Source organism: Rhinolophus hipposideros, assembly GCF_964194185.1.
Source record: "Rhinolophus hipposideros genome assembly, chromosome: 2".
Lineage (NCBI taxonomy): Eukaryota > Metazoa > Chordata > Mammalia > Chiroptera > Rhinolophidae > Rhinolophus > Rhinolophus hipposideros.
This window is the reverse complement of record NC_138048.1, coordinates 104,349,775-104,638,132: the sequence shown is the minus strand read 5'-3', so window position 1 is coordinate 104,638,132 and position 288,358 is coordinate 104,349,775. Positions and strand designations below refer to the sequence as shown.

General features: G+C 44.3%; 1 protein-coding gene across 2 annotated transcripts; it reads left to right on the top strand.

Annotated features, from left to right (window-relative positions):
* Positions 1-49,355: 49,355 nt before the first annotated feature.
* KCNJ6 (potassium inwardly rectifying channel subfamily J member 6) lies at positions 49,356-284,098 on the top strand. Of its 2 annotated transcripts, XM_081063110.1 has the most exons (5): positions 49,356-49,844; positions 120,968-121,019; positions 218,192-219,112; positions 273,966-274,253; positions 283,946-284,098. In XM_081063110.1, exons 2-5 carry the CDS (start codon positions 120,995-120,997, stop codon positions 283,963-283,965), a joined length of 1,254 nt encoding a protein of 417 aa, XP_080919236.1. In that variant the 5' UTR covers positions 49,356-49,844; positions 120,968-120,994; the 3' UTR covers positions 283,966-284,098. The 2 variants fall into 2 exon arrangements, with proteins under 2 accessions (XP_080919236.1, XP_080919235.1); XM_081063109.1 differs by lacking the exon at positions 283,946-284,098 and having other exon boundaries at positions 273,966-277,171.
* The last annotated feature ends 4,260 nt before the right edge of the window (positions 284,099-288,358 follow it).

The following is a 288,358-nucleotide window of genomic DNA, read 5'->3' as shown; positions in this document are numbered from 1 at the left end:
GTAAGGGTGAAGCGGCCCATCCCTTCCACAACAGCAGAGGCAAAGTGACAATCCCCCGACCTGTACTGTCCACACACAGCCGCTCCATGACCTTCTTTACAGGAAAAAGGAGAATCACTATGGAGACGAAGGGTGTTCTGGAAAAAAAGTACCATCAGCAGGAACAGTATGTCCAACAAACCCTGCCTACATCAATGATGAAATATCTACTGACCATTGATGGCTGAAATGCTAGAGTCCAAGAAGCCACTGCAAGCCAACATGTTTAAAAAGTGAATTCCTGGCTACTTAAATCTTTAAGGCATTATGTTCTCCATACCAGGAGGTAGCAAGCAGGTTTTATTAGGATCGATAGGCAGTGGCTTCCAGGGTTTTCTGTTGAGAAAGATTCTGAGGCTAAGAGTGACATCACCATGTATTCACTGTGAGAATGGGGAGGTCATGTTACAGACTTGTCATCCTCCCCCTAGACACCTCAGAAATAAAAACCAGGTACACAAACACATAATACTTAGACATGTAGGATCCTGACTACCGAGGAGTTAGGTCATCATTATAAACAACACTGATAGCATAATTTGTTTCTATAAAGCTTCCTCTAACTCTCAACTCCAAGGAAAATGCTGACGACATTCGCTCCTGGCTTTGTAGTGACCGACTGATGGCAAGGTGGTGCGGGAACCAGGGTCTCTGGCTCACTGACCCCTCTAACTGGGGCCCTGGGGCTAGGCAGATGGGTCCATGGCCAGACGTCTCACGTCACAGTTGTGAAGAAGGCTTGGGAAGACCCCTCACTCTAGAGGCTGAGGGTATGTGTGTGAATCCTGGCTACCCCTCAGGTAAGCTAGTGGCCTGCTGATTTCACCATCCACCCTTGCACCAGTCAAGTCCATCACTGGAAGTAGTGGGCTACCCAGCCCTGGACTCAGAGCTCTTTTTCGGGGCGCCCCCTCACTCACACTTCTTTCTGACTGCTCCCTGATCCCTGAGCTCAGGAACCCAGATACTCTCGATCTGAGGTTACACACTGTTCCTTCTGCCTATTTTCCCCAGACTCCTGCTGGATGCTTCTATCTAGCCCTGTGCTACTTCTCAGTCCCTGGTTTGTCTGAGGTCTTCTTCTTAAAACAACAAAACTACCCCATAGGGTTCTTGTGAGTATTAAATAAGATTAAAATGTAAAGAGCTTAACCCAGAGTTGTCGTAATTATTTCAGCCCAGCTATTCAGGCTTTGAGTCTAAACTTGACCTTCGTGTTTAACCCACTCCCTGGGTCCCCAGTGCACTCAGGTGCCATCCTCATTAAGGACAATGGGATAAATCCAGAAGACACAGGATGTCCTTCCGACTTCTGATACTAGCGACTTCTCTCCTGATCAGATAGTTAGTGTTTGAGAAGCCACCTAGCACAGTGGGATGCTGGCCAGTCTGTCCCAGTTAATCAATAAAGTGCTGGTTGATCAGCTACTGGGTGCTGAGTAAATGTGGGGGGAAGAGAGAAGTTGGTTTTGGGATGAACGCTCAGCAAACCAAAAATTATGAGTAGGACTCTGGACCACGCTGAAGGAAAGGCAATGGAAGAAGACCCAGCGTCTTAAAGAAAATGTAGCTGTTAGGCCTCAGAAACACTCCCAAACATAAGCATCTGATGTTAATACAACTGCAGTTGAAAATCACTGGAGTGGAATGACATTCACGTGAAGGCATTTAACAAAGACTTATGTTCTGCAGAAAATCTGGTTTCCTTGCACAGAGTTTTGAATAATAGGCCTCACACTTGGTTTCGTGCTGCAATGATGAGAATTATGGACCCTCGAGTTACTGTGAACAAAGGGTTACATTCAGTCAACTCCAGAATTAGCTCTTTAGCTGTGAATATAAATGGGTAGCAACTGAATAAATAGGAAAAATAAGATATTTAGATTTTTATTTTCTATACTGTAGTAAAACCTATCAAATTGACCTCTTCATCATCAACGTTTGAGGACAATAAAAGAAGACAAGAAGAAAATAATAAAAATCAGTTCTCTTTTATGGTCAAAATATGAGGTACTGGAATTCAAAGTATCACAGTGCCTCTTTCACGTCTCTTTTCTTCCTACTTTTCATCTTCATATCTATGTTTTGTTTGGTTTTTAAGTTTGCACGCGGAATGTTTTCTTCAAATAAATCCACTGATTTATTGGTGTACATCTTAGATTGAACTTGTTCTGAAGAAAAAAAGCTCCATCATTCCACTGCGTGGCAGCTCTCATAAAGCACTCCGACGTGAGATTTGCAAACATTTTCTACAAAACAACAAAATCTCCCATTTCCAATAGTATCTGCTTATAATAGGCGCCATTTGTTATCCTGTCTGATTAAGTTCTCCATAAATTGCCCATGAGTGGAAATCTTTTTTTTTTTTTTAAGATTTTTTTTATTGGGGAAGGGGAACAGGCCTTTATTGGGGAACAGTGTGTACTTCCAGAATTTTTTCCAAGTCAAGTTGTTGTCCTTTCAATCTTAGTTGTGGAGGGCACAGCTCAGCTCCAGGTCCAGTTGCCATTGTTAGTTGCAGGGGGCGTTGCCCACCATCCCTTGCGGGAGTTGAACCAGCAGCCTTGTGGTTGGAGCCCACTGGCCCATGTGGGAATTAAACTGGCAGCTTTTGGCATTAGGAGCACGGAGCTCCAACCGCCTGAGCCACCGGGCCGGCCCTGAGTGGAAATCTTTGTGCTCAGAATTCTCCGGCACAGCAAGGCAGGTTGGCACTAACTCCTGGGAGTGTGCTTGTGGGAGCCCAGCGGGAGGAAGACAGTCCAGCCTCCTGGGGGAGAAGGGAAGCAGGATGGAAAGCTGGTCCCTGATGAAGGCTGTGGCAGCCAAACAGGCCAGAAATTCTCTCCGGTGGAGAGCAGCAGCTCCAGGACTCCCTGCTGATACTTCCTTCTGCTGTCAGCAATTTGTTAATGTGAGCAACCTCAAGAGGTGCCAGCAACAGGGTAAGTAGAACTAGAAAAACATTGCAAGAACAATTCAGAGTGCTCCCACGATCCTTTACTTAGAGTTACCCATTCCAATATTTTACTAGGTTTGTACTATCATAGTCTCTCTCTCAAAGTCTCAGAGGAAATGACTGTCCACACACACACATTATCTCGGCCTTTTGAAAGTAGGTATCTTATATCATACTTCCTCACCTCTTAATCGTCCTCATGTATATTTCCTATAAACAAGGATATTCTTTAATAAAACACAGTTCAGTTATCAATTCAGGAAATTTAACATTGATAAAATACTTTAGTCTAAATATATACCATATTCCAATATAGACCTGTCAACTGTCCAAAATGAGAATATAGAGAATACAGACCTTTTTTTTTTTTTTTTTTTTTTTTTGAAAGAATTGCTCAAAGTGGGTCTCTCATGATGTCTCCTCATGATTAGATTCATCCCTGGCTGGAATTCTACATGGTGGTGATTTCTCCTTCTCGGGATGCCATATCCAAAGGCCCAGAATGTCCACCACTACTCATTGATGATGGTCATTTTGATCACCCAAGCAAGGAGATATCTAGGATCTCTGTTGTACACTTACTATGCTTACCGTTGAGATGAATAACCAATTGATAGAGAGACATTTGGAAACCATGCAAAATATTCTTCCATAGGTCTAGCATCTTTACTTTCTCTGTCCAAATTAGTCTTCACTACAATGGATGGTCAAGATGTAAAATAGTTTTAAGGTTTTGTTTGTTTGTTTGTTTTTGCAACTTTTATTCAAGTAGTTTAAAGTAGAATGCTTGATATTTTTTTCAATGACTAAAGAAACACATTGAATCATCCAGGCTTTACTTCCCAGGGAAGTACTTTCTGGATCTTTGGACCCAGGCTCTAGGTGGTTGAAAGGAGGAAGACTCCTAACAGGTACTAGAGTCCCCAGGTAGACAAACCTTCCAAGGAGACAGTGAGTGACTTCATCCAAAGTACAGAACAGAATATCTATTTTTCAAATAAATATCTAAGTATTTATTCCAGACCTATAGTGTCTTCTTCTGAAATGGAAAATACAGTTTTTCCTGGCTATAAGGATAATTTATCCTTATTTTCTAGAAATTAGAAAATACACAGGCATAAAGAAAAAAAAGGAATAACACAGTTGGTGCCATTTATCAGCTTGTTCGCAGCTATGCTACTGCTTTAGCTTACACACACTTTTACATCCATTTTCACCTTTGATTTTCATAACCACTCTGTAATACGGCGGAGCTGAGAATATTATATGTCCCTGTTTTACAGCTGATGACAATCAAGTTAAAGGATATTCTGCCTTGAAATCTCATTCTGTCTACACTGTATCGCATTGCCAGGAGACACACGTAAAGCAGACACACCTGAAGGGAAATGCAGCCACAATTGTAACAGCAATGATGGCTAATATGATTGATGTCTTACCAGGCGCATGCGTTTAAAGCTGTAAGCCACCTAATGAGGTGGGCACTAATGAGAAAATGATGCTTTACGAGAATAAGCAATCATTCAACACCCATCTCACAGCTAGCTCATAAGGGATGAATTTGATATTCAAATCTAAACCTACCTGGTTTCTGTGCCTGAGTTCATGGCCAGTATGACTTAACCCCCTTACATTTTTTTTAAAAATCAATCTTATCAAGGTATATTTTACATACAACCAAATGCACCACTTTTAACTGTATAGTTGCATAAATTTTGGGACAAGTATATGTGATACAACCATCACCACAAAGATTATGAACATTTCGATCATCCCCAAAAGTTTCCTGTGTTCTTTTGCAGCCAATCCCCCTCCCCACTGATGCCCCCAGGCAGCCACTACTTACTTTCTATCACTTTAGCTTTGTTTTGTCTTTTTCAAATGTCATATAAATGGAATAATATTCTTTAATGTAAGGATGAATTTTACCTGAGCCTTGTACTCCTGGAAAACAGCTAAGGTTCAAGGCATGCCCCCACCCTTCTGTGTTCTGAGAACCAGCTTGCTACCAAGAACAACCTTCCCAAAATAACTAAAGACTCCCAGATGCCCTCCTTGTTTATAAATGAAAGGACAGGCACAGACCTTGCAAATTCCCTTTCCTTTGCCTCATAAATGATTAGATCAACGGCTTGTGCCCAATAACCAATCAGAACAAAATGCTTGTTCATCCAACTTGGGTTAAGAGTTTCTCCTTCCCACGTCCAACAATGAGATCCAAGATAGCTCAGTAAATAAACACTGTTCCTGCTTCCTTCTGTGAACACATTAAAATTACAACTAAGTTATAAAAGAATCAACCTAGAGAAGCATGACCAGAAGTTTTATAACTAAGGATATGAGACCGGTAGGAGTGGCAGACTCGAAACAGGCTGGTCCCAAACCTCTGTGGGGCAGTTGAGAATCAGGAAAGTTATTTCAGCCATGGAGACTCCCCCAGACTACCAAGTGATCCCAGCCCCACACCAGGCTCCCCAGCTCAGAGTACTGGTGCTGGGAAGAAATGACCCCACAATATCTGGCTGCAAAACAGTGGGGATTTGGACCATCCAGGTGGGACTGAAGGCTGCAGAAAACCCAGGCGTCCTCTTAAACAGCACACACACAGACTCCTCACTCTCAGGCACTCACCTTGGGCTCCAGCAGAGGAACGATAACTCGAGAAGTATCAGAAACATACAGCGGGCAGACTGAGGTTTGTGGCTTGGAGGTGAGGACTGGAGGACAGTTACCATTTTCCCTGTGAGGTGGCGTCCTCCCATGCAGCTGGTAGGCAGGCACCATGTTTGCTGTGTTGAGCCTGCCCCCAACAGCCAAATCAGAATCTGATTGGTCTGGTGAGCTCCACTGCTCCATCCTGCTGACTCATTGAGACCCCACTTCGCCCAACTCCCCCAACTCCAGAGGCATTTTCTCCGCAAGCAGCCAGCCCTGACCGCATTGCAATCTTTCTTGGAAAACTATCAGAGTCCGCGGGCCCCAGGAAGGTGGTGACTGGCCTAGGTGTGCTCTGAGACTTTTGCTGAGTAACTCTAGGCTCAGCACTGGCACCAAATCAGAGTCTACATTAACCTGGTGACCACAACCCTTCGCACTCTAGCGACTCCTTGAGGCTCTGCCTCGCCCACCTTGCACACCCCACAAGACTTTATCAGCAGCTGAACCTTAAGGGAGCTGGCAAGTGGCAGCAGGCCTTGGGGTGCCTTGGCTTTTTGTGGAGCCACCCCAGCCTGGTACTGGTGGCAGCTGTCCTTGGTTCTCAGTGTGGCCTCTCCCATGTGCCTCCAGGGTTAGTACAGACAACAAACAACTGTGGGTTGCTTTGTAGCACCTACGAAGTAGTCCCTGGCCAGTCATAGGCAGTGGGTGAAACTGGGCCTGCACTAGAGCCCCTACCAAGAGGTCCCAGAACCAATATACTCAGAAGTTGGCTTCAGACCACAGCAGAGCACTTCCCAATTAGCCCCACAAGTGACACACACAAAGGGTGGTCTCAACAAGCACTCATTGGGGTGAAACCCACTCAATTGGGTAAACCCCTACACAATAGTCCATAAGCTGTGGACGTGGCCAATCCCCAGAGCCAGTCAGCCTGAGGGTCAATCCCACCCACTGATGTGCCCATAGCAACCAAGGCTCAACTATAGCAGGAGGGCACACACAACCAATACAAGGGACTCCTGGAGCATCTGGCTCAGGTGACCAGGGAGACTGTGCCACTCGTTCCCACAGGACACCAAATACATAAGGGCACCCGGCCAAGACTGAGAGACATTGCAGATCTACCTAATACATAGAAATAAACACAGAGAGGCAATCTAAATGAGGAAACAAAGAAATATGTCCCAAATGAAAGAATAGGAGAAAACTCCAGAAAAGGAGCTAAACAAAATGGAGGCAAGCAACCTACCAGAGACAGAGTTCAAAACAGTGGTTATAAGGATGCTCAAAGAACTTAGTGGGAACTTCAACAGAGAGATAGTAAGCATAAAAAAGTGACATAGATACCATGAAAAAGAACCAGTCAGAAGTGAAGAATACAATAATTGAAATGAAAACTGCACTAGCAGGAATCACCAGCAGACTAGATAAAGCAGAGGATCGAATTAGTGATTTGGAAGACAAAGTAGCAAAAAACACCCAAGCAGAACAGCAACAAGAAAAAAGAATTTGAAAAATGAGACTAGTTTAAGAGACCTCTGAGACAACATCAAGCATACCAACATTCACATCATAGAGGTCCCAGAAGGTCAAGAGAGAAAGCAAGGGATTGAGAACCTATTTGAAGAAATAATGACTGAAAACTTTTTTAACCTCGTGAAGGAAATAGACATACAAATCCAGGAAGTACAGAGAGTCCCAAACAAGATGAACCCAAATAGGCCCACACCAAGACACATTGTAATTAAAATGACAAAGGTTAAAGACAATGAGAGACTCTTAAAAGCAGCAAAAGAAAGGCAACTAGTAACTTATGAGAGAGCCCCCATAAAATTGTCAGCTAATTGCTTAACAGAAACTTTGCAGACCAGAAGAGATTGGCGCAAAATATTCAACATGATGAAAAGCAAGGACCTACTGCCAGTTATTCTACCCAGCAAGGCTATCATTTAGAATTGAAGGACAGATAAAGAGCTTCCCAGACAAGAAAAAACTAAAGGAGTCCATCACCACCAAACCAGTAGTAGAAGGAATAATGGAGGGAGTTAAGATAGTGAAAAAAAGATCAAAATTATGAATAATAAAATGGCAGTAGCTACATATCTATCAACAATTACTTTTAATATAAATGGATTAAATGCTCTGATAAAAAAAAAGTTGGAGGGCTGAATGGATGAGAAAACAAAACCCTTACATATGCTGCCTACAAGAGACTCACTTCATATTGAAAGAAACACACATATGGAAAATAAAGGGATGGAAGGGAATTTTTGGTGAAAATGAAAATGAAAAAAAACAAGAAAAGCTGGGGTAGCAGTGCTTATACCAGACAAAATAGACTTTAAAACAAAGGCCATAACAAGGGACAAAGAAAGACCTATCAATCCCACTTCTGGGTATTTATCCAAAGAAACCCAAAACACTACTTCAAGGGAACATTTGGATCCATATGTTCATTGCAGCATTGTTTACAATGGCCAAGATGTGGAGGCAGCCTGGATTTCCATCAATGGAAGAATGGATCAAGAGAAGGTGGTACATATATACAATGGAATATTGCTCAGCCAGGGAAGGGAATGAGTTCTTGCCCCTTGCAGTGGCATGGACGGACCTGGAAGGTGTTGTGCTGAGTGGAATGTGTTAGACAGAGAAAGACAGATGCAATGTGATTTCACTTATATGTGGAATTCAAAGAACAAAATAAACAAACAAAACAGAAACTCATAGATACAGAAAACATTTTGATGGTTGCCAGATGGGTGGGGGATTGGGGGGGTGGGTGAAAAGGGGAAGGGATTAAAAAAGAAGAAATTTGTTGTTACAAAGTAGTTATGGGGATATAGAGTATAGCATAAGGACTATAGCCAATAATAATATTATAATAACTGTGTATGGTGTCAGATGGGTACTAGATTTATTGGAGTAATAGATGGGAGGGAGTTGGGGGCAGGTGAATAAAAAGTACAAGTTGGTAGTTACAAAATAGTCATGGAAATGTAAAGTACAGCACAGGGAATATAGTCAATGATATGGTAATAACTATGTATAATGCCAGGTGGGTACTAGACTGGTCAGGGGGATCACTTCTTAAATTACATAAATGTCTAATCACCATGCTGTACACCTGAAATTAATATAAAATAATATTGAATGTCAACTGTAATTGAAAAATTTTAAAAGGGGGAAAAAGTTGAAGAGGAATAAGAGGTCCAAATTTCCAGGTGTAAAACAAATGAGTCATGGAGATGTAATGTACAGTATGGGGAATACAGTCAGTAATATTGTGATAGCATGGTACAGTGTCACATGGTTGCTGGACTTATCATGGTGATCACTTCTTTAGGTGTATAAATGTTGAATAACTATGGTGTACACCTGAAACTGATATAATGTTGCACATTATCTGTATTTTTAATAAAAATCTTTTATAAAAAAAAAGAATTTCACTCTTCGCATGCCCTAAACTTTATGCCACCCTCAGCCGGGGCCAGCAGATAGCCCCTCCAAGAAAAACAGATCCCCCCCTTCACTGATCCCTCCTTCTGAGAACAGGCTGGTCTCAGGGTCAACATCCGGGCTACCCTGGATAGTCACCATCCTTTCACCCAGACTTTCCCACCTCAGCTGTTTTACTCACTCTTCTTTCTGAGGGTCAGAAAAGTCTCCTTCTTGCAATATCCTCTTGAATAAAGTCTCTCCATACAAAGTCCAGATTTGTTTTTCATTTGATGTTATGTCTGGCTTTACTTGCTCAGCATAACGTTTCTAACATTCAGCATTTTCCCGTGTGTCAGCCATTGGTTTCTTCTTATTGCTGCTTAATATTCTGTGGAACATGTGTGTATGACGACACGCTTAGTTATTTGCCCATTCTCCAGTTGACAGCCATTTGAATTGTTTCTTGGGTTTGGGCTGCAATGACCATTCTTGAGCAGGTCTTTGTGTGGACCTGCACTTTTGTTGCTCTGGGTAAATGCTTACAAGTGGAATTGCTGGGAGACTCAAATTATATTTTAAAGTCACAATGTTCTCTCCTTTGATTATAGTAATCCACACTAGGAGACCAGCATAGGAGAGCGTTTTCTGATTCAAAGCTTCCAAACGTGATACATTGCCTGGTTTTACTCATGTATAAGCACATCCAACGATTCCTTTAAAAACTAAAGCTTCACATCAAATGCTCCCATTCCCAAGCAGCTCAGCGTTCACAAATCCAAAGAAGAGTTTGGAACGTGTGTGTATGAGTTTTGTGCAATATGTATGTCCCTCCTGCTGAGGAATTGCTTTAATTCGCAACATCATAAATATTATGTCTTTTTTCTGGTGCATCTGCTGCTCTCCCTCCACTTGTCTCTCCAGTTGAGCCTGGTTTATTGGGTTCATAAATAAGAAATGGCAAACATTCATTCTTTTTAAGAAAACAAAGGCACATTTCTTTTCACTCAAACAAATTAAATTCAGCATTCCACTAGCTAAAATTACGTAAGACAATTCCAGAGAGGGAGAAAGAAATCAACACTAAAAACAAAATCCCCATTTGAATAGAGAGGGAAGAGAATAGACAGGCTGAACCTCCAAGGTTTCTTTTGTGAATTTTCATTTCCACCTTAAATGGCTTCTGCTCAGATGTCCCTTGAACTCAAGGCTGGTTGATTTCCTCTCACCCTGTGACCAGAGCAGAAGGGTAAGGACAAACTATGGACACAGACTGGAGGTGTGAATGGAGGAAATAGAGAAAGGACACCAGGAGAGAGGGCAGAGCTGGCTATAGGTCTCCCCCCACCACACCGGCTGGTCTTACAGTTCTAGTAAAGAACTTGCCACAACTCTGTTTTTACTCTGAACATTTCCACCTACCCAGATCTAATGCTTTCCAACTTCCCAGCACCCAGTCGCCCAGTTCACTGCTTGTCAGAAGCACTGACTACTGCCATCAGTAATTTACAGGATTTAAATGTTTAAGCTCTGCTGTTCCTGGAACATGGGCTGACCTGGAAGTGGTGAATTTTTAACAGATGCCCATATTCTCGGGTTAATGAAATAATGGTTCCACTCTCCAATGAGTGCCATTGAATCTCCACATAAATAGCCTGCAATTTTATCATTGTTGTAACGTAAGTTACTTGTAATTACAGATTTATACAACAATGTTTAGCCCCATATTGAGACATTTCAAAGGACTAAATAAATCTACTTCTGGTTATGTGTATCTGTGAGCTTGTTTTGGTGGTGGTGTTTTGTTTTCCTTCCTTCCTTCCTTCCTTCCTTCCTTCCTTCCTTCCTTCCTTCCTTCCTTCCTTCCGTCCTTCCTTCCTTCTTTCCTTCTTTCCTTCTTTCCTTCCTTCCTCCTTTCCTTCCCTCTTTCCTTTCTTTATCTTCCAGAACAAAGCAGCCTGTTTCTTTGCTTTGGTTTTTCAGCAGGAATAGGGCAAACTGTAGTCACTATTAACAGGTCCCTTAACCACCCTGTTCTTTCCAAATTCTGTCTGTTGTTTCCTAACATGCAGCTGGATATTGTAAAAGGGGAGCAAAGTGAGAGGCCCTTGTTAGTCTCTGACCATGCTGCCTCTTTCTATGTGGCATGAACACATCCTGAACCCCCACCCCAAAAAGAGACAGGGGTCCTTTCTCCACTACCTAGGGCCAGTTCCTTCTGCTGAAACAGTCACTGCTGACCCGGTAGTAGAGTTACCAGATTTACCAAATAAAACTACAGTCCAGTTAAATTTAATGTTCCGATATCAACAACAACAAAAATTTTTAATACAAGTATATCCCAAATATTGCATGATATTTTTATATTTCAAAAATGACTTATTTATCTGAAGTTTAAATTTAACTGGGTATCCTGCATTTTATCTGGCAATCCTACCAGGCTGAGATGCCCTAATCTACACCAAGAATTCCTGGGAGGGCCTGCAATCTGTGGTCAGTTCTTGAAGTGTCTAAATGGACTTAAATAATAATGATCAGAAATATAATTTGATTAGTTGTTTTTATGGGCTAGATCCCATACCAAGTACTTTCCCTGGTTTGATCATTCATCCCTACAGGCCCCTTACGAGGTAGGTTTTATTGTTATTGCCGTTCCACAGGGGAGGGAAAGGGGTGTGTAGAGAGGTTAAATCAGTTGCCTCGGGGCTCTGACTGCTCCCCCAGGCCCATGCACTTCACCTATATGTGATGCTGCCCTCTCCACATATTACACCTTCCTCTGAAGTCATTGCCATGACAGTCAAGGTTTAAAATGCGGAAGCTACCTGCTAGCAAGCAGCACGTGGACTAGCTCCATCTGCAGCTCTCAGAACTCCCTCTGTATCAGAACGTCGGGGGTAAGAATTTGCCTCTCTAACAGGCTCCCAGGGGCTGCTGCTGCTGCACACTTTGAAAGCTGCTGGTTTAGAGCCTTGGCTTTGCCATGTGCAGGCCCTGGATTTGTATCTCCGCCCAGCCATCCACTAGCTCTACAACCTTGCACACATCACTTAACCTCTCTGTGCTGCCGTGTCCTCTGCAGCCTGTGCATAATGACAGTCCTGCATCACAGGAGTGCACATGGAGTTACAGGAAATACTACATGGAAAATGCTGAGCGCTGTGGCTGGTACTCAAAAAAAAAAATGGCGGCTCTTATTATTAACATCATGATTTGATTATTGGAAGAGCAGTTGGTTATGGTTCTGTTAGGAAGGAGAGTGGGGTTCTAGATTCTTCTGTTTTCTAAAATGCAAAACGGAGCTCAGCATTCTTTTCTGAAGACCACCAAGCATTGGACCAGATGGTGCTTAGCCCATCCTGGCCCTGAGAGCTTTGATTCCATGCTTTAGTGGGAGGACTAATGCTACCTGATTTCAAGAATTATTATAAAGCTACAGTAACCAAAACAGTGTGACATTGGTGTATAGTTGGAGAATGTAACTACCATGAAGAATGAGAATTGGTTGTACCGGGAGAGATTTAAACTGGATAATCGAGTCCATGCAGGAGACCATGGGACTGTGTTCCCCCGAAAATAAGTCTTAGCTGGACCATCAGCTCTAATGTGTCTTTTGGAGCAAAAATTAATATAAGACCCAGTATTATATCATATCATATCATATCATATCATATCATATCATATCATATTATACCAGGTCTTATAGTAAAATAAGACCAGGTCTTATATTAATTTTTGCTGATGGTCCCGCTAAGTCTTATTTTCCAGGACACACGGGATGTGAGGAAGAAGCACGTCTCCCATGAGCATAAGCCATGGCCAGTCTCACCCTCTTCCACGCCCCATGAGCCCATTGACACAATGCCCTGCATACATTTTTTAAACATACTTTATATTTTAGAGCAGTTTCAGGTTTACCACCAAATTGAGCAGAAGGTCCACAGATTTCCCATATACCCTCTGCCCCCACCCAGGCATCGTCTCCCCAACTCTCGAAGTCCCCACAGATGGTGCATTCGTTACAATCAACGAGCCTACAGACACCTCATCATCACCCAGAGTGCACAGTCGACTTTAGCGTTCACTCTTGCTATTGTATGTTCGATAGGTTTGGACAAATGTAGAGTGACACATGTAATGACAGAGTATTATCAATGCTCTCAGATCTTCTGTGCTCTAGCCTGTGTATCCCCCAACGGCCCCCCAACCCCTAGCAACCATTGATCTCTTTACTGTCTCCATAGTTTTTCTTTTTCCAAAATATCATAGAATTAGAGTCATACAACATGTAACCTTTTCATATTGGCTTCTTTCATTTAGTAATATGCATCACTGCATACATTTTGGAAATATCAGTGCTTAAATTCAACATTTTTCAGTCACAAGCTGAGTGAATCAGTGGTGCTTACTCATGCTTACTCATCTGACCACTGGGGACCTTGGGTACCCAAGTGATAACACGCCAGTTTGGCTGAGAGGTGACAGAAACAAGTAAGCCCTGTCCCAGGCTCTTGCTCTGATGGGCTAAACACCATAAAAGCTATTTTTATTTTATTTTCTTTTAAAGATTTTTATTCAAAATATAGCTAACATACAATATTAACTAGGCTAGTCAGGGAGATCACTTCTTAAATTATATAAATGTCTAACCATATGTCATAAACCTGAAATGGATATAAAATAATATTGAATATCAACTGTACTTGAAAAATTTAAAAGGGAGGAGGAAGGTGAAGGGGAATAAGAAGTCCAAATTTCCAGGCACAAAACAAATAAGTCATGAGGATGTAATGTACAGCATGGGGAATATAGTCAATAATATTGTGAAAGCTATTTTTCTAATGCAACCCAAGGAGGATAAAAAAGAACTGAAGAGGAAAGAAAGAGTTTTCAAGGGTTGTTTTTAAAAAAAAAAAAAATAGATTTGGGAAGAGGTGAATATTATTTAAAACATACAGTTTTCATGCTGTTTAAAGTGAAGCTTTCCCTGGAAATTTTCAACAGCGCTGTGTCATTCTTTAGAACACATCTTCCTCCCCCACAGCAAGAGTACGGCCACCCCTTTACCATCGATGCCCGTGTCCCAGTTAAGCTAACTCTGCCTCTCTGAGGAGAACACAGCACAGGATGAAAACTGGAAATTTTTGAAATTAAGATCATAGATAGTTGAAAGGACATGTCACCGTATTTCAGTCCCTTTAGATGTTAATTCTTCATGCTGCCTCCTGATTCTGAATAATGCTTGTGGTGATGTGACATCTCTGGGATTCTTGAAGACTGTCTGGGTCCTGCTTTTCCTTAAAGTCCTTCGGGTCAGGGCTGCAGTTCATTTAGGTTTTGTCTGCCTTGTATCACATTTCCAGGATCTCAAGGCTAATATTATGCTTATTAATTACCGGCCCTATTCTTTATAAGTGTCAAGGCTCAGAAACACCTTCTTGGCTATGTTTGCTGGGGGTTGGGGGGGGTGGGGATGGTGACAAAGATACCGCCCTTGACTAAACTTTAGTCAGGCTCTTCTGACCTCTCTTCTCAAAACTATGCCTGACTTTGGTCTTCCACATTTGTCCTGGCCAAGCCCAGTTTTCACAAGAATTCCTGTTGTCCTGCGCCTGGGTCTGAATGTATGAAGGTGACTGAGTGACAACATGGAGAGGTCAATGTCATTGAAAGAAAAGTTTCATGATGCTCACAGTTCCCCTAGGCACAAAAGGCACAGCTCATCATGTAGTCCCACAGGAAGAAACCAGGTTGAGTCAGGAAGCAAACGCAGGACTGAAGGGAGGGCCTAGGCCCGGCATTATTGGGCTCTCTGCAGGAAAGGCAAGGTAAGACGGAGTAAACAATTTAGCAGAGGTTAGTTTGATTAATTTTGGCAGGCTTTGGGCTGGAGGGGTGGTCCCTAGTGTCTGGTACCTGAGTCTGGGTTGATTTAGGGCTGGGGAATATTGGCCAGGTGTGAGAGTTAGATAAGAAGGTGGGTGGGGGCATGGCCCTGGATGGGCGTGTCTGCTCAGGAAAAGTGGGCTCCAGGCAAGCTGGACACCACCCCAAGAATTAGCAAGGCTTGGGGTGGGGGGGGTCTCTCCCTAGGGTCTGTAAGATCCCTGGGAGATGTCAAAACATCAGATTAAAAAATAAAAACATAATCAATACACCTACTAAATCAGTTGAGTGGGAATCCTCCTCCCCTTGATATTTAAGTCCATGGCCTCTCTTCAGCAAGAATCTTCCTTGACGGCTCTTAGTAATTTTCTATCCACGGACTCCCTCTCACGCCGCTCATTGATTATAACTTTCAGCTGTCTTTGCTGTATTTGGAATTGAGTGCAGTCTGTCTTCCTTATCACAAGAGTCTTGCGTAAAATCTTCCTTACGACTTTCACAAGTGTCAGAGTAATTTCTCTTTAACAGTAGTCAGACTCAAGTCCAATGATCAACTCCCCTCCCCTACCTGTGGATCAGGGACAGGAAAGCTGGGTTTCCAAGCACAGCGCCAATATTAGATGGAAAAATCTCTATCAGCATATTGTTGGCTTCTCAGGTAGCAGTTTTATCAATTCAAACCCATCTTATTCAATTGGAAAATAATTTTTTCAAGAATGTCTGTTTTCTATCTGAAATGTGTTTTGTTTTTTTTCATAAAACCAATGGCAAAAATTCGTAACCTAAAAATTTGGTAACCCGAGGTGAGCTGAAAAATATTCTGCAAAAATGAATAATACAATTATTGATGGTATTTGTTACCAGAGAATGCTAAAGAATGAAGTTTCTTCAATTAAAGCAACCACCATCAAATTAATGCTGCTCCAAATTCTAGAACTGCTCAGGGAATTTGTGAAAATACTATGTACTGTAGTAGGTGTTATTGGTACCCTGCCCAGATTCCTGTCACCAGCCAGTGCACCCATCCCCGAGGTGCCAACCAATGAAGTGCTCACAGCTAACCCTTCTCACATGAATCGTGGAAAGGTTCATTCATGACCTTGGCCATGAATGATGACCTTGGCCATGAATGCACCTTCCCACGATTCACCCCCAGTCTATAGCCAATGACTGACTGGTACCAGGATCAAAAGGCCACCGCCCCCTTTCCAGGAGGTGGGACGGACTCCATGGTGCAATGTCACTGCACAGAATCAGGCTGAAGCAGGCCTCCAGCTGAACCAACACAGCCATGCACAGCATATTCCCTCCCCTATTCTGTATCCCTCTCCTGAGAGCTCGGCCTCTGCGAACAGGGCTCCTGAAGCCCTGCCTGAGGTTCTGCCTCTGGGGAACCCAGCCTGTTCCAAAGGCGTAAGAATCTCCCTGTCCAGACCTATTCCCATCATGTGCCTTCCTCCCCGAATATCATCAAGAGAGTCCCTGGAAGTAAAACCCAAAGCCAGTCTCCTCAGTGTGTTGTTCAAGGCCCTCCATGACCTGGTTCCATATTTATCTTCCTTCTACTCCTTGCTCTTGACCTCTCAAAAATGTAGAATTACTTGTGTTCTCTACCCCCACCCCTGCTTTGCAGATTCCACCACACAGCCATGCATGAGCTCACACACATGCAGTCACACATGTGCACACACACACATGTGCATATGCACACAAACACATGTACATGCATGCCCAAATATGTATGTGCAAATATACATATAAACACATATGCCTGTATGAACACACTGTCACATGCACACATCCACACATGCAGAAACAACACGCATGTACACACAAATATATACATATACATATACACAAATGCATACATGCACATACACAGAAATACACATACCAGCATACACATGACACCCACACTGCTATTTCTTGCCTTTATGGCTTTGTTCATGTCTTTTGCTCTTCCTGGAATGTCTTGTCCCTATCTAATTTTATTCATACTTTCAGGCTAATCTCAGGGGCCACCTTCTCCAAGAAGCCTTCCTGCTTGGATTAGATTTCCCTCTGTGCTGCCAGAGCACTCTGGACTTCCTTCTACCTTAGTTCCTTCATATTACAATAATATGACTTGTCCATGCCCAGTTCTCTGGCTAGATTGTGAGTTCCCTGAGCTGCCGGGGGTCACAGACGTTTTCATTGATTCCCCCATACAGTGCTCAGTATCCAGAAGATACTCATTGCTTCCTGAATGACCTGGGAAAGAATTAAAAATTAAAAGCTCTCAAGGTAGTCTGCAACAGTGGCCTGGGTTGACACTTATCAGAGTAAATGAGATTTTCTTTAAAGTGTATATAGAATAAGTTTTTTCTAGAACAAAAGGTCTAGGATCTCCTTTGTGAGATTTTCAACAAAGGAAATGGGAAATCAGTAGCCAGTTCATAAAAGCAGAACAGGTGGTGTCTGTGCCGTTAAAGGAGCGAGGAAAGCACAGCACTGTGGCCCAGGTGACATCTGGAGGCCTGCTTGGTCCTTCTCAGTGAGAGCTGCCAGACAAGAGGATACCGAGCCAAGGCCCTTGCACATGTCTGCCCACTCAGGCAAGGCATTCTGGGGCATGCCCTGCCTACCTATCCTAAGCACTGAGGTGGCTCCACCCTTGCTGTCTCAGCAAGGGCCAAAGGTGACAAGCAAGGCAACAGGCTGTTACAACTGCTAACAACCCCAGCCAGTTTCTCTGAGGTCACCATGCTGGAAGAAGACATCCAGCTGTCTCCTAGTACTGGGGTTTCCTTTCCTGCCACGAGGAGCACAGAGGAGGCAGTACGCATGAATGAACCATTTTATCTACACCAACCAATAACTAGCTGGCCATATAAGGGGCCTGCAATAACAAAGAAGCACCAAGCCTACAAGCTCAGCACTGTGTGTCATGCAGGGACTCAGCTCCCTCTCCCCGCACAAAAACGCAGCATATGGTGAGACTAAAAAGGAACAATGGAGCCATAGATAGGGGAGTCATACTACTATATTCTCGATGGCTAGTCAAGACACAAAAGCAAACATCTGCCAGTACCCCAACGAGGGGTCTTCCTGCACCCCAATCTCACTGGCGGCCAGGGGAGACACAGAAAATAGGATCTACATATCCGCAATCCACCATCTGCGCCTGCTAACCCCACTTGCTAGCCGCAATCCTCAGTCTGCATCTCTGCCCACCAACCAACAACCTTGCCAGCCTACCCACCGCAGTTATATTAGTGGCTAATGGCTAACCGGTAACAGCTGGGGCCACCCAGCCACAGCGGATGGCCATCTGATTACAGCTGATGGCCATCTAATAACTGAGCCAGCACCTTTCCACGTGAGGCTGAGAGCCTGGAAACTGCTCTCTGGGACTCTGTCCCCACACTGTGTCTACTGTGTCTTTGATTTACAACCTGAAGACACATCCTGCATGCTTGGCTGACCCTCCCTCAACCCCCTGTCCAGACCTCCTGCAAGGTGGCTGGAGGAGGCTGTTCCACACCTATTTACAGCTCACTCCTTTGGCTTGAGACTTTGCCCATTGGGTTCTCAGGAAAGGGGCACAGAGAGCCCATGGTAACCATGGTTACCAAGCATGAAATCTTGGTTCACTTATGAGACATTGTTCCACAGGTCGTCCCAGCTAGTGACAGTCTCAGGAATGTGGTAATTCTGCAAGCTTCTCCTCCTTCCCTTATTGAGGCCCCACCCTGGACCCATTAAATCAGAAACTCTGGGAGGGGGCCTAGCAATCTGTGCCTTAGAAAGCCTCTTAGGTGATTCTCATGGCCATTTGAGTGTGAGAACCACTGGGCTACAAGATAACCAACGTAATATCCCTTTCTCTTGGTGACCATCAGGGGCTCATCATATTGATCAGCGGGGATGGTCCTTGAAAAGAAGAATCACTGCCAATGATGAAAACAAGGGAAGCAGGAAAACCTAGTTTGTTCACTTTCCCTTCAAGGCCAGCCACCCTCCTGCATATTAAGGTGACCAGACAAAAATATTGGCCACTAGTTCCTTCTTGCCTTTTTGGATTAATCAGGATTCATGATCCTCAAGGATAGTAGACCCCAACATAAGAGAGCTTATATAAAAAGTATAATACATCATGATGAAGTGAGATTTATCCCAAGAATGTATCTTGGTTTAATATTTTAAAAAGCAATGTAACTCACCATATTAACAAACTAAAAAGAAATTTTTAAAAAGCCTATGACTATCTCAATAGTTTCAGGAAACACATTTAACAAACTGCAACATCCATTTCTCATAAAAACATCTCAGCCTACTAGGAACAAAAGAGAACTTCCTCAACTTGACAAAAACATGTATGCAAATCCCACAGTTCACATCACACTTGATGGTAAAGGTCAGGATGCTTCACCCCTAAGATCAGGAGCAAGACAAGGATACTTCATCCTCACCACTCGTATTTGACTTTGTTCTAGAAGTTCTGGCCAGTGCGATCAGGCAATAAGAAAAAAGAAGCACCTGGATTGGAAAGGAAGAGCATAACTGTCTTTATCCACAGGTGACAGGACCATTGATGTAGCAGATCCTACGCAACATACAAAAAAGTTATGAGCGCTCGCAAGTGAATTTAGTAAGGTTTTAGGATCTAAGAATAATATACAAAAGGCAGTAGCATTTCTATATACCAGCAATAAACTATAAGAAATACGTAAGGACAAATATGACAGAAGTTACGAATAACTTCTATACTGAAAACTGTGAAACATTGCTGACTGAAATTAAAGGCATAAATAAATGGAGAGATAAGCCTCTTTTATTCAATATTGTTAAAATGTAAATTTCCCAAAATTAATCCATGGAGTCAATGCGATCCCATCAAAATCCCAGAAAGCTTGTTTTGCAGTAATTGATAAACAGATCCTGAAATTCATATGGGAATGCAAAGAACCTAGAATAGTCAAAACAACTTGGAAAAAAAATAATTAGAGGGCTAACGCTACCTGATCTCAAGAATTACGATAAAACTTTACTAACCAAAATCAATGTACAACTGATGTAAAGATAGACACATAAAGCAATAGAACAGAATAGAAAATCCAGAATTAGACCCACACATAAATAGACATCTCCCGCCACGTATTGTGTGTTTATTCTGTGCCACACATTGGGCTAACAGCTTGAACGTGCTAAAAAAACTCTTAATCTCTGAACCCCATTTTATAAATGAGTGTACTGGAATAAGAGAAATAAATAAACACACTTGTGTGAGTCACCCAACTACAGTGGTAGAGTTTGGCTCTGATTTCAAGACCTATGTTTTTACCCACTTGTGGAAGAAAGTGGACCACATTTGATGACCAACTAAATAACCGTGGCAGACACCTTGTCTGGTCTCCTGCCTCACTCTTCAGTCTTACAACGTTGGGATCATTTACACACGTGCAGGTAGTTGGTGCCTGTTCTCAAAGACCGGAAAGGGTCGGCCAGGTGATCACTCACTTCCCACTTGGCCCACATGTAGCCTGGCTGCAGTGTTGGATCTAAAACTCCACCGGGGTTGTTTCACTTCCTGGATGGTTATCCTGCCAGCCTCCTACACATTTCCCTGATTCTGTTCCCAGCAGGAATGTACGCAGCCAGCCTAAATGGTAAGCTTCTTTGCCCTTTTTAGACTTCACAGGGACATCTGGCCCAAAACCAGAACTCTGAGCTCCCAGAGTGTCATTAGGTCGCTGTTCTGGAGCAGAACAGGTGTGGTTGGCTGCCTTTCTCAACAAACTGGCAACCCAGCTTGCAGCTTATAATACAGAGTACTGAGGGCTAATGACAAATTTTCTCTCACACATGACCTTGGTGGATTGAGTGTCTGATCACATCTAGGTTGATGATTCCCACTGGCATTTGTGATTCTCTGTTTCCTGAACCAAAGCTCTTCTCTGGTTGAAATTTTGCAAGCAAGAGCAACTATTGATGTTTTCTATGAACGTTTTCATTTCAAAATCCATATACTGTCTGAGGAAGTTCTCTGCAGAAGACCCCAAGATACCTGTTATTGTAAAAAACATTTCGCAGAATCTTGGTTCTATAGGCCGATATGTGTTATGCAAAGACATTAAACAGCATGAATAAAATGTTTACCAAGGACAAGATAAAAAGACTTGTGTGTTCTTCGTTAATATCCTGGTCATTTGGCTTTATAAGCTGCTGTTGCATCAGATAATCAAAACTTCCTCATCTAGCATCAGAATTAATTTAAATAATTGAGCTATTTTAATGTAAATTATCCGAAAATGCACAGCATGGTTTCCTTCTTTCTAAAAAGAGAACAATAAACATAACTTAAAATTTTCTTAACGAATCACATTCTTTTAATACGTTACATTAAATATATTCAGTGTTGTTTTGTTTTGGTTTTGGTTTTTTTAAATACTGTATCAGCAGTATTTCTGCTATTGGTGGGTATTCTCACAAGACCTCACTTGTTCTCACTTGCTGTGGGCTGGAAGTCTAAATTATCATGTTTGTTAGGATTGTAAATAAAGGTCAATAAGGAATACCTAGTAAAATGCACGATTTTAACACTAAATGCTTTGGGGAAATTATTTTCTATATTAAAGGCTTTTATTGGACATTTAGGGTTAGGTTTTAGAAATTTGATAAGTACGGAAGGAATATTTCCACCAGATAAATGGAATATAACAACAACAACGATTTCCTAGAATCTTATAATTAAAAATGCTTTTCATACCGTGGTTTCTTTAACTCTCAAAACTGAGTCTTGGGGCAAGTAAGTGATTCTCTAACGTCACACTTCCTCTATGGAGTGTTACAATTCCAACCCGAAGCCTATGTATTATATTTACGAGAAAGAAACCAAAACCTTGTAAATAATGAAATTTGAGATATATATCAAATATAACAAGTTTGCAGAGGCTGTCCTGGATTTAGTGTTGATATAGGTCAGTCTCTATACTTTTTATCTATTGCATCTATATTAATTGTACTTGGCAATGAGAATTTTTATGAAGGGCGGAAGCAAAGCTAGAGTACCTTATGAACCGTTAGATAAATTGTATTTTATCTCATGCTCATTTTATCTCATACTCATACTCTTATACTCAGTATAATTATGATGAGAAGTTTATCTTATTATACTCTAATACCTTGGTCTGTAAAATAATTTGCATGGTGACCAGATGACTCATTAACACAACACCCCTTGACTACTCTAGATAAACAGAACTGTTCACCTACTTTTACAAATAAAGTTTTATTAGAACACAGACACACTCATTGATTTACGTATTATCAAAGATTATTTTTGCCCTGCGACCACAGAGTTGAGTAATTGAGACATAAACTGTAGGGCCCACATAGCCAAAAATATTTACTATCTGGCTCTGTAAGAAGAAAATGTTTCCAAGTCCCGTTTTATGGTATAAATCATGCCAAAATTTCCAAGCTGACATTTGGAACACACAACCTGACAAGTATCAATGTATTCCCAGGATAACACTTCATTTATTTAGCAAATATTTATGGAGTGTGTCCTGTTGGCACAAGACGGGGAGCTGTGATGAACAAAGAAAATCATCTCCCTGCCCTTCAAGACAGACATCAGCCACATAATCAAACATCAAAGTAAAGTTACAACACTGATAAGTTTCACCGAACAAAATCATAGTATATTTGGAACTTCCTGCAAGGAATCAGCTTACGCAATTGTAGGGGCAGGCTAGAATTCTCAGCAAGTAGGCCACCAGTAAGGGCAGGCTGGAACTGTCTGCACTGGCTGAAGCAGCGTTCACAGGTGGAATTTCTTCTTTGGGGAAGGCTCAGCTGTGCACTTCAAGTCTTTTCAGTTGATTGAGTCAGGCCCATCCAGATTAGCTAGAAAAATCTCCTTTACTTAAAGTCAACTGATTATGAACATCAATCACAAAATATCTTCCCAACAACACCTAGATTAGTGTTTGATGGAATAACTGAGGCCTTAGCCTAGTCAGGTTGACACATCAGAAAACCATCACAGTGCTGAACTATTTTGTTAACTATTTTATTTTATTTTATTTTATTTTTATTATGTTCATATTTTTAACAGCTCTAGTGAAGTGTAATTTACATACAATAAAATCCACCCATTTTAGTTTTTCTAGTTTTGAGATATAATTGAAATATAACGTTGTATTAGTTTAATTGAAATATAATATTGTATTAATATATTTATATATATTGTTCAATGTACAAAATCAGGGCCACTTTTTTTTCTGAAGTGTCTAAGGGACAATTTATTTCCTTGTCTTTCCCAGATTCTAGAGTCTCCCACTTTCCTTGACTCAGGACCCTCTTCCTCCATTTTAAAAACCAGGAAGGGTGGATCAAGCCTTCTCACATCGAATTACTCTGACATCTTCAGGAATCATATCTCCCTCTACTTCCCTCTGTCATTTATGAGGACCCTGTGATGATACTGGGCTCACTCAGATAATCCAGGATATCTCCCCATATCAAGGTGTTTAACCTGAATCACATTTGCAAATGTCCTTTTTTCCACATAAGGTAACATATTCACAGGTTTGGGGGATTTAGAATACGGACATCTTGGGGCTGGCGGGGGTCATTATTCTGCATATGGTGCATTACATTAATTGATTTGGGGATATTAAACCCATTTTGCTTTCCTGAGATAAAACCCAGATAGTCATGATGTATTATCACTTTACATACTGCTGAATTCAATTGGTGAAAATTTTGTTAAAAACTTTTACATCTATGTACATGAAGGATATTAATCTCCAGTTATCTTATGATGCATTGTCTTGCTTTGGTATCAGAGTAATGCTAGCTTCATAAAATGAGTTGAGAATTGCTCTTTCCTCCTCTCTTTACTCAAAGAAAATTGGTATTATTTCTTCTCTATGTTGATAAAACTCACCACCAAACTCACATCAATTTTTTGTAGGGATATTTGAAATTACTAATTCAATTATTTTATTTTATACAGAAATATTCAAATATTGCTGTTTAAAAGATTTTTATTAAAAATATAGTTAACATATAATATTATAGTAGTTTCAGGGGTACACAATAGTTATTCAACACTTACGTACCTAAAGAAGTCCATGATAAGTCCAGCAACCAACTGACAGCATATTGACTATATTCCCCATGTTGTACGTTACATCCCCATGACTTATTTGTTTTATACCTAGAAATTTGGACCTCTTATTCCCCTTCCCCTTCCCCACCTTTTTAAATCTATCAACTACAGTTGACATTTGATATTATTTTATATTAATTTCAGGTGTATAGTATGGTGATTAGACATTTGTATAATTTAAGAAGTGATTCCCTGGACTAGTCTAGTACCTACCTGGCACTATACACAGTTATTACCATATTATTGACTATATTCCCTGTGCTGTACTTTACATCCACACAACTATTTTGTAACTACCAATTTGTACTTCTTGACGCCTTCACTTTTTTCACCCTGCCCTTTAACTCCCTCCCATCGATCACCCCAACAAATCTAGTCCCCATCTGACACCATACATAGTATTACAATATTATTGACTCTATTCCTTATGCTGTACCCTACGTCCCCATGACTACATTATAACAACCAATTAGTACTTCTTAATCCCTTCCCGTTTTTTTCACCCACACCCCCAACTCCCCTCCCATCTGGCAAGCATCAAAATATTCTCTAGATCTATGAGTTTGTTTCTGTTTTGTTTGTTTATTTATGTTCTTTAGATTCCATATTTATTTATTTTGTTCTTTAGATTCCAAAGTGAAGTCACATTGCATCTGCCTTTCTCTGTCTGACACTCCACTCAGCACAATTCCCTGTAGGTCCATCAGGCCACTGTAGATGGCAAGAACCCATTTCCCTCCATGGCTGAGTAATATTCCATTGTATGTATATGTACCACCTCCTCTTTATTCTTCCATCGACGAACTCCCAGGCTGCCTCCACATCTTGGTCACTGTAAACAATGCTGCTATAAACACGCTATGCACACTTCCCCTTGAAGTAGCATTTTGGGTTTCTTCGGATAAATACCCAGCAGTGCGGTTACTGGATCCTTCGTTATCTTTTGTTATGGCCTTTGTTTTAAAGTCTATTTTGTCTGGTATGTCAGTTCTGGGGATGCTCGGCAGGGGCTCTGTTAGGCCCAGGTCACTCACTGCCTGTGACTGGTCAGGGACCACCAAGACAGGAGCTACAAAGCGATCCACAGTAGGTCACTGCCTCTGCTGGACCTGGAGGCACGTAGGAGAGTTTGCCACACTGCAAACTGAGGACGGCTGGCACCTGTGCCAAGCCTGGGGTAGCCCCACACAAAGCCAGCACACCCTGAGGCCTGCTGCCACCTGCCAGCTCCCTTAAGGTTGAGCCACTAATAAAGCCTTCTGTGGTATGCAAGTTGGGTGAGGCAGGGCTCAGAGAGTTACTAGAGAGGAAAGAGTGATGTTCATCAGATTAATGTAGATTCTGGTGACGATGCTGAGCTTGGAGCTACTCAGCAAAAGTCTCAGAGCATTCCAAGGCCAGTCACCACCTTTGTGGGGCCCACGGACTCTGATAGTTTTCCAAGAAAGACTGCAATATGGTCGGGGTTGGCTGCTCCCCAAGAAAGTGCCTTTGGCGTTGGGGGAATTGGGTGTAGGGCAGGATCCTAGTGAGTCAGCAGAGCTCACCAGGATGGAGCAGCGGAGCTCACCAGGCCAGTCAGATTCTGGCCTGGTGAGGGCAGGTTGGGGGCGGGTTCAACACAGCAAAGATGGCGCCCACCTGCTGGCTTCACAAGAGGAGGCCCCTTCACAGAGAAAATGCTGACTGTCCTCCAGCTCTCGCCTGAAAGTCACACACCTCAGTCTGACCCCCTGTATGTCTCCAATTTTGTTCTTTAGACAAGTGAAATCCCATTGCATCTGTGACCTCCTATGACCCCCAAGTCACCATCCCTCTGCTGGAACCCAAGGTGAGTGCCTGCGAGCGAGTGCGTCTGTGCGTAGGTCGTTTAAGAGGACGCCTGGGTTTCCAGCACCCAAATGGTCCTAATCCCCACTGTTTTTCACAGCCAGTTGTTGTGGGGGCTCCTCTTTCTGGCAACACTACTCCAGGCTGGAGAGCCTGGTGTGGGGGGCTGGGGTCACTCGCTCCTCTGGAGAGGACCTCCGAGGCCGAGATAGCCCTTCACAGGGAGGTGTGGGGCTAGTTCTGCATCTCCGCCGCTCCTACCAATCAATCTCCATGTAGCTTCTTTTTTATATCCTTAGTTATAAAACTTCTGTTCAGCTACACTACACATGATTCTCCAGGTTGACTGTTCCATAATTTAGTTGTAATTTTAATGTGCTCATTAAAAGATGCAGGCAGTGTTTATCTACTCTGCCATCTTGGAGCTCTCCCAAATTTTGTTTTTTCTTAAGTCATCAAGACAATGTGATTTTTCCCAAGGAATTTATATATTTCATATAAGTGGCCAAATTTGTTGACATAAAGTTGTTCATAATATTCTTTTATCATTATTTTAATGTCTGTAGGGTCTGTATTATCCCGGTACTAATAATGTGTGTCTTTTCTCTCTCTCTCTCTCTCTCTCTCTCTCTCTCTCTCTCTCTCTCTCTCTCTCTCTCTTCCTTCCTTGATCAACGAGGTAAAGGTTATTCGATCTATCTATTTTTTTAGAAAAACTATCCTTGATATTATTAATTTTCTCTATTGTTCATTCATTTTCTATTTCATTAATTCGTTCTGACTTTTTTCTTTTTTCTACTCAAATTTAATTTGGTCTTCCTTTTTTAGCTTCGTAAAATGGAAACTTCAAATCCTGATTTTGGGTCTTCTTTTCTAAACCTACGGTCTCTTTCTAAGATCTACTTTAGCTGCATCCCACCAATTGTATGTTATGTTTATGTATTTGTTTACTTTATTATTTCCACTTACTTGGGGTTTTCCCAGGTCTCCCTTTCTCTCCCTGACTTCTAACTTACATGGTGATCACAGAATATACCCTGGGTAATTTAAATATTTTTAAATTTGTGGGGAACCTATATTATGACTAAGCACATGGTCTGCCCTGATGAATGTTCTATGTGCTTAACATAATGTATCGTCTATTGCTGTTGTTTGGTGAAGTGATCTGTAGTTGTCACTTAGGTGTAGTGATAATATTGCTCAGTGGTCAATAGCCTTACTGATTTTCCGTCTACATGTTCCCTCAGTGACTGGTAGAGGAACAGTGAATCCACAGAAATAGTTGTCATTTGTCTATTTCTCTTTTCAATTCTGTCAGTATTTGCTTCATGTATTTGTAGCTCATTGTCAGATACACATGCATTTACAATTGTTGTAGCTTTTTTTAAAATTAAAGTTTATTGGGGTGACAATTGTTAGTAAAGTTACATAGGTTTCAGGTGTACAATTCTGTAATACATCATCCATATATATCATATTGTGTGTTCACCACCCAGAGTCAGTTCTCTTTCTAAGGTATTGAAACTTTTATCATGATAAATGTCCCTCTTTTTCTCTAGAAATATTCCTTATATTAAAGTTTATTTTGTCTGATACAGCCACTCAAGCCCTCTTATGTTTCTGTTTGTATGGTATACTTTTTCTATTCTTTTTACTTTCAACCAATTTGTACCCTTAAATTTAAAGTACATTTTTTTACAGGCAGCATATAGTTGGACCTCAATTTTTTTAGTCACTCTGACAATGTCTACCTTTTGATTATAAAGTTTAGTGCATTCATACATATTGATTATTGTATGATTAGATTTAATCCTGCCAAATTGCCGATAGTTTTTTTGTCTCATCTGTTTTTGCCCTGCTCTTCTTTTGCTACTTTCTTTGTGTTAAACAAATATTGCTTAGCACACAATATTAATTTTTCCAATGACATCTTAGTTATTTTTCTTTGCCTTTTTTCTTTTCAGTTGCCAATCTCCTGACTATAATATTCATCTTTAACATATCACAATCTTCTTCAAGTTTATATTAATGTACTCCCAGTAGAAAACAGAAACTTGGAGCTAATATATTGGCTGAAATGATTCCCCCATGGTGTTGTAGTCAGATATAGTATACATATATGTACTATAGACCCCCAAATATAGTTGCATCTTGTAAATTAAAACAACAAAATATACAAGTACATACATACATATACAAGCACACATATTTACTGTTTTCAATTCTATTGATTCCTTCCTATAGATCTGAGTTACCACCTATCTGGTGGCGTTTTCTTTCCACCTGAAGGACTTCCTAAAGCAATGTAGCACATATGTGTTACCAATAACTTATTTCAGTGTATTTTTCTTTATCTGGAAATACCTTAATTTTGCCTTTACTTATTTTCAGCTATAATTTACATACATTTAAAATTATCCTTGCTTTAGTTGTGCAATTCTGAGTTTTGACAGATACAAACAGTCGAGTAACCATTGCAAAATCACTATATAAAACTGTTATATCACCCCTAATTTTCTCTGGTGCTTCTTTATAATACGTCTCTCCTCCCATCCCCAGGCACTAGCAATCGTTGATTCATTTTCTGTTTCATAGTTTCACCTTTTCAAGAACTCATATCAATGGAATTGTGTAGTATATAGCTAGTTGAATGTTGCTTTTTCTCAGCTAACATAATACGTTTGAGATTCATTCATGTTGCTGCATGTATCATAAGTTGTTTCTTTTTATTGCTAAGTAGCATTCTATGCTGTGGGTAAAAACAGTTGTCTATTCACCTATTGATGAACATTTGGATTATTTCCAATTTGGGGTCTATTATAAATAAAGCTGGTCTAAACATTCACATACAAATTCTTGTGTGAACATAAGTTTTCATTTCCTTTGAGTAAATATGACTAATGTGATTGCTGCGTCTTATGGTAAGAGTATGTTTAATTATAAACTGGTCCAAAGTAATTATATCTTTTGAATTCCTACAAAAACATGAGTGTTCCAATGTGTCCACTTGGTTTTCTCAGGGTTGGTTTTTTCCCCCCTTTGAATAGATACGTAGGTATATCTCATTGTATTTTTAATTTGCACTTACTTAATAACTAATGATGTGAGAAACTTTTAATGTGAGTTTACCATCCATATATCTTCTTTGGTGAAGTTTCTATTTAAACTTTTGTCCAAACCTGATTGTTTGTTTTCTTATTATTGGATTTTGAAAGTTTTATATTCTGGTTTTTATCATAGATACGCATTTTGCAAGAATTTTTCCCAGTCCTATGGCTTGTCTTTTCATTTGGTTAAGTGTCTTTCAAAGAGCAAATGATTTTCATTTTAATGAATTCAAATTTATCAATATTGTCTATTATGAATCACGCTTTTGGCATCATACTTAATTTATTTATTTATTATTTATTATTTTTTTGCTTAGTACAAAGTCACAAACATTTTCTTCTATGTTTTCTTCTCAAAGCTTTATAGTTTTAGATTTCACATTTAGGTCTGTAATCTATTTTGAGTTCATTTTTATATGTGGTACAAGTTTTAGCTCAAGGTTTATTTTTTGGGGGGGATGGATATTTTGGAGGAAAGTAGTCATGAGGGCAGTCTTTCCCCCCCTTCGACAGCGTAGGAACGGGCTTTGGACCTGGAACACGTCCTTCCCAAGAGGTGAAGAGCCTACGCAGCCCGTGTGGGGGTCGTCACCTCGTGTGGAAATATCTTTCCTTGTTTCAGGTTCAATGAGTGCTCTTTTGTCTCCACTTAAAGTGCGTGCGTCATCTGGCACCTGGCCAGTCTCACTGCTCTATCTGTCCTAGAAGGAGAGGGAACAGTGTTTCTTCCAGTGAAGCACGAGAGAGGGTGCTCATGCCAATTGCCCTGCATCATCCACTCAGTGAGAGACCAGCTGGGGGAGAGGCCTGGGGAATTGACACCCACCATTGAAGGTGATCTTGCTTAGTCTCTCCTATAGGTAAAGAAAGTGGTGTTCCACTCAGGGCTTGAATGCCTTGCGTTTTCCTTGGTGACCCAGATACCAAGATGCAATGGGAAAGAAGTATTTTCAGTCCTCCTCTGGAACTGATAACTGTACCTTATTCCCTAGAGATTGATAATAAGCACATGGCACTCTGCTCATCAATATTTAATTATTCCATGACCATTTGTTGACAAGACTGTGCGTTCTTCATTGATTGGCCTTTGCATCTTTGTCAAAAATCAATTGGCTGTAAGTGTGTGGTCTATTTCAGAATTCTATATTCTGCCTCCTTGATGTATAGCTCACTTCTCTGACAATGCCACATTGTCTTGATTGTTTTAGCCTTGCAGTAGTCTTGAAACCAGGTTGTATACGTGCTCCATTTTTTTCCCTTCCTTATCAGTATTGTTTTGAGTGTCTTCATTCCCTTGACTTGTCAGTTAGTCGATTTCTATGAAAATTCAGGCTGCAATTTTGCTTGGGCTTGCATTGAACCTATGGATCAATTTGAGGAGAATTGACATATTAACAATGTTGAATATTCTCATTCATAGCATGATATCTATCTACATAGCTTTAAGTCAGGAGTCACTGAACTTTTTCTGCAAAGGACTAGATAGAAACACTATGTGCATTGAGTGCTCAGAGGCAAAATCAAAGATACTATGGTCCTAATTATATAAAAGAGAAAACAAATTTCCACAAAAGTTTTATTGGCAAATTTCAAAATATAATACTAATACTCGAGCACAATTTTTCTGCAATAGGCGTATACTAATGAGAAGAGTGGAATTCTTTTTAGGAGTAACATTTCATATAACTGAGTGCTTAGTCTGGCGATATTGATGCATGCTTCATTCTTTGGCACAGTTATATTCATTATATAAACACACACGCAATGCTTTTGCGTCTAACTGAATAACACAAGATCCACATTCAGACTGAACTTTTCTCTCTCTCATTTTGACATGATGATTATGCACTAGTAATAAGAATATATACATAAAATGTTGAAGTCCACCACATATTTTCACAAGTTTGTAAATTTGTCCAACCAAGTGTTTCTGATCCGCACATGTGTTTATCACCATCAATTGGCTTGTTATGTAACAATAGCTGACTGACTGAGTTACCTTAGCTCTACCCCAAACATCAGCCAATCTACTTTCTACTCTCAGCCCCTTTCAGAGATCTTCTCTGTCATATAACTTCTTATTTTGGCTGGAAAGCAGCAGGATAAGTCTTGAATCCTCTTCACCTGTCCATTTGAAAGCTGTCCCTCAGCCGTGCAATTTCACTCCTCAAAACCACTGTGCCTGGGCTACCATCACCACAGAGAACTCTGGGACCAGAAGAATGGTCTGCAATTGGAAACTGCTCCTGCCTCCTTCACAGATGTCAAAAGAGGGTAGAGTAAGGGACCATTTTCATGATCAAACTGCCCTTTCACCTGTCCAAAACTCAGACACCTATGCTGGCATCTATGACTCTCTACTGAAAGCCTGGGACAATTTACAAAAGAAAATACTTCACATGAGGGGGAAAAGGGAAGGTAGATGCTAAACAGGATATTTACCAGAATTCACAGGGAAAGTGTTCTCATGTGTGGGTCTCAGAGAAGTGTCTCACTCCAAAACTTCTAGAACTTTCCCCTCTTGAATCTTTCTCACCTCTTAGAGAGGTGGGAAACCCCTATCCAGACCCCTAACACACAAAGCACCACACATCATCAATTCCTCTATTACCATCAGTGAATTTCCCAAACTTGAGTCATCCTGCCCGGGGATCAGTACTAGCCACATGTCAGTACTGGTCCTTGGCCCTCCAGGTTCCACAGACAGTCTGATGGAAGGGCTTAGGCCCCAAGGATAGACATCTGGGTGGGGTACTTTAGGGTGGTGTCAGGGTGCTGAGAGCTCAACTTGCAGATGTACCTGCTTCTACCACTGACATCTATCCATTACGACAGTAACACACACACACACACACACACACACACACACACACACACACACACACACCCTTTCTCTGAGGCAAACACCCGTTCTCAGGGACAACGCTAATTACACAGTAAGGAAGGAAAGAAACCCTCCAGCAATTTTTTTTTTTTTTTTTCTTTTATTTTTGACTTTAATTATGATATTTTTACACTTCTGCCATTACATATGATGTTTACTTTAGGTTAAACATCATAAAATATAGATAGATACATTTTATCAAGTTAAGGAAGTTTCCTCTATTTCTAGTTTACTATTTTTTAAATAATAACTTCATTGAGATAAAATTCATATACTTAAAATATCTCATTTTAAAGAGTACAATTCAGTGGGGTTTTTTTTTGTTGTTGTTGTTACTGTTACATTCACAGAGTTGTACAACCATCACCATTATCTAATCTTAGAACATTTTCATTACTCCCAAAAGAAATCCCATTCATCCCTTCTCTCCAACCCCTGGCAACCACTAATCTACTTTCTGTCTCTGTGGAGTTGCCTAGTCCTGACATTTCATGTAGATGGAATCATACAATATGTGGTCTTTTGTGTCTGGCTTCTTTTCCTTACCATAATGTTTTCAAGCTTCATTTATGTTGTAGCATGTATCAGTACTTCTTTCCTTTTTATTGCTGGAGAATATTACATCGTATGGATATATCACATTTTGTTTTTCTGTTCACCTGTTGATAGGCATTTGGGTTGTTTCCACTTTTTAACTATGGTGAATAATACTGCCATAAACATGTACACGCAAGTTTTTGGTTAATATGTTTTCAATTCTCTTGGGGACATGCCTCAGTGGAATTTCTGGGTCATAAGGTAACTCTGCTGATGTTTTGAGGAACTGCCAAAGTGGTTGCACCATTTTCCATTCCCACCAGCAGTGTATGATGGTTCCAATTCCTCTGTATCCTCACTAACACTTGTTACTGTTTTTTGTTTTTGTTTTCTTTTAATTATAGCTATCCCAGTGGGTCTGAAGAGGCAGCTCATGACTGTCATTTGCATTTCCCTAATGGCTAATTGATGTTGAGGATTTTTTTCATGTTCTTATAGTTCATACATGTATCTTCTTTGGAGAAATGTCTACCATGTTTCCCCAAAAATAGGACCCAGCCGAACCATCAGCTCCAATGCATCACCTGGAGCAAAAGTCAACATAAGACCCGGTATTATATTATATTATATTATATTATATTATATTATATTATATTATATTATATTATATTATATTACATTATATTATATTATATTATATTAACAGGGTCTTATATGAAAATAAGACCGAGTCTTATATTAGCCTCCGCTCCAAAAGATGCACCAGAGCTGATGGTCCAGCCCGGTCCCATTCCTGGGAAACACAGTATTTAAATCCTTTGCCTGTTTTTAAAATTTTGGTTATGTGCCTTTTTATTGTTGAGTAGTAAGAATTCTTTGTATAGTCTGGATGTAAGTGCCTTAACAGATAAATGATTTAAAAATATTGTCTCCTGTTTTGTGGGTTATCTTTTCACTTTCTTAATGGTATCCTTTGATGCATAAAAGTTTCAATTTTGATGAAGTCTAGTTTATTTATTTTTCTTGTGCTTTTGTTGTAATATCTAAGAAACCATTGCCTGATCCAAGGTCATGAAGTTTTATACCTGTTACCTCCTAAGAGTTGCATAGTCTCCGCTTTTATATTTAGGTCTTTGATCAATTTTGAGTTAATTCTGTATATGTTGTGAATCCACATTCATTCATTGAATTGTCTTGGCATCATCATAGGAAATAATTTGATTATAGATGTTTATTTGTGGACTCTCCATTCTTTCCCATTGATCAATGTCTATCCTTATGCCAGTACCACACTGTCTTGATTACTGTAGCTTTGTAGGAAGTGTTGAAATTGGAAGTGTGTCTTCCCTTTTTGTTCTTCTTTATCAGAATTGTCCTGGCTATTTTAAATCCCTTGTACTTTAGGATTAGTCTGTCAATTTCTATAAAAAGACAGCTGGAATTTCAATAGGGACAACTCGATTGCAGATAGATCAATTTGGGAAGTACTGCCATTTTAGCAATATTAAGTTTTCCAATCCATGAACATAGGCTGTCTTTCCATTGATTTAAGTCTTTTTTTTTTTTTTTTTTTTTTTTTTTATTAATTTTATTGGGGTGACAATTGTTAGTAAATTTACATAGATTTCAGGTGTACAATTCTGTATTACATCGTCTATAAATCCCATTGTGTGTTCACCACCCAGAGTCAGTTCTCCTTCCATCACCATATATTTGATCCCCTTTACCCTCATCACCCACCCCCCACCCCCTTACCCTCTGGTAACCACTAAATTATTGTCTGTGTCTATGAGTTTTTGTTTCTCATTTGTTTGTCTTGTTCTTTTTGGTTTATATACCACATATCAGTGAAATTATAGGGTTCTCTGCTTTTTCTGTCTGACTTGTTTCACTTAGCATTATTCTCTCGAGATCCATCCATGTTGTCACAAATGTTCCTATATCATCTTTCCTTAACGCCGAATAGTATTCCATTGTGTATATGTACCACAACTTCTTTATCCATTCATCTATTGAAGGACATTTTGGTTGTTTCCATGTCTTGGCCACCGTAAACAAAGCTGCAATGAACATTGGCGTACACGTGTCTCTATAGAGAAATGCTTTTATATTTTTGGGGTAGATACCCAGGAGAGCGATTGCTGGGTCATATGGTAATTCTATTCGTAATTTCTTGAGGAACCTCCACACTGCCTTCCATAGCGGCTGCACCAGTCTGCATTCCCACCAACAGTGTATGAGAGTTCCTTTTTCTCCACAGCCTCTCCAACACTTGTTACTATTTGTTTTGTTGATGAAAGCCATTCTGACTGGGGTGAGGTGATATCTCATTGTGGTTTTCATTTGCATTTCTCTGATGATTAGCGATGTTGAGCATTTTTTCATATGTCTATTTGCCATTTGTATGTCCTCTTTGGAGAAATGTCTCTTCAGGTCCTCTGTCCATTTTTCAATTGGGTTGTTTGTTTTTTTGTTGTTGAGTTTCATGAGTTCCTTGTATATTTTGGATATTAGCCCCTTATCAGAGGAACTGTTTGCGAAAATCTTCTCCCATTCAGTTGGTTGCCTCATTATTTTGTCAATAGTTTCTTTTGCTGTGCAGAAGCTTTTCAGTTTCATATAATCCCATTTGTTTATTTTAGTTTTTACTTCCATTGCCTTTGGAGTCAAATTCATAAAATGCTCTTTGAACCCAAGGTCCATAAGTTTAGTACCTATGTTTTCTTCAATGCAGTTTATTGTGTCAGGTCTTATGCTTAAGTCTTTGATCCATTTTGAATTAATTTTGGTACATGGTGACAGATAGCAGTCCAGTTTCATTCTTTTGCACGTAGCTATCCAATTCTGCCAGCACCATTTATTGAAGAGGCTGTCTTTCGTCCATTGTATGTTTTTAGCTTCTTTGTCAAAAATTATCTGTCCATATTTATGTGGTTTTATTTTTGGGTTCTCAATTCTATTCCATTGGTCTATGTGTCTGTTTTTCCGCCAATACCAAGCTGTTTTGATTATTGTAGCCCTGTAGTACAAGGAAAAATCAGGGAGTGTGATACCTCCAGTATTGTTCTTTTTTTTTAATATTGCTTTGGCTATTCGGGGTCTTTTGTGGTTCCAAACAAATCTGATGATTTTTTGTTCTATTTCTTTAAAAAATGCCATTGGGATTTTAATGGGGATTGCATTAAATCTGTATATGGCTTTGGGTAATATGGCCATTTTAACTATGTTGATTCTTCCAATCCATGAGCACGGAATGTCTTTCCATTTCTTTGTGTCTTCTTCAATTTCTTTCAAAAATGTCTTATAGTTTTCAGCATATAAATCCTTCACATCCTTGGTTAAGTTTATTCCTAGGTATTTTATTCTTTTTGCTGCAATTGCAAAAGGAATTGTTTTTTCTATCTCTTTTTCTGAGATTTCATTGTTGGTATATAGGAAAGCAATGGACTTTTGTACGTTGATTTTGTAGCCAGCAACTTTACTATATTCATTGATTGTTTCTAATAGCTTTTTGGTGGAGTCTTTAGGGTTTTCTATATATAGCATCATGTCATCTGCAAAGAGTGACAATTTAACTTCTTCATTCCCAATTTGGATGCCTTTTATTTCTTTCTCTTGCCTGATAGCTCTGGCGAGGACTTCCAACACTATGTTGAAAAGCAGAGGTGATAGGGGACAACCTTGTCGTGTTCCTGAACGTAGAGCAAAGGGCTTCAGCTTTTCACCATTAATTATGAGGTTAGCTGTGGGCTTGTCGTATATGGCCTTTATTATGTTGAGGTATTTTCCTTCTATACCAATTTTAGTAAGTGTTTTAATCATAAATGGATGTTGTATCTTATCAAATGCTTTTTCTGCATCAATTGATAGAATCATATGATTTTTGTCCTTTATTTTGTTTATGTGATGTATCACATTGATGGATTTGCGAATGTTGAACCATCCTTGTGCCCCGGGGATGAACCCCACTTGGTCGTGATGAATAATCTTTTTAATGCATTGTTGTATTCGATTTGCTAGAATTTTGTTTAGGATTTTAGCATCTGTATTCATCAGAGATATAGGTCTGTAGTTTTCTTTTTTTGTGTTGTCCTTACCAGGTTTTGGTATCAGGGTAATGTTGGCCTCATAAAATGAGTTAGGGAGTACTGACTCTTCTTCAATTTTTTGGAAGAGTTTGAGCAGGATTGGTATTAGATCCTCTTTGAAGGTTTGGTAGAATTCACTGGTGAAGCCATCTGGTCCAGGACTTTTGATTTTGGGAAGGTTTTTGATGACTGATTCAATTTCCTTACTGGTGATCGGCCTGTTAAGATTTTCCAGATCTTCATGATTCAGCCTTGGAAGGCTATATGTTTCTAAGAACTTGTCCATTTCTTCTAAGTTATTAAATTTGGTGGCATATAGTCCTTCATAGTATTCTTGGATAATCCTTTGTATTTCTGTGGTGTCCGTGATAACTTCCCCTTTTTCATTTCTGATTTTGTTAATTAGTGTCTTCTCTCTTTTTATCTTAGTGAGTCTAGCCAAGGGTTTGTCGATTTTGTTAATCTTTTCAAAGAACCAGCTTTTTGTCACATTAATTTTTTCTATTGTCTTTTTGTTCTCTATTTCATTTAGTTCTGCTCTGATTTTTGTTATTTCCTTTCTTCTGCTGACCTTGGGTTTCGCTTGTTCTTCTTTTTCTAGTTTTTTAAGGTGTAACATGAGGTTATTTATTTGGGATTTTTCTTGTTTCTTGAGATAGGCCTGTAATGATATAAATTTCCCTCTTAAAACTGCTTTCGCGGCATCCCAAAAATTTTGGTAGGATGTATTTTCATTGTCATTTGTTTCTATGTATCTTTTGAGCTCTCCTCTAATTTCTTCTTTGACCCAGTCGTTCTTTAAAAGTATGTTGTTTAATCTCCATGTATTTGTGTTTTTTCCTGCTTTCTTTTTGCAGTTGATATCCAATTTCAAAGCTTTGTGATCAGAGAATATGCTTGGTATGATTTCAATCTTCTTAAATTTGCTGAGGCTGATTTTGTGTCCCAATATATGGTCTATCCTTGAGAATGTTCCATGTACACTAGAAAAGAATGTATAGTCTGATGTTTTAGGATGAAGTGCTCTATATATGTCAATTATGTCCAATTCATCTAATGTGTCATTTAGGGCTGCAATTTCGTTATTTATCTTCTGTTTGGATGATCTATCCATAGCTGTCAATGATGTATTTAAGTCCCCTAGTATAATTGTGTTTTGGTCAATTTCTCCCTTTAGTTCTGTTAGTAGTTGCTTAGTATATTTCGGTGCTCCCTGATTGGGGGCATAAATATTGATGACTGTTATGTCTTCTTGTTGTATAGTCCCCTTTACCATTATGAAATGTCCATCTTTGTCTCTTGTTATCTTTTTCACCCTGAAGTCTGTTTCATCGGAAATCATTATGGCTACACCTGATTTTTTCTGGGTACCATTTGCTTGAAGTGTCAATTTCCACCCTTTCACTTTGAGTCTATGCTTGTCCTTGTAGCTGAGATGTGTCTCTTGTAGGCAGCATATGGTTGGGTTTAGTTTTTTGATCCAATCTGCTACTCTGTGTCTCTTTATTGGTGAGTTCAGTCCATTTACATTTAGGGTGATTATTGATATGTGAGGATTTCCTGTCATTCTGTCTTTAGTTTTCTGGTAAGGCTGTGTCTCCATTGTTTCTTTGCCTTTTTGTTGTTGTCTGTTATTTCTGTGTGGTAGTATTCTATGATGTTTCCCTCTGTTTCTTCTTTTATTACAGTATATATTTCAGATTTGGATGTTTTTTGAGTGGTTACCCTTGAGTTTATGTAAAAGAAAGTTTGATATTTAGAGTATTCCAGTTTCTTCAGTACGCTTACTTTCTCTATTCCCATATTCCAGTTCAGGCCTTTACGCTCCCCCTTTTTATGTTTCGGTTGCCACAAGTTGTCCCTGTTGATGGTGGTCTAATAGCCTCCTTTAGTATTTCTTGTAGTGCAGGTCGTGTATTAGAAAATTCCCTCAGCTTCTGGATGTCTGGAAAGGTCTTTATTCCTCCTTCATATCTAAAGGAGATCTTTGCTGGATATATTATTCTTGGCTCATGATTTCTCTCTTTCAATAGTTTGAATATTTGGTTCCATTCCCTCCTAGCTTGTAGAGTTTCTGCTGAAAAATCTGATGATAATCTAATGGGCTTTCCTTTGTAAGTTACCGTCTTCTTTTCCCTGGCTGCCTTGAGGATTCTTTCTTTATCATTGATTTTAGACAGCTTCAATACAATGTGCCTTGGTGAAGGCCTGTTGGGATTGAGGTAATTAGGTGTTCTATTTGCTTCTTGGATTCGAGGATCCAGTTCTGTCCACAAGTTTGGGAAGTTCTCATCGACGATTTGTTTGAATATATTCTCTGTTCCCTTCCCTCTTTCTTCTCCTTCTGGTATGCCCATTATTCTTATATTGCTCTTTCTGATGGAGTCAGAAAGTTCTTGTAGAGTTCTTTCATTTCTTTTAAGTCTCAAGTCTCTTTCTTCTTCCCTCTGTGTAAATTCCAGGTTCCTATCTTCAATGTCACTGATTCTTTCCTCCATCTGGTCAACTCTACTACCTAAGCTGGATATTTTATTGTTAATTTCTTCTATTGAGTTCTTAATCTCCAGAAATTCTATTTGGTTCTTTTTCAAGATTTCAATCTCTTTTGTAAAATGCTCATGGTGTTCTTTGATTGTGTTTCTGAGTTCATTAAACTGCCTTTCTGTGTTTTCTTGCATCTCGTTCAGTTTTTTCAGAATTGCGATCTTGAATTCTCTGTCATTTAAATCACAAAGGTCTATATCTCTAAGTTCCTTTTCTGGAGACTTTTCACTTTCTTTCTGAGCTGTCTTGTTGCCTTGGTTATTCATGGCAATCACTGATTTACTATTTCTCTTCCTAGACATCTACAGGAGTGTCTTCTGCAACAGGTTGATAGGTATGCGAAGAACTTTTGGAGTTCCAAAGCTCTTTCTGCACCAGATTCAGAGCCCGTTTGTTTCAGCAGTTCTGTTTACTCCTGCAGGGATCCGCCCAGATAGGTGGGGCCAGGGGCGGGGTGAGTTGTGAGAGGTGGCCCAGAGCAATGGCGGCGACCACCACCACAGCCAGTCCTGTTTCCACAGCTCCCTCCCCTTTGCCGGAACTAGTTGAGCTGCGAATCTGTGTCTGCGGTCCACAGTTCTCAGAGCAGCAAATATTCTGTCCTTTGATCCGACACTGCTACTTTATAGCTTCTAGCACCGGGCAGGTGGGGGCGGGGCGAGCTCTGGGAGGGTAGGGAGGGGGCGGCTAGTCTCCGTGCCTAGGGCTTCCGTTCTCCGCTCGGCAGTGAGGGCTTAAACCACCGATTTCAGCCCTCTTCCCTCAGTCTTTGCTCCGAGGTCTGCCGTGAGCGAGCGTTGGGTTCAGCGGTTTTGTATGCTGCCCCCTCAGCCCTGTGGGCCGTAAGCGGAGCCCTAGCAGTCCGAGTCCTTCCCTCTCCCTCCAGCAATTTGAACACTTCCCTTATCTGAAGTCATTCAGTTGGTTTCCGTGTGGGGGTTTGCAGGGGCTCCACATCCAGGGTAAACAGCTGTCTCTGGAGGGACCTTCTTCATACTGGCTTCGTTAAGTTCTTTTCCAAGATCCTCGATTCTCCATAGTCATAATTGGAGGGAACGAAAAGGTATGACCTATTATCCCAGTTAAAAATATAACCTAACAGCACCTAAACGTCACCTGAAAATATTGCTTGATAGATTGCAGTTAATTGCTTGAGAGGCGTAGGAATTTTCTTTTACATTTCTCAATCTCTCTCTCTCTCTCTCTCTCTCTCTCTCTCTCTCTCTCTCTCTCTCTCTCTCTCTCGGTGTGTGTGTGTGTGTGTGTGTGTGTGTGAGAGAGAGAGAGAGAGAGAGAGAGAGAGAGAGAGAGCGAAAGAGAGAGAGAGAGAGAGAGAGAGAGAGAGAGAGAGAGAGAGAGAGCGAGACTGTGGTGCTTTTTCCAATTACCTGGAAAACATTGCTGCTTAAAAACACATCCTGCACGTATATTTTTTCATCCTAAAACACCATAAATATTTCAGTAGACCAATTAATAATTGGAACTCCTTTGCTGTACTGACAGAATTTATTATCAAAGGTAAAGGAGCTGTATATGATTTGTTTCATTTCAGGGAAAAGGAAATGCAAACCAGAATTCCCCATTTCTGTAAATCCAGTGATTTATGGCTAACACTGTTTGCAATCACCTCATACAACCTGGCTGTGAAGCAAAAAGACATAAATCAGAAGATAACTGAAAATGTAGAAAGATAATTGTATGCTTTCTGCAGGAGTTGGACAGTCAGGGTCTGTGTCACCATGAGAGTGACAGTCTGGAGTCTGGGGTCTTCCAATGTGGTGCCATTGCAGTAAGCCACACATTTGGCTTAGTCCCAGTTTCTGGACCCTTGAAGCCAGTGATGAGCCCAAGTCATTCACTAATGTCAGCCCGAGTCCATTGGGCACTTCACTCTCTAGCAATTTATTCTACATTTTATTCAGCTTATAAACAGTTACCTAAAATAACGGAGTTCGTTTTTCCTTCTCACTTTCTTTAAAGTAAATATGCTTCAAAATTATTTCCATTATTATCAGGAATTCCCATTTGTCTGAATTTATTTGTTAATAATTATAGTTTGAATACCCTTTGGGGTCCATCCCACTCTTAGTTAAGAACTGTGGTCATATAAAAGAAGAAGGAGATATGTATTTATTACCCTCTGTTCTGGTATTACCCTCAGGTATAAAGGCTAACAGAGCAAAAACAAATAAATACACAAATAAATAAACAAACCAATAAACAGCAATGCATACTTTTGAAGATGGCCCTACTATGAGAAGAGGTTTAGCTGCTTTTGTTGCTGTGTGACTCTGACATTCCCAACCCTTCTGCATTTCCAATATTGCTATAACATAATTCATTACCTAGTGTCTCCTGATATTTGCAACTCTCTTTATCTACTGAGTTAGTAATTTCATAACTAAGAATTAGTTCTTCCAGGATTCCTTTTGTTCTTACTGAGATAGTCAGGTTATTTAGAGTTCCCGGAATCCACTAATAATAAAGAATCCAAAATAAAACAAATAAATCATACACCTACATTGAAATGGCTGTGCTTTGAAAGCCATAACCTGAACTTCCAATCCATTATAAGCTTCAGGAATGGAGTGGTGATCAATTTTTTGGCCTTTAGGGATCTGATTAGTGATGGCATCCCTAGGAATCAAATAGATGCTTCCTGCTAATGGTATTGCTCTGCCTATAAAATCAGAAAAACCAGTCTGGAAGGTGGGCCTAATCCGAACTCAAGCTACCTTCATTGGATTCACAGCCTCTTGTCCAGTCTCCAGACCTAAGTCAGCTCTAGACCCAGAGCCCTGTGACAGAGAAGGTGGAGACCAGGGTGTTGGAGGAAGAACCCTGTAGTGTGGTCGCAGATGTCAAACAGTGAAGTGTATGGAGGTTCTGGAAAGTTCTTGTAGGAGCATCACAATACAGACTTCTAGGCTTTAGGAGTAAAACCATGCTCTCTTCTGCTATCCAAAATTTTCCATTTGAAAAGCACCCCCTTGCTTGATGTAAGGCTCTGGTAAAGACGAAATGCCTACCATGGATCATCAAGTGACCGTGCAACTCAAACCATTTCTCATTAACCGGGTGTTGTCGTCTGATCCACGGAACCATCGAAACTCATGTTCATAGCAGCATTCCATTACAAAATGGGAATGGCACGGAATCAGCTATTCATTGCTATGCTTTTCTGCTGCTTTTACCTGGACTCATAAAGGCATGGTGTGATTCACTGAGGACCGTTGGCGTGACAGTGTACCATGCATGTTTATAAGATCAGTCCAATCAGGTCTGGAAAGTATGAGAGGTCTGTCCAAGCAAATGGCCAAGACTACTCTGATAGTTTAATCACTCATCACTTCTTCATCAACCGCACCTCTTTTAGATAACTTAAAAGTTAAGTAATTTCCCCAAGGTTGCTTAAATCTCCAAAGGCTCTATTATTATTTTGTTACCTCATGAAACATCTGGGAAAAAAATCCATCCTGGTATCATCTTATTATCATGTATCATTTTTCTCTCCTGAATTATATTTGTGTGAAAAAGATCCTATAACTGGGAAATAAGTTTGTTCCTTTTATGTTTATGGTACTGTAAATAATCCATTTAATGCATGAGAAAGGATTAAAAAGATAGGAACTTAGACAAGGAATAAGTCACTAGGAGTCCAAGTTGAGAGCCTACAGTTTCAAGGAAAAGAGAAATTACTGGGGTTCAAAGATAAGAAATAAGCTAAACATCTAAGAGTTAGCGTCAAAAGCTTTTACCCGGTCAAAAAGAGCTACCGACCCAAGATTTAGAAAGTGGAAATGAACCAACATGTTTTGGTAGAATAGGCAGCCTGGTGGGGTCTTCACTAGGGTCAGAGAAAGACTCATGGAAATTGAAAAAGGGATCAGCTAATCTCTAAGATGACTTATGAATTCTGTGGTCTGTGGTTCTATCATCTTTATAGTCATTTTTTTTTTTATACCAGTGTTCTCTTTCCTGCCGCTGGGTAGGACTTGAGTCAGCAGATAAATACATGTAGTGACAACAACACAGGGACTTGTGACTGCAAATGTGATCTGTTCTTTGTTTGCCCAAAGCAATCAATTTCATGGATCCCAGTGTTAAATTGAAGCATCACTACACCTTCCAGGCTGCGATGCTTGTTTTCCTGGTGGACTCGTTGGAATTTTTACTGACTCTGTATTCCATTTCTTCCACTTTAGTTCTAAATAAAGAGAAAATAGGAGGGGAGAGCTACCTAAATAAATCACTGAATGTTGACAATTACTATAACAAGGCAAAGCGAATCCATTGACTATGGTTACCAAGTTGCCTATGAGCCTACTAATAGATTATTATCACCACTTTATGTTTTCATTAAAGAAAGAGAGAGAACCAAACTTCCTTGTTGTAATTAGAGGGTTGTATAACACTTACTAAATATTTAATGGTCTCTAGACCCCTTCCTTTTCAGCCTGAAGGAGAAGCCATTGATGCCAGAGCCTTGGGTTCCCCCATTCTGGAAATCTGTACAATAGGGGTGTCCTGACTTCTGCTCTGATGTTGAATCCCTTTGTGAACATTAATGTGTCCTGTTCCTGAGTCAAGGTACCAGACATGGGTAGAAACGGATTCTAGGTACCAACAGATCATGTCTAGCATAGCACGCTCTTGGCCCCAGTAGTTACTTCAGGGATGGGGCTCATTGATTCAGAGACAATAAGAAACATTCTCAGCATTTTACTGGTGCTGGAAGAGCGATTTGAAACTGGGTTGAAGTCCCAATGGACGTGAAACTAGGTGGGAAAAATTTCTGGAGCTACTTGAGAACACACAATCTTGAGTGTGCTTAATGATAAGAATCACAAGCATCATCCATCAATAAGTAGCTGACATTTATTAAGCGGTTACTATATGTCAGACCCCGTGCTGCACTTTTTATATGAATTATGTCATATAAGTAGTGACAGGAACCCTGTGCAGTAGGTAATGCTATCATCCCCATTTGCGGGAGACATGGAGATGGGTCACCAAGATCCTCTTCAAGAAAGGATGTGTTGGCCTAGCTGCTACAAGCCTCAGCAGACAGCCGTTAGCCACGAAATGCAGGCTGTTTTAACTCATACTGAACAACAATTCTAGTGGTTCATTTTAGCCTCAGAGCCTGTTGGCTAAATGTTTAGCCAACATTTCTAGTGCTTCAATTTAGCCCCTTGGTGGGATCAGCCAAGCCTGTTGTCAGCCTTACTTCCCCCTCTGCCCTCTTGCACTTCCTTTCCCTCCCTTCCATGGATGGTGATCCCATGAATATAGCATCCCTTAGAAACATCCCTCATAAACCCCCACCACACTAAACTCCATCTCAGAATCTGCTTTCCTAACTACCTACCTGTGAGACCATTTTGCAGATGAAATAATAAAGTGGAAACCCCTGGCTAAGTGTGTCTCTTGGCACGGGTGCTGGGGGCTGAGACTGCTTCGGTTTATCAGTCTTGCTTACGACCACCAAGGCTGATCTGGAACTTGGGATGGGCCTCTGGACTGTATCTCTAGGAAAGAAGGCTGTTAAGACCCCTTGGAAGAGCCGAGGAAGCCTGACAGTGCTGGGCGGGAGCTCCCCCTGTACTGAAAGCAAACAGGGTCCAATCCAGTCCCTTAGCGACTGCATGATGTGCCTGCCGGCTGATGGCAGGAGCTGAGCCACAGGCAGTTGCAGTAACATACACAACAAGAAACTTCATCTCATTCTCTGCTAGGAGTGTCAGCAACAAAAAAGAAAATAAAGAACCTCGGCATCTTAGCAAATGGTTAACTGCAGAAAGAGCATCCTACAAATTCAATTCCTTTATTTTGCTCTTCTATATTTTCATTGTGCAGATTTTATGTGAAAATTATTTCCAGTAAGAGGTACAAGAAGTCTAATTTATGCACCTCCTGAGGTGTTTTGAAATATTTTATTTCAAATATAATATATTTGAAGCTGTTATGATTTTTTAAATTGCATTTTAAAGAAATCCTTGGGGGTCACTGCAATTCAAAAAGATGACACCTACTAAATGAGGAAAAATAAAACATTCTAAAGAAAAAGGTTTATCAAATGAGTCTTCAGATCGCACTCATTTATCAAGTCATTGAACAAAAATAAGTTATAATTTCAAAATATTTTATAAGCATATAATTTAAGATTAGTAGGACTAGCGAGTGAATGGAACTCTAAAGTAAGAAAAATGTGTAGGAGATAAAAGTGTATCAAAAAGGGTGAAGTAATAACTAAATAACTGGAGAATAAAAATGCTCAAGATCAATACAAAGAGCCTAGTATGCTACGTATGGAGCTGAAAACTACCTGAAACCCTCCTTCTTAGCAAAAGTACTGAATTGTTTACACCTGGAGATATTTATTAAGAATGTATGTCCAAATTTATGATCAAAATCCAGAAAGGAAATACAATAACTATTAATAGACAGTCCCTAAATAAGGAACGTGGATGAAATCCAAATCTAGTCCATTGGAAATAGAGCTGTAGAATAGAATAACTTAAATTTCTCTTTCTTGAAGATGTCCTTTTATAGTTAAAATAAGTTATTTGAAAATTATACACCCATCTCTACATTTTAAAGGGTTTCTGTATCTTAGTTTTGTTGTTTTGTGGTGGAAGAGATTGGTGGGGGAAGTGAAATGGAAGAAAAACTGAGTCACCACAGCACTCTAAGGTCTTAAATATAAAACAAGCAGACAAAATAGACAAAAACAGGGGAGAGGTCCATGATGGCAGATTAGGGGGGAAAAAAGAATTAAACAGATTTAAAACTTAAAAAAAGAAAAAACCAGACAAATGTATAGACAAGACAGAAACTGGAAGCAACCACCTTAGCTGTACTACCAGCTTGCCCAAAGCCGGGTCAGAGCTACATGTGGGCAAAAGAGCAGACTGGATTGTAGACTGCCACCATCAATGATGGAGAAAAACAAGATTACCCGCAACAAATGATTCCCCGTCGAGATAATTCAGTTTGGCAATTTTGCTATTAAAAAGGCTCCATTACAGTGAGTGAAAATCCAGCCTCCTCTATAAAAGAGAATCAGTCAATCCCAGGAGCCACCGTCTTCATCAGCTTTGGAGCACTGGCCTACCCAGAGATGGAAAGAGCTAAAGAGCCCCCCAACCCCAGGCCTTGCCTTCATCTGAAATCATAAAATAGATATATGAGTGAGATCCCAGACATGCTGAACACAATGTACCTAAGAGACAGGGCTCTTGGGAGCTTGGAGGTCCTGCCACATACAGCTCAGAAGCCCAGCTGGCCTGAGACTCCTAGTTACACCCATGCCAATCACTGTCGGGAGCCAATGAATTCAGTTAAGGCAATTCCTCCTGTCTCTAGTGTTAACCAAACGCCACACCATGTTTATGTGACGCGTCTCATTCAACACAAGGGCCTACACCCCCCAGGAAACACTGCTGCCCCATCACCCTGGCAGCTCGTCCCTGTTAGGGGAGTTATCAAAGTGTTCAAAAAGGACAAATAGGTTACTATGCTCTCTTGACTTACTTATTTAATCTGATGTCTCGTAAGAAAGAAACTTGGTGAAATCCTTCTATGGGTAGGAATTTACATAATCAAAATTAGTGAGCATAGCCTTAGCAGCTTCACAGATCAAACCAAAGGCTCTTCAGACAAGCAGTCGATGTAAGTTGTTCTTTCAATGCCCAAGGGCGTTTGCACTGAAATCCTGCATCTTGCTTCCTTACTCTGAGATTCCTCAGGGGTTGTTGAATCCCGTTGTTCTGTATTAATCTTTATCTCTGATCCAGCAAGCACTATGGAGCATAAAAATCACATATTGCACATGCTAATATCTCCTGTACATGGGATCTGTGACTCAGAAGTAAGAGCAAGTGAGATTACAACCTCTCGGGGAAAATCAACAATAGGAGCTCAAGGCTGTGTGTGTGGTTGATTTGTACACAACTGATGGTGAAAATTGAGGGAAACACCTCTCCATACCAGACATCTGCAGAGCAGACAGCGTTCGTTCTTGAGGGACCAACTGCTGTGTAATTAGAATGCTTGAATGTAGAATAAATAATCTTGGAAATAAGAGGTCTCTATCAGTCCTTCATATGGAATAGGGTCTTCTTGGAGATGAATATTCATTTTTAATTTTTTTTAAACGGGTAAAAGGTTTAATCAGGCATTTTACCACAGAAGATACCTGGATGGCAAATAAGCACTTCAAAATATTTTGGAAAAATAATTTGGCAATTTCTAAATAGTTATACATCTGTCATATAACCCAGCCATGCCACTCATACGTATTTATAAAGGTTACTTTATTTGTAATAGCCCAAAACTGGAGATTATTCAAGCATCTGTGAAAAGGTGAATAAACCAATGAGATATATCCATCCAACGGAATACAGAAACAATAAAAAGGAATGAACTACTGATGCATACAACATCTTAAAATAGTTATGCTGAGTGAAAAGCCAGAGAAAGTACAAAAGGGAGGGAGGGAGGCAGAGAGGGAAGGAAGGAAGGAATGAGGGAACATATTCAGTACGATTTTATTTATATGAAATATAAATACATGATATATGTAAAATTCTGGGAAATGCGTACTAATCTATAGTGGCTAAAAGCGGTTCAGTGTTTGCTTGGAGATGGAGCAGGGGGAGCGTGAGAGGGATTACAAGGGGCAAAAAAAAACTTGTGGAAGCGAGTGATACGTTCACTATCTTGATCGCGGTAATGGTGTCACGTGTATACCCATGTCAAAACTAATCAAACTGTACACTATAAATACATATAGTTTATTGTGTGTCCACACCTCAATTTCTTAAAAAGTGACAGAACAAAACAAAGTATATGCAGGGGGGAAAAGTGAAAAAAGTTTAAGAAGAGTCAGGAAGAAGCACTGTTTGTTCAGGAGGCGGTGGGTAGATGGATCCCTGGGGATTTGGAGATGAATATTCTGCGTCTTGTGGAAGGAAAGCCACTTTACAAAGTGGCGCATGAGCAGCCAGTTATTGAAAGGGTCATTACAAAATTATTAACTAATAATGTTCATTGCTCTTGGCAATGTACTTGTCAAGCCATTTATCTTTCGGGAAAAGATGGCATGAAAGAGTGAACGGCACAGAAGTAGAAGCAAGTTATGGGAGGCTTTGGAAATGTGGAAATATTGTTTGTGATGAACATAAGAAAAAGAAGGGGTGCAGAGGGGAACGCTGTGATATGTTTCCTGGAATAACAACGGAAAGCAAGTTAAAAATCAAAGGAGGGAGTAGGCGATTGTCCAAGCCAGGGCAAAGTCAACTTTGAACACAACATGGATTATGCATGAAAAAGGCCATAGTCCTATTCTCCGTCACCATTGCCAGAGACATCTCCAAAACAGAGACGTCAGGGTGGGGAGGGGGTGCAGTAGCAGCGGGGACCCGGTTCCAGTTGCAGTGGACAGGACAGGCTGAATGGAGCCGCCGGCAAGCAAAGCCCTGGGGCGCGGCCCCTCCCCTCCCCTCCCGTCCCCACCCCTCCCCTCCCCTTCCCACCCCTCCCCTCCCCGCCACTCCCCTCCCCTCCCCTCCCCTACCCCTCCCCTCCGTACCCCTCCCCTCCCTTCCCCTTCCCTCTCCTCCCCTCCCCTCCCCTCCCCTCCCCCCCAGCCCGCTCGCCGCGCCCCCTCCCGGTCACTGGGACAGTGCGAGCTCCAGCTCCTGCCACCTGGGCAGATCTCCTTCATTTCAGCCCAGAGGGAGACAGTGACAAGACCCTCTTTCTCCTAGTGTCACAGAACCTTAGAGAAGTAGCCCCGCCCACCAGCAGCCCAAAACTGATCCCCGAGCTGCGGCTCTTTCCTGCTTTCCAGGCTTTCCTCTGGGAATAAATTACTTAGTGAGAAGAGGGTAAAGGTGAGACCCAGAAGGCTAAACCCGAAGGTTCCCCCAGCACCGAGCGCCCCGCGTTTCCAGTTTCGTATCGGGGGGCGGGGGTTGGCTGGTTGTTTCCGCGCCAGCTCGGGTTTGGGGAGGGGTCGGTTGGAGCGCCCTCCTTCCCAGCCTGGTGCACTCAGCGCGCCGTGAAGGTGCAGATGCGCGGCGGGTGGGTGTCTCCGGGTCTCGGGTTCCATCCCTCCCCGCCCCCGCCTCCCAGGAACGCGCTGCGTGGCCGCTTCCCTCCAGCAGGCGGCGCTGCGCTTGCTTTTATCCCCCGGGCCGCGTCGGTTCTTGCGCTGCCAGCGGGGCTCAGCCAGTCGGCTGGAATTGAGTAGCATTCACTGAATCTGCAGCTTTCATGACGTCTCCCTGCGGGGTCCATCACTTTTCTCCCAGCCGGGGATTTTTTTTTCCGCCACTCTTGCCTTTTCCCCCTTTCCCTGTCCCTGCCCTGCGCCCCTCCTTTGGCCCCCGCGCCCACCCCTCCTCTCCGCCCTCGGCCAGAGGGAGCCAGTTTGAAGACGGCCGCACCTGGCCGGAGAGGTCGCGCGGGCGGAGGGGTGGGAGCCGCGGGAAGCGAGCCCCAGAGCTGGATGCGCTGCGAGCAGAATGGAGTCTCCGGACAGACTCCCGGGGCTGCTGTGAAATTTGACCAACTGATTCCAGGGTTGTTGTTTTTTTCTTTTCTTTTCTTTCTTCTGCTCGCCATCTATCGTGTAGTGAATGATTAAATCTTGCTCCGTTTCAAGAAAGGAGATCATGATTGAGTGAAATCACCCTGTCCGCAGCAGGTAAGCGGTGTGCTGAGTTGCTCGAAGGCGAGAAGCTGGCATCAATCTGGGCAAGACGTTCCCAGCCCTCGGGTCTCCACCACCCCCTCCCCAAGTCGCCGCCTGCATGCATATGCACTCGAATGGGCAGCCAGATGCCCGAGTCAGGGGAAAGGGAGAAGCCGGTTACATAACAGAAGGGAAATCTGTTTCATACGGTTTTCATTAGCAACTGAAAACTCGCAAGGCGGGTGGGGAGAGGAGGGGTCTGCATGTCCTGGGCTCGCAGAAACCGTCAGTTACTGCAGACATCATTTCAACATCCTTTGGCAACGATGAAATGAATGCCCTGATTGACTGGCAGGGGCGGCTTGCGGTGTATAGTCATTTACAGTTGGGAAAAGCCCATTGTCTGTGGAAAGCTGTATCCTTGTTCTTTGCATAGAGGAGAGAGAGAGAGAGAGAGAGAGAGAGAGAGAGAGAGAGAGAGAGAGAGAGAGAGAGAGAGAGAGAGAAGTGAGAGAGAGAAGTGAGGTGTGGGGGGAGAAACAGACAGGCAATGTGAAACAATAACTCGGAACTGTTCTCTGTCAATATAACCAGAGGTGTGATATGATGACTACGAGCATTGAAGGGGGAGCTCTCCCTGGAAGTAAACTGAATTGTTTTGTAATTGGCAGTGGGGAAAGCCTTCAGGTAAAATGAGATGTTTTGGGCTTTAGGGGGTTGGATGAATCCGTTGACTTGCTTCTTCCTGGTATATTTTCATTTGCATCCAAACAGTAAGCTTGGATTCGTTTTAACAGAAATAACATTAGTATTCCCCAAACCCAATACAATCTTGGGTCAATCCACAGGTATACCTCTTGTACCAGGCTTAATATGGAGAGACTCTTAGGGAGGAAATGGATCTTAATAGAAACAGTCACAGAAATGGGGTGAGGTTAGTGGAGAAACAAAATACCAGCATTTTCCAAAGAAGCCCGCCTCCACTCCTAAAAAAGGAAGGGAGGGGGGCGAAACCTCGTGTTTGGGAATTAGAGATTCATTACATGTTCAGAGCGGCTCCTGCCTGCTTTTATGCAAAGCCGGCGAGTCCGAGGGAGCCCCCGCGAACAGGACGCAGTGCCACTTCCAGCTAGCATTGCGTCCCTGCCTACCTATGTTCTCCTGAGAAACCGAGGACGAGGTTGCCCAGCAGCTGCTGAGAAAGAAAAAGGGGCTTGCTGCAGTCAGGGCTGAGCTAAGGAAGCTTCGCCCATTTGGCCCAGCGAGCTAGCGTCTCCATGGCGACTCAGGTGGGAGGGAAGAAGGCAGCTCCAGTCACACGCACACACTAAAAGTTGGACCAAACTTTCCCAGCTCCAGGCAAAGAAATAAGCTAGCCGCGTGCCCTGCGGAAGGTCCCAGGGCCTCGGCTCTGCCCCACTTCCCGTCAGCGACCCGCGAGGGGGTGCCTGGAACCCGCAGGTGCCCCGCAAACCTCCCAGGGTTGCCGGGGGCCCCCGAGGACACGGTTAGGGCCGCGGGCTCCGGATTCAGCACCAAGGCCAGAGCACGAGCGCGGGCCTTCCCCCTCCTCCCGGTCGGCTGCCCAGGGAGCAGATAACTCCTTTCATCGCGGGACGTCACTCCCTTTCTGTAAAGGACCGATCCCCTTGCCCGTGCAGAATGTGCATATCTCATCCTCCACGGAATCGCGTGGGAAAGAGAAGCTTGCACATCATCCATTCCACACATGGTGGGGCATCAGAGCAGCTCTTCAGAATCAAGAACACCTGAGCAGCGAAAGATCTCAGATGAACAGAGAACGGAGGAAGATCTGTTCTTGGGGGGAAAGGGGGACACACACACACACACACACACACACACACACACACACACACACACCACGGATCCGTCTCTAAGGAGAGTTGTCTAGTTTCAGCCTTTGGCTTCAAAAGCATCCATTCATTCCTCACCCTCTCTCTCGTCTCTAACTTTTTACATGGGGTAGATGGCAGAAACACACTGTGGGAGCACCGTGGTCAGTGAGACACCAGCCAGCCAAGTCCTGTCTAGGGGTCCTGAGACCCACCAGGGAGGGTGGAGTAGTTTACTCCTGGTCTGGACCAGACAGACTCCTAAGCAGAGCTGGTGAGTTTCAGGAAAGGGAGGAAGGTGCGTTAGTGAGATGAGACCCACTGAATGTATATTCAAGCCAGCATTTGAGCAGAGTGGCTAAATTTACAAGGTTGCAGCCATAGGAAACTGAGAGAAGTCATTTTCTTAATAGAAGCAAAGAAAAAAAATGTGCACCAGGGGTCAGTTTATTATCAGTCGAGTTCCATTTCAACATTCATACAGGGAACCCAGGTAAGTCCCTCCCGCGTTCTACCTTTACCTTGAGCAAGGCTGGTCTCTGCCCTGCTCTCCTCATCTTGGGTAGCAGGGCCTCATACCCCTCAGCATATGGACTGATACTGATGAGGAAAAATAGTAGAGGAAGGTGACAGTCACATTTTGAGTAGAAAGCTTTTTAAAGTGGCATTCGGGTGTTACAAGACACAGTTTGAATTGCAGAGCCTGGTCAGGTTTGGCAACTGGTTGGAAATGCTCATAAAGCCTCTGAAATATCTTTGGCTGCTCTTCTCTGTTGAGGGTGCACGTGTGTGGTCTTGAGCTGGTTCTGGTTTGTTACTTATGAAGATAAACAAGATGTATCCTGGTTTTCCTTGCTGGGTACGTTGGTGCTTTCCAAAGATGATGTGTATGGAACACTCAGGATTTGGTTACAGCAGTGTGCTTATACCTTCTAGTCTTTTGTTAAATTTTTTTGTCTTTTTTTTTTTTTTTCATGATCACTAGTGAAGGCAGAAGCAGTCTGTTTCCAACCTGGGGAAAGGGTGAGATATTACACTGTTTCTTACCTTTCAGTTCCTCATGGATATTGACAAGTTTATCTATGGTCTAATTTATAAAAGAGAACTGATGCGGTGTTAGGACTTAAACAAAACAGCTGCACCCTGGCTTTGCTCCATCTGGTATCATCTGCAGAAGAGAAGTCGAGATTAGTTATGAAGATAAAGCCATACAAGAATATGGATTATTAGAAAAACAAAGCAATATATTTGTGAGTTCTACAGTTCAGTTTCTCTCATGAATTAAAAAAACAAAGGTGAGAATGTAAATAAGCTAGGTATAGGAATTTGCTCAATCAATAACCTTTAGTTCTGGTGGATTTCATGCTTGTGTCCTCAGTGCTGATTTGCCAAACTATGACTTGCTTTCTTCCTCGGTGGTTAATTGCTGAGCAAAGTGTCAACACTTCCTTATGACAGCCTATAGCATACTCCAAAATAATTGGTTTACCCATTTCAAATAAGATTTGTCAAGGAGAGCAACTTAAAATGTATCCCTGTACACTTGGAGCCATTTTTGTATTTTTTAATGTAATACCTCATCTTGGTATTTCCTAACATCAGAAAAAAAAAATTCACCAGCTCTTTATTTACTACATAGAATTTACACAGGTTGTTTCCTTTGAGTACACAAAAAGGCTTTAATTCACACTCATATTCTTCCCTATCTTCTCACAAACTATCTCTACTTTACAGTATAAAAAGACAATAAGACATGAGAAACTTCAGAATAGCTGTTTAATAAACAATAGAAAAAAGTCATTATAGAGTAAAAATAAGTAAATAGAGCCTTATGGAAGTGTAACCCCATTCACTGATTTTCACAGGTAGGTGTTACTTTCCTCAAGGGTTGAATGTTGATCATGTGAATCTCCATGAAAACAAGATAAACCCTCTTAATCAAAATGAGCAGGTAGGCAAGACAAAGCTTTTCTCTTTTTCACTAACTCTTGATTAATCAAATGATATGTAAGCACAATGTAGATTAATAAAGGAAATGGACCACAGAGTCAGAATAAAGGAAAGGAAGGAAGCTAGGGGAAATGACAGTTATTTATTTTTACCAGATTTAAAGTGATGATACTTTCCAAGCCAAGGTGTTTTTTTTGTTGTTGTTTTTTAATTCATTGTATCAGAACTTTACAGTTGGTGGAATTGAGATGTTTGAACAAATTTGAATTTATAGCTTATTGAGATAGCATTTATTATTTCTTTTCTTTATTTTCTCTTTTTTAAAGATTTATATTAAAAAAATATATATCTAACACACATTATATCAGTTTCAGGTGTACACCATAGTTATTTCACATTTATATACCTAAAGAAGTGATCACCATAATCAGGAAGCATCTGACAACTTTCTACGCAATCACAATATTATTGATTATATTCCCCATGCTGTACATGACATCCCTGTGACTTACTTGTTTTATACCTGGAAATATAAACCTCTTGTTGCCCTTCATCTTTTCCCCTCCTTTTTAAATTTTTCAATTACAGTTGACATTCAATATTATTTTATGTTAATTTCAGGTGTATAGTATGGTGATTAGACATTTATATAATTTAAGAAGTGACCCTCCTGACTAGTCTAGTACCCTCCTGGCATTATACATAGTTATTACCATATTATTGACTATATTCCCTATGCTTTACTTTACATCCCCATGACTATTTTATAACTACCATTTTTACTTCTTAATACCTTCACCTTTTTCACCCTGTCCCCTCACTCTCTTCTATCACCCCGATAAATGAAGTACCCATCTGACACCATACATAGTTATTACAATATTATTGACTCTATTCCTTATGCTGTATCCTACATCCTCTTGACTACTTTGTAACAACCAATTAGTATTTCTTAATCCCTTCCCCTTTTCCAATGCCCCTCCCATGTGGCAACCATCAAAATGTTTTTTATGAGTTTGCTTCTGTTTTGTCTATTTTGTTCTTTAGATTACACAAATAAGTGAAATCTCATTGCATCTGTCTTTCTCTGCCTGAGTCTCCACTCAGCACAATACCCTCCAGGTCCATTCATGCCACTGCAGATGGCAAGAACCCATTCCCTTCCATGGCTGAGCAATATTCCATTGTGTATATATATATATATATATATATATATATATATATATATATATATATATATATATACGATCTCCTCTTTATCCATTCTTCCATCAATGGACACCCAGACTACATCTTGGTTATTGTAAATCTTTTTCCATCTCTTTACTTTCAGTCTGTGTTGTCTTTCAATCCGAAGTGTCTCTTGTAGGCAGCATATGTAAGGCTTTTGTTTTCTTATCCATTCATCCACCCTGTGTTTTTTATTGGAGCATTTAATCCATTTACATTGAAAGTAATTGTTGATAAATATGTAGTTATTGCCACATTATTATTCATATTTTTTATCTTATTTTTTTGTCTTAAAGGAGTCCCTCTAACATTCCTTGTAACACTGGTTTGGTGGTGATGAATTCCTTTAATTTTTTCTTGTCTGGGAAGCTCTTTATCTGTCTTTCAATTTTATTTATTTTATTTTTATTTTTCATTAGTTTCAAGTGTACAAAACAACGTAATAGTTAGATATTTATACCCCTCACAAAGTGATAACCGCCCTCCACCAATCTACTATCCCTCTGATGTCACATAGTTACATACAGCCATCACATTTCCACTGTCTGTATTCCTTATGCTGTACTCCACTTCTTGTGAATGGAAATATATATATATATGTATATATATACATAATTATACTTGACATTCATTATTGTCCTTCAATTTTAAATGATAACTTTGCTGGATAGAGCACTCTTTTTTGTAAGTCCATGTTTTTCATTACTTTGTATCATTTTCATGTATACATATATACATATGTGTATATATATGTATATATATATATATATATACATATATATACACATAATTATACTTGTATCATTTTCATACATCACTTTGTATATTTCATGTCAATTCCTTCTGGCCTGCAAAGTTTCTGTAGAGAAATCAGCTGACAATCTTATGGAAACTTCCTTGTAATTAACTAGTTGCCTTTCTCCTGCTGTTTTCAGGATTCTTTCTTTGTCTTTAACCTTTGCCATTTTAATTACAATGTGTCTTGGTGTGAACCTGTTTGATCTTGTCTAAGAATCTCTGCACTTCCTGGACTTGTATGTCTATTTCCTTTGCCAGGTTAGGGAAGTTTTCAGTCATTATTTCTTCAAATAGGTTTTCAATTCTTTGATCTCTCTCTTCTCCTTCTGGTACCCCTATGATGTGAATGTTGGTACGCTTGATGTTGTCCCAGAGGTCTCTTAAAGTATCCTCATTTTTTTGGATTCTTTTTTCATTTTGCTGTTCTGACTGGGTGTTTTCTGCTACCTTGTCTTCCAAATCACTAATTTGATCCTCTGCTTCATCTAGGCTGCTGGTGATTCGTCCTAGTGCATTCTTCGTTTCAGTTACTGTATTCTTCACTTCTGACTGGTTCTTTTTATGGTTTTTATGTCCTTTGCTATGCTTGGTATCTCTTTGTTGAAGTTCCCACTGAATTCTTTGCACTTACTTATAACCATTGTTTTGAACTCTGTATCTGATAGGTTGCTTGCCTCCATTTTGTTTAATTATTTTTCTGGAGTTTTCTCCTATTCTTTCATTTTGGACATATTTCTTTGTTTCCTCATTTAGATTGCCTCTCTGTGTTTTGTTTCTATGTATTAGGTAGATCTGCAATGTCCCTTAGTCTTGTCAGGTAGCCTTATGTAGTAGGTGTCCTGTGGGGCCCAATGTTACAGTCTCCATAGTCACATGCACTGGGTGCTCGAGGAGTGTCCTTTGCGTGGGTTGTGTGTGCCCTCCTGATATAGTTGAGCCTTGATTGCTATTGGCATGTCAGTGGGTGATATTGACCCTCAGGTTGATTGGCTGTGCAGTTTGGCCACGTCTGTAGCTTATGGGCTGATATGTGCAGAACTTACCCCACTGAGTGAGATCCATCCTGGTGGGCTCTGGAGCCTATTCAGACCACCGTTCATGTGTGCCACTTGTGGGGCCAATTGAGTGTTGTTCTGCTGTGGTCTGAAGTCAACTTCCAAGAATGTTCATTCTGGGGCCTCTTGGGAGGGGCTCCAGTGCAGGCACAGGTCAGCCACTACCTGTGACTGGTAGGGAGGCTACCTGGTAGGAGCTACAAAGCAATCTTAAGTTGTTCACTGACAGTGCTGGACCTAGAGGCACATGGGAGAGGCCATGCTGTGAACTAAAGATGGCTGCCACCAGTACCAGGCCTGGGTAGCTCCACAAAAAGCCAGGACACCCAAGGCCGACTCCCTTAAGGTTCAGCCATTGATAAAGCCTCGTGGAGTATGCAAGTTGGGTGAGGCAGGGTTTCAGGGAGTCACTAGAGAGGGAAGAGTGGTGTTCACCAGCTTAATGTAGATTCTGGTTTGGTTCCAGTGCTGAGCCTGGAGCTATTCAGCAAGTCTCAGCACACTAAGGCCAGTTGCCACCTGCCTGGGGCCTGAGGACTTTGTCAGTTTTCCAAGAAAGTGTGCAATGCTGTCAGGGCTGGCTGCTTCAGGAGAAAGTGCCTCCAGCATTGCAGCAGTTGGGTGGGGTGGGTTCCCAGTGAGTTAGCAGGGTGGAGCAACTGAGTTCAACAAACCAATCAGACTCAGATTTGGCTGTTAGAGGAGAGCTCAACACGGGAAAGATGGCACAGGCCTGCCAGCTGTATGGGAGAAAGACCCCACACAGGGAAAATGGTGACTGTCTTCAGCCTTCACCTCAAAACCACACACCTCAGTCTTACCCCCACATGTCTCTGATACCCCCCCTCCCAAATACCTGTCCCTCTGCCAGAACCCAGGGTGAGTGCCTGCAAACAAGTAAGCCTGTGTGCGGCCCTTTTGGAGGATGCTTGGATTTCTCCCAAGCCTTCTTTCCCACCTGGATGGTCAGATCCCCACTGTTTTTTCACAGCCAGATGTTGTGAGGGCTTCTCTTCCCAGCAGGAGTACTCCGGGCTGGGGAGCCTGGTGTGGGCTCTTGTTTTTCTGGGGGAAGTCTTCATGGTTGAGATATCCCATCTTCCCATTTTCACCTGCCACAGGGAGGTTTGGGGCCAGCCTAGTTTTAGTTTGCACCCCTTCTATGTGTCTTGACATGGCTTCTACTTTATATCCTTAGTTATGAAACTTCTGTTCAGCTAGTCTTCAGAAATTTCTCCAGGTTGATTGTTCTATAATTTAGTTGTAATTTTGATGTGTTCACGGCAAACTCAGCGTTTATCTATTTATAAACTATTAAACTATTAAAAAGCATTTATAAACTCAGCGTTTATTCTACCATATTGGATCTCTCCTCTTTCCTTTATTTTCAATAATTGTTAAGTGCCAAAAGAGAATTGATTCATCTGGATTTTTATAAAATTATTAAATTTGGTAATATGAACAAAAGGGGAATTGGTAGTTAAGTTGAAAAATCATCAAGATACTTTCGTTGAATTAAGGTTTTCTTTTTAGTTAAAGTGTTTAGGAAGATAGAAAAATTAAATGAAGTCATTTGGGATAAAAATACATTTTAATGTGTATTTTAAATAATTAGTTCTGGAAATAATTAAGATCCTGTAGAAAGAAAGAGCATCATAATTGCAGTCAGTGTTTTAATGGTATTCTGACTCTCCTCTGATAAAAATACTATAATATACACCTACTTGATATCATTTTTCTAGCACTAATTAATAACACAAAGTAATCTTTTTCAAATGAAGAAGAACATTGTCATTTTAAAAAGAATATTCAGTATTTCCTAAACTGTCACTTTGGTCTAATCTTACTTGTTAATCAATTCTAGATATTCGTTTATTTATTTAACACTGAATTGAATAGTTACTTAAACAGACTCTCAAAGGATGATTCTGCTCAGCGCATAATTTTCAAATGGCCATTGAAATCTCCGTTTTGTCCAGATGCATTAAGACCATCAAGCAACTTTCCTACTTACAACGTATGAAGTTAACCTTAAATTTTAATCAAATGGCTATTGAATTCATGTTCTTATAGATGAATACAGGTCAGATTAATCCCAATAACCCCTTCAGTCTCATGTTTCACATTTCTTGTCTATGGCTCTGCTTAGGACCAGGGAGCACACAGTACTGGTGGTTCTTTCAGTGATTAGTCCCAGAGATGGGGTTGCTGGAATGAAAACTTTACAAAAGGAAGTGGCAAGTGAATCTATGGATAAAATGATCCATGTCCTTCCCAACAATTGTTCTGTGGGACTAAATCTGAACATATTACCTGCAATGCGAGAGGCAAATCTATAAATTAAGTTTGAGTCCTGGTGCTGTAGCAGTTTCCTCTTTAAGCTTACAGACATCCACTTTTATCCTACCCAGAATGAGAACTGATTTTTTTTAATGATGTGTTATATCTTCCTCATATCATCTAACAGAAATGTATGTGAGTGGAACGTTCTTGGGAAGTGCCGCTTGGTGATTGAGAGCACAGGTTGTGGCGTCTAAGTAGTAATAGCATTTGCACTGAGCTCTAGGTGTATCTGTCAGCCTTTACTGGGTTTGGTGTGCTAACAGCCATCCCAACATCTCAGTGGCTTACAAAATAAAGGGGTATTTCTTCTTCACGCTACATGCCTTTACTGGTCAGCTGTGGCTTTACCCCCACCCTCGAGTCTTCTTCTTTCTGGGATCCAGGCTGAAGGACCAGTCTGATCAGGGGCATTCATTCCATGCCAGTGTCAGAGAGAAACAAGAATGCCAAATTAGAACTAGCTCTTAAAAGTCCCGCTCAGAAATGGCACAGGTTATCCACTCACATTTCGTTGATCAAAAGCAAGTCAGGTCACACGAATACCAGTGGTCAATGAAATGGAGATGTATATTTCTCCCACAGTGAGGTACTGCAAGTCATGTGGCAAAAGGCAGAGACATATAATCTTTTATATGTCAATAATTGGGGACCGTTATATAATCTACCACACTAACTGTGTGTCATTTATCAACCTTAAGCTCTGGGCTTGCTTATCTCTAAAATAAAAAATAGTAGTAATTATATGTACCCCAGAGATGTTATAAGGATTAATGTGATCATGTAAGGTTCTTAGCACAATGTCCAGCACAAAGTAGGCACTTTATAAATGGTAGATGCTATTATTCATTTGTTACAATGTATTAAGTTCCATCCTCAGTGGAGCTATGCAGACTGTGTTAATTAGATAGCTGCTACAACTGAAAATCCCTAACTCTCAGCAGCTTAGCAAAATAGAAGATTATTTCTCATTCCTATAAATCTAATTGGCTGCTTCCACACAGAGACCAAGGTTGATGGACACTTTATCATCTCTAACACTTGGTTTTCATGATCTCCTGAGTGTTGATATCCAATTGGCAGATACAGACAGAGAGGGAGTAGATGATTATCCAAGAGATTTTTTTTTTTATGATCCAGGCCCAAAAGTAATTATATGACTTCTACCCATATTCTATGGTCATACCTAACTGTAAGAATAGCTGGAGAATGTTGTTTAGCTCTGTGCCCAGGAGGAAGGGAACGGGTAAGGTGAATACACTTGAGTCTTTGGCAGATACATCCAATGTTAAACATGCCTGTTTGACTTCCCAATGTGAATGTCCAGCATCAAAGAAATACAGCTAGTGTGGGCCACAAATACGGCTAGAGTGGGGGCAGAGCAGCTGATGTGTCCCAATGGTGAAAAGGTCCCTGATGGAAACTGTATGAGCCCCGGAATCATTCCTCAATGGTGCATTCTTAAAAAATAAATTCATTGGGATCTTCTTTTGACTTTTGGAGTGGGTGTGTTTGATTCTTACAAAAGAGGTGCAAATCCATATTGTTTAACTGCTGGTGGCTGACCCATTAGACACAAAGAAGAGCCAACTTCATAACCCATGTTCAAAAGCAAGTTGCTAATCTTGACAGTTACACCCACATCGTGGCTACGTGTGCTGAAGAATTAGATGCTGCCCCCCAATATCTTGCTGTTGACTAGCAATCTGCATATTGTTTTGAATTGCGTAACTATCTATAGGTTAGACACATGCTCTAGGTTTAGGTTGAATTAATCTAACAGTAGTCTGTGTTCTCCTAAAAATAGACCACGTAATCTGCAAGTGGTCTTTGAGAACTCCTGCCTGCCTCAAGAAAAGCAGGTACCTGTGGAAACTAAAATCTATACCTTTTCACTAGAACAGAGAAAGACCAGCCTTAATGACAAACTTACAATCTAGAAAAGAGAAATATCAGGGGGAAATAGAAGAGCAGCTGCGAGACAAATTGTCGGGAGAACCATGGTGGTGATCCATAATGTTATAGCTCTCTGATGTCATTCCCACTCAACCAGGGCCCCAAAGTCACGGTCCATTGATGCAGAGCCCAAGGTTCCCAACCTGAAGTAGTGAATACCTACCACACCTGCCACTAATATGATGCCTTAATCCTTCTATGGGGCAGTTATCCTGGATTTGAGTACTCTTGAACATTTTGAATATCTTGCCATTCCAAAGTGAATAATGTCCTATAGTGGAACTTATGTCTAATGAAGAGAGTCTCAGCCAGTGAATACCCTAAAGATATACCTACCTTCTTGAATTTTCATCAGCCCTCCTGGGGTGACCAGAACCACTGCAGTCACCATGAAGCATATGAGGAGAGAAGACACCAGGAGGAAGGCAAAGAAACTATTATAGATGTGCTGTCCTGCAAGGGATTCCTTCACTGACAAGGAGAGTGAATTAAGTGGCCTCCTTTTTATAAGTAGCTGAGGAGTGTTAAGCCCCAAGCCAGCATCCTCGTGTCTCCTTTCTGGCCACAGGTGGGTCTCTGTTGGGCAGAAGGAAACCTCAGAGCTGACAGAAGTCAACTTATGTCAGTGATTTCCAACGTGTGTCCCCAAACCAGCAGCAACAGCATCGCCAGGGAAAATGGTTACACATGCAAATTGTCAACACTGCCTCACACCCAGTGAATCAGAAACTCCGGGAGTGTGCCAACCATCTGCATATCACCACCAGGGATTTTGATGTACATCAAAGTTCAAGAACCACTAGCTTAGGTTTTCCTCAGATCTGCTCTGAGGAGGAACTCTGAGGAGGAACTCTGAGGGAGCTGCCCAACTCACCGGCTTCTCATAGTGAAGCCCTCCAAGCGTGTGCATTTGAGAGCCACACAAAGCCACAGCTGGAGATGGAATGCCTGTCTTTAACTTCCACTGCAGAAGCAGATCTCACCTGGACTCAATGCCTAGGGGAAAAGACAGAAACCAAAAGGCTTTTGTGGCAACAGATAAAATATGCATCGTCTCACTAAGTGGCAAAGGTTATGGGCACAAAGCAAGGGCTTCTCAGTTGCCCTCATTGTAGAAATTAACTGCTTAGTCTTTTGGAATTCCAGTTAATCCATCCAGAAGTTTTAATTCTTATTTTAATTTAATAGGCTCAAGTGTTATCCTTAAATAAAAGACACTGTCAGTGAAATAATAATGGTATACTCTGGAGAAAAGCCACATTACAAAAATTGAATAGAGGGCTTATGATGGCACACCTTCATGCAGTCAAGTGAAGAATAATTATAGTTACATAATGTTCACTTTTACTTAAAACATCTCTTGACCATCTGCATATTTCCAGAACTTGACCTTTAATAGTGACAGCCTGTATTATCATGGCTCCTTGGACCAGTCAGTCAACAAACCTTTAAATGGATCTACTAAGTAAAGAAGATAGAAAGGGAAACAAAGAAAAATGTTCTGATAAAAATTCCACCCTCAGGGGCATTAGAGTTTAAGAAAATAAGACTGTCAATGCAACAATAATGTACCAAACAAAAAAGCATAGCATTAAACAAGAGAGTTTAAGTAACAGAGAGGAACCTTGATAAGGGCTGGTGTCAGTAGGAAGCATCTGAGAAAAGGGTAGATTAAGGAATCTTGGAGAAAGAGTAGCATTTTGGTGCGGGAAGGTGGAAGAGAGGGCTTTCCAGATGAGGAATCCACCTGTATCCAGGCAGTATTGGCAATGCAGGTTGGTCAGGCAGGGCTATGGAGAACATGGAAAGCCATGCATTGGCATGAAACTTGAGGTCATAGATCTTTGAGCAGTAACTGCTTTGCTTGGGAGCAAGTAGAAAGAGACACAGAGATTTTCATTTGGCAGCCATGGGCAAGGCAGCCTTGAGAGGATGTAGTGGGATCAGGAGACAGCTGGCTGCTGGTAGAAGGGGAAGAAGACTGAAGCTCGCTCAGTAGTAAACTGATCCCGCTTTAGTGCCTCCAGTGGCATTGAAATCACTCGTGAACTGAGAGACCCGGCTGGTGATGGATTCAGCCCAAAGAAAGCTCTAACCTCACACGCATGTGGCCAGGGTGCAGGTGTGGAGTGTTGAGGTCATTCTAGTAAACAAATAACGTGGTGGGGAGAAGCTGCAGCAGCGAGTCATGGCTGAGGTGAGAGCAGTGGCTTCCCGTGCCAGCAACAGGCGGCAGCATTTCAGAGCATGTCTTTGGGGATTTCTTTCCTGACACTGTGGGGACAAGTATCCCCAGGGGTACGATGGGGTATTAGTTAATCCTGAAGATGACGGGACCATTTGATTTTGTGGTACAGAGCAGAGAGAGGAGACAGGACTCCTTTCTCATCGGCAAAAACAATGCTGCTTGATATTCATCTCAGTCATTGGTGGATGTCACAGATGTCAAACGACAGCATTTTCTCTGCTCCCGGAGAACACTCACTTAGCCCTTATGGAAGTCACAGGGTTTAGCCTGACCCTGAACAGCGTGAATGGAGGAAACATGGAGTCTCAGGTGAATCCTCTCAGGACCCACCACTAACCCAGAGCTCCCACTGAGCTGCCACCGAAGAGAAAATATAAAATTACATGGATACACATTAATCTGAAAGAGCCTCAGTGGCGTGGCCATTCAGTACAATGTGAGGTGTGGGTCATATCTAGAACTGCCAAATAAGTGAAGATCATTTTCACAACACCTCAAAATCATAAAAATAATGAGCTGAAATACCTTGTTCTCGCTGAATTTTATTTGTCAGGGAAATAGTTTATTGGGTGTGGCTCATGGAGATAAGAGTCTTGATTCTCTGTTCCTGTTGTGTGTATAAGGGGCGTTTATTTTAAATGAGCAATGCTCACTCTTTTGTGAGACTTGGCTGTCATGGGGAGCAAAGAGATTATGCTGGGCACTGGGTAGTGATGGCTTTATGTGGGCTATCGAATCAGAAAGTATATCTTGCCTGAAAATTTCTGGTTGTAAATAATCACCAAAACAACACCGAAGTCATCCACAGTAGCCCACCATAAAGTGGGTAAAACCTGGATTTAGGGGCAGTTGATAGAAAAGATGACATTGTGGTTATACTGTGTTTCCCCAAAAATGAGGCCTAGCTGGACAATTAGCTCTAATGTATCTTTTGGAACAAAATTAATATAAGACCCAGTAATATATTTATTATATTATATTATATTTATTATATTTATTATATTATATTACATTATATTACATTACATTACATTACATTATATTACATTATATTATTATATTGACCCAGTCTTATATTATCGCAAAATAAGACTGGGTCTTATATTAATTTTTGCTCCAAAAGACGCATTAGAGCTGATTGTCCACCTACGTCTTATTTTCAGGGAAACATGGTAGGGACAAAACTAGTCTGGGATAGAGTAATTTAATTAAAATCCAACGATCATTTTCAAATTTTTGTCACTGATTTAATAAGATTTTCTTAAAATAAGCAATTGTTAAAGTATATTAGACCTTTTGTGGTTACCCCCAACCAATCCAAAACAGATTGTCCTTTTATCACAAAAGTAGTGTCCAGAGGCCATCAGCACTGAGTCCTCGTGAGGAATCATAATCCTCATTCAACTTTTCAAGCTCTGGCAATATGCAAGTATTGTTCTAGTTCTTTCCTTTCCTCACAGAAGGAATCTGGACTCTGGTTACTTCTTTCCTTATTAAAGTTCCAGATGAGCTAGAATAAAGCAACACTGGATCCGTGGAAGGCCATACACACCGCAGTCACCTACGTGACAATCCCTCCATATCCATCCTGGCTTCTTCCCATGCCTGGTTTCAGATGCAAGGGATCTGGTTCAGTCATTTGTGCCTCATGCTCTAACCACATAACAGATCAAATCACTCTGTGCACTTACAGCACCCCCAACATTTCATAAAGGACCAATTACATGAGAAAAAAAGGAGAGAGAGAGAGCAATCCCACTGAGTTGACAAAGAAAGGGAAAGCGCTGAGTAGGGCCTTGAAGCCCTTAGCACAAGAGAAGGATTTCAGTGGGTAGGGGAAAGGATAGAAATTTCTAATAAAAGAGAGAAAATGGGCCTGAGGTATACCCAAGAGGGCCTCGCTGAAATCAGAGCTTCTGACACCCTAGAATCTCTTTAAAAGGAAGGGAGGGCAATTCCTTTGCTGTCATCTCAGAGAAATCAAAAGGATACACTAGGTGACTCCTAAGCTAAATGTCCAGGTCACAAAATTTGAGATGTCAGTGAGAGCCTATTTGAAATTTTCCCAAAAATTCGAGGTCCTGTTCTCAGGCTTGAGCTGTCTCCCTCTCATGGTGGCCGCTCTTCCGTGGGCCTCGTCCTGCAGCCACGGCGCCAGCTGATGTGTTCCTGCAGCTGCCAGCCTCCAACCGCTTTGCCAACACAGACTAGGCTTAGCAATCACTGCACCCCCTCTGTGTTTCTCCCCGTGGATTTCGTGGAAGAGCCATTCAATAAATGATGTTTGAATAACATTTCTCTAATGCCTAGCATGTTCTGATTCCCGTAAAACTATTAGAAACTATTAAAATTATTTTTAAATGGCTTTCTTTAGAAAATGAATACAGACTATATTATCCAAGCAGTCAAATTATAGCCATGTCTACAAGTTGAGCAAAGACCCAACAAACAAGAAATAAAACACCAATTCAGGAGGTCAGAGGGGAGATGTAAAAGAAAGGACGTTTTTCTTCTCTCACAAACATGTACTAGTGAAAACATCTATTTTAGGTGTCACTCACACACAGTACTGGAATGAACGAGGAAAAGGAAGAACTGTGTGTTTCAGATGGGACAAGGCAGTAACATTCACTTTCCTGAACCATGTGAAACTTAGAGCTCATTCATTTCCAGGTCATTGGTTTCCGACATGTCTGTGTTGGTGTTTTCCTCCGGTTGCTTTAAAGATCTTCAAAACCGAAGCCTTATGCCACTAGCTGTAACCACAGGTCCTTTCCTGAAACCTGAGAGATGGGCATCACGAGTGAGCTATGACAGACTATAAACGAGAGCTGTGACAGCTACAATATAGGGATAAATCTGGAAATAAACTCATTAAATGAGTAAGCTGTTTTCTCTATCCTTTGCTTCTAAGAGGATATGGAAAATTATAATAAGCAATTTAATGATTTTATACCGTTTTAAAATGGCAAGTGTATATGTTACTTCAGGAAGCAGGTGTTACCTAGAGCTTGATTTGTGAGGCTTTGAAGAAGAAATAAGTTTCAGCATAGAATAATGACCCAGATACACCAAGGATACCCACACCCTCAAAAGCTGAACTATGTCCGGCCCGGCACATTCACCAACTTAGGGAAGTAAGCTCATGATTTAGGAAAAATCTTTCACAACTGAATTTGAAATCCTAGGGTGACATTTTGTTTACTCCTGAGTTGAAAAGATAATCCCAATCATTCAGTTGAACCAGACCACCCCATTCCTGAGACAGTTTTTAATCACTCAAGTTCTATAGCAAAGTCAGTACTGAATCTTGTGAGTACAGATGAGTTTCAAAATGTCTATAGGCTCGTGTGTGTGGATGGGAGAGCCCTCCACGTTTATGGAATCATAGAGTGCATGTGTGGCTTTCATCCAAGTGGGACTTTCAAATCCACCCTACTGTCACTTCCACCAACGGATTATAGAGAAAGTGCACTGTGGGCACAGCCTGACTTCTGGAAACCCATCTTGTCTTTCTCTGAGATAACTTACCTTTAAAGTAACCTGCCAATTGTAACTGTCCCATTGTTTTAACATTTCAACAAAGCAACGAATGTTTATAGCTAATTCAGAAAAGGTAATAGATTTGGGCATTAATGAAGCCTGTAGTTATATAGCTTGACTAAAGACAATAATAAAATGCAGTCAATTTATTTTACCTGAGAATTTCTCGTTTATTTGTTATGCGATTAAGCTATACTCAAGGTAGAAAAGGGTGAAAATTCAAATAAGCCAAAGACAAGGGAGTGGGGAGGCCATAGTAAGCTGGCAAGAAAGGAGGAAAGAGACAGGGAGAGAAGGAAGGAAACAATATATGGGTTTACTTATGTTTTTTAACTAAAACCAGATTGTCGTATATACACTATTCTGTTGCCTTGTTTTGGGGGGTTTTTTAACCTGATTATTCATCATTGACTTCTTTCCAACTCAGTAACTGTGGGTGGTTGTAGATTTCTTTGGCCTCATTTCCTTCTTTTGTGGGCCTCGTTCCCCAGACTTCATCCCCTCACCCAGAGACCCTGGCTGTTCCACAAACATGATATCCTGTTTTCCCGAAAATAAGACCTAACCAGAAAATAAGCCCTAGCATGATTTTTCAGGAGGACATCCCCTGAACATAAGCCCTAATGTGTCTTTTGGAGCAAAACTCAGTCTAAGACCCGGTCTTATTTTCAGGGAAACACGGTAGGTACTCCATCCAGTCCTCTGAATTCCCTGTTTCCTCCCCTGGGAATGTCCTCCCTACATATTTCCCTTTCTTCCTTCAAGAGCTTATACAACTTGCCGCCTTCTCAGGGAGGGCTTCCATTACCACCCTCCATAAATCTGTGATCACTCGGACCCTCTACCCCTCTCTACCATACCCTCCTTCCCTGAGTTAATCTCCTCCATAGTATTTGTTACCTTCTAACATGCTACATAAATTAGATGCTGATTTTGATTATTTTCTGTCTCCTGAAATAGAAAGTAAGCTTCCCAGGGGTAGTTTTTTTTTCATGGTTGTATTTGTCAGGGTTCTCTAGAGAAACAGAAGCGAAAGGAAATAGCTGTCTATAGCTACCTAGACATGTCTATAGAGATAAAGACAGATGAAGAGATGCACTTATTGAGGCTGAGAAGTCCCACAATGTACCAAATGCAAGCTGTGCAGGTCCATAGACCTGGGAGCTGGGGGGATCCAATGCTATAAATCCCAGTGGAGAACAGGAAATACCCTGAGATGTCCCAGCTCAATCCACGAGGCAGGAGAAGAGAGGAAAATGCCTCCATCCTGTACCTTCTGTCCTATTCAGGCCTTCAAGTGACTGGATGATCCCCACATGGGGAAGGCAATCTGCTTCACTCAGCCCACCAATTCAAATGCTAATTTCTTCCCTAAACACCCTCAGGGACACACCCAGAAATATTTCCTCTGAGCACCCCATGGGGTGTCAACCTGACTTGTAATTAACCTTGGCAATGGTGTGTCCCTCACATCACAAACATTGCCCAGCGCACAGTAGGTACTCGCTATTGTTGAGCGCGCATAGAATATCATCGTGATGGCTGCACTGTAAGCAGTTCTAAAACATGCTTACGTGTATGTACAACATCCTTTGTTTTGGACATTTAGTTGTTTTCCTACTTGGTTGTTGTCAACACGGCTGTCACAAGCCTCCTACACACATGGTATCTTTGTACACACCCTGTCAGAATGGCTCTTTCATATACAGTGTTATAAATGTAATTGCTGGGTAAAAGGGTAGGCACCTTTGGAAAGCTCTTGTTACACTTCAGCAAACTGCCGTCCAGAAAGGCTACACTTATTTACATTCCACCAGAGCCCAATAAAAGGGCTCTAATCCATTGACCCACTGACCACATAAGCCACCTAAATGGATGCAAAGCAGTTTAAAGAAACTGAATCAGGTCCTTCTCAGCTATGAGAAGCTGTGCCCACTTGAGCCACTCAGCTACACACACCAGGCCAATTATAAAGAAGGAATTAACATCAGACATTGGGCAAAAACGTTCCTGTGGTACAAATCATATGATACAAGTTTTCAGAAATAAAATCCCAGTCATTAAGCCAATTGATTCTTACAAGAACCCAGTAAGAAAGGGCACACACTGCCATTGTCCCATTTAGTAGATGGTAAACCAAAGGCCAGGCTCACATCGTGCAAACTAACCAGGATTTGTAATCAGTCAGGAATCCCGAAATCTGGCCTTGAACTCTTCCGACCTCTGTTCTTTGAACGTTCTCCCAGACTTTATTAAGATTCACTCTTCAATCAGTGTTCACGCTGTCTGCTTGTATCCAAGGTGTGTTCTGTTGAAGAGATTTTAAGAGTTGGCAAAACCGTGGCAGTATATTAGCTTCTTGAAATACTATTATACATTTTAGACTTAAGGGCTGGAGAGAGAAGGGAGTTGGGAGGAGAAAGGGAGAAGGAGAGAGAAAGGGACAGGGACAGGGACAGGGACAGGGACAGGGACAGGGACAGGGAGAGGATGAGGTAGAGGGAGAGGGAGAGGGAGAGGGAGAGGGAGAGGGAGAGGGAGAGGGAGAGGGAGAGGAAGAGGGAGGGAATAATCCAGATAAGGTCTGTTTCCTTAACAATAGCCTTTGTAGTCTGCTTGGCCACAGCTCAAGGCCCAAAGAGTTATTCCCTCTGAGTTCACAAACTATTATTAATTTCACATGTGCAAGAATATCATTGAAGAGATGCCATAATTTCTACTGAGATTATACACAAAAGATAAAGATCTCTTCGTCTTGCACAGCCTTCCACCTCTCCCCAAAGACATCTCAGTAGATGGAGTACATTTCTCAGTAGATGGATTCGTCTCTCCCTTTATTATCAGATTCCCCTTCAAACCTAAGACAAGTACACTCATTCGAGGCTTGAAGGGTTTTACTTCTTCACAGAAGGAAAAAAATCTTCAGTTTTTTTTCTATGTGGGATTTTCACCTGTCTTTTTTTAAAACATTGAAAAATATTTTGTCAAAAAGGATATTTAAAAGTTTTGTCTGCATTCAAACTTCAATGAAGAAATATTGAAAGGATAGTATCATCAACATCTGTAAATTTTGCATGAATTAATAGGAAAAGAAATCTCCTGGGCTATGTCTTTCATTTTTAAAAGCACGAATGCATAGATATTATAACAATTCAGCTCTTCCAATACCTCCGATACCCACGTTTGGTATTACCCATGTTTGACAGATGGAAAGACTGAGGCTCAGAAGGAAATAGCTTTTGTCCCCCAGCAATGCAAGAAGTTTATGGGTTGCAATCTGTAGCTCCATCCACCAACTATAGCCTTTCCAGAACAAAAAAGAAAAAAAAAAAGGTAACACATTATTGGCATTTTTTTTTAACTTAAAAGAAATGAAAATGAAATCCACTGGGAGGAACACTTTGCAGTGGCCCATCTGGAGTGGGATTTTCCATGACCAGTAAAGACTCTGGAGCCAATCTGATGACCATTCAAATGAAAACAGGTTCCACTGGTGCCAGGCTGGAATCTGCACCAAAAATACTCAGACAAACAACACTGCAGGGCCACCCTGGCCACCCCATCATACAGCTTTAACAGATCTGTTGTGACCATACACACACACACACACACACACACACTCACACACACTGCTACTTCTTCAGAGCCTCCCAGGTGGCTTGAAAGGGCAGCCAGTGTGGACAACTCATGCTGGCGAACACAGTCCAGTGTTCAAGGTTTGCTTCAATGGCAATAACAGACCTCTTCCTGTATAGTCTCTCACGAGCTCCAGCTCCGGAAGTGCTTTCCTATCTGTGATCTCATTGGACCTTCACCCTCTGGGCAAACAGGGATTGGGTTCCACAGGGTCGCAGGTGCTGTGGTAGCTCGGGAGCCAGATGAGAAAAGCGTGTCTTACTGATAGGTGGAGCAGAACACATGGCTGTGGTGCTGAGGCTGTCCCTGAGGTGGCTGTCCCCAACGGGTACGGAGCAGTTGTGACATCTGCGCAGACCTCTGGTGGAGCCAAGGGTTAGAAGCAGAGATGCACTCAGTGAACACAGGCATCTGAGGTATCCCTGGTGAAGAGAGAGGCTTGGCAGAATGAGGGAGCAGAGGGCAGTGTGACAGGACAAAGCTGTCTGTTTCACTGCCTTGACTACAATCTTGCATTGGCTCCCCGTTGAGATGAAATCTAAGGTCCTGGTCCTAAAGTACGGGGTCACAAGGTTGGCCCCTGGCCCCCTCCTCCAGTCACTGCCGGAGCCACACCCAGCAGGCCTTTTCTGTGACATCTACATCTAAAGCCTTCTTGCTGAGCATAAGCGCATAAGTGAAACGTGTGTGCGGTGGAGAGCACCCTCAGCGTGCTGTGACAGGTCATTCCCTCCACCATGGGCAGCACGGCCAGGGCCTTCTTTCTCCCTCCCCAGTCGCAGGCTCCACCTGGCCCATCTTGGGCCCTCATCCAGAGTTACTGTGCTCAGAGTCCTGTTCCCCATCCTTGCTGGGCAGCACCTTGGATAGTGCCAAGCACAGAGACCAGCTTGGGTGGACACCCCAATAGGACTGCAATGTAACAGTAGATGGGGCCTCTTTTTAGAGCTGTCTTCAAAAGATCTGTGGAAGCCAAAGCAGCCTCGTAGAGTGGCGAGAATCCGGTTCTCCCCAATTCTGTCAATTCCGGCATTTAGATGTTCTGTTTAAACCCCTCAACAAGATGAAGCCTGGTGTTGGTTCCTGCATGCATGTTTTCCTCACCTGATTTCTTTCTGGCTCTGATCCATGGCAGCCTGCTGGCCTCCCTGGGAAAGAGCCTGGGCAGTGGTGCCACAGCTCCAAGATGGATTCTCAGTGGTCCCGGCAGCAGATACTAGCTGCTTCTTTTCCTTTTTGAAACTCAAGTGCATTTTCCGAGGCAAACCCAGTGCTCCAGGCACTGTCTCCTCTCGCTGTTTTTTGGCAGGGACGTGTCTGCTAGCATAGTGCTTCTGGGGCCCACGTTCATTCTCTCCGAAGGTTGTCATCTTGTCTGTTTCCCTGACAGATGCTAGCTCCTGCCAGAGAGAAGTCCTGAATGTTCCTACAAGGCTTCGATGAGTTTGTTCACTGCCAAGACCACATGTCACCATCGAGCCTCCAGCATATGGAAGTGCAGGGCCCTGCCCCCTAGCCATACTGTGTCCTTGAGGTTCACCTTGAGGCCCAAGCAAGGTCACCTCTGCACCTTCGTGGCCCACAAAAGCATGCATGTCCCATACCCAAATGCCCAGGCACCACCCATATGAGGCACAGTCGAATCTCACTATCAGGCCAGCGAGAAGCTGCAAGCCCCATACCAGCCTTAATGTCTCAAGTGAAGCCAAGTGTGTGAAGTCACCGGCCATCGTGGAGTGCTTCTGAAACATCAGCAGCTATTGTGGGCCAAGCAGCACTTAGCAGACTTTTGTGGGAAACAGTCCTGTTTCTGTGATTTCACCCTGGTAACGCCTGAGAAAATGCAGGATTCTATACTAAGGCTTCACCACACCTTTCCATCTTTCAAAATAGGGAACTGAAAAGGGCACCCCTGTGAGGCTAGGGTGGGGGTGGTCTTGGACACCCTTTGTACCTCACATCTCCTCTATCCTTTACACCCTCCTTCCAACTCCTCCCCACACACACACACAGACACCCTTAGAGAAGTAATCAGAAGGAGGACGTGTTGGGACGGTCCACTCTTTCAAAGAGGGAAGAAGGCGGAAAGGGTTGGGCGTTTTTGACTAAAGATGCTGTCCAAAAAATGACTTCCAGAGGGTGGAAGGTCAGCACGAGTGGAAGGTGGTGGGAGCTGGGGAATGGGAGCACAGACGCTGGGTCATGGGGACGGGGATCTGGGAGGAGGAGTACTAAAGCAGGAACACTGTCATCGGGCAGAAACAAAGCCAGATCTGTAATGCTCTGTAATGCTCCTCCACCAGGAGTCCCCAAAGGGGCTCTTAATGGGGCGACAGTAAGACCATTGCTCCCCATTCTATCCACTGAGGGGGGACTCTAGGCCCCTCTCATTTTGGAGAAGCTGGACTTAGTGAGTCTTGATCTTTCGGGCCTTGGAGGACAAAGCCATGTTGACCCATAAACCCTTCAGAAAAGTCCTTCACTTACTCATCTCTAAATGTCGGGACTTTTATTTGGGTTTTAGCATGACGCTGACCTGACATAATATGAAAGTTGTGTGCATTTCTCTTCCTTCCTTAGGATCTATAATTTTAGTTAGAAAATAGTAAATATGACCCTGTGAATACAATTTAAAATGAAGTGATAGTCTCTAGATTCCTTTGAAAACCATGAAATTGGAATCATCGCTCCTGTGTTAACAAAAGAAATTTGGAGAAAATGTTGATATATTGGTGCTTTTTTTCCTAAAACTGCCTTACAAATAGAGGACCCAAGAGTGGTCTCAAAAGTGGTAAGCCAAGTCTCCCAGGCAGGTACATTAATATCGCACGTGGGTGAATGTTGAATTGAGGGTACAAGTGTTGATTTTGTGCTATAAGTTAATGTGTCTCCAACAGTAACCATCTGGGGCTCTTATCAAAATGCAGATTCTGATTCAGTAGGTCTGGGGTGGAGCCTGGGATTCTGCATTTCCTTGTGATGCTGGCGCTGCAATGATATAAATAACTTCCACTTACTTGCCAAGTGCCTTGTTCCTTTGATGAGTTTAGAGAGACACCAAGAAAGGATGAATAAGCTTCTAGAACAAAACTTCCCAGACCATCCCCTTTCCATTTTTGTTTTGAATGGATAAGTAGGAATTAGAAGGCTTCCTGAAGTTAAGAAGTGATAGAGGATGGCAGGGTTTTGGTTACATCAAAATTTAACAGATCATTTTAAGATTTCAGAGGGCATGATGCTGGAGAGAATCCAAGAGAAAAAGAGAGAGGATGAGACCAGCACCGGGCATGGCTTGTTTGTATCTATTTTTGACATTCCTCTGGGTTATGTGTATAGTGTCTCTCTGCCAAAGTGAATTACAGGAACTTGGAAGAGGTTATTTACTGAAGTATTTTAGAATTAAAGTCTACCTCTTAAACAACCTTTCTAAAGTAAACATCTTCAAATGGAAGGACCAAGGAAAGTCAGCTGATGTCCTAGGAATATAATCCAGAACCCAATGTAATGCTCGTTAGACAGAAATGTCAAAAAGCAGCACTTCCAAACAAAGGAGGGCCGTTAGCAGAGCAGAACAAAGAAAGACCTCCCTCTGCCTTCGGTGACAGACACACAATTTGCCATTTACATTTGGTCTTGTTGACCAAAGACATCAACATTTTAATTAACAGAAATGTGGATTAAAAGATTAAGATTAAAAGGAACACCCAGGAACTTAATGAAAAGTCATGAAAGGAACCAGGGTGATGAAGAATGCTAAAATTCTTGGGATCGCTCACTTTTCCAAATAGTGGTTTCTTCTTTAAAACTCCTTATTAAAAACATTGTAACCTCATTGCCAGTGCCAGCAATAGACAAACTGGGGGTTGCCTTAGACATCCTAAGCCTCGTGCCCATTCTGCACCCCTTTTCCCGACTTGTCTCCCCATCTTTGCCCAGCCTGTTGTCTCCACCATTGCCTCCAACCAATTCCCTCACTTATACTACAGTGCAAATGACCTAGAGGGGACCTAAATGAGCAACATGCCTTCTAAATACATTTGCCCAAATGTACTGCAAATTTCCCAGTCCATTCATGTCTACCAGATATTTTTTAAAAGCCACATTTCAAAACTGATAGAGAAGGATGGGATACTATTATCCATTAACTCTAGAAATGAAAGCATGGGTATTCTGTGTCCTCTCCTGAATTTTTGATATATTTTGGAAGAAGTATTAAGAAATGAAGTGGGTGGCTTTATTATCAACAAGACTGATGACAAGGTTGTTCCTTAGGAGGGGTGGCACCGCCTGAGTCTCCCTGTCACCATATTGTGCACTTAATTGGGTTGCTCTGTTTGACCTGCGGTGGCTCAGCACCTTACCTGCACATCAGCATCCCCCAGGGAGATTTTAAAATGTATCCACATCTGCTCCTCACCCCCAAACTAATTACATCAGAATCACAGCAAGGAGAAGCCTCTGCAGTGGTATATTTTAAAAGTTCTCCACATGGCTTTACTGGGCAGCCAGGGCTGAGAACCATTGGTTTAAAGAAAAATCATCAGGATGCTTTAAAAAGGTACCTGCAGATTTTAAGCTCACAATGTGAAAAATCTTTTATTGCCAAAAACTATTTAAGTCATGTGATGTACATCCATCATCCTACATCCCATCCCCATCCCACACTTTTCACACTTGACCCACTCGGCACCACCACCATCACCGCCACTGCCACCCCTAACATCATCATTATTGCCAGGACCATCACCACCACCTCCACCACCGCCATCACCAGCACCACCACCATCACCACGTCCACCACCACCATCATCATCACCATTACCACCACCATCACCGCCACTGCCACCCTAACATCATCATTATTGCCAGGACCATCACCACCACCTACACCATGACCATCACCATCACCACCATCTACACCATGACCATCACCATTACCACCACCATCATCACCACCATCACCACCACCTCCACCATCACCACCATCACCACCACCTCCACCACCACCATCACCATCACCACCACCATCACCACCACCTCCACCACCACCATCACCATCACCACCACCATCACCACCACCTCCACCACCTCCACCACCACCATCGCCATCACCACCACCAGCACCAGCACCAACATCATCACCACTATCACCACCACCTCCACCGCCTCCATCACTATCACCACCACCATCACCAACACTAACAATAGTAAGAATAAAAAAAGGTAAATACGGAGCTAAGGCACTTATCTTCAATCATCAACTTTTGTAGTTGGGCATTCAAATCCTTGAGAGTTATATAAGAGGGGGTCCCAGGAGGATTGGTAGCTGGGAGCTGAAACAGTTGCAACCTGGACTCCCAAGGGTAATTCTAGGTTTATTAGGTCTAAGAAACCCTGGAATTAGTCTCTCTTATCCAAACAACCTACAATTAGTCAATCTACCAATCTCCCTTTACACAAAATTAAAATCTGTATTAAAGTTAATTGTTTTGCAGCTTTTAGGGTCATGTTTCTAAGCAATGCTTAATAATTCTTGGTTTTCCAGCTGGTATGAACCCTTGATAGGAATGAGGCCAAATTTTGATCAAAGTATAAAAGATATATTTGTTACAACTAAAATGTCATACTGTACAGGGTAGAGAGAGAGAGATCTCCTAACTTGCTTTTGTAAATCATGTGTTCACCTTTTAACCTATCCAGCATATACTGCTGAGAGGTCCAGCCCATGAACTATTCTACGAAAACAAAAGAGAGAAAAACCTCCTGCCCTCTGCCTTTTGTCCTTCTCCTTCCCTGTATAACTTGCCTCTCTGGGCTAATTGAACATTATTTACTTAGATTCAGGAGATCAGGGTAAACCCTCAGAATTCCTTGTGTTTAACTTCAGGGAGAAATTTCTAGAATTTAACAGACTTTCCATACACATTATTTTACAGGAAACATTTTTTATAGAGTTGCCCCCACATGCCATCTTGCTATATTCGATTTTGAAAAGATTTTTTGGAAAAACGCAGTGGGTTACAGCTTCACGTGGGTTGGCTTTGTTTGCTGTCTTGCTTGCTGCCTGCTTGGATGGGGGGGAAGGTGGTAGAATTATAGTCGGCATTCTCCTGCACTGTACAGACATGGAGTGCTTCCCAAGTCTGTGGGACGTGCAGGGAAGAACCTTTCGACATACAGAGCCGCCATGCTCTACTCCTTTGTATGCGATTTACATATGCATGGTCCTTTCAACCTCAGAAATCAGAAGTCTCAGGGTGTGTTTCAGACATGGGAGGTCTGAGTCCAGGCATGAGTGGGCAGCTGTCCTTACCTGTACTTCTCACCAGGTCAGGGGTCTTGGAGCTGCATCTTCCAGACCCACAGGCGGGGCCTGAAAGCAGAACAGTTGTATGCCATCAGTTAAATCCTCTCAGGAAGAAACAGGCCTTTCCTGGAGAGCTGATGAACAGATGTATAGGGCTCAAGTTCTTTGCCTTAGAAATGTGACTAGATTATAAAACACTTTTAAGAAACATGTAAGTTCCGCAATCTGATTTCCCTAAACCTGGCATGCAGACCAGGAAACAAAAAAAAACACAAATGGATTTCTACAAGCTCGCTCACCATTATGAGTTGAATCGTGTCCCCACAAAAGATGTGCCGAAGTCCTAACCTGGGTACCTAAGGACGTGGCCTTATTTGGAAGTAGATTTTTCTACAAATGTAATCAACTCAAAATGAGGTCTTTAGGACGGGCCAGAATCCAGCACAACAGGCGTCCTTATAAGCAGAGGGAAGATGATATGATGACAGGAAGAGAAGAGCCCCTGAGAAGACAGAGGCAGAGGCTGGAGTGATGTGTCTGAGATCCAAGGAACAGAAAGAATTGCTAGCAACAGCAGAAGCTCAGAGAGAGGCACAGAACAGATTCTCCCCTGGAGCCTTCCGCTGGTTCTGCCAATACCTTGATTTGGGACTTCTGGGCTGCAGAGCTGTCAGAGATACACTTCTGTGGTTTTAAGCCAGCCAGTTCGTGGTACTTTGGAACAGCAGCTTAGGGTGGTACTTTGGAACGTGGTACCTAGGAAACGATACACTATCCGAGAACCTTCTCAGGGTCAGCCGGCCCTGAGCAAAATTGCGAGGCACAGTCGTCCATTTCCGCAGCCCTCTTCCTCCCCTCTGGGCCCTCCTCCTACATTAGCCACCCTTCTCCAGGGACCCCAACATAGATATTCTAGCAAGTTTGCCACACATTGAGTCTTATTTCTCTTGTGAAACAGAAGGCTCTTCTACCTATTGAAATAATTTGTAAGAAATCACGGATATGAATCTGACAACCACAAAACTAAAAGCGTCAGAGGTGAAACTTCACTTCCTCAGACCTGAACCCCACACAAAGCCCCCATTTCTGGGAAGTAGCAGAAAAACTCTTGCCAGTTTACAATAAACCCATGGTTTATTATGGTTTACATCTGCGTTTGGGCTACTGCCGACCCAGCCCCTCCCTTCACCCTTGCAGGTACATGTGGCTTTGGGGAAGGCTGACACAGTGACTATCTATGTTCCCAGCAGGGCCTGGCTCCATGCCCTAACCTCACGGTCTTCACCGGCCTGCATGCTTCCTGACCCTCTGACTCCCAATGACGCTCTACGTTTGGTATCTGGCTCTCTGTTAACAGGCTCACAAGTTCCCAAACTTGAGCAAACCGGTGCAAATCTCCTCAGCACTGTGATCTCCACATTTATCTCCTGCCTTCTCCAGCTTTCCAAGTTCAAGGAGATGGCTGGTGGGCCCCACACCCTCTTCTCACTTCGCCAAGTCTTCTCCACCTTCCTCCCACTGCCAGAGAAAGGGTTCTTATCTCCTATTTGGTGAGCAAACTGCTGCTATGTCATCATGTCTTCCTTCCAAATTCATGAGCTTTGTCCTCCGAGTACCCCAGGCTTTGTGCCTACTCTCTGAAGCCAAACTTTGGAAAACTTAAAAAACAATCCGTCTGGCTCTCGCATTCCAGAGCCCTGGCTCCAAGATTGTTTGGGATGTGAAAGCCAAGAATGTGGCCATTTATTTCTGCGGTGTCCTTTTGTGTCACCCTTCCCTGGGCCAAGGGCAATAAGGAATGACTGACAATGCTGCAGAAGCACTGAGCAGGGAGGGAGGGCAGTGTTTGGGGTAGTCCCAGAGGTTTACCAGCACCCCAAACTCATACACTAGAGAGAGGCTGCTTACAATACCTTCACTGTCCCTCCCCCATCAACCCAGCTATGCCCAGAAGAGCCAACATGGACTCCCTCAGGCCCCCTCATGGAGGAGACTGGGAACTATCTCAGTTTCCATGGATCCCACCCCATCCATTGCCCAGGTTTGCTCACGGTCCCCAGACATCCAACCACAGCAGCAAGACCAACACTTGGTCAGGCTGGGTTGGCCACCTTTCTCAGCCCCACACCACTCCTGAACACTGACTGTCCGGCTGGGGTGGCCATTTATGGCCAAACAGGTGGAAGATTCTAACCTCCCTCGTCCCCTGCCTTCCTCTGTTTTATCCCAGTTCACCTGACTTTCCTTCCACATTTCCAGGGGGAAAGATAAGATAAATTGTATGTGAATCATCAAAGCATTTATCATGGTGAAGTGCTTGAAGTAAGCTACTTCTAACCTCAGGACCTGTTCCATCTACCTGCATCACTTTCTTCCCCAGAAAATATGCACCCTATTCCTTCTCAAATGTCATGTCATTAGAGAGGCAATCTCACCCTAAACTAGCCACCACCCCATCACTCTTAATCTTCTTTAACTTATAGCATATACCATTTCCTGAAATTTACATTGTGTCTCTGTATATAATACAAAGGTATTATTTCCTTTATATCTCCTACCAAAGTATAAGCCCCACGAGGATAGGACTTTGTCTCATTCATTGCTGTGTTTCCAGGATCTGGAACAGTACCTGGCATAGAGTAGGCACTTAATAAAGATTTGTTAAGTAAATGGTGACAGCAACCACTGACAATTATAACCAAACTTGAATGGGGCTTGGCTTTGCAACAAGCCAGCCTATGATTAATAGCTGAGGGGGAGGGGCATCTTAGTAAACACAGAACCCGTGCCGACTCCAGGGTGAGGCCATTTCTTACAAAACAGAGTAATCTGACCTCCATTCCTCAGAGCCGGCGTAAGACTTGTTCCCCTTGGAAGCCTCCCACCAAGGGTCGCAGCAGTGCAGGCAGAAACTCCTTGGTCACAAGGAGACAGCGTCTGAGCCCTCAAGCCCAGTGACATGAGACACTCTAGAGAGTGGAAATGGAAGAAGCTGCTTTAGGCACGAGCGTGGTGGTCCAGCTGGACAGAGGGGTAAAAATGAGTGAATTTTAACTCATTAAATCAACAGACCCTGAACACTTTCTGGGTGACAGCACAGGGCTAGGGGTTGGGGGTGACACAGCCGAAAGTCATGATTCCAGCCCTCAGGAAGCATAAGCCACAGGTTCTAGAAATGGCTGTGACACCTGAGTGAGAGCTAGACTTTGAAGGGGGCTGAAATGCCGCAAAACGAAGACAGTGAGGCCGCTGTTCCTACGCTGGGAGAGCTTCTGAATCTCAGCTTCCTCCAGTGGGCACATTCCCAGACTTAATCATAGGTTATATTCAAAAGTAACCTATATGTGAGATGCCTTAGTACAAGTGCTTTCACTGACTATTTTTAGAGAATATTAATCACGTTACCTTTGGATTTGAAATTGGGACAGGTTAGCTCTAATTACATGGGATTCGTTAAGGAACTTGAAAAGACCGAGGTAATCTACCCCTAAGCCCACATTATTGTTGGCCTTCTGCTCTTGTTCTCAGGCAGAAGCCACTGGTCAGAAGCATACTGGGAACACTGGAGACTGTACCCAGATGATTTGGTGTCACCAGGCAGGACTGGGGAACCACGGGTATCCCAGTAAGAGAGTGAACAGCCACACACACTAGTCCACCATTAAAATGTAAAAGAAAAAACAGGACCCAGCCTCTCTGATGTAGAGTTAGATTACCCCAAAGCTCTGATAACAAAAGATAAAGCGTGTGTGTGTGTGTGTGTGTGTGTGTAAAACCTCTTTTTCCTTCCATTTTTTTGGAAGGCTATGGCCAGCAGTAGGAATTTTGACAGCAAGTTGCTAAAAGAGCCTTTAGAATTTACCTGGGATCCTCTTCCCTTTACCTTACTGTGTTTGGAGAGACTGTCTTATCCATCACGCACCATGCACCCTCAAGTCATGTCATCCTCCAGGAGACAACAGCCCCGCCAGGACTTCCTCATACAATCATGAGCCTGGTGGTGGCAGAGTATTCCTAGGTCACAAAGAAAAACAACCTTGAGAGAGGAGAAAGAATGCAGTAGTTATTTACTTAGTGCTGTGTAACATACAGTTAGCTACCTAGCACTGTGTAACAATGGTTAGCTACCTAGTGCTGTGTACCAAACGGTTAGCTACCTACTGCTGTGTAACGAACAGTTAGTTACCTTGCGCTATGTAACAAATGGCCACACTGCAGCATACAGAAGCACCCATTTATTAGCTCACGTTTCTGTGGGTCAGCGCCAGGGGCCACTCAGCCGGGTCCTCTGCTCAGGGTTTCACAGGCTGCAGAGAAGGTGTCAGCAGGCTGCCTTCCCTACTGCATCGTGTACACTCATGTGGCTGTTGGAAGAATTCAGATCCCTGAGATTTTAGGACTGAAGTTCCCACTGTTTAGTTCGCTGCAGGCCCACCACTGTGCTCAGCTCCTGAAGGCTGCCCACAGTTCCTGGCCATGTAGCCTCCTCCTTTTGCCCTCTCACACTTGAACCCTTCTCTTGCTTTAAATTTCTCCTGCAAGGTGCTCTTTCAGGTTCTCACCTGAGTAGGTCAGACCCACCCAAATCCTTCTCCCTTTCTTAAAATCAACTGATTTCCAACACATATTGCATCTGCAAAATTCTTTCCCAGAAACATCTGGTTTAGCATTTGGGTGGATAACTGAGAGAAGGTATGTGTACACCAAGGGTAGGGATTTGGGGGTCCACCAACTCTGCCAACCACAAGACATCAGCACCTTTGTCCATATCTTTGGGTTTCAGGGGGATATCAAACAATGGTGGCTATTTTGAAATGTTTCCTCTGCTCTCCACCAGTCCCACTCTAAATAGAGGGCCCAGTGAGCCCTCTGTTGAAGGGACCTTTTCTAGGAACCAGATCTCAACTCAGAATTGATCCTAATCCACTCTTCGGTCAAGGTCTCCTGGTGCCATCAGTTGGAGATGGGATGGGCAGAGTGAGATGGATATGCCGGATAGACGGAATCCAGCACATGGTGTCACCTACTATGGTCAGGAAGCGTGATAAAATCAGGCCGTAGGTGCTGAGATGAATCAGAAGACGGTTTCTCTGAGGACACAAAACTCTAGACGAGCTTTGAAGGATAACAAAGAAAAAAAGGGGGCAGGAAACTGTGCAGCAGAAAGCTAAGAGGCAGGAGGACACTTTGCATGGTTTGGGTTATTTATAATGAATGACCTTCACTATTGTGTTCTGACTCTAGAAGTGACACACATTTTCATTTACAAATTCAAGGACCAATGAACAGACTAGTTTTGTTTGAACAGAGGTTCCTTCAGGCTGTGTTTCTTAACCCAGCAACTAGGTCCCTAGGGGTGAGGGTCCGAATGTCTGTATTGATGATGATATTCTGAGACAAAAATAGAGGTCGATTGGGGACACAGAGAGTATGGAAGTCTGAAGTTTAGTGAAGTTTGGGTTTGACTTCTGGCTTTGGGCATCCAGAAAGCTGAGTAAAGGGCGACTTGTGACATCAGTGGGCAAATTGCCACCTGCAGAAGGTTTATCTGACAACAGGGTGAACAGTGGACTAGAGAAGCTGAAGGAAGATGAGCAGAGAGTCGACGGTCGCTGGAGGATGCGTGGCCATGGTGGGGACACAGGAAGCAGAGTGGAGCTCGGAGGGGAGGTGATGGAGACGTAGATTAAGGCTCATCCCCGTGCACCTCTTCAGTGTGTTGAGCTGCCTATGAACTTGGGGGTAATAACAAGTGAAAGCCTGTGACTCTCTCCAGAGCCACAGAAGACATGCCCATCGCTGCACTTCTAGCTGCTTTCTTACGAGAGATGGTGCCGGACCACCTGCCTGGCGTATCAGGCCCTGACACTTCGAGCCCCGACCCAGCAGACACGCGCTGGGAATCAAGCATCCTGACAAGCGGTTCCCTGAGCAGAAAGGTTTCTGTATCTGCAACCAGCAATGGGGCTGTATTGTTTAAGACATTTCAAACATGGCAATCTTCTGGAAAATCTACCACAGACATCCCATGACACACAATGACAGAGAACGGGGAATGGAGGAGCCTGTACAGCTTGACTTCTAGCAGACGGGAGCTTCTGCAGTGCCCGGGTTCTGAGGTCACAGGCCTGGACAGCCAACAGGGGCTCACGTGGGCTGCAAAGGCGGAGGGACTGGAAGAGCCGAGTGTTTACCTGCACAGGAACTCAGAATACTTAGCTATCAAACATCACTAGAGTATATCATAGGATTTCAAATCTGAAAGGAATCTGAAGAGTTTTGAACACAATCGCCCAGGCAGCAAGAGAAGTGACGTGACTTGCCCAAGGCCACACAGCTGGGAAGCAGCAGCGTGAGGACACAGACCCTTCCTCTGGGGACAGAGGAAAAGACAGTGCCAGTCTCCTGACCCTCGAATCAGAGCCATGTCCCCACCACCCCTGTATTGACTGCTTGTTCAAGTGGGACCATCAGATGACCTTGGCGGCAGCTGTCTCACGGGGCCAGGGCATCACATGACCACCTGTTTTTATAAGGCCTGAGCTAAGAATGGCGTTTACACTTTTAAAAGGTTGGGGGGAAAAGAAGAATATTCACAGAGACTACCTGGGACTTGCAACGAATAAAACACTTAAAAGCTGACCCTTGACAGAAAAAGCTGGCCAATCCCTAGATTTCAGGACAAGCTGTATTTCCAAAGAATTGCCAAAGGCCGAAGGAGAGAGAGAAACTCCGAGAAGATTGACCAACTATTTGAGAGAGCTGAAAACTAGGACCCAAGCCTCTTATTTCTATTAAATAAAGTGAGGGCCTACACGGGCATAAAAGCATGTGAACACACATGTTTGCACGCATATGCACATACAGACACATGTATGTGTGCATACAAACACATACACATGCACACATGAGTGCTCACACATACATAAACATGCACACACAGCCACACACGTGCACATACAACACACGCACACACAGGCCCCCATGAGCACTTGCCTCACGGCCATGATTATGGAGTAATGATACTAGCTTTTCTTTGTCACCCAGGAAACATTCCATACACGAAGGCAGTTTGCAAACTCTGAAGGTCACTCAGGGAAAACTGTTCTTCTTATGGTCAGACTTCAACAGGGTCAGCCATGGAGTATGTACAGGAAGGGCCGTGGTCACCACACCCCCACTGGACTTCCCCATAGAGTGTTTTATGAACAGGGGCTGTTTATCTTCATGAACAAGCCTCTTACTGTTTTCTACAACCTGTGAGGAGCTTGGCCAAAATGAAGAAACACAGGGATGTTTTAGTTACTCGCTGTCAATCACAGTCCAAAAATATTAAATGGAAATTTCCAGAAAGAATTGCACACCATTCTGAGTAGCATGGTGAAACCTTGCACCATCCCGCTCCGTCCAACCCCAGATGTGAATCATTCCTTCGTCCAGCATCTCCACCTGTATACACTTCCTGCCTGTTAGAAAGAGAGAGAGGGAGAGACCACATTCACATAACTTCTATTACAGTTAATTGTAATTGTTCTATTTTATTTTTAGTTACTGCTACTAATCTCTTCCAGTACTTAATTTATAAATTAAACTTTGTCATAGGTCTGTATGTATGGGATAAAGCATAGTATATATAGGGTTTGGTATTCTCGCCAGTTTCCAGCATCCACTGGGGATCTTGGACCATGTGCCCCATAGATAAGGGGGGCTGCTGTAACGTGGAGTGTGGGCAGTCTGATTAACCCTGCTTGACGGTACACTTCCTTCTTCTTTCACTCTCACAAGCCCCCAGTTGTCACAACCACATTCCCATCCCCGCCATTTACCAGCCAGGCCCACTTTGTCAGGAGATTTAAAGTCCAAAGGACCGTCCTTCCCACTCACCCCTCTTCCTTGATTGTGAAGAAGAGAATGACTCGCAGGCCCACAGTGGTCCAAGCCCTTCCTGGACGTGAGAGTCTGGGTTTTCCCAGAAGTAAGACTACCTTTCATTATTTCCCCTGGAAGTGGGAAGTGGTGTACATGGTGCTTGACAAATGCTGGTGTCATTCCTTTTCCCAGGCAATGCCTATGTTCTGTCCATTTGACATAAGAAATAAGGTGTGAATTTCAGGATCCCAAGAAGCCTATAGGCCAGTCAAAAGGTTATTCTGCTACTGCTTTGGGCTCTACGAAGATCACCAGGCCACCTTCAGAGCCAAGCTTGCAAGAGCTCTGTTTCTTGTTGAATGTGGTCTTTTCCAATCTAGTACTACTGCCCACCTCTCGTCCCCATGTCCATACACACATACACACACCTTTGCAAGGCAGACATTGATTTTTTTTCCAACCGCTGGGCCTCTGCCTTGAGCTCTGATTTCATTTTGTCTGTAATGCTGAAAACTGACCGAGCCTAGACTCTAGTAAGGGGAAAGGGACCTGTTATTATACCTTGGGTAGTAGGCCTTTCCCTGTACCTGGAAATGACCTCAGGTAAACCATGGCATGATGAGCTTAAAGCTGTCCTGTACTTAAGTGACCCTGTCGTGGAGCCCAGAGCAGCCAATGTTAGTGGTAGCTGGCCCCCTCACCACCACCCACTAAGCTTATTTCATTTCAGGAAGCTTCATAACTAAGAGCTTAGTGTTACACAGAGCACCACATTCAGAACGTAAGTGCTAGCGCAGTCCAATAGTGCAACTCAGCTTTGTTCTGAAGACATACTCGTACATGCTGCCCTGTCTCAGAGTCAACTACCCTTCATACCCTGACTTGAGCAAATTGTCTGTAGATCCGGTCATAGGCCTACCACGGCCCTCTCTAGACTGCGAGCATTTGAAGGAAGGGACAGAGTCTTGTTCTTAACCTCCCATCCCTCAGTACTAAGTTAATTATCAGTACTTGACCCCCAGCAGCAGCTCATCAACAATTGATGAATTGACGTACGGTTGGAGATCAGGTTCCTTTTGTCTTTCTCAGTCCTTCCTTCTCCAGCCCTTTGTGAAAAGCAGTATGTGAGCATAAAAGATGATGGACATACACTGCTTGCCTCAAGGAGTTCAGGTCTGGTACTAGATTCAGGCATATCCACGACCAATTGTAAAACTAGTTGGTAAGTGTGATGGAACTGAGCGTTTCCAGAACATAATGGAAGATCCCCATCTTCAGACAAGGTGTGTGAGAAAGAAGACAGCCCTCCAGAGGGGGTCAGTGCTGGTCCCCCACATTCCCGAGACCTCCTCCCAGCGTGCCACTTCCACCTTCCTTTTCTTCTCTACCCGACACCCCCATCCTGCACCACCTTTATTTTTCTGTTTTGATTCAGTGGTATGCACACTTTACTAGATACACTAGGTGTCCTAATAGGATTTCAACTGAGCACAAATATAAACAAACAAACAAATGTGATTGGAACAAATAGGTCCCCTGAGTTCCGATGCTGGGCACAGCCCCTGGCAAGGGCCTGATACTGACCCCTTCCTTCATCTTCGCCCGTCCGGGCTGCTCGCTGGAAGGCGGGCTGTGCGTGGTAAGGAGAAGGCTGGTTGACCAGGAGGTGCCCTGCAGGGCAGCCTGACCTTGTCAGGGGTGTCTAGAGAGTTGTGAGGGAACCTGCTTTGCACTCGCCTAACTCACAGTGCCGGTCTATAAACCACTCCAATGCGACAAAACTATTTACCGTACTTGGAATTTCAAGTCACAGTTTAAGGAAAGAGGTTGAATATGAGCACATTTATAAGAAATACTAGCTCTGTCCCTCTCCTTAAGGTAATTGTTTAAAAATAAATAAATAAACAGCAATCATCACGATGGGTTGTGACATTATAACTCCATGCCCTCCATGATTCAATTGTCTTCACAGATCACTTAGTTGGAGAGTAAGTTACTGAGTTTTCTCCCTCGAGCCTCAGCTGTGAACGCTGAATGCTTACTGTACATTCTGACAGCAGACAGGAAATCAAAAGGAGAGCTCCGACCCTCGAGGAACCATTTAGCCATCCTCTCCTATTGAAGGTATTTTCAGAATTAAGTCATTTTTTTTGACTTCCACTTTCTTGAAGAAAATCTCATGATCCCTGTTCTTTCTCTTTAATTTTCTCTTCTCCAAGTTGTGTTTTACCTTGCAAACTGTCAAATAACTGAAGTGTATGGACTTCTAGTGTGCTCCAGAGAAAGAGACCGACAATAGACACCCACTTTGGTTCTGCAACCTGGTGTTCCGTTAAGTTCACACAAAACAACTGAGTGTCCAAATCCACAGTCCCAGGAAATAGGCCTCTGGGGAAGAAAGGAAGGGAAGGGGGGCCAGCAGCCTCTGGCCCATCCAGCTGGTGATGGCTCGGAACACACGGGGCCCAGCACCAGTTCTGGGCCATCTCCATAAGGAAAAGCACGCTTACATGCAGGTTTACATTGCCCCGACCTGCTAGCCTATCAGTCGTCATGTCGCTCACGCCGCACTAGGATTGATGACCTAACAAAAGATCCCGGCTCTTCCCCTTTCATTTGGAAAGTGAATTGTTCCTCAGATTTTATACGTTGGGGCAAGAAGTATCTCGCAGATTGGCGATGTTTTTCTATGCACATCCTGCGGAGAGCCGTTTTGATGCCATCAGATCAAAATCACAGAATGTTCTCCTGCGGGTGGCTCTCCTATCAACTGTTGACTGATGTAGAAATTGCAGATAACTCCAAGTGACAGAAAAGAAGGGGAGGCCTGCTGTAGACTTTCAGAGTTGTCAGGAGAGACCTGGGAAGGCAAGGGGCAGGTGCTCAGGGTGTCATCATCATAATTGGACGTTTGCACACCAGGCTTTGGGCCGTTTGCCTTTCTGTGACATCTGCCGCTGTGGATTCACTGTTGTAAAGTACAGCACGGCGGAATAGCGTTTGCAAGGCACCCAGGTGCAAAGCGGTTTCTATAAAACCATTCAACATCAACGCAAGGGCTGAGCGCTTTGGGACACAACTTGTAAGAATAAAAATGTTAAGTTTACTCGCACCTGGACCACACCAGGTAAACCAGTGAATCTATTGGTATTTACAGGTAAGCTGGTCAAGCTTTGCACACGTGCATTTGATGATTAGTTGATCCGAGGTTGCCTCAGGTCTGATATATTGGGGTTCTTGTTTGGTCTTTCCAAAATATGTGATTTCACAGATTCAGTTATTATCCAAAACGCTGCTCTGAACTTGGGCTTGGCCAACTTGCCCATATGCTGCTGGATCGACCCAGGTACATTCCATAGTGTGTGTTTGTTCAGTGACCAACCCACAGGGATGTAAAACTGTGACTGGGCTGCTGAGTTTTCATATATTTATACATAGATGTCCGATTTAGGATTGTTGCTCTGTGGTCTCTGCCTGGATTTGAATCTTAGTTCTCCTGATTATTAATTGGGTGACTTTGGGCAAGTGACATAACTTCTGAAAACCTCTGTTTGCTCATCTGTAAAATGGAAATAAGAAGGGTTTCTATCTCAAAGGGTTTTGATGATAAGGATGCCGCACGTGTGAAGCACGTACTTTAGAGCGCCCCCCCACAACACCCCCCGTGGTCAGTACCTAGTCACAGCCACCATCTCGTGCATTCGCAAGGACCCGGTGCTCAGAGCGGTTCCACCGTCGGGTTAACGTTCTGCTATCATCGTCTCAAGGTTTTTAACAATTTTTGAACAAGGGGTCCTATGTTTTCATTTTACACTGAGCCCCAAAAATGATGTAGCCAGTCATGAGCCCAGCAAATGTTAGTTCACCTCGATCGTCCCCATTGGTACGTCATTATTTCTAAGCTCAGCACACAGTCAACACTTACAGATTGGCACTGATTGCCTTTTAACTACATAAACCAGCCAGCAATACCATTAGGGCTCTGAATCACTTTGTAATAAAAAAAATGACTTAGGGGTGAGAGGACCACCAGTGGTGTCCCTGGCATAGAAGCCCCTGTGAGCAGCAAATGGGGAGCTCCATTTTCAGGAGCTTGGGGCACGAGCTGCTGACACGCGCTTGTCCTGAGATGGCTGCTTTGGCAAAGTCCAAGGCGATCCTTCCATCTGTTGAGTCTGGTTCAAAGAGAAAACTACGCAGCTTTAACTTTCACAGAAGCACTGAGGTCTGAGGCTACCTAGTAATGAGGGAAAATCAAACAATCAACTGGTAGCTGCTGCATATCTGGCGGCAACCCCAGGAGCATCCAACCACTGGCAGTTAGACCAAGGGAGCCCAGAGCAGAAGGCGAGGTCTGGAGTGGCCTGGCCCCCAGAAGGATGAGAGACTGGCTGCTCCATCTTCCACCTGCCGCCCCTCCCCCACTCTCCACCATAGGCTCTCCAGATCAGGTGGGGTTAAAAGAACTGGGCTGAAGGAAAACCAGGAACTGGGATGGGGGTAGGGGAGCCTTGGCATTTGGAATTCATAGGAAAGGAGGAGGCTCCCCATCCAGAGCTGGGCTTAGGGAGACAGAATGACGCAGGGCTGCAGTTCCAGCCCTTGGAAAGTGGGCTTCTGCTTTTAGTCTCTTTTTTCTTTTACAAAAGTAATGCCTGTTTGTTGGAGAGAGTTGTGATTCACTCTGGAGGGGAAAACTGTTCCAGAGAGAACTCCGTATACCACGCACACTCATTTCTAGAACTAGTGGTGGAGATGGAACAGACCCCCTGGGCCCACGCTGGGCTGTGGACAGTGAGAGAAGCATGCATCTCCCACCAGACTTCTCTACTCTCTGGGGCTTTGGGACTCAGGGGAAGGGGACTGCTGGGCCTTAGTGTGACTTTGGCATTGTTGGAGCAAGGGAATACGGGACGGCCAGGACCAGACATGTTTTGAAAGGACCACGGTGGCTGCTGTGTTGAGAATGGGTTTTCTGGGACAATGATGGACACAGAGAGGTTGGTCAAGAGGGAGATGGTGGCAGAGGCAGGAGCCATGGCTGTCTGATACATGAGTCTGGAGTTCAGGGGAGGTCCAGGTTGGAGCTCTAAGTGATACATTTGGCCATGTTCAGTACATAGTTGGGTATTTAGACCAGAGAGAGAATGGAGAAGAGAGTGGGTCTGGGTCCGAGCCTTGGGGCATCACAGACAATGAGGAACCAACAAAGAAAGAAAAGGCACAGCAATGAGAAACCAAGTAGACAACATGTCAAGGACGAGGGAGTGATCAAGTGTGTCACTTGCCTTTGATGGACCAGCAAGAACAGGACTCAGTTACCAGTGAGTGAGCGGTGACCTCCACGGGGCAGGAGCCATCAAGGGCCTGGTCAGGAGCAGCTCACAAGGTGGGAGAGGGCAACCCCTGGTGAGAATGAGTTTAAGAGACATGGAGGGCCAGGAAACTGGAGAGGCAAGTATGGAGGAGTACGTCTTCTAAGGAGTTCTGCTGTAAAATCGGGTGAAATGAAGGTAAAAGCTCACAGGGGGATGGGGACAAGGAAATATTTTCTTTTGAGAATGGAGTAACGACAGTGGAGGGGAAGGAGCTGGAAAATGCTAAGAAATGCTGAGCCATGGTGTCTGTTGGAAGGCAAAAGGGGCGGGATCTAAGGTACAGTTGGGGAGGGCCAGCTGGGATGAGGGCCTAGGGAGTTCATGGCTCCTGACAAGGCTGAAGGCAGAGATAGTTAAGGACGCAGGCAGGGTAGATGTCATCTGGGGACCAGTGGGCATTTCCTTATCAGGCCATCAGCTTTCTCAGTGAGAGAGGAAGCTGGGTCTTCAGCTGAGAAGGAGGATGGAGAGAAGGGGCTGGAGGTTTGAGGAGAGAAGGATAGAGGGAAAGTGGGTAATTTGCTCATATTTTTATTTTTACTCCCTACATACCGGGTTCATATTAAAGGTTCTTGAATGCAAAAATAAAAAACTTATAAATCGAGGTTAATTAAATGACATGAAATCTAGACATGTCTGCACGACCTATCAGTGCTCTCTAGCTATATAGCGCCAGTATGTTTCATGAGCTGGCTGAGGAGTTCGGATCCATGCGTGGTTGGGCATTTCAACTCTACACTGCCCTGCCCTCAATCCAAGCATCTCCACTCACTGCCCACAATGTGATTTCTGGAAAGGTCATTACCTGATTGAATCTTGGTTTTCTCATCTGTAAACTAAGACTGATAGTGGTATCTGTCCCACAGAGTCACTGTGAAGATTTGCTGGAAGGAGTCATGTAAAGTGTTTGGCACATGATAAGCCAGGAATAAATGGTAGGCATCATCATCACTCGTGGTGTTGTTCTATTAATAAGAAATGACTACCACGCGTGCATGGTTGGGATGGTGATGTTGTCCTGGGTGAGCCCGGTGAGTGGCGATCGGAGTCATCACCTGGTTCCAGGGTCCTCGGGCTCCAGGAGCAGCAACTGGATTTTCTCAGGACCTGTAAAGATGGTTGCACGCAGGGAGCCGAACTCACATGAACTAAACTCACAGCAGACAGATGTATAAATCAGAAAGCCAACTTAGAAAACATCACCGCCAGGAGAAGAATCTACTGAGGGAGGCAATTTCCAATGAGAAAGCTTTTGTTCATAGAGTCTGGTGAGTGAAGTGAATGAATGAATGAATGGATGAGATCAGGCTGTGATAATCGGTCATCTATCCTGTGCCTCTACAGAGCATATCTCTTGGGTGAACTAAAGCCTTCCTGTCCGTAGCCAGGGCACCCTGTTCCCTAACTAATGCCAATGACTTGCCCTGTGAGCTTTCCAGGTCCAGACTCCAAGAGGCCAGCTTGCTTGTGTTCATCCATGTATCCTCTCTAGTTATGGCCCCTATAACATCCAGGCCCTTGATGACACTTCTAGGCCTGGGTTGTGCTGCTCTGTCCTGGAAGACTCACTATTTCCTGGTGACTCCTGCAGGTGATATCTCCATGTTAAGTAATGAGTTAGCTGGCTTAGCTCTCCAAGGACGGCCTCAGGTCTATGCTGATTGAGCAGAGCGGCCCGTAGGCCACCCAGGCCTTGTACATATTTATTTTGATTTGCATGTAAACATTTGCTTGTGCAATTATTAAACTCCCTCTCCCCCTAAAAACAGCTAAACTCTATTTTCATGGGGAACTTGCCTTTTATTTTCAAATCCACAAAAATATAAAATAAAAATAAAAATCCACACATTTAATTTAAGAAAAACAAAATCCATACATTTCCAACTTATTTATTCTGAATCCATCAACACATTTTAACAGCTGCCTAATGCCCAAGAATCATTTTGATGTTTCTTCATAGGTCTTTAAAAAAACTTTTCCTTAAAAAATAAAAGAAGAAACAGGTGGTTACACTTTATGAATGGGAATTATATCCCAACACCAAACTTCTGTTTCATGCTAGTGACTCACCCCTCTCCATCCCTGTTTATCTAGCTGTCCCACCATCTGTCTGCCAGTGTACTCCTCTGTTGCAAAAGCACATTGTTCTTTGAATGACTTCTTCCAGATTTGAGGAGGGAGCCATGACTCATGTCTGAACACTACCCAGGAGTACAGGTCCTACTGTTATTCAGGAAAATGTCTCAGAGCCAGGAGTGTGATTGAACCTAGCTCTACAGGGCGAGTAGGGCTCTCCTCTTGTCAGTGGTTGAGTTGGTGCCTGTCTCTCGTCTGACTCTCCCCCTGCCCTCCACCTGAACGTCCTACTAGGAAGGGGGCAGGAGGTGCACCAGCCTTACATTTCACAGCACCCGCCCACCAAGAACACTCAGCCCCACACTTTGCTTTGAGTGCTAGCATCAGTCTGAGGTTACGGTGCTGGGCAGAGCAGAACACAGGAATCAGAGATGTGGACAAAACTCACACCCTGGAACTACCGTGGCTGTGATGTCCCCCAAGTCATTCTTCAGGCCAGAACCCACAGCTTGCCTGAGTCCACCTATCCTGTCATTCCCCATGTTAGTTCTCATCAACTCCATTGTTATGAGTCTGTAGACAGCCAGTGGCAGTCAGCAGAGCCCTCAGTGTCAGGAGGGAAGACGCAAATAGGAAATGGAAGGTAGTAAGTGAATGGGAAAAAAGATTTGGCAAAGTAGGAAGAAGCCCTGAATATGACGAAGAAATCTGGGAGACAGAGATAGCAGTGCATTCCCCTAAGGCTTAGAATCGGTGTCTGAGTCTATGCGATGGACAAGGAATTCCCCCAGGGCAACGACAAGGCTCCCAGGAGTGTCCAGACCAAGCTGCAGTCCCCTATGCAGAACCCAGCTAGGGCCAGGTGCAGAGGACGTGGGGACAGGCAGACCACGATGGACAATGGGCTCATCACGTCACCCTTGATGCGTCACTCCAGAATGTATACACTTCCTCATCAGCATAAACGTCTGATAGGAAAGCAACCAACACAGGCAGCCGTACATTATACTGTATGCACATTCTCTCTGAAAGGATTTAAACCTCATTTAAATCCCTTCCTAAGAGCTGATTTTGAGAAGAAAACAAAATACTTCTTGAACTGTTTCGGGTTGTTTTTTTTAATGCACTGTATGGAATATCTCAGTATTCTTCTAACAGAGCTCTGAAATCCAGAGAGACAGCTTTCAACTCTGGCAGACTGGATTTTTTAGATCCCAAGAGGCAACTCCAGGGATGGGTTTGGGTCCTTGCCAGCTAGGTACTTGGGCCTGAGCCAAAGAGATGAATACTGGGCTTCAAGTAAAACAGATGCTTAAAAGGTCTGTTCCGCTCCTGAGATCTCTGTTTAATGGTGGCTATTGCTGACACCACTGCTTTCAAGTCTTTAATTTATCTAATCAGATAAATAGTACCACGCATCCATCTACATTTCAGCAGACCAGAGAAACGCCGTCAGTGGTGGGCCCTCCTGGGTACCGCAACACGTATATGAAAGACAGAAAAGGGATAACTCAGCCTCTGCGTAGGGAAAGCTCCTGCCTCTCACACTTCTGGAATATAAGAAGTTACTGTGTAAGATGCCCTCTCTGGAGAACTGGGGCCTCATTGTTTCTTCTCCCCATCCTCCCAGGGACCTGGCCATTCTGTCTTGGCGTGCCTCTGCCTGGGCTAGGGCTTTGCTTTTCAACTCCTACAATCCATAGCACCTCACCTCTCAAGCCTGCCCCTCAGAACACAGTCCCTCATTGAAACTGCAGCGTCCTGGACCCCCAACTTTTCTACTTAGTGTCGACTAAAGAGACCACAGCTACCTGGTCAATCAACATGCTAACAGAGGATGATGAGTCGGCTTTCCAGGCTCTCCCCCTAAGGGATCCTCAGTAGGACTTTACTTACTCATTTGGAAGTAGGAGTGACACAGTACATTTAAAGCATATATAGAAAGATAAAGATGCCATGTTACCTGAAGGGTGGGAGGAGCTACAAAAAGGTAGATAGAACCTATTTACTTCCTTCAAATCCCCACCGGTCATCAACCACTTACATCATATGTATAAATTGCTTCAACTTTTGACAGGTTTTGAAATGAGCAGAGTGAGCTAAACCCCAATTATACAAACATGTGAAGGCCTGAGGCCAATGTTCCTATCAGAATCCAGCCTAACCAGATCTGAGAAGTATTGAAACCGACAACCCGGGAAAATGGTTATACATTTATAACATGCACTCTAGCTAATTTACCTGTGCTCCACTCAAGTCTGTAAAAACACCTCTTGGATTAATACATGGAAATTAATACATGGTAAGCAATGCCTAGCATATAGTAGGTGCTTAATAAATATTAGCCATTATTAAGATTAGAAGAAGGGGTCACCCGTATGAGGAATGTGCCTTGGAGTCCATGGAAATGTCGATGACAGACCTGTATCAATAATAGCTCGTCCCAGGCGGGACTCCTGTTCCTTCGGTGTCCGGCATGTGATTCGTTATTTACTCCCAAATCCTGCAGGCAGTTGACTCAGGCTGCTTGGACAGTCCCAAGAAACAATTCACCCAGTGCTCAGCTCCACAAAGCCCGGTCCCTCCCCTCCACCCCGCCCAGGGCCACCGTGCATTCTTGCACAACCTGCGAAATGCGCTCTGTCATCATTCCCTAACTTACATTTTCCCCTCTCCTAAAATGTGAGTGAGACACCAAACACATAGCTTGAGAACCATGTTTTAAAACTGTCACCCACATAAACAACTTCCAAGAATTTTCTGTACTGTGAATTCTGAAGAACGTTTTTGGTTTATTTGAAAATTGCCAGCTCCTCTTCCCTCCACACCCCATCCGTGCCCATCGCAGAAGCCCTTGGCCGTTCTGCTCAGGATACGGTCCGCGTCCTGAGCTGTGTGCCTTCACACCAGTATCCTTCCCCGCCTGGCACAGTCCCAGGGCTCTGAGGCTGGTCCTCTGAATTTTTCAACCAACGTTTGTGCCCAACTCCTTCTTCCCTTTGTCTAAACACACAGATCACTCCTGCCTCAGGACTTGGCAGGTTCTGTTTGCATTTCCCCACATATCCCTGGGGAAATGTTCTTCCTCCTTTATCTGGAGCTCAACTTTCGTCTAGATCCTTCTCTTGACAGCAGTCCCTAGAGAGTAAGAGTTAATATTTTATCTCAGTTTCCCAAAGGCTTTTCTTGATAAAAGTGTGTGATTTACTTCCTGAAGGCACACTGTTCAATTGAATTCTATGAAATTTTTCTTAAAAAGGTCTTTAAGAAAATATTTTAGAATTACATTCTGGACAGTCTAAATCTCGGTAATCGCAGATCTATTCAACGCACACTGAAGTTTCTGGTACTCGCCTCTCTGGGCACAGTCACGTAGGCTAAGAAAATAGGAGGACGTGCTTCCCTCTGCTCCATTTATTGCATTGCCATCCCTATTATTCCCATGGATCTGGAGACAGGATGGCCAGGTAGAAAGGATACCTTACAAGCGGGAGGCCTGGGCTTCAATCTTCCTTCTCCCGGCTGCCTCTGACATCTTAGGGAAGGGACGGTCCCCATTCCTGCCCCAGTGTTTCCATCCACACAAGAGAACTAGCAGTGTCTGCTGTCCCAGGCTATACTCTCCTGTCCCCACCCCTCCAACAGGAAGGACAAATGATGCTGAAAGCAAAACCGCCCTTAGCTCTTTGGAGATTGTTGACACAAAGAGCATGGTTGCTCAGTCTCTCAGAGCTGGTGACCTTGGATGACCCTCTCCCCCCCCCCCATTTCCTTTCTGTTCATCAGTCTCATTAGCTGCCTGCTTGTGGTTGCAATGTATTTACCGTGTAGCCTTCTGTTATTTTTAATCATACGCCTATGGTTTTTCACCATCTGCTCTGTGGTTCTACAAATGACATTGCCCTTTGCAAAGTCTGACCTGCTTTGCAATCTACTATTCTCTCTTCTTTTACCATTTGATCCCTTTCTGTGGTTTTTGGAAGCACATAAGATCACACATACACAAACAAATGTGTGTATAAATAGGAGAGACAGAAGGTGCATTTAACTCTTCTTCAAAAAAACTGTAAAGGCATCTCTTGACATTAATCTCAAAGGGCAAGATAAAGGCTCTATGAAGGTGTGACAATTAAGTTCCCAAACTTGTTGCAATGATGTTGCTAACTTTTTTTGATATCAGAGGGATTATTCATTATGAATTTGTACCAACTGGACACACAGTTCACCATGTTTACTATTTGGAAGTGCTGAAAGGCTGCGTGAAAAAGTTAGACGAAAACGACCTGAACTTTTCGCCAACAATTCACGGCTCTTGCATCACGACAAAGCACCAGCTCGCACGGCACTGTCTGTGAGGGAGTTTTTAGCCAGGAAACAAATAACTGTATTGGAACATCCTCCCTACTCACCCGATCTGGCCCCCAATGACTTCTTTCTTTACCTGAAGAGAAAGGAAATATTGTAGGGAAGACATTTTGATGAGATTCAGGACATCAAGGGTAATACGACGACAGCTCTGATGACCATTCCAGAAAAAGAGTTCCAAAATTGAAGGGTGGACTAGGCACTGGTGTCAGTGCATAGCTTCCCAAGGGGAGGACTTTGAAGGTGACCGTAGTGATATTCAGCAATGAGTATGTAGCACTTTTTCTAGGATGAGTTTGCAAACTTAATTGTCAGACCATCGTATATTTTACATAAAATATAAAGATTTTTCTTTTTTTCTCACTGTCCCTGCTACAAGCATGGCTGCAGAGGCCTTTCTGGGGCTTGTGGCCCCTCGGGTGTTTTCATTGGGCAAAATCTTTTCCCTTGTCTCTGAAAATGATGCAGCTTGTGGCATTATTCCCTGTGTGTACCCAAGACACCTCATGTGTTGATAGACGATTTTTTTAAGGTAAAATCATGACTCTCATACAAGTATAAAATAAACATGTACCAATGATTTTATTTAACTCATTAATTAAGGAAATTATACAAATATCACACAGATTCCAAGCAAAGAATCACATATTTATATGGAGTAGAGAAATGTTGAAATGCTTTTTCGGGGGGGGAGAGAGATCTATTTTACCTCCACCTGACAAAACTTATTTGCAGGTCTATACCTATTTGCATTGGTCAATATAATTGTATTGCCATTGGGCAGCTACAATTTACAAATTATAAAAATAGCTCCTAGCTGTCCAGCTAGAAACAGAAAATCTAGAAGGGCGTGTTCTCTATAATGCATAGTATTCCATTGAAAACATCCAGTAATTTTCATTGCTTATTCTTCAAGTTCCTCACACAAAGCTTGGCTTCCTGTTCTGTGTCCTCCATTCTCTTTCTGGAAGGCACTGGTTACCCCAGCTCATCCTGCGACCTCCCATCTTGACTATGACCTGGTGGCAAGTAAATCTCTTGATGCTCTGACTTCCCAGGAGTTGCCATTAGACCATTTCAACTCTTTTCTGCACTGCGTTTCTGATCTACACTTCTCTTGCCCACTCTCCCTCTTCTACCCAGTGGCTGTTGAGCAGTGAGCCAATATCCAGTCAGTCACTATATTAGAATCCAACCCTAGCCTCTGTGTCCAGTTGGGACCAGGTCCATTCCTCGACAAGATATTAAAGATCAGGCTTTGGTTTCATGAAGTAAAAAAATCAGTAGTCTGTGACCTCCCAAAGCCTTACTTTCTCTTTCCATCCATATATGGAAACCACAGGATACACTCCCAGCCAGTCAGATCCGCTTGTTAATTACAATTGACCCCTGGTATTTCAGTCAAGGCTCAGCCAGAGAAGTAGAACCAGTAGGAGATACGTATTCAGAGACGTAGTGAAAGGAATTGGCTTTCATGGTTGAGGGGCTGGCTAGGTAAATCAGAAACCCATTGGCCAGGCTGTCAATAAGGGAAGGCTGAAACTCTCAGGCCTGGGTGGAAACTGCCATCCACAGGCAATTTCTTCCCTCAGAGAAGTCTCAGCCCTACTTTAGGGCCCTTCAACTGATTTTGTCAGGCCCACCCAGGTCATCAAGGATAAAGTCAGTTACTATGGTCTTTCATCACATCTACAAAATACTTTCATAGCAACACCTAGATTAGCATTTGAGTGAATAACTGGGGACTGTAGCCTGGCCAAGTTGACACAACCCTCGGGAAATGAACAATTGAGTTAATGATACAAATCCAGTTGGGCTGGAGTGAAAAAGAAAAACTTGGTGCATAGTAGTCACAAACCCTGGGTTCTAGACCTGGCTCCCTCCCTGGGGCCTTTCAGCCTCCGTGTACATCTCTTGCTTCACCTGGTCTCGGTAGGATTCCTGGTCTACTGAGCTGCTCAGGGCGTGACGTTTTGTATTTGTGAGGCGTTGTTGCTGAGTTGTTGCTGATGGGCATATTGGCAACTAACTGGAAACGTGGTGTGTTTCTTCAAGTTGACTCCTAATAAAACATCTACAAGTTGTAACAAATTACCTTAATGTAACCTGTCTCACCGTGAGAGTAGACTAGCAGAGAAGACATCGTTACAGGACATGGGAGAAGAGCAAACACAGAAACTCCAATAATGGTGCGTTTTACTCCTTTGTCCTCTGACGTGTTCAGTGCTAGTGGGGTTAGGAACAGTGCTAATGGGGTTAGGAAGCAAACTCTAAACCCAAGTTTGTGACGCTTGCTTCAATTCCATGATATGCAAATACCAACCAAACAGAGAGAGAAGCTTACACATCCCCTGTTCTGAAGCTCAGAGATTGAGAGGATATGCTCCCTGAGAAGGGGAAAATTTTGACTTTCACACCATTGAGATGAAGAGGTTTGTTTGTTGTTTGTTTGTTTGTTTGTTTTCTTCCATTTTGTTAATCATAAAAAATTACAGCTAACCCTTCCACCATGTAGGTTTCCTAACCTCATCAGGCTGCAGTGAGGAGTAATTGGAGGTTGATCAAACTGAAAGATAATCACTTATTAACCTCTAAAGAGAATCCATGGATGAAATAAGTCCTCGTTTGATAAAATTCACTTACCCTCAACATAGAATGCATCAGTCCCCTCAAAAAGCAGCAGGACGAAATTTTACGACACCCCATAAAAACTAGAGACAATGAGTGGGTCAGGGTCCCAAGTTACCTTACGTTAAGATGCTCACAACAGCACCTTTCTTTAAAGCCTACTTGACTGTAAGATGCTGTGTACCAGTTCTTTCAAAGCTTGTGCACCCTTTTACAAGATGATCCTCAATTCGATAAGCTAAGGTTGCTGCTTCTCCCTCTAGCTTTCCAGCAGAGCAGCTGGGATCGCATTCCACGGGAGCAAGGCGAGTTCTGAAAGGCCTGACACGTGGCTCCTCATTTCACACCTTTCTCTTCCCTCTTTTCTTGCCCCTTGCAAAATGTCCAAGAACTGGAGGTAGAAGTGGGTGCACGTGGCTGTCAAAGAACAATATCCACAATTATCGAAAATGTGTGTACAATGTCTCTTCCATTTTTTTTCTATACAAGTCACTTCTGTTGTTCATGCCGACTGACATAGAATAGGTCTTAACTATTTTACCATCACATTGGAGATCCAGCTCTCTCTCAAATAACACACACTTGCAACAGCTGGGATGTACCCTGTGTATAAATTACCTGGTCAGTGGTGACTCCAGCTTTTCTAACACTGCCATGGAGATGTCTGTGCACTGGTTAGGTTTGGGGTTAGGACGAGGGCTCTGTCCAGGAGACCTGGGTCTAGTTCTAAGCAGTGAAGGCAGGTCACCAGCGTCCTTGAGGCTTCATGGGCATAGAGAAGTCTTTTTTTCTGTTGACTTTTCTGTTAGTTTATTTGAGGGTACTGGAGGCTGATGGAGTCATGGGGTGCTAATGACCCTGAAAGCACTCCTTAGTGCCTTCACTGCAGTACAAGTAAAACAAAGCACACGCTTCTCCACTTTGAGAGGGGGTGTTGGCCAGTTGTATGTTTACTGGCAGCAGATGACTTTGAAGAGACCTCTCCCTTGACAATACAAATTAAGGTGATTCAAACACGTGACCTCAGCAGAAGGAGCTGACTCACTCCCATCCCTAAACCACAGTCATATTTTCAAATCTCTGTATTTTAAGATACCTAATCACACACAAAGCTTACAAGCATGGGTAAATTTTTGTTTACTTCTGCTAGGTTTCATCTCTTCCCTGACTTGCTTTGCAGGGTATGAAACAATGGCAAACCAATATTTTCTTTTCTTCTTTAAATTGAAGTTTATTGGGGCGACAGTTGTTAGTAAAGTTACATAGATTTCAGGTGTACAATTCAGTAATACATTATCTATATCTCACATTGTGTGTTCACCACCCAGAGTCAGTTTTCTTTCCATCATCATGTATTAGACCCCGTTTACCCTCTTCTAGAGCCCCGCTCCCCCGACCCCCTTACCCTCTGGTTACCCCTAAACTATTGTCTCTGCCTATGAGTTTTTGTTCTTTCAGTTGTTTGTCTTGTTCCTTTGTTGTTTTCGGTTCATATACCACATATCAGTGAAATCATGGGGTTCTCTGTTTTTTCTGTCTGACTTATTTCACTTAGCATTATACTCTCGAGATCCATCCATGTTGTCACAAATGTTCCTATATCATCTTTTTTTACCGCCAAATAGTATTTCATTGTGTATATGTACCACAACTTCTTTATCCATTCATCTATCGAAGGACATTTTGGTTGTTTCCATGTCTTGGCCACTGTAAACACAGCTGCAATAAACATTGGAGCACACTTGTTTTTATGGATAAATGTTTTCATATTCTTTGGGTAGATACCCAGGAGAGCGATTGCTGGGTCATACGGTAATTCTATTCGTAATTTTTTGAGGAACCTCCACACTGCCTTCCATAACAGCTGCACCAGTCTGCATTCCCACCAACAGTGTATGAGGGTTCCTTTTTCTCCACAGCCTCTCCAACACTTGTTACTATTTGTCTAGTTGATGAAAGCCATTCTGACTGGGGTGAGGTGATATCTCATTGTGGTTTTTATTTGCATTTCTCTGATGATTAGTGATGCTGAGCATTTTTTCATAAGTCTATTTGCCATTTGTATGTCCTCTTTGGAGAAATGTCTCTTCAGGTCCTCTGCCCATTTTTTAATTGGGTTGTTTGGCTTTTTGTTGTTGAGTTGTATAAGTTCCTTTTATATTTTGGATATTAGCCCCTTATCGGAGGCACTGTTTACAAAAATCTTCTCCCATTCAGTTGGTTGCCTCTTTATTTTGTCGATGGTTTCTTTTGCTGTGCAGAAGCATTTAAGTTTATTTCAGCTTTTACCTCCCTTACCGTTGGAGTCAAATTCATAAAATGCTCTTTGAACCCACGGTCCATAAGTTTAGTACCTATGTTTTCTTCTATGCAGTTTATTGTGTCAGATCTTATGTTTAGGTCTTTGATCCATTTTGAATTAATTTTGGTGCATGGTGACAGATAGCAGTCCAGTTTCATTCTTTTGCACGTGGCCATCTAATTCTCCCAGCACCATTTATTGAAGAGACTGTCTTTTCTCCATTGTATGTTTTTAGCTTCTTTGTCAAAAATTATCTGTCCATATTTATATGGGTTTATTTCTGTGTTCTCAATTCTATTCCATTGGTCTGTGTGTCTGTTTTTCTGCCAATACCATGCTGTTTTGATTATTGTAGCCCTGCAATACAAGCTAAAGTCAGGGAGTGTAATACCTCCAACATTGTTCTTTTTTCTTAGGATGGCTTTGGTTATTCGGGATCTTTTGTGGTTCCAAACAAATCTGATGATTTTTTGTTCTATTTCTGTAAAAAATGCCATTGGGATTTTGATGGGGATTGCATTAAATCTGTATATTGCTTTGGGTAATATGGCCGTTTTAACTATGTTGATTCTTCCAATCCATGAGCACGGAATGTCTTTCCATTTCTTTATGTCTTCCTCAATTTCTTTTAAAATGTCTTATAGTTTTCAGCATATAGGTCTTTCACATCCTTGGTTAAGTGTATTCCTAGGTATTTGTTGTTGTTGTTGCAATTGCAAAAGGAATTGGCAAACCAATATCTAATATGAATGCTGGCATTTTAAAAAGAAAAACTATTTAAAAATCGGACATTCCTTTCCTGTGTTTTTATCAGACATCAGGTTCTTAGGCATCAATGCATTGCTGTTTTTGCACCAGCCTTAGCCCTCCAACAGGGTATGTGATGCCAGGTGACACACTGGCCGTGAGGAACCCACATTTTCAAAGGGTGTCTCCCAGGCTCCAGTCATTTCAGGCAATTTGGACTCAACCTCCAAGCTGCCAATATTATAAGCTCCACCCCCCTCCTCCATCTCCCTGCCAACAAAATAACAAACTCCTTATTTCCAACTTGCTTAAAAAAATAATGCCAGGCAATAAAAGTTTTGTAAACCGTAGAATAATTTGTTTCTTACACAAGTCACCGCGATGCATGTAAATATCAGCTGAACATTAGTTTAGAAGTGGAACTTTTGTGTATAAAGTGTTTGAAAACCCATTATCTTTTAAGTCCTGCTAATTATGCATTTTGTCACATGTAACAAAGTGCTTGTGAAAACCTATTTTAATAATATTTTAATGTTATTTTCTAATGCACCAAAATTGATTTTAGTTGTCACCCACACACTGTGAATAAAGCAAAATTGAGTCTTAAGACGTTAAAAATAAAAAACTCCTCTATTTTACTGGATTGAACTTCAGCAACAGTTTCTTCCCAACTGTTAATATCAAGTGTCTAGCACAGATGTACTTCCTAAAGAATAAACTCTCAAGAATATAATCCCAAAATAGCCTTTTCAAATCTCTGCACCCACTATAAATCAGATCTTCAATAAATCCCAGTTGGTACTTGTGATAGGTCCATCAAAATGAAGAAGTTGAGGCTACAGCATGTGGCCAAAGAGCTGTTCAGTTTCTCCTCGTTGTCACGGTCATGGTCTTGGTTAGTTTTGAACGCACAGTCCAGGCATTAATTCATGTCCTTACTAATTTAAACAAAGACAAACTAATTATAAGTCAGGCATTACTCGTCTAATTATTAATGGATTAAGTAAGGCAAAATAAAGAAACAGTTTTAAAGAAAAGAAAGAGGAATACAAAACATGGTTCGCTCACTCCTCAGTGTTACTGGATTGAACTTCAGCCACAGTTTCTTCCCAACTGTTAATATCAAGTGTCCAAATTCCTCATGGGTACTGCTCTGCTATTAGCTGTCTGGAAATCACCTTGTCCAAATCGGTTTTGCCTTTTTAAGAGGCTCTGTTCTGCCTCCTGGAAAATCTTCCAGCTGTGGTTATTCTTCTGTAAGTCTGACCCTTTCATCTTTGCCTCAACTCTTTTTTTTATAGTGGCAACAAATGATGTCACATGCCAGTCAAGATGTCTGCCCTAGCTCATTCCAATTAAACCCCCAGACTGTTGAGGGGAATGACTCAGCAACTTACATTTTTAGGGCATTATACGCTTTCACAACACCACCAAAATATGTTTAACTAATTCAACCTGCCAGAGAGCACAAGTCTAAGAGGAAGGAACCCGATGTCTTCACGTTCCCCTGACAGTCTTTACCTGGTACAGCTTCTGCTGCAAAGTCAGAATTCAGGGGTTGGTGCCCAGAGTAAAGCAGGCTCCCCAAAGCTGACAGATGCTGTCTCTAAGTTTTTCATGATATTTTAGATTAGACTAGGATCATCATTTGCTACAGAGTTTGAGCTCCTCAGTAAAGTCTTCTCCTTTTAGATCTGAATTTGATACTGGATCCTCACAGAGGTCAAGGCAAAGAGGTGTGTGTGTGTGTGTGTGTGTGTACATGTTTATACAGGTCACATTTACAAAACAGAAAGCATATATTAGATACTTTAAATAGTGAATCCTCCCAAAAACCTGGGTTTAAAATTCACTAACAACCTTTGTGGGATTTTACTATAGTATAGCGGGAGATTTGCCTGATTGTAAGTAAGTAAAATACAGCCCTTTCCTACAGCACTCAGAGGAGCTATTCCAACCATTGGAATGCTGACATCCCCTGTGTGGTCGGACGCCCGTTCCAAGAGTGCTGTCTTCCAGGCCCCAGCCAAGGCATTGGGGAGCAGCGCCCAGGAAGGAGCAGCAGCTGGCTTCATTTGATTAGAGATCTGTCCTGCTGTGGTTCTTGAACCACCTCCCTACCTGTGTGCTGGCCGGCTGCCCTGCTGCCAACGGCTCAGTGCGCAGTGCGTCCCTTTCCTTTCCCTGTCCCTAAATCACCAAAAAGTCCCACGCCAGTCAGCTCCTCAGAGAGGCTGGTGGACCCCTACTGGACTGGGAAGGGGTCACTTGTTTTTTTAATTTATTGGGGTGACAATTGTTAGTGAAATTACATAGATTTCAGGTGTACAATTCTGTATTACATCATCTGTAAATCCCATTGTGTGTTCGCCACCCAGATATATGGTGATGGAAGGGAAGGGAAGGGCTCAAGTGACTTGAGCCGCAACGTGGTGCTTCTCTTTGAGTCCATGGTCCTCAAAAGTCTCCTGTCCTCAGTGTTCCGTCGCCCGTGCTTCCTGGACACAGGGCAGAGCAAGAGACGCAGGTAGGAGGTCCTGGCATGTTCTCAAGAGATAGTTCTGGAGAAATGGGATACACTGGGTGGAGTAAGAGCCAGGAGGTAGGAGACACGCCCATGGGTTCAAGAGGTGGCTATGGAGAAACTGAAATGTGCGGCACACATTCCTAACTGCTGAGATACCTAGTGTGCACGTTGTAATCCTTGCCCTCCCAATGGAGGGAGCTGAATTGTGTCCCCCCAAATTCGTATGCTGAAGTCCTAACCTTCCATACCTCAGAATGGGACCATATTTGGAGACAGAGTCTTATAAGACGTAACTAAGTTAAAATGAGGTCACTAGGGTGGGCTCTAATCCAATATGACTAGTGTCCTTATAAGAAGAGATTAGGACACAGATGGGTACGGAGGGACGACCAGGTGAAGGCAAGGGGAGAAGATGGTCATCTACAAGCCAAGGAGAGAGGCCTCAAGAGAAATCAACCCTGTTGATACCTGATCTTGTACTTCCAGCCTCTAGAATTATGAGAAGATACGTTTCTGTTGTGTGTGGCCACTAAGTCTATGGTGCTTTGTTACTAATCCACCAGAGTTGGCCATCTAGAGTCGGGACTCAAGCAACAATGAGTAAATAAATACCAATTTTATTATAAAGCAAATACTTACGTAGTCTGCCTGACACCCCTCTAAGTGCTTGTCATTCCTCATGACAGTCCCATAAGTTGGGTATCGTGTTACATCCATTCTCCAGATGAAAAAACTGAGCAGAGGGAAGTTCGGGACTTGCCCAATGTCACACAGCTTAAGTAGGGGAGCTGAGATATAAACCGAGGCAGCCTGAGTCCAGGTGACATTTTCCATTCTCATACATAGTGAAGATGAATGTTACAAAGAGAAATTAAGCAAGGAAAGAGTTAGGAAGTGATGGGGGGAGAGAGGAGCTCTACACTCGATAAGGTGTCAGGAAGGCTTAGGAGGAGGGGACATTTTGACCATGACCTGAAGGATTTGACAGAGAGAGAGACCAAAGACATAGAGGAAGAGCTTCCCTGGCAAATGCAGTGCCTGGGAAGGAATGAACTTGGCAAGTGGAAAGATCAAGGAACCCCAGGGTGTGGCAGTGAGCTATGGGGAATGTGCTTCAATATCCCCTGCAGGGACTCATCGGTGCCCTGAAGCTTAGATCTTATCACAAGTGCACTAGACAGTGCTTGAAAGATTTTAAGCCTAAGAGTAACATCACGACCTAATGCTCAAAGCCGACAATGGCTCCAGCTTCCATGTAGAGAACGAACTCCAGAAGGCACAAGAGGGACATCAAGGCGACCAGTCAGGAGTGGACCAGGCGAAGCGGGGTGGTGCCTTGAACTCAGGTGGTAGCTGTGAAGAGGGTGGGAAATGGCCGGATCCAGGATTGACTTAGAGCATAGCACTCCATGGTCTGCCCCCGAAAGGGGTTAAACTCAAGTTGGAGAAAAATCACAGATGAGGTAACCAGAGAACAAGTAAAGGTTAACTTGTGAGATATTCATGGTGAGTATAGTAGGACTCAGGAGAGCAAGGAATCCATGTAAGACGGAAGAGTAGTTAGGTTTGAGATTATTCCCAACTGGGAGGCAACAGGAGCAAAGATGGAAATAAGGATCATGCAAGTGGCCAGCAGGTACCTGAACAGTGTGATGGGCAGGCTGGGGCCGAGTTACAATGGGCATTCAGAGCCAGAGAGCAGAGTATATCTGATGCAGTGCCTATAGGGAGCCATGATAGAAAAGATCCGCAGGGTGGAGAATGGGGAAGAGTGAGACGAAGGACAAAGAGTCCAGAGTCAGGGAGCTAAGCTAGAGGCATTCTATTAATTCGGGGAAGTTGCAATGGAGCACTGTAACATTAAGACAAAAATTGAAATGGTAACATCGAGAGGCCCAGTGCTTTATAACACCGTAATTGAGATTTTGTTTTTTTACCATTTTTAAGTTGACTATAACCTATTGAAACGAGGAAACTTCAGACACAAGTAATCAATAAGACCATCTGCTGGTCTGCCAAAAACCCACATGAAATAGAGACAGCAATCATCATCTTTATCCCTACCACTGAGATGCAATGAAACAGTCATTAGGTTGTCAGAAGCCCTAAAATGAAAAGCCAGGGCTGCTCGGCCTCCCATGCAGATCAGAATTACCTGTGTGGCTTTGGAAGTAATTTATATATTTCAAAGAAAGTCATAAAAACCCAGTTAAAATAAAAGATACAAAATCACAGACAGTGAAAATCCTCTCTAGACTCCAGTTCTCAGCCTTCTTCCCAAAGACACCTGCGCCCAGTTACCAGTTTCCTCTGTATCCTTCCAGAAATTCTCTATGTATTCACACATACGTGTGTGTGTGTTTATAGGTGCCTAGTTATACAGCCTAGAAAAACTTAAAATACATTTATGTACTTTCTTAAACACAAGTGGGAAACTACCCATCCACTCGCTTTCATAAACAGCTTTTTCACTTAGCCATTATCTCTGGCTCAACATGAAGCCCTAATACTGGGTTTTGTCAGAGGGTTTGGTCCTTATATCACTACAGACAACAAAGATTGGCAGCCACAGAAATGCTACTCATCAGTTTCTCTTTCATCCGCCGCACGGAGAGCCTGCTTCTTACAGATCTGAGCATTTTCTCATTTCCTTCTGTTCTCTCTGGCCCCTCTTGGTGTCACACACTGTCCAGACCACTCCCACAGCCAGTCCTACACCTTCATCTTGTTCTAAATATTGGTCATGCGTTGTCTGTGCCTCCAGGATAGAAAAGGCCGTGCCCTGCCGTCTGTCACAGGCCTGCAGGACCCATCCCCCTTTGTCACTGACTGCCTTCCCCCTGGCCCAATTTCTGCAGCACGTCATGTGCATACCACCATACATGCCTTGGGATAATATAGATTTCCTAGTTTCATCAAAAATGAACATTCATTTTCTACGTCTGGGTCTCTTTGCTGTTTTCTGAAAAAGGCAGAGAAGGCTTTGTCCTACCATCTTAAAATGAGGTATCTCCACAGAGAATGGATTCAAGAAATCGCTAGTCTTTGCTTCTATCCCCAACAATTTCAATTCAGGAAGTCTACATTGGAGACATTGCATTTTCCCATGTCGGCACCCTGGCCACACACCTCCCCCAGTGCAGAGACCATTGTTCGGACCCGAGGCTGAAGAGAAGGGGCTTATCCTTACCAGGCAGATTTGTCTCATTTTTTTTTTTAATTTTGAAAACTTTCAAACCAACAGAAAAGTCACAAGACTAACACGGTACACCCACGTACCCTTCACCTAGAGCCCTCAACCATTAACGGTGTTGCATTGCCGAATGGGTGTGGTTCCTCTCTGTTTTGAACCACTTGAGCACTCATTGTAGATGCCAGGTCACTTCACCACGAAGTATTTGAGTGTGTTATCTCCTAAGAACAAGGATTTTCTCCACACCTGTCCTCAGGCAGACTTGCTTATCTAGGTAGAGATAGAGAGCCAGGAACAGAGAGGCTGCTTCCCACATATGGGCCAGAGCCACAAAGTCACCCTGAGTCCAGGAAGTGAAAGCAAGGAGCAGTGAGAGAGCAAGAGAGATGGTAGCAGGGTCTCCAGGGGGAACGGGGCCAGGCCACAGGAAGGAAGTGAAAGTGTTTAAGCTGGTTGCTACTTTCAGCACAGTAATTCTATCCCCGCCCCTACCCCAAGAAATATGGCCTCAGTGAATGCCACACATTGTATGGAATTGCCTCTGTGGTATTTAGAAAGCAGAATTATGAGACTTATTTTTAAATGCAGGGAGCCTGAAGACCTTCAAAAAATGGTGCTTGGACACCCCACCCCGTGTTTCTGCCCATGGCTCCCAACTGGTGGAGAAAGCACCATCCCTCCCCGTTGCCTTCTGTTGTCCTCAGCGACAGGGAGGGAGCAGCTGCTGCCTGTCAGAGACAGGCTCCCAGCCATGCTTGGCCAATAGCCCACCTTGCACCTAATGGTGGCTGGAGTCAGTTTTCCTTTCCTACTATTGATAAATATCAAACAATTGGGAGCCACGAACTTGTCAGTGAGCAGCCCATTATTGGGAATACATGTTTCTGAGAGATTCTCCACCTGTGAACAGGAAGGGCTTCATGGCTTGGCAGCACCCAGAGGGCCACATGAACATGGCACCTGGTTACGCAATGGCTGGTCCACAGGGACAGGGGGTCCCCAGCAGATGCTGTCCCTCTCGACTTCTGCCTTTTGAATTTCCAGGTCTCCTGAAACATAAGGAAAGCTATTTTTTTCTGCTCCACTTAATTTTTTTTGTCACAAAACTGCTTAAATTATACAAATGATGCAAACCCATTTTCAGTGACACAGATTCAGAACGTCAACCATTCTTCTCTCTCTGGTTTTCTGTAGGAAGGGATAGTGAGACCAGAGCAAGGTGAGGGACATGGTAATGCTCCAAGAGGAAAGAAAGGGTTCTAATCGAAAGGCGTATGAGAATGTAAAGTCCATTCTTCTCCTTCCTTTAAAGCCCCGGAGCATGACGGCCACATCCCACTCCAAAACTCCCGTGAACTACATTCTACTGCAGTGCGAGTGAGGGCAGCTCACAGTGGTGGGGTGTGGAGGGTGGCACAAATTGGAAAAAGAGGAAAAATAAAAATGGATAGAGGAAACAAACAGAAAGAGAAAAACAAGATTTTTATTTTTATTTAATTCCATGTGGTCAGAAAACATAATCTGTGTGATTTCAGTTCTTTTAAGGTTGTGGAGGTCTGTTTTTATGGTCTGTCTTGGTATATATTCTGTGGACACCTGAAAATAATGTGTATTCTGCTGTGGCTAGGGTGGAGTGTTCTATGCATGTTGAAAAGGTCCCACTGGTTGATGGTGTGGCTGAGTTCCTCTGTCTTTGCTGATTTTCTCTCTAGTTGTTCTAGCAACAGTTGGGATAGGCATGCTTAAGCTTTCAACTGTATTTGTAGGTTTGCATATTGCTCCTTTCAATTCTATTGGTTTTGGCTTCACATATTTTGCATCTCTGTTGTTTGGTGCGTATATTTAGGATTGCTATGTATTCTTGGTTGGTTTGACCCTTTATTGTTATGTAATGTTTCTTTCCATCCCTGGTATTTTCTTTGCTCGGGAGTCTATTCTATATAATATAGCCACACCAGCTTTCTTTTGATTATTGTTTGTGGAATATATTTTTTCCATTCTTTTACTTTCAACCTACCTATACCATTACACAAAATATAAAGTCTTTTGTATTTACCAATATATTTGCTCTTTCCATGTCCTTTCTCCCTTTATGAGGTACTACAAAACCTTATTTTATTATTTTCTCTTTGTGTAATAACTTCCTTTCACCATGCCTTGGGTGTGAGGCTGCTCTTTTTTTCTTTCACCTAAGAATGCCGTGACTCCCCCTTAATTCATGCTGGAATAGAATTCCCGGTTGGTGGTTCCTTTCCTTCAGTAATTGAAAAATATTGTGCTATATCCTTCTGCCTCCATGGTTTCTGATGAAAAATCCAGTGTCATTTGAATTATTTTTCCCCTATTGGTAATGTATCATTGCTCTGCATGCTTTCAAGATTTTTCTCATTTTCAGAAGTTTGATTCTGATGGGTCTTTGTGTGGTTTTCTTTAGATTTATCCTGTATAAGATTCACTCAGTTTCTTGAATCTGTAGATTCATTTTTTTATAAAAATTGGGAACTTTTCAGCCATTATTCTTTTGAATACCTTTTCAATCTCACGCTCTTTCTCCTCTCCTCCTGGTTCTCTATGACATGAATGTTAGATCTTTTATTACAGCCCCACATGTTCCTAAGGCCCTGTTCCTTTCTTTTTCAGTCTATGTTTTCTCTATTGTTCAGATTGAATAATTTCTATTATTCTATCCTCAAATTCGCTGCTTCTTTCCTGTGTCCCCTCCACTCTGCTGCTGATCCCACTCATTAAGATTTTTATTTCAGCTATTGTAAATCTTAGTTCTAAAATTTCCATGTTGTTCTTATCTACACCTCCTGAATTAATAAGCTGAGGCTTATTATTTCCTTGCTGAGACTTTTGTTTAAATTTGTTTCAGTTATGTTTGTGATTGCTTGTTGAAGCATTTTTATGATGATCGTTTTAAAATCCTCAGATAATTCTAAAATCTGTGTCATGTCAATGTCAGTGTCTGTCTTTTCTCATTCAGTTTGATCTCATTCAGATTCTTGTTGTGACAAGTGAACTTTTTCATTGGAAGCTAGACATTTGGGGTCTTATGTTATAAGACTATATCTCATTTAAATCTTGTATTATAGCAGGCCTGCTCTGACACCACTCTGGTGAGTGAGGGAGGCACCATCTCATTACTGCCTAGAGGGACATCAGTCTCCATTGACACTGGGGTGAGGACATTGACATCCTCATAACCACTGGGTGAGAATGAGAGTTCAGGCTCCTCACTGGGACTCCAGTGATAGGACCCTGGCTGGAACAAGAGAGCGCCTCATTAATGCTTCCCATGTAGTCTCCACTACACTTTGGGGGGCGGCATCGTTACTGCTGAGTGGTAGCGGATGTCCTGACCCTACACTAGCATTCTTCTAACAGTACCCCAGGGGGAATGGGGACAGCTCCTTCCTTACTGCTAAATCTGGAGAGAAGTCCAGGCTCTCCATGTGGTCTCAGTGAGGGAGGCTCATTATACCTCAGCACGGAGAGAAATCTGGTCTCCTCACCCTGTCTTCTCTGACACCACCTGGGCAAGAGGCTTGAGGTGCTTTGTTATCGCCTGACAAGGGTGGGAGTCTAGGCTCCCTTCTCATCATCTGCTCTTGGGGTAGGGTTGCAGTTTTGTCTGTGATGTTTGGTTGGAATAGAGTGATTCTGGTCCCTAAGACTTCTGTCTTTCTAGGCTGCCTCTTTCCTGGTTAGCTGGCTAGAGAGGGCTGACTTTTCTTGGGGCATTTTTGTCTTTACCCATTGACAATTTCCAAATTGCCAGTTTCTCCAGTATCCAGTCTGAGATATAAGAAGAAAAAACTAGATGGGAAATTCACCGCCATGCTATTCCTCAGGCCCTAAGGTCTCTGGCCCGTCTGCCTCTTCTCTCCACTTTTCATGTTTTTTTTATATATAATGTCCAGGGATTTTTGGTAGTACTTAGTGGGAGGAATAGAGTACATCGATTCCATCTTTCCAGAAACTCAAATCAGAAAATTAATTATAAATAAAGACAGGGAAGAGACAAAAGAACAACAGAAGAAGGAGCTAACAATGGCATTTCCTTGTTTTCCTTTCTTCTCAAAGATCTCTGCTGCTGAGAATCAGTTGTGAGGTACCTAATGAAAGAGTGACTTTCCTCTTCTTTCCCTCCTCTGCCCAAACAGAAGTTCAAGTGGAAAACACGTGGAAAAAAAACACAAGAAAATGATATGATTTCTATCAATAAATGTTCCTCATTCTCCAGCCCAGTAAATGTCACATTTGGTTATGAAACGGAATTTTGCAAAATAACATTTTTAAAAATATTCCTCCAACTTAGTATCTTTTATAACTATTGACACAGATGAGAGGTTGAAGAATCACATCTCCTTGTCCCCTATGCCCTTTCTTCCATACATAAGTAACAGGCTGACTCGCTGGGTGATTGCAATAACTGGGGCTCTCCATTGCCCTTTTAACTCCCCTGTGCCCCACATTAGCAGGGATGGTGTTCTGCTTTGAGAAGAAGCATTCACACCACTTCCATGGATGCTGACAGCCCAAGAGTGGCCTGGCTTGGGAAGGAACTGTTACTGTGCTCCACTGGGTTCCCCATCTGATTGAGGAATTTCCACATGGGTTATCTACTGTTGAGCAAGTTAGTCTTCAATTTTAGCATTGGATTAATCCCCTGTAAAAAAAAAAAAAAAAAGAAAACGATCATGGCCCTCCCAACGGAGGTACATTATCATAGCCTCACAAAGCTGAGCGATGAATGACCGAACGAGTGAATCTCTTGCTCTTCACTATAACCCATCCAGTTCTCGAGGGAGTACAGGACAGATTGTCTCACACAGCACAGCACGGCTCTAGGAGAGGAAGCTGGCTCCAGTGGAAACTATAGGCAGAAGTTAAAAGGCCAGCAAGTCTGGAGCATCGAGCAGTGGCTTTCTCTGGGGAACCAGGAGCCTTCACAGCACCGTTGCACAGGGCTCCCTAAAACAACATTAGACAAACACAAGTGTTGTGAAAATAGCAAGCTCACCACTGGACTGGAGTGACTCCTTCCAACAGGGTCAACCTGTTAGGTGATTTTTTTCTAAATATTCCTTAGATGTCAAAGTAACTAACCGGCTACTAGTTATTTTGCCAGTTCGTCCCTATCATCATTCCCACTTTACCTCCACTGCTACACTCACCACCCGCCTCTGATTAAATAATAATTTTTAAAAACTCCATAAAAATTAAAACAAAAGGGGTTGGGATTTCTTTTTCCTTGAACTATGACCACATCCCTGAAACAATTTTAAAGGGTTTTCACAAATCATTTCATTGCACCACTTCCTGGAGCAGAAAATCCTCTAGAACATTCTCGACAAATGATCAGCCAGTATCCCATGTCAAAAAAGTCATGACTCATCCAAGAAACCCTATTCATTCTACGCATTCTTCAGTGTTGTTTGGAGAGTCTGTTTCTTTTTCTTTGGAAACAAAGAGATTCATTCTTTTTCAGTTTTCCACTTGTTGCTAAAGTTGTCATGACTTTAAAGTTGCCTCTGGCTTGTTCTGTAACTTTGGAAGTTGTGGCTCCAGGAATGAGAAGTCCTAAGACAGAAGTATGCACAGATGATGGGGTGCAGAGAAAGTGGTCATGGGGAAAAGGGTACCCAGGGACCATGTCAAATAAGAAGTCAAACCTGAGCTGAGTCCTAGAAGACAAGTAGGAGTTCACTTTGCAGGCAAATAAAGCAAGAAAAGGGATGAACCAACGCAATGTGTTCAGGTACTGAAAGGGGCCCGTTTGCTGTGCCACAGCTTAGAACCGAGGAGTGATGGGACATGGTCCTGGGGAGGCAGGTGAAAGCCAGGTCTTGCATGGGAGAGTTCTGACATTCTATGGAGCTGGGAGTGCAGAGCAGCTTCTGGATGGCTCAGTGTGCCCAGAACTTGGATCGTGGGCAACAACAACAACAAAAAAAACAAACAGAAAAAAAAGGGGGGAGGCAAGAAAGGAAACAACATGGCATCTGCTTCCTGTCTTCTTGTGAACAGAGATGGTTTAGCAAGGTTTGTGCCTCAGATGAAGGCAGGTGGGAGAGGCATCAACCATTGTAAGGTTTAGCATTCCTGGAAGATAGCCCTGGAGGCGAGGCCAGACCCTCCGAGAGCTGCTGGTCCAAAAGAAAGCAATAGGTTGTGTGAGAGGCCAAGGGGAGAGTCCCTGTGCTTCCGAGACTCAGCCCTTTGCAGTGGAGTCCTGGGGAGCCCTCGGCAAACCTAGCACAAATGCATCCTGGGAGCATGAGTGCCCACTGATGGTTGGCAGCAGCATCAAGGGCTCTGAGTGCTTCAGCCACCCAGACATCTTCCGTGTCTCTCTGCAGTTTAGCTCAGTGTTTTCTTTCAAAGAAATTTCTTGATGTGACATTGGTGGTAATGCTTGTCCTATATTTTATGATACTTTTAGGAGCTCTAGGAAAGGAGGAATGACTTGTTCATCAATATTCCGAGAAACCAACCACCCTGGGCATTCAGGAAATGTTGCCTGGAAATCGATGATGGAGTCTAGACTGTGGCCACAGGGTTGTAAGCAGGGCAGGACTCATGCAGAGGTGGGGTTGGGAGAAACTCTGCCCCCATGTGGCCCAGCAGTTTTCTCTTAGCCCTCAACCCGTGGCTCTAGGGAAGAGAAGCTCGTGTGCTCAAGAAAGCACCCAGTCCCTACTCCCAACCTCGCCTGCCACTTGAGACTGCCCCTGAAGCACAGCTGACCTGAGGTGATGTCGGTACAAGCAGAAGCTCCACTCTGATCTAATTCCTTTTTGGAAGACATCCGAATGCCTCAGGGTCTTAGGACCTTCCCTCGTCTCATCCACACAGCCGCACCAACGGCGTCACCCAGAACCCAGCAGGGTGACATGTACATAGGACCTTAGGAAGGGTGTCTGAGTGAAGCAGGGGCTCTCAGCCTTTTGCAAAGGGGGTTCTATCACCAAGAGCCTCCTGTGTGGCCTGCCCAGTAAGAATTTTATCTTCTTCTTCAAGCATGCCCCTTCAGATTTTTTTTTTACCCCAAATGATGAAAACTTTAAATCACTTTGGGAGTCTTTAGCTGAGTAAATCAGGATAAAAACTAACTCTCCTATGTAAAATGGTATCACCTTCTGATGGACACGTTTTTAATTCTTCAAATCGCCATGACCTTTAGCTTCCAGGAGAGATTGCGCGCTCTGGGTTTCTCCAAGGTGCTCACACAGGTTCAGGCCTTGGTCCCCTCCCCCACCACAGCTTCAAGCATCCCAAGTCCAGCCTCAGTCTCCCTCCTGACAGACTCAGCCTGTTGCCAGGGCCCTCCATGTTTATGCCCTAACTTTATAAGCTAGTCCCCTGCTATTCTTCTCACACTTGGCCTCATGTCACCTGCTGTTCCTCAGACCAAGCTTCCCCACCTCTAGTCATACTGTTCCCTGTCTGGAATAGTGTGCCTTGCTCCTTCTCTCCCCCCATCAATCTTCTTCCCTTCTTGACACATTGATGTTCTTCCTCTGTGAAGCCTACTATGGTTCCATGAGGTAGAACTTTCATGAGTTGGACACCCAGCTCTACTCCTTACCAGCTGTGCGACCTGGGGCAATTTGCTCAACCTCTCTGTGCCTCAATTTTTCCATCTGCAAGGTGGGGATGGCAGCACCTATTTCATAGGGTCATTGTGAGAATTAAATGAGATTGTCTAGTGATGCATGTCACATAGTGCCAGGCTATAATAAATGTGACATAAATGTTAGGGGTTACTATATTTGTACGTCCCAAACCCCGCTGGAATGCTGGCCACTTATTTCTATTAGGAAAAAAAATGCTAATTTGTGGCTCTTAAATCCTCCTGCCTGCAGCAACTCAAAGCAATATATCTGGTACCATATTATAAGAACATTTATTTGATTGGCTAGCTGAGAGTGTGACATTTCTTTTTAAATCAGTCCTCAGGTGACCTGCTGTGGTATCATGTCAGGAAAGAGGAAGTGGGCCACAGCTGGCACATTTGTAGAGAAGCCTAAGAACAAAGGGGCAGATTTGAGGGCCCCTGTTTCAACCTGGAGATGAGGTCCAATTGAGGATACCAGGTCATAAAGCCGCATTATGATTTCTCACTTTATATACATGTTTCTTTAAATGGTTGTAACTTGAAAAAAATCACAGTTTTCTGATGACTATAAGCACACATTTTAGAGAGATAAAAATATCTGAGATGGAAATATGACTGGTTTGAAATGTATCAACTATGATGAGTTTCCCTTAAAGAACTACTTCTGGAGAGCAGAAAGGCAGGCATCACCACACCAAACATGTGGACCTCACTCAGGTCCACTGAGCCCTGTCCGCTGTGTGTGAGGGGGCCCAGCTGAGAAGCCCCCCCACCAGAAGCTTGGCGTTCATAAGTCTCTCTCGCTCTCTCGCTCTCACTCTCTCGCTCTCTCTCCCCCCTCTCCCTGCCTGCCTCATAGTGTATTAGTCCTACTGCTGAGCTACAGTCAGACTCTGCTATAATTGCCTTCATTAAAAACCCCTCTATCATTTCAGACAGTCAGAGAGGGATATATCTGGCATGGTTCCAGTAGAAAACCACACTCTCCTTAGCTAAAATACAAGTGTGGGTATACATCACACACACACACACACACACACACACACACACATACACACACACACACACCAAGCAAACCACGGAGCTTTTATTTACATTCCCAGGTGTGGAAGAGAGAATACAGTCAGACAAAAACAAAATTAAATACCCACTGCCCCCGATGGTCAATGCCTAAGGAGTTTGGTATGATTTTCACAAGACACTTACGATTTTTTTTTCAGTATCTGTGGGCATGTTTTGCCCAAACACATCATCATGATTCCCCCCAATTTTAAATGTTTTCGTTGTTCTATTAAATGTGTAGAAACACAATTGTAAAAGGAGTGCTTCCGAGGGCAAAAGAACCCAGCTCTTCCAAGAGGCATGTCACGGTTCTAGAACCTTGTATTCTGGTAGAGGATGTTGGAAATGGGGGTGGGGGCATGTGGTCACCAGCTGTTGGCACTCATGATGGGTAATACCGTAGGAGATGGGCAGCGTGAGTGGCAGAGACATCTGGTCTACCATGTACTGTCTCACAGCCATTATGGTTGTGTCGATGGGAGCCCCCAGTGAGGATATTGGGTGGCAAGACGTGGTTTTTCCAGAAGTTCTGGAGTCCCTTATCTCCATAGCAAATTATGGATGTGATACAGGACAAATTTGAGCATCAGCATTTTTAGAAATAAAAGTCAGAAAGATGGTCAGGAAGAATAGTGGTGTCCAGTGGCGTTCTTAGGGATGGATTTGGGGAACACAAGGAGGAGATGGAAAGTGAAGTGTCTAGGGAGAAGGAACAGTGATTGCCAAGGCAGGAAGGCAGCTCCAACTAAAGTGAGTGGAGAGCCTAGAGGCATCGGGCAACCAGGCCTGGCTGAAAGACAAGGGTTCCCTCCTCATTTGTTAGAGGGGGACTGAAGGATTTTGAGCAGAGGGTGACTGGGTCAAGTTTGCACTTTAGATAGACTCCCCAGGGATTGTTTCAAGACAAACTCTCAGTGCTGCGCGTGAGGCTGGAGGCAGCTGGAAGCCACATTTACGGTCCCTTTAAGAGACAGCAGCTAAGGAAGGTCAAATTGAATACATGACATATCAGGCGTAAGGAATAAAAAAGAGGCAGGGGTTTCCACATTTCTAGCTTAGGCATAATGTGGGTGGTAATCCCATAAGCCAAAGACAGAGAGTGGAAAAAGAAGCCCAAGTGTGAGTGGCTGGGGTGGGATGGGGAGCCCTGGGGAGGAGTCCTGGGGAATAGAGAGTAGCTTTGACCATGTTCGTTTGGAACATCCATGGAGCATGTGCATGGGACTGTCTAGTAGAGAGCCGGAGTTTGATGGGGAGATCAGAACTGGATAAATACATTTGGAAGTCATCAGCCATTTGTGGAAATCAGGGATATTGCTGAGAACGAGATTGCTTGAACAAAGATACAAAGAAGGCAGACACAGCACCAGATTATTGTATATGGAATCGTGTCTCGATACATTCATGTATGGTAGACCTTGAGGTTTCGGGGCAGTAGAGGTTATTGACAAGGGGAAGAGACCAGCTTGATGTAAATTCCTTTCTTGGCATAAGAAGTTTTGCCGACTGCATCACTATGGGGTTGGACTTGATGATCTCTAGAAGAATTTCTTCCAGGATAAATATGCTACAATTCTAAGTCCCTTCCCAGTGTTGTAAATCTTATAACTGGAAATTTACTTTAGAGGAAACCCTTGACTTTAGAAAAAGGAGAATTTGCTTAGGATGGAGAATGGAATGTCAGTGCTCATGGGGATACATGCCAGGCAAACCTCAACTTTCTGATAATGAGGGAAGGACATGAGGAGTTTAAAGACCCATAGAATAACTAAAGTACTTACACAGAAATATACGTCATGATTTCCACCGTAAGTTATGATATAGATAAGTCAAACTGAGAGAGCTAAATTTAGGATTTTTAAGGGTCCCTACCCCATCGATGTCAGAAGTTTCCGTTTAACTACAGAGAAGGGAAAAGTGCTGATGCAGGTCGTATTTGATGTCTCCAGAACTAGGATATCCAACACATCTGAATAAGAATAGCTGCAAGGACCCCAAAGCAACAAGATTGGGATAAAAACCGATGGCAGGGTCCTTGGTCACAAGAGGTAAAGTGGTGACACACAGGAGGAAAGGCCGATGTGACAGGGCTTTGTAAGGATAGAATGCCTGGAATCTGGGAGCCTGTGGTTTGGAGAGTCTCACCACTGCGGCCGTCAAAGGAGAGCCAAGGTGAAGAGGTCAGTGCTCCAGAGACTGACAGGAGGTACAGAGCCAGGAGAGAGCGAGTAGGAGGCGCCTAACCCACAGCAGACTGGCCTAAGAGGTGAAGTGCAGCATCAACGACAGAGCAGGCAGAGACAGAACAAGTTTCCCACAGGTCAAGGATGAGCTCCACTGAGTTCTCACCACGGAATTGCTTCCATGTGTGAATTGCAAACCACTAGGGTCAACCTGTCCTGGAAGCAGCCTCTGTGCATACTACTGTGGACCAGTGTTGGGGTGACACGTTCTTCTCTGCCTGTCTTATTTGTCTCTACTATACGATACTCTTAGCCTCTCCAATAGCCAGGCTATTTCTCCGCATCTCGATTTAAACTACATGGCAGCCTAATATCACGGGTTAAGTGCCACTGCGGGTAGGATGGTGGATTACGTTCCCTTAACTCCTCTGTTCTCAAGGGCAATGATTCGTTTAAGTAAGAGGCATTGCCCTGATTTCATTGCTATGAATACAGGGCTTGTGAAAATCAAGCATCTACTTGTGATGCAAAATGCTGTTTGTTGACACGCAAAGTAGACTCTTAATGGCACTAGAAGGGTGAATAGTGATTTTGTCAACTGTACTTCCGCACCCAAACCGTAACACATCAACTCAAGTGCTAGCCAAGCAGCTGTGATGTGTTCGGCATTGTACAACAGCCGTGTTGAAAAATAAGTGCCACCTTTGACTTCTAAGAACTGAAATTGTTGATGGCAGGGGAGATGGAGCATTGCAACAGGACACTGAGAGTCACTGATGACGTACTGATTACACGTGAAGGAATGGTCTGATTGTCCATAAAGAAAAGATCAGAGAAAGTAAAACGACAGTATGAAATAACAAGATACCACTTTTTGCCTATCAGTTCAGCATAGATTGAGGAAGGAAGTGTGCTAATGCCATTGACAAATTCACAAGAATGTAAGGAAATGAACACTTTATACACTATCAGACCCAACCTTCGTGGGGGACAATCGTCAAAATTCTTAATAGTCATACTGTTTGACCTTCCCTTACCTAACCCTAATTATCCTCAGTAGTTAAAGGATGAGGACACCAAGAGGTGAGTTCAGGAATGCTCATCATGGCATTTTATAGTCGTGGAAAATTGTAAGCAAATTAAATGGAATCTGGTTAAGGAAATTATGGCATAACCTATGACAAATGCTATGCAATCATTAAAAAATTATGATGTATTCTAACCTTATTGACATAGAAAGATGGAGGATATGGTATTAAGTGAAAGACCAACTTACAACATTGTATGTAGCATATAGACATTTATATTTATAGAACTGTGATCATATTTCCATATTTGTATATGTTCACAGGTATAGAAATGGAAATAAAAAGGTGTTCACCAAAATATGATAGTAGTTTCCTCTATGGGTGGTATTATGAGAGCACTATATTTTCTGATTTATAATTTTTCAATATTTTCTGAGTTTTTAAATAATGAGCATGTATTAGTTTCATAATTAGAAAAAGAAGTTTTCAAAAAAGAAAAATAATAGTGGCCAAGAGTTCAGTTGCTGTACATGTCAGAAAATTAAAGAAACATGAAGAAATTGAAGAACACTTTTCAGTGGAGATGAACATTATTCTTAATATCCCCAAAGTAATTTTTTAATTAGGACAGATTCAATTTCTGTATGTATCATTCTGGCTCTAAGCTCAGTGGGTTATAACCTATATTCCAGTGGAAACAAAATGTTTTCATCCCCAAATAGATAAGGTTATAAACCCATCAAAAGTGATGACTTTGAAAAGCTTCCAGGACCTCAAAAAAGTAAGACAAAGAAAAATGTATAAACCCTATTTAGCTTTTAGGATAAAAAGAAGCCAAATGACTTCAAAAATACCAGCTCCAAAAATACCAGAAAAGCTTCCACAGGAGAAAATAGAGAGGAGAGGATTGGCGTGTGGATGTCAGAACTCCAGTGTCAAAGAGGTTCTAGAAACTGGTCGTGCGTCACCAATTATATATATCCAAGATCAGTGTGACAGACGCTCATTTCCAAGAGCAGTGGCAAGTTTTTTAATGTCCTAGAAAAATCTCTTTTCAGTGACTAACTGATCATATAGCTATAATGTGAGAGTTTTTAGTTCATTTTATCGTCAGTGACCAAATTTTCACATAGGAAAACGAAGGGAGAGAGCTAGAGCTGTAGAGCTAGAGCCCATCGTGTTCATTCATAGCTAAGATGTGCCTTATACATAAATCGTCTTTTCTTCTCACCCCCAGGAAAAGCACAAAGAAGAAACTACAACAATGGCCAAGTTGACAGAGTCCATGAGTGAGTAACTTGAAATTTATTCTTTGCTTTTGGTTTGGAATGGAAAACCACACAATCTTGCAAAACCCACATCCCTGGCGATTATGTGTTTTCCTCTTTCGATAGCTAAAGTCTATTTGACGCATATGTACTGTGTGGATGTTTCATCAAGCGTTGTTCAAAATCCATCTTGCGTGAGGTCAAGTTCTGTGCTGAAATTGTTGCTGAATGTATGGAGCTGAAAATCAAAATGGATTTTGTTGGTAGCACTGCATTGGGGATCAAGACCCACGATTATTTCAACTTGATTTTTAGGAGCTTTACTCCAAGTCAGCTGAAGGTTTATGTGCAGATATTGCATAGGCGGGATAATCTAAAGAGAAGAAAGAATGGTTTGATGGTTAAACCTTTCAGGTGTAGTTCAGAAACTTCAGACAGAACTGTTAAAAAACAGAGTGCTTGAGGTAGAAATAGCTTGCAATGATTTAGGTTTGGAATAGATGAGTGGTGTAATGCTCTAAGCTCTTAAGCTACATAAACAGGATACACATTTTTAAGAAGTAGAATTAATTAAAATAAATCCTCCAGCAAAATGAGAAATGCAATTTTTTTTGTTGAAGTGTAAATATTAAAGACCAAGTGGATCTGAAATAAACAGACAATGCAGGGTTTATTCCCTTTGAAAATATACATTGTTCCTGGTGATAGACTTCATATCTAAAACAACAAGGGAAGCTTACAAACACTTCTCCATTGTCATTAGGGCCATGCACACCTAATTAAATTTGGCCTACAAAATTCACCATTAATCTCTCCCACATTTATTGGTCCCTGCTTCCCTTCTACTACTGTTCAAATCATGAAACTATTGAAATACAAGTGTTCTTTTGTAGCATCGTTGATGAACACTTACCCCAAAGATCTGCCATCCAGCTCAAGAAAAGATACTGTTAAACAGTTATTTACATTGCATTTCTTTGATTCCTGATCCAAAACCCCTGCCTAATTTCATTGCCTTACATGCATACTAACTTCACCATGTCAACTCTGCCTCACGGGGAGTAGGAACAACTGCCCTGCCGTACTCACCACCTCCCTTCCGTTCTCATTTCTGTACCACCCCTGCCCTTTGTCCGCCCTGCCCTTCTTCCTACCTCTAGTCTTGAAGACTGAAAAGTGTTCAAAGGACTTGCCACTCGGTTTGAGGATCCCCGGACTGGTTCTCTGTAAGGAAAAGGATCATGAGATGTTCTCTCCTGAGACCTGAATGAAATATATAGTGAGGTTGCCAGTATCATCACAGAACAGACAAGGCTGTGATGGCAAAATATGGAGTGGGACTAGGAAATGTTTGAGGTGTAATTAGCTTGTAATGATTTAGGTTTGGAATAGGTTTGTGGACAATACCAACTAATCCACAGCATGTTAGCAGGCACAGGTCTAATCTCTTAAGTCCAGAGTCACCAGCACAAAAGACCCACAGATTCTCTGAATGGTAGAAAAAGTCATAGCTTGGAACCTAGCATCACTGTCAACAAGTAGAGTCTTTAGTGTATATGCCAATTAAACTAGGTAGTGTCACACAGTGGTTATGATGCTAATGGTTTTTAAGATGAGGCCCTTGTTAGAAATTGATATTCTAGTTCAGTGAGTATTTTTTTTTATTATTCATCTAATTGAATTGTAAAACATTAAGAATACCGTAAAAGACCTACTGGTCAATACTGTCGTGGTCGCTCGCAAGTCGTGAAAGAATTCATAAGGCACAAAGGGGTAGAAGTCAGAAAATTTATTTAAGAAGAAAAACAGTGGTGGAGAAGTTGCCAGGGGCAGAATCTAGAGTAGACAACTGCTCTGAGTGTGTCTGTTTAGCTGGGGTTTTATACTTTTCTAAACAGGATGTAACTTGCTTCAGCCTGTAGGGGAATCTTCCATTGTGGTCAGCTTTGTCCATTGGGGTGAAGGAGGGTGTGATTAAGCTTGCTATCACAACCTTTTCAGATGTTGTGTAAACTTAATTTGGAGCCAGAAGCCTGCCCCTGAAGCTAAACAGCTGCCCCCTGGGCTCATTCCTGTTTACTCATACCTGTCTTATCAAATACTTCCCATGAAGGTACCTTAATTTTTTTAATCTCTATTGGATCCAAACGCATTTATATAAGAGCCCCTCACTTGGACTACTGATTTTGTTGGTTTTAAGTTTCAGGTTTGCTTCTGCAATAATTGTAATGACTTTGATCTATGAATCCACTGGCTTAACAGAATTCTGTCCAAGTTGAATTCCAAACCCTTGGGTAGATGAAAGGGCATGGTCATTCTTTTAATTCGCTTTGTCTTTATGAAAAAGATCACATAGATATGTTCAATGCACAAGGAAATTTAAAATTTGAAAACAGACCTTGGAATCACACCCAATATTCCAGTTCACTGATCCTTACAAAGATAAAACATATTATAAAATATATAAGACAAGCTATAACTCTTCTAGGTGCTCACTATGAAAGTTAGTCATGCAGTCAATACTAGTAAATATTTCATCAAAGTTAAACTCATGAATAATGTTATATACAATGATACATTTCTTCTAATAGGAAATCTACAAGGAAATAAATACGTAATTATGTAGAGAGATTCTATCAGCAGGCTAAGCAATGGATTAATATATAATTACTACACGGTAAATTTGATGGGAACATCAAATCCACGGCCACCAGAGCAAAAGGATATAAACAGAACCATGAATGCCCAGAACACAAGGCCCTGGGATGGTTTTCCAGAGCCAAAAAACACTGTGCTTCTTACCCTGCCAAGCAAAACCCATCTGGTTCCTAGATCTCTATGCTTAACTAGAACTGAAGAGAGAGTCTTTTCCTATCACCACAGGGGTCCACCTGTCATCCACGGCTGTGCTGGTACCATGATGGGGATGGGGTGTCCTCTTTGACCTCTAGAGCAGGAAGGGGGAGTGTTTCTTGCTATCATGTGCCATTAATCAACTTTAGTCATTTTTTAAAAGGGCGAGAAAGAGACATAAAAATATTCGCAGGCTTTTATATGTTTAATTAAAAGCAACTTATTTAATGAATACAAGGTAATATTTCAAAATATTTTTATGTCGTATTGTTGAAATGAGGAGGGAGCATGATAAGGAAGGAAAAAGAGAAAGAACAAAAAAACAAAGGAAGAAGAAAGAGACAGCAAAATTACACATGAGCAAACACATAGGAAAAAACTATATCTATATATCTATATCTGTATATATCTATATCTAGCTATATCTAGCTATGAATCTATATATCTATATATCTATATATCTACATCTATATACATACACATACACATACATATATATATATATATATATAAACATATACTGAGGGTGCCAAAAATGTCTATACATTTTAAGAAAGGAAAAATCTCTGTTAAAATTATGCTGATGGTAACCACTTTGAGCACCTCTTGTAATTGCAGATGTCAAACATGACTTATATTCATCTTTTGTTACGGTATATATTGAGTATTACAATTTTAATGCAGTTTTTTTTCCTTTCTTAAAATGTGTATACATTTTTTGGCACCCTCTTTGTATATATATATATATATATATATATATATATATATACACACACATACATACAGTGGGTGCCAAATAGATATAGATAGATATAGATACAAATATAGATATATGAGCTATTGAGGAGGAAAGAGACAAAATCCCACGGAGAAAAGAGAAGACAAGGCTGTAACAGGGAAGGAGGCAAAGAGAAGTACTGACAGAGAGGTGCAGTGAGGTCTAAAATTAGTCAGCTACACTCCCATTAACCAGCTGTGGATTTTCAAACTTCCCAAGGCCACTGATTACTGACCACTGCCCTTTGACCTGTGAATCTCTGTTTGCATCTTGGAAATGGCTGCTTTCCTACTTAGACCACCAGGAGGCCTGTTCCAAATGGTGCAGCCCAAAGCCCCACATTGGAAGTAATTCCTGCAAGCTTGCCCCCCAGGAAGCAGCACTTTGTTACCTCTTCCACTGGCTGAAATTGAACTGAAAGCCTGACCAAGTGGACACTCCCAGCCCTGTCCAGAAATAGGCAGATGGTGACCCAACCCAGGAGACAAATCCTGCACTGTGGAGCCATTAGAGGTGCCATGGAGCGTCCAGGCTCTGTCCTGGGTACTGAAACCTGAGTAAGACAGTGAGAAATTGGAAGTTGTCCAGAGGCGTGCCAGTAGCCTGAGGCCTCTGGGACTGTGGTCTGTACAGAGCCCCTTTGTAGGCTGTTCTTACACAAATTTCTGTAATAATTCACTTCATGGTAACGGCGTGCTGATGTATCACGACCCACCCCCACCCCACACACACACATACACCTAGAGCTCCCGGAACGTGTCAAATACAACAAAGGAAGTCTCGCTGTGGGTCCATTAACAATGTAGATTATAATCGAATATCTGGTCTTGTGCAAGGTGACAGTTCCACGGCTGGGGCAGGTAGGGAGGCTCGGCCCCAAGGCCTTCTCCAAGCTGCAGGGCCCCTTTCAGAGCCCGTGACCCAGTGTTCCCCTGGCATTCTTGGAGCCCCACTTCCACTTCCTGTCTGTACCAGTCGTGTCTCTGCAGTGAATCCAAGGGCACTGTGACCACCAGTGGGCTGTGAGGCCAGCTGGGGCTCACTCGGCATCTCGGCCAGAGGAGTTGACTGCCCCCTGCCTTCTGTGGCCATCTGCCCAGCCTCTCTCAGGCATGCGTGCCCCAAGGGTTTCCTTTGCCAGCCTGAGAACCCCTTCTGGTCTTCCTCACAAGTCATTCTAACCAGGCTGCCCCCTCCTGTGTGGTCCACCTTGATAGCACAACTGTACACATCTGCACAGGACAGAGAAGAGTTACTCACCATCATTTCCGAATGAACAGTGAGTGGCCGCTGTGTCCTGAGAAGCTCCAGGATGGGTGGTCCTTCCCAAGCCAGGGCAGAGGAACTGGGGGTGGTTCCTCCACCTGCCCAGAGCCCTGGGCCTGCGTGGGGAGGGGCTTAGAGGGCGTGGCTGTCTGCTTTGCTGTGGAGGGAATTCCTCCTCCTCCTACTAAAGAAATGGCTCAAATTTAGGCTAGACTTGAAATTTTCTAGTGTCAAGTGAAATGAAGAGTGAGAACCAATTATAATTACCACACATTAAATTATCTCTATTAAAGTACAGAGGGTTTTTTTTTAATCATTCATTCCCTCCTTATGGAGTAGCTCTTATAACACTGGCGTTGTGTTACAGCAGGCAAAGGTAAGAACATGGGGCCTCTGCCCACCCAGTGTGCAGCATTTTGGGGTGAAGGAGACTGGAGACTCCCAGCCCCAGGACAGAGAAATGCATTCTTGCAGTGGCATCCTGTGGAGGGGCCCAGCAAGCCTCTCCTTCCAGTCCATTTGCATCATAAAGGTGGGAATGTGAGTGCCGGGACCTCCCAGGACGCAGCACTGGGAAGGACATGGCAAACCAAGGAAAGAGTAAAACTTTGACATGGCAGCAGCAAGGAGCTGGGGCAGTGAGGCGCCGAAGACTGAGTACATAGGCAAGAGTCAGATCATGAAAGACGAGTGTGGTGCTTGGGTTTTCCTCTGGGTGATGGGGCAGCACTTTTCCTACGGGAATGAGGAGCTTGCAGTATCCCAGCAAGCAGGACAGTCCCCGTGGGTTTAACACTCAGGGAGTCATGCTTCCATTGTAAGGAGACCTAACACTGGGATGAGTGGCTCCGGGGGAGAATTCTGATTCCTGCTTTCCTGGGCTCCTGGTCTTGGTTGTTCCAACCTGACCTTCCTCTTTTAGAGGGGTAGGTCTTTAAGCAGGTCGGCATTTTAGATCAATGGCATGAAGGCCTCGTGGGGTGGATTTCAGACTGGGGCGAATGTAGATGAAAGCAGCGAGGAGCTGGTGTAGCAGGAGCTGAAAGCCTCTGAGAGCCAGAGGAGGGTGGACCTGACAAGCGTGAAAGAGGATGGTGACCCATGGGATGTGGTAGAGAGGAAGAGGAAGGGTGTGGGGGACACTGCCCATGCTTGGAGCTTAGGGGATGGGACTGGCTGAAGCACCCGTGAGCCCCCAGGGCTGGAAACACAAGAGAAGAAGCAATGTGAGGAGCTGATACAATGGGTTCAAATGTGAGGGTGCTGAATTGAGGAAATGCACACGGTAGGGTACAGGCTTTCCCTGTTTGGAGTCACTGTTACTACACCACCAGACTGCCTCAGGAAAGAGTCCCCCAGGCTTGTGGGTGCAAATGGGGCAGCTGTGAGTATACCAGAAGGGAGAGGCTGGGTCATGCTGCAGTCACAATAAAATAGGTATCTCTGTGGCTTGGCGTGTGCACACACATGCACATACACACACGTACACATGCACACACGTACACATGCACACACATACATACACATGCACACTCCTACGTATGCACACACATACAACACGTGCAGAACTCTTCTTCATGCGCAGTCGTCAGGGCACGAAATAACACTTTCTCTTCAGGAACTAAAGCTACATCAGGCCCACGAGACGGTGCTTTTTAAACAAGTACCTTCTCCCCACCAATAAAACTCCGACACTTTAAACATCGAAATGGCTCAGGCTCACTCACGCTCACACAGGTAGTTGCAGCACCACCTAAAAAGTAACACCACTTAAAGCCACATGCATCGCTCTTGAGCACCCGGTTCCTGCCAGGACATAGTCTAAGTGGTCGCTTTGTTACTTATTACCTGGATGAGCTCCTCAGGGCCGGCCACCCCGGGAAGTATTGCTACATCTCATACCCGGGCAAAGGGTCCCCCTCAAGGGCAGGTTTCAGGTCTTCTTAAGCCAACTAGGACCCTGCCACTCACTGTCAGCTCTCCCTGACAGTGTGCCTTCCACCCTTGACTGTCTCATCCTCTCTCCAAGCCTCTCTTCTCATTTGCCTTCCTTCTCAGTGCAGGGCATGGGTCACTGTGGCCACCAGTATCTCTTCAAGACTCTCTTTTGATAGTTTCCTACCTTCCCTCGCTGCACACCTCCCAACCTCCTTTGTGGACTGGGTACCAGCCTGAGACAGGGAGCCCCTCCTGCAGGTAAGCTGCAGGGCTGGGCGCCGCCAGCCCAGGTACTGATAGAAGCAGCCCTTCCTTTACCCAGCAGTTCTGCCAGGTGCTTATGGAGTGGGTTCTGGAAGCCCAACCTGGAGTCTGGTTCTCTCTTCTCCCACGAGTCTGGGAGTCATATCCCTCAATCATCTCGCCCACTCTCACTCATCAGACTGGCTCTGTCCTCTTGACTCAGCCCTGACAGACAGGCTCCTCTCTGTACGTTCATTCCTGCGTTACCTGCAGGATGAGGGGACGATGGCACCAGAGAGGATGCCAGGAGCAGCCAGCTTGCAGGAGAGGAGAAGCAGAATGCAGACCTAGGCAGAAGATCATACTGTACCTTTGGTATCATTTCAGTGCCACATTAGGCAGACAAGCGTGCTTTGGTCCAAAGCAGAAGAGAGCCAGCAGCTACCTTCCTGTCTGCGCTTCTCTAAAAAGCTGTTATTTGTTCACCAGGAGGCATGCGCTTGTCCTTACTGGAAGACATCTTTCAATTTCAAGGATAGTTGCTTCCTGGCTGAGATTATGGGCGTGTTCAGTTGGAATCCGAGATCCTAGCTATGAGGCCAGAGGGCCTGAAATGGGCTGTAACCTCCATGGAAGTCAGTGTCACCTCTCTGTTCCCTTTCATGTCCCTCAAGGTGGGGACTAGCGCATGCTTCTGTCAGTTCCACCTGCTGCTCGCCCCACCCCCGCAAACACTGCCAAGACCCCACCCCATAATGGCCAGCTCCAAATAAGAATGCAATTTCCTCCCTTCCCATTTCCAGGGCTACCGTGTAATTTAAAGGATTTTACTGGTAGAAATCCATAGCCATGTTCAAAGCGGCAGAATAAGTGAATAAATTTCAGCTTAGGCTGCCTGCCATTTGTATAAGTTATTACTGGTCTTTGAGCACGTGGGAATGGCCCTAGGTCTGTTTTCTCAAACTCACTTCCATTCCTTCTAAGATCTTGGCGATGACTTTGACCCCCCACCTTCTAATGAATGACCCTGACTCGGTCGGTCGGGAAGAAACTCATCTCTGACACTAGGAAGATCTAATCAGGATTTCTCAACGTGGGCACTGTTGACATTTGGAGCTGGCTGACTCTTCTTTGGGAAGTTTTGTGCGTTGCGGGATGTTTAATGGTACCCCTGATCTCAGCTCACTAGACGGCCAGTAGCACCTTTTTCTGGTTGTGACAACCAAAAGTCTTCAGACATTACTAACTTTTCCCTGGGGCAAAGTCAGCCCCTGTTGAGAGGTTGGGAATGACCGCTCTAGACAAAACCAGGCAGGAGATGCCAGTCCTTCCTTCTTCGGCAGCAGTGGTGGGTGGGACGTGCTAGTAGGTGTCAGCCCTGCCCCCAGCTTCGGTCTCCAATGTCAGTCCATATTACAACCTCCACCTCTACTTGCTTAATGCAGGAAGGATCAACCCAAACCGCTCCTGGGGCCCACCAAGAGAGTCCATCTGCTTTGGCCACTGGACTCTGGGGACAACAAAGTCATTGGTGTTTCTATTTTATTGGTGATGCAATTGAACTCAAAAAGATAGTGGTTTTTTTCAATGTGATAATGTTTAAGAGGGGAGTTGGAAATACCACAACAGTTCTTGGGACTGGTGGCAACAGTGAAGGTGAAAAGTAGGTGGGGAGAGGACTCAGAGACCCCGATTTTCCTGGAAGCCAGCAGGAGTGTCATTCTTTACAAAGTAACAGTTTTTAGGACCAAATACATTTGGCTCTCTCAATAATAATTTTTCTCGCTCATTTTGCTATTTTGAGCTATCAAAGGCATGAATCCCAGATGTGGAGTAGCCGAGTCCTATTGGACCTTCTTCACTGGTCTCCATTTGCCCCAATCTCAGGGGGCACTGGTGACATCGGCATTTTACTGGGGTGTCTTGCTCCCTCATTCGGCATCACAGGGACTTTGGTCCTCCCTCATTTTCTTCCCCCTTTACAGAAGGTAATCGCACACAAAGCAGATATGCAAGGCATGAGTCTCCACGCTACCAGCCCAGCTTGGCAACTCGGAGACAGCAGACTGAGCCAGGCTGCCACCACCATCGGCTGTGAGTGGCCGTGAGCTCTCCAAAATCTCCATCACACCACCAACCCCCCACACACCCCAGCAGCAGGTCATGCTCCTCAGGCGCACTTTGCCAAGCCAACGGTGGGCTCAGGTGACACCCAGGGCCATGCAGGAGCCACTGCCCCCTTGCAAGACCCCTGTGCAGAGAGAGCCACCTCTCCAAGCTGGGGGCCCTGCTCCCAAAAGGAATGTAAAGCACGCCGCCCTCAACTGCCTTTGCTCCAGCCCAAAGTAAGAAAGTAAACAAATACATTTTTAAACTCTTTTGCCTCACACTTCCTCCACTCCCCTGCCTCCCACCAACTGCCACCCCATCTCGCTGTCCTTCCCCTCCCGCCTCCCACATGCTGCCACCTGGCTCTGGGAGCCTGCTCCACCCTCCCACCACCTGCCACCCGGTCCATGATCCCTCCCCTCCCGCCTCCCTCAGCGGGTTCCATTCCTCCCCCTCCTCACATCAACTGCCAGACCCCCTTCTCCATGCCTCTGGGAAGAGACAGAGGGGGAATGAGAGGATGTGCCATCCCCCCTCTGCCTTTCTTCCCAGAGGTGGGGAAGGTGCAGTGCAGGCTGGGGGGCTGGCATTTGGGGTCTCAAGCTTTCTCCTGGGCCCTCGGGTTGCAGAAAGAAGGGTCCCCTGCGCAGAGGCATGGCAGTGAAAAAGGCTGGACAGTGCAGGACAGATGGCCAACTGGGTAAGCAAGTGTGGCCAGCCCAGAGCAGGGGCCTGTGCCGTGTACGTGTTTAGGAAGCGCTGAGCCTAAGATAACACCCTGGAGATGTGAATGAGCAGATGGTCAGAGGGAGCAGCAGAGAACACTGGACCCCAACGGCTCAAGCTCCCCGGAGCTCAGCCACAGGGCTGGGGAAGGGACCCTCCCACACCAGGCACACAGGCGGGTTCTCAGGCCTGGACTGATGTGAACCCATGGGTGGAGGGATTTGCATTTTCCCTGGAGCAGCTCTCTTTGCCTCATTTATATTCCCAGCGAAAGAGAACAGATCCCTTCAGGGAATTAGCGTCAATGATCTGTCACCCACTTGTTCCCTGGCTCAGGGCTGCTGTGCCCTCCCACTCCCACCCTGCTCTTCCTCCTGGCGACAGGTGTGTGAGCTGTGACAGCAGCTCCCTGTGCCTCCCTGCACTTGTTTGGGGCTGGGGAGAGGCAGAGAGGGGAAGCACCTGGCTTCTGGGAAGATTATCACTGGGAAAGGTGGTGTCACCTGGTGGGACAGTCACTTCCCAGACTTGACCGATCTCGGCTTCGCCAAGGGAACAAGCGGAGGGGAGACATTCAGCAGTAAAAACATTGCTGCCTACATTTCTTGTGTGCTTTTCTGCTTTAATTTACTCTCCCTCACAAGATATTAATTTTAGGTTCCAGGGCGTTAGAAGGCGGAGGCATCTTGGTGTTTAAATATTGACTCAGAGAGGGGCTGTGCGGCCCACAACTGCATTCACAGAGGTTTCACACACTTAGCAGAACATCCCTGATGAGTGTGGCAGGTGTAGTGTGACCTTCCAAGGCAGAGCTGGGTCTGTCTGCCACTCAGCCACCTCCTAGCTAGGAGCCCGCCCGCCTGCAAGGGACTTAACCCTTCTTCTCTGAGTTCCTGCAACTGAGCGTAACAACTACCTGGCTGTGTTTTAATAATGTACGTGAAGCTAATGTGTATGTGTATACGAGCTAATAGGTGTATTTATGTACGCAAATACGTGTAAATAATTGCGCTTAAATATGTATATACATGTGTAAGCTAATAGGTACATTGAAAGCTAATATATGTACAGAGGGTGCCAAAAAAATGTGACAACCAAACTGTGACAACCAAAAGTCTTCAGACATTACTAACTTTGCCATGGAGCAAAGTCAGCCCCTATTGAGAGGTTGGGAATGACCGCTCTAGATAAAACCAGGCAGGTGATACCAGTCCTTCCTTCTTCATATACGCATTTTAAGAAAAGAAAAAACTGTATGAAAATTGTATTAATATATACCAATAACAAAAGATGAATACAAGTCATGTTTGACTTCTGCAATTACAAGAGGTGCTCAGAGTGGTCACCATCAGCGTCCAGACACTTCTGATTACGGCTAACTACTGCGTGAGCAACACTGACCAGTGTTTACTTGTACTGCTGTGAACGCCATGTCACTTTCTTCCCAAAGTGCCAACAGTGTAGCGGTTTTCTACAGTACCCCACATCCTTTAAGGTCCCCCATAGGTAGAAGTCAAGGGATATTAAGTCAGAATATTCTTGAATTTCAAATACCACTTCAAAATGGTCTCATGCTCCTCGAACAACAACCGTGCTTTTGCCATTTTCTTTTGACTGTCCTGCCTGTCGCTCAGTGACGCTGGCTTCCATTTGATTAACACCATCTTTTGAGCAAACCTCATACTACACGTTGCTACTGTAATTCAATTCAGCTTCGAAAAGTAATACATAGATAACATCTTTTAAAATGTGTATACATTTTTTGGCACCCCTGGTATAGCGAACATATATTCACATATTGAAAGCTAATATATTTTAAATGCATGATAACCAAAAATAAAAGGTCTTCCAAAGTGAGAGGTAACAAGCATTTATTTGAGATCAATGAGAATAGCTATTTGGGAATCATTAATTCAGACAGAAGCCCAAGTACTGTTCCGATTTGGAGACAAAGGCAATGAGTATTTATGAGAAGGGCAGGGGAACAATTCCATCAATAGAAGGAAGGCATTGCTATAAGGGCAGATGACATAACAGAGTGATGCCAATTCTAAACCCTGTTTTTAAGGTTCAGGCCCATAGTCATCAGTCCAGTAATCACAATTGTTATCTTTGCAAACAGTTCTTTGGGACGCACAGTTGCTTAGGCCCAGTGTAAAGGTCATTTTGCACTGTTCTCACATTCCAAGGTTTGAATGTGAGAATTGCCAGGCGGTTCCTCTGGGATGGCAGCTCCACTCCATTTTAAAGTGGCTCCGTTTATGTTCTTTTACTTGGACATACATATAAAGCACTTAGAATAGCAACGGTCCCACATCACGTACTCAAAAACAAAAACGAAAGTAATTATTCCTGTACCTCATTTTCCTTACTATTCTCAAGCCCGTTATAAGGATATTCATATTGTCAAGTTTTGTCACTTGTACTACATTCAACTCGTAAAGAGCCAACGGTCACGGCATGGCTCTAGGATTTTATCAGTTGGCATCGTGTACTAAAAAATTCTTTTGACCCATTTCTGCTTCTTTGGGAATTTCAGTATGTAGTGTTTGTTACCTGTAGTACCTTTATTCTGGCAGGTAATACTGTACCAGGTAATACTGTACCTAACACTTGAATTTTCACTGTCGCCAGAGTTGACTTATGGGTTTCATTGCTAAATAGCAGTAATCCTTTGACCTCAGCATACACATGCTTTCCTCCCAACATCATGCGTTCTCCCCTGGAACGGATGTAATATCGAGGGTGTTTGCTCCCTGGACTCACACAGGCTAGCTCATAGAATTAAGAGAAATCAACCTCGTTTCTGACTTCCTGACGTCAAACCCAAACCAAACATCATTCTCTGCTTGGTATCTGGGGATTTTTTTCTCCGTTGATATTTATTTAACCCGGATTATGGCTCTGGCACCCACCTAGGAATAACTTTCCAATGAAATCAAAGGAAAGAACCCAATGGTCAGTGTGCCCCGACTCCTAAATAATCCCCTTCCCCAAATCATTTTCTCCTCCAAGTTGCTGAGTCCGTAACCCACAGGGACACGCTTTTGCAATCCTTTCTCCAACACACATTCTCAATAAGAACACTCTCAGTAAGATAATAGATAAAAAGAAATAAGTCTGGATGTTTTTTTGTAATCCAGAATGCTCTCCTCCTGTGTCTGATTCACATTCTCTTTCCGTGGCTTTAATAAAAGGAAAGGTGCCAGACTTATCTCTGAGACTCCCACGGAAAAGGTTTTCTTACCATTTTCTCCCACCATACTTTTACATGTTACTCCAGGGCTATCATGGAAGGAAGAAATATTTTTTTGAGTAAATCTAGAATTGTGTTCCTCAAAAATTATTTTACATGATTCTTCCCTGTATCCTCCTAAAAAAAAATAAATAATATATGAATTGTTTTTCTAAATCCAGGGTGAGTCCACCATATATAATTAACTAAGTAACCAGTAAGTACTTTCCAAGTACTTACTGGGAGGCACTGCGAGTGTGTGTGGGAGGGGAGGTAAGTTATATAACAAGAGCTGTGCCCTTCCGGCTGATATAAACGGTTCAACACTACTTTGGACAACACAGCAAGAGCTCTTGTCTTGTCATAGGAAGTAGATGATAAAATTCCACAGGAGTGGGGTGCACCTGCAGATCTCACTTTTTTTTTAACCAAGACACAAAATCAGATGAAGTTCATCTAACAACAACCCATTTCCCAGCGGAAACTCAAGATAATGTAGTAATTCACCTCCCTGTCTTTCTTTCCATATTGGAAAGACAACAAGATCATTACAGGGATAACCTTGAATCATTGTAAAAACAAAAAAGTAACCATTTGCACGTTTCTGAATTTGATTATTATTGACCCTGGCATATCTCAACGTCGAAGCTGAGAAACTCTTTCTTGGGGGACCCCGGAAGGCTTCTGGAAAGCTGGGCTTTGGACAATAGCCAGGGCTTTAATGAGGAGAAGCAGCGGGCTAGAGGGGCAGCAGGGCGCTTAGCGGGTCGAGATGGGGTGGGTGGTCCTTCTCTTAGGAGAAAACTAGGGAGGCAGACAGCACAGGTGTGCTGGGAGAACAATGATCAGGACATGTTGGCTAAAGCTGGACATTTGAAGAAGGGACATAGTAAAAATCTAGGAATGGTGCAGTTCAGTACACAATGTCTCACTGGGAACATTGTGAGTAATGTGCATTTCTAACAAATATGTGAGATCGTTCCTGTATTGACTCTCCTCTGATCCCTCGCGTCGACTCACACACGGCATCACATTTCTCGTTGCTCTGGACTTCTGCTTGCATAAAGAAATCTTTAAAATGATACAACTGTTTGACAATATAAATTCTAATCCCATATGATTGCAGTAAAACTCTGTCATTCGGAATTTCCTACGTATTTGCTGTGTGCCTGCCTTTTGCTGAGTAAAATGGAGGGTATAGACTGTCTCTATGGGGCAGAATTTACTACTTCGCTAACCAGATCCAGCTGACTAGAATCTTCCTATAACCATATACAATGCATTTAGGAAAAATAAGTAAATAAGAGGGGAAAAGCACTCGGCAAGTATCCCTAACGCAGTAGGCATAAATATTTGTTAGGTGGATGACTGAAAACAGAGATATTGTTTCACAATAATTACTCTCTGAAGGAGAGTAATTGCTTAACGAATACAGGTTTCCTTTTGGGGGTGACGAAAATGTTTTGGAACTAGACAGAAGTGATGGTTGCACAACGTAGTGAATGTACTAAATGTCACTGCATTGTTCTCTTTCAAATGGTTAACTTTGTGTCATGTGAATTTAACCTCAATTTTTAAAAATAATTACTTCCCATATTATATCCTGAGGACAGAACAAATTTAGTCACATCTTCACAAAACCATGCAGCAGTGGTTGTGATGACTAAAACACAGAAAAGTTGATAGGCCAATAAATCACTGTACGTGAGAAAGAAGCCTGACTCTGCCAAACTATTTGATAAAACAGAAGTACTTCCAGAAAAGCCGATTCACCCTATCAATTTATGGCCATCTAAGTTAGAATATTCTTTTTTGAGTTTGGACTGCTTGAAGCCTTTCCCATCAGTATGGAGTTCTCAAATTGAAAAAAAAAAAAATCTTAATTTCCTGGGCACTGTAGTTTTTTCTTCATAAGAGAAAAATCTTTTCTTTTAATTAAAGTTTATTGGGGTAACAATTGTTAGTTACATAGGTTTCAGGTGTACAATTCTGCAATGTATCATCTATATATCAGATTGTGTGTTCACCACCCAGAGTCAGTTTTCCTTCCATCACCATATATTTAATCCCTTTTACCCTCATCTACCACCCCTCTCCCCCACCCTTTGGTAACCATTGAATTATTGTCTGTGTGTATGAGTTTTTCTTTCTTCATTTGTTTGTCTTGTTCTTCTGTTGTTTTTGGTTTATATACCACATATCAGTGAAATCATGTGGTTCTCTGCTTTTTCTGTCTGACTTATTTCACTTAGCATCATACTCTCAAGATCCATCCATGTTGTCACAAATGTTCCTATATCATCTTTCCTTAACGCCGACTAGTATTCCATTGTGTATATGTACCACAACTTCTTTATCCAAAAATCTCATTTTGTTGATGATGTGGAAATAAGCTACTGGTTAGTTTATTGGTCCAAGATTGTAGGGGGCCAGGGGTGGAGATAAAACAGAAGACGCAGACCTGAAGTAGAAGCCTCCAAAATGCTATGTTGAGGGAACAATTTTTAACATAAAAGTCAGGATTGAGAGCAAAGGCAAAGCAAAAGAATAAAACTGATTAAAACTGCAATAGAAGATAGCAGAACTCACGTGCCATGATATGTTAACGTATATTGGCAGAAATCAAAACAAATAACCAGAGAGAGGATTAGGCACTTGACAACACTGCTAGAAAGTGACAGATTTGGTCGTGAAGTGCACAAAGCAGCATATGCCTGACATTGGGACAATAAAAGCAGGCCTTGTGAGTGGCTTGTCTTGTCACTTAGATATGTATTGTAGTATAATAAGAATATATCTGGTCTTTGTGCTGGGTGCTGGCACAGAGCTTCAAAACCCCTTGGAATTTCTTAAGTGATAAGAATGGCTTTGTTCTGTTTTGTGGTGATTTGTGGTAGCTCCAGGATGGGGGGCTGGCCACCAGAACTCCCAAATCTTGACGTCTGTGGGAAGGAGGGACTGGTGATTGAGTTCAATGATGTAGCCAATGATTTCATTAATCATCCTGGGTAATAAAATCCCAATAAAAACTAAGGACACTAAGCTCAGTGGAGCTTCCTGGTTGATGAGCCCTTGACGTCGGGCAGTATGATGAGCTCTGGTGCCACAGAGGGCAGAGGGCGTGGAAGTTCTCTGCTCCCTCCCACATCTCAGCTGTGTGCCTCCTTTCTAATTAAACTGTAATCACAAGTGTAGCACGTTCTTCAGTTCTAAGAGCCATGCTCGCAAATTGTTGAACCTCAGGTGGTCATGGAAATCCCATAGTTGTAGCCAGGAGTATAGTCAGAAATATAGATGAGAAGTGCGGGTGGCCTGGGAACCCTGAAGTACATCAGAAGTCTAACGTGAGGGCAGAGCTGTGGAGAAATGAGCCCTTACCTTGTGGCGTCTGATGCCATTGCTGAGGGATTAGAGTCAGAATTGAATTGCAGCGCACCCAGTTAGGGTGCAAACAGATTATATACACAGAGGGTCCAAAAGAAATGGATACATATTTTAAGAAAGGAAAAAACTGTATTAAAATTACATTGATGGTAACCCCTTTGAGCACGTCTTGTAATTGCAGAAGTCAAATGTGACTTGTATTCAGCTTTTGTTATCAGTATATATTAAGTATTACAATTTTAATACAGTTTTTTTCTTTCTTAAAATGTGTATACATTTTCTGGCACCCTCTGTATATATAAAATTTCAGTTTCTACCTCACCAAACAATGAATAACACCCTTAAACAGGCAAAATTCTGACAGTTTAACTTTGGGAAACAAAATAGGAAAACCTCCTTCAGAACTTAGCTATGCAATTTATTTTCATTCATACTTACAAATTCTGATATATTCCTAATGCTATCTTTGGCTCTTTTTCTTTTCAAGAAGAAATATTACTTCTATTCACATGACATTAGAAGTATAGGTGGGTTTTTCAATCTATTTTTCCTGTCACCATGGATTCCAGACTTTTCTGGTGGGAATATGACTTAGAATTTAATTAATGGCTTCTTGGTGACCTGGCTTTCTTGACAGCCAAATATAAAAGATAAATGAATCAGCTTTTGGCAATTTTGAAAAGCGTACCTGCATTTTTTTTAGGAGCCTTTATTTACATCTGAACCAGTAGCTTAAAAATACAAGAAGAGGCTCAGTTTTAAGAAGAAGACTGACAGATTTACTAAAATGAATAACCATGTAATTTTAAAAGTAGCATGTTATTTGAGAGGGAGTATGGTTTCAGACATTTTTCTTTGAATATATAATTTCCTTCTAGGCTTGTCAAATGGAATTTCAATTTCCAAACAGTCTCAAACTGTAATCTCTTGCCTTAGTCACTCTAATAATAAGTAATGAGGGTTTTCCAATGCCAGGTGTTAAGCCATCTAAGAATCGAGCAGAAGAAGAACCTCAGGTTTTGAGGCAAGGACGTTCTGATTTTAATTCTGAAATCACAGACAACTTAGCACAGTTTACTTCTCAAATCTGATCCTACATTTTTTCCCTAGAGCTTTCCAGGCAAAATGGTCAAATTGAAAGAGATTTGCAATATTACTGTTAGCTGCCATAAAAATCCAGAACAACAACAATAGAAACAATAAAGAAAAAGTAAAACAATAATCACTGGAGTTAAATGTCCAGTTGGTCCAGTGTGGATGACGCCACATCATCCAAAGAGAACCAAAGTGATCTGATTTTCCCATTTTTGTATCTTACTGTAAATTAGTGTCTTCATTATCACACATCTTGTGTATTATCTTCTTTCTCTGAGAAGATCCAGACAATTATAACGATACTGAAAGAGCTTTCATAGTAATGAAGAGGTAAAATAATATACTGTGGAAGACACCTGTGGGCTCACTGGTTTTTAGCGCACGAAATATGTTTTATTCCACCTGTTAATATTTATCCAATGTTCATATCCAGCGCTTTATACCTTTTACCAACAGGATTGCTAACTATTTTGATCCCCCTCAGAAATGCAAAAAGATTGCGTATGTATGGCTGACAGCCTTCGTTCTCATCCTCTAACGGAGAAAAGGTGGAAGAGGATGAGGGAAAGGTTAAAAAAATCAGAGTATTCCTCTTGAAAACACCTTCATTTCTCAGCAGATTGAAACAATATCATTGTTACAAAAGAATAAGAGAAAACATGATTAACAGACAAGAGACCTAAAAGGCAATGAGTTGGGAGAGAGTCGTCTTAGCCTGATGAAGAAATGATCATTTTTACATGGACTGTGTTGTAGGTTACTATACAGACCTACATTTAGTGGCAGGATGGGAGTGGTGAATCCTCCAAAAGTTGTTTGGGAATCAAAGCCTGTGCACACTTAAGCTGTGATGGGGTAAAAGCATGGGATTCCGTCATCATGTGGACGCCCCTGGTTAGCCAGGAGTCCCAAAGAAGGGGCATGGCATGTGGCATATTCCATTAAGTTGCCTCATCAGACCCCTCCAGTCTTGCAGATGACGCATTCCGCACTGCAGAAGCCCCAGGGATGGACAGGCTGGTTTCCATGGAGACGTGTCACAGCTTTGCTGGTGTTCCCTACAGAAAGGAGAGAAACTGCCCCAGTGCTTGGCATGTACACACAGAGATACCCACACACATATACACATATGCACACGCATACACATGCACACATGACACTCATTCACACCTCGCACACATGTACACGCACATATGTACATGCACAAACACACACATACGTTATAGTTAGACAAACTAGTTATAACTGCTCTATATGCAGCAAGAAGTGTAAGATAATTAAAAGGCGATACTGGGGTTTGAGGAACAAGGGCAACACTGGGGAATGTTTAAGGCCACACACCTTTTTTAAGTATCTATCGCCTCTGAAACATGGGTTTAGCTGGCACTGCATGAGACGAGAATGCCATTTCGTCAGCAGGCTGGGCACAAGCAGATGGCCTTTGAACAAGACCACTGTACCTGAGTGGGCAACACTCCCTGAGGGTGGGGGGCCTGGCCTGGGGTGGAGCTAAAGCCAAACCCTCCCCAGTGAGCCTGGGAGACAACAGAACCACTTCCCAGAGTAGTTGTCAGGGTGACCAGCAAATCCGTATCGAACAAAAGCAACAGCAATAACACCCATCTCTCCCTGACTCAGGCTGGGGGTTCTATTGTTAGCTGATTCAGAAAGGGCTGTGCACAGCCTGACAGGAAGATCAGGGCTGTGGGAGAAACCCTCTCTTGCTCTCCCTCTAAGGGAAATACTTTGGAAAAACACAGGTACGTTTCCCGTTTTATTTGAGGATCTGGTCTCCCCATAGTCTCAGCTCCACCTTTTATTAACTGTGTGACTTCAGGAAAGTTGCTTAACCTCTCTGTTTCCTCATCTATAAAGCAGAATTAAAAAGTTACTGTTTGTATAGCACTTAGCAAGTGTCAGGGGCTTTTCCAAGTACTTTATTTTCTCATTAATTTGTTACAACAACCCTCTGGCATAAATACAGTTATTATCCTCATGCTGTTGGGGAAGCAACTCAGGCACAGAGAAGTTAAGAAAGTTGCTGAAGATCACACATCCAGGAAGGAGCGGTCAGGATTCCAACCCGGGCCGCCTGTCCCTGAACCCAGCTGCCTAGACTCCACACTGTGGCACCATGCTGTAATGCTAAGAGGTGCTGAATCATTTTTATCCTAAGTGCTTTACACGTAATAATGTATTTACTCTTAACAATTCTAGGAAGGTGCTGCTAATAGACTTTCAGAGGAGACTGAGGCACAGAGAGGTAAAATAACTTGCCCAAAGCTACACAGCTAGAGTGTAAGGGGCCTGGGATTTGAACTCATGCGTCCAGGATCCAGAGCAATCAGGATCAAGGATCTGAAACGATGTCAAAAGAAACCACTAGAAGGGGGCAGCCCGGAGCAGCGTATGTGGCCAGCGGCAAGGACCAGACCGAGCGGGTCTCCTGGGCCAGTGCAGTTGTGTGGGTTAGTCCCGAGTGGCGGGGTCTTGCCTTCTTTGGGACCACAGTGGCAGACCAGCCCACGGACCTGCCCACTGCCCACACTCAGTGCAGGCTCTTTGCATTTGTCAGCGCGGTTCACTGCTTCAGCCACAGAGGTGCCCCTCCGCCAACCAACATGTCCCCGCCAACCAAGGTCTAGGCCATTTCCTAACCTGTCCCAGTGTCAGGACGGCTGAGGGCCTCAGGCCATTCATGGTTCTCATGACAGAGTGGGAATGGTGGGAAAACACATTATAACAAAAAATGAAAACTGACTTGATCCTTAAATGTGTAATTAGTTATCACAACGGCATGTATTCACATGGGACAAGAGCAACACCGATATGAACTGGAAACTTCTTTCATCTGTGGATGGTGCTTCGGGTATAGAAGCAGGCCGGGCCTTGCCATAACTTCTCCCGTGTCCCCTTCTGGGGACTTTAGAGTTGAGTGTCACAAATCTCAGCCCGCCCTCCTGAAACACAAGGACCTTATCTGTCCTCGGTCCCCTTGGCATCCAGGACAGTGCTGGCACAGAGCACAGGGACAGTGAAGGTGTTCTAGGGGACAGGTACTGGGACCCCAGCCCTGGGAGCCCCAGAGACCCTCCAGGACTCTGGGCATGGGCACTCCCCGTTCAGAGGCCAGCATGGCCACCACCTCTTGCTGAGTCACTTCCAATGAGAACACTGGAAAGGGGCCTGAGGTGAGGGTACAGGGAGCAGAATGTGTTCACCAAGACGCTCGCCTCACATTCTGCCTTTGCTCCTGTTGCTGTGTCACCCCCACCTCCCATGCCACACACAGGCGTTCATCTGGCCTCTGTGACACATCTGAAACATCAGGTGTGCTCATGGTTTTTTACATGATGGAGGTTACAGCCAAGCACTCAACGATTTTACCTGATCCTCAAAGGGGAACAGTTCCAGGATACTAAGATCCCTGCTCCCCAAAGTCTGGACTCGGGGTGCTCTTCAGAAGAGTCAAAGGGGTTCTCTCTGCCCCACCAGAGACCCCCACTTTCACCCACACCCACCTAAGCCATTTGCTCATTTGGACACCAGAGACCTTGTGATTGCTCCCTCACCATCTGTGCAGGACTCAGAGTTATGGGGAGTGGAAAACTTCCTGGGGCTGCTTTCAGGACCTGCTTTGTCCTGGGCAAACCCGATTGGATTAGATGCTGTCCCTGGAGTGCCAGCTTTCCAGGACCTCCCCTGGAGGACCAACCTCCAGACCCCTGTTCTGGAGACTTAGCCCCGGTTCCTGCTCCGATGGCTTATGGGGCTGGCGAAGGCGAGGTCTCGTGGTCACGGTGCCACCTCCTCAGCTGCCACATCCACTTCCATAATGGACGAGTAAGATGACCTTTGGTTAGATCCCCAGCTCTAAGGCCAGATTAACCAGGTTAACCAGACTCTCTGAGATACAAGACGCTTTACTGCTCACCACTCTGAGCTCTAAGGGGTGTGTCTCTCCAGCGTGGCCGAAGGTGGTGACGGGGCCACAGGGTTAATTTTAGCCAGGAGGATCCCAAATGCTAGAATGACAAGCCCAGATACGATTTCATCAGAAAGCTTTTTAATTCATAACTCAGAAGGTAATTTTACATTCTTTCCAATTCCCTGGGGGAGGAGGGACCCCACATTGGCCACGTTCCTTCCGCACCTCAGCTCTTCCAATGTGTGAGACTATTCCCTTCTCTCCACCTGAGCCATATAAATAGCCCTGCCATTTCATCGTCTCCCCGAGTTGGCAGTGTTGTGATTTATCCTTCTGGGACCTCTTTCTATTTGCAAACTGTTTTTCCAGTGTTGTCTGTTGGCTAGTTTCCCCATGTCTCCCCTTTCATTGCACAATCGCCTCTCAGCCTTCCCCCAGGAGCACTGCTATATTAACCATGAAACTGCTGTGAACTTGTTTCTTCCTGATAAATGCGAGGTTCACAGGGAGCTCTCGTGAGCCCCTCAAAGATCCCTTAAATTCCAGTGCTTGGTCAGTATGTAAGTTTCAAAGCACATTTCACTAGCAAAATACAAAACCAGGGAAGAAAAAACAAACCCACAAATATGAAGAGCAAAAGGACAATCTCTTGCAAATGAGTACGAACAAGGCAAATGCCCCAACAGAAAAACAGTCCAAATATACAGGCAGACAACAGAGGAAATGCAAATAGTCAAGGATCAGTAGATATATGGAAAGAAGGTCAATATCAAAAGTAATAAAAGAAATGCAAATGAAATTACCAATGTGACCTCTCTTCGCCTATTTTATGGGCCAAGATTCCAAAGTCTGACAATACGAGGTGGATGAAAGTGAGTTGCTTTTCACTGCCTGTTAGTTGACAAGTTGATTATTATAAATTTTGGAAGGCAGGTGGCAATGTGCCTCAAACCTCTCTTGCAATTCTCTTTCTGACACTTTATCCTGAAGCTATAATTGGACAAGAGCACAGAGGTTATACACATGACTGTTCATCTCAAAGTTGCTTATGATACTGAAAAATTAGAAACTGACCAAATTTCCATCAATGAAAGATGAATTTATTTAATTGTGATGCAATCGTTGAATGAAATAGCGTGAAGCCTTTATAAGGATGATATACGTTAATAAACAGTATATGGAAATATCTCCACCAGAGATTGTCAGGTGAACCCGAACTCGTTCTAGTCCAATCCTAGTAGGAAAAAATGGTGTTTGCATGCATATGTGTGGACGCATGGGCTCACCCACATAATGTTACTTATAAAGAGCTATCCGGAATTATATTTATGAAAATGTTACATTGTTATCTCTGATGGTAAGATATTATACTAGTCAGGGTAAGATAGGCTATGCCGCATTAAGAAATAAACCCAGGCATGTAATGATCCAACACAATGAAATTTCGTTTCTCATTCATGTAAAGTCCAAATGATAGGGGCAGCTGCTTATAGAGGGAATTCAAGCCCAAACATTTTCTCTTTTACCATCTCCAGTGTGTGGATCCCAAGGTCACTTTGAGGGACCTCTCTGTCCTAGTCTGTCCGGGGAAGAAAGAAAGACTATACAATATCATAAGGAAGGCTTTTAATGAGTCAGGCCCAGAAGTAGTACACCTCCGCGCCTCACGGCTTACCTACCTACAAGGGAGCTGGGCTGTCAGTACAGCTGTGTTTCCACCAGGAAGAGGAAAAGAGTTGGATGAAAATCCCAAATCCCAGATAGACCAAGATTTTCAGTTTTTATGTATTTTTTGTATTGCTTACATTTTCCACATAAGCTTGCTGTTTTATCTTTAAAATTTTTCAAGTGAGCTTGCTGTTTTATCAGAAAAAATTACAGGAAATTTTCTTTTCGAGAGTAACAGTATCTTTAAAACAGAGAGAGCAAGAGAAAGAGAATGACAGAAGAGGAAGGCAAGGAGGAAGGGAAGGGAGGGAGGAAGGGAGGGAGGAAGAAAGAGAGAGAGAGAGACAGAGAGAGAGAGAGAGAGAGAGAGACAGAGACAGAGAGAGAGAGAGAGACTCAAGACAATTTGGGAGAGCTAGCCCAAGAGAACGAGAGGTTCTAAGTGGTTCAGACCCAGTGTAGCTGTGTACCTCCTGGCTTTTTGATCCCAGGGGTCAGGTGCCCTCTCTCTGTCTGGATGCCTCTACCTTCAACAACAGTCAACAAGAATATGAAAAGTGGAATGATCTCAGCACTTGAAAACTCATCTTCCTGTTTCAATATCTTAGATCTCTAGAGCACAAAGTAGGGTGATATTATTGAATTTGATTTTTAACACAAGGAACAGTCAACTGCATTATTAAGGGATTAGCTGCTGTCTATTGCAAAGTTCACACAAGGCCAGGCATTATCTCATAAAACGAATGATTCGTGTATTTCTGGGATAGAGCGCTGGGAAACCTTACTAAGATTCAAGTTTCTACAGTCCATCTGTTTATTGTTATTCTGGCTCATGACTTCTGTTTAGGGCAGACTGTGCTCCTTAGCTCCATCTTCAGAATAACATGGCAACGCTACCTTGATAGCCCATGACCGAAATAACCAGCCCATTTGAGATCACACGCAGCATTACCAGTAACACTTTAAAGTAATTCCCCACACACACACAGGATGAGGTTCGCAGGTTTCAGCAGAGGAACCGTTACAATGTATTCTAAGGTCATCTCACTACCAGGTTGTTATCATTTAACTCGTAGAAGAACCCATGCATTCCACACTCATTTTATTACACAGCAAATGTGTCACCACTTTGAATTCCACAGAGAAAGGCTTTTGCAAAAGAGAGTCACAAGGTTCCATAAATGGCGGGCAGCTTCCCAGGACATGGTCGTTGCCCACTTCCCCTGCATGTCGCTCTTGTGTGCCTGGTTGCTCCCCAGACTCACCAGTACCTGGGAGGTGCAGGCTGCAGCAGAGGCAGGTGTGGGTTTTGTCTAGCCTGATGTCTCAAGGCCCTGCAGGGTCTGGGATGGACTGAGGCTGTCACATCTGCATGTCAGCTGGAAAGGAGGCGCCAAGATAAATCCAGCCCCCCCAAAGTGGCTCTGTGCCTGCAGAACAAAAGCTGGGTCCTATGGTGCATGCTCAGATGTGACCACGGCCATTGAATCTCCCACAATACTTGACCTTCAAGGTCACATTTCTGTGACTTTGAGGCTTCGAGAGGTCACTCCAGGGCTACACTGCGTTTCTGTTTATTGGTTCAATTTAATTATGGCATGTAGTTTCCTGCTCACTTCTCTCAAGGCCCCAACTGCATCAGCAGTTGCTCTAATGAAAGCAATGTTTCCAAAGATGGTGAGATATTAGTTTAACTATACTCAGAGCCCCTGACATGCAGAGCAAGTGTAGGTCATTAGAAGTTAAACACTGTCCCCAAATGCACAGATAAGTCAGAAACTTCAAGGGAAATCTAGCTTCTTTTACTCAGCGTAATGTTTTCAAGGGTCACCCACATTCATTCCTTTTTATAGCTGGATAATATAGAGGCATATACCTTATTACACTTATCCATTAATCTATTGGTTTTGATTTGGGGCTATTATGAATAATGCTTCTATGAATATTCATGTAGTAATTTTTGTGGACATACATTTTCAGTTCTCTTGGATATATACCTAGGAGTGGCATTGTTGGATCATATGCTAATTGTATGTTTAGCTTTTTGAGGAACTACCGAAATGTTTTCCAAAGCAGCTGCCCCATGATACAATCCTACAAACAATGAATGAGGGGTCCAAGTTCTCCACATCCTCACCAACACTTGTTACTGTCTGTCTTTTTCATGATAGGCATCCTGGGTGTGAAGTTTTACCTCACTGAGGTGTGGGGCTGCATTTCTCTAGAGACTGTTGATGTTGAGTATCTTTTCATGTGCTTCTGGGAAATCTTTACATCTTCCTTGGAGAAGTGACTGTCCAAATCCTTGCCCACTTTTGAACTGGGTACAGAGCATTTTTGTTCACACGGATTTTGAGCCTAGAAATAAAATTCAAAGAGGGAGATTTGGAAAGAAGTGAAGGGCCGGCAATGTTAGCAAGACTTTTCCCCCCAAAGGAGTCCCACTCCCTGAGACCTCACCCCTTTACTCCATGCCCCTGGTCACCATGAGGTCAGGAGTTAGATGGAGAAGATACCTCCAAAAGGTGAGCCCAGCACAAATGCTGGGAGAGGAACAGATGTAAGTAGAATATTGTCATTTCTTCAGGTGGAAAGTAGGTGTTCTCCATTCATCTTAATTTGAAGTGAACAGGGTACCACTTTCTTGTCGCTTTGCCTCTTGTCTGTTGTCTAACAGGCTGAGAAGTCAGCAGGGGTTGGGGGAGGCTTCTCCTCCAATTTAGGGGAGCAATTGCCAGCCACAGTGGAGCTATCTGTTGCAAAACCACCTCGAAAAGCAAATTCCCACCATGAAATACTGTCCAACACTGTCCAAAGCAGTGTCTTAAGCCAATTAGAGTGACAGGCATGATGACAAATGCTGTAATTATGATTCAGGCGGGCTGACTACAGCCATGAATCTTCTGCCCCCACTCTGGCCCCACAGACTTATCTCTATGGTGAAACGAGGGCTTGTTCTGTTAAGTACCTTCCGAGATCACTTAAGTGCTGTTTTATGGGCAGTGTGGGTTTCAGGTCATAGATCCTCAGCCAGGATTTGCTGCTGGAAGGAGAGTCCTAAACCTGGAAGCTGAGTTTCACAGTCGACTCAGCTTTCTGGGGCCACTGGGGCAGGAGGTCAGGGTTGATTTCTGTGCTCCCCATCACATTCCTGCTCTTTCAACTGGCCCTGGAGAGAAGAATATAGTTTTCAGTGTAATAGTCAAAGGCTTGAAGCTTAACTAGGGCCCTATGCTATGACAACAAAGAACCGGAAAAATTGCCTATTTGAAACTCACCATCTTCAAAGGTTTTCAAAATTCTTACCGAGTCTGATGGAGTTGAAAGCCTTGCCGAGACTTCTGGGTGAAGCAAGTCAGGAATGAAGGGTCTGAGTGAGTGTGCTTGGGGCAAAGGATCCCATTGGCCTTTGGGCAAAGATTCTACTGTCTGCCATGGGCAAACTGTTACTGTGGGGTTGAGCTGGTTCTTTAACTGCTGCAGACACCTCTTCTCCCTGCCTGTTTGTTTCTGAGTCTTCCTTGCAATGTTCTCCCATGAACCTCTAAATGTTTAAAACATTCTTTTCCAGAGGGACAGCTACAAAACATCTAAATCTGTGTTCTTCTCAGCCACTAAATTTGTGGTAATTTGTTACAGCAGCAGCAGGAAGCTAATAAAGATTTATTCTCTTATAGTTCCCGTGGTTCAAAATCTAAGATAGGTTGGCCTGGCCAAGTGGAGGCTCAGGGAGGAGTCCATTTTCTTGTCTTTTGTAGGTTCTAGAGCCCCCCATACTCCTTGGCCCCATTCTTCATCTTTAAAACCATCAGGGTGCATCTTCCTATCCCTCTCTCTCTGCTGCTGTCATTATATCACCTTTTTCTTTCCGACCATCTTGCCTCCTCTTTCTAAGGACCTTTGAGATTACATTGGGCCCATCCAGATAATCCGGGATAATCTCCCCATTTTTGTATCCTTAACTTAGTCCCATCTGTAGAGTCCCTTTTGCTATATAAGGCAGTATGGTGCCATATTCTGGGAATGAGGGTGTGGGCATCTTTTGAGGGCCCACTAATCTGCCTGCCACAGACAGACTGGCATCAAAGCCATGGATATGCCCTGTGTCTATGAAAAGAACCTAGAATGTGGCTTCAACTCCAGCTTCTCCACTCAACGTCTGCATACTTTTGCAACCAAGATTCCTCAAGTAAAATGGGGGCATACTTTGATTTGGGGCAAATCACACCTTTTCTCAGCAGTCACTATTGCTACTAATTTATTAACCTCTTTTGGAGACTATCTTTTATACCTACCACAAAAGGTGACAAGGAAGAATAATTTTGAAATAATTTACTAGAAGGAACTTTTAGAAATAAAATGTCAAATAAATGTAGGTTATTCGAGGTTCTCTCCTTTGTCCCGACCATACCCCTCTGAGTCAGGCTCCACTTCAGTGGTGAAAAGAAGCACAAGAGTTAGAGAAGCAAGGTGGAGACAAGCCCTCCAGGGCTCTGCCTTTCGTGGTGAGTTGGAAGGACACTTGCACATTAAAAAAATAAAAAACTGCAGTTGCATGAAGCAAGAGATCTCTGGAAAGTATTAAGTTTACAGAGATGGCAGGATAACCAACAGCCAAGCTTTCCCAAGTGCTGCTTTGAACAGCCAAGCTCTTCCCAAGTGGAGTTCTCTAGCAGATATTGCAGAGAAAATACTTGGGCAGAACCTTTGTCGAATCCTAATTGTTTTCTTAGAGTTTTGTACACAGTGCATGCTCAAAAAATATTCCCTTGGTATCAATCTGCAGACAATGCATGAAGCAGAAAATTGGGACTGTTTGCAAGATTACTCAAGCAAAATGGGGGTGTACTTTGATGCAAAGTATCCAGAAGACTGGAGCCAAAGGGTCAGGTTCAACTACTCCTATTATACAGAAGGGATCCTGGTTATCAGAGATGGAGAAGTTGGAAGGTTGAGTAAAGAAGTAGAACTTGTCATAATGAAGAATATTCCACACAGAACTCGTTACTTCTAACGACTTGTTCTCCCTTAAACCCAGCTCTCCATTTATCACCAACTTCTCTCTTCCCCACCTCTCGTCACCCCCCAGCCAAGGCATTAAATCCTTCATAGGTCAGTCTCTTCCTGAGTCACAGAGGTTGTCTGGTAATCCATCGCAAGTGGGTTACAAAGTGAAGCGTGAAATTTTGCGGTAGATGCAGGGTTTCATAACGTCAACTGACATTGATCAAGTTGGGGATCTCGGGGCAAGTTGTTGATGGACGATGACCTGGCAGAGATGGGCCCACGACAACCATGGAGAAAATGGCCACGAGGATAGGCCTTCAAAGAGAAGGCCGTGAGCATCAAAAGGTTGTCAGAGTCCTTGGGAAAACAAAGCCCTGCATATTTTTGTAGAACTGACCCTCTCTATTACCTTTCTCACGTGTAAAATGAAGACTACCTAATCATACTAACATTTAGTGTTGCCAGAAAAACTCACCCAGATGAAAAAGAAACAATTCCTGCATTTTGTTTTTCTCAGAACTCGTGCATAGTTGTCATTATAACCAAAAGCATGTTTAATAGCTAATGATGTAGACTTATTTCATAGTTTTTGTTCCAGTTTTCAAGATAAAATCCCAACCAAAATACCTTATTTTCTTTTTCCACTGTTCAGCATGAAGTTTTGGTCCCCATTTTATTGAAGTGGATGCCCCCATGGCCTTTCTCCAGCCTAATGGGAGTTTCCCACACTCCACCCTCCCTGCTCATTACCCAGTGTGGAATAGTGGGTACCGTGGCATGCCGCTCATGCTCTGAGAATAGAGGTCAGTTGAGCAGTTCTAGATTCTCAGAGCTATTAAAGGACCATTTCCCTTTGTTTCTCTTGGCCTTCTCCTCTTAGAAGTCAGAAGGCTGCCACAGCTCCACACATCATATCCTGCCTCAACCAAGTTCCAAGGCAGGAGGAAGCAGGAAGAGTGCTCTCCTCTCTCATTTCACTTCCACCCACTTCATGTGCTGACTTCTCCTCAGGAATGGAAAACACAGCCAACGCCTAATTGTGAGGGAGGCTGGAAAAGTGGATATCTGGCACGTGGAACTTCTGTTGTAGACGGTGGACTGGGGAAAAAAAAAAGAACAGGTAGAGAAATGTCTGCTGGTAGTTGGTAACAAGTCAATGGTGTTGCCATCTTGTTTTTATTGTTGTTATAATTCTGTATTAAGGAAATGCAACCATATAAATTATTGGCTCTGAAACTTAGTATTCTATTGCCCACTCCCTGCCAATGATGGGTTTTGCAGATTGTCATGGTTACACGAGGAATCTCCCTTGTTTCAGTTTATAACCCACACCCAAATTCTCTGCCTCGTTGCTGCAATCCAGAGAGACTGCCTTATTGCCAACTGTAACCATACAGACAAATAACACGGGGACTCAGTGTATGGTAGTGAAGGTCACACCCGAGCAGGTGGTCTCAAAGGAGACCTGACTGGGGCCGCGATGTGGGATAGGATGTGGGGAGGGTCCTATTTTACTACCGTAAATCTCAGAATTAGAATTAGGAGGGATCTCGGAGACCATCTCATCCAAGCATTTCACTTTGTAAAAGAAAGGAATGAAGCTAGAAAGTCAATGAGATCCAAATTCTTCCAAATGAAATGAAGCTTGGGCCTGTCTGGCTACTCAGGTCAGGCTACTGGCCTTGAACCTGCCACCTTAGGCTTCCAAAATAGCCAGCTGTTTCACCCCTTGACATGGAAGTTCATAGGCTTAATCCATTTTAATAGATTAATCTATTTGAATATCACTTTAATTTTACTTAGTTTTCAACACACCAAGCTCCTAAAAAAGGCAAAACAAAGGCCATTGATCAAGCTAAGAACAAATGACATCAGGTTTGCTCATTGGTCTTGGCAGCATTCCAGCCTTTTATGCGGTATCCACACAAAAAGGACATAAAGAAAGGTCTAGTTGCAACCGTGGGTTGACGCAAACTTAAACCCCATTTCTGGCCCCAAAGCATAAACAGTGGCCAATCATAGTTCTGTTCTGTCACACAGCTGTCTGCTCTTTCCCATGCTGTTCTTAAAAGGTCATCTCTCTACCTCAGTCTCTCACAGAACCTATAATGTTTCTACATCTTAAATGCAAGGGGCAGGATGGGACTATGTCAGACTACATCAAAACAGGAGAAATCCCAGGGGGTTAATGGCTAAGATGTACTTTAATGCTTCAGGAAACTTCCATAACCTCTCATGCCTCAGTTTCCTCATCTATAAAATGGGCATCAGAAAATAGTACCCACGCCAAGAGATTATTTGAGGCCCAAACAAATTATTGAATTTTCTTTCTTTTCTTTATTTAAAGTCCAGAAAAATTTGGTTGAATTTCATGGGGTAATTTCACCTTGTCAGGGACCTAACCCAAGGAAATCGGGTTGTCTTTCTTAACAAGGGAGGCTGGCCGTGAGGGTGCTAATTTCCTTGTCCCCAGCACCTTCTGTTGTATAAACTGTAAACCCCAAATGGGGAAGTTTTCATAAAGCAAACTTTCGTCTTCCCACAGACGTCATGAGCAAAGGTCCCCACCTGAATGAGTCTCCCAGATAACAGAATTTACCCCTTCACAGTGCCAACCCTGTGGTTTCATTTTATTATCTTGATGGAAATTTTTCTACAATGTGTTACATGTTTCCCCACTTTTTTGCACCAAGTTTAGGCTTCCCTACAGAATTCACGTCTGTATTATGAACATAGAGCTATGTTTGAATTTTAGTTTGGCTGTTTCCTACTTCATATCTGCCTCTAAGTCCTAAAAGAGTGGGGTTTATACGATTATTATGCAAACCTCTAACTCTCTCATAGACAGAATTGCATCCCTCCCATAGATGCCCATTGCCTTAATTTTTTAAAAGGTTATCAAACAGAAGATATGGATGCCCCACTTAGCAAAAAAATATATTGTTGAAAAGTCATTTGTAGCAATTAAGAACTAAATAATAACTAACATTAATTGGGTATTTACTTTCATCAGTTTTTGGGTTAGACACTTCGTCTGTATTATTTTACCTATTTGCTATAATAAGTCTTTTTGAGGTAGGTATTACTTTATTACGTCCACTTCATAGATGAGGAAACTGAGGCATGAAGGGTTAAAGGAATTTTCCCAAGGTCAAACAGCCAAGAAGTAGAAGACCTGTACTTCCAAATCAGACAGTCTTCCCAGAGACATAGCCCTATGAACCAGTGTTTGTGACTAGGGGTTATAGTCTCCAGATTGAGAAATGAAATGAATGTAACCAGCACTGAAACAACGAATTAGAGAGAAAAAAGAACAGGAGATCTTTCAGTGCAGAGTACATGGTAAAGAAGAAAGAATTGTTCCAGGAAACTTTTAGTTTGGGTCTACACACACATATATGTGTGTACACTGAGTCACAATCAAAAATATATTTCTTATATTTTGAGGAATTGTCCAAAAAAGTTTTAAGACCAGTGCACTGAACTACATGACTTTTTTTCTAATGGATGGATTACCCTTTACTTGCATCATACATGTGTGATTTCCTGCCTTCCATTTCTGACAAGTGAGGGCTGCATTAATTTACTTCAACAAACTTCCATGTCAAATGGCAAATTAGGTAGCAGTCCACGCCTAAGCTGTGTGGCAACATGTTTAAGGCCTGAGGCTTGGAGTCAGAGTAACCTGAGTTTAAACCCCAGCTCTTGAACTTTACACTTGCATAGCTTCCAGGGGTGTCCAAACTTCTTTCAACGGTTTTCACCAAGGGCCAGATGCGGTAAAATACACAAACAGCCGGGCCACTCACTCGAGGTGAAGTACGTATTGCCTCACCTGGTTTATTTAAGTAAACTAAATATATTTTTGGAATTTGCTGGGGGCCAGTAAAAAATGGATTGCAGGTTGGCCCGCGGAGTCACAGTTTGGACACCCCTGGCTTGGCTCCCTGGGAATCAGCTTCCCCCAGAACGAGCACCTCTCTTGCCCAGTTCCAGCCAGGAGTCAATGAGATAATGCACTTCACGTGTTTAGTAACGAGCCTGGTACTGAGGAAGTCTTCAACACTTGGCAATTCTTACTTCTTTAACCACATTTTTTACTCTAGAACACATGTGCCAGAAAGTGGTGGCTTTGAATTCTGGGGTGTCTGCCTGTGAAGCCCAAGACAGCTCAGCCCATGGCTGGAGGACATGGGGAGAAAAAGGGGGCTCACAGTGTCACAGGTGTAGTCACCTTCATGGGGTGACCCCTCTGGTTACACGGACGCCCATTCACAGCCAACACCATTCTTCAGGCATAAATGAAATAACTTTGTTTGACAAGGCATGAGAAACCAAACTCTCAAAAAAAAAAAAAGAAAAAAGAAAGAAAACAAGGAGCCGTTCCTTAATGGGTTGGGAACATTCCAGAAATAACACTTCAGCCATGAAGATTTTCGAAGTCTCTTCCAGCTCCCTCAGGATGAAGGCATCCCATCCTGATAAATGGAAAACATGACTTTTTCTAGATTCTAATGGAGTACCAACAGGGGGTTGACAAGCCTTCCACAATAAGTCTCCCTGTGACCCTGAAAGGGACGAGCAAAGTTGCCCAGCGAGACACCCTTTATTTGGGTGAAAGTCGGCACCTTCAGGGAAGTGGCTCGTGGCTTCTGGACTTTGCCTTCTGGGTAGGCCTCATACATTAGAAAACCTCGGTCAGCCTACTTGGTAGAAGTAGCCGAACCACAGGGAACCTAGAGCATTGGCATATAGGAAGCTACAGCAACCACCTTTAGGCAAGAGCTCCAGAGTTTACTGACATGCTTTTGTGTCCATTGCCTCATGTAACCTTAACTGAAAAATGCCCCTTGATTAGAGTGGACAGATATTCTCATGGTCAAGAAGACGAAAAGGGGGCAGGAAGCATAATGAGAGCAGGGGTATTGGTGTCCTCGTGTGGTCTTAGGGAAATTACTTACCTTTGCTGAGACTTACATTCCTTGTCTGCAAAACGCAAGAGATAGCTAAATCCATTTATTGTGAGGTTTAGACGAGGTAACAAGTATGAAACCCTTAGCTTCTAGGAGGTGCTCAATAAATTGTAGCCACTTACTCCCTCTCGTTTTCTCTCCCTACACTACTGGACTCCAGAATCGGTGCTCGTCCCACACTATTGCATTAAGGTTTGCTTTGCTACTTGCAAATTTTTAACATTATGCTCTTCAAAAAGATGGGCAAAAAGAAGCATTGTTGTGCTTTTCCCAGGAGGCCACAGGGATAAATGCAGAGAGGGGAATTGAGCTCAAAGGAAATAAAAATAATTAACTTGGTGATTGATCCAGGCAGCTGGGGGCTCAGCCAGTGTGTGAGCTGGGACCCCAGAACCAGAACACCACGGATTGTTGGGCAGTGTTTGCTGGAGACCTGGGGTCTTCACCAAAGGATGACTAACCACGGTGCAGCAAACGGGAGGGTGGCAGCTGGGCCACCAGCATTCATGGTTCACGATCTGAAGTGTTTCTTCACTCGTTTTCTTTTCTTTCACCTTCTGATGAGCCTGCTAGCCCGGGAGGATACACAATAAAGTCACATTTCTCTAATATTAATAAAAAGCCCCCGTCCCATTCACATGCAAAACAATAACGTGGGAGGAAATAATGACATTTTTTGAAGCAAGCTAAAAAAAAATTTCAATCTTTGCCAACAGATTAGAAAAGCAATGCTAATAGGACTATTTTATTGGCCTGTCACCTCGGAGAATTACAAAAAAATGAGAAAAGGTAGGCGTAATACCTCCCGTCAAGAAAACTCTTTTCATATATTGCACAGCTGTGGTCAAAACCATTCCAGAATTATATTTCCTTTTATGTACCCTGGTTCTTTCTTTTAATTAGAAGTAATATGTGCCAAGAAAAATATTGTTGGCCCAGGCTGCCAGCCCGTCTCTCAAGGTATTCTCGAAAACTTGCGCTCTTCTTGTCAAAGGACAAGACGTTTGCCTCCCCCACCCCCGGGGAGGTTTGCTAGGGCAAACCTGGCCCGGAGCTCAACGGCCAGGTCATTCCAGGATGGACCACAAGAGCTGCGACGGAGGACAGTCAGATGATGACAGCACTTGGTTCTGCGTTCCAAGTCCAGATCAGAGCCATTTGGGAGTAGCACAATCGCGTTTCTTCATTTTAGAACACACAAGGAAATGTGTTTTGTTCTTATGTAGAATTAATCAGAAACTACCTAGGAGAGTGAGAAAGGGCTGGAGGTGTTGTTCAAGGACAGAGTCCTCCTGTGACCTCACGGCCGTTCCAGAGGACGCCGTGCGGCTGAAGACAAGGTTCCCTCAGAGCAGTCCAACGGCACCACGAAGCCAAGCCTTTGTAATGAGGCACCCGGTTGGACTGTGAGACACATCTAAAAATAGTAAAGATTTAGCAAAGGAGAAATCACAACGTAAATTGGCTTTTGCAATCCAACTGCGATAAACAGTGGGAAGTAATGAAAATGTAATTGTGGGGCTTTGCATGAGGGGTTAAGCTTTGAACAGAAAGGATTCACATTAGCAAACACCAGTGTGATCCTTTGGGGAGGAGGGTATTTTGATTTGATTAACCTAACCCTTTCAGTCCTGTTTACAAAACGTTCTCCAAATGCTTGCAAAAGGTGTGGGTGGAGATGAAGAAGCGATCCAGCCGAGCATTCCTCTTGCATTTTGAAAACACCAGAGTCACAATCCCCTTAGTCATATGGAGTCACCTACAGTTATCAGACATGCGCACTGGTTCTTAGTCACTTTGTTTCATTCTATGAAGCTACGCAACGGGAAGCTTCCAGGGGATTAAGTCCTGTCGGCTTGATCCACAGCAACCTTGGGCAAAGTGTTTGATGGCTCTAACCCTCAGGCTCCTCAGCTAGGAAATGGGGCTAATAACTGTGGCTGGAGCATGGGGTCACTGTGACAACTAAATAAGGAAATATGTGTGAGGTACATGGTGTTGCTGCCTGGTAAAGAGGGCAAAAATCAAGCTAATTACTGGTTCCAGTGGCTTTCCGTGGCAGACAGGTACCACTTCCTCCTTGCTGGTTTTCTCATTTCCCTTCATCTCCCTTTGATAAGAATATCTCAGGAATTGACATCGTCTCCCTGGTGCAGTCAATGCTGAAGAGGACATGTCTGCCAGTCACAAGTCAAGGCGTCGCAACCCAGGGCCCCAAGAAGCCACAAAGGGGGACACTGGTTTCAAATGCAGTAACCAGAGATGGAGAAACTAGACCGGTCACAGGTGAAACTAGACTGCTGTCCATGCCAAACTCACCAGGCCCTCAGGATGGCCCTTCCCCCACCCAACACTCACACACCTGGGTTGGCCTTTGAATTCACGAGTACTGTACAAGTTTTCAAGCCATTAGTCTTCCACTCAGACCACAAACCAGTGGATATGTGTCCAAAGGGGCCCGAGACTCCACAGGTCTAAGCCAGAGGACATGTCTGTCTACCGGCATCACTTAGGAATGCTTTGGGCTGCAAATGACAGAGAGGCTATGGACAGTGGACTATACCATGGGGAGAAGCATGCTTTTCTCACATAATATGAAATGGTGGTAGGAGTGATGGGTATTGACTCAGTCACCCACAGGTGCCGTGCAAAGACTGAGGCTCTTCCTTTCATCTCTGCCAGTCTTAGCAAGTTAACCTTTCATCCTCAAGCTTGTCCTCTCCGGGGGTGTCTTAATCTGCTCCAGCTGCCGTAACACACTCCTGGAGACTGGGTGGCTTGAAGAACAGAGATTTGTTTTCTCACATTCCTGAAGCTGGGATTCTAAGATCAGGGTGCCAGCTGGGTAGGGTTCTGGAAAGGGCTCTCTTCCTAGCTTGCAGACAGCCACCTTCTCACTATGTGTTGACATGGCCTTTCCTCAGTGAGTATTCATGGAGACAGAGATGTCTCTCTCTTCCTCTTCTTATAAAACCACTAATTCTATCAGATTAGGGACCTACCCTTGTAACTCATGTAACCTTAATTATCTCCTAAAAGCCCTATCTCCAAATATGGTCACATTTTGGGGTTAGAATTTTAACATATGAATCATGAAGGACAATTCCGTCTACAGTAGGGATTGAAAGTGGCTGTCATAACCCAAGCGTTGCGTTCCTAGTAAGAAGTAGGAAAAAAGAAGTGTAGAAAATATGTATCCATTTTTCGGGAAAGAGCTCCTTGACTGAGTTTGACTCATGTCCCATGGCTGTTCCTAGCTACAAGGAAGACGTGGGAGTGAGAGAAGAGGCTGGGATTGGCCATGTGTGCGGTATGCCAAGGTGAATGTAACTGTTTACCACAATTCTCTTGAGTGGTGAAATGATAAAACTTCCAGAAGAAGCTTCAATCTTTTTGATGATGAGTCTATCATAATGGCCATTTTTTTTCGTTAGGGGGTTCTTGAGAGATTAACTTTTGCTGCATAACAAACCACCCAAGATAGTAGTTCAGTGGGTTGGTAATTTGACCTGTGCTCCTCTAAATGGTTTCTGTGAGTCTTGGTGGGGCTCACACATACACCTGGGTCAGCTCTCAAGCTGGTGGAAGCTGCCTGAGATGGATTGTCTCTGCTCTACGTGGTCTGTCCTCCTCGGGCAGGCTAGCCGAGTCTAACTCACCTGGGCAGGTTTCTAGAGAGGAAGAGAACTGGCCCACCTTCTCTTCTGTCACATTCTGTTAGCCAAAGCAGAATTGTATTGGACAAAGCTGCAAAGTCACAAAGATCCTGACTGTGGAGGGCAGAGGGAGGATGGTGGCCATTTTTACCATCATCTGCAGGTACATCGGTCACACTGCAGGAACTCTGCTGAACCAATGGGAAGGTAGGAATAAGAAGGATGCTCCAAATCTGTATTTCATTGAGTTGTGTTCATAACCATTCCCAAAGCAAATTAGAGTGAACATTCTGTACTATATCAAAAAGATCAAAAACATTCTATATTCCATGATGAGCCACTGGAATTGGGCCCCAACTCTGTTAAACCTTCATATATTCACCTTTCATCAAAGCAAAAGTGACAAGCTCTTTGATGAATATTATTTGTCTGAAATCCATGCAGGACTCCAGAGGAAACCTGGAAATCCACCAGCAGTACTGGATGGCATTAAAAGTGCACGAGTGAGTGCCTGGAGCAATCACAGATCTTTCTTCTCATCTTCTCAAGTCTGCACACGACTGAGAAATGCGAAATCCAGGCCATAATCACATTAGCTTTCTGTCCCTGACCTGAAAGGAAAGGTCTCTCCCCATGGGATGGTAATGACACGAGAACAAGGGTAGAAGTGATCCGACCTGTGATTCTTAATTCAAGTCACTGCTGATGGACTCATGACCTTACGGAAAACATTGCTGACCTTTCCATGACTAGGCTCAAACTTGTAGCTTTAATTAATATTCCTCATAGCTCTTCTGCCAGTTGTTTTCGTTTTAACTCCGTTTCAGGGAGTCCTGTGCTGATTTGTTTTGTAGGCCAATTCCTTTATGCTTTCAAAAATAATCAGTATCAGATTCCCATGGGCATCAGGCACCACCTTTCCTGTCTTATCCCCAGCATAACTGTATCCATTAAAATTCACTGTGAGTTCCCAAAGAAATATGTTCATGTATTTGGGGATTCCAAGGCGGACCAGCAGACCCAGGCCCCGTCAAAATTCCCTGGGTAGGGTCAGAATGGAGAAGGCTGTCAGACACCATCTCCTGCTTTCAAAAGACAGTGAAGTTTCTTGACATTCTTCAGTACTCGGCTTTCTACTCTCCAGTATAACCACTCAACTATGGTAGGTATTGTTCTTACTTGTTCATAGTGCGTCCCTCACTAATGTACACATTCTCCTGTGTTAGCAACATACAAACAAAACGTACCCATGGCACAACACAAATGCACGAGGTAATGCAAAGTCAGTGCACTGTCATTCCCGGATGTTAAGACATGGACGTCTGTTAATTATGGGAGGACAACAGAGCCTTTTTGGAAACTGCCATGTGGTTTATGAACAGGGTCGGTTCTCCTTGGCTTGCACAGTGCTGGTCTCAAATCTCCTTTTAAGTGAGTTTTGAGCATTTTTTTAATGGTCAGAACTCACTTGTGACCTAACTTTTCCTGCTCCTCCTCACTCTTGGCTGCATGTAGAGTCCTGCCAACAATGCTCACCTCAATTCGCTGAGGGTCTCAGCCTCCTTCAGGGCCCCTCAGGCTCTCTCTGAGACAATCAGTAATCCCTGAGCGGGGCACTGGGTCTGAGGAGGCGCCGCCTCTGCTCCTCTAGTTTTACTAGAACACCTGCTCTAAGATGCATCTGTGGGCTCTTTGGAGATATGGCCGTGGGATCACATATCCCCTTGATGGCTGGGGCTTAGAAGAGCTAAGCAGCATATAGTGAGTTTCTGGAGGAAGATATTAAAGTTGCCTAGAAGAACCATTGATGAGAATCCTGAGAGCATTTCTAAGACACAAGTCATAACAAGCAGATGGAGAAACTGGGGTGCTGGTTGGGAATTTTAACATCCAGTGCTGCCAGCAATTCAAACATCCCCAGAGCCTGGCAGGCACACACTCTATGTGCGAAACACAGACCCAGCCCTAGACCTCCGAGCAGCAAAACAAGTGACAGAGAGCAGCCTGGGAATATCCACTGTGACTCAGCACCCTATAATAGTTTGCAAGCTCACTGGGTGTCAAGATGCCGGGGAGGCCCCATGCTAACTAGGATGAAGCACCTGTCCTGAAGAGCAGGTGTGAAATCAAATACCTGTACCATGTGGGGTATTGTGTCCCAGGGCTGCCACAACAAATTGTAAAAACTTGGTGGCTGAAAACAACAGAAGTTCATTCTCTCACAGTTCTAGAAGCCAGAACTCTAAAATCAAGTCATCCACAGGGTCTCATTCCCCCCAGAGTCTCTAGGGCAGGATCTTTCCTGCCTCTTTCAGTCTTTGGTGGCTCCTGGCCTTCCTTGGCTTGTGGCGGCGTCACTCCAATCTCTGCCTCTGTCTTCATGTGGCTGCTTCCCTCTGTCTCTATGTTCCTTCTTCTTCTTATAAGGACAATTTAGGAACCACCGTAAATCCAGGATGATCTCCTCTCCAGGTCCTTAACTTGATGACATCTGCAAAGACTCTCTACCAGGAGTTCACATGCTGAAGTACTGGGTAGACATGGATTTGGGGACACCATTCATTCCCCGACACATGGCCATGATGAAGCCCGAACTTCCGGTAGCATCAGAGGCAGAGGGCTGGGTCTGGCTGAGGGCAGGAAGGTCTGTGGACAAAGCAGTCTTCCAGTAGATCTGTCCAGGGGGGACGGGATTTTAACTTACGGAGCTGGGAGCAGTGGCTCTGGGGTGGGAGACCTCTGAAAGTCAGCAAGAGCAGTGCAGGCCTGGCCACAGTTCAGACACATCAGTGCCCTTTTTAGTGCTGGTGAACAGTTTATATGTGGAAATAGAATTGTGAGTGAAAGGGTGAGAGAAAGCGAGAAAGAAAGGGGGTCACACTGAGGGTCTTAAATGCCAGGCTGACGTGGACTCCTGGGAGACACCTTTATCAGTCTGCTCCTGCTGCTGTAACAAAAATCCAGTACAGGTGGGTTCAACAGCAGACATTTATTTCTCACAGTTCTAGAGGCTAGAAATCTAAGATCAAGGTGCTGGCTGATTCCCCTTCTGGTGAGACCTCTCTTCCTGGTTTGCGGATGGCTGCCTTTTCACATGTCCTCGCCTGGCCTTTCTTTGTGCCTGCAAGTGAGGAGACAGAGACAGAGACAGAGAGAGCTGTCTGGTCTCTTCTTCTATAAGGATACTAATCTTGTAGGATCAGGGTCCCACCCTTATGACCTCTTTTAACCTTCCTTCTTTTCTCAGCGTCTCCTTCTCCAAATACAGCCACCTGGGGATTAGGACTTCAACATACAGATTTGGGGGAACATAAACTAGTCAGTCCATAACAATAGAAAAGATGGTTGATACCTTCAGTCGAGAGACTACAGAACACCATGTGTTCAGGTGTCAGGCCTGGCAGGTTACACAGACGTTTGGATACATAACCTCCTTCCAGAGGGTCTTGAGTTGGAAAGCTGGATTTGAATTCTGTTCTGCTTCTTACGACCTGGGTGATCTTATCCCAGCCACTGAATCTTTCTTGTATCAGTTTTCTCATCCATAAAATGGGATGAAGGTAGACCCTACCTCTATGGCTGTCAGTTAAATAAGTTTATATTTATGAAGTGTTTCGACCAGTGCCTGGCTCGTGAGAAACACCAGCGAATATCACTGTCACCATGTCCCTCTTTGTCATTTACACTAGTGCATTGCAGGCCCCTCTGTAAGTGTGAATAATGCCTTTTTCATTCGCAGTAGATTCCAGCTCTGACTATGGCGGGGAGAGAGACCACCCAGTGCTGCTGTGTCAGGGATGTAAAGGCTTCTTTCTAAATCTAACGCACTGAGACTGTGAGGACACCTCCCATCTGCCTCCTCACCCCGCTTCTGCCAACGTTTGGATTATACTCGTGCACAAAAATATTTGTCACACAATCGAGGCAGCTCAGATACTCTGCAAACAAGAGAGAATCAAACCTGACATCCCCAGGGGAACACTTGCCAATCAGGAAGCGCCCGTCACGACCCACAGTATCAAAAACTCCATTTCACTAAGTGCGGGATGGATGGCGGGTTGGAAAAGGTGCTGTTCGGAGCCTGGCTGACGGCAGCAGGCGTGCGCTGCGTGGCAGACCCCACACGTGCAGGAGCGGTGTCTCACCCCTTACCCATGTAACGTCCCTTCCTACACGATGTTTAGAACTAACGGCATTTGTGCGAAAATGAGACAAACGGGTTTCTTTCTTTCCTTCTTCCTGTCTCTCTTTCTTTCTTTTTAATTGACTTTATTTTTTAGAGTAGTTTTAGATTTACAGAAAATTGAGCATAAAGTACGGATGTCCCCTTATGCCCCATCCCAGTTTTCCTGTTATGGCATTATTGCAGTATGTCTGTTACAATTGTAAGAATAGTGATAGATTATTATCACCTGCAGTCCACTGTTGACTTTAGGGTTCACTCGTGCTGTTGTTCACTCTGTGGGTTTCAACAAATGTATCGTGACATGTATCCACCATTACAGTAGCATACAGAGTGTTTTCACTGCCTTAAACATCCTCTGGGCTCCGCCTACTCTTCTCTGCCTCCCCCCAACCCCTGGCAACCACTGATCTTTTAAATGTCTCCATAGTTTTGCCTTTTCCAGGAGGTCATAGAGTTGGAATCAGACAGATTGGCTACTTTCACTGAGTAACAAGTGATTGAGTTTCCCCCAAGTCTTTTCCAGGCTTGAGAGCTTATTTCTTTTTAGTGCTGAATAATATTGTATTACATTCTTTCTTTATCTTATTCTGTCAAGGTAATAATTCTGATCGGCCCTCTGTCTCCAAACAGGCTGAATGACCCCAGACCAACAGAGGACTTAGGGGCAGAGACACCCCCCATCCCTCCCTAATCCACTGCCCTACACACACACACACACACACACACACACACCTGTGCATAAGAGGACACCAGAAGTCTCCACAACCTAGCAGGACAAGAACCCAGCTGTGAGCCAACCTGAATCACACCAAATCCAACAGTACCACATTCCAAGGCATACACTCTTACATTTTTATCTCAAGAGTAGAAGATTGTAAGGATATACACTGTCATTTGTAACTTCAAAATGTTCATGTCGGTGCCACATGACTGTGCAGGCAAATCTTCAAAGGTTTTAGTCATGCCAGAATCAATAGCTTAGGTTCTTTTATAGAAACATTACCCTTTCCTGAAGGAGCTCGTTCCTGTTCCCAGAAGCTCCTGGGGCCCCACCAATCTTTGAACCTCCCCAAGTCCCCTGAGGAGGTTTTTTCAGTCAAGTTCTTCTCTCCCAGGCAGCCTCCATGACTTGCCCATCAAATGAATGTTAAACTTCTAATGCAGAGAAAATTCACTCTCTAGTGGGGTCTCCAGGCAAACAGGGCAGGGGCAATGACTGGGCTTGGTACAAGTGCATGGTCCCGCATGACTGTATAACCAGCTTCTTCCAATCGCATTGCTGCATCTTGAAGTAAATTCATGAACAGACACCTCAATGTGGTGCCCTGGGAAGGCTCGAAAAGTGTCAAGTACAGACAGAGCTGCCCTCACAAAGTTTAGAATCAAGTGGGAGAGGAGTTCCATTGTGTGACGTGGGCCTGTGATATCCCACACACCCCTCACACCTTTAAAGGACTGAATGAAGAGGGCTTCGGATTGGGGCAAGGCACTGGCCTTGGGTACAAAATTTAAGAGGCCACCAAAAACTCGAGAATCAGGAAAAATACTATTTTAATGCAATGGATTTAAAAATTAAAATGAATGCCAAAAAATGATGATGAACAAAATATCAACATTTTAAACAAAGGCAGGCTCAAACCCCGCACTTGCACATCCCCCGAGAGTAAGTGCCCCACTCTCCTCACCCTAATCCTCACCCTAAGATGAAGTAATAGGTGTGGAGAAGCTCTGCAAACAGCCAAGAGCTGTTCAAATGCAAGGCACTCTCACTGTGAGTATGGCATCACTGCAGATAATAAGGGCAGTAAGGATTCAGAGAAGAGACGGCTGTGTCTGGATGGACCCAGCTGATTCAAGAAAGTGTCAGGTATCAGAGAGGAGCTTTGACAGGCAGATCAGGATTAAAGGGCCAGAAGGAACGTGGGGGGTGCTCCAGGTGAGGGGGCCAGGGATAGGCAAGGGCAGAGCAAGGGGGACACTCATGCTGGGGGGAGGGAATACCAGAGATGGGGAGATAGTGTCTTGATTCAAACAGAAGCTATCTTCTGTTCTCATAAAAAGAACTATGGTGAGAAGGGGCCAGAGTCTGGGGCCTGAAAGTTTCACCAAAGAGTTTGGGATGAATGTGACAGCCAGAGTGGTTTCTCGAGCAGAGGTCTCTAACATCGGTTCAAGAGCAAGAACTAATGAAGAAGCAATGCTGTTGCTGCCTTTTTATAGAGAGACGTATTTTCCCATTATAAAAAATAATACAAGCTTATTATATAAAATTGGGAAAATACAAAACAGAAACACCTCCAGAATTGTGATCCATTCTCTTTCCACGTTCTCTAGAAAAAGGTAGTCATGTCAGGAGGGCTTGTGCAACAATCTCAGAAGAAGAGGAGACTCAAAAGTCAGGTGTGTGGAAACAGTGAATTCGAGAAAGCAAAGCAGCCATGGGTGGGGGGTGGGGGGAGAATAGGCCCTTCCTTCGGGAATTCTCACTCAGGCCAGCACTGGCTGAGGACAAAATCGTACTCCATTCAGCATCAGTAGATGCCCCCTAGAAAGTTCCTGCCCGGAAGAAACCTCTGCTGTAGATCAAATATGCTTCTTTTGCTAGCATGGAACACGCAGAATGGCTTTAATGCCCCGGGCCATGTTTTCCCTTCTTTTCAAACATCTGCTGCCAGCTTGATGGTGAAGAGCGTCAGGAACGTTTTCCTGTTCTTCTGAGACAGGCATGGTTCCTGAGTGTCTGACCTCCAGAGACTGAGAAGGCCCTGAGCTCCTGGGACAATGGACCACAGGAGAGCTGGGCTCAGGTCAAGCATGGCATCCTGGTGTCCACCCATGGGAATCCATTGCCTCCCTTTCTTCTGGAAAAGTTAGATTCCTTTCCAAGCACCCATGAAGCATCTCTTCTACCAGCGAGTACCCAGAACTCTGGTGGAAGAGCCAGACTGAGAAGTCTGCACCAGACGCTGTATTTCCTTGGAGCAAATGGGCAAGATTTGTGTTGTGTGATTCCCAAAAGTAACATCGGATATGTGGCCGTTAACATCACTTCATACTAATCTTTTAAAATGCAGTTCAACTTATAGAAAGAGATGCCGATTCTTCACCTTTAAGTAAGCACAATACTTAGGACTTCGTTTTTAATAAAAAGTGCTAAGCACACACTGAGCTGTATTCTAAGGTCTGGAGTGCACAGCACAGACCGTGTCTGTGAGAAGAGAAAATGCAAGTAGCAAATATAACAACCCGAGGATAAAGTAGCACAGCCAGATACAGTCCTAAGGGTCACCATGCAAGTGCCAGCTCACTGCTGAGTATGGTCCGTCAACCAGAACTTGAGGATGGTGAGGCTGTGCGTTGGGAAAAGGACAGCAGAGGTGGAGCTGAGCAGATGGGAAAGGGAAAGAGAGCAATAACCTTCATTTGCTCACAGAAGAAGAGCACAACCCTGTATAGACGTGCATTGCTATTACCTCCTAAAATCTCACCACAAATAATTTAGCATCTTAACCAGTCTTATAAAGTAAATGCTATATTGTTATTGTATAGGTGAGGAAAATGAGGCCCAGGTAAAGAAAATGATTGAGAAACTTGCTTGACGTCACAGTTATCAGGGGCACAGCTGGGTTTCAAACCCACCATGTGACACTAGAATCCTTGCTCTTAACTGCTGTGCTGTAAGTAATGACAAGACCTGGATAATCCAGGTATTCAATGTTCTGCCACAAAGATAAGATTAGGTTTGATAAACAGGGAAGGATATGGAGAAAAGGAGGTGTTTAGGAAAATCGTAGCACCAGGATGACTTGGAGGGAACCAGAGGGCACAGAAAAGTAGGGGGCCCACGCATGGAATAAAGAGAATGTGGCCAAGAGGGCAGGAGACATGCCTAGGGGACACGCTTCTAACTGGAACCACAGGAAGGATCCTCAGAAATCCAAGACCAGGTTGGGGAACTTGGGAGGGAGGGAGCAGCAGTAGCCCGAGATAATGAGGAGACAACAGCCCGTGCTGTTAGCCCTGATGCAGGCATGGGTGCCCACTTGTGGGGAGGGGGCTGGAGAGAACCAGAGATGATGAGTGCACAGTGCAACACGTTAAATTCCAGTGTCTGGGTTAAGAAAGCAATTTCAAAGCAAAGTCAGCAAATCCGTCTTCCCCTTCCAAAGAACCCACATCCATTGTGCATACAAAAAACCCATCTTTCCCCATTCAGCTACTCTAGAAATGCTGCAGTGAACATAGGGGTTAGTCATAAAAAAGATGAACCATTGCCATTTGTGACAACATGGATGGACCTTGAGGGTATCATGCTAAGTGAAATAAGTCAAACAGAAAAGGACAAAAACTGTATGATTTCACTCATGTGTGAAAAACAAAAAAAGAAACAAGCAAGCAAATAAAACAAAACAAAAACAAACTTACAGACAACAGATTGGTGGTTACCAGAGAAGAGGGGTAAGGGGACTTTTGGTGATATCGAATTATAAAGTTGTACACCTAAAACTTATTTAATGTTATTAACCAGTGTTACCTCAATTTAAAAAATAATAATCAGAAAAAAAAGGAATCTACCTCCTCGTGGACGCACCATCGTGTGTCATCTGGGGAGGGAGGGAAAGGGAGGGTGAAGGGGACGAGATGGGTTAGGGTTAGAAGAACAGCCTTAGTGATTTCACACCTTCCCTCGACTCCCTACTCACAAGAAGGAGAAAATGTACTTACATTTTCCTTACTAGGAACTATCCTGTACTGGGGACATCAAGACACACAGGACATGGTGCCTGCCCTTGGACATGGGGACAAGCAGGTGGAGGAGGGTCTTGCCCAGGCGGAACCCAGCATGCTACAGAAATGTTCAAAGAGCGGGGGCTGAGCCCTGAAGCCTCTCACCCACCTGCCACCTCCCATCCCCCGAAAGGCAACCCTCTCAGGCAACACAACAGACAGGGCTCATCATCCACAAGTAGTTACTTAGTGCCTACTGTATACAGGCCCCTGCGTAACTTCACCCCAGGGACACAGATACCCATAGGCCCTGAGACTGCCCTAGAGCGACTAAGTGGCTTGGTAGATGGGCACAGAAAAAGATAAGTTTTTCTCACTACTTACGATTTTGCTAGTGTATTACGGATGAAAAAGATCTTTCAAATGAACTCATCGTTTTTCCTGAGAAAATGCAATCATTTCAGAGTATCCTTGTTGAATTATGTTGTGGTATAGCATATATACAGCCTACATATACATAAAACATTAAGAAATGCTATAGCATATATGCAACATATATATGTAAAACATTAAGAAACGGTAGCAGTTATCTTTACACTACTGAAATATGTAAATTATATATATATATTGTTTTAAAAGTACTTCATCAGATTTAGTAAAGAATAAAAATTTTTAGAATGTAAAGCAAAAGATATGAAATGTATTAAAAATATATAAAAGTAAAGATGATAAGAAAGCCAAATAAAATCCCCAAAATTTTTGGCTGGAAGATACTAAAGAGCAAGAGAAACATATGCTATACAGATAAAAATTGGAAAATACTAAGGTGTCAGCATAATCATCAGTCTACCCAATCTCTTGAGCTTTATAATTTAGTCTTTTAAAATGAAACTCATTTAGAATATTTCATTTTGAAGCGTTGCTTGTTTCTTTTTTTCACTGTTGGAAAGATCATAAAGTAGAATTTAAGGGTATGATGATTCTAAAATAAGCATTAAGTGCCTGAATTGAAAAAAACAGATAATTTCCATCTTCTGTAACCTGTAAATTGGTTGAATTTCTACTGTAAAATGTGTTATGCAAGTGTGCATGCACGTGTGTGTGTGTGTGTGTGTGTGTGTGTGTGTGTCTGTTTCTATCAAGGAACCCTAAATGTACATACTAGAGATTTCCTCTTCACCAACTGAGTATAAACATAATAATATGTGCAACTAATAATAAATTCTCAGCATGCTCTGTTTCCACTGGGTATCTTTTTGAGAGTAGGATATGAAAAATCTTTTTTCAAATATGGTTTTGGAGCACTCTTTAGTTTTTGATTCTTTGTTTTCATTATGATATGTCTTTAAATGTAGGATCATGGTCTAATTATAATTTACCACAGGTGAAATAAAAGGCAAACTAATGAGATAAGATACTTCCCATTTAGAATTTTATTTACGGACCATCGATGTGTGGATAAGTGTTTCCTAAAATATCTCTTATGCATTTCTAGTGTTGCAATACCCACAGCATGGGGTGAGGGGTGGGGGTGGGGAAAATTGTTCCATATTCAAATAAAATTAGGAGACATCTCATATTACGTTCGTTTTTGGACTGCTAGTGCCCTGTAGCATTATAAAGACTACGAGAACTCCTCAAATAGACAAATCACTTTAATATCATTTTTCAAATATATTTGGCCAGAGAACACCTTGCTTCTTTTTCCTTTGGGAAGTTCAAAGTGATGTACACAGAACTACATGTATCTCAACCAGAAAAAATTAATTATAATCTAGGTGGTCACTAAAACATTAACTATATGTCAAAATTAACCACCTAGAAAGTCTTCTGGTGCTTTGAGCCCCACTTGTAAGGTTAATGAGAAGATATCCAAGGCACACCCAGTAGAAGGTTAGATCAAATGTATCAGTCAGGGTTTACCAGAGAAGCAGAGCTAGTAGGAGACATGTATTAAGATATTTACTGCAAGGAACTGGTCAACATCACTGTGGAGGCATTTCAGGAACAGCAAGCTCAAACCCTCAGGCACAAGATGAAGCTTCAGTCCACAGGCAGAATTTCTTCTTTGAGGGGAGTTTCAGCCTTGCTTACAAGAACCTAAACTGATTGAATCTGGCCCATCCAGATTATCGAACATAATCTTTAAAATCTACTGCTTATAAGATTTAATTACATCTGCAAAATACCTTCACAGCAAATTCCAGATCAGTGTTTGAGTAAAACACCTGGGGACTGTAGCTTAGTCATGTTGACAGATCTAAAAGACCACCATCTTTGCCTAGTGGGATGACCGAAATCTTAATTCTGAAAGAGCCAGAACCATTATCAGTCCTGCAAGGATTGGGTTTTGTAATTTCCCGTTGACTTTAATCACAGGGCATGGTAGTACTTTGAGATGCTTTAAAAGATCGCCTGTATGGCAGACATATTCTTTTTTTTTTTTTAATTAAATTTATTGGGGTGACAATTGTTAGTAAATTTACATAGATTTCAGGTGTACAATTCTGTATTACATAGTCTATAAATCCCATTGTGTGTTCACCACCCAGAGTCAGTTCTCCTTCCATCACCATATATTTGATCCCTTTTACCCTCATCACCCACCCTCCACCACCTTACCCTCTGGTAACCACTAAATTATTGTCTGTGTCTATGATTTTTTCTTTCTCATTTGTTTGTCTTGTTCTTTTTGGTTTATATACCACATATCAGTGAAATCATAGGGTTCTCTGCTTTTTCTGTCTGACTTATTTCACTTAGCATTATACTCTCAAGATCCATCCATGTTGTCACAAATGCTCCTATATCATCTTTCCTTAACGCGGAATAGTATTCCATTGTGTATATGTACCACAACTTCTTTATCCATTCATCTATCGAAGGACATTTTGGTTGTTTCCATGTCTTGGCCACCGTAAACAAAGCTGCAATGAACATTGGCGTACACGTGTCTCTATAGAGAAATGCTTTTATATTTTTGGGGTAGATACCCAGGAAAGCGATTGCTGGGTCATATGGTAATTCTATTCGTAATTTCTTGAGGAACCTCCACACTGCCTTCCATAGCGGCTGCACCAGTCTGTATTCCCACCAACAGTGTATGAGAGTTCCTTTTTCTCCACAGCCTCTCCAGCACTTGTTACTATTTGTTTTGTTGATGAAAGCCATTCTGACTGGGGTGAGGTGATATCTCATTGTGGTTTTCGTTTGCATTTCTCTGATGATTAGCGATGTTGAGCATTTTTTCATATGTCTATTTGCCATTTGTATATCCTCTTTGGAGAAATGTCTCTTCAGGTCCTCTGTCCATTTTTCAATTGGGTTGTTTGTTTTTTTGTTGTTGAGTTTCATGAGTTCCTTGTATATTTTGGATATTAGCCCCTTATCAGAGGAACTGTTTGCGAAAATCTTCTCCCATTCAGTTGGTTGCCTCATTATTTTGTCAATAGTTTCTTTTGCTGTGCAGAAGCTTTTCAGTTTCATATAATCCCATTTGTTTATTTTAGTTTTTACTTCCATTGCCTTTGGAGTCAAATTCATAAAATGCTCTTTGAACCCAAGGTCCATAAGTTTAGTACCTATGTTTTCTTCAATGCAGTTTATTGTGTCAGGACAGACATATTCTTCATTGACTGTACTATGCAGTGGCAGTGCAGTTCCCCTTGGCCCCTGGGATCTATCACCCCAGTCAGTACGTTAACCCCCTTCTTTTCCTGTTGGTTCAGAGGCATGAGATGCCCAAAGTGGCCAATGACAGTCACAAGTTTCAGTCCAATGGGACTGTTGTGCCTCCTGGTGAAAGCATGGCTTCCTTTGGGAGTTAGACCCCTAGACCAGAAGAGCCTCAACATTGAGAGGATGGGAAGCAAAAATGTTGCTAGTGGTTAACTGGGGGTAATGGTGAGTGGATCTGTGAATCCCGGCTATGGGAGAAACAACACCGTGTATTGCACACTGATTGAGAGCATATACTGCCTCCCAGAGGACATTGTCCAAGCCCTACAGGGTATTTCCACCTAATTATGTCTGTAACTGAGTCTTTAAAAGGCCATTCTGCCATCTTATTATGCCAGTTGCTTCAGGATGGTGGGGAAAATGGTAAAACTAGTGAATTCCTTGAATACGGGCCCATTGCCACACTTTCTTTAATCTAAAGTAAACCCCTAGATAGAAGCAATGCTGTGTAGAATGTCCTGACAGTGATGAGCCATTCTCTAAATCCACGGGTCGTATTTGTGTCAGAAGCACTGCACGCAGGAAAGGCAAATCCAGACTAAGTATCTACTTATGTAAAAACAAAGCACTGCTCCTTCCATGGGGAAGTGGTCAGTGTAAGCCATATGCCACCGGGGGTGGGCTGCCCGGCCCCTGGGATGGTGAAATGCTGGGAAGTCCACAGTGACCAATCTGCTTTTATAGCTTGGACGTTCAGCAGTGTCTGTAGGCGGGTTAGTCTACAGTGGTAAGCAGTGCATCACCTCCATCCCTGCCACCATGGCCACTTCGTCCACGAGCCCATTGGGCGATGACAGGGGTGGCTGGGGAGAGAAGCTGACTGGCAAACACTGAACAGATCACCCCATTCACTGGGTTTTTAAAATCCTCCTCTGCTGAGGTCACCCTTTGCTGAGTAGTTACAGAGCCCACAGTACTATTGCACGTTCAGAGGGATCTGTCCATATACTTGTATCCACATCTTCTTGTCTCCAATTTTCTAATCACGTTCCTTCTGAGTCCCTGTCTATCCAGCCAGACTATTAAGCACAGACGATGACTCTGTATAGCCTCGTGCTTCTGGCCATTTCTCCTTCCAGACAAAATGAACAAGTAGGTGTCCTGACGGAAGTTTATACCATTGCAGTGATGTTTTGGGTCTCCTGGAGTCAGTGTCAGGTAAGACCCAGAATTCAGTAAAGTCCAACATGATGATTATTTCCTTTCCCCACTGCATAATAACCCCTGGTAATGACTACATGTGCCCCTGGAGAAGGCTGGGAGAAAGACTAACAGTACAAAGTTTTCATGATGTGCTGGAATCCATCCTCAAGAGAACCGAGCCTCCCCTTCATTGAACCAGGTGTATTACCTGGCCCAAATCTGGGAACTGATTGAGGGGCCCTGACTTTGTTTCAGTGAGTCAAGTCAGGCTTTTGTTTACTAGACCTAGAGCTCTTCCACTTATACATACAGATCAAGCAAGAATTTAGTAGACTGTTCGTCTGCTTCTTTTCTAGAGAGCTGTGATCCACCAGCCAAGGTATAGGTCTCTGTGAGTCAGACTATAACGATTACGGCTTTGACAATGCTGTCCATCACATGACCATGACCACGTTGTAATGTGCAGTTGAGTGCAAACACATGACCCCTGCCACCCTGGGATCCAACTAGCCTCATTGCACTTGGGGATTTCAGTTCAATGGTAGAAGTTACCGCTGTCATTTCTGCCCTACAGAGAAGAGCGAGCACAGAATTCCTCAAGGAGGTGGAGTTTCCCACACCAATTTGTTCCTCATGCTCATGGTGAAAGCTGTGTCCTGTGGACCCTCCCTGAATGAGGCGGCAAGCCTTATGTGACAATCCCTCTTGAACATTCCAGTGTACCCTTCACCATGGGTTACCTTCCTCTAGAGTATACTGTGGCACTTCTGACATTTCAACTGCATTTAGCGTAGGTCACTTTTGAGTCCATGCTTTAGCCAAACACATAAATAAGCTTGTAGAGCCCTTTCTAACCCTCCAGATAAAATACGGAATCATAGGTCTGTATCAATGACAGGGTGAACCTTGAAGAGAATCGGCCCTGCCTTGCAAGTCAACAACCTGAGGGGCAGCCATTACAGCTCCTTCAGGCAAAGCAAGGTGAACAGGTGTAGAAGGCTGCTTCTCTTGGCAAAGAAGCCTGGGCAGAATTGAGGCATTTGATACCCCGTTTTCATAAGAATCTGCTCACATGTCCCCATTCCAATTTTCAGGGTCCAGTTCCTTGCCAGTCAGTTCCCTAACTTTCAGCGATTTTCACTGTTCTCTGAAGCTCTGAAATCTCTCAGGGGGAAAGGAGATGTAAATGAGCAGGTTCTGAATCCTAGCTGCCATCTCATCCAGAGATGCTTGGCTTTTATCTATTACAAACACTGAGTTTCTATGTAAAATTGTATTTGAAGAAAAATGTTCTGCTACTTAAAAAAAAAATTGTAAACAGGACTAAATTAGCTTTTACGTCTTTCTCAAACAAAAATGTCTGCAGTTGTATGAAACTGAAAACAAGGCAGTATCCCTGGGGGGGGTGTACAGTGACGATCAGAGGCTGACACAGACACGTTACCATCTTTGCCTGTGACTGTACATTTTCAGGAGGAGCAGGGTTCAGTTTGCATCTGTAACCTCGCACGAGCTCTTAGGGGAAGTGGCTTCCCCATGCGGGGCTGTCCAAACCGACACAGCCTTATAGCTCCCTCTACCTCAAAGCGCCCCCTGCCCTTTAGGACATCACCCCTCTGTAAGCCAGCTTGTCAGCTTTGGTCTGACCTTGGGACGACTGAACCGTGTGCACTATGTCTGGGCATGATGACCCCACATTCCCACAGAGGAGGTAGCTAAGGAAACCAGTCTAGAGTTGAAGAGCTGGATAATGTCTTTAGCCAACATGCGGTTCAATCCGTTACCGTCTAGGCAACATGCACAGTCCCTTCCTAGGAGGGAGTTCCTCAGGCTGATTTGTCATGGCTGACGTTCTCCCCTAAACACTACGTTTGTATACAGGTAAACGTCCACCTGACCTGTGGCTTCACCTTCGGATAGTAGGCCTTCCCCAAAACATGTTTCCACACCAACTCGAAAGATAAGTGCCCCCCTCCATTCAGTTATGCTTTGTCATTTCCCTCTGTCATCCACCTTGTACAGAGAGGCAGTTGAACTAAAAAGCAGAGAGAAAAGTCCTGTGTGTGAATTCCAGGCCAATTTCATAGTCAAAGCACTGGGACAGCTCCACCCTGAGCGTGTCGCCTATCACTTCACGTGCTTATTAGAGACAATACCTGCATTCGAGAGTGTCTGCACATTAAATAAATCAGTGCAACGAAGTCCAAGCACAGTGCCTGTGGCACGTCATAAAGATTTGTTCCCGCCTTTTACAAAGCGGCAGGCACATTGAGAGGGCTGGTGATTCCACGTATTATGTAACACCTCCCATCTTCTAAATGCAACTGTTTTATTTTGGCTGCTCAGTTTTTTCATGTTTCTTCTTCCTTACTTTCCTGTAGCTTGATAATTTGGTAAGACTAAGAGAGACTGTCAGAAATCTTAAAGATACAAGTGCAGTAATTCCTCAAGTAGTTCAGTGGTCTTCTGATTGTGTTGTTATTAATATACAAATTGAGAAGCCAAAATCAAACCACACGGTCCCTCAGAGGGTTTCCTGAAAGTCCCAGGTGTCCCTGACTGCCATATCACACAGTAGATGTCCCTGAGTATCATGTCACAGGAGATGCCCCTGCCTGCCATGTCACAGTGCCCTGTATGAGGTGGCCTGAGACAATCAACTCTACTAACCAACCAGCTCGGGGAGGACGAATAGGCTGACATATGGCTGAGAAGACAAAGTCAGACAACTCGCAATGACTCATACAAACGCTCGAAAATAAAAAATCCATACACAGCCACCTACGGTATTTTAATTTAAAATTTTTACCCAAGTTCTCTGCAAAAAAAATTAGCATGAAAGCCCACATTTCTAAAAAGGTTTTCAGTTCTCACATGTGAGTTCCCAGACCTCCAGACTTCTATGTCTCCCTCTAACTACAGATCATTTTTCAAAGCTTTGGTATGTAAAACACAAACAGCGATTTCAGCTGAAATCTAATCAATTCACTCTTTTAGTAGAAACATGAAAATTAAATTTAAATTCTCCTCTCAGATGTTTTTTAAAAGGCAACTTCAGGACTTTGGGAGGGAGAGGGAAAAAAGACCTTTTGACCCTCTTTTTTGTCTGGATTTGTAACTTTCCTGCCCTCTCCTCATCCTCATCTTGGCTGAGAAGTTGTGAGAGGGCAGGGAGCCCAGGTTGCTAATCTTCTCTGGTTGCTTCCTTCTCCATGAAGAACAGGATTTGAACTCGAAGCTTCAAAGGTCCCTTGCATACCACAATCCTACTCTGCTTGATCCCCCTACCCCATCCTGTGTTGTCATTCATATATTTGAAAGCCAGTCTGGGAACACAGATGATGACACACACCTAGGATTTCTCTGGGGCAAGGACAAGGCAGCTTGAATCCCTCCACATCTCTTCTTTCCTACCTGGACAAAGTTGTGTGTCCCACAATTCATAAAGCTATCAGATATGAGGTTCAGGATGATTCTGATCCCATACACAGAGTGCTCAGCGCTAAGATGTGGTATATCGGGGTGGGAAGATCTCAGAATATCAAGGTTGGCCTCGTAAGAGTTGCTTCCCTTTATCTAGATTCAGTCTTCATTTCCTTTGGTGCAACTGAAAAGCAGGTGAAGCGTGCCTCTCCCTTTGGCTCCCTCCCTCCCTCCTCGAGTTCCCTCAGTGCCATGTGCCCTTTTGATGGGTCCTCTCAGAGTACCCCATAGTTACTTCTCACACCCGGGGCTTCCCATCCCATTTCTGCTATCATAGTTTGTGGGGCCTGTTTGCCATTTCTTCTGACTTCTGCTCCAGATGGACTAATAGGGTCTAGTATATTAAACGCATGATCCAAATCTTGCCAGAACTCTAGGCAGTTACTACACTACCCACCCCCTGGCCTTCTGTCCCTGCACCCATCCCATTCTAGCCTAGTGACAACCTCTGTCTCCAAAAGGACCCGTGTCAAGCCCTGGAGACCGGCCCCCAGAGTAGATATTTAAGGAGTGGTAGGTAGACTCTCCGTGTGCCCGAGAGAGGCATCCTACTGCACCCCGAAACCAGCCCGACCACACACCCGCATTCATCCCTACCCAATCCTTCCCAGAAAATAACCGCCCAGAACTGCACTGCACTCTCTCTCAATGTAAAATTCATGAACATATTGTGTAGGACATAAAATGAGGGCATCACATTTAACATTAGATAACTTTGCAGCTACTCAAAAATGGTGTGCTGGTAAATGTTTGTCAACAGGTTCCCCAGGAAAAATAACGTGCACATACACACAAACACGTTTATAATAAATGTTACTGATCTGAAGGATGTATAGCACACTGTTTGCAAATAATAACATACATAATAATTGTTATTGTAAATTCCACATAGCCAATTCATTCTTACAGAACATTTTTGTTGAATTTTACTGAATATTTGTTTCTGAAGCCATGCTATGGTTCCAAGTAACAAATGAGTATAGTTCCAACATGAATCTTACTTGAGACCTTCATTCAGTGAAGTATAGACGATTAACATGCCACAACTTCACTCATTCATTGACTTGAACAACTTCTTTGCTGAGTCAAATAATAGTTTTCAAATACTAGAAGAATATGTCCTCAGGTTTTTTGTGTGTGTGTGTTATTCACAGTGTAACAGAGATAGGCCTGAGACAGTCTTAAATTTCATCTACATGATTAATAATTTCCCATGACTTCCTTAAATCTAGACAAGAATTTCTCAACTTCACTATTGACATTTCAGACCAGAGCCTCTGATCATTCTTTGTTGTGGGGACTGTCCTGCATGTATAGAATGTTTAACAGCATCCCTGGCTTCTACCCACTAGATGCCACCACTCTACATGGGACCATTAAATGTATCTTCAGACATTTTCAAATGTCCCCTGGGGCCAAAAGTGCCCCCAGGTCACAGCCACTGACCATGACAATCAATAAAACAATACGCCAAGCCATGATTTGTTGTGCCTGGCAACTTCCGTGGTACCACTGCTCCCAGCTTGGCCAGTTGCCACTGTCACAGTGACTTCAGGAACAGCATAACGCTGTATTTTTACCTCAGAGATACAACAGACGTAAATAACCTCAAGAACGTAGATAGAGAAAATAAGTAAGTCGGTGACGACTTTTGAATATTGATTACCTTTGTCTTCCAGATACCTAATTTAATTGTAAGTTTACCTAATTTAATCTCTGACAATGGCTGTGTTTAACAACAGCTCATAAACCTGATAATTGGGCGTTCGGCTCTCGCCAGCTAGTACAGCCAGCCCCAGCTTCCACCCCAGGAAGAGGTAGATTTGGGGAGTGAGATATTTCCTCTGCCTTTAGGCCTGCACCTTGGAGCACGGCATCTGATTCATTTGTACGATCTGCTTCTTCTCAACTCTCCCCTCAGTTGGCATGGTCTGAAAGCATTTTCGACATACTGGAAGGTCGCAGGACAACTGAGCACACATTCACACTTAAAAATACGACTGGCCAACAGCCTACCGGGAAAGTCATTTTGGAAAGTCCCATCCAAAAAAAATAAATAAATTCCTTCAAAATTTTCTTCTGAACACCCTGGGCTAAAGTCTCCCTCTTCTTTTTCTCTGTCCCTCACTTGTCATGCTTCCCAGATTCTCTGTGTCGACATAAGAAACACACAAACCTGTAGAGAATTTTTGTAAGAGTTTATTTGAGCCAAACTGATGACATATGCCAGGGAGCAAGATCTCAAATGCTCCACAGAATAACAGTTTTGCAGCTTCTTTTATGCATTTGAAATTAAGGAGGGAACATAAGGAAGATGACGTGGAAGTGGGAGAAAGCAAGGTGGGGGTTGGATTACAGGATAGTTAACAAGATTCTGGGCTCTCCTGAGGGTGATCACGCTTATTTCAAAGGTGTCTTAACCTAGATGCACAGAAACAGTGGACAGGCCTTCCTTAAGGCAAAGATCAGCCTTTTAGTAAAGAAGTTGTATGTCTGGGGCGTTACCCACCATGGCCTGCCCAGTTAGGCATTTATGATCAGAGGTTACTTTCCATAGAACCCCTTTTTCATCCCCACCGCCTAATGGCTCACATGGTTCCATTTTCTCAACCTGCTTCTTTGGAAGGAGAGAATCCCTTCGTGCAAAATTCTCCTCTACTTATTTCCAGGACAAGACACCTGTCGTAGCACCAGGCTTTCAATCTGACTCACCATCAGTTCCCTAAAGGGACAGTTTTAACTGTCAGTTTCCAAAGGTGGCATTCAACCTGTGATTCAGCTTCATTGTAAACAAAGCTTGTGTTACAATAATCTACTTTATTGATCCAGGACTTGGTTCCACTTCTACTCAGACACGGCCTTTGGATGTGTAGTGAGTGATACATGGCCTGCGTTGGAGGGAAACAAAGGATTTCAAACAAACCAAACCCAGTCGTTTATTTAAGACACATTCATTACACTTCCTATGGGCCAGGAACTGTCCATACAGACACTGTCTCCCCCACCCTCTGCAGGGGGTACTCCACCGGGAGGACCAGTTGTCACTCACATAACCCCTTAAACACATCATCACAAATAATGCAGAGGGTGATGAGAAGGAGGAACACGTGGGCAGACCCCCAGTGTCATAGCGGCTAAGAGAGGCAGCAAGTCACAGGAAAAGAATGGTTTACCCAGGAAGTCCCCAGGTGGACTCTTGGCCCTCCCCTTCAGCCCTTCCAACCGTACCTCAGAGGACCTCAGGAAAGTCTCAGAAGCCTGAATGGTGCATGTGTAGGCCTTGCTACTCCACCAGGTCGGGAGAGGGAGGACTTGTGCTCAGAGGAAGCCTGCCCCAGCCTGCAGGAATGGTCGATGTGGCAGAGGAAAAAGAAAACCCTGGACATGGCTGCTTGTCTTACGTAGCAGAGGGTGAGCCGGAGGGGTCTGTCCGGCTCCTGCAGGCATGGTGGGTGAAAGGACAGCTTCTCCCTTTGCAGAGAGCATGGCAACTTGCCAGGCCCTGCAGGAGGCCAAGGCAGTATCCCCTCTCCGGGCAGGGACCCGGAAGCTCTCTCCCCTCTCGAGACAGCAAAGTTGGGTGTGGCTCCTCTAAGGAGGCGGGTTGTCCACATTTATCTTGTGGGCACCCTGTGGACTCTGCAGGCAGCCTGGCTGGGCAGGGCAGGACGGCACCCAGGAACCAGCCCTGACACCTTTCTCCATGGATGTCTCCAAGACAGCCAAGGTGGTGAGGTCAGTCTGTGATCACCAGGCCAGAGGGTTGTGTGGAATCTAGACGTCCTAAGTGAAAGCTGACCGCTCTGTCCAGGAGATTGTCAGGATCCAGGCTGTGGCCTGGGTGTTGGCCCTGAGGACACAGCATCTATGCATGTTGGGGCCATTTGCAAATGTTTCCTTCCTGGGAACGGGCTCAGTCTACCTCCATTCCTGCAGGTAGCGGTGTGCACAGGTCTGGGGAAGGTGCTATGGTCAGGGATCAGGAGAGCGGCAGTTCTGTGAGTCACCCTGGTCTCTCTTCACTCAGCGCAGGGGTGACAGCTAGTAGTATCCTGGACAATATTATGGGATATGGGGCCTCTAGGAATCCCCGTGAGTCAGGCTCAAATCTTTGAAGGGACCATGCGGACATAGCAGAGAGGGGGCAGTGGCACCGTGGGCAGACACATCAACCAGCTCTTCCAGACCCTGTCCTCCCAACACATAGGAAGCCCCAAGTTGGCTGGTCCCCTGAATCTCAGCCAGTTGTGCCACACATAAGCCCCTCACTCTTTCCAGTCTTGGGGGGCTGGCAGGGGTGGGGGTGGTCCTAAGGACAGACCAATTAGCCCTACCCTGAGGAATTTGACAAGAGGTTGGTGTGCAGCAGAACTCTGATATAAAATGAAGAGGTTGCTCATCCAAAGGCTAGAGGGCCAGTGGGCTTTGAGCCAGGAAACGCGCAAGGTGTGGGCAACAGTGGCAGCTCACACCAGTGCCTCAGCCCCATGCCCTGGAGTCGCTCCTGCCAGGGGCGCCGGTGGTCTCGCTGCCCCTGGGCTTAGGCCATGGCACTGCCCAATCCCCTAATTAGACTGGGGTGCGGTAAAGTGAGGGAGGGGCCCCCTGAGTCCTTCCTCTGCCAATGGGCACAGAAGGTCCCGGGAGTGGGCCCAGCGAACACCTAGTGACACACAGAGCCACCTGCCCTGCACACAGAGCAGCTGGGCTGGGATGGGATCAGGAGCGGGAAGCAGGGTAGGAAGATATAAGAGGGGCGGCGATGACGTTTTCCTCCCCATTCCGATGGGAATCGTCTCCTTATCACATGAAGACAGTTGTATGGCACCCACCCCCAAAGCTCCACCCTTGCCTTCAGGTCCTGGGAAGCAGGAGAAGGGGTCTGCAGGCCCCTTCTGTGGCAGCAGTGCAGGGGGTGGAGTGGGGGTGGCAGGCCCAGCCGGTCAGAACAGCACACAGCCGGGGTGGGGGACAGCGGACTCATGCTCTCCCAGAAACAGGGAAATTCCTCTCGTCATTCCGTTCCATCCCTGGAGCCTGCAGATCAGTGTGTTTCGATGACTCGGGGCTTCTCAGAAGCCCAGGAACCACGGGGAGCAGCCTGTCCTCATCTGCCCAGGTTTATTCCTCTGAGCAGATTCGCTGGAAGAAAGGGCTCCCCTGCTGAACGGAGATCAAAACATGGTTCTTCTCACCCCAGCCGCCCATTAGAAACGCTGGGAGTTCTGCAGACAGGCCATGCCCGGGCCCCACCGCAGAGACTGGGGTTTAATTGCTCTGGGATGGGGCTTGGATGCTGGCATTTTTTTAAATTTCCCCAGGGTCCTAATGTGCAAGCAGGCGGGGGACGACAGCTAAGCAGCACTAATCGTAAGGTGCACTTCGATGGGTCCCCGAGGCCCCAGGGCAGATGACTGCTCCACACGGGCCTTGGATGCCCAAGGCCATGGCATTGCCCGCTGGCCTTCTCGGGGCCCCCACCTCTTGGTGGTGAGTCCTCTCAGCCGTCGTCAGCAGGTGCACACAGCTCTGCGTGCTGGCAGCACACAGGTGTCAGTCTCACCAAGGGCCTGAGGCCTCTTATTTGGGGCACCCACAAAAGGTGTGGGCTGTGCTTCTGGCAAAGCGGCAGGCAGTCCCCCACGCCAGCACTGCAGAGGGGCCGCTCTCCCTACCAGATTTTAGGGGACCCTGAGGTAAAGCTGTAAAAGGGTTAGCACAGTGAGCATGTGTGCATGTGCAAATGTGCACCCATCCACCCACACACACCACACACACCACACATGTGACCTACGTACCACATATACACCACACATACCTACACATCACACACACCCCACATGTGTACCACACACACACACACACACACACCACACATATACGACACCTAGACACATACACACACACACCACACGCACACTACACATACATCACACTGACACACACACACACCACAACTTGCCCTTGCTCGAAGGGGCATACTGTGGTAACACTTGCTAACCCAGTTTCCTGAGCCTGGAACCCAAATCCCCAGGACCCACAGTGCTTCTTCCAGCTCCTTCCTCCCTTCCTGGCTTTGTCTGAGCAGCTGTGCCCCTTTGAGCCCAGGCATCCCACCCAAGGCCCTCTGGCCATCACCCCCTTCTTAGCGCAGGCCTAACACAGTGCCCCCGCCCAACTCCTGAGATGTGTATTGAAGGGAAGGAAGGTCCATCCCCAGCACAGGTAAGGAAAGAGAAGGGACGGAACCATGTCTGTTCTGGGCCTCCTTTCTGGATGACAAGAGGGCCAGGCAAGCAGGCTCTGAAAAAAGGTGTTCTGGTGCCCAGAAGGCAGCGGCCAGCGGTGAAAGGAAAAGACAGTCTCTTGAGCATGAAGAACTCACCTGAAGTTCAAAACAGACACAGAAGCAGGGGTGCCAGCACGTGACAGCTGGATGGTGTGGTCAGGAGGCAGGATTCCCATCCCTGGGGTGTGGGACCCCAAACTGGGTCAGAGGACTCTCCTGCTGGCAGGGCCTGGATTTGCCTCTGGCTGCAGCGGGGAGGGCCCTGTGCCTCCCACCACAATCAGTCCCGAGTTTGGAATACATTGTCCACAAGTATAAGGGTTTGAGGACAGCAACTTATTTGAGGCAGAAAGCAGAGTGTAGTGGTTAGGGGCATGGGCTGTGGGATCCAACCACCTCTGTCCAAATCCTGATGCTATGTAATCGTAGGTGAATCATTTAGCCTCTCTGTGCTTCAGTTTCCTTACCCATAAAATGAAGATAATGATAGCACTTTAATGTATATGTTAATTCTCTATTGATACATAACAAGCATCCCAAAACTGAGTGGCTTAAAATAGCAGGAAACCCGATCTCTGGCAGTTTCTGTGGATAATGCATTTGAGACTGGCTGGGCCGGCTTGTCGGGCTCAGGATTATTTCAGTTCCCACCTGATGTTGGCTGGGGTTGGAGTCATCTGAAGACACAACATGGCTGAAGGGTCTGCTTCCAAGGGGGTCACGTACATAGTTGGAGAGTTGAGGCTGGCTGTCGGTGGGAGCCTTCTGCTCCTCCTGATGTGAGACTTTCCCCCAGGGCTGCTTGAGCATGCTCACAACATGGCGCCTGGCTTCCCCCAATGAGAGTGAGAGAGAGAGAGGGGGAGGGAGAGAGACCCAGGCACAGCTGTCCTTTTTATGACCTAGCCTGAGAAGGTCTAATGCCATCACTACTGCCATGTTCTATTCATTAGAAGACAGTCACTAAGTCCAGCCCACAACCTAAAGGAGAGCAATTAGGATCTACCTTTTGAAGGAAGGATTGCCAAAGAATTAGGGACCTATCACAATATGTTTGTTCCTATGAACACGGAGTGAACACATAGAAAAGAAATAGGGTGTTATATGGAGACCAGAAGAGCTACTTAGATGGGATGATCCAAGAAGGCTTTCTAAAGGAGAAGGAGGAACCGGTGATGAGAATAGCCAAAGAATGAGCATTCCAGGCAGATGGAACAGCAAGCTCCAGGGCCCCACGGAGAGAGAAAGACTTTTGGAGGGTCTGGAACGTCTGTGTGGTCAGGGTGACTAGAGCCCGGTGAGCAAGCATGAGTGTTGCTGGAACAGGGAGAGGCAGCGTGTCACTTCTCTTTCTGGTGTCATTCTCTCTGACTTTATCTCCAAGTTCTCAAATGTTCTGCCACTTGGCAGTTTCACCACCTGTTAAGGACAGTGAAAGGAGAGAGAGGGCATTGGGAGCCATCCAGAGCACTGAGCACAGGACAAACACCAGCAGCAAGGCAGCTCAGAGTTGGCAGAGAGGAGGAAGACGAAAGCAAGCCGTGGGGCCATGAGACACGTCTAGAACAAATCAGCTCTCCAAGGCCGACTGGCCCCGCCTGACCTGGGGGAGCAGGAAGCTGAACTGAGAGATAACCTCCTCCCCAGCCTTGAACATGGACCAGGATGAGGGCTGAGGGCCGGATGGGGGCCAGGAGGCAGGGAAGAAGAGGACTCAGTCCTAGCCAATCCTCGTGGGTGAGCCATGTGACCTCTAAGCCTCAATTTCCTCACCTATAAAATCTCGAAGACTTACCGCCTATCTTTGTAACATTCCCTCCTTACGTCCTATGTGCTGGAGCCACTCCTCTGGCTCATTAGAACTGCCTGGTAGATAAAGATTGAGGGATTTTGTGAACTGCTGGTTAAACTACTGATAAGCTTGAAATCAGCAGCGATAAGAGCATTTATACCATGGAAAACAGCAAACACTACAAATCAGAGCTTTTTCCACACGCCTCTCCAGAGAGCGAGTTACCAGCCTGCCACTGTGCCCACTCTTGTTTTAAGAACTGAAGGAGGAGAGAATATTTACAGCACCTGGCACACGGCAACTTCTCCCCAAACAGCAGCGATCCCACAGACAGACACGCTCACCAACGCAAACATAATGGCCTCAGGACACCTTTTGAGTCCAAAGAAATACAGTTACAGACCTCTGAGAAATCATGCTGCATCAGCCTTGCAGACAGTTCATGGTGACCCCTGCTCTGTACCTCACGCTCTTGGTCAAAGATTGTGTGCCCAGGGGCACTAAGGGAAAGGCAGCAAGAGCAGCCGCCCTAAAAGGTCCTCCACCTCGGCCTGGTGAAGCATGTGCCCCTAAACCAGGCTCAGGACCCCTCTTTCACCTCCCCACCCCCTCTACCTGCCCATTTAGGACCCAGAACCTACAACTTACCAGCACAATAGTGGGCAGCCATTCCAGGGGGTGAGCAAATGAAGGGATATGGGATCAAAACCTGATCGGACGGCAGGAGCTGAGATTCTGAAGCCTTCTTCTTACTGGTTTAATATGGGATCATTTGCTAAGGGAAGCATTTTGTGATAGGTTTGGATTTCCGGTCAGACGACCTGGGCTCAGGCCAGACAGTTGCTAGATGTGTGACCTCATCCCAGTCCAGGCCATTTTCCTCTTTTCTATAACATGGGATGATTGTTTTGACGATAAATGAGACTATGATCCTTATTGTGGGGTTCAGTACGGGCTAGGTGCACCCCTTGCTGCTTTCCACTCTGCGTCGCCACAGAGCAGGCAGTAGTGGCCTGTGCAAGCTGGCTGCCCTCCCGAGTGGAGGGGGGAGCTCTGACGGCTGGAGCCCCATGCTCCTGCCTGGGCCTCTCTTTCCATGCACTTAGGCTGTCTTCTCCCAGGGCTCCACGCCAGCCCCAAACCCAGGACACATTCTCTGAGAGTGAGATCTGTGGCCCACACAGTCTTTCACTAGATGGTCTCATGCTCCCCATGTTTATTATCAAATAATGTCTAGCCTTTCCTTTCTGACATCAAATGAAAAATCATCTGTGGTGTTGTTTATTTTCTTTGAGTTGGTTTTTCTACTTTTGCTCATTTTTAATGATGGCACTGCCCAGATCGTAAAGGAGGCCAGCAGGCACTGAGTTGACAGCTAGGAGCTTGACAAGCCTACGAGGTGTGATCAGGAAATACGGTTAATGTTGCTGCCAAGTGCCATCCAATGCAAAGGCAGGGATCTTCAATACAGGAAGCAGCATGTCAAACCTTAGTAACAGTGTGTGACAAGGTTCAACTTGTTTGGTGCAGTCAATCGGGTGTGAGCTACGGTTGAGAGAAGGTATTGTTTTTGTGGGGGTTTTTTTATTGGGGAATATTGGGGAACAGTGTGTTTCTCCAGGGCCCACAGCTCCAAGTCGCTGTCCTTCACTCTAGTTGTGGAGGGCGCAGCTCAGCTCCAAGTCCAGTCGCCATTTTTTTCAATCTTTAGTTGCAGGGGGCGCAGCCCACCATCCCATGTGGGGATTGAACCAGCAACCTTGTTGAGAGCTCGCGCTCTAACCAACTGAGCCAACTGCCGCCCCAAGAAGGTGTGTTTTAACGTATGCCGTTAAGTCACGGATCATGAACAGCACATTAACATGAAATTTCATTTCAAACTGTAAAAAAGTACTAAAGAAACACACAAAATGTTAAGATTAGTTTGTGGTGAGGCTGCAGTGACCACAAGGACGGTTTACAAGTGGTTCGAGTGATTTCATAATGGTCGTGAATCAACTGAAGACGAGGAGCGACTGGGACGTCCTTCAACATCAGAAACCCAAGAGAATGTTGAAAGAGTAAGCAAAATAATTCTATCAAACAGGCGAATGACTATTAGGGAACTTTCTGAGGATCTGAATATCTGTTATGGTTCCATTCAAAGCATTTTAACAACAGACTTGAACATGAGGCGAGTGAGTGTGAAATTTGTTCCACGCATTTTACTGTCGAACGCAAACAACAGCGTTTGTCAATTTTGTGGGAGTTCCACGATCATACCGCTTCAGATTCCAGCTTTTTAAGACATGTCATCATGGGAGATGAAACTTAGGTTTATGGTTATGATCCTGAGACCAAGGTTCAGAGTTGTCAATGGAAATCGCCCAGTTCTCATGTGAAAAAAGCATGTCCATCAATATCTAACATCAAGGTGATGCTAATTGTGTTTTTTGACCTTGATGGAATTGTGTGAGCTGAGTTTATACCCAGCAACACTACGGTGAACTCTGATTATTATACGGACTTATTATCGCATCTAAGAAACAATGTGCATAGAAAACGGCCTGAGAAATGGGCAAACGGTTTCATCCTCCATCATGACAACACATCGCTTCTGGTATGGCAATTTCTGTCAAATAAAAACATTCCGGTGTGTCCTCATCCACCTTATTCACTGGTTCTGACACTGTGACTTCTGGGTCTTCCCCAAAGTCAAAATGACCATGAAAGGTAAACATTTTGAATCAATTCAGGACATCGAGGCAGCCATTACAGCGCAAGTAAAGACACAAAAGAACCTCCAGAACTGCTTCAGAAAGGGTAAGAATGATGGGATAGTTGTGTTCAAAGCGAGGGGGAATATGTTGAGGGGAATTAATGACAGTGTGTTATTTACTGTAATAATTTTTTTTAGTTTAAACATTCACCATATTTTTCGATCACACCTTGTACCTCACCAAATCCTTGCACTGCCTCCAGAGAGGTATGCCAACATCCTGGTTTCCAAGCCTGGGAGCTGTGGCGTCATCCGTCCATCCATAGAACCCAAGAAAGCTCTAATCCAAAAGCATCTCGATGAAACCAACCCTGTTGGGTATTTATTTTCCTTCTAAATCTCTAAGTGACCATTTGGTGCCATGAGGAGACTTCAAACAGTCGTGCATTCTGCACGAAGCATCCAACCGACAGGGAGATCTCCAGAAGTTGATGGTTCCACCAAGGGCCAATAGATGCAGCGTGACAAGTTCCCGAGGGGACCAGCAGCCTCCACTCGGCTGGGCACAGGGGTCCTGGAGCCTGCACCCTGGCCTCTTCTCCATCCCCTCATCTGAGGTCAGCCCCTTTGCAATCCCCACCCTGCCCCTGGCTGGGGGGGGCCCGGTGGCTGGGCTCCATTTCTGGTGGAAGGCAGATAGAGGCCACCTCTGCAGCCCCCACAATGATGAATAACTAAACCCCAGCCTGTTCACCCCCTTTTTCCTTTTACTGCCGCTCATGGCAAAGTGCACACAGATTTGTGTCTCTAAGCCACACTGCTTTCAAGAAAACCGGTCTCTCCCTTCTTTTGGGGTGGGAGAGGGGTTGCTTTAAAAAAAATAAAAGACTTTCAACTACAGATAAAAAGCTCTTAGGTAGCATTTGAAGATTTACAGAAAGTAGATAACAAAGAAAAGTCTCAGAAAAGCACCTTCTGCCTCTGGGGCCCAGCTTTTTCTTGCCTTTGAAAGCCTTTGCGTGTGTGTTGCTGTATTTTTTTTTTTCATTTTGCCACTAAACATAGATATCCCTGAAAGAGAGAACCAGGGACAGTGAAAGTCAGCCAAGTTCCTTTTGATTCTTTTCCTTCTTTATTGTAACTTCTGTTCCTTCCATGGCATTGGAAAATTCTTTTTATCTTGACTTTCTATCAACTTCGCCTGTTACAAACTTTTTTTCTTAGAATTACAAGTGGGTCTCCTGTGGGTCTTTGGGGAAATCAGACTTGTTCCTCAGGCACACTTGCTGTCTGTGTGTTTTACTGTTGACCACATCTTAGAGCTGGCTCGCGTTTGTCAGTTGACTATGTGTTGAGAAGCCGCAGTCCTTCGGGAAATTTGGAAGCCTTAAGATACCTCACCTGTCTCCATACTAACTGCACCATTGCTCAGATGTGTTCACACATGCCACCCCTGTGGCCAGCAGTGTTGTAACTCTGGGCAATGAGACTACAGCTAAGATCCAGGGGCAGCCCCCCAGAACGAAAGCCAGTCGCTCCCAATCCTGAAAGAACTCCAGGCCTTTCCTCCACCATCACAAACACCTGAGGCAGGAAATGTATACGAAAATCAGGGGTAAGGCAAACCCAGCACGAGTCTTTTACCCAGAGTAGCACACTACCCCCCATCTGTGCTGCTGTTCCTGGCGTGCATAGCCCTTTCACGTGTTATCACTGGAACTTCACACAACCCATTGTATGGGTGAGTAAACTGAGGCAGGTGATGGGATTCAGTCCAGATCCTGTCTGCTGTAGCTCAGTCTCAAAACAGATCAGCCAGAACCACAAGAGATAAAAACATAGTGTGTTTCTTCTTTTATTTTAAACCTTCATTTATTTTTTCAACAGTGTAACATTTATTGAGTGCCTAAGTGCCAAGCACTAGGAAGAAATGTACATCAGTCCACACCACAGGCTTCAAGCTACCCTGGCCAGTTGCATGTTCTGCTCACAAACTGTGGAGTTAGAAAAAGGCTCATAAAAGCCCTCCTACTTATTCAGCAACCTCATGGTATCTTAAAAGGCAAGTTTTGTTTTGCTCGAGCAAACAGGAATGGTGACTTAGAATGCTTTGCCTTGTTGGGATCCCAGAAGCCCTCCTTCCTGGGGAAGCCTCACCATCCAAGCGAAAACAGGAAAGCATCCTCAGTAACTGCCTGGCATGGGCCTTCCACACCCTGGAGATTCTCTTCCTCTAGTTATGTCTGTTTTGTATGCAAAACTCAGAGAATGAGCTTCTAGAGGACATCCACTTCTCTGCTGGCTGCAGTATCTCATGTATTACCTGGCCTCAGGTGTCTTCAAACCTTCAGGAAATACAAGCATATTTCCTGTATTTCCATATTTCCTACAAGCATACCTTTAATCTCAGACCCCACGACGGAGCAGCCCTCTGCTCTGAAGTCGTGTAGCACATGCTTGAGGGTCCAGCCCTGTTCCCAACGGAGTAAAACCAGCCAAGGAGGAGGAGAGCGTGGCACGTGAGTGAGGACCTAGGGCTCAGATGCCTCTGCCGCCGAGAAGAGTGAGGACGGAGCCCAGCCCCTGCCTTGACAGTCAGAGGGCCCTGGTACTTCTCCTGAGTGTCGTCTTACTCCACGATGCTCACCTCTAAAGCACATCAGTGACAGGCTCCCTTGTGCAGGTAACGCTTCACATGATGAAATAAGAGGGATGCGCTTTCCTTGACATTGTCCAGTCCAGGCTGGTCTTTACCTGCTTTCTCTCTAGATTCCCCTTTCAGCACCAGGAGCTGAGCCTGGCCACGGACACTGTGTTCCTACACGGTTGCCAGGCAGACCACTGTCCATCTCTGCAGATCCCACCCGATTTCTAAAGCTGAGACATATCCTTGCTGTGTGAACAGAACACTCGGCAGCCCTTTGGAATTGATGCCTGGCTTAAGCTCCTCACGTCGTAGTCTATCTCCCATCAGAAATCTGTGGCTCCCAGGAGGAAACCCAGACGTGCCATCAATGTTGATTACAGGCCACTAGGGGACATCCAAGGTCACAGCTGTCACCCAAGCCGGCGAATGCCATCTGGGGTCCTAACTGTTCACTCTGGCTGTCGTCAAAGTTCAGAGTGCCACGTCTCCACCTCTGGGCATCAGGAAGCCTGTGGATTTGCAGAGACCCCAGCTGCCTTCCTCGCCGTGGTGCTGGCATTGTCACTCCTGAGCATGTTTGCCAGCTGCTTTCTATGTTGCCGTTACACCCACATTCAACATTCAGCCCCAGTTCAGGGGCTGCCTCCACAGGGGCCCTCCTGCTACGCCATGCCCCGCAATTTAGTACTAGGTTGGTGCAAAAGTAATTGTGGTTTAAAAGGTTAAAAATTGCAAAAACCACAATCACTTTTGCACCAGCCTAATAGATACCACCTTGGGTTTTCCTTGCATCCTCAGCTCGAGTATAAATTCCTTCCTGAGCAGGGCAAAGCCTTACCGTTTCCTATCATCCCCTCAGTTCCCCACAGCACACAGCACCCGAAAATCACAGATTCAGTGCTGCATCTCTAGACCAGCCTGACTTATTCAGTGGACCCCAAACCCAGAGAAGTGAAGTGTGGGAATGAGGCTGGCATCATGGGGTTTATTTGCATACACCTGTGACCAGCAGGCCACGTTTCCTGGGAACCAAAGTCGCATTTGTCACCACGACTTATCAGCACCACTGGGTTCTGGTGGCTCTGGTGACCTAATAGCAGTGTGCCCACCGTGTCTGGAACCCAGCCTCTCCCCCGCTACTCCTCTGCCTGCCTGCATTTACTTCTGACTTTGTTCTCCTCTCTCTCCTCCTCCCTCAAAGCTTCTTCTCCTTGCCTTCTCTCCGGGTCCCTCTCAGCTTTTGCTGCCACCTATGATTTCTCCATCTAGCTCACATTCAGACTTGCATAGAAAGAAGAGACTGGATGATCAGCCACCATCGAGTGTAGTCATCTCCTACTGGACAGAGCTCCATGGCAGGCCACTTCATAGACTGCTGGCCAGCCTATAACAGCTACCTTTTTGGTCAGGTGTCCATCTCTGGTCCAGTCAGCTGTGATCAGAGTAGCAGGGCCTCTTAGGAGGAATCAGGGAAAGTTATCCTGGGAAATCCCTCTGAAGGGAGCTGTGGGTATGGCAGGATCTGGTGTCCAAGGTCTTATGAGGACACAGAGCTGCCTGCCTTACAGTGCAGTGCTTCTTTGCTTCCTGTGGGGTGAACGATAGACCCTTGAGATTCCTGGAGGGCTCTTCTTTAAGTGACATCACTTTCAGTAGCCATTGAAGGCTGCATTGAATTTGCAAAGGAACAAGATTACTGTACATTGTAGATAGCTTTCCATTGCTGCCCATTCTTTAACTGTGAATACACTCTTTTGAACTTGATGCTTTCTGTTCACACAGTAGAAATGTCTCTCTCCCCCTCTCCCTTCCTTCCTTCCTTTTTTCCTTCCTTCCTTTATCAAGAATGCATTGAGGACTTACCATATGTCAAGTATTGCATTGGAACCTGAGAGTACAGAAATCAAGAAAACACAGTTCTAGACTTCAAAGTCCTCATAATCATAAAAGAGCTCACAACGCATTAGTTTGTGACGTGTTCATCATTTTCCCACATCATTCTCTCTCCCTTCTGCTGAGTATTTGAGAGGAAGGATTTTAAAAAGTGCCACAATCACATTTGTAAACTCAGCACACAGTATCTGAATTGCTTTTAGTCAGGACCCCCCATGGCTCCATAAACACTGCATATGACGGGGAGCCCATCCTGGGCGGCGGATTATGCCAGGACAGCGGGGATTCCCTACAGTCCCCCAGTTGTCTGGGTCTGCTAAGGAAGGAGCTCCTCCCACTTCACACTGCACTCTCAACAAGTGCAAACTCACTCCAAACGCAGGCCAACCTTGCACTTCACGCCCAGAGCACTCTTATGTGTCAATGTGGATAAATAAAACAGCAAACCAACAGACCAATAAAACAGCAAACTTTTTAAATATATAAATAGAAATGTTTTATCTAACAGATAAAGGTTCAGATCTGATGTTCCAGCCCAGCTCTTACCTCTCCTAAAATAATGTCCGACTGATAACCAGTTCACACTGATTTGGAGCTCTCTTGGCAAAAGATCGACAGGTAGGATTATTACCCTTTGCCGAACGTCATGCACTCTTGGGCATTACGGATCCAAAGGCGGTGGTCTGCCCTTCATCCCATGCTGCCTCAGTATATTACGTCCTTACAGGAAGCTAGAGGATGTGCTTAAGGCCGTTTTTCATCCTTCTACATCTTTTAGATTCAGTCTTTGAGCTAATAGAGTGCAAGTCACTTAAGATCATGACCTGCAAACATAAATTTCCTGGTTCCTTGCAATACGATGAGCTTAAACATGAAGCTTCCCTTTATGCTGGAGTCTAAATCCTCTTGAAAAGCGGCCAGGACAGCCCTGACATCTCTGCTTTTTCTCCACAGCAGAGGTACAGCCAGGTTCCAGGTGTGGGTGCTATAAAAGGTCCATCTCAAACAGCCTAGTGACAAATCCAGTCCAATAATCAGGAGCTCTTGCTGGGTCCCCGGTACGGTGCCACATTCTGTCCACTGACAGAGGATGTTTCTTTGGGTTCTGTTGATGTTTGTCCAGCCTTGCCCACATGTACTCATTTCCCAAGCAGACCTGCTCCTGGTGCAAACCAGCTTCCTTGAAGTGATGACAACACCCAGTCCCACTCATCTCTTCTTGGGCAAAGATGTCCTGTGACCAGATAGTTGAAGTCTGCATACTGCTGCTGTGTTACCCAACCCACCTCCTCCCTGCCCCCTAAACTAACCAGGCTGCAACTCGAACATTGGAAATTATAGAAAGTAATCTCTACGTTTCGAAAATTAGTGCCTCCCATCAAAAAGTGTGTCTGTAGGGGTAGACATGTGATATATACATAGGGTTACATGTCCATTGCATACTCAGGATTAATTAGCCTTTGCCTAGTAAAACAGCACAATGCAAAGGTCCTTAAAATACATAATGTTTAGGTCTCTCCCACAGCGTTACCCCCAGATCTTTCCCTTGTCGTGGCAGCTTCATGGTCTCCCAAGTTTCGGTTGACAAAACCCTATGGGGGCACTCAGCTCCCCTGGATTTGTCCCTTGTACTTACTACAAAGCCAAGTATGAATTTGAGTAAAATGAACAACAAAAAAATCCATTTACCTGCATGTTTCTGGAACAGCTGTCAAACCTCAGCAAAGCTCGTTGGGACAGTGGGAAGGGCAGAAGACCTGGTAATACTGAAGGAAACTGGATCTTCAAAACTTTCTGCTGAGACCTGACCCTTTGATTGTGAACTCTTCTGTTTTCTACCACCAGTATACTAATTTTGTCCTATTCTCACCCACATGCATGCAAGCTCTGAGAAAACCTAAAACACTGTTGAGATTCCTAGAGATGGACTCCTGCCATCCATTTCTGTAAATCTTTCGTCCTCCTATTCTTGAAGTCAGTGAACTTGGTTCCCACCTCCCCACCCACCACTCCCTCTCTGTCAAAACCATGACTGAAAACCCATCTCTTTTGTGAGCTCGCTCTGACAAGTACAAGTCTTCAACCATTAGCATATGCTCTTAGAAAACTCTCAATTAGCATAACATCTGTGACTCCATCATCACCTTCAGATGTCAGGCACATCACAGCCCTCCATTTTCCTAGATTGAATTCAACTGGCTCCAGGGCGTGCTGTCCAGGTCTACGGAGCCATCCGGTATCCACGTAGGAGCCTCCCTCCCCGTGGTTCTACAAAAGGTCCCAGAGGCTTGCACAGTCTACCAGATGTGTGAAGAGGCTTCTGCCCTTGATGTGAGCTGTCTTGTGACCATCTGTACAATCCATTCAAAGGCACAGGACGGTGTGAGCATGGACGTTCACTCCTCTTGCTCTGACAAGAGCCACCAGGAAAGCCACCAAGAACTTCGCTGTGTCTCTCTCAGTCTCAGCACTGTGGATAAGGCATCCCCTTGTCACCCCGTGTTTGTTCCCTCTTGCTGCTATAGCAAACTACCACATACGTGGTGGCTCAAGCAACACAAATGTATTACCTGACCGGTCTGTAGGTTAGAAGTCTGAGACAGGTCTCAGTTGGGCTAAAGTCAAGTTTTCAGCAGGACTGTGTCACTCCTGCAGGTTCTAGGGCAGAATCTGTTTCCTTGGCTGTTCCCTCTGCTAGACGCTGCCCATGTGACTCATGGCCCCCTTTCTCCCTCTGCAAAACCAGTGACATTGGGCCAAATGCTTCTTGTGCTGCCATTTCTAGTTTCCTGTCCCTCTTCTAGCTCCCTCCTCTACTTACAAGGACCCTTGTGATTATATTGTGTCCCCTGGATAATTCAGGAGAATCTCCCTATCTTAAGTTCACTTTGCCATGTAACTAACATACATGGTCACAGGATCCAGAGATTGCGGTGTGAACATCACAGGAGCCATTATTTTGCCCACTCTGTGCCACACAAAGAGGTTAACCTGTATTCTAATTTGTGATGCTGGCAATTCAGTGAAATCCTAACACCGTCTCCTGCTGCCAGGCCTTGTGACACGTACCCCCAGTTAACCTGATCTCTAATCTTGAACATCTCTGAAAAACATTACATAGGAGATAAATCACCAGGCCTCTGATGCCTGAGCTATTTCTTGCTGGCCCTTCATTCAGCAAGCACTTAATGACCACTTCTCTCACTTGAATTATTACTGTAAGTGAAGGATAGTCTTTTGGGAAAGGTTTTGGAATGGGAGTTCTGCCACTTTTGTTGCTCCTCCCCGTTCCCAAGAAGACACGTGTGATGAGTGGGAAACCATAGCTGAACTCCGCAACTGACCTGATATTTTAACATTTTGAACCTCGAAATCTTGCTGTGTCCAGTGAATCACAGATCATCTGCCTTTCTTCCTAGTCATCTCCCCTTAAGTTCTTTCATCTGGAAAACAGATATCTGTGCCATCCATTATTTATAGAGTAGTGTGCTCTCTTATTGATCTGGGGAAAGTGAATTTTCTCACAAAAAGTTCAAAGCATTTTCATGCAAATATAACATTTTATTCCCCACGAAACCTTTGTGGAATTATCGGCAGGAGGAATAAGAACGGAGGCAAAGTATATAGAAGTGGTACTGACCACATTTAAGGGTAATAATTGAGGGGTTCTTTTTATGGTTTAAATGGCTGCCCCATAGAAAGTACTGGTTGCATTTTCTGTTCAGGATGCAAAATCAACCTGATATGTGATCATGCCATGTACAGATATGTGTACGGCAACACACAGGCATTTATCTAATTTCATTCATCCACCCACTTATTCATTCAGGCAATGTCTACTGAGCCTCCACTGGGTCTCCAACCCTGTCACAGACACAGGGCTGTGGAGAACGAGAGTGAGGCAGAGCCACTTACCTTGAGAGTCCAGGGCCTATCAGGGCACAGTGACATAGAAGCCAGCCACTGTCCTACGATACGCTGAGTGCTGTCCTGTGGACAGCAACTGGATGGTGAGGACAGGAACCAAGCATCTTGGGAGCTCCCTGGGGATGTGGAGTTGGAGCTGAGTTCTGAGGATTTAGGTGAGCTGTGGGGGGTGAGAAAAAGCATGGAAGACCATGGAAGTGTCATGTGGAAGGGCACACGCATGAAAGAGTACAGTGCCTGAGAGAACCCTGAGTTCTTTACAGTGTGGAGAAGCAATGGAAAGTTCAGGCAGAGGGAGAGCCAGGTGACCTCACTGGGGGCATGGGGAGCCCTAATACGGAGCTTGGACTTTATCAGTGGGACCTCTGAACGATCAGATCGGAACTGGAGCAAGCCCCTTCTGAAACTGAAAAACGAGGGGGTGGCAGGAACGACATGGAGACAGCCGCAGTAATCCAATGAAAACTGACGAGAGGGCTACAAACACATACAGCTGATCCCTCGTATGTGAATGCGCACTGATGCACAGAGAGACATCTGGAAAGATGTCACTAAAATGTTAACAGTGGTTACCTCTGGTGGCAGAATATGGAGAGAGTGTTTTGCTTTCTTCTTTTACTTCTTATACTTTTCTGGGTTGCCCAAAATTTTCTACATGAAGATATATTAACTTTATAATCAAGAACCAGAAAAGTTTTGTTGTTGTTTATTGAAAACTGACAACGACCTTAAGAGAATGAATACGCAAATGGACAATAGTCAAACTATATATAAAAAGAGAACTCTGACCACAGCCGACAGTAACCAGCCCAGGAAGCCAGCCTACTGTACGTCAGAGGCGTAGGAAGCCAGACTGCCATCTCTGGTAACAATATAGGTAGCCAATCAATAACTCCTATAACAATTGGCCACAAATGGTCAGGACTTGATTAATTGTTGACAGCTTTCCTAATTTTTGTCTCTGCTTCCAACTTAGGGCCAGCCAGAGAAAGTGCAATCTGCACCCTAAGCAATCACGTGAGACCCCTGCTGCTAATCAGCCCACCCACAGCGTCCCCACTCCCACAGCCTCCAGTCAGGGCACACTTGAAGGCTTCCCTTCTTCCCACTTTGAATCTCTACCAAAACGCAGGTGGCACGATTGACGCCCTGGGTATGGCAAACTCTGAATAAATAGACTTTGCTTTTCTCATTAGGTTCTTCTTCATTTATTTCCACAACCCAACAATTCTAGTGCATTGGAGATAGTGAACAGGGGCCATGAGGAAAAACTTTTAAGGAGAAACCGTGAGACGTGGTGTCTACTGGCTTGGGGTCCTGAGCAGATGCTGGTACCACCCATGGAGTCGTGTGGAGGAAGGAACACATGGGAGGGGTATGCGTCAGGGTCTACAGGACATAGAAGGCACACGCGGTTGGGGGACGGGGAAGGTTAGAAGAGAGACTCTGTGAAGGTGTGGGAGAGGCTAGGGGTAACCATCAAGGGATGGGGAGTCTCTCCAGGACTGACAACAGCTGCAGCCATGACTGCCCTGAGCCTAAAGGAGCAAAGGGAGGAAACCAGGCAGAGCTGTGGGAGAGACGGGCACTGGGTGGGACCGTGCTGTGAGGAAGAGAACTCAGTCATTTCAACTCCCCCTGGGGCCTACAAGAAGGCTCCATCCTCCACCTGCCCTTCCATCTCCTGCCAGTGCCTCCCAGGAGCTAATCCCACCAGGAAGCCAGAGGACATGAGAGACCTGGTACATCCGTAAAAGTCCTCCTCCTGGGATGGAGAGAATCAGGAAGGGTTCACGGAGACTCTGCAGGGGCAGCGGGAAAACACTTAGTCCAGATAAGACAGAATGGGGATCATGAGCTCCCCCTTGAAAATGTTCATTTTGAGGCTCCCATGGGAAATGCAGATGGAAATGTCTTTCGAGAAAGTCAATATGGCCATGCAGAAATTGAGAAAAAGATCTGAGTTGGAGAGCTAGATGTGGGAGTCATCTGAATACAAGGAGAGTTTTAGCCACAGGGAACCTGTCGCTGAGAAAGAGGGAGGAATGAGAAGAGAAGCAGGCTATGGATAAACCTTGGGGTCCCAGTGCTAAAGTGGGAAGGCAGGAGAGGAGATCAGGGAAAGTCACGGAGAAGGATAATCAATCAGAGACCTAGAAGCAAGACCTAGAGCATTCGCCAGATTCTCATGCATACTTTTCAGCAGTGAGGTCTACCAGAGGATTAGGCAAAGAGCTAAACCAAAGGTATAGACCAACACAAATAATTATTGAAGTTTCTGGTCATTGGAGGCTCCAAGGGAAGGGTAACGGGGATCACACCATTGCACTTTCTTGAACACACCTTTTAAAGTAGTCCCAGCAAGCATCCCTGACAAAGCACTCTGGAGCAATTGACTCGGCAGAGCAGAGTGACAGACTGTATGATTGTCACACAGGTGATATCACCAACGCTTCGAAGGTGTGACCATGACTCATTTCTTCAGCACTAGATGCCACAGCCTGGGCATTATTATTTATTGTAATCCCTGGGGAATTTTTAAAGGACAAAAATAAATTTTAATTAAAAGTAAAGAAATAACACATACATTCACCTAACTCAAAAGAAACACTACCTTTCCTCACCTCACTTTTTCCATTTGCAAGTGTCCATTTTGCTATGAGCTGTAGGTCCCGCCCCTCATCGTGCAAAGCACCAACACAAGACTCTCTCAGTGTCTAGTTTCTCCAGCCAGGCACAAATTAAGGTATTGGTGTGCAGAAAGCCAGCCCATGCTTGAACGAGCTGGCTAAATGGCCACAGCTTCCAAACCAAGATGAAAAATTGTTTACACACATATGTCCATAATCTCCCAACCCTTTTTCAATTCGTTGAAAGACTTCATTAATTTTTTCACCAATTTCAGGGCCCTCAAGTTCACTCCTTCCATAGACAACCCTTCTTTTCTGACGTAAGCCAGCTAGGTGGCAGCTCTTTGGTACCAATTCCACTTCAACACACTAGAAGGAGCAGGGCTCGCTGAGTACTGGATGTTCTGTAACAGGGCTGTCCAGGGGAAATATAATGCCAGCCACCTGTGTTACCTTAATTTCCTAGGATGCATACTTCAAAGCAAAAAGAAATGAGTGCTACTACTAACATAATGATGTTTTGATTTAACCCAATACACAGTGTTGTCATTCTTCTTTTTTTAATTAACATTTGTTTGCCTGTTACAGAACATCCTGTACTCAGCAGAACCCGCTCCTTCTAGTGTGTTGAACATGTTTTTTCTTTAATTAAAGTTTATTGGGGTGACAATTGTTAGTAAAGTTACATAAGTTTCAGGTGTACAATTCTGTAATACATTATCTGTATCTCACATTGTGTGTTCACCACCCAGAGTCAGTTCTCTTTCCATCACCACTTATTAGACCCCATTTATCCTCTTCTAAAGCCCCCCACCCCCCTCACCCTCACCCCTAAACTATTGTCTGTGTCAATGAATTTTTGTTCTTTCAGTTGTCTTGTTCTTTTGTTGTTTTTGGTTTATATACCACATATCAATGAAATCATATGGTTCTCTACTTTTTCTGTCTGAATGATTTCGCTTAGCATTATAATCTCAAGATCCATCCATATTGTCACCAGTGATACTATTTCATCTTTTCTTACCGCTGAATAGTATTCCATTGTGTATATATACCACAACTTCTTTATCCATTCATCTATCGAAGGACATTTTGGTTACTTCCATCTCTTGGCCACCATAAATAAAGCCGCAATGAACATTGGAGCACACATGTCTTTGTGGATAAACGTTTTCAGATTTTTGGGCTAGATACCCAGGAGAGGGATTGCTGGGTCATATGGTAATTCTATTCGTAATTTTTTGAGGAACCTCCACACTGCCTTCCATAACGGCTGCACCAGTCTGCATTCCCACCAACAGTGTATGAGAGTTCCTTTTTCTCCACAGCCTCTCCAACACTTGTTACTATTTGTCTTGTTGATGAAAGCCATTCTGACTGGGGTGAGGTGATATCTCACTGTGGTTTTCATTTGCATTTCTCTGATGATTAGTGATGTTGAGCATCTTTTCTAACATGTAATCTATATGAAAGCCATCAATGAACTGTTTGACGTTAGTACTTTTTTATTGTATCCTCAGCCGCCCCCGTTCACTATATCCCTACAGTACATTTCAGTTCAGATCAGGCTCATTTCAGATGCTCACCAGCCACACATGGCCAGTGGCTGCCCTATTAGTCAGTGCAGCTCTGCAAGGTCACAAGACACCAACCAGGGAGCTTCTTGTCCCCTCCTCTGGTGACCACAGCAGAATTCTCTCCAGCAAAAGTTACTCATTTTTTCCAGCTAGAATGAGCCCATCAGCCCCATCCGTGCTGGCTAAAGAGGACCTCTTTGTTTTGCACGTATCAGGAATTATTCGAGTGCTGGTGTATTCGATGGCACACAACCCATCGCGCCTCACTGTGTTATCAACAGTGTTATCTAAGTGGGGTCCACCAAAAACGAACACTCAAACAGAATCTCTCCTGGGCCACCTGAGAATTTATTTAAGGAATGTTTCTTAGGGCTGAGGGAAGAGGATAGGAATGTCAGGAATAGGAATATTAGATTTAAATTTGGTATTTTATTGGATTTAAAGTTTTACTATTTAGATTTAAGGTTGGGCACACCAGCATCACCGAATTTAGGATAGAAGCCGAAAGTTGGCAAAACTGGGTAAAACATGACTTTTCAAGGACACATTTTTTGCGAAAATTAAGCCCCACAGGCAAGGCCAAGTCGAGAGAAGAGCAGAGATTTCTATTTTTCCTTTAAAACAAACAAACAAACAACAAGAACCGATGTAATTACTTCAGTGTATGTACTTGTGTTGAGAATTCAATCAAGTGACTTTAAAGAAATAATCAGCCTTTGCTGGAGAACTGAAAGGGAAGAATGATTCAGTGAGAAGCTGAGAAAGCACAGCACAGTGGCAATGGGCCTCAGGGGGAGAACACAGAGGCAGGAGAAAATGTAATTCTAAAAGGACCACATCCCAAGTGCACAAAACCCAAACAGCATTGCAGCACACAGGCCACAGAGGCAGGGAAGCACAAGGCCGTTTGTCATCTGTGGGCTAATAATAAGTCAACCCCAGGAGATGCAGCCCCAGGAGAACACCAAATGAGGTATCACAGGGCCCTCCCATGCCCACGCCGGGCCGCCTGTCACCATGTCTCATGCCCGTTGTCTGTGTGAACAGAGAATCAGAAAGAGCTCACAGTCTCACTGTCAAAAAAAAGAGCATCATGTGAACATCAAATACATGCAGTGGTCGAAAGCCCCAGACGCCACTATCCTGGAACTATCTTCTCCCCCGGGCTACCGCAAGAGTCGACCAGGTGCAGAGCCCAGAGTCCCTCATGTTGAAGGGGAGGATTTTCTCCCTTTCTGCCCAAGGCATCTTCCATGAGAAGCACCCTCTCAGCCACAGATCCTTCCATCTCAGCCCAAGCTCATTCACCTTGGAAAACTCAGGACCAGAACGGCCTCGAATGCCCAGGTAGGACCCCTGTAGGGCTAGATGGGTTCATTGTGCAGTAAAATGCCCCTCTCTATACAGAAACAGTCCAGGGCGCATGGTTTGGTGGACAGAGAAGCAGCCTGCAGCCTTTGCTAGTGCTTGGAGCCCACCTGTCACCAGGCTATGAATGGACAGGAGGAAATGAACAGCCCCTTTCCAGACCTGTATCCTTTCCAGCACGGAAGACTCAATACGAGATAAATGTGGTCAGGGCTGCCCCAAAGTGTTCCAAAATGCAAGGTTATTGCTGGGAAAGCCGCTTCTTCCTCTTAGCAAGATGACACCAGAAAAAAACAAACGAACCAAAAACTACTGGCAAGCAACTGCAGAGAAGTCATCCTCCTGACTTTCCTCTGCTCCATTTCACAAATGCACTTAATTTTGCAAGAGAAGCACGCTGCCTGTGCTGGGAAAAGAAGGAAAATGCAGATATTTCTGATGCCTGATGAAAATCCACAGAGTACCGCAGGATAAAGTAGGGACTCATTTCAAGGAGCGAATGAATGAAGGATAGGCTCAAATCCAGCTGGCTTCTGGCCATGCTGACCCCAAATGAGACTTTCCCCTCCAGCAGATGTCCCCAGAGAGAGGCCAGATGAAACTGGTCTTCTCTTGGCCTCAGGCCCTGACAGAGAGGGAGGCCTCAAGGAGAGAACAGCTGTGCTTTCTAAGGAAACTCAGTGATTTCCCCCCGCCCCCCCATGGCATGTCAATGCCAACACAGGAAGAGAATGTTGAGGAATAAAAGGGAACATCTGATGTCACAGAAGGAAAACCATGGTGCACCCAAAGTAATTTGTTAGGGAGAAAGATGATCGCAGAAGAAAAGCCCGGTGTCACCCAGTCAGCTGCAATGGCCCAGTGTGGCCACTTGTGTCTAATTTGCTTTAGAATCTTACTAAGGATGGTCCCTCCCATCGGGTGATCAGGACGAGCTGAATTCAGCTGATGCTCCTAGTTATTCACCCGTCACTGGCTGTCACTGACTCACCAGATGCGGTAGCCCGACTTTGGGTGCTGTTGTTGGTGCCGCAGACTAGAGAAGTGGACAGTGCGTGAGCAGAGAGCAGGCCTCTCCAGCTGATGAGAGGTGTGTCCACCTGCGTGGTACCCTCACCTCTCTCCATCTCCCCATGGGGCAGCAGCCCTGGGCAGACATCCCAACGTGCTCTGTCTGCCAGATGCCCAGGAGACACAGCCCTGGCACTCAGGCTTAGGCCGATGGGGAGGTGGGACCCCCCGGAGAAATGGGACTTCTGGATTTTTACCAACCAAAGCAACTTTTTTAAAAGGTGAAATCCACATAAGATAAAAATGAGTCGTTTCAGTGGCGTTTAGCACCTGACAACCACCGCCTGTGTCAAGTTCCCAAACCTTTTCCATCACCCCAGGAGGAAACCTCAAGCCCATGAAACAGCTTTAGGACATCTCATCTGATTCCCACCCCCAGCCCGCCCTGGCCCCAGACCCGCCCAGTAGAACTATGGGACCAAAATGGTAGAGCCAGGGCGCCAAGCCTGCACGTAAGGATGAGCATTTCAACTCCTGTGTTTTGAGGCGAGCCCTGCCTGCTGCATCCGAGACTCAGCACAAAGTTCGCCCGAGGCCCAAGTTACCTTGGGCCAGTGAGAGCCAGAAGAGAAAGCTCCTTCCTTCCGGGGTCCCACCCCCCAGGGGTCATCCACAGCTGAGTGCCAGGACCCCTTGCCTGTGCTCAGGAAACGCAGCCTGGGGTGGCCCGTGGGCCGTTGTGATGGATGGCACATCACAGTGGGGATAGCAAGCATTCTTCAGGGAAGGGCATGTGGTTGGGTTTGCTCTTCCCCTAGGAGTTCTGTCTGGCTCCAACAGCGACAGCGGCAGCTGCAGCCTCTCGAGAGGTGGGGGCTCTGCCCTCAGCCTCTGCCAGCCAGTTTGCTTTCGGCCTCATTCAGAGCAGGTGTCCCTTTGTCTTTGCCTCCAGCTGTGGGTTTCCACCAAACAAGTCCCTTCAAGGACTTCAAGTCACTTCAGGCTTCAGGCACCCCTTCCTCTCCACAGTTCCCACACTTTGCTCCCTGGGCAGGGTCGGGGGCTCGCCTTGTGCCTTTGGGGTGGGGCCCCATCTGGAGACTGCGTTGGCCCTGACACCAGGCTCCCTGGTTGTCAGATCGTGGTTCACCCAAGCAGAGAGGCACAGGGAGAAGGCCTGGAAGGGGAAAAGCTCACAAAAGTGTCCCAAGCCTGGGTGCCGAGGTTTGGGGGCCCCCTCACCCTGATGTGCAGCACCATACTCCAACATAGAAGAATGGCTCCTTCCTCAAGCCCATAGGAAAAGTGGACTGGGTGGAAATGCAAAACACCATGAATAGTCGTCAGGTAATTCCCAGCCTCGGGCTGTCCCCATTTTCTGGTTATGATTCTATTTTAGAACCTTTACTTTCATTTTGCCTTCTAAGTCGAGCAACAGAGTCTAAGCTAACCTCCCCTTTGTGTCAGAAAATCTTCCTCTATTTGGATAATATGTCACTCTCGTCTTTGCTCGGCGCCGGTTGACTGAGTCACGTCTCTCTTTACTAAGCCGAGGCATGGAGAGGGAAGAGGTGCGTGGGTGTCTGTGGAGAACAATGGGGTTGCTGAGAGTAGGTGCCTAAGCTGCAGCTTGGGCTGTGTCAGAGGGAAACGGAGAGCAGGGGGCCGGCTCTGAGCAAACAGTGAAGAAGGCAAAGTGCAGACCTGACAGTCTCCAATTTCCATCTTCATTCCATCGAACCAGTTACAGCCATCCCCCCTTATCTGCATGGGATATGGTCCAAGACCCCCCACACACAGTGAATTCCTGAAGCCTCAGATAGCACTGAGCCCTAGATACATGCCTATGATAAAGTTTAATTTTATAAATTTATAAATTAGGCACCATAAGAGATTACTAAGAATAATTAATAATAAAATAGAACAATTTTAACAATATACTATAATAAAAGTTAGGTTATATCTCTGATAACTGAGGCAGCTACTAAGTGACTAATGCAGGGCAGGTAGAGGACATATTGTGGACAGAGGGACGATTCATGTCCCAGGCAGGACAGAGCAGATGGCGCACGATTTCATCACGCTACTCAGAACGGCAGGCAATTTAAAACTTATCAACTGTTTATTTATGGAATTTTCCATTTAATATTTTCAGATCACAGTTGACTATGAGTAGCCGAAACTTCAGAAAGCAAAACCATGAATAAGGGGGTTTATATTTCAGAAACATGTTCTACAGAACCTAGATGTGCAGAGGTTGTCTTGATCTTAAATAAGCCTGAGAGATTCTGAAGGAAACAAATTTAAGCAATTATGCGTGTGTGTGTGTATATATGCAATTATATACATGTTTATATATACATATATGTATATACATATATTGTGTACATACACATATATGTATATATAAGCAATTATATATAATTTAAGAATATATATGTATATACTTATATATACATATATGTGTATGTGTGTGTGTGTGTGTATATATATAAATATATATATATATATCAGAATCCTTAATATGATAACTTGTTCTAGAACTCTCCAAGAGGGAGACAGGATAGGTAACATTTTCTAAACCTATTATCCCTTTATTTCCCTTCCCCTTCACCCCCACTCCTCACCACCTCCCAGCAAAACAGAAGTTCTTCACCCCCACTTCCAGGATGTAGGATTTCATGGGCGGGGGGAGGTGCTAAAGTAAGCTACCAGTTCATGAGAGGTGACTGTTAAATATTCAGGAATTTTTAGAGCTGGTCAAGAGTTGATAATTTGAAATCAGCCATGGTGGAAGTTTTTATACCTCAGAAATTAGCAGAATCTCAAATCAGAGGTTTGTTTTTTTTTTTCTGTAGAGCTATTTTAACAGCATACCACTGGATTTAGCCCAAGGCATAGAGTCTTCTGGAGCTGGAGGGGACTTCCGAGGGATTCCTCATATTTTACTCTCTCCTCTATGGAATGCTTGGTTTGGGTTCCTCTTTGAAGAGCCCGGTGAGGCCTCAGCCATGTCCCCTTCACACAGACCAGATGGAGCCACGTGCCACTCAACTTCTCCCCAGGGGACACCTGGAGACCATACCCCACTCTCAGCCCTTCTCAGGTGGGAAGGAAACCCACCACATGGCTTCTATAAAGTATCCCCAGCAGTGAAATAATTTGGAGAAGGAAAAACCACATTCCGGGAACTTGGTAAAACAGAGAACCAGAAACCCACATCTCTGCATCCTGAAGATTCAGACCTCTGCTTGTCAGCTCCTCAGAGACTTGGTGGGCAGCACACCATGATTCAAACAAGTGAAAAAAAGCATTTCCAAGAAAGAGACTGCTGAAAACGAAGCCGGAGAGACTGAACGCTCTCTCATGTGGCTGGTGGCTCGCTTCAATCTAACAAGGAGAATCCATTTTCAGGAGAATCCGAATGCTAGTAAACGCTCATAGAAAACCTAGTAATCCAGAAAATGAAGGCGGACATGAGAGATGGACCAATCAACATGTCCATCTCTCAAGAGGGGGAGAGTCCTTTTCTTCTCTGAAACCTGGGAAAACACAAGCCTCAGGGAACACAATCCTACGTAGGAGAAGGTGGTGAGCCATTACTCTCACATGCCCTGAAACCTGCTGAAGCCTTTTGAGAACTTATGGCTAAAATGATATTTCATTTGCTTTCCAGGGAAAATAAGATGCAATTTATTTCACTGGACATAGGTCATGCAAAAATACATCAAGCTTCCTTTTAAAAGAAATTTCTTATTTCATCCTAAAACAAACTGTAGGTAGTAAATATTTATCAGGGTGAAAGCTGGTAAGGTGAGTTTTCTGCCAACAGTCCGCAAAGGAAAGACCCTGAGATATGGGGAAGTTAGGCCCAAGGTAAGGAACCAGGTGGTTATCTGAACACTTGGGTCTTCGGACCCCAATTCCAGTGCATTTCCCTTCACAACACCCTGGCTCAGGAAACGCCCATTTTTGAGGGCTAAGACAATGACAGAGGGGAGCAGGCTTTTCTTCAAACGACCCTGAAGTGCCAAGTGAGATTTCTCCAGAACAACATAGATTTAATGAAGTGCAAACTGTGAGCCTTTTGCATTCCGATCGAGCTTCACTAGGAATTTAAACCACATCTCAGTAAAAGCAATTCTGTTTTATTGATGCAGGAATTAGAGTAACCACTGAAATACATTCAGAGTATACAAGCTTTCGTAAGAAAAGAGGAAATCGGCATTATCTGTTTAAAATGCTAACACTTAAACTTCAAGTGCAAAGTCAAACAACATGATACCTGAGTTGTGCATTAAGACAAGGGGGGAAATGACGCAGGGAAATAACCATTTTCTTGTGAAATTAAGCGTACCTTGTTAGAACAGAGAAAATACCCTGAGTGCCTGTTCTCCAGGCCCCCTTTTTTTTGCTGGTAGCAGACAATGCAGCCCAACAGGTGTTTCCTTGTGGGGAGCAGTTATCCTGAACTCTCAAAGACATGGTCACTGCTCAAAGTGAATTACCAGGACCCTTCTCCTTCTGAAACCCAGTTATTGTCGCCCCCAGGAGAGGGACAGCAGAGGAAATGAAATTCAATTTTCCACTTGCTAGAATTCTTAACAGAAAGGGGTTTGTGTGAAGTGGGCTGAAACGTTTGTCTAAAATTGGAACTCTGGCAAATGTGAGGGCTGGATTGACTGTTCTTTCCTCCGCTGTGGAACACACCATGTGGTATGGTCTGAGTGACTCCCAACCAGTCTTGCCCCAGAAAATGTACAAGGAAAAGTCATGCCCATCAGGTGGAGAGGGACTGGTTATTCTGGAAGAGCTTCCCTTTTACCTCACTCTAGAGCTAAGCAAACACTTGTGGAAGATTCGGCATTCCACAATTTTAGAACCTGCCTTAAGGGGTCTTGTGTCTGTCTCAACTCTACCAGGGAGCCAAGAACCCACTTTCTCACCTCTCCTCACCCCTCTTCATCCCTCGTTTGGAAAATGGGATCTATTCTGTGGGCTCTCAAGGGAGGGTGGGCACAGTCCATGACAGGAAGTAGAAAGGACTAGAAGGGCTCTCACCATTCTGAGGAGGCCACAGACTCATCACCCCTTCTGTTCCCTGCACAGTGACGTCTGCAAATGGAAAGGGCCTGGTCTTCTTACTGAGTGGAGGGCAATGCTTGGCCATGTATTCCATTCCTTCCAAGCCCAGGAAGACCTTGTTCACTTTTTTTCAGAATCTCTCATTGCTCCATTTCCCTGGCACCTTCCCTCCTGCATTCGGAAGGACCACCCTGCCACCTCCCTCCTTGGCCTATAGACAAGATGTCTCTTGCAGCTTCAGCCCAGCCTCACCCTCTTCCCCTACAGCCTGGCTTTCATCCTCACCACTCTATTCCCAGCTACCAGTGGTCTCCTGGCTGCCAAAGCCAATGGCCTCTCCTTTGCTGAATGCACCACCCTGGCCTCCCCAACCGGGACCCTCCCCATCAGCGGAGCCTCCTCACCTCCGCTCCGTGTTCCTCCCTCTGACTTCCTGCATCATCTGCTCTCCCGACCACTCTCTGTGGATGCCCCTTGGGTGTCTGTGGTCTTCGTTCTTCAGTGGTCCATCTACCCCCGTTCTCCCAGAAGGCTCATCCATCTGCTCAGCACTGCTGGGCTGGGCTGTGTCTCATTTCTGTGCTATTTGGTTCCTGGAAAGAGCCATGGACTTGGACTCCGTCACAACACCTTGGACCGATTCTAGCTGTATAACCTTGGCCAAGGTGGTCAGCCTTTCCCAAACCAATGATGCGATCTACCGCACAGATTTAAGAAGGATAGGAACAGACTGCAATAACAGTAAAGCCACAGAGCTCGGTGCAGGCACATAGGAGGGAGTCAATAAATATTCATCCTGCCCTCCAACGGCCAGTCCCTCTTCGCAATATAAGATTTTCTAAAAACACCAGAATTTTCCCACTTACCAGACTGTTATCTAGAAAGTGTTTTCTTTCTACCTGCCCCTGCCCCTCTGTCTTCATCCTCCCCACTCTCATGTTGACTTTTACCCCAGATCCAACCCTTCAAATCTATTGCTCCTTTATGGCCACTTCTTCCACTCCACTGGGGTAATTCACTCCACTGGCACAAGGGTGAGGCCAGATCCTTCTCCTCGCCACTCTTTTCCTCACATTGCACACACACACACACACACACGCACACCACACACCTATATGCACACATTTCTGTTCATCTATCTGCAATAGCAGGAGAGAAAGAATATGAGCTTCAGAATAGGGCGACTCCTATTTCTGCCATATACGAGGTGTACTCAAAAAATTACAATGAATGTTTTAACTAAAAAAAAAATATTACAGTAAATGACACGTTGCCATTAATCACCCTCAAAATACTCTCCCTCGCTTCGAACACACTTATCCCATCATTCTTGCCACTTTCTGAAGCAATTTGGGAAGTCCTCTTTCGTGAGTGTCTTTAGTTGTGCTGTTGTGGCTGCCTCGATGTCCTGACTCGATTGCAAACATTTACCTTTCATGGTCATTTTGACTTTGGGGAAGAGCCAGAAGTCACACAGTGCCAGATCCGGTGAATAAGGTGGATGAGGACGCACCGTAATGTTTTTGACAGAAATTGCTGTACCAGAAGCGATGTGTGACACGGAGCATTGTCATGATGGAGGATGATTTACGGCACACTTTGAAAACACACCTTCTCTCAACTGTAGCTCACACCTGACTGACTGCATCAAACAACCTGAAACTTGTCACACAGGGTTACTAAGGTTCGACACGCTGCTTCCCGTATTGAAGATCCCTGCCTTTCCATTGGATGGCCCTTGGCAGCAGCATTCACCGTATGTTTTGATCACATCTCGTACTAGATGTGTAAGCTTCAGCCAGTGACTCACCCCTATGGCCCTCCATTGCCTCATCTGTAAGATAGGTCAGCACTTCCTGTGTGGCTGTTGTGCCCAGCCCAGTACTTGGCACAAAGTAGGTGTACAGCAAGAGTTGGCTTTCTGCCTTTCACACGTCAGAACCACAATCATTTCCCACCTCCTCCATGATGCCTTTTCTGATGAGTCCAGCCACTGCTGACCTCTGTCTCTGGTCTGCTAGAATGTTCTTAGTCCCTTGTCCTTGGCGTCAAATGTGACTGCACAATGGTAAGGCACAGTGAGCAGGTCTTGTGTTACCATGCAGGCTCTTAGCTTCCAGATGGGGCTACCCATCTGTGTCTTAGATTGCTGCTGAATTTCCCACAGTTTCCAGGACAATGTTGAGCTTAGAAAAATAGTGATTATTATAGCTACAAACTGTGCACCTTCTCCGACCCAAGCACTATCATAATTGCTGCCATTTGTTCAGCCTTGGCTATGTACCAGGTGCTGTGCTGCGTGATTCCTTTCTCGCAGTCACCCTGCAAAGCAGGTCTTATTATTCTTATTTTACAATGAGGAAGCAAACGCAGAGACAGAGTGGCCTACACAAATGCACACAGATTGGAGGTGGAAGACCGGGGTTCCAACCCAGGCCTTCCTGCTACCAAAGCCCATTGCCTTGTCACCAGGCCACACTGTCCAATAAGCATTACATCGTTCATTTCTCCCATCAGCCCAGCAGGGTAGCATTTAACCCTGTTTGCAAATGAAGAACCTGTGGTTCCAGGTCCCCCCTTTATGGGCAACAGAGCAGGGACATGCCTGTCTGGGTCACTCCAAGCACCACCCTGCAGGAATCAGGAGCAGTAGAGGGATTCTTCCACCAAATCCAAGTTTCCTGAGGGACAAAAAAGCTCTGGTTCTACCTCCTGCCAAGTTAGTTGGCTTCTTTGGGCCTCACTTTCTTTGTGTGTAATAAAAAATGGAGATGGAACTAAATCATGGCCATGGTTCCAGGACTGCTGCTAACCCATACCATGCCTTTGAGCAAGTTACAATAGGTGCCCTGTCCTCTGAGCAGACTCAGGCCTACAAAAGTGCAGACAAGGCACAGGCTGGATTTCGGCCTCCTTGCCTCCCTCATCTTTGTGCAGTAGACAACCTACACAACTGTGTGCAGGGGTCCTAAAAGGTTCCTAATGGTTCTAATTGTTGAAAGTTCTGATTCTTGAAATCACCTTTAAAAGAGAAAACAGGATATTGAATGTCAGTCTCCTTCCTCCAGTCCAAAGTGACCTGTCATTTCTCTCCTTTAAGTGATGATTGCACATTTTATCAAGCCACATCCCACTACAGCTACCAGCGTTAGTCCTTTGACCTTGCAGTGGATACTGGACACTCTCAATTTAGGTTCACATTGTGAGGCCCCAAGCTAAAATGTTAATAGGGTCCTTTGCCCTTTCGTATCCGTCACATGTTCCCAAAGGAATGGAGGAGCTGTTCTTCCACACACATCTTTGACTTTAAACTTCCCAGTCCGTCTGGATTTCTGATTATAATAGCCTCCTATAGTCACAATAGCTCAAGGTACATAACAGCCCAGCTCACCTTCCCAGGACACATCAGGCATAAAAGACAAGCATCACCACCGGTCCCAGTGAGGGAAAATCTTCAGATTAGGAAATACACAAGAAGACAAGCATCAGGGCAAAGGGTCAAAAGGAAACTACCGACTTTAAACTTCAGGCACCACTTGTAACTACAGCTCCGAGTTGTCTTTCAAGTGTGTCTGGGCCGCAAAATTGAAGCATGTAACGAAAAATGCAGGAATGGCGATAATGGGAAAACCCCATCCTGACCTCAGTCTAGAATAGATGGGAATGCATTTTAGAAGCTAACCCCCTTTCACTTAAAGAGTATATATATATCCTTTCCTTTTTATAAAACAATTTAGTTTTCAGTATGGTAAAATACAGATAACATAAAATTTACCATTTTAACCATTTTTACTTACATAGTTCTGTAGTATTAGGAACATTTATAATACATTGTTGTGCAACCATCACCACCATCCATCTCCAGAACTTTTTCATCTTCCCAAACTAAAACTCCATACCCTTTAAACACTAACGCCCCATTCTCCCATCCCTCCAGGTCCTGAAAACCCCCATTCTACCTTCCGTCTCGACGGATTTCTTTCTCCTTTAAAAACCTCATGTCAGTGGACTCATACAGTATTTGTCCTTTTGTATCTGGCTTATGTCACTTAGCATGATGTCCTTCAGCTTCATCCATGTTGTGGCAGGTGTCAGAATATCTTTCCGTTTTAAGGCTGAATAATCTGCCACTGTATGGATAGACCACATTTCGTTTGTCCATTCATCCATCCATGGACATTTGGGTTGTTCCCACCCTTTGGTTACTGTGAATAATGCTGCTGTGAACATGGGTGTGCAAATATCTGCTTCTGTGTGCTTTTCTTGTCAGGTAAAGATGGGGAAAGTTTCACCTGATCTGTGTATACCGAGTTCCATTATCTGCATCGCTAGATACAGGTTCAATTCAATGAGTCTGCTGAAATATGGTTTTCTTGAAATTCACCCTAAAAAATGAGTCCGTTTGAAGTTCCTTCATGACACAAAGCCCAACAGAGATGTCTCCAACATTCCCTTCCCATTTGTCTCCCTTATTTCCCATGTCATACCTATCTCTGGGAGGCAGTTTCATCCCTTTGTCTGGATTTGCCTCTCCCTCCACCTTTGCTCTTGACAAGGTCTTCTACGGACTTCCATCCAACAACGCACTCCACCACTGCCCCCTAATAGGGTCACTTCTCCTCTTTGGCTTCTTCTCAGCACGTAAATGTGCTTAAAACTCCCCCTAATTCACATAAACACCCATCACAGACACACACACACAACACACACACTCAGTCCGCTTCGTCAGCTCCCTCCAGCTCCCTCTGTCTTTAAGCTCATCATCTACTTTCTCTCCCTCACTTCCTCCCAGACCAGTCACTCCTCAACCCACTGCGATCTGGCCTTAGACCCCACCACTCAACCAGACTCGCCAATTTTATTAGTTTCCTGTAGCTAAAGTCAAGGTAACAGAAACTGGGTGGCTTAAAACAGCAGAAATGTATTCTCTCACAGAGTCTGAAATCAAGGTGTCAGCAGGGCTGTACTCCCACGAAAGTTCTAAGGCAGAATCTTTCCTGCTTCTTCCAGCTTCTAGTGGCTCGAGGCATTCCTTGGCTTGTGAGAGAATCACCCCAATCCCAGCCTCTGTAATCACATGGCCTTTCTGTGTCTCTGTCTGTCCATTTCTGTCTCTTATGAGGATGTTCAAATTGGATTTGGGGCCCACCCTAATTCAGTATGACCTCATCTTGATCCGTACCTCTGTAAGACCCTATTTCCAAAAAAGGTCACATTCTGCAGTTCGGGCTGGACATGAAGTTGGCGGAGGCACTACTCAACCCACTGCACTAGTAAATCCCTCTTGCCAAGCCCAATGGACATCACTCAGTAGCCCTATGCAGCATTTGTTTTGCTTATTCAAGACAGAAATAGCTTCATATTTCTTACTGATCTTTTAGATGCTAGAAGCATCTATGCATATTAAGGGAAATTTTAAATATAGAAAAATCGAAGAGAAGGAAAAAACACCCACGAACTCACAACTCAGAGATGGATCAAAATTAACATTTTGGAGGACATTCTTCTACACACAGACACACACACACACACACACACATTCACATTGTTACAAGAAGGCAATCTATTCAAAGTGGACTACATGTTCCATATTCTGCGTTTTCACTTAACGCTATGGCATGGACAGCCTGCCAGGTCAATAAACACATACCCACCCATCCATCGGCTAAATAGGTGCTGGGGGCCTGCTGTGTACTGGGTCCTTGTTCCAGGGCCTGAGATCCATCAGTGAATAAAACACACATAGATCCCTGCCTTCGGAGAACTTTCCTTCCCACGGGGCCAGAAGACAATAGAAAATTAAAAGAATAAATAACCTTTATCTTGCTAGAAGGTGGAAAGTGCTACAGAAGAACTAACCAGTGGCATGAGAAGGGGGACGTGAGTGCTGGAGAGCAGTGATTACTGTTTCCAAAAGGGGGGTAGACGAGCATCTCATTAACAAGGTGATCTTTACACAAAGAGCTGAAGACCCCAAAACACTAAAAACTCATTTTTAATGACCACAGAGCATGCCATTGATTATATGTGCAGCAGTATATTTAACTAGTGCTTTGTTGATAGATAGTTAGGTTGTTTCTAATTTTTCACTATTATGAAAAAGGCTGCAGTCTATCCCCTGCATACAATTGATGAACGTTTGTGAAATTATTCCCTTAGAATAAATATCCAGACCCTCACCCAAGACATCTAGTCATTTCTAAATTTGTGTACCTACTGTCACCCTGCCCCCAGGTGACACTTACCACTGCTCAGTTCCACTGCCTCTCCCAACACACACACTCAGCACACGGCATGTGTCGTTTATTTTTAATTTTGCTAGCTTTAGAATAAAAAATGTTATTATATTTCCATTGCTTTTGCTTTGCCATGGTTGAACAGACTTTCCATATGCTTTTGTCTCCGTGTATGTTTTCTCTTATAAGCTCTCTATCCGTCTCCTTTGATCATTTCTTCTATGGGACAGTTATCACTTTTGTACATCAGGAATATGTATTTTATGTGCCACAAATAATTCTCCTGGCTTGTCTTCTTATTTTTCTTACAAACATTTGAAATTTTTATATTGACAAAAATACCAACCTTTTAAAATAGTTTCTGGATTCCTATCATGGTTAGAAAGGCTTTCTCAACTTTTAGAATTATAAAAATATATCTTCTATCCTTCTGAAGTTTTTCTTGTTTTGCATTTAAATCCTTAATTCACTTGGAATTTATTCTGATATAAGAGATAAGGAAGGGACTCATTATTTTTCTCCCAAGTTGGCAACCAGTTGTCCCCACAGCATGTGCCAAATAACACTGTCTTTGTCTGCCCCAAGACACGGGTACCCTCTGGCTCCCTGCCCATTTCTCTCTTTCTCACCTCTTTTTCATCCCTTTCTCTGCACCTCCTCTGACTCCTGGACTTCTGACTTCTTCGTGTAATTGTTTTCCAGGATCCTGTCTTCTGTATTGTCTTCTCACTATGAGCAGTCCCTCCATAATTTTCATCCATGCCCTTAATCACAACTCCCACTGATAGCATCCAAATCTGGATCCAGGTCAGGTCACTGATACACTTCAGCCCCACACACCTGATTTCCTACAGGGGAGCTCACCTGGGTGTCTGTAGACACTTTAAACAGAACCAACCCAAACCAGCATCAACCTCAGCCCTCACTGGAACATCCCCTTGAGGTCTTCAGGCTCCCAGGACTGCCTCCTCTTGTGAGGGCTGCTAGGCCATTTCCAGGGACAGCTGACAAGCTTTGCCCATGGGGCCCTGCCCCTCAGGTGGTCTCACACCCACAGGCATTCTGTATTTCCTCTGCTGCTCCCCCCATACGACCCCATGGGATTTAGTCATAATTTTCTTAGATTCCTGAAATCACACACCAGAAGAGTCTTAATGTCTTGAAAATTATCTTGTTCTTTCTGATTATAAAGTAATATAAACTCATTCTGGAAAATTTAGAAAACTCAGAATGTTTAAAAAGAAAATTAAAAGCACCCATAAGCCCCCCACCCACCCATGTACCCAGAAGTACCCTGGTAACATCTTCATGTAAGTCCTTCCAATCTTTGATTCTGCATGTGGGTTTGAGATCTATCCTGTTTTTCTGTTAGGTTTTCCCCGTGACATTAAAAATTATCAAAGTACTTTTTGCATTTTTTTCTTCGATAGTGGACGTTTCACTCATAGAATACATGTATAATTAGAAATGCAAGAATTTCCCATCAGGAGGACATGTACACGGGTCAGGGCCTGAGCAACAGCCTCCCTCCACAAGCTCTGCAGCCAAAATTCAACAACGCGATTGCAGTGACTCAGAGACGGGACCCCTTCCAGCTTGTGGCTCTGCCACGCGTACACTAGGCTATTTTGCACCTTAGTTAGGTCTGTGCAAATTGATCAGTTTTCTAAAGAGAGAGAGAAAAAGAAACAAGCATGATGGGAGTGCATCTAGCTTTTTCACACAGACCCACATTGACTCTCAGCCAATCACCAGCTCCTCCTGTCCTCTTGCACGCTATACACGCCCCACCCTCAGAGGAGGCTTCCTCTACAGTATCTCTGGTCACCTGCCCGCATGAAGCTGGAGGATGCATGCAATGGGTCGGTGTAACTGAGTGGACAGCCGGGGGCTCAGGGCAACTTCCTGCACCGGCATGGGGCCGTGGGGGCCAAGGGTAGTGACCAGTTTGGGCCAAGGGCTGTGCAGGAACATGGGGAGTCTGCTTTCCCAGCCTCAGCTGCAGATCGCCCTGCAAAGCAGCTCAGAATGCTCTTGCAAATGCAATACAGATCACCCCCTCAAATTCACACCTGGGATTCTGAGAAAGAAACATTAAGAGCTATCATGAACGTTCCCTTCCTTATCCCCCCACCCAACACGTTTGCTTTGTGCTCACTGGGAGCCGAGCGCACTCACGTCTCAGACCCAGAACAAATGGGCCCTCTCTCCCTAGTCCAGTGCTCCCTGCGGATGCTCAAGACACAGTCTCCAGCTGCCCTTCTCTTCTGCCCACTCCACACCCTGCTCTGCCCCTCACTGGCCTCACCCTTCCTGCCCCGTGGGACTCACCTCAGTCTCTTCTACTTCCCAGGTCCTAGTCACATGTCATTGGCTTTTTTGGTTTAAGTCTGAGCCTGTTTCCCAATAGCCACTATGAGGCCAGAGGCCCAGCCTTACCTCACCATTATAAGGGTAAAAAGTGCTCCTCGACCCTCTTTGGGTCTCTGGTGGGCTTAAGAATGAAACTGATATAAGATAGATTAACAGGACAAATGCACACAAATTGTATTGAATTTTTACATGCACTTTGGAGACTTCACAAGAGAATGAAGACCTGAAAAAAAGTGACCAAAACAGCTTTTACCCCATTTAGACAAAGAATACATTTGTGAAGGAATTGCAAGACAAAGGGGTTTGGACTATACGTAGTAGTACGTGGTGAGACAGTTACCAGGAAGATATGGGTTCGCTGAACAAGATTTGTTGCTAGACTTCTTGGCCCTAAATTCCCGTCTCTGGACGCAAGGATGCTTTCTGCAGGGAGGGCCCCTGTCACAGGGTGGATTTATCTTTTGCTTTCAGGACAAAGGAGGGTCAGAGTGTCCTTCTTGCAACAACTCTTTAAGTACCTTTAACTTCAAATAATCAATATGCCAAAGTGGCAAATTTCGGGGTGACCTATTCTGAACCCCTTCCCCATGTTCCCATGGATGCCCCTTGCCTTCACACACAGCCTCACCTGCAGAGCACCTTGGAGGCCACCTTCTCACCACACTCCCAGAAAGGTCTGGCTTTCTTTGCTGGTTTCCATTTTTGTTTATTTTGACAAGGCACTTCAATAGCGTATGCATTTACATGTTCCCCCAACACCAAACATGAGCATGCGATTAACCACATGCTAGTTCTTTACAGACAGCAAACGCAAACCTCCGTCTTCACTCTCCTCTGCTCCCCCTGCTCTTTCCCACACCAGTCCCCCTGATCGCTCTCCCATCTGCTTCTCTGTGTCAAGAGTGCTGCCCATAAAATTAGAGAGAATGCTTGATTTGATGGCAAACACAAAATAGAGAATGGCTCAAAAACAATCACTTTTCTTTTTCTTTTTTTCTAGTTAGCTTAGGCATGCAGGCCTCTCCATCATCCCCTGGAGAAGGACAAGAGCATAATAGGAGCATATACACTGTGTAAGGCCAGAAGGGCACCTGCTCCAGACAGGCCAGGCCTCAGCACGTGGCCACCCTCAGTGCAAAGGAGGCCAGAAAATGTGGTCCAGTCCAGAACTAGAGAAAGGGAAGAAACAGATTGGAGGGTCAACTGCCCCCGACTGCCCAGAGCACTTGACTCACTCATTAACCACTCCAACAGGTTCCTCCAGCTCAGGATAAATGCCTAGAAAGTGAAGCCAAAAAAGGGGGGAAAGCAGCTTCAAAGTGGGTTGTGGGGGTGGCTGTAGATTTCCTCTGTGACATTTTAAAGTATGAAATATCACTAAAGACTGTTAAAAAGCAGCCAATCTGACAAACCCTCTTCTTCCACTGAAGGACTCAGACAGCTTTGCACAGTCGGAGAGTTTACCACCCAGGTCGAAGCAAGACCATACACCAGGTCTACACACAAGGCCTTCCCAACCTGGTAGGGTTTGAACCCAGAGCTCGCGCCGCGTGAAGTTATATTTAGAGACTTTCACTCAGGGTAAAAATAGCATCAAGAGCTCAGCCGTGACCACCCTGGGCCACAAACATCGTGCTGTGCAGGGCTGCTAGCACTGAGCACGAATGTCACTTTTGCTACCATCCAGATACTCCACCCGTCGCCATCTTGCTTCCCTTTGACTCCTGTCCTGGCATCTATTCGAAGAAGAAGAAGAAAAAAAAAAAAGCAAAGTTGCCCCTTTACAAATGAAGGGCTATTGAGGGCAGTGATCTCAAAGTCAAAGTTGTCAAGCCAAACAGCAGACTCTGTAGACCAGACCCGGAAACATAAAAACAGATCGATGGGATTGAGTTTTAAGGAAACTAATCAACCATGAGCAAGGTTTAATCCATAAGTTAAGTTGGTACTACTCAAGTCCCATCCCCAGCTAATTTTTATTTAGACAAATGTTTTCTCGCTGACTGCATTTCTTCTTTAACGGAGGGGGAAAAAATGTCATTACCCCAGGGGGGAAAAAATGCATCACAGAGCCAAAAGATACAGACGGAAAGCTTGGGAGAAGAAACTGCATAAAAATTTTATTATTAAAAGTTATAAAAGTTATTTTAAAAGATTTTAGAAAGTTTTAATATTATTGGCTGAACAGTTATTTCATATAGTGGTTGCTATGTACTTAATAGCAGTATCAGTTCCAAATTTCCCTTCGCACTCGGATTCTAGGAGAGTTTTTCTAATGCATCATTAACCAATTATTATGCCAATGCATTAATCATGAAGACCATCAGAAAAGAAGCAAATAACCACCAGCCAAAACTGCAGATGTGAAATGTTGAGGCAGAAACCAAATCAAATGTGTGAGCACATGAAAAGAAAGAGAAGATTACCCCATGTATTTTTTTTAATCTTCACATTGAATCAACCAACAAAACCAGAACTATTTTTTTTTAACTCTGAAATTTGATTGACAATTTAAAGAGCTTACTCAAAATTCTTGCCCTAAATATAAGGAGAGTAGCAAAGAAACAATTTATTATAAAGGAATATTTATTACATGTCTGTTCCAAGAAGGTATATATCACATATGTGGTTTCACTCAACCTTATAACAACACTAGGAATTGGGTTTCATGATCACCATTTTGTAAATGTGGAAACTAGGGCTCAATGAATTTGGATAGTGTGTTCGTCTACTCAGGCTGCCATAACAGAATACCACAGACTGGCAGGCTTAAACAACAGAAATATATTTTCCGGCAGTTCTGGGAGCTGGCAGTTTAAGATTAAGGTGCCAGCAGGGTTGGTTTCTGGTGACTTTGGTTTCTCTAGAAGACCTTTCTTCCTGCCTGGCAGATGGCCGCCTTCTCACTGCCCTCACATGTCCTATCTTCTGTGCTCACACCCCTGGTGTCTCTTATAAGAACACCAGTCTTACTGGATTTCGGCCCTCCCCTTTTGACTCATTTAATCTCAGTTACCTCCTACAAGGTCCCATCTGCAAATACAGTCACATTGGAAGGTAGGGCTTCAATATATGGATTTGGGGGGACACGATTCAGTCCATAACAGCATGTCCAAGAGCCCACAACTGCTAACTGGCAGAACCAAGACTGTCTGAATCGGAACATTCCTTTACCCAGAGTGTGCTGCCTCTCCCATGCAACAGCACACCGGTCAGAGTGGGGAGACATCTTCCTGTAAGAGACAGCTCTTAGAACTTGCTGGCAGGGAGACAATTTCACAGCAGGAAGGTTTGTCGTAGTCAAAGGGTGGTGAAGGACTTACATGAGCTAGACCGCAGAGCACAGGACTACAAGTCAACTAGAGGCCTGTCCAGATGCCACCAAATACAAATGGCTTCATTTACTCTGTTAATAGCTACACAGATGGTATTTGGTGTCCCTACCAGATACCGTACACGGTGTGGTTTCCATGATCCCCAAAGAGCCAGCATTTCATTCGGTGTTTCTTTTCTTTTTTCCAAACCACCAGCTAACGTCCTGGAGGGCGACTCCATGGATCAGGACGTTGAGAGCCCTGTGGCCATCCACCAGCCAAAGCTGCCTAAGCAGGCCAGGGACGACCTACCAAGACATATCTGCCGAGACCGGACCAAAAGGAAAATCCAGAGGTACGTGCGGAAAGATGGCAAGTGCAACGTCCACCACGGCAACGTGAGGGAGACCTATCGCTACCTGACCGACATCTTCACCACTTTAGTAGACCTCAAGTGGAGATTCAACCTGTTGATTTTCGTCATGGTTTACACAGTGACATGGCTCTTTTTTGGGATGATCTGGTGGCTAATCGCATACATCCGAGGAGATATGGAGCACATAGAGGACCCCTCATGGACTCCCTGCGTCACCAACCTCAATGGGTTCGTCTCTGCTTTTTTATTCTCAATAGAGACAGAAACCACCATTGGTTATGGCTACCGGGTTATCACGGACAAGTGCCCGGAGGGGATTATCCTCCTCTTAATCCAGTCTGTGTTGGGGTCCATTGTCAATGCATTCATGGTTGGATGCATGTTTGTAAAAATATCACAACCCAAGAAGAGGGCAGAGACCCTGGTTTTTTCCACGCATGCGGTCATCTCCATGCGGGATGGGAAACTGTGCCTCATGTTCCGAGTAGGGGATCTTAGGAATTCCCACATCGTGGAGGCTTCCATCAGAGCCAAGCTGATCAAATCCAAACAGACCTCGGAGGGGGAGTTCATCCCTTTGAACCAGACAGATATCAACGTAGGGTATTACACGGGGGATGACCGTCTGTTTCTCGTGTCACCACTCATCATCAGTCACGAAATCAACCAACAGAGTCCTTTCTGGGAGATCTCCAAAGCCCAGCTGCCCAAAGAGGAACTAGAAATTGTGGTCATCCTCGAAGGAATGGTAGAAGCTACAGGTAAGACATGCTCCATCCTGGCGTATCTGTGGGAGTAATGCTCACTTTAAACTGGATGTGATTTTCTTATTTACGGCAAAATGTGGAAAAGTGAACCTCACTCACTCTTGACACCATCCCCTTGCTTCATGAAATAGTATTCCTGTGTGTCCTTAAGTATATCCACCAAGAAGTCGAACTACTTAGCTTTTAAAAAGCCCTTTGGAAAATAAGTTAATAAATAAATCTTTGAAAATACTGCTTAATATATGTTACATTTCCAAATATTTACTTAAATTAAAATCTGTCTCTAATGCACTTTTTAAATGGCTCTAAAGCATTGCTTAATTTAAATACTTGAGGTTATTTATTGCCAAAGCAGGCGGAAGTTGAGCCTTTCAAAGGGAGCCTGACAAATGGCTTTAATAAAAATGCAATTTCATCTCTTCTTTGGGAGACGTTTGCAAGACCCATAGCATTGGTTTTTCTTTTATATCAAGTGACTGCTTGGTGCCTTTCTCCATATTCTACCTGCTGAATCCCCAGTAGACAGAATACTGCAGATCCAGTAAATAATTCCAGCAAGAAAGAAAAAAAGTAAAGATCCATTCATCATTATTCTATTGAGCCTTCTGCTGTGAATAGCTAATCATTGGTGTGTTTCCAGGAAGGTGATCTCATAATAGAGAAATGGTCTGTTTTTACTGACGTCTTCATTCATATCTAAACTTTACACGTGTTACACATCCCAACAGCAAAGCAGGTTCTGCCCATATTTATCTGTAACATTCCACAAAGCAGAGCTGTAAACTCTGACTTCAGCAACGGTGGTACCCCACGGGAAAAGTATAAACTAGAACCCTGGTTCATTAATTCTCTACTGTTCTTCAGAGTATCACTATTAACCTTTGGATCCTGTTTAGTTATACGATCTGCCCTTCTGTGCTTTGAAGTCTCCAACTGGAGGCTCAGGGTTGGTTTATATAACCTGAAAATGCATGGCCAGCAACCTGGTCCCAGATTCTTCATCAATCCATGAGCTGATCGCCGTCATCCCTTCAAAGGAACGCCATTGGTCCCATGTCTCTGTCTCCCTGTAGCAAGCAGGCAGGGTCATAATCTCTAACAAATGTCTCTCATGGTGGTAGAAACCTTTGCAATAGGTTTTTTTTTAAATACAATGAAGCAATGAAATACAATGAAATAAAATACAATGAAGCAAGCAATGAAAATGTAAGTAAAAGGTTTTGCATGGAGCTCAATAATATGAGTGGGCTCCTTTCCATAGAACAAAAGGAACATGGACCTAATCTGAAAACGGCTTTAAAGAATGACAAAGTAATTCCTGTAAAATACTAAATAAGTGTTGCAGCTGTGAACAGGCCTGTCTGTACCTTGAGCCTGACTTGTGTGTGCTTGTGAAGCAGTAGTTGTTGGGCAGGAGGGAGGAAAAGGGGAAGAAACAATTTAAACAGGGAGCTCTGTCATTTCCCACAGACCAGAAACTTCTCCCACTCAGCTGAGCACAGGGACTTTGGACGCTCCTAGTGGTAGCCACTGAGACGCAGCCTATGGCGGCACAAACTGACCATGTGTGATGCAGTTTTAATATGAGATTTCTCACTGTAAACTCTCCGAACAGGACGTGAGGGCGGGTAATGGACAAGCTTTCTTATCATTGCATCTCTGAGCTCAAGAAGCAAAAGCCACTGGAAACACGTACTCTCTGGTTACTGGTGTTAATCTGAGCTTTAAATTGCAGGAGCTGAGCGTCGTTTTCCCTCAAACCAAAGGCCACTCAATCTAGAAAAATAAATGAATCTAGACTAAGCATATTATCTTTATGACATCGCTGGGTCGGCATTCTCCTTGGAGCAGACGTCTTTCTGGTGACAGCTTGTAATGAGTGAGCTTTTCCAAAGGAAGGAACATTGTTTTCTTGGTAATGACCAGTAATACTTGTCTCTGAGCATCCAGCAGTCCTTCTACTGCTTTCTTAGAGAAAAATGGGTAGGTGCCATCAAAAAAAAAAAAAAAGTCAAACCATTTACCCCTGTTCCTGGGAAAGGCAACCACTATTAATTTTCTAAGTTCCGGAAAGTGGAAGGAAGAGTGTTCTAGAAAGTTCTTGGCTTCTCTGGAAGTTTGGACATGTCGTGATCCTTTCCTGATGGGATTCGTACAAGTCAGCACTTCCAGCACAGCTGATCTTTTCAGAGGGATACTTTTTCTATGTGAATGAAAAGAATAATTGGTATTTATGGGCATTAAACAGGCCCTTACGGGGGAGAAATGCTTCAGTGAGTCAAAGCCACAGGAAAAAAAAATGAATGTGGGCTGAATACACACTGAGGAAAACAAATTCACAAGGATCTAAGTATTCATTGTAGGACTAGCTGGGAAGTCGGGAGCCATGAAAACAGCACGCTGACACAGAACAGCTTCTGCTTTACTCATTTCTGCTTTCAAACATGTCTTAGTTGACTTTAAACTATGATCAGTAATCTCAGTTAGCAGGCGTCTTGCAAGGGTGAGCCCCACGCGACCACCGTGATGCAGTGCCCCCTTCTCGTCACGCATGTTAGGGGCACACAGAGATCTGAGTTATCCTGCAGTCAGCTGGCCGCCAGAGTTCTTCAGGCTCCTGGGTCTCAGGCTTGTCACAGGCCACTTGGTTCTCCATTGACACATACTATTCCAATGCCAGTGGTACTGAAGTGCCCTGTTTTGCTGCATCACTCAGAGTCAGGCTCATTTTTAGAAAATGAAAGTAAGATCTTTGAAGGTAGGACACGCGTCTTGCCCACCCGTGATGCCTGCAGGTCCTGGACCCAGTCCTTCACTCAGCGAGTTCTCTGACCTTATAAAAGACTCACACCCACACAAGACAGACCCATATCCTTGGTGGATGGCTTCAGTCTGGTCCATCCCAGAGCCAGAAGGGTGTGTACCATGACCTCTCAAGAACCTTCCAGTCATGTGATTCTATTTTTGAAAATGAATCAAACCCTGGAAAATTCTGCTACCAGCCACCCAGACATCTGGGAACTGGCCGTGTCTCATCCCACAAATGTATTTTTAAAGGGGGCCCTTTATGTTCCTGACACATGGGTGATTTTGAGATAGTGATGTTTACAGAAGGGTTCATAGCTACGTAAACAAACATGCTCAGCAGCTGTGGCGAATGTGCGTTAAAATAGTAAAGCATTCAATATAGACTGTTATTTATAGAGGGCAAATTGGCCTAGAGGCTAGATGACAGCTACACAGAGCTGGGCCCGTTGCCAGCAAGCTCCTCACTGTAGTCTTTCTGATTGACGAACTTCCATATTTACCCCCAACGATTATGCAACTATAACAAGCAACCCTTTCCAACACCTCAGCAAATGTGCCTTGTTAGGATGAATCCTATTAAGCTTTTTCGTTTACATTTTGTATTATGGAAACTATAAAACTTATACAATAGGCCAAATAGTGCAATTAACTCCCATGTACCCATCATTTAATTTCTATAACTGTCAATTCATGGCCAAAACTTGTTCTGTCTATATCACCACTCACTAACTGCCCTCCAGCATCATATTATTCTATCTGAAAAAGTTACTAAAAGATAAGGACTCTTTTTAAAACATAAGTATATCATCATTGTGACACCTAAAATAATTAATGATCATTTCTCCAGATTTAATATCTACTGTGTTTCAATTTCCAATTGTCTCTTAAATGTCTCTTTTTACTTTTTAAAAATCAGATTGTTTGAATCAGGATCCAAGTGCGGTAATATACTATGCTTGGTTAAGATCTCTTTTAAGCCTCTTAATCTGTGAATTCCCCTTCCATCTTTGGGGTTTTTTTTATGTTGTTTGTTTTTTTCTTTCCTTTTACATTTTCCTCAAAGAAGAGAACTTATGAAAAATTTGAATACTGCATAGAAAACTGGAGAAAGTGGAATGTAGGAGGAAGCCAATTTAATGAAGATATACTAGATTACACTTTATGGATGAGGAATTAATACTGACTGCCCAAGTTGCTATCTGTAAATCACCAACTTGGTTACAGTTGGTATCTGTAAGTTACCAAGGAGAAGGAAGGAATGTGCATCAGAAGTAGGTGAAGGCAAACCGGAAGTGAGTGAAGGCAAACAGTCCTTCACACAGCAAAGCTTGGTTTCATTGCTATGGTGTTTCCCCGAAAATAAGACCTAGCAGAACAATCAGCTCTAATGTGTCTTTTGGAGCAAAAATTAATATAAGACCCAATATTATATTATATTATATTATATTATATTATATTATATTATATTATATTGTATTGTATTGTATTATGCCTGGTCTTATAGTAAAATAAGACCGGGTCGTATATTAATATATAAAAATAAGACTTGGTCTTATTTTACTATAAGACCAGGTATAACATATTAATTTTTGCTCCAAAGGATGCATTAGAGCTGATTGTCTGGCTAGGTCTTATTTTCGGGGAAACACAATAGAATAACATTATTCAACTTAAAGAAAATTTAATCATATAAGTCACATCACAGATCGCAGCATTTTTTAATTAGAAGGAGTCTCTACCCAACTCTTACTTTACAGATGAGGAAACGGAAACCCAGCCAGACTAATGACTTGGCTAAGGCCAAATAGCCACTGGGAGAACAGGAACTTAAAACCCAAGACCACTGATGATGTTGTTCATCCTTCACGTTTAGTGTTCTTGCATCATGAACGCTATTAGTTCATGAAGAATCTATAGAGAAATGTGCCCCAAAGAAACAACTGATATGTAATGTGCAGAGAGGGCTTTCTTCTCTTTTCTTGCACTGTTAGGTCCTCTTTTTCTTTAAGGTTTCTCTATTGGTCCCTAATGTTATCAATTCACTTTAAAATTCTTTACGCATTCACACAAATTTTTAACAACCATATATTAAGCAGAGATATGCCACGAAAGATTTCTGAAATTGAAATTAAGTAAGCATTGTCTACAAAAATACCCCTGGGAGAATATGACTTTGCAGTGCCATCTTTCTTTGCTGTAATCAAAATGCCACTTCACTATAATAAGGGAGAATAAGAGATCACAGAGTTTGGAGAGTTTGAAAAGATGGCATTTCTCAGATAAGATGGTTGAAGGTTAGCATTAACCGTTCTCCTAAGCTGTTTCTAGTAATGATATTTCATGGCCATGACGTTTTTCAAATCTTGTTTTCTCCTTCTGATAAATTATTGCTAATCCCTCAATTGGCAAGTCATTTTCTCCAGATTTGCTGTTTTTCTCTTAAGAGTTATAACCCCAATTAACCTAGCCTGTGAAGAATTAATTGTTGAGATCTGAAATGCTAAGCACTTGGGTTAAAATCTGGTAAATCTCTATAATAAGTAATCTTTTTAAAATCAAAGACGTGTGAATTTATTTTTCCTAGATAGAAATCTATTCATCAAGAAATTCAACTGTCCCTTCTTCTTTGAGCATTAGGTTCAAATGATCTATTCAAGACTTCCTTCCAAAATGGCCACCCCAACGTCATATAACCTGGTAGCATTGTTAGCTGGATAAAAACTGATGACACATACTCCCCAAATATGGTAAACTTTTTGTGATCCTCAGCAGTTTGGGGACATTATGTTCTAGTTCACCCAATGTCCTACAAATCCGAGGTTGGATGCTACAGAGCACAGAGAGTTTTAAAATTTCCACCATCTATCTCTCCGAAAGGAAGAATACTGTAACTCTGTGAAACTCTCCCATAACTGAAAAGGCATTTAAGCTCCTATAATAGGCAATGTATCAGGTCACCATATATTGTTGTGGTTGAAAAGAGCAAAATACTGGATAATTATAAAATTTTTTATTCTTAAAACAGAAAATTCATTGTTCTTACTTCTCCAAATGGGCCGTGAGATGCTACTAAAATGAATGTTCAGTAGACGTCAAATGATGGTTACCCCCTTGGGTTTGAATTTAGAATTTAGAATTCAAACCCAAGGGGGTAAAAAAATGGACTAGTACCTAAAAGTTAGGTCTGACTCGAGCTCTAAAGGCAATATTCATGTTGAGAAGAAACTGCACCATTCACATCAAGAGAAGAGTATCAAATAGTGGGAAGCCTTTAATTAGCATATCTTTAAATGGAGTTTTATTATTTCCTAGGGCATTCAGTAATATAAGTACTGACAGCATGTTGCCAGTAAAGCAGTTCTACCGAGCAATTTCTAATGACCAGAAGAGGATCATTGGGAAAAACTATAAATTACAAAGAGAGAAAGAGAGAGAGAGAGAGAGAGAGAGAGAGAGAGAGAGAGAGAGAGAGAGAGAAAGGTTCTTCTTCCCCAGTTAAGTACATCCTTACTCTTCTGTCCTACACCAACCCATTCACAAATCTTGTTTGTTATATTATTTAGTATACACCTCTTTAAAAAATAATAATAATAACCTCTCTCAGCTATAGCTCAGTTTTTCTGTGCTTCTTCGCGTCATTTAGTGTCAGTCTATCTTGGGTTCAAACTACAGTTGCTGCACTCCCTGGTTTGCTCAACCTCTCTACGCTGCAGGTTTGGCACTCAAAAATGGGAACAAAAATGGTACCTACCTCACCAGTGACCTTTCAACTTCCCAAATTCTATTAGATTATTTCTTGCTCCCACCGACTGGACAGGGGAAAAGCAATAGAGAGTAGAGCTTTATGAGGATGAAAAGCTAGGCAGGCAAAAGAGCCAATCCCAGGGAGTGGTGCCACCAGAATGATAAATGACTCTCCTCTGAAAGCTCTCTGAATAGTCAAAATGGTAAATGTTAACCTGTGATAGCCAGTGCAAGAAATGCACACTCACCGCATGAGAGTAAATGCCAGCCTGGCCTCTGCCCCAGTTACCTACCATGAATTGTAAATTGATAGGATCTGAATGAATGGGCATCACTGGATTGAGAAAAGACTTTGCATTCCTATTGATAGTAACGTTTCATCATTATCATTTCTGCCCAAAGTGGACATGAATATAGATTATTCTCAGGTCTTCCAAGGCAACTGCTTAGTGAGGATAGAACCATACTCTGCATTTGAAAACATCTCTATGATCCCAGATCCTCTCCTTGGTTTTTCATAAGAACTGTGATGTGTCAGCTGATTCTTCAATTTGAAGAATGTATTTTTGTGCTGCTAACTCAACTCAACCAAATAATATTTGCTGACATAATAAGTCCTTATAGATACTTCTGCTTTAAAGTATAGATGTACTTCAACGGAGTGGACAGCAAATGTGAATTTCTACATAGCCAATTCCATTGTTCTCTATTTACTAAGAATGATAAGTATACGGTAGCAGTCTGCTTTGGCTAAGCCATGTTGCAGTAACAAACAATTCCAAGGGCTTAACACACAAAGGTTTATCTCTCATTCACAGTGTATGTCAGCTGGGGCTCTGTTCACATCCTGCTTCCTCCAGCTTGCAGTCCAAAGGAGCTGCCTAGGTAGAACATGCTATTCTCAGGGCAGGGAGAAAAAAGAGAAATGGCAGAATGCCTTGCTTCTGCTCACCATTTATTAGTCATAGCAAGTCATATGGCAGTGCCTGATGTCCACAGGAGGGGGAAATATAATTCTCTCACAGGGACTTGAAACACGTGATTAAGAACAGAATAATGCAATCTACCACAGGTACCTAAGTGATTCTGAAAACCAGTAGACTGAGTTGAAAACTTTTTGAAGTTAGACTTTAAAAATGTGTGGTAGTCATTGGTGTTGTTCATCAGATATGTCCAGCTTTCATCCTTCCAGACACATACGTTCACATTTTCCTGTTCCAGTCTTGTGGTTACAATTGTCCCAGAAATATAAGCATAAGCCATAATTATCACTCTGCTGGAAATCTTGGAAGGTAATATGTATGTTCCCTTCCCACTTTTATGGGTGTTATAGAAGCAGATGTCACAATGACCTTTGTCATCCTGGACCTTTGACTGGCTTTGAAGAGTAGATCCCTGCCAAGTCACTTGGGACATGTAGCATGACTGAGAAATAACTTCACGTTGGGTTAGCCCTTGAAATGTGGGTTCTTTGTTACCACGGTAAAAATCTAGCCTATCTTGTCTGATACAAGATGTCATGCTAACATTTTGACAAGCTGGCTATTGTACACTACTAATGGCCCAGACTCACCATGAAATGAATTTGTGGCTACCCTGTTTCCCCGGAAAAAAGACCGAGCTGGACCATCAACTCTAATGCATCTTTTGGAGCAAAAATTAATCTAAGGCCAATATTTATTATATTATATTATATTATATTATATTATATTATATTATGTATATTATATTATATTCCCTGTCTTATATTATAGTAAAATAAACCAGGTCTTGTATTAATTTTTGCTCCAAAAGACACATTAGAGCTGATTATCCAGTTAGGTCTTGTTTTCAGGGAAACACAGTAGTTATTCTGCAGAAATTCTCCCTCTTTTAAATTCTCTTTACGCTTAAGACTTAGAGGTCAGACAGTCTGACTTCAAATTTGTCTCCACTCATTATCCATGTGACTGGACGTATCACATTCTGATCATAAAACCTCATCTTCCATTCTGAAAAATGGGAATGATAGTTATATTTACAAAAGGATTCCATGAGATAATACATGGAAGTCATATATCCTGGGACCTGGTGCACAATGAGTGTTCAGTAAATGTAGAGAGTGAACCAATAATTCTATGAACCACACGATTCTCATTCATCATTCATTAGGTGTCTATTGGATGCCTATTACTTTATTAGATGCATTAAATAGATTTTATTCAATTCTCAAAACAATTCTGAAAGGTAGATACCATCCTGTTTAACAAATGAGAAGGTTGGCTCTGGAGTGGGGAGTTGGGAGTGTAACCTGACCAAGGTCACCTAACTGGTGAAGTGGCAAAGCCAGGTCCATCTCAGAGCCGCCCACCTTCCCAACCCATCTGCCTTAGTGTCTCTCTAGAGGAGGCACAGTACACGAAGGCAGGCTTAAAGTAGTGGTTATTGATTAAAGTTTATTAGCGCACAGACAATTATGGCTCGATGATATATTCTCTTTTGATTACTAGCCTTGGCTTCCCCATCGGGCTCACCTCACCAGACCACAGAAGACAGTCTGCTCTTGCATAACAGTTGGCATTGAGTCTCTTGAAAGGGCACCTACTGGTTCATACTCTCAGATTGTGCCCAATTAGATATTATCAGGTGACTGTGCCAGTGAATGCTCTGGGCCAACTCATCCAGAACATCCTGGTGCCATGCCAACTATCACCCAAGGGGAGCCAAACAGCCAGCTCACAAGCCCAGAAGGGAGGGAAAAATAAAGTTTAGCATTGAAAGGGAGGGATCAATTTTGATTCTGCGAGAAAGCCCTATAGTAATAAAATATTTAGGCTTTGCCCAGCCTAATAATCAAACCCGGTTGGGGTTTCCATCTGCAAAACATCCAAGAAGACCCTTTTTGGGGTTTCATCATCATCATCATCATCATCATCATCATCATCATCATCATTTTTCTCTGGGGCCATCCTTAGAAGTTTTTAATTAAATATTTGCTAAGTAAATGCATCTCCTTTTACATTTTCTTAAGCATGTTTTATACAGGGTAAATATTAATAGAAATCTGTGACCGCTGATGGATAAAGGAGAAGCCGATGAACAATGACATGAGAGAAAAACACCCAGTAGGGAGGCCGAGGAGACGAGACTAGAGATTGAATCTAAAACGGACTAGGGCTCAATTCACACTGGAGGAAAATTAAATATGTTTAATACAACTCAGAGAGCTAAGGTAGTAATAAAGTGTTAGTCTTTTATTTGGTTTAGCTACTTGGTTATATATATTGTCTGTCTCCCCAAACCAAGTTTGAAAAGGTGTGCAACCTAAGGGGAACAAAAATGATGCTGGTCCATGATTCTCGCAGAAACTCTTAAGAATCCACAAGCTCCAACATGGGACAATAAAGATGTCCAAACACTTCTCTGGGCCTTTCCAGTATGATTCCGTGGCGTTCACCCAGAGGGACGGGGGCATGGTCATCCTGGCCTACACGAGCAAGAGGTCACATTCATTAAGCCAACAATAGTTGGGTCATAACTACATGTGAGGAGGCAGGCAGTTTCACTGGCCATCAACAAACCAGGCCAAGAGCGAGGAACGGCAGGGATGTTTCCAAGAGAACTTCACAGCCTCCACTGTCGTAGGTACCTGGCAGCTGGCAGAGTCACACGTTTGGTAGATGGATTTGCAAGAGCCTCACCTGTGGCTCGAAATGCCTCTTCCTGACATTGAAAAGGATACCTGTGGGCACCTCAAGTTCCCATGTCAGCAAAGCAAGGTGTCCTCCACTGCCACGATGAAGGGGAAAATGGCACAGTGGCATTTCTTTCCTTGAGTTCAGCCTGATACACGCTCAGCCAGGTAGAAGGGGGCATCTCATGAACAATGAGCATCCATAACCTGGGAAGGCGGTGGCCTGGTGTGCAGGAAATAGACAACGTGTTAGACAAGAAGGTACAGTTGCCTTCAGTCCTTCTCACATGAGCAACCCTAGGGTCTCTTCTTACGAAGAAACAAAATCCATAGATGGATCCAAGGAGTGTGCATTTAAATTAAACGCTTAGTTTGCTTTTCGTTTTTCCATCCACCAAAATCATGATTTCCACTTTCTCCTCTCTCTTCAGTCTTACAGCTCCTTCTTAGATAACAACCTAGCTTCACACTTAGTTGAGAAAATAGTAAAAAATCAACATGCTACATTTTGCCTTTTCACACGGCCAATCTACGACGCCACCTGGGCCATAAGCACTGTCTGTCTTCCCTCCTGTTCCACCCAAGGCCAACTCTGGGTCTTCTCCCTTGGCCTTACTCAAAGACTTTTAGGCTGTACCATATCGTTTCTTTCCTCCATCATCAGTTTTTTTTCTGAATAGTTTATTTCCATCAACATGAAAACATTCCCTAATATCCACCATTTTCAAGGGCAAATAAAAATAAAACTGTACTTCTCTGGGTACCATGTCCCTTTCCAGTAATGCCCCATTTCTCAACTCTCCTTCCCACTTTATTTCTAGAAAGAATTGTTTGTCATCTCCATCGCCACTTTTTTACTTCCCATGCCAAATGGGCTCCCATTGCCACACACCCCTGAAACCCACCAACATTGTCCGTCCTGACAACTCCACAGGCCACCCTTCTGTCCTTGTCCTGTTTGGCCCTCCACATCGACACAGCTGACCACTGCCTCCTTCCCCAAACTTTCCTTCCTGGCATTCATCACGACTTTTGCTTTCTCTCCTTCTTCAATGAAAGCTTTTTTCCACCCTCCTCTGCAAACTATTTCCCCAAAACCCCAGAGCCCATTCCATCTAGAGTCCTAGTCCCCATTTTCCCTCTCAGTGACTTCAGTCAGACCCTTGTTTTAATGACCATCTTTTTTTTTGCACATGACATCAAATTTCTATCCCTGGTCCTAACTTCTCCCCTGGGCTCTGCACTCAGAAATCCAGTTGCATACTGGGAATGCCTGTTTAGATGACCAATAAGCTTGTACCGCCAATATGGCCAAAGCAGAAACTAGAGATTCTAGAATCCCCTAGGATCTGTTCCTCTCTCCATCTTCCCCACATTCGTGAACGTCATCATCAGCCATGAAATGACTTACATCAAAAACTTCAGCAACATCCTCAAGTCATCTCATTCCTTTAGCATCCAGAAGCTCTATAGATACGACTTCCAAAATATGTCTATCTCTATGGCTACCACCCCAGGTTAAGTTTTCATAATATGGAGGTGATGGCATTCACCTGTGTCTCCATGCTTTACACTGACCCAACTACCAAGGTCCATTTTGTACACAGCAGCCAGAGGGCTTTTAATAAAATGTGAACCAGAGGAAATCATTTCTATGCTTTTAATAAAATGTGAACCCGAGGAAATAATTCCTATGCTTAAAATCATTCCTATCCTATCCTCCAATGGATTCCCCCTGCACTTGGAAAATCCAGATTTTTTCCTGTGCCTCCTAGGCCCTCTGGCCTGGCTCCCGCCTGTTGGTCTCTGGCCACTCTCCCACCTGACTCAGCATGCTGCGGCCACATGACTTTCTGCATCCTGAGCTCTGTGCTCAGAGGTCTTCTAGAATCACCCAGTAGAAACCTGCTCCCAGCACTGAGCATCCATCATGCTATGTGGAACTTGTCACCAGCTGATGCCATTTTGCTGACTTATTTATTCACAATGAGAATGTAAGCTCCATGCGAGGAGTGCCTTGCCCTGCTCTTTGGTACACTCCCAGCACCTGGGACAGTTCTTGGACCACAGTAGGCACTGGATAAATATGTAGGTGCAGAATAATTCATCAGAGAATGAATGAGTGAGATACCCTATATGGTCACAAACCAAATTGCTCCCTTAAGCACTAGAGAAGGTCTAGAGTCACTTAAAATTGTGGGGAAAAAAATCAACCTGGTCTTGGTCAGCCGGCAGCCTCTCTCTCCTGACATTGGGAATCACTCCAGGAACAAGTCCCTACCACCCCTTCTCGGTCTCCTTCAAGGCTCCCTTTTACTACCCACCATTGTAAATCTTGGTGGCTCCCCAAGGCTCTGTCCCTCATTTCATTCTCTACATCCTCCCAAAGTAACCCATCCCTGCCTCTTGGCATCAACTCCCATAGGTAGGAAGGTTGTTCTCACAGGTACAGCCCGACACATGTCTTCTGAGCTTCAGACCCAGACAGCTAACTCCCCTGACCATCACCACCTAAGTGGCTCTCAAGTCCCATAAATCTACCTTGTCCTAAACTCAGATCTGTTCCCTCTCCTTGACGAATGGAACCGCTAGTCTCCCAGTTGCCCAGGTCAGAAACTTGGCTGTCATCTTATGCTCTCCCCTCTCTTAGGGACTGCAGCCTTCTCACTCCCAAACATTTCCCTAAGCCTCCAACTGCTGCTAGCCCAAAGGACTCTTTGGTGCAAATGAGGAAGACAGGTCTCTTCAAAACACTCTACTGCCATCTGCTGGGAATTGGTGTAATAAATCTACAACTCTGTACCCCACACCTAGATATGGCGAGTTGTGTAGTGTATAACCTGCACAACTGTATGTAGTGGCCCTGGCTAAGTTTGTCCATTCCATCTCGTGCTTGTATCTAGTAGCCCAATGTCCTCTTCTCTCCAGCACCTTGGTCACTGCACTAGTTCACACCACCATTCCTTTCCCCTGGACTATTACCCTGTTTCCATATTCTCTATTTATAGACTCTCGTTTCTGCAATTTTCCCTTCTTGCAGTTGTCAGAATAAACTTTGTAACCTACAAAGCCCATCCTCTCAACACCCCCGCTCAGACATTCTCAGTAGCCTCTGAGTAGCTGAAGAAGAAAGACCAATCTCCTTTGCATGTCACAGTCACACCACCTGTCCGGGTGCCCTGTCACTTGCTCCATGACATTATATGCTGCTAAAATTCCCAAACACACCCTGGCCTGCACACATGCTATGCTATTATCTCAACTAGAATATCCTCCTCCATCCACCTTCCCGGCAACTTCTCCTCACCCACCAGACCTCCCTGCAAACACTACCCCCTGTGAAACCTTCCTGGCCGATCCTGCAAACTCAGGAGTCCTCCATCTCTGCTTCCCCTGAGTTTCTTCAGCTCTCCATAATGTCTTACTGCATTGGGGTGATTGACCACGTGGCTGGGTGTCCCCAACAGATTCTATCTACATTTTTGAGGCTAATAATCATGTATTTTATTACTGTTATTAGTATTATTATTAATTTTAGTCCCAACAACTAGCATAATCTGGCACATGGTAGGTGCTCAATAAAAGCAATGACTACATAAATGATTTTTTAAAAAGCAAGGTCTGGCCTTTCTAAATGTGTCCCAGACTCTCTGAAGCATTTCCTTTTCACCTGGCACCATGTTATCTCAACTCTACCGAAAGCCAATGGCTACATCTGCCTTCCCTGTGAGACTGTTATATCATTTAACTGAAAAATTAAAGGCACATTTTGCTAAAAAAAAAAAACTTGTTTATTCTACAGGATCTAATATTCGCCATGCATCTTATAAACTCCATTCGATAGAAATACAGAGCGTTTAAAGCAGAGACCCAAGGGGCAAACTTGTCCCGGAATTTGATCTCGAATCACACAGAGGCTGTGCCAAGTAGACATGTCCCTATGTCCCTTTTTAAAGCAGGTCTAGTCCACGGGACACTCACTGGGGCCAGAAGACAGGACTCCCAGAGCAAGGGTCCCTCACGGCTTTCATTTGGCCTCAGTCTATGCACGGAGATTTCCCTCTGATGTCGTCTGGTTCCATTCACGCATCTCCTCCCCTCTGCCAAAGGAACAAGCGAGTCTCTCAAAAGAGCAGAGTGGGAAAGGGTGACCTCTTTGCTCAAGTTTCTAATCCACAGAGGAAAGTCTCTCACTGAACCACCCTCACCTCTGCAGTAATGAAGGATGAGGCAGATGCTGAATCATGACACAGAGTCACGTCACCTAAGCCACCTCGGAGTCCTTTCTAAAGGTCAAAACTCAACAGGAAAGGTGTCTTAGGCTGAGGTGTGCTCAGTCTGCAGGCAAGAATTTTCTAGAAACTTCCATGTGCCTGGCATTGTGCAAAGTCAGAAAAACACAGTTCTGCCGTTAAGGAGCTCACATTTCAGAGCAAGGGGTTGGCAAAATGTTTTCTGTAAAGGGCCAGGTAGAAAATATTTTAGACTTTGTGATGGCCCCTGTCACACCTACTCAGCTCTGCCGACATTGTGCGAAAGTGGCCATAGGCAAAAGGTTTTAAAATGAGTGTGGCTGTGTCCCAATAAAATTTTATTTATGAACACATATAATTTTCAGGTGTTACAAAACATTATTCTTCTTTGGTGTTGTCAGCCATTCAAAAAATGTCAATACCACATTTAGCTCTCCCCTGTTCTAGACAATAGCGGGACTGACATAAAAGCAAATTACTAGACAATATAAAACGGAATAATGTATATACAGCGGACATTTTCAGTGGGGAGGTGGGCCAGCGGGTACAGAAGCTCTCCTCACATACTCCCCACCAGAATTGCACTTCACATGGGCCCCACAGAATCGCTGCCAGCCCAAGCAGAAACAGCTAGCGTGACATCTCCCAGAAGAAGGAGATGCAGCCACACTCCAGGAAGAGATGAAATCGTTTTCACTTCGCATTTGCATTCCCCCACAATGAGGATATAATAGGGAGCAGAGGTTTCCTGACCTTTGAGAGAGAGCTAAAATTGAACTTCTGTTCAAATAAAGATTCATCAGTAAACAATACTATGATTAACATCGTGTTTTCAAGAACAAGAACAAAAGAACGTGAGCATTTTTGTTTCGCGAGGGTTTGCATTGACTGGTCCATTTCCTTTGGGCTTGCTCTGTTGTTCTCTGGGTGAAAAGTACTCCCACTTCTTAAAGTTTCCCAACTCTCCTCACAGCAACATTTATTCTTAAATCAATTCATGTGGAGGTTAAAGGTCCTAAACTCCATTCCAACCCGAAAGAGCCTTTCTTTGCCCCAACTCCCCCTGCTACCACCCCAGCTCCCGTTCTTAGGAAGCTGAGTGAAACCTCCAGTAATCAGCCAGGAATGGAGACACTCAACCTTTGCTATAAATTACATGGCCATACAACACATCCCTGCCATCTGTCAGGCAACTCAGTGTACGCAGGAAGGGGTCCTTACACACTCATCAGAAATGCCTCCAATCGTACAGAAGAGCTTGCTGTCGACACAGTCCCCAAAGAGACATTGTTCAACCCTTCTAGTCACTGACCCAACGAACTACCGTCGTTGAGAAGAACTCACAAAGACCCAGCACATGCTTGACTGCATTCCTATCTAATCACAGGATCTTGGATCAGAATAATTGTAACAAACTCTTAAATAATAGCAGCACATAGGAACTTTCCTTAATAAACCTCATTTGTCCTAGGATGGATTTTCACTGGGAAACACCCATCAGGATCCTTAGGTTCTCTCCTGGCTCTCTCTCTCTCTCTCTCTCTCTCTCTCTCCCCACCAACCCAAATTCTTCACATCCCATGAGTTTCGACCAGTGGCCACCTCTTCCATGAGTCCCTCACATGATGCCCTGTGTTCTCTCCTCTAATCAGGTCCTCTACTGTCTCCTGCTTTTCCGGGTGTCAGTGTCATCTCCCAAGTAGACTGTAAGCTACATAGTGGTAAGACCCTAATCTCCTGGTCTCTCTCCCACGTGCCCCTGGAAGCACGCTGAGCACATGAAGACCACAGGGCATGATGGTGACAATTCAGGGACCTGTCAAGGTACCTCCTGTCCTGGCCCTGTGGATCCAAACCATGCCAGAAGTTCTTTGGCCAAAATTTGACAAGTGTCGGGACCAGAATTGGTTATGAGTTCAGTTAGAGATGCTGAACTGAGCTAACCCCTTTGGGACCCGCCAATTGATCCTGTTCGCCGTGCTATAGCATGACAATCACCCACATTTTACCACATTTGCTTCATCATGCTCTCTACATCTAGAGACAGATACCAGCATAGACATATGTGGATAGCCATGTATATACGTTGGATTCTTTTTTAATCATTTGAACGTCAACTGTAGATATGAATGCCACTTGAACCCCAAATTCTTCAGCGCGTGTTTTGTAAATGTGAAGACAGTCTTACAAAACCACAGCGTGATCACCAAAATCAGAAAATTTATATGGCTCTAATGCTATTATCCAATGCACAGATTTTACTCAGATTTTGCCAGTTTTCCCAATAATTGCTCTTCTTGTCAAAGAAAATTCCAGGTCATACTTCGTTGTCACGTCTCTTACTCTCCGATAATATCATGGAGCTCCTCTGCCTTTATCTTTCATGACATTGACTTTTACGAAGAGTATAGACCACGTACTTTGTAGACTGTCCCTCCATTTGTATTTTTCTCATGCTCCCTCTGATTAGATTCAGATTATGTGTTCTTCACAAGAATACAACCGAGATGATGCTGTGCCCTTCTCAGTACGTCATGTCAGAGGTACATGATGTTGGTTTTTCCCAACTTGGGGGATGAACTTCAATCACTGGTTAAGGGGGTGCCTACCAGCTTTCTCCACTGTAATGTTATTATTCTTCACTTTGTGAAAAGAACCTCGTGGATAAATACTTTGGTTGAGACCATATAAATATGCTGTTCCTTCATTTTAGTATCCATTGATTCTGACCTGAATCAATTATTATTAGGATGGTTACCAAATGGTGAACTTTCTAATTTTGTGATTCCTTCTGCATTTATGTATTGGCTTTCAAGTATAAGGAAGAGCTTTTCTCCCTCCACTACCTACCTATCTATCTATCATCTATCTATCTATCAATCTATCTGTCTATCATCATCTATCTACCTATCTGTCTACCTACCTATCTATCTATCTCAGCATAGACTCATTGAGTCATATTTTAGTCAGTGGATTATAATCTGCTACTATCACCATTTATTTTCAATGCTCAAATTATCCCAGAGGCTGACAGTGGGATCCCCTTCAAGAGGCTTCTTGTCGTTTGAACATGTGCCCATCATTTTTTGTGCTAGTCCTTTCTTTAGGGTACACAGGTGTTCCAGGCTCACCTTGTAATTTTCCAGTCCCCACTGTGAAATCAGACATTTCTCCAAAGATTCCTCATTCCTGTTACTAGAAAATGGTCTTTAGAAACCAACACCTGGGACTAGGTGTACAGAGCAGGTATCTACAGAAGGCTCTTCCACTGCAAAAAAGAGGGTCAGTTCTACCCCAGCTGCACTGGCTGCTAAGTGTATGTAATTGAACCAGGAGCTGCAAAGCACTGCACTCCAGAAACTTGTCAGGGAGAAAGCCTAACTTCATCCTCTCCAGGATTTATCACACAGTTGGTCTGGGTGAAACTATGGGGAGGCCTGCATGCAGTCGCATAATCCCTACATTTCCGCAAGGTCTACAATCCAGCTTCTGCACCCCCCAGAGAAGTAGAGCATGACCCTGTACTTAGCAGCTCGCATTGCACCGCATGATGTAACACCAGCCCCTTGAAACTGACCCTGTGTCTGCGAGAAGGCGTTGGCCTCTAAATTCACAGCCCCACCACCTTATCGCAGGCTCTCAGGAGAAATGTCCTCGTGTTGTATTATCAATACTAAAGAATAGTTGGACTTTTGCTTAGGGATGGATTTCCTTTTACGTGATGAATGCTGGAAATTCTATAACTAGTCCGGTATCCAGTGTGGTTGCAATAATGAACCAAATTGGTGGTGCACGTAGGCTGCACGTCATGAAGCTATGCATTTTTATCACGTCGCATTCCTGGTACTTTTCAGGCCCTCTCCCTCGGTGGTTTTTCTCTCCATAGCATCACCCTACCATGATGGTTGCTATTTATATGCTATGTGTATTATTCCACAAGTTGTCTAGGACTGCCATAGAAAATACCACAGGCTGGGTGGCTTAAACAACAGACATTGATTTTCTCACAGTTCTGGAGGCTGGGAGTCCCAGATGGAGGCGACAGCAGATTCGGTTTCTGGTGAGAGCTCTCTTCCTGGTTTGCAGATGGCCACCTTCTCCCCATGTCTTCACATGGCCTTCCTCTTGTGTGCTTCCTCTTATTAGAAAGACAGCAGTTCTATTGGCTTAAGGCCTCACCCTTTTGACTTTACGTAACCTTTGTTGCTTCCATATGGGCCCTATCTCCAAGAATAATCACCCTGGGGTTTAGGGTATCAGCATGTGGATTTGGGGGGACACAGTTAAGTCTATAACACTATGTAAATTGTTATATCCTTTGGACCAAGTCAGAGTAATAATAACGGACACTGTGTTTTCATCCCCACTAAGAATGGGCGGCCTTCACAGAAATCCCCACACTCCACGGACACGTAGAATGCAGACCCTGCAATTCTGCAGATTGAAATGGAGTAAGGACCACACCTGTCACTTGATTAACTGTACTTGATCCAAAACTACGTAAAGCAAAATGCATTCAAACTTGGCTCATTATTCCACAATCAGGCAGTAGGGAAAAATCCTAAAATGCTTCATTGTCCCTTCCCCAAAGCTGCCACCCCTTCTCTCTTTACTGGACCATCTGAGCTTGTTGTTGATAAAAGAGCCATCCAGGGGAAGAAGGTCTGGGGTCTGAGGGAAGGTGTTGCGTCGCTGTCCTGGTGAGAACCACTGACGTAAACACACAAAAGGGCGTTCATGTGTGGGTCCTGTCATCTTCTGGAAAGTACCTTCAGGAAAAGCCTAAGGACACGTGGACATCCAAGGCTGGAGTCCAGGACACAACCCATCTGTCCTGCAGCTTGGACTGTTCTCCTTCCAGAACTTTCTCTACACTTACCCTCTCTGCTCCCCTGGCAGGAAGGCTGCTGTGTGCCCAGCAGGTGGCACAGCACATAACATTGTTCATCTTTGAGTCCGGGAGCGCTGTTCTGTTTTTATACCAAAATCACCTATCGGTCCATTTTGCATTATCAACTATGCTGTGTCACCTCCACTCCCACAGCCCCCCGCTGACTTTCTCCCGACGGGCTCTGTGTTCTCAGGGTAAGCGTGCCTGTCCACTGGAAAGGCCCAAGAGCCCCATGCAAAGCTGGGGAGACAACCACCACCCCGCCCATCTTATGTCCTGCTCCATTGCCGCACAGCCTGCCTGGCCAGGCCTCCCTGAAGACCTGCTTCTTGTCCATGGGATTTGGCCATTAGGACAGAGGCTGTCATTTCTGAGCCCTCAGCCAGGGTTCTGTCTTCTATCATAGCCCGGACCTACACGCTCCTTCATTCTCCAGCTCAGGCACACCCCCAGACCCCCTCCTTGTCAAAGAGGAAGTTGAGACACCATCCCCCAAACAATACCTTAACCAAGAGACAACAGTATCTGTACCCCTGCTCAGATTTCCCTGGATTAGTCATTGCTTGAGTACTGCCTAAAACATCAATTCTGTCTTCAAGAAGCAAGAAAATACCCGCAACGTAGCACCAGGTCCCACCTATTTCAGAAGGAAAAATTATGACAGTTAAGTAGTTGATTTGATAGACTTCCCACTTAGATTAGTGGTATTTATCTTCTGCTGTCAAAATAGAAAATATCACAAGAATGTTTCTCTCTTCCCCTTCACCCTTTTAATCAAAGCTGGAAAACAAGATGGAACAGAAACAGAGCGTAGCTAGCTATTAATGAGGTTGTTTTTACAAGATTGTTTACAGAATTAGTTCCACTGTGATTATTTACAACACAAAGCCATGTATAAAAAGCTACCCCTTCTTGGTATCTATATTAAGAGTACAACTTAACAAATCTAATCCAGCCCTTTTATTCTAACTTTAACTAAATCACTAAATTTGAAGGGAGAGCCTTTAGAATTGGGGCTAGACGGATGGTTCCCCAGTATGTCACCAGGTAACTAGATCTCAATGACAGAGGGAAGGATGCGCACTGGGCCCCAGGCCTGTGAGAAGCAGGAGGTCGTCGTACGTCCAATCAAGACGTGGTTCAGACTGGCCCTCACAGTCCATCATTTTCCAGATTTTTCTGCTAAAATGGAATTCAGGGATAGAGGCATTATTCTTATAAGTGTGGGAATTGGAGTTGATACGGCTGAAGAGATTATACTTGCTTTTCTGTCTACTTTAAACCAATGAGCTTTAAACACAACTCAAACCCTATATGCAACACCTTGGAAATTAGTCTGAAAGTGGAAAAAAATGCATTGCATTTATTTCTCAAAAGGAGAGAGAGAGAGGAAATTGAAACACAAAAGTTAATGAAAATGGGGGTGCCAATCAATGCTTTTTAATCTCTGGAAGTGGATACCTATCAAATTCCATTGCCAGAAACCCCAAGTGACTATCAAAGTGTGTTAGAATTCAACTCCATCAGAAATTGCTTGAAATAAATGGCCAATTGGCTGAGGTTAGAGAAATCTTTCTTTAATTACAGAGCGAAACATCTCAAAAGAGGTCTTTGATCCACTGTGATGGATCCTAACAAAAGCGTATTCACCTTAGCACCGTTAGCAGGTCCTGTGAGGTCCATGGAGTTCCAAGGGCTGTGCTCGCCAGGTACGCACAGGTGTGCTCGTATCGACAGATTCCACCCCTGCCAAGTGGCTTCCAGCCATGTCTCATTACCCCAGTAACGTTATCAGGTTTCAACCTGTGCTTCAAACAACAAAGCACGGCAGACTGAGGCTATTTGTTGAGGTGGCTCTGGCCAGAGGCAAAAATCGTGAGTCAGATGTGGAATGGGACGTCCACATGGAACCCTTCGTAGTCAGGCTCACCTGGTGTTCCCATCCAGTAGGTCTCACCTCCTTCCAGCTTCCAGCAAGAGCTGAGGTGTGGAGACACCGGCTGAGCAAAGCTAGTGGTCGGAACCCAGTTTGGTGGCCCAACTCCTTGTCCACATTGAGGCCAAGAAGCAGACATTTAACCTCAGAGAGCGTGATCTGACACCTACATTCCCGTACCTGGCCAGCGGCGCCACACTGGGTTAACGGGCTCACAGCCCTCACTCAGAACCACCATCTCCATCCTTCCTCCTCAAAGATGGGAGTACACTCAGCTTGAAACTGAAATGTCACCTGAAGCTTCACCCATGAATGTGTGACTCGGGTCTCTGAGGGCTTGTCGTGACATGTCATGATCCATTTTGGTTTGGAAAAGGAAGGGCTTCTAGGATTTTAAAAAATTCATGTCTGTGCCCTAACTGCAGCCATAGGCTGTTAAGGGGCCAGATGCCATGGTTGGTGACTGTGGTACTATCCTCAGATTCAGGAAAATATTTCATAGGCCTTTCGCAACTTCAAAAATCTCTGAGGTTTCCTAAAAGAGCCACAGTGCAGGCCATTTATCCTACCGACCGATGCATGTTACAAAGAAAAGGTGTGTAGTTCCATTCTAGACCGTTGCTGAAGGCGAAAACCTACCCCACAGAGGACCCAGTTATTTCAATGCAGAAAGACACTTTATTCAAAGTCCTGTGGTAGAGAGTCCTTGAACCTTGATAACTTTAAACAAGATTCGAGGGGAGATGGCTTTTGTCAGGTATGTGTTGTAGAATGGAAAGCCATGAATATTTTTTAAAATTAAATAGAAAAGGATAACCCTCTGGACATAGAATATGTCATAATGATGACATAAAAATTATACTCACTAGTAAATATTTCACTCGTGTGGATATTTTAAAGTAATTTATAACATGTTGATTAAATGCAATTTTAATTACATAATAGTGTATTGAGAAGGGAAGGGTTTTTATAAGGACAGTCTCAAGCTGATTGCAGAGGTAACTTTCATCTTTACATTGGCTGTTGGATACAGCAGCATGGGCCACTGATGAAGAATGAGCAGGTGGTTTGGCCATCTGAGAGCCAACCTGTGGCTCTGGGCCTGAGACCCAAGTCAGCCTTGATGACGGAAAGATGGCTGACTCTCGGGTGTGAGTTAAATGGTGTGAGGAAAGGAGCCTCAGCGCAGGGTCCCACCCCATCCTGGGGCCAGGCATGAGATATGTGAGAGACTAAGCCTTGTCTTTCACAGTCAGAGGTTCAAACAGCCCCATGTGACATGTCATTTGTTCTGACACTCGGTATAACTGTTTCCTCCATATTACCATGTGGGGACAGAGTCCCAGAGAGCAGTTTCCAGACTCTCAGCCTCACGTGGAAAGGAGCTGGCTTGGGTAGTAGATGGCCATCAGCTGTTACCGGTTAGCCATTAGCCACTGCTATAACTGCCGTGGCTAAGCCAATAGGCGCGGATTGCAGTGAGCAAGTGAGGTGGGTTGGCAGAGAAGCAGACAGCGAATTGCGGATCGTGTGGCTCTTGCTTCCTGTGTCTCCAACCCAGCCTCCCGTGAGAATATAGTGGTGTGACTCCCCTATCTGTGGCTCCATGGGTGTTCCTTTTTGGCCTCACCATATCCTGCGTTCTTGTGCGGGGAGCGGGAGCTGAGACCCTGCATGAGTCCCTGCATGACATACGAATAGATTATTGATTTTTGACAAGGAGGAAGAGAAGCATTTACTGAGTGCCTACTATGAACTAAGAAGTAGAGGCTGTAGTTGGATAGATGGATGAATAAGTCACACCCTGAAAAATCCAAGCTGACTATAAACGCCCCTCTCTTGAGAGGCTTTGATAACAGAGAAACAGCATGAGAACCCTGGGACCCTTAAAAGGAAAGAGGAACAAATGAGAAAGAAAAACTCATAGACACAGACAATAATTTAGTGGTTACCAGAGGGTAAGGGGGTGGGGGGCGGGTGATGAGGGTAAAGGGGCTCAAATATATGGTGATGGAAGGAGAACTGACTCTGGGTGGTGAACACGCAATGGGATTTATAGACGATGTAATACAGCATTGTACACCTGAAATCTATGTAAATTTACTAACAATTGTCACCCCAATAAATTTAATAAAATAAAAAAAAAGGAAAGAGGAAAACAGGCGGAATCCATTTGAAGGGGAAAATGAGAAGAAAAGGAAAACACACTTTCCCTACCAAATTTCCTTGTCACCCTTCTCCTTTATGACCCAGCAGACTTTTTAACATTTGTAATTTTGAAGCGATTCCGAGCAGAAAGTCTATGAAGATTTCTACTCACTAAGGATGGTGCAGAGTAGGAGAGAATCATCTTCATTACTAGGACTCAGTCCACTAAAAAGAGATCTCATTTTAAAAGCTGTAGATTCTGAACGTTCTGTAAATGGGACTTCTCACTCCCTCTGGTACTTTAATTGTACTGCCAAGAATATATATACACATATGTAATATGTTATATATTGTACACATACATACATATATGGACACATTATACATATATACAGAGGGTGCCAAAAAATGTATGCACATTTAAAAAAAGGAAAAAACTATTAAAATTGTAATACTCAATATATACCAATAACAAAACATGAATACATGTCAGGTTTGACTTCTGCAATTACAAGAGGTGCTCAAAGTGGTTCCCATCAGTGTCCAGACACTTCTGATTACAGGGAAGTACTGCTTGAGCAACGTTGACCATCTCTTAAAATGTGTATACATTTTTTGGCACCCCCGGTACACACAAATATATGCATTCACGTGTATCTATAATACATCTATTTAATATATCTTTACTACAATGGAATTATATTAATTCAATATTAATTCAATATGCAAAGACTTCTCCATTTACCTCTATTATGCTCTCTTTGGATTTGATAGTTCAGCTAACACTTCCACCCATCATATCATTGTGTCTATTAAATACCTTTTCTAAACCACTCGCACTAAGAGAAAATATTTACTAAGCAACCAAGTCTGGTCCCCAGCCAAACACCTGCAAAGACAGGTCTCATTAATGGATAATCTCAGGTATCTCGTCTGACACCCACATCCCTCTTCCGCACATCTTTGGCCGTTAGAATTCAATATCGCAGAGCAAGCCTTACCGGTGTTAAAGAAAAACTAGAGCCTGACAGTAGCTAAAGCAGTAAAGGCAGATTTTAATCAGGAACTATTGCAATAGAGGGAAAGGGACCTCAGTACAGAGCTGGGCTCAATTCCCAATGCAGCATGGACACGGGGGACGGCATATAACCAAGGTGGGGAGTGTGCCAGTGAATGAAGAAATACTGAGGAAGCATCAGGGGTCGGGGGGATTCTGGCTAAACTGAACTGGCAGGAGCCTTGCTGAAGGCAGGCCGGCATGATCGAAGGTCACCTGGGGGATAGTGGAGGATGAAGAACCTGATCAGATATTGAAGGTGGTCAGCTATTGAGCGTGGAAGGATTCTGACTTAGCAGGAGTTTTGATACAATTGGGAGTGTAAAGACAAACACAAAAGGTCAAGAGCTAGCTGGGAAGAGGGTTTGGAGGAGCCTGACTAAAGTTGGGTCAGGGAGAGTCTTTGTTACTAGCAACGGGTAATGTTACAAGATCCATTCGGCTGAGAAACGAGTGTGAGGTCCACCGAGGAAAGCCCTGGACGTGTGACCAGAAGACACTTGTACATCTTGGCTCTGCTTCTCATTAGCCTTGCCCTTCACCTGGACCCCAGTTCCTTTACCTGATGAGAAGGGAGACAGTACCTAGTCTTGATGATTATTAAATGAAATGATATAAAAGAGACAGAATCTGAAATGTAATAGACAATCAAGAAAAAAAGTGGCTTTTCATATCCTGGTATATCTCTAGTGTTCAGAGGTTCCATTCACCTATAAAATGACGGATGGTTTAGACTTCTAAAAATGTCAAGTTGGAAAAAGCGCTCATCCGCCTTATTAGCTGGCAGCTCTATCTTAGGTTGAATTTCAACAACTTGAGCTGCGAATCCCATCACGTATCGTTCAAATACGTTAGAACACTTTGGCTCCAAAATTATCTTTACAAGGGAAAACAAATGCCTATGTACCAAGCCTGTACAAGAAATCAGCTGAACTAAAAATTGAAGAGGTCTCTGTTTCTCATTCAGATGTTTTATACCTGAAACAGGTCAGAGAAGAGGAACGCTTTCCACCTTGGATGGTAGGACTCAATGAACAAAAGCATTTTAAATCCTCCAGAATCACTGAATATGCAATAAGTAGAACAAAGACACTTTTCAACCATCTGACACTTATTTATATCTGGCAACGTGATCCATCTAGATTCCAGAATATGACTAAGAACCCAGCAGTGAGTGCAGAGGTGCAACCACAAAAGATATCACATGTCTACTCATTAAACCTCATGCATTTTAGCCCTAAAAGTAAGACTCATATGAAGATAAGAGGAGCGTGTTTCTTTCTTTTCTGATAAGAAAGCTTAAGTTCATTTGACTGGATTCCCAGACCAGAGAAGACTAGATGCTGCAAATAAAGGGAGGTGGGTTTGCTCAAAGCTGGCACATTGAAAGCAGTGTGAGTTGAGGCTGGCAGTGAATGGGAAAAGTCCAGAGCTACAAATTAAAGGGAGAAGAGCCCAAACACGTAGCTGTCTGGAAACATTTCTGAGAGAAGGCAATGTTCCTACCCACCTTTTAATCTCCTGAGCTCAGGTCTGCATTGAAAGACAGAATAATATTTGAGGATTCAGCAAGATGGCACAAAGACATGAAAAACAAGCTTCCGTTATACTCAGTGTAGTCTGCTTGCAAAGAAAGGGAAGTGTTTGCCACAATGTAGAAAGATTTCTGGCCTCAGCTGAGAAGCGTTTGTCTATCTACATTGCAATTTAAGGGGAAAAACCTTGGTCATCCAGCAAATTCATCCTGTGGAATCTGATCGCACGTTGCTGAGACAGTGGCTAGGGCCCCACTATTAACCTTCTGAGCTTCCAGCAGCCAAGTTTCCCAGACTAGGGTGTCATGGCTTTAACCAAAGCCAGGAACTGAAGCTCCTCTCAGGGCCTGGAGCCATTGTCCTAGCTGGTGTGAGTGAATGGTGCCTCAGCCCTGGGGGGCCTCCCGTATCCTAGAAGGGACGCCCCTGGCAGCCTGCCCTTCTTGGAGCCTTCTGTGCGGCTCTCTGGAGGGATATGCAGTGGCAGCTCTGCCTGCCACCATGTTTCCCGGTTCCTAAAAGCCAGGGGTCAGTGAGGACGGCCTGGACAGAAGGACAGACCCCCTGCACTAGCCAGCGGTGCTACCACACGAGTCACTCTGGGCCTTGTTTTCCTCAGAAAGGACCTTCATTTGGCAGAGCATTTCTCAGGGGCTTGAATTTGCGTGGCTTTAGAAAAGGTGTGCGCTCTGCGCTTCGCCCAGGCCTCCCCAGCACTCATCCTCACACTTCTCTGCTCTCCTGCCTGTGACGTCCGTGTCCTGGTACCTGGTGCACAGGAGGCTGAGGCCTGTGTCAGATGCGTCCGAGTAGGTCCATGTCTGCCTTTGGGTTCTGATTAGCATCTAACGAGAGAGGGGACGTGTGCAGGTCACAAATTAGAAATCCCAGATTCAGTGCACATTTTTAAGATCACAGTTCTTTCCTTCCTAGATGATAGCCATCTAATCTCTCACCAGTGTCACCAACTTGACTTGGGTAATGAACCTCTCTTTATTTGCTTCAGGCTGAAACAGTTGAATTTTGCTTGCTCCTGACCTCCGCTGTGTATGAAGAAAGCATCTCTGAGTAGCCCAGAGCAAAACCTCTTTATTGCCAGAGAAGAATCAATCTCTTGTTCCCCATTTCTTTAATTTTAACTTTGATGTTTTTATAGTAAAAGTAATACTTGCACATGGTAAGAAATTTAAATAGTATAAAAGAATATATAATGAAAAATACATCCCCTCCCACGCTCTGTTCTCCCGTCCCTCCACAGGAGACCACTGCTCAGTCACTTGTATGCCTTCCAGAAATGTTCGAGACTCATTCCAGCATATGCCCACGTGCATTAATACATATTTATATTTTGTCACACAAATGGGAGCATGCATGTTGCCCATGGTGAATGCTTTCTTAAAAATGTAATATATACTATAAATTTTTATTAACACATTCACATATTCTTTTAAACTGTAAAATAATATTCTATTTTATGAATGTACCATCACATATAACTAGTGCTCTATTGATGAATAGTTAGATAGCTTCCTACATTTCGTCTATTACAAACAACACTACAAGAAACCTCTTTGATTTCCACAGGATAGATTCTCGGAAGTGAGATTAATGGGGTAAAAGTGGATATGCATATTTTGCGGTTAAAGATATTGAATAGCTGCCCTCCAGCTATTGGGGCTGGATTGGTTTACAATCCTGCCCCCAAGGGGAGAGTGCTTGCGTACACACTTTCATCCACACTGGCTGAGAGCAACTCACTGAGCTTTGCCGCCAGGAGACGTGAAAACTAGATGTCACTTACATCTCTAAGGTACAGTTGAGCATCTTTCAATATATTTATTGGTGTTTCTTTTTCTGCACTTCGCCCATTTCTCTAATGGATTTTTATTGATTTGGAAAAGCTTGTTTCATATACAGGAAATTAGCCCTTTGTCCATTATATGTGTCACAGATACTTTTCACAGTCTGTCCTTTGTCTCATGGCTTTCTCTGGTAATTATAGTTTTATTTTTAATCTTTTGCCTGCAGGATATTTTTATTTTATGTACTGAAACTTTTCAGCGTTTTCCTTTATGAGATCTCAGTTTTATGTCCTAGGAATGTTTTATGTTTTAGGAATGTAGGAATAGTTCATGTTAGAGGAAGAGGCCTTCCCTACCCCTAGATTATTCACTTCAAGTAGCTCTGCTTTGTTTTCTTGCAGTCCAGTTGACCAGTTTAACCTTTACACTGAGACCTCTGACCCCGCAGCTCTCAGCCAGGCAGCGGCCTGCACTGCCCTCTGGGTGCCTGGCTGACAGCCCTGGCACCACCCACTGAAGAACCCATCTTTTTCCCCACTGACTTGAGTGCTCCCCAGTTTGCCCTCCGTGATCTTCCCCTACCCTCCTCAGCAAAAGCAAATGGGAGTCAATAAATACGCCTGATCTTTGGGGCTGTGGTAACTGTGTCAAATATCAGTCAAGCTTAAGCTGCCGAGGCCAACACAACTTTTCACAGTTGTTGTTGAATTGTGTCCCCCAAATTCATATGTTGAAGCCCTAACCCCCAGTACCTAAGAATGTGACTATATTTGGAAATGGGGTCCTTGCAGATGTAATTAGTTAAGATGAGGTCACACTGGAGTAGGGTGGGCCCCTAATCCAATGACTGCTGTCTTTATAAAAAGTGTACATTGGGACACAGGCACACACTCCGGGAGATGCCATGTGTAGACGAAGGCATACTCTGGAAGCCAGGAGAGATCAAACTGCCGACACCTTAATCTTGGACGTCTAGCCTCCAGAACTGCAAAACAAACACTTCCGTTGTGTAAGGCACTGGTGGTCCGTGGTCCTCTCATGGCAGCCCAGCAACTGCGGGGAAAGCTATGATTCCTTCTTTATGAGGGGAGGCGTGTTGTTTGCTGTTGGAGAAGGCATGATCCCGCACATCTCCCTCTGCATAGGTGAGCCGCCCAGGCCCTGCACCACAGGCCACCCAGGAAACGCACCGCAGCCTCGCTGAAGCAGACAGCTCGCTGTACTCCACCTGCCTATGTGATGGTTCCTTCCTCTGTGACACATCAGGAGACAGCCCTGGCCGCAGTCCAGACCACAAACCCAGCGTGGGAGGGTTGGGCCTCCCCATCCTGGCCAGCTCAGCTCCCCACCCCAGAGCTCTGCCCACCTCACTTCCCAGGGGTGGCATTGGCCCAAAGGCTTTGAGTGTTATCTTTCTCTTCCTGCAAACAAACAAACATGCTGAACTGGGAAAGCAGACATTCTGACCGTTAAAGAGACCGTGCAGTGAGGGTCCTCCACAGGTAAGTATTACCTGCAATGTGCTAATCCAGAGGCCGTGGCCGGAAAGGTGGAAGAGAGGGGAAAACAGATGATGGTTTCAGGAAGCCCTGAAGAAGGATTTAGTCAAAGCTGCTCTCTTTAAATGCTGGGGGGTTTTTTTGTTTTTTGTTTTTTTTAAAAAAAAGCAAGGATCTTGAAAATCCCTCTGAGAATGGAGGCTTCTCAACTGCCACATCGCACTGGTGTCCCCAGCCATTTCTGTCACCCAGGAATCTGCTCCATCTTTTTCTGCAAATATGATTTTCCTTTCAGGCTTGCTTTGTGCTTATGTGTGAATTTTTGGTGATATTTTGTAGCCGATTTCCTCCCTCTGGGAATACACAGCTGAAGAAATTATCATGTAAATCAGGAGGTGATATGCCTCAGAGGACACACGTTTCCAGGAATACTTCCCTTGGTTGATGCCAGAGTCTGAGAGCAGTGGGTGGGAGGGAGCTGGGTCTACCAGGGGAAACAAAGGCGGTGAACGCAGGAGCTCTGGTTCAGCCTGAGCACCATCCCAGGGCTGCTGCTTCTGGAAGCTTCCCTGCCTTCGCTCCTCATCGTTTCAGAGCTTGTGGAAAGGACTCGTCACCTCCCCAGCAGGCTGCAGGGGGAGAAGGAGCACTCTTCAGCAGTTCTTGGGTCCACAGAGACCACTCTGGACCAACCCAGCTGCAGGGGTTTGTTGGTGTACCCCCAAAAGATACATTCACATCCAGAATCTCTGAGTGTGACCTTATTGAAAAAGTGTCTTCGCAGAAGTAATTAAGAGTTTCAAGATTACCCAAGTGGCTTCTAAATCCTGTGACAAATGTCCTTGTAAGAAACAGGAGGAAAAGACAGAGGAAAAGGCCAGGTAAAGATGGAGGCAGAGACTGGAGTGACGTAGCTACCAGCCAAGGACCACCTGGGGCCACCAGAAGCTGGAAGAGGTGGGAGGGACCCTCTCCCGGGGCCTGGAGAGGGAGCAGGGCCCTGCTGACACCTGGTTCAGACTTCTGACTTCCAGATGTAGGAGAGAATAACTTCCTGTTGTTTACAGCCATCCAGTTGGTGGTAATTTGTTATGGCAGCCACAGGAAACTAATATGCCATCCTTACAAGTAACCCCTCAGGGACCATCTAAGCAAATAACATGTGTGGAATGAAAGAAGCAACAAGACAGTGAGGGGGTAGACCAAGCCCAGAACCCGGCGCGTGGGTTCACCCGACCTGTGTCCCCTGAGGAAGAAATGCAGCCAGCCGGGAAAAGCACCACACACCCTGACCTCAAATGGCACAGGAGCTGCCTGGCAGGTGTTCTCTGTGGGCCATGGTGGCTGCCCCGAGCCTGGACCTTCCAGAGAACTCAGTCTCGGCCACGCCCTCTCTCCTTTCTCTCCTCGTTGTTGTCCATGCCAGCTGACTTCACTAGTGTAATCCACCAGCTACATAAACATTCACAGAGGGAGAGTTCAATGAAGAGCATGATGAGAAAATACCATCCTGTTTTTCCTTTTGGGATGAATAAAGGTTATGAAGCATCTGACTCATGCAGACCCTGCCGAGGAGGCTGGCCCTCTTGGCACAGAGATCAGAGTGAAGCCAGCCAGCGTGTGTGCACGCCTGTCAGGAGCTCCTGATCAAATCACAGGTGTCTACTCGTCTCAGGACATGCAGGATCCTGGGCTACCAGTCGGCGTCTGTCACTTTCCTCTCAGACTGACACCAACACAAGAGTTACCCACAGAAGATGAAGAGAAGGGCCAATCGGAGAGGCTTGGCGAGTTATCAAATTACCATCTGGCTATTTCTAGATCATCCTTCATTAGGCACATTATCCCTGCCTACACCTTTGGGAATTTCCTCCCCTAATAGGAGACTTTCAAATTTCTGGCAACAAATGAAAAAAGCCAGGAAAAGTAACGTGTAAGAACACTCACCCTCTGGAAAGTTAAAGAGACAAGAGGAAATGTGGACCACGGCGTTGTTATTTCTGACTGGGGCCACAGGCCCTAAGCCCTTTACTCCTCCATATCTAGTGGACAGATTCCTTTGGGTGAGTTAGAAATCCTGCAGTCAGCTTTGGGGGTTGTAGCTCCCCGACAATGAACATGACTGTCATGCAGGGTGTCTGGCGGGGTCTCAGCTCCCGCTCCCCACATAAGAACGCAGGACATGGTGAGGCCAAAAAGGAACACCCACGGAGCCATAGATGGGGGAGTCATACCACTACATTCCCGATGGCGGCATCCGCCTCTCTGCAATCCGCGCTTGCTAACTCAGCCACCATCTTCTTGCTAGCCCCCATTTGCTTCTAAAGTAGCCACAGCAGTTATATTAGTGGCCAATGGCTAACTGGTTACAGCTGACGGCCAACTAGCCACAGCTGATGGCCATTTACTACCCGAGCCAGCACTTTTCCATGTGAGGCCGAGAGCCTGGAAACTGCACTCTGGGGCTCTGTCCCCACAATGACCCTCGGCCCAGTGCCCTTGATAGGAACCTCTGCAGAAACCCAGGATTGGCCAGTAGTGGTCAGTGCTACTTCCCTGGAGAATGGACCCTCAGGTAAGCAGCGAGGTCCCCGAGGTGTGGGTCAAAGAAGCTTCATGAAGGGTCATGAAGGTGGTGGCTGCAGTGTTCTAAGTAGTACATGTAGTAGACTGGGCTCTTTAGAGACCAAGAAAAAGAAGATAGAGATAGAGATGAGAGAAACAGATAGAGATAGAGACAGAGACAAAGATAGATAGAGATAGCGATAGAGGTAGAGATAGAGATAAGTGTATATATATATATATATATATATATATATATATATATATATATGGAGAGAGAGATTTATTATAAGGAACTCATAGTTCTGGGGCCAAGAAATCCCAAATCTGCAATTGAAAAGCTAGAGACCCAGGAGAGCAAAGGGTGTTAAGTTCCAGCCCTAGTCCAAGGGCAGACCAATGTCCCAGCTCAAAGGCTGTCCAGCAGGGAAGCAAATTCCCTCTAACTCCACCTTTCTGTTCCATTCAGGCCTTCAAGGGAGTGGGTGATGCCCACCATGGAGGAGAGCAATCTGCTTTATTCAGCCCATCAATTCAAATGTTAACCTTACACAGAAACACGTGCACAGAACACCCAGAATAATGTTTAACCAAATGTCTGGGCACCAACATAGCCCAGTCAAATTGACACATACAATTAACCATCACAGTATGGAAACCCCAGGTGTGGGGACAGAGCCCCAGAGAGCAGTTTCCAGTCTCTCAGCCTCACGTGGAAAGGTGCTGGCTCGGGTAGCAGACGGCCATCAGCTGTTACCGGTTAGCCATTAGCCACTGCTATAACTGCCGTGGCTAAGCTAGCAGGCGCAGATTACAGTTAGCAAGTGGGGTCGGTTGGCAGAGAAGCGGAAGGCAGGCCGCGGATTGTGTGGATCCTGCTTCCTCTGTCTCCAACGCAGCCGCCTGCGAGAATATAGTGGTATGACTCCCCATCCATGGCTCCGTGGGTGTTCCTTTCTGGCCTCGCCATATTCTGTGTTCTTATGCGGGGAGCAGGACCAAAGACCAACCCCGCATGACACCCCGCCTGACACTAGGTTTCACTGGCGGCCACATGCAGCCCAGAGTTGGTTGGTCAGCTGTTCTGTGGCTCAGGCAGTGAGTACCCTTGGATGTGGTCATGGCGAAATGTGCTGGGGGTCATGGGGAGCACGAGTCTGAGAAGCAGCTCCATCATCCGGGCTGAAATGGGCGTGTCCTGGACAGCAGCTAAATATTTTGGGAGCGAGCACAGACTGGTGTCGCCAAGCATGCTGCCTGCCTTTCCTGCAGGTGCCCTTAGAAGGTCACTGTCACCAGCTGCTCACATGAGCCTGACCAGTCATGCCCATCTCCTAGTCTCCTGGCCTGTGGTGACGAGAGTCCCGGGGCCAGCACATTCATGCATCATTCATTCTTGGCCACGTCTTTCACTCCAATCTGCCTTGAGAGGGCTTGCTTCCTTAGGAATTTCTGCAAGTTGGAATTTCATTTTTTCACTCCAAAAGGAAAATGAAAAATGAGTAAACAGCCATTAAAAATAGGCTGTTGTTTATATATACTCCGGACCAGCAGGAGCCCAGTGGAGAGACAGTGAACCATGTACAAATTTAGTTTTTGTATCAGAGGGGGAAAAGCATGAGTCACCATGTCCATTTGTTTACATACAAATACCTGGCTACTACTGTCAAATAAGAATTTTCATAAAAATAGTCATGACGGCAGCTGGTCCTTCTGCTGACTTAGGGCTTCCCTGGGCACTGACGCTCACCGATGCTCTCAGTTGCTTCAAAAATGAGTTAGGTTTGATGAAGCTTTTTTTTTTTTTTTTTTTTTTTTTGATGAAGCTTTTTAAGGTTAATAATATACAGGATTCTTTCTACCAAGTCTAGAAGGTGAGTGAGTGTGACTGCTTTATCACTGCAAAAGGGGCCATGAGACTTACCGAGGTAACAGGTTGCAGGGCTTAGGGCGCCCCCAGCACACAGGAAGTCCCCCCACATGGAAGGTGAGCTCCCTTCATTCCTTCCCTGACTGGCCCGTGACCTTCCCGACCATTATGCTGAGTCTAGATGGACAGAGCTTGCTAAATGGTTAAGATGAGGGTTGATTGTCCACCTTCTATTCATTCAGCAAGAGCTCTAGTTCTTCCCTATTCTTCTACCTTTGCCCAAATTCAAGTAATTCCCACTAATAACACGTAAACTAACACTTATCCAGTACTTACGGCACGCCAGGCACTGTTCTAAGTATGTTGTATGTATTAACTTACAAAATCTTTACCGTCCTGATCACCCCACTTAAACAAGTGAGGAAACAGAGGCACAGGGCATCCAAGGGCACGTAGCTTCCGTATTAGTTATCTATTGTTGCACAACTTACCCAAAACTTAGTGGCTGAAAACAACAAACGTATGTCTTCTTGTAGGTCTAGAATCAGGAGCTGCTTAGCTGGGTGGCTGTAGCTCAGGGTCTCTGGCGAGGTCACAGATGCAGCCAGGGCCACGGTCATCTGTAGGCAGGGGCTGGACGAGCCACTTCCAAGATGGTGCCCTCACATGCTGTTGGCTAGAGGCCTCGTTTCCTTGTGAAATGGGCCTCGCTCTAGGCTGCTCGAGTGTCCCTCACAACACAGCAGATAAGTTTCCCCAAAGCACATGACACACACAAAAAAAAATACAGAGAGAAAGCTGCGGTGCTTTTAATGACCTCGTCTCTGAAGTCCCACGTCACTTCTGCTTCTACTTATTCGTTACAATGAGTTACTAGGTCTAGCACACACTAGGGGGAGGCAAATTAAACTCCACCTCTTAACAAGGGAGTATCAGAGCATGTAAATGGAGGAGATGGGATTTGAGCCATTCGGTCTGGCTCCAAAGGCCACGTGCTTCACCACTGTGGTTGTGATCCTGAGTTTACCGGTGGGCATGGGTCTGCCATCCACATGTGCAAAGCTCTGCAGCTAGCACAGTCAGCACTCCCTTACAGGGCCAAGCACCACCGCCTATCGTGGAGGCTTCCTGGCTGTTCCCAGGAATTGTGCAACAAGCCCAGGACCCCAAAACAGGTTTCTAAACCTCCTAGAAAACTTTAAAACACTTAGGAGAGCATCCCTGCTTCTCTGTGACTTTGAGGTAGAGAAGCCATAGTTCTCAGGCTACGATTCCTGCTTCCAGAAGTATTTATCTAAAACAAAACACAATGTTGACCCCATCATTCACCCCCTCAGCTCATCAGTAGTCCCCATTGCTGGCAGGATTCAATGCAAATTCCTTCTCATTGAAGGCCCTTCACAGTGTAGATTTAATGTACCTGCGCACATGTCTCCTGCCTCAACTTCACCTCAGTAACCCGCGTCTGAGTCCCAATACACCACTCACTAGCTGTTCCCTCCAGATAAATGCTAGTCCCACTGCCCAGGACTTTCCTCCAAGGCTTTCCTGGTAAGCCCCTACTCATTGAGATCTTCCTGACTGCACCCCAAGTTAACTGGCAGCTTCTCTCGGGTCCCATATGACTTTGTACATACCACTCAGATTGCATTTAACACTTTGCATTATGAATTTCTAGCCTCCACTAGAAGGATATCTCTGTGAGAGTAAATCCTGTAAGCTGGGCAGACAGCAGACACTCCAAAGTTTTGCTCATGAGTAGATGGATGGACAGATAAATGGATGGATTGTTGGATGGATGGATGGATAAATTGATGGATGGATGGGTGAGGAAATGAATAGGTTGATGAATAGGTAGGTGGATGGGTAGATGGATGGATGGACGAATGGATGGATGGTTGGATGAATGGTTGTGTGGACAAATGGTTGGATGGGTTGGTATATGGGTGGGTAGATGGATGGATGGAGAGACACAGCTTCTGATCTCATGGAGCTTACAATAGTCAAATGAAAATAAGATTAACTATATATTCTGGAGAAATTTATGGAGGAAAATGTTATGGAAAATAGCCTAATCATGATAAAACCATATGAAAGACAAAGCATAAATGTTTAATGCAAACAACAAAAGTGGAGGAGAAGGAAGGGAAGGGACATGAGAAAAATGGAAAGGACATCAGTATTTTTGCAAAACCATGGATTCGGTTCTCTTGAGCAAAGTGAGGCTATGTGAGATTTTTTATTTTCTTCCCCCAGAGGATTGGAAATAAACTCTCTTAGCCAACTGGCTCCCTGGGTGGGACACGGGAGCTGCACATGCCCAGTGTGCAGCAGGGCCAGGCTGGGCAGGAGCTGCTCTCCCAGCACTGAGCTGTTGCCATGGCAAAGCCATTGTCTCCCTCCCTTGCAGTGTTTACCAGTCCTCTCCCTCCCCGCCCCCAGGCTGCCACACTGCAGCAGGAGGGATGGGCCCTGCAGTCAGAGGCAATAGTCCAAGGCCAGCAGGGCCGTGGGTGCTGCTGGCATCCGGGCATCTGGGGAGAGGGACTTGCACCAGTTACAGATTTCTGCCACTGGACAGTTGGAGCTCCCAGGCGCAGCATCAGCCTTGCCCCTACAGACAACTGGGACCGGGCCTGCAGTCACTCCTAATAAGGGTTCCGGTCCCGCGCTGGGGGTGGTGGAGGTGGTGAAGGGGACACTGGGAGACCAGAAACCTCCCACAATGCAGACAGAGCCCCTCTGCCTCCTCTCACCGTTCCTCAACCTTGGCACTGCTGATGCTGGGCTTCCTTGTGACGGGGCCAGTCTGTGCATTGTGCAGTTTCCCCTCATCCCTGACCTCTAGATGCCAGTGCCATGCCCTCCCCCTGTAGTGACGATCAAAAGTGTCTCCAGACAGAGACAATGTCCCCAGCGGGCAAAGCAGCCCTGTGAGAACCACTGGTCCGGCAGGAGCACTGGCCCCTCTGCTTTCCCGTTTGGTTCATTCACTTGATGTCTCCCAGTCAGGCTGACCCTGGCACAGCCACTTCACCGGCGTGCCAGCGCCCTCAGGCAGACCAGCTGCCCAGCCCCACGAACACACATACAGGCCCTTGTAGCTCCCCTTGGTGATCTCTCCACAGGGCACTGGGACTGTCTGCGTTCATGCTTCATTCCACAAGGATGTCTCGGCCCAGCATGGGTGGCAGTGGGGTACCACGGTGAGCAATGCTCAGGGACCGCCCTCAGGAGCTTAGCGGCCCTGGCCCCCTTGCCGACCTGAGGTCTCAGGACCATCTCTGGAGGCAGGCCTCACAGCTCCCTCTCAGCCACTGACCCGGCAGGCAGTTCCCGGGGCTGTGGGCCCCACGAGCCTTGCTCGCTGCCCTCTGGCCACAGCCCCTCCCATCCGTCTAATGCCAGTACTTGTCAAGTTTTCAGGTGCCCACGAATCCCCTGGGAATGGTGCGAAATGCAGGCTCCGGTTTCGGAGGTCCGGGTTCTGCATTTCCATCCATCTCTCTGGGCTGCTGCTGGAGGTGGTCCTGGGACCACAGTGAGGGTGGAGGCCCACGCTCCAGTGAGAAAATCTGACAAATACGCTAGCAAAGTTAGTGCATCTGGCATTCTCACAGACGGGGGACCCCAGGCGTTCACCCTAAAGATGACTCTAGCAATAGCAATTCGCGAATCCATAGTGACAGACTATTCCGAGACAGACCTGCAAATTCCCCTGCCCGAATCCAAGAAAGTCTGCGTGCTGGTTGGAAATTGCTTCCAGGAGAAACGAGGGTCCCTACTGACGGCATCCAGAGGTCACTCCACTCTTAACACACACCCTGGCCTCCGAGCTCGACACTTCTGCTCAGGTTGGGGCAGAGCGGAGGCACCCAGGGACCAAGGAGCAGCCCCGGAGCTAGAGTCATCACGGCAGCCTCCCCTCCCAAATCTGGGTCCTAGGAAAGAACAAGGCACAGCCCCTCCCAAGGAGGCCGGGACCCAAGGACCTCTCCCCCCCCCCAGAACCCCACCCCCGCTCGAGGCATCCCGGCGATGGCACCTTTCCCGCGCGCATTCGCAATGGCGTCCGCGGCCGGCAGTGGGGTGCTCTTTCCCCGGCGCGGTCATCAGTGACCCGAAAGCTGCCGGGGCCGGGCCGTCCGACCGTCCCTGGAAGAGAAGACACGCGAGCGCCACCTAGCGGTGCAGTGGCCAAACCGGTGCAGTCACTCGCTGAAACACAGCCCCTAACTTGACAGCTTCCCTTCTGAGGTTTAATGTGTGGCCCTTTACAGCATAGCCATCGTCTTTGAACGTCCAGATAACAGAAGGACTTTGGGGTGTGCACTGACCATGAGTGAAAATGTTGACTGGGCCAGACATAGTAATACAACAACAAACAAAACACGGTTCGTGGCTCAAGGGAGGCACTCAGAGAGCCACTTCCCCTTCTTGCCTCCACTGATCCACCTGGTAAACTCCTATTCATCCTTCAAAGCCCAGCCCATCTGTTGGAAGAGGACCCTGCATCCCTTTCACCCAGCAAATCCCCCCTTTCTCCCTGCCCCTCCAGCCCTGAACACACCTCTAATATTACATTCATCCACCTGTCCGGTTACTGTGCACATGGCTGTGTGTGTCCTGGGGTCTGGCACCTCCCTATGACCCGGTACCCAACCCCGCATCCTGTCTATACCAGGTGTGTGGGAGTGAGGTGAAGCCAGCCACAGAAACAAGTGGGCCCTGCCACTGGAGCAGCACTGAGAAGCGCCCTCATTTCTGAGGCCGAGGAAATGAAGGCTGTCGCTGCAGGAGGGAGGACAGATGAGTTCAAGGAGTCATTCCCTGGAAAGGAACAGGTTTGGAGGCGGGGAGGGAAGCAGCTACCTCAATATCCCCTCCTGACCTCAGGAGTGTCTTTCCAATAGTAGGTGAGTCATGCAGGGACTCATGGGGGGGGTCTCAGCTCCTGCTCCCCACAAGAACGTAGGATACAGTGAGGCCAAAAAGGAACACCCACGGAGCCATAGGTAGGGGAGTCATACCACTATATGCTCGCTGGCAGCTGGGTTGGAGACACAGGAAGCAGGAGCCACACTATCCACAACCCTCAGTCCATGTCTCTCTGCCAAACAACCAACTTGCTAGCTGCAATCCGCCATGCTAACTGTAATCCGTTCTTGCTAGCTCAGTCACCATCTTCTTGCTAGCCCCCATTTTCTGCTCGCGTAGCCACAGCAGTTATATTAGTGGCCAATGGCTCACTGGTTACATCTGACGGCCAACTAGCCACAGCTGATGGCCAGCCAATCACAGTTGATGGCCATTTACTACCCAAGTGAGCACCTTTCCACGTGAGGCCGAGAGCCGGGAAACTGCCTCCTGGCTCTGTCCCCACAAGGTGTCACCATGTTCTCAGCATGCACAGAACCACCAGCACACCTGCAGCACACCTGGCTCCCATCCACTGGGCGCCAGTGACCAGTGGTTCTCATCTACGGCCGCGTCAGGACCTTCTGGGAAGCTCTGAACAAGTACCACCCACAGGCAATGACATCAGATTCTCGGGGGGGTGGGGAGCCCAGGCACCAGTTCTCCTGAGAAGTTCCCAGAGCTATGATGTGCCTGGGGATGAGAAGCCCTGCCCTGGCAGTGTGCTTATTCCCTCCCCCCAAGGCCAGGTTGGCTCTGACATGACCCCCCAAGATGGACCTGGAGCGGTGGTGCTCGGGTGGGGGCGAGTTTGTCACCCAGTGACATTTGGCAACATTTGGAGTCATCTATGCAAGTCAGACCACTATACAGTACACCTTATACACTGCTGTATACCAATTATATCTCACTAAAACTGGGAAAATAAAGGGGATCACAACAGGGGGTCAGGGGTGCTGGGCAGAGGCAGAGATGCTGCTCAACGTCCTACAATGTGGGTCCAAGAGCCCCCTACTCCTGCATCCTGTCGAGTTCTGCCAAGACTTCTGCCATCTTCCCCTGAGTTTCTTTGAGAAGAGTCTAGGCTTAGCTGGACCTCCAGGTCCAGGGCGAGTGGGCATGGCTTGGGGGCTCTAAATGCTGAGAGGAATGAGCTATCATGTGCACTCCCCACAACCAAAAATTACCCAGCCCCAAATGCCCACAGTGAACGGTTGGAGAGCCTTGACCTACAGACATGGAGGGTGACCCAAAAGGAACTAATTGGCACTTGTTACACACCCAGCTCTGGTCTAGATGCTCTGCCTGTGTTGTCTCATTTGATTTTTAAAGGGAAAACAACGGAAGAGGTACTAGCATTATTATCCCCATTTTCCAGATGAGGAAAGTGCGTCTCAGGTGGGTGACTTGCCCGAGATGAAACAGGCAGCGTGCATTGAATGTCCCAGCAGCTTTTTAGCAGCACATTCCTCTCATCACATAGCAGCCCCCGAGCCATGGCGCCCTGTCCAGATGACGAGGTCCAGCTCAGCCTGGGGCCAGCCCAATAAATAGCAGTGTGGGGACTTGATATTACTCAACAGGAAATCAGGACTGGCGGCTCTTGGGTCAACCGAAGCCAACCGTGCCCTTCTCAGATCTCTCCTCTGTACCCCACCTTCTCCCTCCCCTCTGAGCCTCACCCTGGGTTAGACCCCCTCCACTCCTGCTCATGTGGCTCGGGGAGAATCACTTAACCTGTGCAAACCACAGTCTTCTTATGTACAGAATGGGGAGTAGTATCCTGCTCTCAGGTTCTCGGGGTGGCGGTGGGTAAGAAACGAGATCTCACAAGAAAGGCACCTAGCCAGTCCCTGGGCCTTGAAAGGATTTCGATGAGGAAAGGATGCAGGTTCCTTAGTAGAAGTGTAAGGAGATTTTAGCCCAATTTCGTTAACTGTTCACTGTTGAAGAACAAGCAAATTCCAACAGATCACAAGAAAGGCTGTATGCTATTGCTGGATTCATGGACGACTTGAGACACTTCTGATAGTAAAAAAGGACCAGATTTATGAGCAAGCTCTAGAAAGGGCAGCTAGGTACCTCTCCACATAATGTTTTTGGGCTTCGCAGCTGCTGCCAGAAGAGGAATAGTGGCTTGGAGGTGACAGGTCTGCCATCTGAGGCCACCCAGGCAGCCATGGCTCAATGGCTGGCACAGAAGCTTATTTACTGAACGCCGTTCAATCAATTCACTGTCACCAAGGTCCAAACCTTTACAAGCAGGCAGAATGTAAACTACACTTTTCCAAAATTTGCCCAATATGTCAACTTAAGATCAGATTTATTAGAGAGCCCATAAGAAGATGTCTTTGCTTTTATAAACACGTTGTCTCTATTGTATTGCCTTCCTGGCACTGCATTTGTGTGTCAGGGTGTAAAAGTCTATTTTTTTTTTTAACAATCTGTTGCTTTGGGTTCAAAAATCCTTTAGGGTTTGTGTTTCAAAATGAAAAAACCCTGTTGTCGACACTTCTCACGTTTGCTTCCTCCTCCCTTCCCTGTGATATGCCATTAACTTGAGGAAGAATTTAAAACACGCTTGAAGCATTGCCTTTATTTTCCAATGAGATATAATTGGCATACAGCAGTGCATCAGGGGTACTGTATAGTGACGTGACTTGCATATATTGTGAAATGATCACCACAATACGTTTAGTTAATGTCCGTCACCTCATATAGGTACAAAAGGAAAAGAAAAAGAGTTTCTTTTTCTTGTGATGAGAACTCAGGATCTCTCTCACCAAGTTTCACATATGCAGTACAACAGTGTTAACCATTGTCACCAGGCTGTCCCTTGCACCCTCTGTACTTGTTTGTCTGATTCCTGGAAGGTTGTACCCTTTGACCCCCTTCCCCCACCCCCACCTCTGGTAACCACAGATCTGATCTCTTTTCCTATGAGTTTGGTGGGTTCTTTTTTATTATTATTCCACATATAAGTGAGATCAGACAGTATTTGTCTTTCTCAAGGCATTTCCTTTTGACAGGCTATTAAGACAGAGTACAAAGTGGTCCTCTGAGAACATGGAAATTGTATCACTCTGCAAATTGATCAAACGTGGCCCCCGAGATGCAAAATTAATGAAAATATAAGCAATTATGAAAAGGCACTAAAAGTGAATTATGTCTAAGCCAGGCCTAAGCTATACTTAAGTTTCAGTTAAGATTCTCCAATTTCCGTATGCATCAGAAATATCAGACAGATTCATACACCAAACGGAAAGTCAGGAGGAGAGGGTCTGTCGTGTGGGGTGTCCGGCAGGGCGGCCTGCGGGGTCTCTGCAACCACTCCACACATAAGAACACAGGACATGGTGAGGCCAAAAAGGAACACCCACGGAGCCATAGGTAGGGGAGTCATACCATTGTGGTCTCACTGGAGGCTTGGTTTACACAACGTGCGACCTGCTGTCCACTTTGCTGCCAACCGACCGACTCCCCTTACTCTCCTTCAGTCTCCTCCTTCACTCTCCTCGGCTCCCCTCCGTAGCCGCGGCAGTTATATCAGTGGCCAATGGCTTAATGGCTACAGCTGATGGCCAACCAGCCACAGCTGATGGCCATCCACTATCTGAGCCAGCACCTCTCCACATGAGGCCGAGAGCCTGGAAACTGCTTTCTGGGGCTCTGTCCCCACAGGGTCCCATGCTCTGTTCCCCTCCCACACGTAAATTACCCCGGTACTAAAAACAATCGCATCGTACACGTGCGTCTTATAGGCAGAAACAAGTCTCATTCTGAGGGGACAAGTTGTTTTAGCAGGTGTTAACAGTTGGTGTTCTCTCTCTAGTAACTGTGCTGCCTTCATCACACCCTTTTTCTCTTCATTTGCCACCTCCCAGAAAATTGCCCAGATGCCAATTTGTGATGAAGGTTGGTCAGGAGACCTACGTCACCTGATACCACCAGTTCCCACAAGATGCCATATTTAGCTTTTCTGTGTCTACTTCTAAACTCTCACCTTAGTCAAGAGTTTGTTTGCAAATGACAGGTGGAGACTTTAAGACACACGGTGGCTCATGCTGACCTAAAGTGCCCTCCCGCCTGTTTTTCAGGGCCCAGCCAAAGGCTTCCTGGTCCAGAAGCCTTCCCGGTTGGCCCCAGCCCACAGCCAACCACCCCACGGCCCTTCAACTTGGAAACTCCCCGGGCTGCTGGTTTAGCCTTGATTGTATGCAGCTTCTAACCATCCCTTCCATTTTTCACAAGTGAAGGCATTCTCTCTCCAACTGGACTTATGCCATTGTAAAGGTTATCAGTGTAGGAAATGCTGCTTCTTCTGCGGAATTGCCTCTCACTCCTTTACTTCCCCAAATCTTTATTGAGCCATTACTATGTCCCACTCTGAGCACAATTCCAAACAGGCAGTCCCTGCTGTCATAGAGTTTATGTTCTAGTAAGGAATACAGGCGTTTTGTGAAGAATCACAAATGCAGTGGGAGTCTCAAAGGGGACAAGTTCTGGGACTGGCAAGTGACAGGGAGACCTAACTCAGTGTGGGGATGAGGAAAGGCCCTGAGGATGGTCCACAAGCCAGGTGGAGGGAGGATGGTCAGGGAGGGAGCAGAGACCCTCAGAGATGATTGACAGAATTTTGGATTTTATTTTAGAAGCAATAGGAAATCACGGAAAGGATCTAAGCCAGACACAGAGATAATCAAATCTCCTTCGTTCCAAGGTCACCCTAGTGGCCAGAAGAGAAAAGAGTAGAGCAGAAAGGCTCAAGGCAGGAGTTGCTGCTGGAGATGAGGGCAGCATGGCCCAGGTGCAATGGTGGGGCGAGAAGCCGAGATTCGAGGTGTCATTCAGAGGTAGCGTCAACCATGTGTGTTAACAGATTGGATGTTGGGGTAGGGAGAGAATTGTCAGGGTGGTGGCACCATTGAATGGAGTCGGGAACCCGGGGCGAAGAGCAGGATTGGAGGGAAAGGGGATGTGTGTTCACTTAGGGACATTTACGAAGACGTCCAAGGGAAGACGCCCAGTGGGCAGGTGAATGGATGGGCCTGGAGATCAGGTGTGACGTTCAGGATGCAGGTTTGAAAGTCAGCAACACAGGAAATCGCCTGAGTGAAGGAGGTCATCCAAGGAGAGAGTGTAGATGAGAAGCTCACACAGAGAGGGTGCTGACATCCGAGGACCCAGGAGGAGGAGATGGCCAACAGGGTCCGAGGCAAAGCCGACCCAACCAGCTTGGCACGATAGGAGCTCCAACACTACGTGACTGATTCTCACAGGAAGTCACCAAGCTGTGGCCAGCCCACCGTAGTGGTCCCCCCTGAGGTTTGGGTTTATGAAGAGCTAGATAAGTAGGATTAGGTCGCCATCTAGAGTTTGCTTTTACTATTTTTAACCTTGATTGACCCAGAGACCGTGACTCAGTTCATATAAGTTTTCCTTCTCAAAAGCACAATACTTGCTTTTAACACCAATGAATTACATGCTAGGACAAGAGCCCACAGGACCACCGAAATGGCCCATCTGGACATCCTTTCATCACCAAAAGATTTAAGTTTCTTGCTAAAACTAAGTGCCCCACCCATCTCTATATTGTTCTCATTATCGAACTCCAAACTTGGAGGTCTGTTCTGTTTATTAGAATCTTAAAGTCAGTTGAAATGAGTTTATGTTCAACTATACAAAGAGTAATGGAATCATATAAGCTTTCCCAAGCCTCATAAACTTGTGTTTTTCCTGCAACATGTAGGTATTTTAATTATAAATGTCATTTTTTGTTTTATTTGGGAAGGAGGAGTTCTAAGAATTTTAAGCCAACTTTAAAAAATGTGTTTGAGGAGAGTTTATTATTTTAGACACAACATTCAAGTAAATAGGAATAGAAATTACTTTATTTCTACAACTAAATTTAACGTTGCTCTTAAGCTCCCTTTCTGTTCCTAGTAGAAAAAACTTAAATTTGCCAGTTAAAAGTAATTTAGTCACTTCCAGCTTTAAATGTGGTTAATTCAGGTCTAAACTGCCATTCAAGATGTTCCTCTCCTCCACCCTGGGAATGATCTGAATTGCAGTGCGTTATGCATTATTTAGACACGGGGGGGGGGGGGGCCGTAATGGACATTCTGTCTCCTTGCTGCTCCCGCCAATGTCTCTGGAGCATCGCAAGGTATCTCCTTTTATGCTTCAGGTGCTTTCCAGGCTCTTGGGTTAGAAGCTGCTCGGTCTCTCCCCACGGCTCCTGGGTTAGAAGCTGCCCCATCTCTGCCCAGTGGTCCTACCAGCGCCCCCACCCTGTGGGCTGTAGGAGGCATGTGGAAACTCCTTCCCACATGCACTTCTGCACACACTCGCCCCCACACACATGCACACACACACTCACACTCTCACCCTGGCGTCCATCCCAGGCTGCCGTCCAGACATTCCCTCCAGGTGCTTCTCCAGCATTGCTGCCAGGCTGCTCTGGCTCCCAGCCAACAGAGGCTGCTTGGTGATGCCTGAAATCTCCCCGCACTCCACCAGAAAAGGGCCTCGAGTCCGTGACAGTCTCCAATTCCCCTCCGTCTGTCTGGGGTCCTTTCATCTTGGCCCCCTTCCCACCTAGGTCAGGCTCAAGGCAGGAGGCTCTGAGCCCCTTCTTGGACATCTGGTCACATCCCCCCAGCACCACCTTGTTCTGCTCCCCAGCTGGTGTCACTTTCACTGCTCACTGCGGTGTCAGAATACTTCCATTCTCAGAGCTGTGGCTTCTCGGATTCCCAAAGCCTTTGTATTTTCCCTCAACAAAGCTTTGCTCTTGTAAATAAAAGTCCTGCTTTCCAGGCCACTGTTACCACTTTGGACTTCATTGTGTACTTTACGGTGTGTAAAAGCTGAGAGCTGACCTCTTTGTGCCAGCCTCTCTCCGTCTACCCAGTGGAGCCATGGGAAGCATGGATTCCATGGGTGGGAAGACCCAGGGCAGCCAGGACCAACCGGATCATCAGGAATAAAGCTCCATCCATTAACATTCCGAACTACTTCCCCTGCATGTTCACATCTCCCTCCAGGAAAATCCAGACCCAGGAATAATCTCTGAAATGATGTTTCCTTGAAGGTCTTCTCCATGCTGTGGACATCAGCACCAGACAGGTTAGCTCTTAGGGTGTTTGACAGCATCTGGACAGAGGTCTAGAACGGGTGAAAATTCTCACTATCTCCTTCCCAAGCCCCTCGAAATCACTATTTTTATAAAAGAAAACGTAGGTTGAAATGAATATGAAGAATAGTTTTGAAGGGGAATTGAAATTTGGGGAGGTTTCTTAAGGCAGTATGCCATTCAGGAGAATGCGGACCAATCATCCTGAACTGTCTTAGTGATAACGGGGAGCTCACTCATTCATTCATTCAAATCTAATGAGAATTTAACCTCAGTGACGTTGGATCACTGGGTGTACTGCCGCCCTCCACTGGATACTGGGTGGTGGCCTCTCTGAGGTCAAGGATTTACCAGTAAATCCCCATCACCAAGCACAGAGCCTGGCACTGTAAAGGCATTCAGTAAATTCTTGTTGAATAAATGAATATGTTAATCTCTACTTGGTTTGGGTCTAGTTGGCGGGTCAGTGGACCATGTCTTAACCCCACCAGTCTGGCTGTAGATGGTAATACATCACAGTAAATTGGTGTAAGAGTCACATGGATTGTTTCAAGAAGCTAGTGACAACCAGGCTTGAAAAATCATGGTGTTGGTTGCCTCTCATAAATGCAAAGTCCACAGACAGACAAGGCATCTGAGCCCAGCCATCTTACCCTGGCTCTCTTCTCCCGCAGTCCCAATATGGCCGACAGCAGCCATCAGGGCTGTATGTGCCCTGGTTCACAGTCATGGGGGGAGCTCATTTCTGACCACCACTTTATGCAGTGATCTTTTAATTCATCCTCAATGAACCCCTGAGTCCTCGTGTGCCTTCTGGAACCCATGACTGTGGCCACGGAAACAGAATATGCTAATAAGTTTAAGCCAAGTGGGGCCCCAAAGTTCATGGGCCACAGTGGAGGCGGGCACCCAATAAAACCCTGGGTACCATTAAGAAGGAGGAAAGGAAATGGATGTGGGGGTATATAGCAAACAAATACTCACTGCAGATTCATGATTACCCACCTGTCTAAATCCTTCTTTTCACTGATCAATCCTCTCTGCACAGAAAATTTCAAATCTTCCCTCACCCCTTCACTTCCTACTTCACAAAGAAAATAAGAACTTTGATACCGAAATTCTCTCAACTCTTTGCCATCATACCACAAATCTACCCACAGTCTGTGAGGACAGAGGAGGGGCCACTCCATCCAACTTTCCCTGCCTCGCCCATCGCTCCAGAACCGTAAGTGATGGATTACCCCTTCTTCTACCTGTAGGTCTAGCCCTGCCCACTCAACCAAAGCCTGTCTCATCAGTATTTAAACATGGTCAGGTGCCCCCCATCTTTAAAAACTCACTCAGTCCCATATCCCTTGCTAACTATTGCCTTCTCTCCTCCTCATCATGGTCAGATTCTTTCTATCCTCACTCGTCCCATTTCCTCACCTCAAACCCACTTAGCCTGCTTCACTGGCTCCCTCACCCCTCAGCTTTTATTAACTATGACACCACGTCTGAAATCCAATGTATACTTTTCAGTTTTCGGCAATTTTCTCTCTTAGCAGTTCTTGGCACTGTTAACTATTTGTCCTTCTTGAAACATTCTTCTTACTTGGCTTTTTCCATCCTATCTCACCAGCCACTCTCTCTCAACATCCTGCGCAGGCCCCTCCTCCTCCATCACAAGGCTCTGTCTCCTCCTCAGCCTCTCCTCCTCCTTGCTGCCTATGCTCCCCTTCGCAATCTCATCTGCCCCCGGCTTCAGTCACCATCCATATGTCACTGACAACCCAACGTATATATGTGACCCAGACCTCTTCTGTGGGTTTGAAACTTGGTTTTCCTGATGACCTACTGAATTTCCTTACATGTTTTAAAGTCACAATAAAATTAACATGCCCCAAACCAAACATACCATCTTTCTGCACTCAAGATTCCCCAGTGGCCCCACTGTCCAGTCCCATTGTCCACACCAGAAACCTGAATGTCATTCTTGGTTCTTCTCTCTAACTCGCCCCCATGAGTCCCTATGGAGGTCTGTCCATTTGGCCTTCTAAACGTTATCTTGACTCCATTTCAGTCTCTGCATCTCCACTGGTTCTCTTCTGTTCTGATACCACAGTTTCTCCTTTGGCCTTCAAAATAGTTTCCTCATTATTCTCCACACATACACTTTGCCCTCCTTTCTCCAAGTCATTTTCCCCTCTGCAGCAAGAGCAATATTTTCATTTTCATTTGGTACCCTCACCCCTGCCCCAAACATACTAATCTCGTTTCAGTTTCTTAGATGCCCCAGGAACCCCTCTACAACAGAGCCTCCCTCTGCCAATGCTGTTTCCTCAACTATAGTGCAGTTATCCTCACCACCGGCCCCCATCCTCTTCACATTTTAGTTCAAATGTCACATCTTCAGGGATGCGTTCAATAATTTCCACACCAAACCAAGTGTGGCCTCTTTGTTATGATTTTATAAAAGGCTCTACCTTTTCTTCATTGCATTTATCACAGTTGTAATTTTACATTTACATTTGGACGCTTGTTTCTTTCTCGGTCAACTATAAATCTAGTGAACTCAGGGTCCATGCCACCATAATACCCCCAGAACCCATCAGAGTGCCTGACATGTAATAGGTCCCCAATAAATATATCACAAATGAATAAATGAGTTTTTTATCACCTGGATCCCTTCATTCATTTAGCCATTAACAACTATTTATTGGACATATTGCCAAATACTGTTGTCAAACGCTATACCAGCGGGTGGAGAGGAAGCGGGGGCCAGGACAGAATTCCTGCCACAGGAACCCCCATCTCCTGACTTGAGAGAGTATTAACAAATATTGACAATTGCAAGGCCGTGAGGACGATTCTGGTGGGGTGAGCAGTGGGCACTGTGAAAGCACATGAACAGCCTATAACCCAGTCGCAATTTAAGTAAATCCTCTCTCCCCAGTCTTCTCTATTTCTCCTTAACCCGCTCCCTCCTTGTATGCGTGCACACTTTCCCTAAGCAGAATTGTTTCATTATTTTTTTTTTGCTCCTTTTTGTTTTCTTTGAACCTGGGATCCCATGGGCTTTCGTGAGTCCATGAGCTCCTGACCATTTACAAACTTTTGTATGTACCCAAATGTGTGTTTTCAGAGAAGAGGATTCATGAGTTTCATCAGATTTCCAGAAGGTCCTTGACTAAACAAAGTTAAGAACCACTGCCTGAAAAATGCAGAATAATGGGAGGGGGGCATTGAGTGACTTTTCAAATATCAAGCATCAAAGAGTATTTCGAACTGTTCAAAGAACAATAATGCACAAAGTAATAGTCAATAGGAAGCTTAGTCATGACACCTCCAGACCTTTCCCTGTCTGGTTTTTATTCCATTTGAAAGAATCAACAAACAGCAAAACACTCGATGGAAGGAACAAACGCTATTGATCAATGCTGCTAATTCTATGAGAAAGGTCAGCTTTTGTAATTATTGCTTTTGTGTTTGACCGAGGGAAAAGGAAGGGAACTAAGAGAATTGCCAGTCCACAGGGAGAGCCCTGTGTTAAAACTTACATGTGCAAAACTTAGTGGAGCTGCCATCACACCCTACTCTGGTCTCCATTTTTCCGGTTATGACCGATGAGGAAGTAAGACAAGTTAAGTACCTGTCCAGGTCACACTGCAACTCTGAGCAGCCCAGATTCAAACCTGGGCCTCTCCGCCTCCAGCTCCCACTGGTCAGATCGGCTGTGTCACTGAGGAGTGTGTGCACTCGAAAAGGAAATGAGCACATCAGAGATTTCAAATTACCTTAGCAGAAGGAAATCCTTATTCAGTTTCTTGTCCTGGAACATATTCCTTCCGTAGGGTCACAATGGGAAATGAGAACACGTGTATATCTATGTTTGCTTGTTTTTACAAAAGAGAACAGAGGAAGGCTAACGCAGAAACTAATGAAAATGGCCACATGTAGAAGGTGGGTGGAAATGGGATGGAAGGGATAGAGATGGGAATGAGACTTCTCTGAATGTATCTTGTTAGGCCGACTAATAGCTTACAAGTTTTTTAAAAAGAATGACAAAGAAAATCCCCAAAAGCAACAATTAATATAAGACCAGAATATAATATAATATAATACAATATAATACCGGGTCTTATATTAATTTTTGCTCCAAAAGCCGCATTAGAGGTGATTGTCCAGCTAGGTCTTATTTTTGGGGAAACACGGTACACAGCCACATAGAAAAAAGAGTGAATTCAAGTAACTTGTGACCACAGCATTTTGATTGTACTACCTCAGTGGGAATGTTCAGAGATTAAAAAGAGCTGCAAAGAAATGTTTAATTTTACCTCATAAGTTTGTGGTTGGTAGGGTCAAAAGGACAAAGAGCACCTGCAGAATTTACAAAAGTGATTTATTCAGATCATACGAGACAGTCTGCTGCCATCATTGTCTTTCTAGTGGAAACTTAGAGGACTTTGAAAGGCAAGCGGGTTTTAGAATCACAGCAGGAAATCTGAAGATAGTCTTTGATTGGTGAGTGTTCTATTCCGGCAGAATTTTCCGAAGCGGAGGAGCTTTCTGATTGGCTTTCAGGTGCATCTGACAGGCTCTGATGGGTCCACTCTCTACTGGTCCTTTCCGGGGCTTTCCAGGCTGGGCAGGTCCCATGGGTTTTCCTGCTTCTACCTAAAGAAGAGCTGGTCCTTCACTCTGAGATCTGAGTCTTGCCTAAACAATTTCTCAGTAGAGTGTTGGATGCGGTAATGCTAAAACTATTTTGTGTGCTTGTATAATAGGATAGAGCTAATGATAAATATATAGATTGTTGGGAACTTGGGTTCTCACTGTTGGAGAAGAGAGATAGAAACCTAGCGTGGGAGAGACTGAAGAAGAATCCTACAGTCTGCAATCTGATTGGAGGCTACCTCATGATTTCCTTAAAAAGGAATGAAGGTTGCTTGGTGTCTCCAAGCAATTTTCTAAAGATGGTAGCCAGTGCCCCAGATTTAGTGAATAATAAACACATTTGTGTGGAAGCCAAGGTAAGAGTGGACAGGCTTAGAAGGAGAGCTGGTAGGAAAAAAAAGGTAGGTAACTGGGGTCAGACAGGTGGTAGGCAGTTGTTAGCTGACAGCAAGGTTACAACTCTCACTGACAGCATCCTTTGGCCACAATGCTTCATCTGCACTCCATTTTATTTCGTAAAATGTAAGTGTAAGGCACTTACAGGAGTTAAAAAGAACATAATTGGCACATGGTCTCTCTTGCTAAAAATAGAAAGAATAGCGTGCTGGTTGAGGGAATAGGCTCTGGTTCCCTGAATTAGAACCCTCGTTCCTCTCCTGCTGGTGTTAGTCTGCTGTGGCTGCCATAATAAAATACCACAGGCTGGGTGGCTTCACCAACAGAAATTTCTTTTCTCACAGTTTTGGAGGCTGGGAGTCCAAGATCAAGGTGCCATCAGGATTGGTTTCTCATGAGGCCTCGCTTCCTGGCTTGTAGACAGCCGCCTTCTTGCTGTGTCCTAATATGGCCTCTTCTCTGTGTGAATGCAAAAAGACAGAGAGCTCTCTGGTGTCTCTTCCTCTTACAAGGACACCAATCCCACTGGATTAGGGCTCCACCCTTATGACCTCATGTAACCTTACTCACCTCCCTAAAGTTCCTATTTCCTAGGGGGTTAGGATTTCACTATATGAATTTTGAAGGCACACAATTTGGTCCACAATACTGTGTAACCCAGGAAAGTTACTTAACCTCTCTGTGCCTTACTTTGCTCATACGTAAAATAGTAGTTTATCAACTACTTTAGTGAGAGCAGAATAGGAGTATATATGTAGAATGCCTTGTTTTAGACGTTTGAAAAACACACATTTCGATTTGTTTTTGCACAGCTAGAGGTAAACCTCACTGGCCCTCCAATATTTGAGTAACAGAAGAATCACAACTATGTATTGAAGGGATTTTAACCGGAGCATAAAGTAGGGCTTGATGTTTTTTAAATGATCGGCAGTTGGCTGAAGCTACTGAACTAAAACCATTGTTATATATGGCAGAGATTACACTATCCTGCTTCTTTCTGACCCTGGGCTTGGTAAATCACCAACACTGTTCTCCCACACGAAGACTTTAAACATAAATGCACAACACCTTCTTACTGTGCTAATTCAGTGCAGTGTTTACTAAGAATGAGAACAAGGAGTAAAGGACAATATCACATCATGTAGCCTGGCCTTTGAAATAAAAAGGCAAAGCATGTACAGTCGATTCTTTGTCTCTGAATAGTGGCAATACAGATTAATTTTACAGTATTCAAAAGTGGTGAGGGTGGTTTGTCTCCAGTTTACTATCCTGGAATCACAGTCTCAGAAATTCTGATATATTATTTATCTATTGAGGGAACCCCTCTGGCTTTTTCCAGAGGGCTCTCTCCTGAGGATAGTTTCATCATATTGGTATTCTGCACAAAACATATGCCATCATTATTTGTTGCTGTGAATCTAAAAATAGGGCTTTGCCTGTGAAATCCCATCTTGTGGGACCTGCCCCTGTGTTCGATCAGTGCCGACTGCAGATTCCTGAGCTGTGCCTCACTTTGGTTTCCTGGCTTCTAGATGGAACAGGCTTTGCCTCAGCCTCCAACAACAGGCACCCACACCCTCTACACTCCTTACTAATTACCTGGTATTGCTCACAGAATGAAATGGCCACCAAAAAGATGGGCTGTTTCTATTCACTTCACTGCAGACTAAACTCTTCGAAGATTAACCAGAGATTCAGAGAAGCAGTCAGTGGAGAAATTTTGAAATGAAATCGCTTTTAAGACACACACACACACACACACACACACACACACACACACACACACACACACACCTTTGGGCTTGGGGGAAATAACTTAGACTAGGCGACACTGCTATGGAAATCACATAGCCTCCCAAACATAACGTCAAAGGCTTGCCTGGACCTCAGAACACCAAGGGGCCCCGCCTCCCGCGTCCCACTTTGCCTCAACGGGATCTGTCAGTGACATTTGCACCACTGAGCAGCTAGTCATTTCTCCTGAGACTGTGAGGCCAGATTCCCCAGGGAGCTGATGGTGGTCTCTGCACACCATCTCCTCATCCATAAAATGAGGGTATAACAATGGCACCTACGCGTGGGGTTGTCACAAAGATGAAAGGAAATCAAGAATGCAGAGGGCTTAGAAAAGCCTCTGGCTTATCGTAACCTAAAGAACATGACATGAAGATGCTATTGACAGGGTAAGGAAGAGGAAGAAGAGACATGGGGAATACCCTTCATGCCTCCTCCCACTCCCCAATGTAGTCTTGCTCACCTCTAAGTTGGCTCTCAGCTGTGGAATTTTCCAGGGTTATAGAAACAGAAAGCAGTCAAGGCCGCATTGTAGGCAGTATCCTACCCTACCGAGACCCAATTTCTGACTCATTGTCAAGGCAATAAAAGCGTATGAACAACTAGTTGAACATGGGAGACACAATCATGTGTTTCTGTCGAACTCCATTACATGGAGCACAGCGGCCCCAGAGGCGTCCAGCCTTCCTCTTTCCCAGCCCCCACCATACACCCCGAATGCCCCCGGCACCCAATGGGATCTTAGTCATCGTGAGCCCTCAGTCACTAGGGGACCCAAGCAAGCACCCTCACTTCCAGAAGTCCCAGTCAGAAGACCTGAGGCTGAGCCACTGCACGGGGCTGTGGGTTGCCCAGGGGAACACCGAAAAGGGTGGCATTCAGTTTGGGGGTGAAAAGGAAGAGCAGGGGTGGGGAGTGAGTGAGGGTTGTGCCGGCTCAGGCTCTGACAGCTGAGCTGGGTCATTCACATCAGCCCCTGGAACCCCTGTTTCTCCTTCTAGCCGCGAGCAGCAAGCACAATGCTGTGGGGACATTCTGCATCCTTCTGTGTGGTCACCCACGTGTCCTCCTTCCTCTCCTTGCTTCGCCTGCATTCCACACAAAGCAGCTGCAGCACAGACCTACCGGCGGGCCCAGGGAATGACCCAGTGCGTGACAGGCGCTGTCCTGACGAACGCACACAGGGCCGCAGGATGACCTTCATGAGTCCTCGGTAGTTCTACCTTCATGGGCTGCGAGTCCATCAAAAAGTGTTTAATCGTATTGTATGGTATAACTGTGTCAGTAGAAAGATGACTATATCAACATTTTCCTACCTAAAAGTTTACTGTTTTCTTCTGATTTGAGAAGTTAAAATTGTCCGTGGGTCCCTAAGAGTGCTGTGGGGCCTGGGCACTGGACCTACCCAGCTGACGGACAGGCACCCCTGGGAAGGAGCGGCTGAACGAACGCCTCCGTGTCCTGAGAAGTTTCCGAAGATAACCTTTTGACCTCAGAAAAAAATGCACCAGTGGCATTCCCCATATTTTATCCCAAACCTGTTGCCCAGTTTTCTAAGGAGATGGAAGGAGTTTCCCTCATTCAATCATTTCACTTTTGAAAGCTACTCCTGCCTCCTAGGCTGCCAGGAGCTCAGATGGCATTTTTGTGCAAAATACGAACAGGCTTCTTTTGTTTAGGAAGAGACGGGGGAAAGCCTTTAAAAGTATTATATTGTTGCACAGTCTGAACAATTATCCCCACTGGCCCTGGTGCAAGTGGAAACTCAGGTGGGCACCCCTTTCCGCCTCACTGGGGGGCCACGGTCGTGGCCTGCACGGCGTGGAGATGAGAGAGTCAGAGCAATTCACGGCCTCTGGCTGACGGGCACTTTAGGAGCAGTTCCATAAGCCCAACTTAATTCCAAGTCCGTAGCTAGAGGACTCAAGTCCCAGCAGGTCTTAGGCAAAGTGGGAGGAGGTGACAGTCATGGCCTCAGGGCTCTCTGTCCCAGAGCAGAGTGGACAGCACGCGCGGGGCACGTGCGTGTGTGCACATACTGCCCTGCATGTTTGTACATGGCCTGGGGGGCAAGTGCACGGCCCGAAGGGAGCCAGGAGGTTCACACTGCTCCCGTGGCTGTGGAAAGCCCACACTCACACGCCCTGACGCGTCCCTTCTTGTCTCGGCAGGGATGACGTGCCAAGCTCGCAGCTCCTACGTCACCAGTGAGATCCTGTGGGGTTACCGGTTCACCCCCGTCCTGACGCTGGAGGACGGGTTCTACGAAGTCGACTACAACAGCTTCCACGACACCTACGAGACCAGCACTCCGTCTCTTAGCGCCAAAGAGCTGGCCGAGCTGGCCACCAGGGCAGAGCTGCCTCTGAGCTGGTCTGTGTCCAGCAAACTCAACCAACATGCAGAACTGGAGACCGAGGAGGGAGACAAGAACGCAGAGGAGCAAACGGAAAGGAATGGTGATGTGGCAAACCTGGAGAACGAGTCGAAAGTCTAGTCCCCCAGCCAGGCCACCCCTCCCCTCTCCTCACACCTTTCCTTGTCTCGCATTCTCTTCTGTCTCTCTTCCTTCGTTCTTTCTTTCTTTGCATTTAATTTTGGCATTACCAGAAAGCAAATCTTCAAGGTGTAAAATATCTACCTGCCCTCTCTCAGTTACTCAGATTGACGAGGTAGACACGGATTTGGTTAAGGTACAACGTGCCCTCACTTGTGGCCGAGCCTTGTCTCCTCCCTAAATGCCACCCACCCAGCTCCCCTGCATGTATTGTACAAATGCCACATCGTCCAGAGGGCATCAAAGATTCCACCTGGGGTACGACAAGTTAAGTCTCCAGTGCCTGTCTCCATACAGTGGGACAACAGAGGACAGCCCTCCCGTTTATAGACACCAACACATTTCATCCCCAGGGTGAGGTGCCTGCCCCCTGCAGGCGGGCACTGCAGCTATAGGACCCAAATGAGGTAAAGACAGAACACTGTACATATATACGCCTTATGCAATTATTTTCTTTTGCAGTTAGTAACAAAACCCAGCATGTACAAAGTACTGCAGGACACACCTTCTAAATAATGTACATACATGTATAATGCATTTAGGTTTAGATATATAACTTTAGAAATGAGATGAAAAAAAATCTCGCAAGTACAGTAGGCATTTTGTTCTGATGTCTTTGTTTTCTGAATTCCTTTGGTCAGTCCCCCTGACTGCTGCCCGTTAGTGCATGGCCTTTGTTCACTGTCCCAGACTGGTGGCCTGTGGGGTACCTCACTGTCCCCTTGCTGATCCTTTCATTGAATCTAAAAGCCATAGGTCTGGGGAAAGTTGGGAGGTCCAGTAGATGGTAAAACCCACCACCAATACACTGATATACTGTGAAATGTTTACATACAAACTGAGGCTCCTTTAAGAAAACAAGGGCCTCGCTGACTAGCCTGGGGGAGAAATCCAAGAGGAGCACATTGTCTGGCACGTCTTCAATGATGTGTGCGTGCTTTGCACACAAGCTTTCACCCTTTGTACTACAATAGTTGGGGAAACTCCTTCACAAAACCATGGATTCTCCAGCTGTTCCACTCTGTAACCACGAGGAACAATAGACTATTCAAACATGAGACATGGAAAGTTAGCAGAAGACGGTTTATGTCCAAAGCCATGAAATTCATGGAGGCTTGTAGCGGGCACTTAGGTTGTAATCATTGATCTCCCTCACTTTGACTTCATCTGGCACTCTTCCCGTCCCCGGGAACTTATCCATCAGCATTGTCTTATTGTTATTTATTCTTATTCTTATGCTTTTACTATTATGAAATGACCAGAGTTCAACATTCGAAGATTAGATCAACAAGCTTGGTGACTGTCTAAGAAATCGCTCTAGAGTGTGCCACAGGTTAGAAATCAAATCCAACGTGTCTCTTATCAAAACAAACAAACAAAATTGCCATCTTACTTCATTTTAATCTGCAAAGATAAATGGAGAGAGAGAGAGAGAGTGCGAGAGAGAGGAGAGAGAAGGAAAGAAGGGAGGGAGGGATGGCGGAAGGAAGGAAGTATTTTTTACTGAAAGTCTAAATTTCAAAATAAAAATAAAATTTCAAATAAAAAACAAAAGGAAGAGAACCTTGGACAAAACCTCAAGGGCAGGTGGAGATTTTGCACTGTAACAGATCGTTCACCTTAATTTTGCAATTGTAAACTGTTTGTTCCCCAACACAGTGGCCCATCATAAATATCTATTGACTGGATTCAAGTTCACTGTCAGCTTCTACCGCTGTGCTCAGTTTGAGGCTTTGCACCACGGAGGTTGAAGAGCTCAAACTAGCTGTCCCTCCCTGTCGCCCTTGCTTTCCCTGACCAGGACAGGCCTTTGCTGTGGTTTGGGGACTTTGTCTACTAAAAAACGTGTCCCAGAGATAAGGAAAGTGGCCCTCAGTTTCACAGGGGGATCTCTCTTCTCCCACTCCCGAGACTTTGCACCAGGACAACTGCTTCTGGGCACTGACTTATGGAAAACAGAGCTGTTGGCCACAGCCCTTTCCTGCTTGCCACCTTTCTGCATTGAACATGTTGAATCGTTTATTCATTCCACACACTCTAAGGAGGAGGCTGGGGCCAAGGAGGAGTGAGCCCCATAGGCTTCCCGCGGGCTGTGGGGAGGTACGGTGGCCTTACCTCCATGTCGCCTTATAAAGGGCGCCCTGGACTCCAGGGAGCTAGCCAAGCAGCATCCCCCAAGCCGCAGGGCGTGGCACGGCAGCACAAAGCAGGATCGAGCAGGGGCTGCAAAAAGTCTGCTCGTTTAGCTCTTGAAGACTCATTGGGCCTTTTTAAATCCGTTACTAAGGGTTAAAGGGCAACACACACCCTGTTGTCCGGTTGGAAGAGCAGCTCGGGGCTCTTTAGCACAACCTAACAAAGAGCCTCGCAACCGTTGGGTCCCTCACGTCAGTTCTGTACCTGTGGGGCCGGGTGTGAGGCCTCTCCCCATTTCCCACTGTCTTTGGTGTCAGTGTAGTTGGACACAGAACATGAACCAAATCTCGTTTTTGTAATGTGAGCCTCTGGACCTTTGAACGAGATGCTCCAGAAAAACCTTTTACTAGAATGTCCCTATCAAACATGTCTATTTTTCTACAATCATTGATAACACAGTTTAACAGTGTATTTTGTGTCCACTGTTAAAATTTGGAACTGAAAGAAGCTCATCATTCAGACTGAATTTTCTAAGCAGCAAGTACTGAACAGTGTTTTTCAAAGACAACCCGGTGATTTCCAGGCCCCATATTCCATACCCAGCCCCCGTTCACTTGGTCATTCTGTTAGCAAATCATGTGCTATGAAAATAAATAAGCCTATTTTTAATGCAGCAGAACCCATAACGAATGAGGATCACTCTCAACTCTGTATTTTGGTCTGTTTGGTTGTGTACTTGAGTCTCTTCCCCATAGAAGCACAGTGGGGTCCATTAGCCAGATAAGCACTTACAACTAGGGAGTGACAGTTGCTCCAGTTGAGCCCAATCTGGAGAAAAGGGCAGATGCAGCTGGAAGTTCCACCCCAAGGGCTGCTGGGACCCTCAGATTCTCACTTCCACCCACCCCAATGTGCTTTCCAACTAGAAGAGCACCTACCTATTCATTTACAGTCTTTATGCAACTGACACAATCGTTTATGGCTTGGGCTGCCCCCTGGGCAATGAACACATGTGCAGTACTTTCAGGTCCTTGCTTTTCCAGCCCTTGGAAACTTAGCATTCGGGCTGGGTTGGTCCAACTTATAACCACTCTGTGAGCATGAGAAGGGACTCCCTCCTGCCTCACTCCCTCTCTCCACCCATCCCTCTCTTTTGCTCTTTCCCTAGTACTCCAGCTCCAGATCCATTGAGGTAGTTCAGTACCTTACATTCCCTAACAGAAATCCAGCCACTGTCTCTAAAAATGTCAACCTATTTCTTAAGCACAATTTTCTCTTCCAGGTTTAACCAAACTAGGGCTCTAAGATGTCTATTTTTTCATTATATTCTAATTAAAAAATTATTTACGATGTAATTTACAAGCCTAAATTTTGAAATCTCCAAAGCAACACCCATATGTTTTCCCTCCATATATTTTCTTACATTTCAGGTTTCTTGCTTTTTTCCTCTTTGCTTTTTTATTTAGATTTAAGCAGGTATTTGGGGATGCTCATCAACTATTTATAAAGGTGGAAGCTGATGGACAGAGAAAGAGACTATAAAAAATGCTGGTAGAAAACTACTTGAACTCACCAAAAGAATGTGAAATCATTTAATTAGCTGAGTGACTCAAGATTTTAAAAAATTAAAATATCCAGTCATTTCCAAGACAGCTTGCCAACAATGTGATTAGTTTTCAGTTGACTTGGGTAATACTTTGTGTAATTCAGAAGAGTCAAAAGGGTAGTTGAAAATTAAATGTCCTACATAAATGGTAAACATTAATTATCTTCTATGATTTCCTTTCAATGGATGGCTATAAAGTCAACAAACACAGGCAACAAGTATATAATAGCTGATACATCAATACTGCATTCCAATATACAATAGTTAAATAATATCATCATGTTTCTAGACTTTATAGCCAACCTGCATTTAAGAAAATGTTATCTTTAATTTAAAATGGAGTAAAACACATCTTTTCCTAATATTTCTGCCCTTAATATCTTGAAGAGCTTCTGATACAGAGTGTCATCTAGAAGTCAAAACTCTGTCAGGTTACTATGAGATTTTGACAAAGTACAGTATGTACAATAACAGCAAAACAATACTATACCTACTGTGTAGTATTTAGAACACTCAGAGAAGTTGCACAAATTATTTCATTTAATTCTAATCCATCATGAGAGCTTGAGTATCATAATTTACATTTTATAAATGGAAAACTAGGTTTTGAGCAAACTGGCTAACCTCCCCACAGTGGCAAGGCCAGCAAAGCATAAAGCCTGGCCTCAAATCCAGGTGCCCCAGCTTCAGCCATGGGAAATTTTTACTACTAAAATGCTGGCGAACCAAACTGCTCACAGAATCTGGCCCACTGCCTGTTTTCAGACCCCCCTTGCAAGCTCGGAATGATGTTACATTTTTAAATGGTTGGGGGGGGGAAGAAGACTATTTTGTGATGTGAAAATTATATGAAATTCTAATTTCGGTGTCCATAAATAAAGTTTTAATGGAACACAGGCACACACATTCATTATGTATTGCTTATGACTGCTTTTCCACTACACTAGCAGTGTTGAGTACTTAAAACAAAGGCCACATGGCCAGAAAACTGAAATATTTACTATTTGGCCCCTTACAGGAAAAGTTAGCTGACCACTGTACTATACTATTAAATACTATTAGTGCCATTAAGTACTATTATTATACTGCAGTATTAAAAGATTCCTGGACAGCTTAGAATAATGATGCCCTTTTCCAGTATAAATCTACTGCAGTCACTCATAGGTCTGTTAAACAAAAAAATAACACACTTTTTGGTAAGAGGGACTTTGAGAGCCCAGTCATATAGTCGGGTCTCAAAGATAGGCTCCTTCTTTTTTGTAACCATCCCCTGGTAAGTAGAATAAACAGCCAGCCAGGATTCAGTGGCCAACTCAGGTTGATATGGTAAATCTACTCATTAACTAACAATAAATTGGAAATTCCCAGTGCGGGGGGCTGGGCTGGTAGTCCTAGGTGTTTAAATATGTCGACTGTGGGCCACAATGCTGCTGAGTGGGGTGAACTGGACTCACAGTGGTCGCCGTACATCCAGCCAGCTGCCCCTTTCACTCATGCCTTCTCTTGGAGAACCAGACTCCTGAGCTCTCTCTGTGGCCTTGCTAGTTTTCTCTAGCCTACAGTTGACTGACATGATAAGATGAGCCTTGACTTACTATTCTCGGTTAATTGTACTAGTTCTGGCTCTCTCTGGTAGCTAAGTTAAAAGTTTAACATGCAAATAAAGAATGAAACACTTCTCTTGGAAAACCAACAGGTTCTTTGAAAAGAGCTCAAGGAGAAACAAAAGAGTCATAAAGGGTGATTGGGTTGTTTGCTGCTTTGTGAGTCTGAAGCAGAAGATAAAGATTGATAATTACAGAAATACTGTATAGAAGAAATCCAGACAATAGGGTTTTGAGACAAGAATAGGGAATTCTTTAGCATCACCAAGCTGACCTCACTCGTGTTCAAAGAAAGTATTTCCATAGCCAGACATAGTCAGCCAAGCTAGATTTTTTTTTATCTCTTTAGTCTATTGAAAAATACATCAAGTTCTCTTATGAGTGCTTTCCCAGAAACTACGTGGGAAAGAAAAAATTTTGTAACAAATCATTGTGATGTTGTGTTGCCAACAGATAAAGGATGGAAACTGAGATGGATTTGGTCCTGTGTCTGACACTAAGTAGAAACTAAGTTGATGATCTGCAATATAGATCATGCAAAAAGCTTGCGATCCTGCAATGGCATGGAACAGCATAATAATTAAGTGGGGGGGGAGAAAAATCTCAAAGTTCAAGGCCATAAAACCTTCATAAATGTAAAAGGAGTCAAACTTTTACTTGGCCTCATTGCCTTGGTAAAAGAAAGCTTCATGCATCCACCCAACTCAAGCAGGCGAGTCCTGGGGAAAGGAGTGTAGGGTACTTTAAGATACACAAGAATAGTTCACTGAGGTGGCCAACATGACTAAGTGATGGATACTGGTCACCAACGAAAATGGCATTTACCAACTGGCTTTTACACACTTACCACCATGACTCCTGATGTGCTCTGTGGTCGGCCAGAGAGCTGTGACCACACAGGCAACAGACCTGGATTTCAGAGAATGAAATGTCCCTACCAACAACGTGTAACTGACCATTTCAAGTTTAAGACTCTGCACCCATTGTGTGAACACTGATCACGAACACTGTGACATCAACCAGCCAAGCTTTATAAGCACACAAAGGGCTGTTTTTCTCAGGCAGTGTAAATCTCTGCTACCAACAGATACTAGTGAAATAAACATGTAATACATCATTTCTAACATCCTGATGGAAATCATAAAACATCCATGCAAAGGAGCAAGATGCCCCAGGAGCCTAAGGTCAGGGTTCACTGCTACTAAAACCCCAGTCCCACCTGAATGCCCTGTGGAGAATATCAGTGTTGGGTCTGTCACCACTAGACACAGTTAGAACTGGACCAGCTGAAGAGCAGAGAGCTGGGCTCCCGTCTGCTGTGCATGATGGGAACCCCTGGGTCCTCCGCCAACATTCTTAGAGCAGAAGGAGCACTGCTCTCAGATCCAGCCACAGCAGGTATTATTCTGGCAACTTCTCCCATCATTGCTGCTGTGGGGGGAATGGGGGGAGATGAACAATACCCACCCTTGGCTCAGCCTTGGGTAATCCAGAAGCCTTGGCCATGCCAAACTCTCTGGGTGAGCCTCTCCCTCCAGGTCTGGTTTTTCCCCATCTAGACAAGGACCTCCCCAGAAGTGTCTTCCAGGAACCCTGTCTCTCAAGCTTATCTTGGATCAGCACCTAAGGTCCCAGAGGACCCACATAAGGACCCAGAGCTTATCTTGGCCAGCACACTTGACCCCACAGAACGCCCACCTGGGTCAGAAATGACAACTCTCCCTAGAAGGACTGAAGTAAACCTTTTGAATCCCCCGGGCACAGGGGTGCCCCTCCATGTGTAAGTTAAAACCAACAATACCAATGCATAAATGGAGTAAGGGTAAGGAAATCCAAAAAAGTTTCATTTTTTTTCATGGTGATTATCTCAGTGTTTGTTTTTTCTTCACATATCTAGTTCTCCAGCCTCTAGGTTTCACTTTCTGGTATCGTGCCACTGTGAACAAACTCAGCTGGCTCATCGGGCCATCCTAGCCATCTCCCTAGATAGTCTGAGACTGGTCTCTCTGTTTAAGTAAGGGGGCTTGGTCCATTCAAACCCACCCACAACCAATAACAAATGCCACCCTGGTCCAGAAACAACACATCCCTCCCTCTCCTCTCACAGAGCCACCAAATGAGGACAGCAATGTCAAGTCTTCCCTTTCTTTGCAAGGAACTCTGGGTTGCGACACCTGGGGACACAACTTACGCTGTCCCCAGGTGCCACGCCACTTTCAGGTCACCGCAGGATCTCATCCAAGCATTCTACCCATCTCTTCTTTCCGAATTTCCTCCCTCGGCTCACCACCAAAAGTTGTCGCTCCTGGCACTTTCTTGAGTCCATCCCATTCTTGAGCAGCACCTTAGGACCTAATTGTCCACCACCAGCTTTAACTGAGCATGTAATGTGTTCAGAGTCTGACTGCCTGGGATCAAAAATGTTATACAGTTTGTCCCTGTCCCATAGACACCTGGAGATTGACGGTTGGGCATTATTATGACATCAGCCCATAACTCGGCAGAGGGTAAGGGCAGTCTGGTGCCAAATAGACAGCTAGACTTCTCCAGGGGATCTTCTTGTCTTTTGCAGCATGTGACTAGGCTAGCCAACTTGCCAAAGATGGCTCTGAACATCTGTCTTCATCCCAGGGGTTCTCATCTAAGATGAGAGCCCCACAGAAACAACGGTGAGCGCTCACACCTGGGCAACATTCTGAAATGATGACCCAAATATCTGCCTGTGTGGCAAAGTGGGTTTCTCTCCCCCACCATCTGCACAGACTGTGCTCTGGGGGAGAAAAACCTAGCGCCCATGTGGCACCTGGTTACCCAGGGCATACGTGGCTGCTGCCATGGCAACCAGCAGCCTATCAGCTTGGATCTCTCCATAGAGTCTCCAAAGAGAACTGGCAGAGGCCCTGGAGGGCCGCTCCACCTGCAGACAGCCTTGGAGAAGACTGAGGAGATATGAGGCAGTGCGCAGGCAAAGGAACCTACTCAGCATGCCAGGTGTAGGATAGTCCTACCCCGTCTTCCAGGATGGCATGTGCTCAGGTGGCCAAACAGCTCCTTTTAAAACCTATTCTTTAAGCCATCACCCCCATACACACAAGCCCATACCCAAATCACATCTACCTTTAATAAAAAAGAAAAAAATAAAAAATCCCCAAACTCAACTTACATTATCTGATGTAACGCATGTCCAAAGAGTTGCCATTTTATTAATAATTAAATCAACTCTGCCTAAAAGATTACAATTTGTCCAAAACCAATAGTTAAATAGTGTTTCAATAATAAGCCTAAGTACAAACAAAAGTGATTTTAAAATTTTACTTACAAATTCTTTTTTAAAAACCTGATTTCAAATCAGAGATGTTCGTTTTTGCTCTCAGATGCAGTCTCCACAACATTAGTTCGCTGTGGACTTACCACTTGCCGCCTGGCTTTGAACCTGAGAATAGACTCCTTTACATTGGCATAGAAAGGCGAAGTGGAATTGAGCACTGAGGCTCTCGGTGCGGCAGTACCACTGGACACGGACCTCAGGGGCCATGGGGAGCTCAAGGTGATGGCCTGCTTCCTGGGAGAGGACGTTCGTGCTCCAGTCTCTGCGTCATGACCACACTGCAGATCAGGCCAAATCAGTTCCCCAAGTCTGACGCTCACCTGGTCAGCGGGCCATGTCTGTAGGGGGCGTGAGAGACTAAATGAGAACTTGGCGGTTTACTTCCCTCTTGCTTTCTGATTCTGTTATAACGGGCATCAGGAATACCTGGGGCCTGTTATCATGTGGTTCCTGTTTGTATTTTCATATTGTATTTTTTTTCACCTTTTCTAAAAGAAAGAAGACTCCTCTGAACACTACACAATGCGGTGGTCGTGTTCCCAGTTCTTTGTAACTCACACATTAGCTATGAAGTGCAACAAACCTCTACACACACACAGACACACGCACCCGCAAATACACACTTGCATGCACACAACTTTTCCTTCCCAATCAGGTATGAGCTGGTCCACATAAGTGAATTTTCAGAAGACCAAAGCCTTAAGAATAACAATCACTTCTCCCACCATCACTGTGGTATACTTTCTAAAATGTACCATATGTACACTTGAAACTAATAGATTGTATATCAACTGTAACTGAAAAATTCAAAAATGGCTATACAAAAACAAAATATATATAAATAAATAAATGTATCATATGCTTCCCTGAACCCACTGGCAATAGGTCATAAAGTAGCCTTTCTTTTCATTGTTTTGTAGGAAACCTGGATTCGGTCTGAGGAAACCAGCATTCTGCTCCTGGTCCCATCCCCAGATGAGCTGTGTGGTCTTGGACAAATCACTGGACTGCTCTGAAACAGTTTCCTTATCTTTTTTTAATTAATAAACTTTATTTTTTAGAGCAGTTTTAGGTTGACATCAAAATTGAGCGGAAATTACATGGTTCCCATCCACCCCCTCTGCCCACAGCCTCCCCCATGACCAACATCCCCACCAGGGGGGGGCATTTGTCACAATCAATGAACCTAAGTTGAACCTAAGTTAACTTAGGTTCATCCTCATCTCCCAAAAGCCACAGCCTCCATCAGGGTTCACTCTGGTGTTGTGCATTCTATGAGTTTTGACAAGTGTGTGATGACATGTGTCCACCATTATATAATACAATGAATGCAGAGTAGTTTTACTGCCGTAAATATCTTCTGCAGTCTGCTTATTCATCTGTCCCCTCCCTCCAGCCCTTGGCAAACACTGATTTTTCACTGTCTCCATAGTTTTGCCTTTTTCAGAGTGTCATAGAGTTGGAATTAGACAGTACAAAGCCTTTGCAGATTCTCTTCTTTCACTTAGTAACACACATTTAAGGTTCCTCCATGTCTTTCTGTAGCTTGATAGGTCATTTCTTTTTAGCGATGAATAACTTTCCATTGTCTGGATGAACCACAGTTTCTTTATCCATCATCTACTGAAGGTTGCTCCCAAGTTTTGGCAGCTATGAATAAAGCTGCTATAAATATCCATGTGCAGGTTTTGCATAGAGAAAGTTTTCAATTCATTTGGGTAAATACAAAGGAGGATGATTACGGGTCGTATAAAAACTTATGTTTAGTTTTGTAAGAAACTGCCAAACTGTCTTTCAAAGCCGCTGCACCGTTGTGCATTCCCACCAACAATGAATGAGAGTACTTGTTGCTCCACATCCTCGTCAGCATTTGGTGGTGTCAGTATTTTGGATTTTGGCCATCCTAACAGGTGTGTGTTTGTATCTCATTATTGTTTTGATTTACATTTCCCTAATGAAAGGATGTGGAGCATCTTTTCATATGCTTATTTGACATCTTTATATCTTCTTGAGTGTGCTGTCTGTTCGGCTCTGCCCATTTTTGAATCAGGTTGTTTTCTTTTTTTTAATCTACTTTTTTTTATTAGTTTCCGGCTCAGATTGTTTTCTTATTATTGAATTTTAAGGGCTCTTTGTGTTTTTTGGATAGCAGTCCTTTATCATGTGTCTTTTGCAAATATTTTCTCGCAGTTTGTGCTTTGTCTTCTCATTCTATTGAAGTGTCTTTTGAAGAGCAGAAAATTTTAATTGTAATGAAATCCAGCTTATCTATTCTTTCCTTCACAGATCATGCCTTTGGTGTTGTATTTAAAAAGTCATCACTATACCCAAATTCATCTATGTTTTCTTGAATGTTATCTTCTAAGCATTTTATAATTCTGCATTTCACACCTAAATCTATGATCCATTTTGAGTCAATTTTTGTGAAGATGTCTATATATTTTTGTATGTTAATGTACACTTATTCCAGCATCATTTGTTGAAAAGATTATCTTTGCTCTATTGTATTGCCTTTTCTCCTTTGTCAAAGATCAGTTGACTATATTTATAGGGGGTCTATTTCTGAGCTCCCTTTTCTGTTTCATTGATCTATTTGCCTATTCTTTCAACACTACCACACTGTCTTTTTTTATTATTATTAGTTTCAGGTATACAGAATAAACGAACAAACAAAAGTGAAATAGATTCAGAGATATAGGGAAAAAGGACTGAGGGTTGCTAGATAGGAGGGAGGTGGGGATGAGGGAGACGGGGAAGAGATTAGAAAGCACCACGCTGTCTTGATCACTGTAGCTTCATAGTAAGGCTTGAGGTTGGAGAGTGTCAGTTCTCCAATTTTGTTCTCCTTCAATATTGAGTTGGCTATTCTGGATCTTTTGCCTCTCCATATAAACTTTAGGATTGGTTTGTCAATATCCAGAAAATAACTTGCTGGAATTTTGATTGGAATTGCATTGAATCTATAGACCAATTTGTTAAGCACTGATATCTGGATAATATTGAGTTTTCTTATCCATGAACATAAGCTATCTCTCCATTTATTGAGCTCATCTTTGTTATCTTTCATTAGAGTATTATAGCTTGTTCATATAAATCTTGTACATATTGGGTTAGATTTATACCTAAGTATTTCATCTTGGGGGGTGCTAACGTAAATGGCATTGTGTTCTTAATTTCACATTCCACTTTTTTATTGTTGGTATATAGGAAAGTGATTGACTTTTTGTATATTAACCTTGTATCCAGCAACCTTGCCATATCAGCTTATTCCAGGATTTTTGTGTTGATTCTTTTGGATTTTCTACATAGACAATCGTGTCATCTGCATCAAAGGCGGTTTAATTTCTTCCTTCTCAATCCATCTAAACACCGTTTTCACTACGTCCCACAATTTTGATAAGTTGTAGTTTCATTTTAATTTAGTTCAAAATGCATTTTTAATTCTCTTATGATTTCTTCTTTGACCTACATCTTATATGGAAGCATGTTGTTGAATCTCCAAGTATTGGGGGATTTTTCATCTATCTTTCTGTTATTGATTTCTAGTTTAATCCCATTGTGGTCTGAGAGCAAACGTTGTGTGATTTCTACCCTTTTAAGTTTGTTAAGGTGCATTTTATGGCCCAGAATATTGTCTATCATGCTGCATGTTCCCTGTGAGCTTGAAAAGAATGTGTCAAGTGTTAGTTTCCTCATCTTTTTCAGCAAGAATTTGAATCCCACAGTCTGCCGCAATGATTCCAGTATCAGTTCTGGTCTACACCACTCCTACACTAAATGGCCCCAAATGGTTTAGCTTTAAGTCTTAGCTGTTTTTGATAGTTTCACTGGCAGTGGTGAAATTTCACTACCATAGATACACTTGTTTCCAGCATTCCCTCACTAACCACACCCTTCTCACTTCTCCTCTACCACTATAACCCCCATAACAAACAGACAAGTTGTGAGTTAGGTGCCTTCTGGATGAACGAGGTGTTATTGCATAAGCACTATAGTCTCCTCTATAGGAGAAAAAGCCCCAAAGAAAGTTGGCATCTTTGATAGAAAATATGTGCATGGCTATTACAGCACCTCATTCATGAACAGCTCGATGGGCTCCAACAGGTTATTGACAACTTGCTTTTAACCTGACTCCAGCTCTCCTTTCCCTGAAGCATGCATCTAGGACCCCAGACCAAGAAAAAAATTAATACTAAACCAAGCAGAACATAACTAGGGAGGCAAACTACTTAAACCATAATAACATTTTGATTCAATTGCTTCATTTCAGCCTTATCACTGTTTTCCACTATTAATTGAAAGATCACATCCTACAGAGAACTAAAATGTTGCAATTGCCTTTCCTAATAAAATAGCAAAATACTAAGGCTCAAAATATTTACTATGACCCAATAAAATATGAGGTTCTTTTGTGAGCCATTTCCTAATATAGAAAGAAAAGTATTCTGGAAATTTCACTAGTTCAAAAGTCTACAGGAGTGCCTAAACTTTAATAGGATTTTTAATCCTGAATCTATGAAATTGAAGATCAGTAGTAGTAGTAGTAGTAGTAGTAGTAGTAGTAGTAGTAGTCTGAGGGTTGCATGTGTATAGATATTTATTTCTACTGACCTGGAAGTTCCATTTTTACCAACACATGGAACTGTCAGGAAATTTTAAAACAAAAAAAAAAGCCTGTCCTCTCTCTGAACCAGATCATCAAGCTGGGGTGTCTTTGGGGTACATGTTGGGGTTCCAGTTCCAGTATCCATTCCTACAGAACACAAGTCTTCTAAAAAGACACAAAGTACAGACATACTTGATCTTCAACACAGTTCCCAGAAATTCTTCCAAGAAGTTGCATTTTTTATAAAATGCTCACATCCTACAGAGAACTAAAATGTTTCATTTTCAAGGTGCATGAAGTTCACCAATGCTGGGAGCAGGTACTGCATTTGTATTTCCATTCTCAGGGACCCAAGTAGTCAACTAAAGCAAAACAAGGACAAAACTGCACTCAGAGTATTCTGAAAGCTGCCTGATGCCCTCTATTTTATTCTCAATCTACATTTTCTTGACTGAGTGTTGGCCGACAAACGCTTACAGTAGTACAGCAGGCAATGTTCTAGACAAGCAACTCCGAAGCCTCTAAGAAATAATGACATCTTCCTCTGCCCTCAACAAGCTTACAACCTCCTGGCTACCAGCTCTGGCCATGTGACAATACTGTGCTGCGGCATCAAACCACACAAAATCCCAGTGAGCAACTACTGACTCCCATGTTACAAATGAAGAAACTGAGGCATAAAGAGGGACATGAACTTACTGCAGTTTTAGAAGTAAGACAACCTAAT

Excerpts from the sequence above, each read along its gene's own strand:
- KCNJ6 (XM_081063109.1), top strand. The coding sequence starts at position 120,995 with ATGGCCAAGTTGACAGAGTCCATGA. Across the intron at positions 121,020-218,191 it reads CAAGTTGACAGAGTCCATGA|CTAACGTCCTGGAGGGCGAC; the intron begins GTGAGTAACTTG and ends CCAAACCACCAG. Across the intron at positions 219,113-273,965 it reads AGGAATGGTAGAAGCTACAG|GGATGACGTGCCAAGCTCGC; the intron begins GTAAGACATGCT and ends TTGTCTCGGCAG.